This window comes from Aythya fuligula, chromosome 1 (assembly GCF_009819795.1).
Source record: "Aythya fuligula isolate bAytFul2 chromosome 1, bAytFul2.pri, whole genome shotgun sequence".
Taxonomy (NCBI): Eukaryota; Metazoa; Chordata; class Aves; order Anseriformes; family Anatidae; genus Aythya; species Aythya fuligula.
The window spans coordinates 203,681,422-203,962,498 of record NC_045559.1 but is presented as its reverse complement, the minus strand read 5'-3'; the positions used below and the strand labels follow the sequence as shown (position 1 = coordinate 203,962,498).

At 47.3% G+C, this 281,077-nt stretch overlaps 6 protein-coding genes and 1 long non-coding RNA gene across 11 annotated transcripts in view; 5 read left to right on the top strand and 2 right to left on the bottom strand.

The window, feature by feature from the left end:
* TSKU (tsukushi, small leucine rich proteoglycan) overlaps window positions 1–14,912 on the top strand; it is a 15,394-nt gene extending 482 nt beyond the window's left edge. The window contains exons 2-3 of the mRNA XM_032208040.1: window positions 1,959–2,043; window positions 11,429–14,912. Of these exons, the coding sequence (XP_032063931.1) occupies window positions 11,436–12,494 (1,059 nt within the window). The 5' untranslated portion in view covers window positions 1,959–2,043; window positions 11,429–11,435 and the 3' untranslated portion in view covers window positions 12,495–14,912. The remainder of the gene's footprint in view (window positions 1–1,958; window positions 2,044–11,428) is intronic.
* Window positions 14,913–52,854: 37,942 nt separating this feature from the next.
* Window positions 52,855–54,300, bottom strand: LOC116501854. The gene is made up of 3 exons (XR_004254528.1): window positions 54,257–54,300; window positions 53,833–53,903; window positions 52,855–53,467 (listed from the first exon to the last, which is right to left on the bottom strand). It is a non-coding gene; the product is annotated as an uncharacterized LOC116501854 (long non-coding RNA).
* A 297-nt stretch (window positions 54,301–54,597) lies between these two features.
* On the top strand, window positions 54,598–107,276 carry ACER3 (alkaline ceramidase 3). The gene is made up of 11 exons (XM_032207739.1): window positions 54,598–54,766; window positions 72,126–72,236; window positions 78,832–78,884; window positions 82,213–82,265; window positions 85,036–85,117; window positions 86,212–86,247; window positions 93,530–93,588; window positions 96,780–96,881; window positions 99,164–99,268; window positions 100,659–100,704; window positions 100,919–107,276. Exons 1-11 carry the CDS (start codon window positions 54,664–54,666, stop codon window positions 100,970–100,972), a joined length of 804 nt encoding a protein of 267 aa, XP_032063630.1. The 5' UTR covers window positions 54,598–54,663; the 3' UTR covers window positions 100,973–107,276.
* An 11,515-nt stretch (window positions 107,277–118,791) lies between these two features.
* Window positions 118,792–160,312, top strand: CAPN5 (calpain 5). 2 transcript variants are annotated; one of them, XM_032194141.1, is made up of 13 exons: window positions 118,792–118,841; window positions 128,567–128,743; window positions 140,280–140,411; window positions 148,914–149,122; window positions 149,877–150,069; window positions 150,578–150,771; window positions 151,644–151,721; window positions 152,470–152,665; window positions 153,480–153,602; window positions 154,126–154,322; window positions 154,660–154,781; window positions 157,178–157,314; window positions 157,402–160,312. In XM_032194141.1, exons 2-13 carry the CDS (start codon window positions 128,582–128,584, stop codon window positions 157,582–157,584), a joined length of 1,926 nt encoding a protein of 641 aa, XP_032050032.1. In that variant the 5' UTR covers window positions 118,792–118,841; window positions 128,567–128,581; the 3' UTR covers window positions 157,585–160,312. The 2 variants fall into 2 exon arrangements, with proteins under 2 accessions (XP_032050032.1, XP_032050039.1); XM_032194148.1 differs by lacking the exon at window positions 118,792–118,841 and adding an exon at window positions 124,126–124,142.
* OMP (olfactory marker protein) lies at window positions 143,614–144,093 on the top strand. The gene has a single exon (XM_032194157.1). The coding sequence runs from the start codon at window positions 143,614–143,616 to the stop codon at window positions 144,091–144,093; it is 480 nt and encodes a 159-aa protein (XP_032050048.1).
* Window positions 160,313–161,778: 1,466 nt separating the features above from the next.
* On the top strand, window positions 161,779–247,956 carry MYO7A (myosin VIIA). Of its 4 annotated transcripts, none has more exons than XM_032203813.1 (51): window positions 161,779–161,827; window positions 176,227–176,284; window positions 192,320–192,433; window positions 193,749–193,901; window positions 196,493–196,510; window positions 199,371–199,555; window positions 200,080–200,201; window positions 201,911–202,053; window positions 202,143–202,256; window positions 203,346–203,499; window positions 204,010–204,086; window positions 204,990–205,109; window positions 205,831–205,973; window positions 206,224–206,434; window positions 206,937–207,072; window positions 207,558–207,664; window positions 209,747–209,803; window positions 214,031–214,168; window positions 217,493–217,651; window positions 217,963–218,055; window positions 219,774–219,868; window positions 221,342–221,426; window positions 222,316–222,534; window positions 222,693–222,800; window positions 223,367–223,576; window positions 224,200–224,403; window positions 225,205–225,381; window positions 225,921–226,010; window positions 227,278–227,405; window positions 228,647–228,773; window positions 232,704–232,823; window positions 233,568–233,741; window positions 234,146–234,373; window positions 235,692–235,862; window positions 236,930–237,047; window positions 237,338–237,464; window positions 237,579–237,748; window positions 237,859–238,049; window positions 238,635–238,759; window positions 239,574–239,731; window positions 240,842–240,995; window positions 241,171–241,326; window positions 241,527–241,632; window positions 242,447–242,560; window positions 243,319–243,406; window positions 243,494–243,600; window positions 244,506–244,691; window positions 245,413–245,529; window positions 246,255–246,338; window positions 246,630–246,749; window positions 247,134–247,956. In XM_032203813.1, the coding sequence occupies exons 2-51, from the start codon at window positions 176,267–176,269 to the stop codon at window positions 247,221–247,223; spliced, it is 6,609 nt and encodes a 2,202-aa protein (XP_032059704.1). In that variant the 5' UTR covers window positions 161,779–161,827; window positions 176,227–176,266; the 3' UTR covers window positions 247,224–247,956. The 4 variants fall into 4 exon arrangements, with proteins under 4 accessions (XP_032059704.1, XP_032059686.1, XP_032059712.1 ...); XM_032203795.1 differs by having other exon boundaries at window positions 225,921–226,178; XM_032203821.1 differs by lacking the exon at window positions 209,747–209,803.
* Window positions 247,957–249,641: 1,685 nt separating this feature from the next.
* Window positions 249,642–277,577, bottom strand: GDPD4 (glycerophosphodiester phosphodiesterase domain containing 4). The gene is made up of 16 exons (XM_032200619.1): window positions 277,506–277,577; window positions 267,426–267,634; window positions 266,920–267,023; window positions 266,180–266,273; window positions 262,453–262,512; window positions 260,926–261,024; window positions 259,493–259,586; window positions 257,816–257,961; window positions 257,391–257,473; window positions 256,449–256,599; window positions 255,700–255,924; window positions 254,728–254,885; window positions 253,004–253,151; window positions 251,928–252,010; window positions 251,014–251,096; window positions 249,642–250,536 (listed from the first exon to the last, which is right to left on the bottom strand). The coding sequence occupies exons 2-16, from the start codon at window positions 267,606–267,608 to the stop codon at window positions 250,505–250,507; spliced, it is 1,743 nt and encodes a 580-aa protein (XP_032056510.1). The 5' UTR covers window positions 267,609–267,634; window positions 277,506–277,577; the 3' UTR covers window positions 249,642–250,504.
* Between the last annotated feature and the right edge of the window lie 3,500 nt (window positions 277,578–281,077).

The window sequence follows — 281,077 nt, the reverse complement described above, 5'->3', positions numbered from 1 at the left end:
TTCCCTCCCCGCAAGCTGCAGCCGGGGCAGGACGCGCGGCTCCGGCCGGGTTTGGTTTTTTTTTTTTTTTTTTTTTAATTTTGTATTAGTTTTTCCCCCTTCTCCTTCCCCGTGCAATGGTGGCTGCGGAGCAATCGGGCTTGCCACGGCTGCAAAGTAATCCGAGCAGCAGCTGGAGGCTCCGCACCGCCTCCCGTGCCCAGCTTCAGGGCTTTGATTTCACACAGGGCTCCCTGTCTGCCTTCCTCCCTCCCCTCTCCAGCGGGGAGCCTTTGGGGTTTTTCTTTTTTTTTTGGTGTTTTTTCTTTTTTTTTCTTTTTTTTATTTTTTTTTTTTTTTCCCCTTCGGGTTCTCGTGCTGTAGCAGCTCGTAGGGGCTCGCTGCTCACCCTAAAAGGTAAGGGGAGAAAAATCGGGGGGGGGGAAGCTTAGGCAAAGCTTAAAAAATGGGGGGGGATTTGGGATGGGTTGAGGAGGCGCAGGGGGGCTCAGATAAGGGCAAGGCAAAGCTCCCCGCCCGGGAATTTCCCCTGCCTCTAAGTGGATTAAGCTGGAGGGGAAGGTGTGTTTGGGAAAGAGGGGGGGAAGGGAGAGGAAGCAACCCAGGATTTATTTGTTTGTCGGGTTCTCTTCTTGGGAAAAAAGGGAAAAAAAAAAAAAAAAAAAGCTGCCGGTTGTGACTTTTGAAGCAGGAGGTCAGAAAGCACGGGGTTCCCCGGCTAACGCGCGCACACACACACACCCTGTAAACTTTTAAGCAGCTCCATGGAAACTTCTTATTAATGCCGGAGGCATTAAAAGCCCCGGAGCCCGGCAGATTTATTAGGGCAGTCACCCACAACACGTGTCGGCCCTCTCCAGACAAAAGGAAACTTCGCTCCTCCGCCGGGGATGAGCCCGAGCAGGGAGCAGCGAGGATGGAGAGAGGGGTGGAGGATGGAGAAAAGAGTCAAGGCGTTGGGAAGTGGCCTTCCAGCCATTCCTCATCGTGGTTAATTTGTGGGGCAAAGCCCCAAAATGATTTAATTGAAGTGAGCCCCAGAGCAGTGAGAGCCCTGCGAGAGCCGAGCCGAGCAGCGTTGGTGGCGGCGGCTTGGAGCTGAAAGATTTCCCCGGGTGCCTGCCGTGCTAAATCAGCTGCCGTGAGCCTGAATAAGCGCATTCACTGGAGTTACAGTGGGAAACTTGTCTCCCGCGGACACTGTGCCATTGCTCTGCGGAAAGCAGCCGGTGCCCGTGGCTGAAATCTTGCATTGAGCCCAGCTCCGGAGCCCGGCTGGAGGCGCGTGGGGCGTTATTGCGGCGGTAGAGTGGTGGAAAGGCAGATTTAGAGCAACGCCTCGGTGGTTTTCCTGGGAATAAGGAGAGGCTGAGAGGACTGGAGGGAGCCTGGTATGTTCCCAGGAGGATTTGCAGAGTTAAACTCGTGTGGCTGCTCCAGGAAGCGAAAATGAAGGCAAAGTGTGTCGTGGCCACCACTACGCCGCCTGCACACCGGCCTCTGGTGTCTTTATATCCCCTGGGAGCCAGCCCCAGCCCTGGAGAGGCCACGGGACACAGGAGGTGCTTGCTCACACGTGGTTTATAAACGGGGCTCCGAGCTCAGCCACCACCAGTCTCCGGTCCCGGAGACAGCCGGTGCACGGGGTGAGCAGCTCGGGGCAGGTTGGGTGCTGTGGGAGACACCCCGCTGGGAAGGAATCAGGAGTTTTGCTCCAAGAGGCAGCAGGGAGCAATGGAAAAATGCCTGGGGGGGATGAGGATGTGACTGACACCCCCGGGGGACCTTCATTTTCTGGAGAGGGAAAGGCTGTGGGGGGTCTGCAGCACCCCTCTTTTTCCAGCTTGGCTCCAAGGAAAGAAGGAAAAAAAAAAAAAAAGCATGGGAGGAAGGGAAGAGAAGAGCTGTAAAACAAAGCAAAAATGTAAAAGCTTTTGTCTTTATTTTTTTCCTAATAGAGGAAGGAGCATCCCGTGCTCTCTCAGCCCTGCAGCCAGCAGCAGCGGGTGCCACCCCGGTGCAAGACGGAGCTGGGAAAAGGAGGTGAGGCCCCGGCTTCGGAGGTTTACACTTTTCCCTCCATCCCTAAGTGCTTTTTTTTCTTCTTTCCCTCTCTTCTCCCTCCTCCCTGCCCGGCTGGTGGGGACAAGCAGAGGCTGGAGGGGGGGATTTAAGACAAGGCATCCTTGTCCGCAGCCCTCCTGACCCCTGGCGCCCCCGGGGAGCGGGCGCACAGCAGCCACAGCGGTGCTGGCAGCCTGGCAGGGTATCAAAAGAAACTTCCGAAACGAACAAACGTGGAGATGTTGGGGGCCGGGAAGAGATAAAGGCTGGCTTGAGCAAGCCCTTTCTTGTATCAAAACTTGGCACCTGGACCCGTGGCGGCGAACGGATGAGCAGGCACGGCTCAGCGCCATTCATTACAGGGGAAGCCTTGAGATTTCTCATTCCTGCTGCAATTTATTACTAATTTTTTATTTTTTTTAATTTCCTGGAAGCTGTGCAGCAAGGAGGGGTGGGGGGGGGAGGAAAATGCCTGCTCTGGGAATCACCCTGGCCTCCCCCTGCTCGGGAAAGGCTGCAAGAGATTAACTCAACCTGGCTGCTGAACGCAGGACATTCCTGCCTAGCATTAACCAGGCTCCCAACAGCCTGTTGGAGCAGTGGCAAACTGGAAAAAAAAAAAAAAAAAAAAAAGCAAGAAAAAAATAAAAGCACTTTATCTCCTCTGCAGCCAAGCAGAGGGCCATGTGCTCTGTGTAAGAGCTGAGCTCTGGCATCTGTGGGGTTTCTTTTCCTTCCCCTTTTCCCCTCGCCAGCTTCTTTTTAGCTATCTGTGATGCTGACTTGTCGCCTTCCCGTTTGATTCCTGGGTTGTGATGGGTGGGAGAGGGGAGCAGAGCTGGTTTTTAGGGGTGAGGGAAAGTCCTCCTGGAGGAAGAGGGGTCCCCACTCATGGGAGAAAAGCGGGGGAACCTCCTATAGACAGGAGCCAGCAGGTGACTTGGGGATGAAGGGCTCTGATTCCTCTCCATCAGGAATAGCTGTAGATCCTTTAAGTTTTTTTTTTTTTTTTCCTTTTTTTTTTCTTTTTTTTTTTTTTTTCCTTTTTTTTTTCTTTTTTTTTTTTTTTTCTCAAAGGTGACCTGCAGGGGAAAGAAATAAGACTTTCTAATTTGACTTTGAACACGAGATCATCGAGAAAAAAATCAGACTTAAAAGCAGAGCCCTGCTGTGGCACACGGGTCAGGCAGCTGTGATTGCACACCCCCACCACATCCAAAGCTCTCCAGCTGGGGCAGGATGCAACCCCAGCCCCCAAATCCCCTCTTTCTTCCCAAAACCTCCCCTAAACAGGGACACAGGGAGGTTTCCCACACTGGGACAGAGGAGGCAATTCCTCCAAAGCCCTTTAGTACGGGTGCAAAGGCTCAGTGACCACCAAGGTGTGGCGCCTCTACCCTGGAGCAGGTTCTTTGTAGGACATCTCCAGCTCATGGGATCGCAGGATCACGGGGTGGCTTTGAACGTGGTTGGGTTCGTGCTCTGGGTAGAAGCATTGCTCAGCAAAATCGGGTCAAATCAGGTTAGGATTTGGCTTAAAGCAGGGTTAAATGGTAAATTCTGGGTGGTTTTGTGTGTCCTGGGTGACGTGGGTCATCGTGGCGTGGCACAGGGGTCACTGAGGAATGGGACAGGGATGGGGACAGTGGAGACAGGGCATGGGGCAGAGCCTCCTGGAGGGGCAGGCTGTAGAGAGGAGGAAAAGAGCTAAGGAGACACCACAACACCATGTTACAGGGGCAGTCGAGCAGCATCTGGTGTAGGAACCACGGTGGGGATGATGCCCTGCTGGTGAAGCCTTTGTCAGCCTTACCCAGACCCCCTTCCCCTCCCCAAAACCCTTTCCAAATCTTGCAGGAGACCTGCTGGGCGTAGCAAATATCTCACATCCTTCGCTGGGGTGGGGGCAGCTCCCAAATCCCTCAGAGATGCTCTGCAGGGCGGCCACCATGCCGAGCGGCCCATTGTGCACAGCGGTCACGTTGTAAGAATTATTTGGGGGCAGGGGAGGATGCCAGGAGAGGAAGGAGACAGGAGCCTCCCTCCAGCTGTGCTGTTTGCAACAATAACGGCCAGGATTGTATTTATTATCTCTTCCGTGGAGGGTCTGCAGCTGCATGCTGACAGCCACGGGCGGCGAAGGGGCCTGGAGCTCATTGCACGGGGAAAAATAAAAAGTAATAATAATAATAATAAAAAAAAAAAAAAGCCCATAAAGAAATCCCAGGCTGGCCAAGGCAGCACCAAAGGGCATCCAGCCTAACGTTGGCTCCCTGATTTGCTCTCCCTTATTGAAGCCAGCAGCCCTGGGAGGGTGGTGAGGAGATGGGAGGTTGGGAGCTGCTGCCTTTTGGGGAGATAAATCTGCACGGGGTCCTCTTAAATCCCTCCCCTTGAGGCTGGAGGCTCTGCCCTCAGGGGATTTCTTTTCTCTGGGCTTTTCCCTTGATTTTGGCCAGCGACCTGTTGGAGGAAAGCTCTTGCAGCTTGAAGGAGAAAGCCCTTGGAGATGCAGGAGGATAAGGGTGAGCTACCTGCTCCAGGTGCGCAACGTGGCCAAGCAGCTCCGGAAACAGTTAAAACCAAGGAGTGTAGGAGGCTTTCTCTCCCCATGCTGTACCTCTTAACATTTCTCCCTGGTCTGGTGCATGGGGAGCATCCCAGAGCACATTCCTCTCGGATTATATCATGTCTCCAGGAGCTGGAGTGTTATGAAGGAGCATGGACACAGCAGGAGCTGGTAGCGGGACCGGCTGAGGCTGGGAGTCAGGTGTGGGAGAGCATCGTAAAGGGCTGAGGCTGGAGGAGCAACTTCCTAGGATCCTTTTAGCTTTCAATAATTGGCTAGCCTAAAAAATAAGAGCATTAATTAAAGCATGAATTGCCAAAAAAAAAAAAAAGGTATTTTGCACTTGAAAAATTCACATCAGATAGTTGGTTTATTTGCTCTGACATCCTGACACCAGGAATAGCAGGACAGGAGGGGAAAGGATGTTCCCTGAAAACCCTGAAATCCTGCATTTTTTTGGGTACCCCATTTGAGCCCACGCACTCTGAGCTGCTGGGAAACAGCCTGCTGGTGGTGCTGCTCCCAGTTTCCACGGACCAGTCTGTGCCAAAGTAGAGATGCTCCAAAAGCTGAGCAGTCCTGGGGCTGGTGTGGTCAGGAGGCAAAGGAGAGCCCACGATGCTCTCGTGTGTGTAGCTTCAGAAACGCCTCCTCCGGGCACAAGCAAAGCTCACCTGAGCAAAATTAATTTCAAAAAGCCACGGGAGACTTTTTTTCCCCACCAAGAGGAGCGATTATAACCCGAGAGAGATTATGGCTGAGAGGGAAGGTGGATTTGGGGGCAGTTTTGGGAATTCATTGCAAATGTGCTGGAGTTTGCATCGACCTCTTAGAGCCTGGCGTGAAATCCCCGGGAGCTCCCGTGATGCATATTTTGGAGGCATGTTGCTCCCGGCCCTATTTCAGCAGGGGATGGATGTAAAATCAGCTGGAAGGCGCCCCGTGGGCTGGCGAACCTGCCCGTGCAGGTTTCCCCTTGTCGGAGCCAAAAATACCCCGCACCGCACCTCGGTTTCCTCCTGGGGTTGCCGAAGTGGAATAAACTGTGAGTGGTTCAAGCCCTGGGATGATAAATCACCCCTGGCCTCTTGCAGAGCAGCTGGGATTCATGACATAAACAGTCAGAGAAAAGATTATTTTAACAGGGCTCTCAATTTCTTTTGTGAAGAAAGGGGATGCGTCTGACTTTAAAAAAAAGAGAGGGTGTTTGAGCTGAGCAAGAGGTGTTGCTGAAACCAGAGACACCAAACCCATGGTGCGATGCTGCTGTGGGGTTTGGAGGTGCTTGGCTCCCTCCTGACCGTCCCCATGTGTCTTCTTCTGGTGGGCTGAGGGGCTGCTTGATTTATCTTTGGGCTTGCAAAGCGCTTCTGATGCTTAAAAGATTTGTCTGGCTTTGTTGTTGCTCATCTTACCCATCCCATCGTCTGTAATGCCCATAAAAATCACCCTAAAGGATGGAGAACAGTTCTGGGATGTGGGTAAATTGTTCTTTGGCTCAGTTGCTGCTCCATGCTTGGAGGTGACAAAAACAGATGGAAATTAGGAAGCTCTGGGGGAAAACAAAGAGTGGGGTCTTGGTTTTCCCTTCCTTGGCCCTTCTGGCTCTTCTCACCCCAAATTCCCTGCTTTTTGGCGAGATCCAAGTCTTGCAACGATAGACTTGACAATGCGGTTATTTCCATCCCCAAAATATAGGCCTGTTGCCTAAAATTGTCTCATAGCCTGGATTCCCAACCCCACTGGGTTAATTACTTGCTAACGACTCCCCCTTGGCAGTGGGGCTGTTGACTGGATACAAACGAGGCGGCCTTACATCCAATATCAGCCATCATTAAAGTGGAAAGGAATTTGTATTTTTTTCCCCCTTCTCCTGCCCTGTATTTAATCCCTATTTTTCCAAGTGAGCAAAAAACGTCCATGGGATGATTTCAGCTCCTCTTCATGCCCTCGGTGCCTCTTTACCCAGGGCCACAAGGGCTAATTCTGCTGTCCCAGGGGCTGAGTAGCACTTCACGCTGGTAAAACCATCTCTGATAACGTATCGCCCAAAAGCAGTTCAAGCAAAGGCTCCTGATAGAGGGGACTGATAAATCAGGCTGAATTTAGAAGTGCCAAGAGACAAGCCCCCATCCTGCTGTCACCAGCACTTACGGTAACTCCATGAACTCCCCAAACCCATCAAAATAAATGCAGGATCAAACCTCACAAACAGATATGTTGGATCTCACTAACTCTCTTCCTAAGCGTAAGAAGACACAAGTGTAAAACCAGGACCCCAAAACAGCTAAAACCAGAAATTTTACATCTACAGGTCCCATCTACACCAAAACTCCCCCATAAAGAAGCACGGATTGGTTTAATGACCTTTGCAGAGGGGGCACACGCAGCTCTTTGCACATGGGGACTGCTTCAGGGAAGAGCAAAAACCTGGATGACCTTTACTTTTGATGGGTTCATGGAAAAAAAAAAAAAGAGAGAAAAGTTGTCAGCAGCAGTTTCTTTATCACGGGAGGAGTGTGTGATGTGAGACAGGGGATTAATGCTCTCGTAGGCTGGTTGGAGCCAGTTTTGTTGTGTGCTCACACTGCTGTTTGGGATCCAGAGACCTGGCTGTGATTGCGGCTGCGGCGTCACTCGGGCTTGGCCCGCTGGAGCCCAAACCGGAGAAGTGCAGCTGGCACTGGTGCTGCGCCCCACCTGATCTTGTTTGACACAATAATTAAGGAAAACATTAAAAAAAAAACAAACTCTCCGAAGGAGTTCTGTTGTTTAAGAAGCGGCTCAAGAGCATCCTGCCACTGTGGAGCTGCTGTCCCAGCTGTGTCTTGGAGCCTCCCAAGTATTTATAGAGAAAGAGCCAACTTTTTCTCTCTTTTTTTATTTTTTTTCCCTCCTTTTCTTCAGCAGCCTGGAGGATTTATGGCTTCTATCATATCCCATGCAGCTCACTACATTTTCCAATAGCGTTCCCTTTGCCCTGCCCCCCCTGCTAGAGGCAGCCAAGTGGGCCTCGTGGGCCTTCCTATGAAGATTTTGCCTTTTGTTCTCTTGGCTGACGCAGGAGGCCAAAGAGAATCCCCAAAACTTTTGCCTTGATGAAATATTGATGCTTGCGCAACTCCTCCACCCTCTGCTAAAGCAGTCGCTTTATTTGCAGGAGCGGGACTCCTGCCCTTCCCCTTTGCCTCTTGCCCTTAAAGGCTGCTATATTTGCTCTTAAGCCAGAATGCTCCAGTTTAAGCTGCAAATTCACCAAAAAAAATGGAAACTCTACCCACATCTGTGCCTTAGACACAGATCTGCTCTGCTTGGGGACCACCTCTTCTCCCCATTCCTGTAATCCTGCAGCTGGGCAGGAAAATTTGCTGGAAAACTAACACCCAATGGGGAAAAAAAAAACGTTAGTTTTTGTTGGATGGGTGAGCATGGGTCTCGTCTTTGGTGGGTTTCACCCCATTCTGGAGCAATTTCTTTCTCTTCACCCTATCATACAGACAACCTGGGGTGTCTACTCAAAGATCACCTGCATCTCCTCACCCCCAATGAGAGGATGAGTTCCTGAGGTGTAGGCTTCTATTCAGGGTGGGATGTGACTGCAGATCCCTCCCGGGTGGGAAGCAGGTTTCTTTGGGAGGTTTAAATTGGATATCAGGAAGAATTTCTCTATGGAAAAGGTTGTTAGGGATTGGAATGGGCAGCCCAGGGCCGTGGTGGGGTCACCATCCCTGGAGGTATCTAAGAGACGTGGATGGGGTGCTTAGGGACATGGACTTGGTAGTGTTGGGTGATAGGTGGACTTGATGATCTTAAGGGTCTATTCCATCCTAAATGATTCTCTGGTTCCACAAGGTGGCAAAGTCTCAGCTGTGGATCACTGGAGCAGTGAAAAAAAAGGTTTAGGGGATAGCAGAGGGGGAAAAATGAGTGCAGTGGGAAGTGGGACTTTGCAACACTATCACGGCAGGGCTTTCCCCTCCTGCACCCCAGACCCGGGTTTCCTCTGTGATCTGTTTTTAAAATCAGAAGTGAAAAGCTCCCCAAGAAAAGCAGGGAAAACCAGCCCAAGGGGTGGTCGTCTTCTGGTGGCTTCTTCTTTTTCTCGGTCACCGTCCCAGGCGTTGGGGCTGGAGATTTCTGGGCCATGGTGTTGCCTCCGGGTGAACGTCCCCAGTGCTGCAGGAGGACAACTCGTTTCTCTTTCGCGAGGGGATACCTTGGCTCCCTGCCTCTATCAACAGAGCAGCTCGTAGGCAGCCGTCCAAAGGCAATTTGATGCGGTTTCAAATACACACTGTACGCAGATGAACTGTAAATGCCTGTGGCATGTTTCCTGCCCCGTTTCAAAGAGCTGTATCGATTGCTCCATGCAGCAATAAAGCATGCCCATACCTGACTAAGCTCTTCCTTGATTATCTGGCAATACAAGAGTCTCTTCGTTGTACTGGAAGGTGACCAGCACCTTAATTTCTCCTATCTTTTAGGAGAACTGGCCAAGTGGCTTGTTAGCCGAGGAGTGTTTCATGCTGCTCCATAAGGGACTTTTTATCTGGTAGTAACAGATCGTATCTCATCTGCAAAGCGATCCCAAAGCCCAAAAGGGAGATTTTAGGGTGCTGCTGCCAGGAGGGAAAAGGAAATAGCTGCCACATAAGCACCTGATGGGGTCTGATCCAGCTCCCACCAAAGCCAATGGGATGCCAGGAGGAACTGAGCTGGAGTTTCAAAGGAGGATTTAGGAGGCACTTTTCCTGTTGAGACCTTGAGTTGGAATAGACATTGGGAGGGAAGTGGAAGAAGAGCCACCAGGAGACTGAGGTGACACTGATGCAGGTGCTTCCCTGTAGGTGAAATGTTTAACATTTTTTTTATTTTTTTTTTATTATTTTCCAATGGGCTCCCCACTGCTCTCATTTCCCCTGGTAATGGAACATTTCAGTGTGTTTAAAAAAAAATAAATTTAAAAACAGCTTTTAGTTTAGGAGTGGCTACAAAATGGAGCAAGCTGTGGTCTGTATGCAGAGAAACAGGGTGGATCAACCTTGATGTCATTAAGAAAGGGATATCTGGATACATGTCTGCAGAAAGCAGCCCTATCCCCTCCTATCCCCTGCATCCTGTCTGCAGACACGTGTGTTTTCTCAAGAAACCATTGAGATGAGATGAGACTAGGGCTCATCTTACAGCTTTTTTGTTGTTTCTGCAGAATTATGTACCCCAGAGGATCGCGTGTTGGCCTTTAGCAATGCTCTGGTTGCAGGCTTTTTGGTCCGAGTCCCAAATTCTGTTTTCAGGAGGGCTGGGAGTTGCTCCCAGACAAGTCATACCAGTGATCAGGGTGATATTTTTGTAAATACATTTTTCCTTTCGCACTTCTTTTGCCTGTTGGCAAGTCAGCCCTGGGTCTCCTGAGTGGGTCTCTGGTGGGTCTCCTGAGAAGAAGCATGGGGCCAGGATGACCATGCTGGAAGGGGAGAGAAATTTCTGCCAAGGGGAGGTAAAAGGAGGTATGAGCTGCTAGGAAATGGTCCTGGGGAGGTGCAAGGGCTGCGGGGAAGGGCAAGTGGGAGAGGTGATACTGCAGGGATATTAATAAATTGTTTTTAAACAGAGGTGGGAAAGGTGAGGATAGAGACCGGGGGCTGAGATGGGGATGGGAACAAGAGTTTAAAGGGGATTTTTTTTTTGACAAATAGTGCTTGGCATGTGAGTCTGGTCTGCTTTGGTGGGAGGTGTTTTTTTTTTTTTATAGTTAGTGTCCCAGAGACCTGATTTGCAAGGCATGAGGAGCCACCACCTGTGGCTGTAATGGGGATCAGCAAGGACAGCCCTGCTGTCTCGGCTCACGTGCATGCTCCGATTTACTCCCAAGGGGCAAAGCTGAAGGGTTTTTGTCTGGCTATGGAAACCATGTGGTCACATTTACCTGTGGCTGAGCTGTTAGGATGTTATCTGAAAAGGGGAGCAAAGCAGGGGACCTGCAGATCAGCCCTTTTCAGCAACAGAGGGGCAGAAATGTCTCAGAGGGAGGAAGGTCAAAACCAGAGGGGTGGAGAGAGCTGCTCGCTTGCTGGCAGCATTAATCAGGGAGAATACTTAATGTAATTAGCGAACACTCCCCAGGGAGTCTACACGAAACAAATTGGCTCTCCCCACTCGATGCCTTTGAGGGAGCGCTGGGCTTTGTCCTGCCTGCCACCATCTAGAGGCGTTCCTCTTGGAGGATGCTCTGATGATGCCATTCCCTCCATCACCTATAGGAAATTTGAACAGTTTTGGTTTTCCCTGCTTTGATGGGCATTTTGGATGCCTAAAGTTCTCATTGAATGCCCAGCCTAAATGATTTCTGCTACCTGGTTTCTCTCAACCTGGTTGCTCTTGAAGCCAGGTGCTCCCAAAACGCCCATGGATGCCCTGACCTCTGGGTGGGACATGGTGAGATCTGGGTGCTGAAGTCCTCTGGGCTGTGAAAAGGCTCAGAGCTGCCATTTAGCCTCATGTTGAAGGGTCCAGCTGACAGGGTGCACGTTGTGTAGATTTTGCTTGAAGGCAGCCTATTGCTCTTACAGCGAATTTCCAATTGTATGTTAACTTGGTTATTTCTGCAAAGGCTGTTGACCCGTTTTCTTCCTCCATTAAGTTTCCACTGGGGTTCACGACATGAGAAACAAGGTGTTTGGGGCATCCATGCTATTTAAGGGTGTACTTAGTCTTTCTCTTTGTGGAGACAGAACTCAAACCATTATGTGCCTTCAGTAAAGTAAAGGCAATTAAATCTACTTTCTTGTTCTCCAGGTCAACAATGCAGTTCACAGCCTGGTTCAACCTGCTGCTTCTCCTTCCCTGTTTTGGTACCACCAAAACCTGCTTCCCCGGCTGCCAGTGTGAAGTGGAAAGCTTTGGTCTCTTCGACAGCTTTAGCCTGACCAAAGTGGATTGCAGCGGCATAGGCTCGCACATCGTTCCCGTCCCAATCCCTCTGGATACTTCCTACTTGGATCTGTCTTCAAACAAACTGGAAACAATCAATGAATCGATGCTTACTGGCCCCGGATACACCACCCTGGTGAGCCTTGACCTCAGCTACAATAAAATCACCAAGATTTCCTCTACAACCTTCTCCAGGCTTCGCTACCTGGAGTCTTTGGACCTGAGTCACAACTCTCTGGAAGTCCTTCCAGAGGACTGTTTCTCCAGTTCTCCTCTGGGTGACATAGATTTGAGCAATAACAAGCTTTTGGATATAGCTATGGACGTTTTTGCCTCCAAAGGTCAAGGAAAACCCCTGAATGTGGATCTATCCAATAACATGCTCAGCACAATTACCAGGCACCGTGAGAAGAGCATCCCCAACATCCAGAACTTAAATCTTTCTGGAAACAGGCTAACATCTGTGCCCAGCCTCCAGGGCATTCCCCTCCGATACTTAAATCTCGATGGGAACCCTCTAGTCAAGATTGAGAAAGGAGACTTCGTGGGGCTGACAGATTTGATTCATTTATCCCTCAGTGGCCTGCGTGGCTTCAGAGAGTTATCTCCGTATGGTTTCAAGGAATTGCCAGCCCTCCAAGTTCTGGATTTATCCAGCAATCCCGATTTGAGGTCACTGACTGCCGACGTTGTCTTTGGCTTGAACTCCCTACAGGAGCTCAACCTCTCTGGGACAGGCACGGCATCCTTGCCAAAGACTGTGCTGAAATACCTGCCCTCCATCAAAAGCATCACCCTGGGGAAGAACGTACAGTGTCTTAAGACCATCAAAGAAGGACAGTACCACCGACAAATTGGGGCGACCAAAAAAGAGGTCCTCAGCTGCCACGACAGCCACGGGGCCGTAGCAGCAGCACCTTACGTTTTGTGATGAAAGAGGAGAAAAAAGGGATGGGGGAGCTGGGGTGGGAGGGTGGGGGGCCGCGGGGTTTGTACAGGTGTCGGACTGAGATGGCTTGCAGTGTGCCTTTTGTAAAACTGTTGATAATTTATATATTTGTACATGCCAAGACTTGATTGTTCGTGGATTTTATACATTCGCCAAACCCGGCCCGCCTCCCCTGCAGGCTCCAGATTGCACCCCGGGGTGCTGAGGGCCAGCACGCAGCCCTGTGGGAGAATGGGACCGAGCTGCTCTGCGTGTCCCAGGGCAGAAGAGCTGCTCTGGAGCAAATCTTCCTGCCCCAGACACGCCTGCAGGAGCACACCAAAACATCCCAGCTCCGTAGCTGTTGGCTTACGACCCCGCGCTTCACCCTCCCCCTTTTTTTAATTATTATCCCCCAAGAAGTGCCTTCTGGATGTTGCCTTCATTAGCAGCACCCTGTTCCCTGCCGTGCACTTTCAGTCTGAAGAAGCATTTCCAGACAAACCTGAAGGCAGGGTGCTCCTAATGTGCTGGTTTTTACATGTTGTTTGCATAGATGTGCAATGAACCTGGAGGAAGTAGAGAACTTTTCCCACTCTTTTCTCCCTATTTTGCCATCTCGATCCTTTCCATGTCAAATTGCTTTAGGTCCAGCCTTGGCAGCCTCCTGTCTCTTCAACCTTTTGTTGCCTGGAGATGATGTGCAGCAAAGCAAGAGGAGTGGGGAGAGAGGGGTCTGCCAACACCCGGGCACCAGCCTCCCACGAAGCAAATTAACCGAGCTGCAAAGCGATCGTGGAGCCTCACTTTGGAAGAAAACCAGCTCCCTCCTTCCTTTCCGAATGAGCCCAGGAGGAAATTTTGACAAGGATTCTCATCTCAATGACCTTATCGAGCCAAGACGCAGACCCCAAGGACCTCAGAGGAAGCTGTTTCTAGGCTGACGTTCCCCATCTGAACTCAACATCTGCGACTCAGCTGGGCTCGTGTCAGGCAATTTCCAGAACGTGCCGAGGGAAGAATTAACACTGATGCCTGCAACCCTGGAGCAATTTGACTGTTAGGGGAAGGATCTTGGGGTTGATTTTATTCCAGCATTGTGGCTTTTTTTTTTCTCTCCCACAGCTTCCTGGCTGCCAACTGAAACCTGATGAAAAACCTGGTCCTCAAAGCTTTATTTTTCCTTCACTCTGAGATGCTGGCAAAGCACAGGGGAGCCCCTGGCATCCCACATCTCATCCAAGTCCATGTCTCATCTACATCCACATCTCATCCATGTCCACATCTCACCCAGATCTACATCTCACCCATGTCCACATCTCATCCACAACCACTTCTCCTCCAAGTCTACATCTCTTCCACATCTCCGGGCCAGAAGAGAGCAGGGGAAGGCAGCACTCAGTGCTGGGTGTGAAGCTTTCAACCTACTTGATGGAGCATCTCCTGTGGAGGTGTCTGCTTAGTCCAGCCCAAATCCCACACTCTCTAACCCGGGGATGGGAAGGGAAACTCTGTAGGGGGTCCTGCTCAGGCTGATCTACACCCAGCCTTGCATCAGGGTGAATTTTAAGTGTTCAAGACAGGTTTAGGGAGGTCTGTGCAAAGATGATGGGGGCATAAACCCAGCCCACAACCCTCCTTGGGAGTGCTGGGAGGAGCTCGAGCTTCATCCTCACACCCCCAAAGGCTTTGGCAGAAGGAAAACACATTGCCCAGAGCTCTTGGGGTGGTGGAAAACAGCTGAGCCCATAAAAGCCAGCCATTGCCAAGGGGACTGAACCTGGATACAACGCCTTACTTTGGATACTGAAATCCCTCTCCCACATTTTCATCCATCTCGTGTTCTGATTGGGGACATAAGGGTGGGATTTTAACCCTTTCTTTCAGTGCTGGGGGCTTTGACCCTTCAGTGAGCCTTTGAAAGGCTCGACCAGCCTTCATGTTCACAAGAAACACGGAGATTTTCTTAAAAAGGCAACGGGATGGAGACCCACATGGGAATAGCAACTGGGACAGTGCAAGATGGGGGCAGTCTGGGAGGAAGGGGGTGGTTTTTAGTGGCTCTTGCCTTTTTAAGAGAATTATTTTCTGCTGGCAGAAAAATGTAATTAAAAAAGAAAAAAAGTGGTTTAATTTTATAAATCCGTACGTAGATGCAATGTTACGGGGATCATACACTGTTAAAATCACCGTCTTTGCACCACTGTGGTAAATTTAAAACCCAATGTGACAATCCAATTGAAGACTGCAAGATTTCCTGGTGTAATCTCACGCTAGCTGCTAGATAAACAAGTCTTAGCAAAAGCTGGCAAATACCGTCGCTGTATTAGTTTTGTTGTTTGTGTTTTGTTTTTTTTTTAAAAAGAATCTCGGCAGCATTGTAAGGCTTTGTGATTAGTCACAATATAATAAAGTGATTTGGAGGAGAATAAACCCAGATCCCTCGGATTTATTGCCTTAGTGCTTGGAGGGCAGTTGAGTCCAAAGTACAGAGCTGCACGTTGCTTCCAGTCCTCAGTGGCATCTCCCTTTGCTCAGCCCTACCAGAATCGTGGGTGTTGCTCCTCCAAAATGATGGTTTTTGGCTCATTAGGCTCTGTTTGCACTAGGGTAAAGGCTTGAGGGCTTCGCTATGTCCAGGCAAGCTGATTCAAAGGAATTTATGGACATGGGTCCATCCAGAGCAAATTTCCCACTCCAGGATCTGCTCCAAAGCTTGGTGGAAAGGTCTTCATGGATTTAACAAATTTGGGAAATGGGCTGCTCTGGGGGAAGCAGGGTTGAAAGGGTGGTTTTGTGGTGTGGGGAGTATCCGTGAGCTGTTTTACAAGTCCCCAGGGGTGGAAAGATAAGTGTTGGCTCGGCATGCAGAGCTGCTTGGTACCAGACTGCAGAGATTTTGGAGGTGAGACACACAGGAACACGTTCAGCACTGCTCCCCGAGGGGTGGGGACCATTGTGTGGGGGGCTAAGAGCATTCAGAGCTGTTGCAACTGAAGAATAAATAGCAGCAGCATCCCACCAGGGCTTTGCCTGCTCATGAAGAGCAAGTTTAGGACCTGTAGGAGAAAAGCCTTGGCTAACGGATGTTCCTTTGGTGTCCTTCAGGTGATGGGAACCTGGGTTCTCCAAATTCCTTGGGGATGCCCCATTCACATGATGCTCCCAGCACTGTGTCACCTTGTCCCTACCAGTACTCCTCAGCTCCCAAATTTTAGCTCCCTCCCATTTTCCTGGTGATTTTTATTACTCAAATAGCCTTTCTGAAGCCCTCTGCATGGGAGGAGGCAGGCGAGATCCCACCCACAGCGTGAGCCCCCATGATCTCCAGGTCATCTCCAGGACAGCTGAAACACAGCACGAGTGTCCCTGTGGAGGAGAAGGCGGCACGGGGTGACTTTGGGTTTGGAAAATCCTAAAAGGGCTTCGTGCCAGCTTCCTGAAGCTGCTGTCAGCCAGATTCGAGGCATGATGGACTAAAACCCGGTGTCAGATAGCACCAGGGCCAGGACAACCCAGCCGGGCTGGTCACCTGCGAGCTCAGGTAGTCCCCAGCTCTGCGACCAGATATTTTTGCCCTGGCAAGCAAGACGGATGCTTTAATTAGAGGCTGCATATTTTTAGAAGCCGGAAAACCTCAGCGGAGGCTGGGCAGCAAGGATAGGCTGGGGTAGGGAGGGGAAGAAGCAGCTGAGCTGGTGTTTGCTCCCAGTTCTGCCTCCTGCAGGGGTATCAGCATCTCCTGCTCCTTTCCAGCCTGCTGTGAAAGATATTGAGGGTTGCTTCCCTCAACCTCCTTCATGTCCAGGGTTTAGGGACAGCACAGGACAACCCGCTCGTCTTTTATTTCATTTTATTTTATTGCAGAAGACACAGCTCCTGATACCCCAAAGGTCCTTATCGCTGGTCTGTAGGAGCTCTTTCTCCTGGCTGTCAGCCCACAGAAGTCCCTTGCTGCCTGATTATGTGGCTGGCTGCACAGCGGCAGTAGGTGCCGTCCCTTTTTTAAAAATAGCTGCCCCGCTGTATTATTTTCCATTTTGCAGGAGGTTTTCTTTCCAGCAGGTCTGTTCCACACGCCCTGGCTCGGCCAGACTGGAAATTGTTGATGTGACTCTTGCCATACCAGAAAATAATGTTGTGGGGCTGGGGACAGTCCTTGGGGATGCCTTGGGACAGCTTTGGGGCAATGAAACTCTCTGCCTAACACATTTTTTAGAGGCAGCAACACATTGGGCATGGGGGTGTATTCCTGTTGCACCACCTCTGCACATCTCCATCCTTCCCGTTTTGGTGGAATTGGGAGCCTGAATAAAAGGTGAAAAATTTGAGCTGAAACTGGCCCAGGAGATAAATCCTCTGCTGTAATAAGCTGGGAGTGGGAGCACCGACCCTTAATATTTTTTTCTTTCTCCCAGTGTTTGCATGCCTGCGTGCACACACCTTAAACATCTGAATAAACTGCCCCTCCTGCCCCATTCCCACCCCTGCACTGCCTCTTACAAACAACATTAAAATAAAATTGGTCTGGATGCTTCCATGAAAGTGCTGTCCTGCAAAAATCCCCAACCAGCTGCAAGGGGAAGGCAATGGGTTTGGGCAGGGGGACGTGCTCCATCCCCTCTTCTTGGGGTGCATCCCAGGAAAAATGATTCAGCTTCCAAAAACCAAGCAAGTCTCCCCTGGATCCTTTCCCACCAGCGTGGTGATGTCCTTTTAGCACTGCTGATACCTGCCCAGCTCTCAGCACCGCATGCCCCCCTCTGCTTCCTCGTTAGCAGTGGATGTGTGTCACGGGCGCTTGCTAGTAATTGACTCGGGGCCGTGCTGGGAATTTGAACCTACATTTCAAAGAGATCGTTAACCTCCTTTTCCTTCTCTTTGAACTGCCTCACTTTATTGTAGGTTAAAGGAAACAGACGGCTCCTTCCTCCCAGAGCTCCTTTTGATGGGAGCTCGGCAGGTCGGAGCGGGGAGCGCAGGGTGATTGCACCCCTGCCAGGTTTTGGAGAGGTCAAGCTGCCCCCTGATTTCAGAGGGGGTTGGAGATAAAGGAATGGCCCAGAGATGCCCAAAGGATTGGCAGAAGCATGTAATTTAGGTCACACAGGGCCAAGGAAGGGCCACAGGTTATGGGTTGCTCACCCAAAAGTGAGGCTCAAGCTCCTCTTCCACGCTGGATGTCCTGGGTGGGCTTGGCCACATGAACAACCACTCTTCTGGCATGTATTTCCAAATATTCTTTAAGTCACATAGTGACTGAGGTTGTCCTGACCTTCCTCCTGATTACATAAAAAAAAAAAAAAAAACACACACACAAAAAGTCTTCAGATTTGTCCCAGCAAGCCGTACCAACCCATCATTTGGCCACACACCCACTAGCAGAAACATGGCAAGAAGAGCCCAGTGCCCTCCTGGTCCCTCTTCATGGTAACATCTGGACTCTGTGAGAGTCGTCTTCATCCATCCTAGGTTCAAAACAGGTATAAAAACTATAACTCAGCCCTGGCTGGTTGTTAAGGGAGTAAAGGTATGTAGGACTATGAGGTGTTGGACTATTAGATGATACAATCTTCAGGAAGCTCTGCTGATGCAGAGCTGAGATCTGCATTGATATGTCTCCACTGACAACCGGGGTCATCTTTGGGACTATGGTCCTAAAATCCTTGCAGTGTTAATGATGCTTAGCATGTCTCACCATGGTTCCCATGTGGGGTGAATGCAGCTCCTCCCTTGTACCTGTACAGAGAAGGAAGGTCCATGGAAGGACAGTGGTGGATCTGCTAAGGGGAGAGCAGAGAAGACATTTCCCACTTACCAAACATCCCATAATAGTCCCATCGAGCCCATTTCTCTCACATTCCTTTATGTCTCAGCCATTGCTTCTGCAGATGTCCAAGCACATGGGGCCAGCTTACTCCAGAAGAGCAAGATCTGATTCCCCATCCTGTGAGCCCATGCTACAGTAGGGGATTTGTGCCTTTTGGTGGGGCAGCTCCATCAGTTTCCTTTTGGGAATGGGACCCATCCAGTCACTGCATTTACTTCTCCATCCCACGCTGGCTGCAGTTCATGCCCACCTGATACAAAAGATCCCCTCTGGACTTCAGAAGGTGCTCATTTGTTCTGTCAGCTTGCTTTAACCATCCTCTTGACCCCTTGGTAGATGCTCTACCAAGCATCTCATAGTGGCTGGATTATGTTTGATATACATCTTGTTCAGAAAGTCTTTGAGAGGATCTGTCTCAGCACTTTTTTCTCCACCACCTGGGACAGGACCAGGTATGATGGGAAGGAAGAGAGCCACGGATGGAACAGAGCTCTGGTATGTCCCCCCAGCTTTACTGCTGCCCCTAATCCAACAACACCAAGCTAAGTTCCTTTCCACCAATAACTGTCCCTAATTTTTTGCAGGACTGGTCCATAAAACGATTACCACAGCTGAGCAAATCCCAGATTTTAACTGAGCCCTGGCCACCGACCATATTGAAGCTCTTAGCTTCAGCAGCTGTGGGGGAAAGCACGCCAACCCCAGTAAAGCATTTATGCTAATACATCCCACTTTGTGCTCGCAGAGAACTAAGTGCACATGGTTACCACAGGTCAGCTAGCACTCATAAAACCTCATTGAGTTGATCAAATATCTGAGAACTCATATTAAAAGCATCAATCAATCTGTCCTGCTGCATAACCTGTGGGATGTTTCTGAGGAACGATGTTCCTACAGTCGTTTTTGTTTTACCTGTACTCGCTGCAGCTCTTTCATCTCCTCACTGATTACAAAACCTCAAATAATGTAGAGATTTATTTATTTTAGAGCCATCTAGGACCTGCATCCCGGAGACAGTAGAGGTCAAAATCCCCTTGAATAACAGGAAAGGAGAACACAGAACATATCCCTGTAATATTCAATGGGAAGTGCCTGGATAATCCTTGGGTGCAGATGTCCTATAATGCTATTTTCAACACCATTTCTTAAGTGTCTTATGGCTGCACCTTGAGCCTCCCAGGACAAATGCTCTTGCATTTCTAGGCTGGGAAGGGTCCAGTGGGCTTCTCACTTCGGAGGCTATGTCACAGCTGCACTTGAATTTACCAGTGAGACACCTTTTCAGCCCCAAATATTCCCCATAAAAATATCCTTGTTAGCTTCTGCTTATCAGCTACTTCTGCATTCACACACAAGCAGGCCAGTCTCTGCTCCACAGGAGTGGAAAAGAGCACTACCCAGTGATTTTGGGGTGGGGGAGAAGTTTTTCTCCATGGTGGTTCTGCAAATGTTGTTTGTGGGTTTCAGCAGTCCCAGAAAAGCAATGGTAAGTCATCTTTGCCTGGACAGTATCCCCTAATCGCAGCTTGTAGTCCATGGGCAACCAGTTTGGGATAATTCTGTCTGGAATTGCTTCAGCTCCCTCCTTTCTGAAGCCAAAATCAGAGCCAGCAAAATAAAAACAGAGAAGCACCACAACTGTCTGGAACCCCATCCTAGTGACAAAGGTGATAGCAAAATTACAATAACTTCCCAGCAAGCGGATGGGAAGGTTGTAAAAATTCCTTTATTTTCTCTCTGCAAGCCACAGGAGAGGACAAAGAACCTCATGCCAGGTCAGGTCCCGTGTTTCAGAGCCACGGATCCCCATCCTTGCTGCAGGAGAGGACCTGGCCGCCCTGTCCCAAGCAGCAGCTCCCCATGGCACAGCAGGGCTGTGCAGTTTCCAGCAGAGCTCTGCAGCCAGCCAAGCCCCATTAGCCCAGTTTTTTCGTTCAAGCAAGGAAGTCCTGGCTCCTGGCAGGCTTATTAGCTTTGGCACCGACCTCAGTTGAGACCTGGCCAAGGCATTTTGGCTGCAGCTGGACCTGCCTGGCGTGCGTCCCACCAGCTTGGGTCTCCCCCCATCACACTTCCCTGTACCCTCCTGGTTTAGCACGGACAGAAGAAGCTTGTGTGCCTGCCCAGCTGAGCGATGGGGATAGCTACAGATTTGGCAGTTAGGGGGCTGTTCAGACTCCAAATGTCCTCTTCAGATATCCAAAGACCCCTGAGATTCAAGCACTTCCTTGCAAAGTACGTGGTGCCTGCCCCAGTGGCCACTTGCACACAAGACTCCTCGAGCTGCTGGTCACCTGGGCACAGGTAGGGATGAATAATTTGTTAGTTGCTTTTTTTGCTCATCCTCCTTCCTTCAAACTCCAGACATGTTTGAAAGTCTGGATGAAAGCCATTCCCAAAGACTTAAATAGTCTCAGAGGCAGGTGGAGAGGACAAAACCCCAGGGTCAATGGGCTCCGGAAATCTAGAGCAGGGTAGATCTACGTCAAATTTATTTCTTTAATCTCCCTGATTTCTAGAGGAAAAAGACTACATCTCAAGGACACAGCAGTCTCATTGCATGTCTCTCTGTCTTCTCTTCTGGCCTCTTCCACCAGAGCTCTCTGGAGCAGAAGCACCCTCAGGATGGTGGCTCTGGGAGCCCAAAGCAAGGTATCACGTTGATGTCCTGGGCAGAAACTCCTCCCAGGGCTGGTTCAACCCCATACAGCAGAGAACATCCCCTGCCTTTCAGCTCACACCCATAGGTTAACTGGTCCATGCCCCATGCCAGCTTGGCATCAGCTAGATTTACCCTTTCTGATGGGAAGGCATCTCCATTGCTCTTGCAGACCTCTCTAAAGAAGCAAATTTCAGTCTTTTATTTAGTTTTTTTCTCACCAGACACCTCCCAGGATCTAACCCGAACCTTCCCTCGCTGCATCCCCAGCTGGTGACTCCTTGTCCTTAACCCCACGGAGGCAGTGAGGAGGGGTCTGGCTTCTGGATCAATCTCCTTCACAGCCACGGCAGCAAATTGTAATGCCAATGGGGCATGTCAGGGTGACATGAGACACCTCCACCTGTTCAGAAGCTACGTGCACCCATGGGAGAAATGTGATTGGAGACAACTTCTTTCTCTAAATATCGATATCTCTTCTGGCCCTGAGATAACACTGTCAGGAAGACGTGCCACTGCACCTCCTCATGGTGGTGGGTCCCAAGTGTGCTGCCTGGAGGAGTGTCCACTGCTAGCATCATCAGGGATGCAAGCCACTGCAAAATACAAAGCACAGCAAGACTCTGGGAGCTCCTGAAGAGAAAGCCTGAAAATCTGCTGCTGAAGGAGGCCAGTTTGGTAGTGGATGAAGGCACCAAGGGGCAGAAAGCTAGGCATTTGCAGCAAGGCAGAATTACCTGATGTAATGACATCTTTCAAATCAATATCCTGGATAACTCAGCAGCAGGAGCCACAGAGGGCTGAGCTGATGAGCCATTAACATAAAATTTAACAAGTCTTAGGGAACCTCAGGAGGTGGCATGGGCTGGCACAGGATCCTGGCCATGATAACACAGGCAGAGGGAAAGGGGATGACCAGGTGGGTGAGAGCCATCGGTCCTTAGCAAAACAACAGGGCAGTTAATTTGGGATTTCATCAACATGCTTGTAATCTGGAAAAGTGCACATACCCCTATAAACACAGCCATAGGGCAAAGCAGAAAATGCTTCATCAGCATTCATTACGTTTCAGCCTCTGCTGATAACAGCAGCTGTGGTGGTTTAATACATCACAGTTGCTCCAAGAGTTTTTTGTTTTGTTTTGTTTTGTTTTTGTATAAATTATGTTTCACGTGATTAACAAAACTTGCATCAAATTGCATCAAAACTGCCCCCCTGACAGATCTTGAAACGTGGCTGTAAAGGGAAGGGGCTACATCCCTCTTCTTGCAGGAGAGCTTATCCCAGACAGCAATGGAAAAGCAGATGGAAGAAGTTTCAGGCACAGAGGAGGCTGGGCTGGGGAGGAGGTTCTGGAAGGACGTACAAGAGGACTTTAAGGGGAGTGAGAAATGGCCAGGGTTTTTGAGAGCAGTCCAGAGGGCTGTGGGATGGGAAACGTACTGTCTGGAGAGCCAGGCTAACACATAGATGCACCCACAGAAGGAAGGAAAGAGCCAAAGGGGTATTATCCTGGGGGCAAATACCTCATCAGAGGCGACCTAAAGGCTCAGAGACTGCCTTGAGATGGGGAAGTGTGAGAGACAGTGGAGCTGATGTGCCAAAAAGAGATCCACAAGGACCTTGGGCATTCAAAATGAAGCAGATGAAGGCAGACCCTCGTGCTTTGATAGGTCTAAGGATGTTGGGAGGTGTGGGATCAGTTCTGCTGGCCCCACACCAGGGGCTGGGGCAATAGCAGAGGGCCAAGGATTTAGACACACAGCGTGTCAACATATAGATTTAGGAACACAACCTTATTCATCAAAGAGAGGGCTGAGAGGGGTAATTACCTCTGGATATTTACATAGGGGAAAGCTGTCTGATAGCAGGGCAGAGAAGGGGAGGTTCTTCAGTCCAGCTGATAAGGAAAAAAGGAAAACACGATGGGTAGAAGGTAGCACTAGATTAATTCAGCCTTTGAAGTGGACACCAACTCGATGCTATTTAGGTAATTAAATATTGGAACAGCTTATCAGGGAGGCTGCTGAGTCTCCAGTGTTTCTTATGTTGAAATAAAGATTAGGTATCTGTGAAAGGAGATTCTCTAGTCCAATTTCTGGGAAAAATCTATTTTCTTTGTACTGAAGATCAGATAAGATAACCTCCCTGGTGCCTTTTGACTATGCAATCTGTGAATTTAGGAAGCATAAACTCCCCTGTGTAAGGATTCATCTTCATCTGGTGCGTGATGTGTCAAGCAAATAAAGGGGAAATGCATAATACAGACAGAGATCCTTGCTCAAGAGCATGCAGCCAGTGCTGGGAAGAGAGCTCAGAAATTCCTGGCTCTTATCCCATTAGCCTACTGGAAGATAGATAAGCCTCCACATTTCTTCAAACCTCATATGAATCACAGAACTACTTAGAGGTTTCTGGGTTTGCCTGGTATTTTTATTGCAGCAGCAATAAAGAGATGCAGTCTAGCTGTGATAAAATGATAGGGAGTGGAAAGGAAGCCTCTGTCCCAAAAGGGTTTAAAATCTTGCTGGGGACACAAGGCAAGCAAGAAAGCATTCAGTGGGCTTCCCAGCAGCGCTCCAGCAACTCCATGAGGTCATGCAAGCCACCCTCTGCACCACAGACAAGAGGAAGAAAAGCAGGCAAAGCCTGGAAGAACAAATAAATAGGGTGATAATGATGGAGCAAGTGGTGCAAGGCCCAACAGGATGTGGCCAAAGCCAGGATCGAGCCAAAAGAGGCAAATAACTCGATGGGAAGTGTCATTTGCAGAGAAGCGTGGCCAAGAACCACCAAAAACAAGGGCTGGGAGTCATCTGGCCACTCAGAGAAGGGCCAAAATATGCCAGATGGAGCAAGTCTTGAAAGTAGCTCTTTATTCACGCTGATTTTAAAGGGAGCCAAGGGCAACAGGCCTAGCTGGAGACATTAACACCTGATATATCACCAGCCAAGTGAGAAGAACACCAAAAACCTAAAGGAGGCCTAAACTGAAGCGATCACAACAGCAAGATATTTCTCTAAGGTAAAGGGCTCTCTCCAACTCAGATTCTCAGTTGTACAAAGAACTTTCAACATAATCTGTCTGGAATGATCTCAAATGAATCTAGTGAGAAAATGGACCAAAAATGCCCATGAAGGCAGGTTGTTGTGTGGTCTCTGATGTTGGCTGGCTGGGGGGGTGGTCAGAAATCTGTCAGAAATGCAGTGTGGTAGCCAAAACTCCAGACTGCTGTTTTCCATTTTAATCTTTCATTAATGGTGTGCCTTTAAGAGGAAGGAAAAAAGAAAAATTAAAGCTAAAACATACTAAAAAATCCAGAATTAAAATGAAGTATTTCATCATGGACGGAAATGGAACACTAAGTGTCAAGCCACAATGAAGTCACGATAGAGTTTTTCTAGATTTGTTGGTCTTTTCCTTTTGCTGGTTGCTGGTTTTGTTTGTTTGTTTGTTTTGTTTTTAAACTATTTAGTTGAAACCCCCTTGGAAGACACTGTTGGAGAGGGAAGGGAAGGGAAGGGAAGGGAAGGGAAGGGAAGGGAAGGGAAGGGAAGGGAAAAACAGAAGAAAAAGGAAAAAAAAAAGAAAAAAGAAAAGAAAAATAAAGGGAGAAAATAAAGAGAAGAAAAGGGTGAAAAAATAGAGAGAGAGGAAAAAAATAACAAAAACAAACAAAAAACCAAACAAACAAAACAACAACAACAAAACAAAACAGCTAAGAGCACTGGCCCTGTACCTGCCTCTCCATTCAGGGCTTTCAGCCACAGCTGAGATGGAATTACAGCACTGGAGGAAACTCAATGAAATAATGATTACCCTTTGGATTTAATTACCACGGAGCTGAGGCGGTGTCGAACAAGCACGTCTGTGCATCAAAATATTCCTCGTGGTGCCAGGGAGCTCTGGTCCAAACCACAGGGCTGGGGAGGGCAGGCACAGCACATGCACCCCAGCAAGGACATGGGATGGGGACGGCTCTTCTGACCCTCATCTGGCACCACGGCTGATCCTCCAGGGGGATTTGGTCATGCCATGCACTGCACAGATGTGTCTAGGGAGGCATTCCCTGTCCCAACATACCAGGTAGTGACAAAAGGAAGATCAAACCTTCACGGGGTTTCATGTCCTCTGCCTTACCCGGCACATCCGTCTTCACCCAAGAAGAGCTAAATTTCTCCCCAGAAAAAGCCAAAAGTTATTGCTCCTTCACAGTGAGCTGGGATGAGGGAAGGAGGTGTTTCCATGCTGCAGACATGGGAGAAGCAGCCCTTGCTCTCCAAAACTGGTGTCATTAGGTTCCTTGTACTGATGGGGAAACTGAGGCAGACAGCAAAGGTCTGGGGTTGTGTTGTACCCATGACACCTCCCACAACACTGGGCAGCAGCAGGAATTAGTTCCTGCCTCTTCACCCACAGTGGACACCCCTGTAAGACCGATCTCGTAATTATAAGGGCCAGTGAGGGAAAGTGTGGTACAGTGAGTAAATTAAGGCAGAATTCATTTACAGGAAGAAAAAAGACACTCAGAGGAAATGGCAGGTCTTGGGTTTCTAAGTCAGGTTGCTGCGACCAAGCAGAGAGACGCAGCTCCTTTAATTTTAATTAACTCTTTCAATTTTAAAAGAATTCATGCCAGTAGCTACACTTACACCAAGAGCTTCTGTGTGGTAACAGTCAGGGAGCTTTCAGAAATTGCTCCTTTCATACCCACGGAACAGAAGCTTGAAACTGGTGTGAGACCAGAATTGAACCACTTTGATCCCAATTTTCCATCCAGCTGCTCTACATCATGCACCTCTTCCTTTTTATTAGTCACATTTATCGTGCTTGTGATGACTTGGGGACAGCAGCAGGGCACTGTCCCCTAGATCATAAAATCCCCTGTTCATTCTTCCATCACCTGCACTCACTGCTCACTGTTTTGCAGGGAAATTGCTTTGTAAATTAAGCTGCTCAGCTGCATGTGCAGCTTTTGATTTTGTTGCACCACAATTACAATGCCAGACAAGACCCGTGGCACCCAGCAGATGCTTCTTCATCCCTCTCCTTGGAAGGATTTTCCTGGGATTGCCCAGAAAAGGATCCAGCGGGTCATACCTGTGGTTAACAGAGGGCTGACATGCAGTAACAAGGTGTACACTGCATTAGGTTTAAATTAATAACATGGCTACAGGGACTGCTGAGCGCTGGCAGCTGATCTGGGATGGCAGAGAGTCATGGCCTTGGGAAAGAGCCTTACAACTGGTTGAAAAAAATTACAGCTAATTGCCCTGTCACAACATTAGCACTGCAGTTTCCAAACACTTGCAACAAAAGACTATTGTCATTTCTGGCAGCTCCCGACATCGTTGTGCAGGGCTGAGATTTTCAAATTCAAATTCAAATGCAATGCTTTTTTTCCATAGCCTGGCCAAGCATGACTGTTTTGCCGGTTCGAAATAGTCAGAGCCCAAGTGTGATTGCTGTTTTTTGTCCTGCTAGAAAGATATGCAGGCTTAACAACAGAGAAAACAGCCTCTCAGCTCCAGGCAGTTTAAATGGGCCAGAATTATTGCCTTTTTGATAGGTGGGAAGCTAAGAGATTAAGGAACTTACTCTAGTCGTCTCCTCACCCGTGTGGCTAAGAGTTGAGTCAGTATCTATTAAAACCTTCCCTATGCAGCTGGTTTTGCTCTTTCCCATGCTCTGCAGGCAGAGAACTAGTAGCTGGAGCTGTTCCTCTAGTGTCAGCCATTAAATCAATTTTATTCCTTCGAAACAAATAGCTGCCTGCTTTGTTAGCCAGCTTGCCATGCTCTCCCTGGTTGCAATAAATAGGATTCCACCCTGGAGAACGAGGGACCTCAATGTGCCGCTCCTAATTAGAAAGGTGTTCGGGAGAAAAGAGGAGGGAATAAATAACCTCCTCATAAATCATTCGCAATGAAAGGGGCGGGGAGGCTAACGATTTTAAATGGATACTTTGGCAATTCCTTTAATGAGAAGGAGCAGGTAATTACATTGACCTTGGAGATCGCATTATTCTCCTTGGGCCAGAGGAGAGAAACGATGAAGGATTGCCTAGTGCTACCTAAGCAAAGGGTGATGCTACAGAAGACTGGCACAGTTAATAGCTATCCAGGGGACAGGGCATTTGTTATGCTGTCTCACACCTTACCTGCTTCTTAAGTGTTTGTCGTATCTGCCTGGTTTTCCTCGTCTTTTATTTTTTTGGATAAGTCAGGGTGCTGGGGTTTGATTACTCACCCCTTCTTGTGAAGGAAAACACAATGGAGTGGTGGTTGGGTTCTGAGATATTTTTTACATCCATAATTGAAGCCAGAAGCCAACGGGCTTCAGTGGTACCCACACAACTGTGAAATTCTGACTTGTTTGAGAAGATGTCTCTCTGGGACTACCAGGGGTCCCTATACAGTGAAAGAGCTGAGCACATTGGGTCAAAACCAGAGGTGGAACTGCTCAGGACAAATACAGGGGCAGGAGGTGGTGATTTTTTACCCAGTGTAGACGTCTCCATTCAAGCTAGCAGCCCAGACACAACAGAGGGGAACAGGAACTGTTGTGTGTGATTCAACTCACCCAGAAGCGAAGATCTGAAGGATCCGGATGAATCACCTTGTAGAAGTGCTTATTTCCCTCTGCTGGCTATTAAGAAAGCCCATGGGGACCAGCTCACCTCTGGGCACCCAGAGGGGTGAAGCAAGTCCCATGGTGGGGCTGTTGAGAGAAGCAATTTTTTTCCAGCTGTATCCCCAGCACTCAAAGTTTCTGAGCAAGTGCAAGAAGAAATTACTCCCATTTACCTTCCGATTCCACTTAGTTTCCAGACCTTTCGCAGCTCTACCTGGTTTTCCCCCATGGGACAAAACTGCAGGCAAAGATGGGAATGGAAATAAAGATACCTACCAAGCTGGTCTCTCTTCCCCCTCGATTCTCATTTTGCTGGTAGCCAGCAAAGGTGTGAGGCCAAAAAAAAAAAAAAAAAGAAGAAGAATTTAGGAACTAAAGTGAAGCTGTGCAGTGTGCCACTGTATGATTGTCTCCTTCAGAAAGAGATGCTTTGGGCAGATGCTGTCAGCCAGGTTTTAATGGTTAGGACTGAAATTCTGCTGCAGAAGAGCCATTTGACAGCTTGACACACCGAAGTTTTGCTCCTTCACATATCACCTGGCAAAGGAGACAGATTTCAGCATCATCTGTCACCTCTTCATTAAAGTATTACCCAGACAAGTGAGTTGTAATAGTCAGGCAGCAGTGAGATGGGATAGCAAAGGGCTGAGGCTCTGATGGAAGCAATATGTGCTACAGGAAATATATAGGGCAGGGTCACATACGAACTTGAATGCCAGATACACTTGAGAGATGAGAAAGTCTGCAGTTAAAGGACTGAGAGCACACAGATCCTTGATCTTCTGCCATTTATTTCCCCCCAGTTGCCCTGTTTGTGCCACAGAGACTTTCTAAAGAAAAGATCCAGTCCAGTCCATCAGAGCCAGATGCTACAAGCGGCCAGGCCAACATTTGAGCTTTGTCTACATTTCTGACAGCCACACTGACCCCTAATATCTCCACCCAAACAAAGTAATTCCTTGCCTGGCAACATCCCAGTGGGAACCACTGCTGGCTCTAAATAAAGCCTGGAGGAAGTCTGTTAAGGACTGGAAAGGAAAGGTTAAACAAAACTAAGCCATCTGAAGCTTGTGAAGGAGACTGGGGGCTTGGCGGGATAAGGAGCTGCTGTTCTGAAGCATGGATGAAGGAAAGGACTTGGCCTAGTAGGAACACGAGCGTGCCAGCTTTCCCCTTCCCTGTCGTTCACACCAACCAAAGCTCAGAGGTCTTGCCCGGGGACAAGTCCTGCTGCCAGATGCCAACATGCTAAACTGATCAGTGAAGGCCCAGGAAGACCGTGACCAAAGCTTTGTCCAAAATATGATCTCTGCCAAGACTGCAGAAGAAAGGGAAGGCAATAAATGCGTGATTAGCTGAAGTGTAGGAGCTATTCTTCCATGACGTATCCGCCAGCCCCCCATGAATGTCTCAGATCCCCTAAAGCTGATGGACAATTCAGCTTGGCTGTAAATGCCTGCTTTAGGTTGATCTGAATCATTCTCTGGGCATTAAAGCCCATTTTAAGGTGTCCATATCTCAGGCTGAACCCCACCCTACATCACTTCATTCCAGTGTCCTCCCCCATCCCATCTCTACCTCATCTCTCACTCTGAACACCCTCAAACTCATCTCCATCTCTGCTCCTGTGTACTCCCATCTCAAACGCCTCCCTCTGTGGTTTCTTCATGGCACCTCATTATACCCAGGACAACATTTGGGGCTTTTTCTGTGCAAAACTCTGCCTCAACCCAGAACTTCCCACTGAACTGCAAGCCTACGACCGGCTCATTCACATTGTCTAGCTTCCTTCCTGCTTTGGGTTGGACATACTCTAAAGAATGGCCTTGCTGGACCTGGGCCGTAGTCCAAAGCTATTTCATTGACTGCCAACATAATTGCAACTGAGAGCAGAGCATGTTTTCTGCTTTTGCCTGAAGGTCCTGGGCCTCTCTCTACACCATCTTCTCTGCCTACCTAAGGAAAGCAACACCCAAAACCCATCCCAATTTGTTTCAGACAAATTTCTTCCCCCTCTTGTTAGCAGGGAGCACTTGGGAGCTGCCCTCCAGCAGGCGGTGACAACGCAACCACTTCTGTCACATGCCTCGAGCAAGCCACCAAACAACTCTCCCTGGACAGGCAATCATTGTGGATCTAATTAAGGCCTGTCACATCGCTCTGCTTGGCTGACCAGCCTCAGTGCGAGTGAGGTGACCTCCGTTAATTTTAGCTGACAACGATTGTTGCACCAGGGCCAGATCCCTATGTGGGACTCGGCCCCTGCTGAGAGAAGGGCACAATGCTCAGTGCTTTGAAGGTGCAGGAGACAAGGAGGACATGGAAATCCTGGCCACGTACGTGGATAGTCACTGTACTAAGCACCGTCTGGTGGCCCCAGCCACCTTGGAGCTCCAGAAGAAATAGCAGAAGCTGGGTTAAGCGAAGCTGCCCAGCTCAAGCATCACAGAGATATACAAGACTGTGACATTTTGATACTACCCTGTGTCTCTGTCTGTACTTCCTCATGGTCAGGGATGGGTGAATGAACATTACTGGCCTACTGGGAATTGTTCCTACCCCAACTTATCCCCTGAAACCTGATCAGATATTCAGCGGACATGTGCGCCAGCACACATCGCCAACCCATCTGGCAACGTATCAAGAGATGACTGAATGGATGCTCCAGGCCCCAGAGCATGCCCTGGCACTAATGAATTGATTAATCTTGCAAAATGGGAGCAGCTTTTTGATCAAATTGTCCTTCATAGGATCCTTGAAGGAACGAAGCTTGCAGAAATGAGAGAGGAATCTCGTTAAGCAATGTCACTTTGTGGCAGCATTTAAATGATCTCTCTGAAAGCAAATAGACCCCTTAGGAGCAACAGTGGACCAGGAAACTGCTACACACTTGGTGGCAAACACAGGCCTTGGTGATCTCTGGGTGGAATTTGATAGATCTGTAGTGCATCTGAGGCTGGATCAATGTGGCAGACTTAAAACTGTCACTGTACTCCCGGGTAAATAACAAAAATAAAACCATTGCTTTACGTGGCTGCAACAGAACGGAAAACCTCAGAGAGCACCTGGCAATGTGAGCTCCCAGTTTGTTATTCTGGTGTTAGATTGCAATTCATTTTTTAATATCCCACAATCACGGAGTGCCTGGTGGTGTCGGGCAGCTGCAGGTCCCTGTGGTGCCAGCCCTGCTCCAGCAGGGCCACCCCGAGCAGGGGGCCCAGCCCCACGTCCAGGCGGCTGCTGGAGATCCCCAAGGAGGAGCCCCCAGCCCCTCTCTGGGCAGCCTGTGCCAGGGCTCCGGCACCCGCCCAGCCCAGCAGTGCTTCCTGAGGGGCAGAGGGCACCTCCTGGGCTCCAGGCTGGGCCTGGGGCCTCTGGGCCTGGCCCTGGGCACCCCAAAGGATCACCTCCCTCAGCCTGCTGGCCCTGCTCTGCCCCAGGAAGCCCAGCAGACACGAGACCTCTGAGCGCCAAGGGCATGTGGCTGCCTCCTGTTCCACCTGGTGCCCACCAGGATCCCCGGCTCTTTTTTAGTATAAAAACTTTTAAAATAATTTCCTTCACAACGCAAGCCCCTGCGCATCACTCAGAACGCAGTTGTCCCGCACACCAGCATCCGCCATTCTCTCCAATCAAAAATCTCAGTGCATTGACAGAATCCACCGTGCTCATGATCAGTTAATTAGCACTCATCTCACTGGGATTAATTTAACAGGTGTCAGTCGCATGGCAAATGCTTCACCTGCTCTGCTTCCTTTCTGCTGGTAATTAAAGGCCCAATTTGGGAAAAGGCTCAGCAGCTCGACAGACTGACCACGAGTTGCTGTTCTGGCTCACATGCTGTGTGCTCACTGGATCCATATCTTCAGGCCATCCTGCCTTAGAGGTGCTCGGGATAATTCATCTGGTGCTCATGAACTGGGTTTTTATAGGATGGCCTTGAGTTTGAGAAACTGCAGCCACAACTCAATTAAATGTGGTAGTTTCTGTGCCCATCTCTGTTCTCATTGCTGATGGGAACAGTTTGATGTTACTGCTTATAGGGTCACTGCTGATTACTGGTGTGCAAGACAACGTCCCTGGAGGTTATTCTGGGGGCTTCTTCTTTGGTTTGAAGCAGGCACTCAGAGCAATCTCATCTGGGAATCTTGGTTGCATCTGGTGAAGCAACAGCTGACCTCAGGACACAACCAACACACCCTGGCATCTACTCCACCTAGGGCACAAGTGGGTGATTTCTTGAGCTCACTTATGCTGTTGGAGGAAAATGAGAGCTTCAGGAGTTTCTCAATGACACCTCTTAAAAGCATGAAGACTGCGAGGTGTGGAGCAATGCAGAAGGCTTAGCTCAGTCAATGTCTCTTGACTACACCATCAACTTTCAAACTCCTCATTTCTTCTTGGAGAGTAAAATAATGAAATATTTTAACTGAGCAAATCCAAGATGGTCCTGCTCAGTGGACCTCTCTGGATCCGGGTTATTTGTGAGGCAGGGCACAGCAATTAGTGGGTACTTTGATGCTTCTGAAAGGAATTTTAAGACATGTAAAACCTGTTACTGAAGGTTTCCTTAGAAGACAGCTCTCAAGAAAGTTGATTTGAAGCTCGTTCCTTGGTGATGGTGATAGCCAAGATGAAAGGCAGCCAAGCTGAGCCTTTGATATGAAAACTAATAAACAAACAATCAAAGGAAAGAATTTGGGAGGGAGGCAGGGGGGTTGCTTTGTTCCTCCCAGGCTGCTCACTAGGAATTGGTCTCGTACGGGGTCACTATATTTTCTGTGTAAGAACTCTCTAATCAACACCACCTTTTCTAGCAAACACACTGACTTTCCATTTTTCTTCCTGAATCTCTGCACCTACAAACTCTGCTTCTTTTTCCAGGGTTTGTTTTTAATCTCCAGCACCTTTGCACTGTTTGTCATGCTAATTGTCTCACTCTCCATGTCTCTAGTGCTGGGCAACTTGATGCTAATACCAGAAACAATGGGTTAGATTCTTTGTTTAATCAGAGCAATAGAGTCCCAATTAGATCAATAGCTTCAGCTTTTTCTTTACTGGTAAACCAACCAGCTTAGCTCTGCCGAAGATCCACCTATATGATGCTACTCAGGCACCAAGACATGATACCACAATGGAAAATCAAGGCCACTTAATGCTGTTAGGTTTTATTACAGCAAAAATGCTCCTTTGAGTTGGAATTACAACAAAGACATTCGTGTTCTGATCTGATTCCTCCGGCTCATCTATTATCTCTGGAAGATAAAAAGATATTAATTCTATGTGTAAAGAACGGCTGGTAAACTGCCAGGTTTTCTTTTTTTTTCTTCTTCTTCTTTTAATTACTGAAGATAGGAAACTGGTTCCCTACCTGGTCTCTGGAGCTAAAAGCATTTCACGAAGAGAAATAACTTGAGCAAACATCTTTCCCCTTATCTCTCACAGTTCCTCTAGGCTCATTTTGATATTTTTTTTTTCTTTAAGAGCAAATCCTGTGTAGTTAATAAGCAGGGCGATAAAAAGAAATCAATGCTCCGTATCCAAACTGATGTATTCGCTGCTCCAGGCAGCGTTTTTCCGGAGTGCCTTTTAAGGTTTCAGTCGTCGCACTCTCTGCTTTGTTTTTGGGGGTAGCTGCACTACAAATAAAAAGGGGAAAGGGGAAAATCAGGCTGAACGGTGACATATAAGATGCTGAGATGTAGAGAAGGGAAGATGTAGAGGGTACGGTTCCTGCAGATGGGCTGAGGGTGAGGCAGCAGTGTCTGAATTTAAGGCTCCATCCCAGCCCAGTGTTTAATGTCTCAGCCTGCCACAATGCTGGTTTTGGGGTGAACGGGTGTTTTATAGCATTATCAGTGCCTTTGATTGAGCTCTGCACAGTTCAGCTCTGAGTTCCTCTGTCTTAATGCTTACATAAAGTGTATTTCCCCTAGGAAAAGGCAGGTACACTGGGGCAGGAAGGGTTGACTCCTACGGGATGCTGAGAGGTGACCCCCAGCTTGCTGCTGGCTTTGGGCTTTGGTTTTCCTTGAAGGTTCCCCTTCAAGTGGTTTTGGGGCTCAAAGCATACAGTCTAGGAGCATCTACCCTTAGACTCCTACTTTGCTTTTGCTTTCAACCCCCAAATAAAGGAGAAGCCACAGATTTCCCATTCCTCATGCCTGAAGACACGTGCACAAGGTCGCATTTTTTTTATTTTTCCTTGAGAAAGTGTTCACCAGCTTTAGGCTCATCCTCCTGGCTCACGAGCTAAGCTCAGGCCAGAACACTGCTTTTGGCCAGCTACGAGTTTACACTCGAGAAGTTGCTGTGGCTCTGCTGATTTGTTGTAATCTGTTCATGCAACGAGCACCAACAATTTCCAAAGCAGCTGTAACAGCTTGCTCCAAGGACAGCAGTCGGAGTTTGACAGTGACACCATTTAGCTTTAAAGCATAGGCTCCTCCAGGCTCTTCTGAGAGCACTGCTGGTGCTTTAATGCTGGTAGTAATAGGCTCTTGACCTCCATTTGGTTCAACAGTTATCACTGAGAAGAAATAAGGCTCTAGTGTGGCACGACGGCTGGGAGACGCTGCATTCAGATGATCCCTTTGGAGCGGGGCTGTTTAGAGAGCAGCGGGCAATACGCCGAAATGTTGCCCCTCATTTAATTCAGACTGTAAAAGAAAGCAGTTTTCTGCCTGCATTTTCCTGAGCAGGCATTCCTGACTTGAGTGAATGAATGAGTTTTGTCTTCTTCTCCTGCACATTTGATATCACATTGTCCTAGGGCATTAGAAGGAATTAGGTTTTTTTGTTTTTTTTTTTATCCTCAAGAAAGAGACGTGTTGCCTCCATCTTTATCTTTGATTTCACCAAAGGTTTCCATTTGTTCAGCCCATTAAAATCCACCAAAGGGAGGCATCTGAAAACTCTGTTGTGCCTTGCAGAGCTCAGCCGCAACGGATTTCACAGGCCATGCTGCCCCGATAAAAGAGGAAGAGGGTTTAGTCTTGCGAGACCTCGCTGAAATCCATCAGTTTAATTAGGGACTATTTTGCAAGGGCGGAAAATAATTATTGTGCATACAAAGTGGAAATGACCAAAATTGCCTCATTACCGTTGATTCATTGTAGCCGGCACATAATGAGTAGAGAATGGAGCCCCTTGATGAATGGCACTCTCTCCACGCCAGCACGCTCCGCATCTGGATGGGCTGAATGCGGCTCATTTTGTGGGAGCAACGGCGTGGAGAGGAGGCAGGGCCAGGGCCAGACAACCCACACGTGGACCAGCACCGTGGTGCCACCTGGCTCCTGCCTAAGAGCCCAGAGGTTAGAGCCTGGGGCTGGGTTTTCAACAGGAGGACCTCAGATACAAATTTCCCCTGGGTCTCTGATCACATTCAGTCCATGGCTCGGGGATGAGACATCGCCCAAAGCACCTTTCAGCATCACTCAGAGGCTTGGGACGTACAGGTGAGGGCACACCACCACCCTACTCATGCTTCTCCAGGATGGACAGGTCAATGTGCCTTGGGTACGTAGCTGCAACGATGGCAAGAACTCACCCCTCCGAGTCTGCATCATGGTGGAGGACAGGGCTTGCAGAATCACAGAATCATGAAGGTTGGAAAAGCCCTCCAAGATCATCTGGTCCAACCATCCCCCTGCCACCAATGTCCCTGCACCAATGCTTGGTGCATCTTGGGTTAACAATTGTGTCAAATTGGTCTTTCATCTGCTTTCTTAAATGCTTGGGGGAAAGTCATTTGGCTGATTAGGCACATGAGGCTGAGTGAAATTTTAGCAGGGCTGTAGCTCAATTTCTCACAAATGGCACAGGAACCCAAGTCAGCGAGGAGCTGGTTCGTTTTCCTTTAGAGGCTCAATAAGTCATCTGGCTTCTCTTAAGGCAGGCACCTAAAATGGGCCAGGGAATGGCTTTAACAGTGGCCATTTCTCTTTTGTGACTTATAAAAGGAGCTGAGGGTGCTTCAGTCAAATGGAGACATCTGCATTTAGATGTGTGAAGGAAAATGGATTCAATCCTACCCTGAGATAGATGCGGCTTGCATATAGCAACACGAGGACGTGTAGGGTCAAGAAAGGGAAACCAAACTGCACAAAACACAGTCAATGTTCAAACCCCATCTGTCCAAGGGCCCAAAAATGCTCCCCAAATGAGTACAAAATAGCACTCCTGCCCACCTGGGTCCTGCCTGTTAGATCACAGCCCACCGTGATCATCAAGGCTTGGAAAAGTGATCAAATCTCAATGCTTGGGTCTACTGGCACTTGCTGGCTGGATGACGCCCCGCTGATTAACCCCCGGTGTGTTAATGACTTCTGCAAGGAAGAATAATGAAGATTCTTGGATTGAGTGTATGCAGCATGGAAGAAGATGGAGACTGTGTGAAGAAAGCAGAAGGTGAAGCAAGGGAAGAGGGAGGCAGCCCGCAGACTGCGCTCCACGGTGCTCCAATCAGCCAGCTGATTGCATTTGGAGCCCTTTGCCATTCAAATCATTGCAGCTACAATTTGGTCTTAATAAAAACCAGCGCGTCTTTATGACCTTTAATGGGTGTTTGCCACTTTATGCTCTGAAATATGTCACCTTCTGCTGTGGCGCAGCGAGAGAAATGTCTCTACTGCAAGCGGGTTGCTGGGCACCAGTTTTCTCCCTTCTTTCTCCCAAAACTAATTCAGTAAAAGTCATCCTCAATAAGGACCAGGGCAAGCAGCAAGAATGGCTGAAATTAGAGTGAACTGGACTCTTCTCTCAGAACCACAGCTCACCCGTAATCAGAAAAAAAGCAGAAGTGGCCAAACATTTTTTTCTCAGGGACTGAATTTAGTCTGAGAGCCCGGATCCCTCCGACTTATAAAGGTCAGCAAATGCAAATCCAGCCTGACAAATGCTTCAGCAGAAAAAAAGAATTCTTCCACGTCAATCCCTGTTCAAAATGTTTCCTTGCCCAAGGAGCAGGCCACTGATTTTCAGGTAAGTGCTATTTTTTTTTTTTTTTTAATTTTATTTTATTATTATTTTGGGTTGTGAACAATTGCAAGGAAGAGTAAAAATAAGGAGAGCTTGTTGGCTGTGCTTCTAAGGGAAGGGTTTCTGACAAGCTGTGTCTGAGCACCTTGTTGGGTGGAGATGCTTGTTTGGAAGAAGCTACTCTTATTTTTATCCCAAAGAATGAATGAAAATGGGAACTCTGCTTTAAATCGAGTTCTTTCTAGCATTCTCCCTCTAGAGAGAAACAAAACCAATTTCACTGCATAGATGGGGATTTATACACACTTAGGCATCCAGAGCAAAAAAAAATATAAAATAAAATAATAATAATAATAACTCAAACATCTGCAGTTTTCAGGCTCTAGATATCACATTCACGTATACACAAAAAAAGACCAATTGTACACCAGGGTGCTTAGAAAAGAGCACTTCTGTCCTGTTGGGAACAGGATGGTGTTGGCAGGCCAGCAAAGCCCTTTTCATCTCAAATATCTACGTTTCCGTCTCTTTGCACATGTAATTTTGCACCTCATTGCTCCTAATTGAGTGGTTTTGAAAAGCCATCCTGTAAAGCTATCCATTACTCTGCCATGGCCAGTGTCAAAGAAAATAAGTTCTCAGACACTTCTGTCTATAAATAATTCTGCTGCCGTGGAGTTATCCGCGGGGAGTGTTGACAGCTATCTCATTACGGGTGTGTTTCTCACTTTTCTATCAAATTGCTTGTTCCTACCTCCAGCCTCACCCCAAAAGCAAGGTGCAGGAGGACTGCAAGGCTTCCTAAGCTGCATTTCCAGCATCTCTCTCCTCCCATGATGGATGCCACAACCGCGGCAGGAGCTGCCATCTCCAGGACAGGACTCAGGAAGGAGGCTTTGGATGCTCGTGTTCACTTGAGATCGTTCACAGCAATTTTCTGGAGCGAGAGGATGCTAGCAGCAGGCACGTGGCCAAGCTCCAGCTCTGGTAATTACATCCTGCCAGCCCAAATTCCCCCATGCAGTTTCAGCAGGACACGGGAATCTTCTGGCTAGGCAGTCGCCCATCATTAAACCCCCGCTGTGGTTATAGGTAGCTGCATTTTGGTGAGGAAAAGCGATTTCTGTGTATTTGGCCACAAAAAGCAGTTTGTGAGCTTTGGAGCAAACACCGTAGTGTTGGCTTTTTCGGGGTAAATAAGAACAGCTTGGTTTCCAGCAAGAAAAAGTCATTACTGAAGTGGGAGTCAGGGGGCAGGGTTCCCCACAAAATAATAAATTTACCCCCAAAATAATAAATTTACCCCACAGAATAAAAAAAAATATTAATGGCATCAATCCAACAGAAGGAATCCCAAGCTGCAAGGGCAAAAAAAACCCTTACTGTCTGACCTCGCAGCCCAAATCCCCAAGCAAACCTTCACCTCTTGCTACCTCTCGTCCACAAATCACTGTGGTAGCACGAACAGAAGTGCAGCATGATTTTTGTAAGCCTCTACACCGCTTTTCTGCCAGGACATCAACAAGTGCTTGCACCCGCTGGTTCCTCCCACAGTAACATTTCATCCAGAATTAAACAAATATTGAAGATAAATAGCTGACAGCTTAAAAGCACTTTTTTTTTTTTACACTCTTCTTACTTCGTAAACACAGACCTAACATCTCCCATGAACTATATGCAGCTATAACTCATTCTTTCCAGCACTGCCCGCCTCTGGCTTTTTTCACCCAAGTCCAGGCTACACTGTCATCCAATGGGTTCCTTTTCTGCCCTGAAATTTGTCTTTTTTTTTTAACCAGAAAATGTCTTTATCCCCCCCGAGATGGCTGGACCTGCTCTGAGCAGCACGCTCTGTACAAGGATACGCCGGTAAGACGTGGGCGAGTTGATGAGCGAGGTAAAGAAAATAACTCATTGAACTTGTCTGGAACAGATCGATTCTGATGAAAGAAGTTAACGTTAATTTTGTCTTTGCTTGAAAATCCCCCCCTGCCAGGGAAAAAAAAAAAAAAAAATGTTCCCAGTGTGAAAGGCCCTGGGGAATGGAGCTGGAACATGCACAAGACACAGACCTCAGCTTTTGGCCCTCCAGGAGCTGCAAAATGCAGTGTCCAGGGTGGGAAAGGCCGGAGCAGGAAAGGTGCATGTGGCAGGGTGCCCCTGCCCTGGGATGTGGGGCAGAGGAGCTGAATTTGGGGTCTTAGAGCACCATCTGCTGGCACCTTCCTTCCTCCAGAAGGAGCCGCTGTGGGCTTGGAGCCAGGGAGGTGGCCTGGGACCAGCTTTTGGCATGGGCAGGACTGCAGAGGGGGCTTTGCTGAGAGCAGGGAAGGGCTGCAGGCAGCTGCAGGAACCCTAAATTCTCCTGTGAGCCTCCACGGGGGGAATGGAGCAAAGGAAAAGAGGCAAAAACCACTTATTTCACTGCAATCAGAGCAAGAAGCAGGGTAGGGGTCATCCACCCGGCAGAGGGCAGGGGATGGAGAAGGGGATGACTGCTCCTGCCATATGGCAAGGAGGGTCAGAGAGGGCTTGTTTAGGTGAACACACCATCCCAGCAGGGATTTGGGATCATTGCCACGAAGCGTCTTCGCTGCTGTCTCGCTGAGCATCGCTGGGAGGAGGTGAGACCGATTTCATCCCAGCCTGGGGGCCAGCAGGCTGGTGGCAGGCAGATCCCCAGCTCTGGGTAGAAATCCTTGCTGGAAAGGGAAGGAGTTGAACCTCTGGCTTTCCAAGGTGGTGTAGATATAGGGTGGAAAGAAAGCGGCCTCATCCCCACACCAGGAGAGGACCCAGGCTCTACATGACATGTGAGGGAAGACCCTGGCACCTGAGCCCCCTTGTGCGTCCATCAGCATCTGTGGTGGCTTTCCTCTTCCAACATTTCCCTGTTCCAAGAGTTAAATAAACACATTTAAATTATGTGTTTACAGGCCCTAGTTTGGCACCTTCTCCATACAACGTTCTCAGTCGTCTCTCCATCTTTTCTCTCTTTCGCTCCTTTTTAATGCATCTCTCCTCTCTACTCCATTTTTAAGACCCCAGGCCCAAAAGTCTTTCAAATTTTGTGCACAACAACTTGGTTCTTCACCTCTGAAATAGTCTACAGTGGTGTAGATCGCATAGGACGGATCTACAGAAGATATTTTTGGCTGCTGGATCTTGTTCCACCACACCTCCAAGACAGAAGTCTGTGAACACCTTCCATTGGAGGCGTGCAGTCAGAATTTGGCTCTGAATATAAAGCTCAGGGCCACGGACGTAGAAAAAATAGCCTTGCTCATGGGGCCCAGTCCTCTGTTTTCAGAAGGCACTCATCCTGTTATATCCTTCATAAATCCTTTTCTCGCACCTATAATTTACAGGGGGCCATAATGCCGGAGCATTTCTCTCACTCATGCAGAAAATAGACAGCGTTCTGCTTGGAGGAGGTAACGTGTCTGCGTGTAATAGCAGAGCAGAAGTGTCTGGGATGACAGTCAGAGAGGATATGTAAGTGGCATATTGATTTTTATGTGCTGCAAATAGCAAAAGGCAGTTGTCTCTCGATACGCTTGGATTAACAGAGCACAAAACTTGGCTCGGGAAGGGCTGCTGCCACAAAGCAGAAGAAGGGACCGTAGTGCCTCTGCCTTAGATGCAAAGCAGGCTGAAGTTAACGTGCTGCAATCCCGTGGAAAGCTGGTCGTGAGCCATTCAGCAAACGTGAGTCACCAAATCACCGTCTATTGAGCCTTTCACCGTGTTCCTCTTCCTCTGTGCATCCTGTACAGTGGGAAGGTGAGGAGGCAGGGCTGGAAGGGGGTGACTGTGTGATTCAGGGCATTCTCAGTCTGAATTTTTAAATACGTTTCGACAGCTTACATGGCATGAAGCAAAATCCCTGCTCACCCAGCTCTTCTTCAGTGTGGGTCATCGGTGCCAGCTCCTTACAGATAAAGGTGGTGTCCCAGGACCTGGGGTGCATACGGTGGCCCCAACAGATCGTCCTGAAAGCACACAAAATCTGTGTCATCATTTGGATGAGACAGCATCACAGCCAAAAGCACCGGTCTCTTGGTCCCTGGGCTTGCCCTATAGCACAGGGGTGGATAACCCCATCCTCGTGGTGTCCTGTCCCCCTCTGCCTTTTCTGCCAAACCACCTCTTTTTGGCAGGAGGGACTGCCTGTGCTTTGGCCAGCTCAGTAAGACGTTGAGCTGAGCCACAGATGCTGTTTTTCAGTGCGAATAAAAAATGGTTCTAAGAAATGTTACACATTTTTACATGAATAAGTGTTTGTTCAGGAATCCGCACCAGCCTTTGGGATTCGCAGGCTGATGTCCAATAATCTGTAAACACCAGCAATATCACATCATTACTATCACCTTTACAAGTGGTCCTGACTCAACACAGGGTTTTTATTGCCGAATTGCTCCTATTTGCAACTCTTTTGTATTTACGGCTAACCTATTTCTGATCTAACGCTAGCAAAAATGCATTCCCAGGCATCACAAAGGAACTTTTCTTTGAAGCAAGATGAACTAAGTGAACACCCCCCGGTTCAGAAGGGTAGAGATCAATTTATCCGTAAACCACAAACAAACCTGATTCAGCATGCTTTATCTGTGCACACAGAACATTTCTATAGCTGCAGTGTTTCGGGGTTCTTGCAGCATCTCCTTTCATCACTGCAGCACCTGAAGACCTACAGATGGTGTAGGCAAAGGATACATGAAGAGGAACAGATTCAAGTCTTCGAATGTGTCCAAAATCAAACAGGAGGCTTTGTGGCTGAGACAGTGGCAGACTCAAGTGCTCCTGCCTGCCAGTGTTCACTGCATTGCCCCGCGATCATCTGCAATCCAAATTTCCCTGTGTGGCTGTCCCTGCCATAATTCACTCCAGTTGTCTGTTTAATTAAAGGCGACACGTGGGACAATTGATTAACACAGGCTGCATTGTGAGATGGCTGCAAATTTCAATTTCAAATTGAAAAGCAAAGGAAAAGTCAGAGGTTTTCCTGTTTCAGCGAACAGTTGCCTTTTCATGCAAATAAATTTTCTTGGAGAAAAGGACTTTTGGTTCTCCCTGCCTGGTTGCACTGGCAGAGGAGGTGCAGCGGGGCTGTTTTCCATCGCTAGCATCTCCAACACAGAGGAACCTGCTGTCTGCCCATAGAGTAATGCACATGGAAGATCTCTTGGGATGTGGATGGTGGCAGGACACAAAGCCTGATCTCAGGGCTGAATAATGTTTACTTCATCTGTGTTTGCTGCAGGGGTCTTTATTCCACTTGCTTTCTTCTGACGAGGCACATGGAGTCGCTGCATGAAAAGTAAGCCCCTTCTGGCCCACCAGAGGTCCTAGAGAAGTGCTGCAAAGTCTGAATCAGAGCCAGAGCAGGAGATCTTACCAACAAGGGGAACCCTTTGGTAAAGTAAATGAACCAAATAAATTAATACTGATACACCAAATAAATTAATACTGATACATTCAGTGAAAGATGTTTCAACCTGCTAGGAAATGATTGTCAAAGCCTAGCCATACCTATCACGTCCTTCCCTGGAACTGTATACACTGATGTTCTGGTGAAAAAAAACTTAGGGAGATCCTAGCTGCCCAAATGGGACTTGAACCCACTTGTCAGCTGCCTGGTCAGCTCCTTCTGCATGTCCCTTGTGCCCTAGCAGCAGCACAGTGTGAGCGTTGGATCCTTCTCAGAAGGGTTTCCAGGATCTCAAGGGTGTCTTGTGTCTGCACACAAAATCATGTGGTCAGAACAGCGAGGACATCTGGGGTGGATTCATATAATTTCGAGGCGTCTGAAGCCTTTCACCAATTCTGTCTAAGCCAGTCAGCCTGGGTTCTCTGTAAAATTAACAGGAAAAAAAAAATGTGGGTAGTCCTACGGAGTGATTCATCTGACCCTTTTTTAGACTTCTACTTTAAGATGAAATTATAGCCTCTGCTGACAGTAATGGGCATCTGTGGTGTCTAACTTGGGTGGAAACATCCACTCCGTAAAAATTTGTATTTCATCCAAAAAATTCAGCCTTCAAAGTGTTATGATAAAAATGTTGTGCATGGGCAGAGGAAATGCACTATATATGTAACTATACCCTAGAAGTTATTGTTAGTATAACTGAAATATTAATTGTTCAAGAACCGCTATTTGATCTAATTATTATAGAAAAATAAATAATTAAAGTTCCATATATAATACAGAAAATATTTCAAAAAATAGTAATAACACAATTAAAAATACAACTTATGTTACTGGTTTATCCTTCCTCACTCTGAGATCCACTTTGGGTCATTTTCATGTGCTTGCTGATATTCTTTTACACTTTTTTCTTTCTTCAGGAGTCTACAGATCCATTCGCATCCAAATTTACTAGGTATGATGCCCTGTACGTACATCAGACTGTGTTTCTTTGCTCTCTTTACTACCTCTAGTTTTGTCCAGCTCCAGGTCTGCATTTCTTTAACTGACCATGGGCAAGTCTCTGGCACCAGCCTGTGCCTCGTCTCTTCTCATCCCACGCCAGCAGTCTTCTGCGCCGCCTCCTGTATCTGCTCAAGGCTCCTGTGTCTGCACTTCTCAAGGTCTCTGCTATCACGCCAGGCCTGTATTTCTCTACACAACATCACTGTGTTAGAGTTATATTTCATTCTTCACAGAACAGCTGCTTGTTGCTGCTGTTCTAATGGTCATAACACACAAAAATAAATGTCTGAATTTAAGAAGAGATTGGACTGTGAACTTAGGCACATGGTCTGAACTTTTGGGTAGACCTGTGCGGTGTCGAGAGTTGGACTTGATGATCCTTAAGGGTCCCTTCCAACTCAGGATATTCTATGATTCTATGATTCTATGAAAGAGAAGCAAATTAGCCATAGACACCTGGACAATTGGAGTAATTGCTCTCATGGCTAAACCAAGTAACATAAAGCTCAGACAGGGCAAGAAAAGTTCAGACAAAGCAAATTGGCAAGTCTCAGTCCTGGTAAATCCTAAACACAGGGCAAAGATTATGACCTGTTACAACCAAAAGCAGTATAGGATCACAGAGCACACTTACAGAAGACAAGAAACCCCAGTGGCACTGTGACGCCCACAGTTCAGAAGAGCACTGAGCTTCATTCTGCTTCATCCTAAAACATCTCAAACATCAGAGTACAGAAAACTAAGGTGGATTGAGGCCCCCTGAAGAGCCAGATCATCTTCCTGGACCACCAGTAAGTGCTCCAGAGAGTATTTCACAAATGCACAGTTAAAACACCCTCGGGTTAACTCCCAGGGTTTTGGAAGACAGCTTCTGTGGAAGTCTTTGTATAAAATGAAGATAAATCTCTTGTGATGGTCCCTAACTAGCAGCAGCATAGTGCAGCAGTGGAAGGAAGCTGCAGGGTGTTTTTCCTGCTTTGAGACACCCACGCAACGCAGAACAAAAGCTTGTCCTAACTGCTCTCCTGAGAGCAATGATGGGGGGCTCCAGGGAGCCACTTGTTTCAGCTTGCCCACCTGGCTGAACGGGTAGCTGCAGTCATTTCCTTGCCTCCAAAAGAAGCTGTCCTCCTGGAGCTCCTCCAAGCACTTCTGGAAAGCATATTCTTGCTTTTGAAAGAGCTCAGGCTACAGTACCTTACAGGTTTTCTCATGAACCCCAGGAAAAGTCTTCTTGCTGGGCATGGAAGTGCTGCCAGGGCTGAACTAGACTCAGGGGGGACACAAAGGTGGCGTATCATCCTCCTGCACCAGCACAAAGCTGGAGGAGCTCATGTCCCTACTAAGCAGGAGATAGGACTAAGAGAATCACAGAATCACAGAATCACAGAATTTTCTAGGTTGGAAGAGACCTCAAGGTCATCGAGTCCAACCTCTGACCTAACGCTAACAGCCCTCCACTAAACCATATCCCTAAGCTCTACATCTAAACGTCTTTTGAAGACTTCCAGGGATGGTGACTCCACCACTTCCCTGGGCAGCCTGTTCCAGTGCCTCACAACCCTTTCAGTGAAGAAGTTCTTCCTAACATCTAACCTAAAACTCCCCTGGCTCAACTTAAGCCCATTCCCCCTCGTCCTGTCACCAGGCACGTGGGAGAACAGGCCAACCCCCACCTCGCTACAGCCTCCCTTGAGGTACCTATAAAGAGCGATAAGGTCGCCCCTGAGCCTCCTCTTCTCCAGGCTGAACAAGCCCAGCTCCCTCAGCCGCTCCTCGTAGGACTTGTTCTCCAGGCCCCTCACCAGCTTCGTCGCCCTTCTCTGCACCCGCTCAAGCACCTCCATGTCCTTCTTGTAGCGAGGGGCCCAAAACTGAACACAGTACTCGAGGTGCGGCCTCACCAGAGCTGAGAAATCACAGCTGGGCTCAGAACAGCTCATTCAATGCAGGAGCCTCATGCCCTTTTCCCTTATGGTGGTTCTACACCCAAGTTATTCTGCTAACACCTAAAATAGCTATTTCTGACCTATCTTTGTGAGGAAAATAGTTTCATACATCAGCAAGATTTAGGAATACTGAAGATCTTGTCTTGACATGTGTTGCTCTTGTCCTGTGTATAAATAGCCCCAGACTCTGGTTGGGTTGCTGGGGTTTAAGGTTATTTTCAGGACCAGGTTGATGCCCGTGTTCCTCACAGTGTGCACAGACTGGGGCACAGCTCTGAGACCCGCGTGGAAAGAAAGGCCTGAGCTCATTTTGGGTGTTATCATGTAGGGTCCAGCTCTTCTTCACGTTATCCAGAGGAGCACGTGGGAGCTGACAAGGGCGCAGTTTTCTCAGCTCGGTGGAGGTTTTGAATTTCTGCTACAGGCACGCTCAGAGGGCAGAATTTCTTCCCAAGGCCTCCCCGAAGCCTCCCCCCTGCCAGGCTCCAGCCGCTGCCCCTCGTCCTGGCCCCCCAGCCCTGACCAAGAGTCCCTCCCCAGCTTTCCTCTAGGCCCCATTTAGGTACTGGAATGCCTCTGTAAGGTCTCCCCGGGGCCTTCTCTTCCCCAGGCCCACCACCCCCAGCTCTCTCAGCCTGGCCCCACAGCAGGGTCCAGCTTCTCACCCCAAACCACCCCCAGCTCCCTCTCCTCAGGGCTGCTCTCAAGGAGTTCTCCTCCCAGTCTGGTTGAGGTGTAGCACCATGCACTTGGCCTTCTCAAACCCCATTAGGTTACGGGCCCACCTTCCCAAGCTTGTCTAGGTCCCTTTGGCTGGCATCCTTTTCCTTCTGTTATATCAACCTCACCACACAGCTTTGGTTTTAGGATTGCTCGTTCAGTGACACGCATTCTTTCTGAGAAGGGGAATTCCAAACAACAGAATAATCTGTCTTGCTATCCTACCCAAACCCCTAGAGAATGAGACATTAATCTTTCACCTGAGATTGCTGAAGTGGGAGATCTCCCGTGTGCTGACAACAACCCCCTCCCTCCCACGACCAGTTTCTCTAGGAGAATAAATAAGTCACATTAAGAAAATCTCCAGACTCCACTTCCTTGGCGCCTGCTCCGACACGTAGCTGAGCTATAAGCCACAGCTATCTTCTGCTCAGCTGAGGGCAAACAAGATTTTCCGTGAGAAAATTAATTAATTAATTAAAGAAAGCAGCTTTTACACCGCGGCTCCCCCTTCCCCCTGCCTCCCTGCGTCTGAGGTCTTTGAATTAGGAGGTATGTCAGGCTTGTGGAACCAAGCCCAAACTTCCCTGAGAAAACAGAGGAGTCGAAAGCATGTTTTGAAAATAAATATCAAAGCTGGCAAGCGAGGCCCACGAAAAGACGGAGCTGGCATTGTTGGAAGCTGGTAGGAGCGAAATAAGAGGGGTTCTGCAAGGCAGTTTCACACAGGCCTCAGCACCGACAGAGCCTCCTGCCAACAATATCTGGGGAATATTGCTCAGAGACCAAAAGAAAGAGCATTGAGCCTCGAGCAGGGAAGAAATTAGAAGTGTCTGTCTCCGCCAGTCCGATAACAGGAGGAGTAATAATAGAGTGGGAGAAATAACGGCGGAGGGAGGGGGGGGGAAGAATGAGGAGAAACTGGGCAACAGAGAAGCATGTCAGAGTTATAAAAAGAGACAGAGAAGGGAATTTTATTCATGAGCCTTCCGAATGCGTTTGCCATTATCGCAGGCATGAGAATATTATTCTGCTGCTGTCAGGGGGCATGTGACTGGGGCTCTAGTCGTCAGAAAATCACTGCCAGCTGTCAGAGGGCCAAGCCGGTAAGGGCGATGGGCCAGCACCGATCACACTGTCAAGAAATACCCTTGCTTGTCGAGAGATTAGCAGCCTGGCCTCCAAAGCTTTGAGAGAGCGTTGGCTTCCAAAAAGGAGGTGGCCATGTGAATAGGGCAGCGTCCCTGGAGATGGATGCAGGGTGTGGAAATGTTCCTTTTAAGAGGGAATACAAGAAGGAAGGTGTTGGGTTGTTTCTGGCTGGATCCGGTGTGTCAGGAAGGCAGCAGAGCACTGGATAGTACACCGTATATTTACTCTGATGGCATTAAAAATAAATAAACGATTAATTCATCCAGAAACAGTGCTTGGACTTTGATCAATGGGCTGATGTAGAGCACTGATCTCTAAGTGCATCACAGTTTTCTCTGGGCATGAGACTGAAGCTAATCTGAGCTGGAGACTTGCTGAATTTTATTCCCCATCCCTTTAAGCATCAGCAGTCCCCTAACCTGCATCAGTCATATCTAGGGCATATGGCCTCGTGTAGCAGAGCTGCTGCAGACAATTCAGACCTCCAGTAGGACAGTCTATCAGCCTGGGATGGCAAAGCTCATAAAGAAAGCCCACTCTGGACCAGCAGGGCTTCTTCCCCAGGTCCTTTTCTTATTTGGTAGGTGGCAAACCTAGGCTTGGATTTTGAAGATCAGCTTGCAAGGGGCAGTCGCTGCATCCCTCACCTGAGACGGTCACATCCAGTTCCTACAAAACGATTAATCCAGGTCACAGAAATCACCCAGTGTTCGCAGCAGGTGCTCTAGGGCTTGTGCTAAGCATATCGGGCTGTATTTAAGTCATATATTAACATCACCTAACTTTTAGATCACAACTGCTGTGGCATTTGAACCCAGGAACCCACTGAGTGATTCAGCCTGGCCTGAACGCAAGTTGCCTGACACCGTAATTCAGCATTATATCAGAGTTACTATTGTAGCCATAATGACGTCAAAACGAGTGCAGAATGTGATTCATATGCATCATGTAGCTTTGTGTCTTGTAATTAAGCCACTCACATTGTAATCAAATAATTATGTCAAACCTCTGGACCACGCTTTCCCCTAAAGTGTGTCGTGATGGGCCAGCTCTCTACAGCTTTGTTAGGACACATGTATTAGGTTCGGGGTGTCAAACCCCTGGGCACTGCCATCCCTGGAAGCCAGCTCTTGTCCACATCAATATGGGAAGGGTGAGGGCTTCACCAAGGTGGCTGAAGCTTTGGCTTTCAACAGCACAAGATTCTCAAGAGCTGATGCCACCAGCAAAGTGGTACAAAAGCTCCAGGAAACTTTTTTCCTTCCCTGCCTAGTAGCGAGCAACCCTATTGAGGTTGATCATCAAACGGCTCCTGTGGGAATGACCACGGGACAGACGTTACCCCAGAAGAAAGTTGCAAGTGGAAATGCGTTATTGGATTTCCTCACGTTTCCTTTTCTCCCCCTTTGAGTTCACAGCTCTGAATTATTCAAGCTATGCTAATAAAGTCAATGTGAACTGTCTGAGCAGTCTCCTTTATTAAGGACTTGTTAAAAGAAAGAATTTGGCTGAGGTGTAAGTTGATTAGCTCACTGGTAATTAGCTGATATCCAGAAAGGTAACAAAGGATTTTTTTGCCAAGTAAATAATTACTCGATCTCTTTCCTCTCCTCCTCCTTCCTGCAGCAAATGAAGGAAATATAACAATGGCTGCTTTAGATGAGCAGAACGTGCTTCATTTCCAGACAAGATAGAAAAATTTGCATAAGCTCGGGGTAAATATGCATGTCATTTTTCATGAGATCAAGGAAGAAAATAGCAGCTGCCTTTCCTACTGTAGGTGCAGTGTAACTGAAGATATCTCTAGTGTTCTTTCTTTCTTTTTTTTTTTTTAATTCTTCTAACATTTGACGTTTTAATGTAGCTGTATCTGCTTAGCACTGAGGCTTGCTGCTTGCTCCTCATGGTTTTCCCCTTTTCCAGAGGTTTTCAAGAGTAGCAATGCAGGGAAATCACCTTCCCTAAAAATGAAACTGAATGTGGAGCAGTGCACAATTGGGTGGACAAGGCTTCTGCAGAGGATGGGGTGGGATATATCGCCTTCCATCTTCAGGCACTAATTGATTCATTATACAAGGTACAGTGAACAAATGGTCTGTGGGTGCTTTTTTGCCCACAAATTGAAAATTATAGAAAAAAAGGGTGAGATGCTGGTAATAACTAGTTCTTCTAACTCTATCCCCACGATGATTTGGGGTAGAAAAGCTTCAGCCCTTATCCCTCACAGGCTTTAGATTAGCCTCTCCCTGCCTCACAGGCGGTTTGCTCAACAGTATTTTGCCTTCAAAATTCACCTGAAGTCACCCTTATATGTTTGGGACTTCGATTCTTGCATTAAAGTGGTCACGGATCAGCCTCTGCTCAGTCTCCATCTGACCATAGACCAAAACTGGAAAGAGGGGGAAGGATGGATATGCCAGGACTTCAAGCCTGTTGTGCCAGGGCTTCTCCAAGTTTTTCAGTCCCAGATGGACTCGGTTCTGCCTGTTCGTGCCCTGGAGAGAGCCAACATTTTGTGGCTCTCATCCTCTGGTCTCTCTCTCCTTCTAGGTTTGATATAGGAAGTTTCGAAGTTGTCCTAAGGATAGCATGCTCCACTGAGTGGTGCAATATGTAAAAGTGAGGCTGCTTGCCATGAATGCCTGAACCGCAGCCAACTGAGGCCAAAGCAATTCCAAGAGTCCATTAGAGATCCCAGAAAACATAGTAGGAGGCTTACAGACCTCAAAGCAGAGCGGAGGGCTTTGCAGCACAGTATAAATGGGATTCGAGCCCTCAACTTCTGCTCTCCAAAAATGCCAGACACTTATGGTCAATTCAGTCCCCAAAACACAAACGTTTTGTGCTCGTGGATGCAGAGCAGCTGAGAGCCATATGTGCTACGACACTGGATCTAGGAAATATCCAGTGACCCCAGGGCATCCTGCCTGGCCTTCAGCTGCTGTTCCAAAAGGATCTCAAGTGGCAACAGATGCCAGCACTTAAGGAAGTGAACGTGGACTTTAAGGCAGGATCCGAGTTAAGGTTAACAGGCTTAAATGCTTACAGAGTTCACGTGTGTCTCAGACTGAGCTCGGTGTACGTAAATGGGTGCACAGAAGAAGATAGCTTGCCTTATTTTTTCTAAGGAGAAGGCTGTTTACAAGTGTAACCAATGAATCATTATGGCATTTGCTTTTGCTTTTTTAAAGCATGAGAAGACTTCCAAAGAACAAAGGCAGACTGATTCCTGGATTCCTTTGAAAGTCAATGAGACCGAGGCACCTGCCATTTGTGCTTTCAGAAAGTCTCCCTCCCTTGATAGATCATCACTTCGTATTTCAGCTGAAATTGGTGTACATTTAGCAGAGATGTTTTGCAGCCGATAAGGGTTCTGATTCACATCTAGGGGTGAATTAAGCTCAGATGAGTGGAAAAGTTACCAAGCTGAGCTCTCCTTTTGCACTTTTCCCAGCACCAGCTGCTTCTCCCAGAGGAGTGGCTGAACAGCAGGTTTACCTTCTCCCGTACCAATTTCAGACCTGCAAATTAGTGCAAATCGACATAATTTTTATCTCTTGCTTAATGCACGGAAAAGCTGCAGGTGCTTGGAGATACCTACACATGCTGTCTACCTTCTGGGTAGTAACCTGGGTGCAGATAAGCTTTAGTTTAATCCCTTGCTAGGAGTAAGCAAAACATCCTGATTTTAGCAAAACGGGACCTGCTTTGGACGTGACCATCTGCCTCAGCTTTTGATTCGAAAGCCTTTGGGATGTGTCTGTGCTAGACCCCGTCAGATAAGTTTGTCCGAGGAAAAGGATGGAGAGGAAAAATGCTTTGAGGATTGGAGACAGAACCGAAAAACCATCTGCGAGAGGGATGTTGGGGTCATAGGCGACCCGAGAACTGAAGGCTGGCAGGAAGTGGGGGAATCCAAAGCTGAACTTCACCTCTGACACCATCACATATTTCTATTGAATTCACTGCCCTCAGAGGAGTTACTGTGGATGTAACTGAGAACGTGGCTCCTTGGTAGGCTGCACCCCCTTTCCTAAGTAGCTGTGCTCAGCAGTTCCTGTTTTCACCAAGGCTATTCAAGTGGTTGCATTTATATCTGATCCTGTCAGAGCTTGGTGCTCACAGGATCCAGAGCGAAAATCTGTGACGCTGTCACCCACTACCACAGCCACTTGCCAAAATGCACACAATACCCCACAAAATATGACTAAGAGCAGTCATATTGCACTGGCAAATTCATGAATATTTATACGGCTGTAGGACTTCGATGAAGCTTCACAAATGCATCGCTCCATTTAACTTCAGGAGACTTACCTGCTTTACCTAGCTATGAATAGGGAATCAGTTCTGCTAAAGTCTGCTGAAGTTTCTTGGACCAGATCCTTCGTCGTGTTAGGAAACATCTTTTCTTTTTCATTCATCCACGTGCTGATAGTTTCTGTGATATTGCTTCAGGCATAATTATCATCAGCCTAACAACAGTGCTTATAAAGTGCCCTTAAACTTCAAAGCACTTTACAAAGAGTCTGATTCAGTCTTCTTCAATCCTGCTTTTAGCATCTTACTCATGCTATTTGCATTTAAATCAATGGGATAAATTACATGTCACACAGGATCAGGCTCGGGGGATGTAAAGGTGTTAACGACCTTCTGTACAGAGCAGACAATTGCCAGAAAGCTGCCAAAAACAGCATTTTGAGCTGAAGTATTTGGAAGCTGACGTGTTCATGGGACGTGAACTTTTTGAGCTGAGAAGCCTGTCTCGGGATTCCATGCCTAAGATGTTGTATATGCTATGACCCATTAAAATACAATACTAGAAGATGCACAGGCTCATAATTAACAAATAAAATAAAATACAATAAAATAAAAATAAAATAAAATAAAATAAAAATAAAATGACCAGGCAATTTGCAGCACAAAATTCAGTTTTATTTCTGAACCAGCGACTGATACCTTTATTTTAACATTGTTAGAACCAAGTAGTGAAAACATCTTCAAGATTTTGCATCAATTTTATCTCCTCCTTTGCATGCGATTACTGATGAGAAGGAATATGTACAGTCTCCTCCAGCATATGCAGCTCTAATGAGTTCTAATCAATCTGTTTGTTAGGACTCATTTTATACAGAAATTAAACAACCAGCAGAACAAGCCATGATAAAGTGTCTGCATAGTGAAGGGATTGAGAAAAAAAGTTCTTTAACATTCAGGTGTCATTTTCTGAATTTCACGGACCACGTAGAGAAACAGCTGAACCTGTGCAATTTTGGAACTGCAGCCCTTTCCCAGACCCAAGAACACTACTGGATCCACATGCTAAATTTACAGGGCATATCCCTCTAGTGGTGTAAACTGACATGACTCGATTAACTGATCCGCTAGTTTTCACTTAGGCCATGAGGTTTAGGGTGACACAAAACAGTGTGGAAAGAGGATCCCTTGCCATGTGCAACCAGGAGGAACCACAGGAAATTACTCCACTGGCATGTGAGGTAAATTTTTAGTGATACTGAAAATAAGGACTTTGTGAGCTCCGTGTTAGCTTCTCTACTTGTTACTTCAAAAATGAGATATTCCCTCGGTGTGTCTTACAGATTAGACAAAGAAAATATAACACCTGGACACAAGTAGGTTTGACTATCTAGTTAGAGAAAACGCATTTAGATGCAAATAACTTCAGGCTGTCACATTATATCCAGTGTGGCAATCTACACTACAAAGCATAGCTAAGCATTACAGAGGAAACGTACTGCTTTTAATATGTATTAACGTAGCAGCTGAGACAGTGAAAGTCGTGTTTGTAAAAAATGGATTTACCTTTAAAAAACAGTTTTAGAAAGAAAAGCATGTATTATAATGGTTTGTGGCTCTCTTAAATGCTATCCTTCTTTGAGTGCAATAACTGAAAGGTTTGCCAGAGTTCAAAAGCAGAGATCCAAACCACAAAATAAGTCAGAAATAAATGTTTATTAAAATGAAGAATACTACCGAAACACATCAAACAAATAAAAATTTCCCAATGATTCAAATTAAGGGCTAGCTATACATTTGAGCTTATCTTTCTCTCTCTTACCTAGAAAAAAAATAGAAAGAATAACAATCCATGTAGTTATTACCCACCCCATAAAATCTTTCATTAATTTATCCTCCTAGTTATACAGCTAGTTTTTTCTTTTTCCTATTGCAGTTACAAACCTTGTCATGTCCGGCATGCATATTAGATGAGAACAGAAACAAACATCAATATTTTAAATTATTTAAAACCAATTGTAACTGAATATGGTACATATTGTTTGTTCCCATTTTGTGCTCCTGCTGTGTCAGGGGGATATTTCTTTCTTCAGTTTCTGAACTGTAATTTCAAACTTTGAGTTATTTTCCTGTTAAGAGTTTTTAATCTTAATATGGTTAACCATGATAAGAAAAGATAGATCAGAGCCCTAGCAACTTCCTTACTATAAGAAACGAACATACAAAAGTCCAAAAAGCTACCATGCATCAACCAGACTAGATTCCTCCTCAAAAGTCACAACCAGTTTTATGCTTTTGAATCGGCTTGGTGCTCTTCCAGACCTCAGTCTCAAAAGTCTGAATATGGGGAAGATAATCTGGTTCTGAAAAAAGAAAAGGACAGGTCTGCATAAAAAAAAAATGCACAGCGATTTTGATGATGTTTTGACAGCCTAAATATTTTATCGTTGCAAACAGTAAAATTAATTTTGCTTTGAAGGCATTATATCATTACAGAAAATGTTAAACATGTTTCTGCATGATGTCGAAAGCACTTAGATACATGTTGAACCAAAGAAGGGAGGTTACTCTTCAGGACAGATGCATGTATTGTGGAGCACTTGCATTTACACTAGGAAAGGTCAGTATTTAGACCGGAGGGTTTTTTTAGCTTACGGAAGGGGAGGCGAGAAGAAATAAAACGTGGCAAAAGAAGTTTGTATGTTTTCATAGAATAAATTGTACTGACCAGTAGGTGTAACAACTGGGTAGAGCACTCAAGGTCTGCCTGAAGCTTCTCGTTACATCTTGGACCTTTCCCTGAAACACAAAAAGCACGCAGCGTTATCAGGCCTTCAGTTTTGCGTTTTTTTTCCCCCCCATTTCAAGACTTTCTTTTTTTAGCTTGCATTTGCCTTTGGAAATGAACTCTGCATATTCACTTTGCATATTCCTGGTGTAAGTATAGTACACGTAGTAAGAGCGAGAAACTAAATAAAGGCATCAGCTGAGAGAAAACCCCCGTGTAGTAGGCAGCGCTATAAAAAACCTCCCTGCCTCCTTCCTCCCGGCCCACGACTACGAGAAGCACTCTCCTCTTCGTTTAAAAACAAGACACCAGCACATGAAGAGCCTTTATTTTTTATAATAAAGAACAGAAAGGGGAAAAACACCTTTATGCCACCACAGCGACCTTGAGGGGGATGTTTGGGACTCAGAAGGGGGTGAGAAGAGAGCAGCGCAGTGAGGCCATATCGCTGCCCGCGCCCAGCCGCCCTTTCCCTTCAGCATTTCCCCAAATTTCCCTTTTCCACCCCAAAATTTGCCTCGCCGCCACGGTTCGCCCCTCAGAGGGCCGCTCGGCAGGCCGGTCGCCATGACAACTCCCCATTTTTCTCCCCCTTTTTATTTTTTTTCTCGCTCCCCCCCCCCCCCTTCCAGCTCCGCCTTCGGCCGGGCGGGCCCAGCGGCGGCTCCCGCCCTCCAGCCGCCTTGCTCCGGGCCCTGGCCACCTTCCTTCCCCTCTTTTCCTTCCCTTCTCCTTCCCCCGGCTCCTCCGTGGCCTGGAGCGGTCACCGCCATGGCCCCGGCCGCTGACCGGGAGGGTTATTGGGGCCCCCCGACCTCCACCCTGGAGTGGTGCGAGGAGAACTACGCCGTCTCCTACTACATCGCCGAGTTCTGTGAGTGGCCGCCGACCCCAGCCCCGGCTTTTTCACCCCCTTATTCCCCCTCTCCTCTATCCCCACGGGTGTTTTGAGGGGTCCTCGCCCCACTCACGAAGCCCCGCTGAAGGGATTTCCCCCCTCCCCCCCATCTTCCTCCATAGCCCCTTTAGATGGCGGGGTAGCGGTGGCCGGAGGCCCCTCAGCCAGCCGTGCTGTGTGGAAGCAGGGATTTTTCCTTTTTTCCTGACCTTTTTGCCTCAAAATATCCGTCTGAATGGTTCCTCCCACAGCTCATTGTGGTGTTTGGGCACCCGCTGTCCCAAAACTCTCCCCTCAGGCTGCGCCCCGAGCGGCGGTGGGGCAGGAGGAGGGGGAGACATCTTAGGGGTGAGGTGGGTCTTGGGGGGCTTGGTGCTGGAATAAAGTTGGTTTTACAGCACAGACCCATTTCTAGAGGGTCCCCTCTTTGGGAAATTACTCAGGGCACGGTGCCATGAGGCCACACAGCTCTGCAGGATGACACCGAAATAGTTTGGGGAGGGAGAAGGTGTCCTTGTAGCCGACAGGCGCCTTGCTCTCCACCAGTTCCTCAGGGCTGCTTTTGCTGCAGATGGTGGGCCTTACCTGTTACAATAACCATGAGGAACCTCAGGAGTCCTTCAGTTTGTTGTTTTGACCTCAAACTTATGTTATTCAGGGCAGTCAGGGATTTATGTGTACGTATATAAGCGTGCTTTAGAGAAAGAAGGAGGTTCTTCAACTCCAGGGTCATCCAGCAGGGCTGCATGGTGCTTGAGACGTGGTATGTTGCAGTAGTGGGTAAGGGGTCAAGCCCTCTGTCACTGATATTTTGCCAAAAAATGCAGTGTTTTTGTGTCTTGTGACTTTAAAGGGTGTAGTAATTGTAGCACTACCACCAGGAGTTGTAGTGTTGCCACCAGGCAGACTCCCTGCCCTGCAAAACAAACCCTTCACACCTATAAGGTAAGAGGCTGCTTTTGAAGCATTAAGATCCTAGGAAAAAAAATATTAAACAGGCTCTCCTCTCCTGAAGTGCTTGGAGCAGGCAGTCCGAGAATGCCTCTCACATAGCTGGGATGCTTCTGCAGCGCTTTGGAAGAGCTTGGCAGGCAGGGGAGGGAAGGCTCTGGGACTCCTGGTGACAAACACAGGGGTGAGGAACCACCAGAAATAGTTGTGAAAGAGGTTGCAGAGTGTGGGAATGGGAAAAGAGTGAAAAACGCTAGCACAAACGGCATAGAAACTCAGGGGGGAAAAGGGAAGTTGGCGCGTAGTTTTATGGCTGCTCAAGAGGGAACTTCATATGCTAAAATGGGACAAAGTGGGAAGTTCTTAAATAGACTGATGCTTTTGCAGAGTATGTATTTTTGTGTTTTCCTTGTGGTGAAAAGTAGCCTGTGAGATAATCTGCATAGGGAAGAGGAAGTGCTGCTCCTTCACCCATGTGAGGATAAATTTGACTAGCATGTAAATTTGGAAATAATCTCCTGGCTGTCGGATGCGTGAACTGGTATTTTTCATCCGCTTCTGGATTTTGCAGGAGAAAGAAGATGGGATTAATAGTGGGAAGTGAAAAGGTGTGTGTTTGGAAGAAAAAGGGACCAATTATAGAAGGTCTGGTCCCTGCTGATGGTTTTGGTGTTTGGGACCACAATTTTTTTCAGCACAATTGTGCTGAAACAACTGCATATAAGAGCTGTGCTGTAATTTAGAGCATTTAAATGGACCAAATTTAAAAAGCAGAACAGTAAATAAACCCGCTGTATTTTAGGGCTGGCTTAACAGCGGATGATGTCAGTGGAGAAGTCACAATGGTTTAGATCTTATTCAGCAATAATTCTGTAGCTGCACTGTGAGGGTCAGAGGAAATACGTGTTTGTTTTTTGAGGATGTGGATTCACTGTAATTAAATTAAGCCTTGGCCAGCAAAAGTGGGTTGGCAACGTGTCTTTTGTAAAGCAGCTGAAGGGTCTTTCCCAACTGATTCTGAAATAAGTAATTTGAAGCTAATTATTTTGGAAGATCAGAGAGATGCTGTCCTGAAGTCTTGATGCTTCAACAGAAGAGCTGAGAGTATATTTGGGGTCTCAATGACCCAACTGCCTGTTGTCAGTTGCTGTGCCTTTATGGCCTCATTGCTCTTAACAAAAACTCAAATTCAGAGAGCAAACAAACCAGAAAGTACAAAAATATTTTTCTTATCTCACTCAAAGCTCTCGTTGTGGTAATTCTTGATCTTGCTGTTAAAGATACTGCTTTAAAAACGTGCAGCTTGTGTTACTTACCTTACAGAATAGTGAAAATCAGTTTCTGACCTCTTGCTGTCTTGATATGACCCAGTTGAGTTGGTGGCATACTTAAAATTTTTGCTTTGAATGCTTGTTGTAAATAATTTATAACAATAATCTATAAGAAATTATTGGAGGCCCAAAGCTTGAAGGGTACTGGTAGTTCCAGAACAAATACTGTGTTTTCTTTAGATCTTCTTTAGATCTCTAAAGCGTGCTGAAGAGTCAAACTGAAAGCTTGGTTTGCAAATTAAGTCTATGTGGTATTTAACATTTTGTACCAAAATTACTACGCTGTGTTCCAGAAGCCTACGTGCTGTTCTTTGCCATTCACTCCTTCAAGAATTACTAAATGGTGGCAGCTAATCAGTTGTGCGTAACCAGAGAAGTGAAGGTGAGGTAACGTGGGGCAGCGTTGTTTCTATAGCACTTAATATTTGCATTCTCTCCAAACACAATGACTTGTATTTACAGTCTTTTTTTTTTTTTTTTTTTTTTTTTTTTAATAACAAAAAAAATGCGTTTTCTTGCCTTGGGTCTGCAGTTTGCCAATTTTCCTGCCTCGTGGAGGAGGATGACTAACTGCTCCGTGTCCTTCCTTAGGATATTAAACGGATTGAAATGGAAAAAAAACACAGATGTAAAGAATTACCGTGCCAACCTGTGTTAAGCACCAAAATGACTCTCATATCCCTCGCTGATGAAATTTATTGCGTGGTGGAGTAATTCACTCATCAGGGTTCCTCAGGAGCTTTGGATCGACTCCCATGTGCTGGAGGGCACGCAGTACAGGTGCATTTGTTTTGAGCTAATCCTTTCCACCTCCCAGTGCCTGGCTGCTGAGTTACCCCAGCTTCTGTGCTCCAAATAATAAGCAAGGAAAACACCCTCCCACCCCAACAACAGGATGTGAGTCCTGCTGTTTAAGGGCAAAATCATTACTTATTTTAGCGGGGGTGATGTTTCAGGTCAGTTTAGCCCACGTGGTGTTAAGTTTTTGGGTCTGTTTTGATTTGAATGTCTCTGTGATAAGTGCTTCATCTTGTTTTGTGTTCATCCTTCTGAGAAGCATTCATCCTGTGCATGGCAACAAGTGGACGGACTCGATGTTCGTGGACTTGCATTGCTGTAAACGTGGAGAGCAGAGTGATTTAAATGGATGCTTTAAGCTGAAGAGAGCCCTCTGTAGTACCTAGGGGTTTGTAATCCTCAGTTAAACCTGTTGCTTTTTTTTTATTGTATTTCCATAACTTTCCTTGCCTTATGGAACCCATATTTCAGGGGAACAAAAAAAGCAGATCATAAGAATCTGCCCACGTTTCTCGCTGCTTCTGTTAGAGTTTCGTAAATCTTTCCTATTTCTGATCTAGACAAGGGGTAAGATGGCTGTTATTTGTGTGGTTAGGTGGGAGAGAGACACAGCGCCGTGAGAGAACTCCCAACGTTGTAAACAGTGACACAAAAATACCACTGTCTTTTCTGAGCAAAGTTACAAAAACAGTAGCTGAGCTGTCAACAAAGATACTTGGATCTGTGTTTCTGCATGAGGATCGTTACTTGGGAGCTTGCCAACTAGCTAAACTTACTTAAAGTTAGAAAATGTCATCAGGATTGGATGCTGACTGCCACATCCGCTGTCAGCTGGGCCTCGTGGACATCCTGCTTCCTTCTCCACAGGCTTCGGAGGACTGTTGAGCTAGGTACAATCCATGTGAGGCCAAATAAAAACCTGAAATAAAGCCAGCTGTGTCTGCCTTCAAGGGCTTACAAGAGCTCCGCCTGTCCTTTCAATAATAAAGTGTCAGGTGAAGGAAGAAGGGAGGATTAATTGGGTGTGATCAGCCCTGCTGCCTGGCTGCAGCTGAATTATTTAAAGACATGGTGACACTGATGATTTCTAAAGTGTGATTTAAAAGGAGACAATGCCACAGCCTCGCGGTCTGTAAGACTGAAATGGATCTGAGCATGTAACTTCCCTGACCCAGGTGCAGGAAGCGTTTTGCCACAATTAATGTTTGAATTCTTTCGTGTCTCTTTGCCAGCTTCTAATCCATGAAGCAGCTCTACCTGTCACCCCGTGACAGCTCGACTTCCTGTTTTCACGAGAGCTTTCGGAGCCAAAATCTTCTGGAAAGCCCAAATTTGCCCAGTTACCCAGCTCTCCTTTCTCCACCACCTTATGGAAACGCTTAAAGCTCGATGGATGCAGCGGTAACACGCCGCACGTGTGTTTATCTGCTAATGGTGGCGCACTCATTAAGTGACAATAAAATTCCCGTGTATGGATTAACACCGCGTTTGATTACTCTGTAATTAGTGCTCCATACTCAGTGCTTGTACAGCTGGCAGTTGGACATCTGCCACTCCAAAGGGGAACAGAGCAGTGGCATTTCTACAATTTAATTTGGCGATGTGCAAACGAAGGCAGAGAGGCTTACCAACCGCACGATGCGAATTTACAGAGCATCTATTTGGAGCTCGGAATCGGGAGATTAACGCGAAATAAATCATGGTAAAGGAGCGCTGCTGACTTCTGGATGCCTTTAAAGGAGCCTGTAGTGACAGTTGTTACAGCTGAAAGACAAAAATGTCCTTAGGCTGTTTGGGATTTGTCCTTTTTTATTTATTTATTTTTTTGAAACTGCTATTTATGTAATGTATTTTCCATATTTACTTGAGTCTCTTGCAGAACAGTGGGGAAGATGCTTTCTAAACAAAAGCGAGATTTAATAATCGTGGCAAAACTGCGCAGAGGAACCCTGGGAGCTGTCTTCAGTCCCCACAGCTCAGCAGTATATGGTCATTTCGTCGTGCAGCGCGTGCAAGCACTGTTCATGTGGCTGTTTCCCTCTCTCACAAGCCTAAAAAGGCTCACAGAAAGCTTCACAGATCGCAAAAGGTTAAGAAAATACAAAGAGCTTTACTTTTTTATATGTATTTTGAAGTAAGATTTATAATGCTAGCAGAGATCCCTCTTTGAAAGGATTTTCAGGGCAAAGCTGCCCACCTGTGATGGCTTTGAGTTTGGGTGTGTGGGCCTCGTTACTCCTGCCTCGTTAATTACAGATGGTTTTCAGCCTCAGTGAAGAAGCAAAGCTGCTGCATGAATTAAAGGTGCTCGGCTGTGCTGTGGAAGCAGTACAAAGCCAGAAGGTGTTGAGAAGCAAGAAGTTTCTGGAGAATGTTACAGCCCCGAAAAACAGAGAAATGTTGTTCTAGCATCCGTTTTCTTACGATGAGCTGATGGGAGCATCTGAAGATCCCCGTACAGGCAAGAATCCCATGGGCAGCATTTAGGTTTGGGCACAGACCCCTTTTGCAACTGAAAATGCACACAGAAAATACTCAGGTTCCGGGTGCTAGCTCGAAAATCCAGAGTTGCTGACCAGGCTAACTTATTTTTTTTTTTTATTAACTTAGTTCCTCTGAGGAAGCATTCTGCATACCCGCAAACCCCTGGTGGAGCAGGAGCTCAGCGTGCCTGCAGCTCAAGAGGCAGGAGCAACCCCTCTGCCTCTCATTCTCGCTGGGAGAAGCACCCTGGGTGCCCCCCAACCTCACCAGGATCCTCTCCAGCTCTTTGCCTTTCCAGCAACTGGTGACTCAACCTTTACAGAGCTTCCTGGGGGAAATTCCAATCTTGATTTCGGAATAGAGATTAACATCCAGCGGGGAATCTGTTTCCCAGCTGTGCCCTGGGGTGTTAAGTTTCTTCTATTCTTTTCTCCTGTTGGTGCTGGTTTTGCTGGGGAGGCGTTGTTCCTCGGTTCCTTTGGGCTTATTTCCAGAACCCAGCGTCCTTGGGGTGACCCAGCAATGCGTGGTGTGTGTCTCCTGAAGGATCTCCAGTGGTCTCTGTGACAGAGGAGGGTATTTTCCTCTTAAACCTAGTCCAAGAAACATTGTCCTGATTCTCCTCACAACCCAGAGAAGCCGGGGAGGAAGACAGGAGTGGGAGCTGGCTCAGCTGGGCAAGGTCCAGGCCATTAGTTTGAGACCTGACTCAACCTAATGACTCACGAGTTAGATTTTTGACTTTTGGCTTTGAGGAGGAGGCACGGCTCGCTCTGCTTTAGGCAGGAGAGCAGAATTAGAGAAAAATCAAGGTGCTGGGGGTGAGCTGGAGATCCAGGACTCAGAAGTCAATCAAAGGAGGTGTCTGTAGGGCTGCTGCAGCACGGTTAGCATAGCATGGAGCTCTGATGATCTCGGGACAGAGTATTTCTGCCTGCTCTATTAGACCTGTCACTTGTTTTAGGGTTTTTCCATCCTCCCAAGTCCGTGCCATCTGTGTGGTTAGGTAGAGGGCAGCTTCCCAGCTGCAAAGCACGGCACTCTGGTCCCTTCCAACTGGTGTTTTGACCTCGCTGGGGAGAAACCCAGGGATACCTGAAGAATTCCTTGCCTTTGAGAAATAGGGTCTGCAAGTCTGGCTTCCTCGGAGCCCTGCTGGTGGCTGCCAGCTCTGGTGCTGGCCCCAAGCTCCAGCACTGAGGCTACTCGCAGGCTCTTCAAGTGTTAAATCTTAGAGGTATATGTACAGAGTTGCTCTAGACGATATTTTGCTTGTGAGTAAAAGCTGATGCCTTTATCTTTTCTCTTTTTTTCCCCCCCCCAAGTCCTCTTTGCAGCTGTGGAAATGACCCATGCGAGCAGAGAGAACAAAAACCCCACAGTGCTCTGAGCAGTGCGTGCATAAACAGCCTGGAGAAGCAAACGCTTCCCTTTAAACTTTGGATTTGCTCTCAGAAGCTCAAAAAGAGAACAGAAGCAAAGCGCTGCTGTTCGCAGCCCCCGGCACCTGCAGGTCTGCCCCCTGCAGCTGGGTGCAGCTGATGCCATCTCCATAAAGCTGCAGCAAGCTGCCATCAGCTGAAAATTCCTGCTTTTCCTGGGAAGCAGCAGAGTGAAAACCAGCCGAGCTTCACCAGTTTGTATCCCTCGTCCCTCTTTCCAACTGGTGAGTGGAGTTGCTGAGAAGAATCAGCTCCGTTGACTCGTGGAGATGCCTCGGGAGGTAGCAGAGAAGTGCGCCGGGGTGGTGAAATCATACAGCAGCTGTTGTTTGCCTTCACTTCAACAAGCTGCCACGGCTTGGTGATCTGCGGTAGCGCTGTTGTTTTCCTCCCAGGCATTTGGGACTTGGTGGCTGTTAAATCTTTGAAGGCCCACGTTTTAGCGTTGTCTGCAGCACAATGTCCAACATCAGCACGGTATTTGAATGCTAAAACTGCGTCCATCCTGATTTAACTTTTCCTTGTTTTCCTTCTTTCTCTGTTTTAGGCTGTAGAGGAATGTTTCCTAGTTCCTTTTCTTAAACATATCCCATTCCAAGGGATACTTTTTCTTGCCTTTAAACTCTTCTGTGCTGATCTCCATATGACTTCTGTGTTAATTTCTCTTCTGCTGTCTGAAAGCTTCCTCTGGCAGTCTTCAGGCTGCCATTTGTGCTGGAAATGTCATTCATTTTGTTTGGTTTTCAACTGTTTCACATCCTTACGCACCAAACCTTTTGTGGGCCTGAGTGCTCACCACCCCAGGCATGAACTAGAGCTGGTGTAATTAAAAAGAGGGTTGCCTAAAGCGCTTGAACCTTCAATATGTTGTGTACCTCTTCCTGTATTTGCTTTAGATCGTGAGATACTTCAAGATCTGAGCTTGGATCTTGCTGTCCTTGTGGAGGAGCTTCATTTGCACGTAGATAAATAGCTTTTGCTGATGTTTGAGGGCTAATAGGCAGCTGCTGTTCTTTTATTCTTTTCATTTTTCAAGCGAGAACCTGGATGTTGTCTCAAAATGACAGCTGGGCAGTGAAAAATAGAGTTGGAATTAGAAATAGTTCAAGTCCTGGGTTAGTGAGTTAAGTACAGCTGAAAGTCCTTACTAGGTCGTTGTGTTAATTGGAAAAGGTGATGCAGGCTTCACAGGTGGCACAAAGAAGAGGAGTGCATGTGTAAAAGAGACAAAGTTGGGTATTTAGGCCTGAAGAAGGAGAGTTAAAGCCATTTCTGAGGTCAGATCCCTTTTTGTTTTGAATCATACTTTGTGGTAAGTGCTGGGATTTTTAATTTGAGGCAGCCCTGTGAAAAATTAATGTAGAGATGAGAATTCTCCTGGTTTACTGGTGAGAGAGGGAGTGCCACCAACCAGGGCTGTGAAGGCTGCTGTGCACTGGTTTCATCATCTCGATGTGCTCCGTTTTTACCTTTGTCACCTACCATTTTCTTCTTAATTTTCTACCATCCATCCGGGGCAAAATGCAGCAGAATTGCGTGAAAAACCAGCAGGAGAGACTTCGGTCATGCTGAGCACCCAGGGGAAATCCACAGCGGTAGGAAGAAAAGAAGGAAAGGAAGAGGATTTGGATTTTGAAGCAAGGCTGCTTAAATTAAAGCTACAACTCGCTGGCAAAGAGCACTAATCCGAGTTGTTCTCTGCCACTCACCGTTCAGGGAGCAGCTACGGTGCCTCCAGGCGCTGTCTGGGTGAGGACAGACAGATGCCAGCTGCCAAGAGCTGTGTTTTCTGCTCCGGGCAGAGCCCCAGGATTGGAGGAACCGGTGCAGACCCTGGACATGGAGCTGGGAGGTTGAAACCAGCACGGTAGGAGAAAAGTGAAGTGATGGAAATGCCACAGATGATACCTGTAACATATTGGTCTCTGGTTTTAGGACTGGCACAGGAGCAAGCCTGCTCTTCTTCCTTGTTTCCTTCCAGCTTGACATCAGCAGCCTGGCTTAAAATAACATTTAAGAGACGTTTTGTTTCCCACTCAAGGCTGTAATAGCAGCAAATCTGCCCTTCAGCAACGAGCTTATTGCATGTAATGCTCTGACTTGACATCATCTCAGCCTAATCGCTCCTGACTTTGATTGCGTTTTCCAGCTGTAAGCACTTGCTTTTGGTGCACTTTGTAGATTGATTTTTTTTTCTTAGATGATGTGTCTGTGTCGACTGTTTTAACTTCAGATTTACTGGCAAAATCCTTCCAGGTGTACCTCAGCCTAATTGGTCTGCTCGCTGTCATCTCAGGTGCACATTTCCCAGGGAAATTCTGTTCTCTTTGCCACGAGGCTTCCCATGTTCCAGAAAAGCAACATTCAGAGGTGACAGGATGGCACAGTGGCTAATTGGGATGCGAATTTATTTCTCATAGACTGCTTATCTGTGGGTATCTTGGATTGGAAAGGAAAATATACTGTAAAGGAGGTTTGCATCGCCCTGTACGTCCAGGTTTCTTCTTGCAAACTCCAAAAATGACCAAGGGTAGATTCTGGTGATCTGGTTTTCTCAAATACTGTTACATTTAGTGAAGTGGTCCCTTCAAAACCCTCAAAACATTTATTAGGGCTTCAGAATACCCTGTGCTTGTTGCAGGCCTAGGTGCCATTGACATCATTACAGCTGTAGTAAGACAATTAGCAGAGCTGGGCTTTGAGAAGTGTGGCTGTTCTGATTTACCTCTAGCAGCTGTCTTTATTCCACATCTCAGACCATTCTCCTTGCAGTTGCATTCCTAATTTTCTGGTAGACTTCACAGTTGGTCCCCCACATTTTGTCCTCTGCCCTCCAAAGCTGTTCTTGACCCCCTTCAGAGGAACAGAAGGAACATCTCATGCAGATCTCGGACTGGTGTCATGAAGGGCTTCAAGCAAACCCCTCGAAAAAAGAAAAATCAGTCATCCTTCCTCAGAAGAATCGCCATTCCAGGTTCTTGGTTGTCAGACACTTTTCCTTCATTTTGCAATAAAATTCCAGGAGAAGGAGGACTCTTACGCTACGTGTTGTAAGAACTACTCATAACAATGTTGTTTCTGGAAAGTGTACAGTCCTTACTCTTTCAGACCCTTCACTCTAAAACTTAACCACGTCACCTCTTGTAAATTAACTCATTTTTATTGTGGTAGGTGAGGATGGGCTAGTGGCCAGAGAAACATTTTGGTGCTTGAAAGTCCTGGCTTTGGTTTTGGGGCTCAAGCACCCTCTTTTAACCTGTCTTCCTCTTGCAGGGGTGTTGAGGATAAGCACACAGGAGCCTGGAGTGGCTCAGGCATTGCAGTAACAGAAACCAAACAGGTTTGAGGATACCAGAAACCAAACAGGTGATGGATCTGTTTTAGATTTGAGAGGGAAAACCAAGAACTTCTTAGCCCAGCAATGAATGTTTCAATGTTTGAGTTGAAATCTGCATTCTGAACTCAAATGTTGTACTTATGGGATTGCACAGATGCTGGATTCTGGTGAAGAAATGCATAGAGTTGTAAGATTTCCTTTCGTGTAGCATTAACTGGCATGCATTTGTTTTATTTTTAGTATAACATCCGTGAGAAGCAAGGTGGGTGCCGGGCCAATTAGAGCCTAATTTTCTGCACTACACGGCAGCGAAGCACTTGGCAGAGAGGTGAGGGGAAAGCAAAGGATGGCTTGATTGTAACCCAGGGCGATCCCGAAGCAGTTTAATAACAAGTGCTTTTGTAAGCCCTGCATACCAAAGAGAGGCTTGTGCCTTTAGAAAATCCACCCACGCTTCACAGGTTCGAACCGAGCGTTCTCCTGCGTGCGGTGTTAGTCAGGGGCGTTGAGAGCTTTTTCTCCTAATTACCTCCCGCGCTCTGATTGCTGTGAAGAGCACAAATGTAACACGAAATGCCGTGATCGGGGTAAAGAAGTCTGTGAAAATATTGGCTGAATGAGTTGTGGGGCAGGAAGCGTGGAAGGCCGTAAATCAGGACGTGTTGCTTGACCCAGCATGTTGGAACCGCTCGGAAATGAGCACGAGGAATAAAAATCAAATTGCCTTGTTAATAATTAATCACTTTTTTCCCCCTAAAATTACCTTGTTGCCTCTCCCCGAGCCACTAAATCACTGAAATGCTTCACCTGGGCACGTTTTGTCTGGAAGGCTGCCAGCCTACATCCACGTATCCTGAAGAAAGGGAGACCCAGCAAGGGGGAAGCAGCCTAGGAGACCTCAAAGCACAGGTTCTGGGTGCTGCATTCATGGAATCAGAGAATATCCTGAACTGGAAGGGACCTACAAGGATCATCCAACTCCTGGACTTCAACTGCATCTGCTTCATCTTCATCTGCAGCCTTGTGGCGTGTTGTCCAGGCTCGTTTGAAACTGCTCCAGGACCCGTGGCTTCTTTTGGGGAGAAAACCTGGTTTCCAAATAAACTGAGCTTCTGGGTGTTCCACCTGAATTTCCCTTTTCCTTGTCAATGCTGATCAAAAGGCTCTTTTTTAGTAATACAAATGTGTTTGTTTGTTTTTCAATCCTTGCGCCCTGTAAATCTGCTCACTTCTGTGTCCCTTGCTTGTAGCTGCTGCCTGGCCAGCATTTAGGTAGCTGGTTTTTTTCTCTCCAAATCTTTCTTTTCCCTTGTAGGGCTCTGCGTTGGTCTTATCTGAAGCCCTCTGGCTTCTCCCCTCTGTATTTTCTCCCAGTGGTATGCCAAGAGGGCTTTCACATTGCCAAGGTCTATACAGAGCTGGGTTAATACAGTGTTCTTCTGTAATGTGCTTACGCTATCACATTTTCCTATTGTGTTTTGTCTTCCTACAGAGCTCACTGTTACAATTCTGGTGATTTATACAAAAATTGATCTTTAGATTTCTATTTTTTAAATACTTAGGGACATACGGTCTCTCTGATAACCCCTTAGTTTGAGTTGTTATTTATCTGTCCCTGTTTTTATGGTTCTTGAGGAAGTTTTCATACGTAGCTATATGGTTCAGTAATTGCCTCGCTGTTTCCTCGGGTGGTGTTTTCTCATTTTGTTGTTCGAGATGTGGTGGCTAACACAAGCTGCAACTTCAGTTAAGGGCCAGGTAAACGAAATCAAGGCTTGCTTAGGGTTTGGTAAGGAGACCGGAGGAATTACAAGAGGCAGGAATCAGATCTCATCACTTAAAAGCATTCCCCGCTTCCCTTTTTTCCTTTAAGGATAGATCTGCGAAGCTGACATCGATCTCACGCGCATCATGCAGCAGGGAGCTCGGTAATCACCTCCTGGCAAAGCTCCCGTCGGGATGACTCGTCTCTCCCCTCGAGGTCCTTTAGAAATATCAAATGGAGACGGGAGATTCATTTCCTGACCCTCCAAAGCACGGTTATTGTGGACTTGGAAGAGGCAGATATTAAAAAAGGCTGGTGGACGTGAAGATTTGAATCTCATTTCCCCAAAACCTTTCTGTCTTGTTGCTTCCTGGTGCTCAGGGCCCCAGGACTGCTCTTTTTGTGCTGTTCTTTTGCTGATATTCTCTGAGTGTGCTCATCTTTGGTTTCGTATCCCTGGAGATCCTTCCACGAGAAGCCTTCTTTTAGGGAAGGTGTTCCCATGGTAGGTGGTCGCCTACACGTCCACACCACCGCGTTGCTTCCCAAGCTCTTTACGTCTGGTAAACCCTGCAATTTGCACCAGAGCTGCCAGAGATGATGCCAGAAACATGAGCAGTGAGAGAGAACTCGCATCTGAAAGCCTCTAGAAGGATGATTCAAGTTCTGCGTGTGTCATGAAACCATCTGACAGGCTTTGTTTGTTAACATCAGTTCTGTTTTTTCATACAGGAATGGAAAAAGGGAAAGCTCCAGGAGCCAGGTAGTGCCCTAAAACTGACTGTGCCGTGCATTGTGACTCACGTGCAATGGAACAGACTTTATCAGCCTCAAAATCTCGTTTAATTTGTAATTACAAGGGGACACTTTGGCTTTATAGGAGCTTAGGTGTGTATCTTTTAGGAATTAGCAGCCCCTGCCCTCTCTTGTGTTTCACCGTGAGCTGCAGTTGTCTGTAAGGGTAGGCTGAAAGCCTGTGATAAATATCATCAATATAAGTTCTGATCTTAAATGAGCTTTTAATATATAGCCAGCTTTTTAAACTGGAAAAAAAATAATAATTCTTTGCTGTCTGGAGGTAACAGTTATTTCTGTTGGGGTTTGGGTCTTGTAGAAACCATACAGGAATCCAAAGTGTGCGAGTGAGCAAGAGACTGAAAACACTTTTATGTTTGAAAAGGTCAGTGCCAGTTCATAAAACTGAACAGGAGGAAGGATCTCTGTCAGGGTTTTGGCTGGGATCAAGGTAATTTTCTCCGTAAGGGCTCACACGGTGCAGTGTTTGGGATTTGGGATGAGAATAACGCTGATAACACACCGACTTTTGGCTGTCACAGAGCAGGAGGTGATAATTTTTGCTGCTGCTTTTAGATACCACTTTTCCTCCTTTGCTGAAAACATCTCCTGCATCCTAGCTCCATGTGCAGTGCTCCTGATGCTTCTACATCCTGCGAGGTATTTTCTTTATGACCACCTTTTGTTATCACTTGGCGTATCTACAACGTCGCTTGTTTTATCCTTTTGACTTCTCATCCAAATTTATTGCAGAAATGACTTACTAATGTAGAAGTAACTACATTTTTGGGGGAAATAGAAAGGTTATGAAAGTAGGATCCTTCAAATTTGTGTACTCCAGCTCTGTCAAGCTTTTCATGTGAGAGTAAGTAATATATTGTGCCCATGTTAGCTTGTAAATACTGTTTCCTCTCCAAGTTTTTGCTTGTAATTTTGGACTGTGATGTGATTTCAGTCCTTGTACAGATCTTTGTGCATTTATGGTACTGTATATATATATATATATATTTTTTTTTAAGACCTGAGGATGATTGAATGAACATGCATAGTAAAACAAAACAAAAAGCGTGGTGGTTTTTACTCTTGCGTTGGTATCACGGCGTGCAGGTGTGTGAAACACAGATACAGCTCTACTCTACATTTATTAAAGGTTAGTTTATTTCTTCCTTTGGCAGTATTCCTGTAGTTCAAACAGCTCCCTTGGATCCTTGGCATTTATCCATGGTGTGTTTGCAGAGCACAGTTTCATTCCCTCCAGCCTTTATTGTTGGGCTAGGGGAGCTAAACCATTTTTGTCCCTTCCCATACTGTAGGTTCCCACCTTACCCTCGCAGCTGAGAGATGCTCCTTGTGTAATTTTCCATTTATTGGTAAAAACAGAACATCATTTTCCACTGCTGGCTTTCGTGAAGACTTCGCTATTTCCCTGCCTATCCTGGAAATAAATTTGGGGGTGCCTTTTAGGCGCCTTAAATTTTAGGTGCCTTCCAGTGATGGCTTATGGTTGTCACCGTACAGTCTTTGTTCTCTTTTCTGCCTCTTCAAATAAATCAATCCTATGTTTGGGATAAGGATCCACCTTCATATGGCAAGGCATGTTCTCGGTCACAATATTTCAAGTACTGGTCCAGCACCCGAGGAATCCAGTACTGAAATGTAAGAGTTCAGTACAGAGTTAAACCCAAAGCCAGCTCTTTTGTCAGCTCTCTTTTTCCCCATTTTCAACTTCCATATCCATTTCCTTCAAAGCTTCTTTCATGTCCTTGTTCGCTAATTAACTTGGGAGTAATAGGGCTGCGGTTACTTGTGTGTCCTTTTCCTTCTTTCCTGGTGTTGTTTGCTAATCTCTGGGCATGTCTCGCTGCCGTTCTTGATGGAATTAGTTAAGAAATTTTTAAAAATCCCCTTTAATTTGAGCTATTCTGTGAGGATAATCCTGCAAAGACTATCAGGACTTCTAGGAAATCTCCACTCCGGGGGACCTTAGGTTTAACAGCGGCCTTGTAATTTTTCTGCTTGAAAGAAGTAATTTTCCTAGCAGCATGCCCGAGTACTTCATTCATTGTTCTCCCACCCCCAATTCCTTTATTTAAAATTTAAAATAAGCCCAGTTTTCAATAAATGTTTTGCAAATAGGCATGCCTAATCTGTGCTGCAGACGGACTGAACAATACGGGCCAGAAAGCGCCGAGAAGGAGCGGCAGGGATTTACAGCTACATTAGGCCCCCGGTATTTCCTCTCCCAGCAAGATGCTCCTAGATTAAATGCTCATAAATTTCCCGTAATTTAACCTAATTACAGCTTTGCAGGAAGTGTCGAGACCTTTGCTTTCCTACGGAGGCATCTCTTTGCTGCGTTCCTGTGTCCATTTAGGCTCGTTAGCCTGCTGCAGATCTCCGTGGCTGTCACGTGCCTTCCCTCCCACCCAGGGACAAGCAGCACGGGATTTCTTTTGTTCAGCACTTGCAGGTTTGGGTTTTTGCCAGCTTTTTGCCCGTTGCATAATAAAAACGACCTAAAACAATGATGTTTATGTGATGTCTAATAAGATCTCCGTGAAATGGGTGCGTATGAGAGCTCTTCCTGAAAGCGACAGACTTGCTGCCTGGTCTGGGTGTAGCCTTTACTTTGTTTTTTAAGATTTTTAAGATTAAAACATCGTTTTAATGATGTTTTTGTGTGGTTTATGGGAGGTGGCGGCGATGGACCCTGGTTTGCAGCAGCTTTCTGCCAAGCCTGGTCTCTGGAGAGAACGAATCCCTGCCCATTGCATCCCTGCAGGAACACTGTGAGAGGTTAATGCTTCCCCTAAGAAACAAGGCATGAAAAACCTCTGGGTTGGTACAAACCTGAACATATTTACAGAGCTGGTTTGATTTCAGCTGGGTTTCTGTTCCATGGGGGAACCTCTCTGCAGAGCTGCCCCGAGGAATGACATCTCTGGCGTGGTTGTCATAAGTTGGTGAGGCTGGTGGTTGTTCAGGAGGTGATGTTAAATCAGTAAAGAAGGGTTCGTGTTGGATGGGATGCTTATCTGGTCAAGAAGAGCGTCTCAAACTGAGATTTGGATTTAATTTGTTGGCTCTACAAAGCTAACTTATTAAGGCTGACTGGGTGCGCTTCTTACCATGGGTCCTGAAATAACCACTTCTGCCAGGGGTTAAATTTTCTGTAAACCTTTAAAATAGGATTTCTGTTCCCAGAGGTGCTGTAATACCTTGGGGTTTTGTGATCGTAGTCTGGCAGTTACCACTTCTCTCTGGTATGGATCTTGGAGGGTAGATCTGAAAAGCAGGTGCTTGGATGTGCTCAGACGTGGTCTGCTCACTCTCATTCTGTGTTTTACATAGTGACATGCTTCCAGGAGTTTCTGCCAAACACAAAAGGCAGAAATAATTGTTCTTGGCCTCCCCGTATCCTCATGCATCGTGCTTGTCATGGAGCTATTTGGAAATCAGAGTTAAAATTTTAACTGTATATATTTAACTGATGGCATGTGAAAATTTGCAGCTTAATTGATGTAAATGGCGTTCTGCCTTTTTCTATACCAGCTCTTGCCCAAGTTCGTCTCATTCCTGTTACAAAGTCTTAATTCTTGAAATTAAATTTGTGATTGGGCTCAGAAGCTGAATCTGCACCCCTTCTGCTGAGAAATTTACATTTCCTTTTGCCTCACTTACATTTCTTACCATTTCATTGCGCTTTTGTGATGGCCACAACAGTTTGAAAACCTGTCAGAGTGGGAGAGTGGTCTTGAAATGAGAAAACAAGAGGAAAGAAAGGTTTCTTCGTCTTTCCCAGTGCTGGAAGCATCATCCTACCCTCTGGTATTGGAGCTCTTGATGAGCTTTGGCACTTGCCTGCCATGCTGAGCATTAGGGGCTGCTTTTTGCTGGTCCTTATTGTGCCCTCTTGCAGTCCTTGATCTTGCATTGTGATCTGCGATGCAGCTCCACCTCAGGTTTGTTCTGTGTGCTCTGGGAAGACCGAACAGCTTTTGTTGAGGAATGGGTCACTTTGTGACCTTAAAGCATCTTGAAGGTGGTGTGGAGGAGAGAGTTAAGGGAAGGAAAACCACTGAAAACTGTATTTGGGGCTTTTATATCCTTAAGGAGTTGTGTTTTAATTCATGTGCCGTTCAATCAGGTAACCCTACCACCATCTAAGCCAACCTTTCCAGTTAATTTAGTTTTTTATTGCCCTCCAAACGTGTAAAAGGACAAAAGAGAACCATTTAGCCTTCAAATAGTTAACCACGTTGTAGCAAAATTTAACCACATGTTACATTTGAAAGCAGAAGACAGTTTCAAAAAGGGGCAGCGTTCTGGATGGGAACTGTAGAAGCAGCCTTTAATGAATGAACGTAGCTGTGCTTATTTAAAATGCCCAGTACCCAGTTCTAAACCTCTGCTTTTTGTTTCTGTCCTACAGGGAACACAGTGAGTAACCTGATTTTCATTCTACCTCCAATCTATGGTGCGATTCAGACCTATAAAGATGGCCTTGAAAAACGGTATTTAGCTGCCTATTTGTGTCTTACAGGTATGTGTAACACTTACTTTGCTCTTTCATTCTAAAGGGAGCCCAGATGTGCAATGAACAGTATCTGAATGTGAATAAATCGAGTACTAGAATCCAAATACTACGTGTGAAAACTTTAACGGTTTAATAAAATTGAGGTTTGTGTTAACAGGGAAGTGGCATTTGTTGGAGAGGCATGAAGTTAGAGTTCACTAAATAACTTCATGAGGTTTTAAAGTGATCCGTTTCTGGCATCTGTGCTCTCTGATGGTTTACAGAGGGTATGTGGTCCTGCTTTCAAGCAGTTTAATGCTGTATTAGTGTGGGTTTTAACACTTCTATGGGAAAGTAATACAACAAATGGGAAAGATCTTAAAGGAATTGGAGAGGCATTCTTTCATGAGTTGGAATTTGTGTTCAGTTCTTTGGCACATACCACCCAACAACCCGACTGCCATCGTATTTAGGAAGCTTAGCAGGGATGGAAGAACAACCTGACGTTGTGAACTGCTTCCTATAATGGCAAAATACAGAAAAGAAACATCTCCCTTTAGAACCTCACTCATATAACTTAAAAAAACATGTTCCTTATGCAGAAAGGAGGTGTTTTAAGATGATTCAGACTTGGCAGTTGGTCTTGAGAAGTGGATTTCACAGAATTTGTGTTTCATGGGATTTCTGTGTTTGCTGTAGCTCCCATCTTTGGGGAAGCAATCTCCCTCAGTCTTCTCAGTGGTGAGAGACTGGTTTACTGTAAATGTTACTTCTACGACTGGCATAACCACGTATTTTGATAAAACACTGCTGAAAAGCAGATACCCATATGCTAAACATACTCTTGGTGCCAATGAAGCTGTAACATACGCTAGGTACAACTTCAGGGTTTTTTTCAATTTCTTGGAGACCCAGCTCAGCTTTGATAATAAAAAAAAATAATAATAAAGAAAAGCAGCAGCAATGTACAGCCGTGGAAGTTTCTGACCGCTTTCCAAGTAGCCATTTGTAGGCGTTTTATGGTTATTCATATTTGTCCCAGTATAAAATAGTTTGGTAGAAGGAATTTCTGAGGGTCAAAGTTTCCTTCTTAAAAGACAGAATGAAACTAAGCACTTGCTGAAGTTGACTTTTCCCTTATTCTTGAACCAAAGTATCCTATACTACCATTTTTTTAAAAACTGAAAAATGGAAAAAAAAAAAACACAACTGCATTTCAGTCTCAGTATTTACCATAAATAGTGGCTGCCTCCTCCAGTAATGCTTTGTGATGGGTAAAATATGCCAGTATTTGAACAGAACATCAGGATGTCACACCAAGACTGCCAGAAGGATTTCCAGCCCTCAGTGGGCTTCTGGTGTACCATTTAACGTGACTGTTTAAAAGAAGTCTGTCTTTGTTTATGATACATTATTTTTTAAACATTTTTTTGTACTGTTCTTGGTTTTTGGGAAGGGGAGCTCAGCATCCAGGCTTGGTAGCAGTGCTGCGAGGCAGTCCTGAGCTCCAGCTGAGCTCTGCTCCTCTTTAGCTGGGCAGAAGCCTTTGGCTTCTGTCTGTAATGATAATGGCTTGACTTTCATTTCTTGTATTTGGACCTAGCGTTGCAGGTCAGTCTTCAAAAAGTTTCTCTCCTGTTTTGTCTCTGCTTCAGTGGAGTGTTTCACAGCAGTTAAAAAAATGTAAAGGAATGTAGGCAGCTTTATCATTTTTCAGTGGAAAAACAGGAACAGGATAAGGATGCTTTGGAATCACAAACCTCTTAACATGTGTTTTACTATCGAATAAAGCAGCAAATCAGTAGCTAAATAGAATTTTAAATATAGCTGAAACGTGCCAAGACCGTTAGCATTCTCTGCATGTGAATGAGTGAGAAGAGAGGGCAAGCGTACAGAAATATATTTTTGTGAGAAACTGCAAGAGAATACCTTTTCCTTACAACAATTTCATTTAGCAGATTTCACTCTGTGTAAGTAATTTCTTACAAAGAAATAGACTGAATCCATAAAGGAACAGTGAATTTAGCACAAAACTGCTGATTTCACTTCAGGCTTCGTTAAAAGACCACAGGGTAGAACTGCTAACTAGCTAATAACGCCTGTGGGTTGTTCTGTTAAAGCAGAAAGTCTTCCACGATTCTGCTACGAAGATGGAGGTGGACATTTTAGTTAGGTTTTAACAACTTTGATTACTGAGAATTTTACAAGAAGTTGAGGCAGCTGTCAAAGCGGCCGCTGCAGTTCCATCTGTTGGCGTTTGAGAACATAAGACGTGTTGTTTCTAGACATTGTTGTGATCCAAATCAGCTGTTTCATTTGGATGCATCCAGACATTTAGCTGATTGTCAGCTCCTTTGTGTCTTAGCACGCTGTGCTCAGTGCTTCACTACATACCCTACAATTTTCCTCTTTGAACCGAGTGCCTATTGAATTAGGAGGGCACTGTTTGTTTCACGTACGTGCTAAGATCCCAAGCTGGCAGGACAAGAAGGGGGATTTCTAAGTAACTATTTAAATGAATTCCTTGTTCACTCTGGTGCCAAGGCTGAGTTGTGCTTTTCAGCAAGTTCTTTGAGATCCAGCACGCTGTTCCCAGCCCTCGTTTCTGCTGCACTTCAGCTCAAAGGGCATATTGTCAGTGAACTCAGCACAAGCTGGATCAGATTTTTAAGCTTTGGAGAACTATAGAAAATAACCAAGCTAAAATTACTAAGAATAATCTTAAGCAATTACTTTAGCATTTTGCATCTCACAAAGCAGGTAGGACAAATCAGACTGTTGCTGCCTCAAAGCATGTGCAGATGTTTGGGATTTTGGTGCTGTGGCATTTTAGCAGGTTCCACCTTTGTGGTTCCCAAATGGTTTATATTCTACGAGGGTCTTAATTTAAATATATTTGTATTTATTTCTGAACTTTATTTCCATTGAAATTCTCTATCTGCAAGATGAGTTGTTAGAAGTCCTTCACCCGAAATTAATTCCCTTATTGTTACCTAAGAGCCAAAGAGGAGGTGCACGGGCCATGTCAGTGTTTGTAAATCAGACGTGCTCGGGGACATTCCTGAGTGCTGAAGCCAAGCAGCGTGGAACAGCCCCGTGTCTGTTCATTTTAGCCTCCCAGACGAGGTGACCGTGTACAAATTCACTGTCAGAGCTCCTCTGGCTGCTGGATGGTGCCTGGGAGCTGCTCAGGGTCACTCCTGTCTCTTAGGCAGTGGAGGGGAAATCATTTTTAAGTGTTGAAAACAAAGTAATTCAATTAAAATAATTCATTTAACTCTGCTTTTTCTTCTTGTTTCATTCCTTGGCTGTTCACGGTGCAGCATGTTGCTCCTCTTCAGTTCAGCTCCATTATTTTAAGAAAGTGTATTTGGGTTTCAGCTCCAGATTCAGTCAGCTCTGTGTAGTTTTGATACCTACTACACGTGTAGATACCAAAATAAATGTGTTTATATCTGGAGCCTGCCCTTAACATCCACCCTGCCCTTAATAATGTTTAGTGTAGGACCTGTACAGCTTAAATTCACATCTATGAAATCCTAACAAACTGATTTTTCTATAAAAGCGTAGGCTTGTGATTGAATAATTCTGAACGCTGATGGACAGTCTTATATCAAAAATGAATGGCAGTTAATTAAGACACCTCTAATTCTTCCTCAAATGATTGAAAACTTCAGATTTATTAAGGTCACTCTGATTCAAATCCTGAGAGTTTACTTGGTGTGTATCTGGAGTTGGATCTCAGGCATAATTATTTCTAGTATGGACATTGCCTTGAAATCTCGGTGTTTTGAGCACAGTAAAATAAATATGCATTTATTTATGTATATCCCTCATAACTGGAGTAGTTCATCAGTGACCTCTTTGTCATAAACGGAGTTGCTTCAAATGGTGTTAAACTTCCCAATTGCTAGGAAGTTTTTAGTGGGTTGAGCTCCTTTCCAAAAGGAAATAAAAGGAGAGAAAAATGGTAACTTCTGCTTACAAGATAAGGATAAAATCTGTTGCTCAGCTTGTCAGTGGCTATATGGGGAAGCTGCTTCTATTAAAAAACCACTGGAATTGCTGTGATCGTGATCACTTGTATTGTGAAAACTACAAAGCTGGTAGAACATCTCAAGGCAGCAGTGGTTTTGTGAAGCCAACGCTCCCTGGAAATGCCTTGATCCTGAAGTTATTATGTGATAAAAAGTCTGTCCGCAGATAGCGGCATTCCGGTAGATCTGCACGTAGAAGCTGCACACAAAGACACCCAGGCTTAAGCAATAAACCACTATTTATTGGAGAGAAATACAGGTCAAGCCCCTTGTAAGCTTGCTTTAAGCCTGGAAGATAGAGGTGATGTGTTCTGAGCGTATCAGAGGAAGTGCAGATTTCCTTGCAACACTTGGCATGTTATAGGTATTTCCTCTTTTCCCTTTTTGAAAAGTTTCAGCACTGAACTCGGATACACTGAGCCACGAAACAGCAACTCAGCACAGTGTGTGTGGTTTAAGACATTATTTGCCTTCTGCTGAAGCTTGGAAGTTGCATGGTAGTGTCAGTGAGGCAGAGCATCACCTACTTCAATGCTACAGTGTGGTTCATCATCTCTTAATGCATTTGCCTTTTTATTTTTTTAAATTTTGACCAGATTCATGAAGCTCTTCACAGTTCTGTGTTAAGCCAGCAGATAAGCCAAAGGTAGAAAATCAGAAATTTGGCTCTTAGCTCATTCAACTTTAGCCTTTTTACGTTATTCTGCAGTAAGCAGGTATAAATGGGTAAGTGAAGAACCACATTTCGTTCTTTAGGCATCATTTAAACCATCTCTTCGTAAAGATGCTGCTGTGCCCAGTTCCAGCAGGGTTGGAGGAGATGTTCTTAATGCTCCATCAAGACTGCTGCGAGCAGAATTACAGCCATTTCCAGTAAAGGTTTTTATTTTAAGGATGGCCTTGTGATGGTTCCCTTTAAACTTTTCTTTGTTTTAGATAACTATTTTATGCGTAGCTCTCCAGTGCATAGCAAACTTTCAGAAAGAAGAAGGAACTTGGTGTGATCAGGACACAGACACAGCAGTTTCTTGATCAACAATTTCTAGAGATTATTTGTAGTCCCGGGATTAATGACCTGAAACACTTAATATCTGCAGCGTTCTCGATTTTTTACAAAGACTGGAGAGGAAAAACAAGCCAGAAATAACTGCTGCTAATCATGTAGCAGGAAGGGGAGGAGTGTGCTCAGCAACAGCTTGTTGAGATTTATATCCCCAATAGCATTAAAAAGGGACAACAGAAACAAAAGAAACCTAACGAGATGTTTTGTTAATTTAAAACGAATCGCAGCTTCTGTGAGTTGCAATGATTTTGTCCATATTTGAGCATTATAGTTGTTAAAAATTGCAAGGGTTTATATCATGAAGATATTGAAATCACAGTGACAGCCAGGGTAATGTAATGGGTGGTGCTGTTTTAATGATGATCTTAATGTGGTTTTTCTTCAGAGTGAATAATGGTCGTCATCTGTTGTGTTTACCTAGGAATAGAGCTAGGAGAATTTCTCATTAAAACCTTAATGAAGGTGAAAACAGACATTGCTTATTGTTTGGAAATATTTTATATGTTACGTGCTTTTTTAAATAAGTTGGTTGAGTGTGTATAATCACAGTCATCGTCTAAAATCATCTAAAGAAACATCTCAGAGCACAGCAGCACTGCCCAGCCATCAAGGACTGAGTGGGAAATGCTCGGCTTTTGCTGAAATTAGTCTGAGGTAAAGCCTAATTTCTTGAAGGAAGACAAGACATCAAGTTAATGTACTTACTCCTGCAAAAATAGAAACGAGCTAGAGCCTAATGAGAGTGTTTAATTGTTCACATTTCAAAGTAATGAAGGATACATTAAATACTCAACCAGCTTTGCTCTAAATAATGAAATCTAACTTCCAAGACATATTGTCTTTGTCTAACTGAAAAAAAAACAACTCTCTGTAGGTGAAGTATACATCTCATAAATTAATTTCAGGATAAATTCAGAGTTGAACGTACTTCAGATAAAATGCAGCATATAGAAGGTTGAGTTTCTGAGAAGAAAGCTTGGAAATGGTGATCTCATTTCACAAAATGAAACCATACTGCATGGGTTTTGTGTATGCAGAATTTCTGATTCTCTGAGCTCTAGTAACAATTCGGTTCTGCCTCTATCACTGACCAAAAGCTGCTTGTAAAATGTACATTTTAAAGCTGTACAAAAAGCAGAAATATCACAGACTTTCAGGACTACTGTGTATGAACGATGCTTTCCATTAGAGAAGGTTTGAGGCAAATAAATCTTAATGTACTAAAAAAAGGAGGTAGAATAAAAATACTCCATTCATTCTTAGTTCCCTCCACTCCTACTCTCAACTGAGATCATTCTAGTTTGTAGGAGACAGGGAAACCTTCCCCATCCCCCCAAAATCCAACTATATCACTGGTGACAAGTATAAAGCAGGCAGCCAAGGAAAATTGGATTTGTTTCCCTGAAGTGGGATGCTGATGGTTATTTATTTTTTTTTTTGGTAAATTTTGTTTTTAGTTTAATTCACCTGAAATTTTTCTACATAGACTTGTGTTATAACCACGGTCTTGGTTTGTTTTCAGCCGTGGGATTGGGATCTTGGTGCTTCCACATGACCCTGAAGTATGAAATGCAGGTGAGTACTGCTAAATCGCTGTAAATCGTGGTGTATCTCACTTTATAGTCATATTGCCATTTCTGGTCTAGATGAAACCTGTGTAACAGGAGTTAATTACCTCAAATATCATCTGTACAACTCCTGCTCTTAGCAGAAAACTCGCATGGTTTCATTTCATTAGATATTTTTCACCAATAGATGTAGAGAAATATGCACTTGTATGGATTCCTAAAATAAAGCTCTAATCTATTGCGTACTTCAGCAGACAACACTTTATCCTTTGGGAAATCACAGTTATCTTCTTAGTCACGCTGTTACTTCAAAATTCCTGCAGCTGTGGTTTGACAGCAAGCAGCACAGACTATTGTTAGGCTTTTTTTCATCTCATTTTTTTCTCTTACATTTTGTGTTGATCTAGATCTACCTGGAGCACAGATACTGAGGTCAGTATCTTCTGATTAGGAGTAGTTGAGTCTCCTTCTCTCTCCTGCTCTCAAGCAGAAGATATTCAGCAATAAATCACAGGAACTTGTCCTGGAATCACGTAGGAATTTGTTTCTGGTATTATCGGGTTTCCTAAAGGACACAAAGTATCTTGTCATGTTTTCGGGCTCAGAAGATGAAGGAAATTGAGCTTTGTATCAACAAAAGGAAGAAGTGGCATTCAGTTCAAAATGAAGAAGCCTTCATAGACGAGCACGTGCCAGGAATCTGTGTTCCTACCATAGTCAGTGGAGTTTAGGGAACCTGGCAGCTGGGCTGAGGCATTCTCCAGGCAGTCTTTGCTTGAATAATATCAGTTTTCCTAAATTTTCCTAAAGAGAGGTGTGTTCAGTGCCATTTGAGACCACAGGAGTATTCTACCTGGCCTCCAGCTGCCATCCCACAAAGCTGCAGGTCCCTTAGGCCCCACATCACATCCACCAGTCTTGAACGGTTGTACTGGAGACCCCAGGGCATCTCAGAGAGCATTGGGCACGTCCTCTCTCTTGCACTGATGCACGTGAACAAAGCCACACTGAACCCTGGATAATTAAAATAATCCAGGTTTAAAACACCTTTTTTTTCTCCCCTATGTTTTGGGCTTTTTTAATCCAGATGACTGGTGCTGCTCACCACACAGTTGCAGTGTTGCTTCAGAACAACCACAGCTGCTGAGATCTGTGGTATTTTAAGGGCAAACAGAAGCAGAGGAGAGGGGAGCAGCAAGCTTTTGCATCATTTTTTTTTCCCACTGGAGTAAAAGGCTTCGTGTGAGATAGAGAAAGCGCACACATTATTTTGGCAGCCAAGCTAGATCTGTGGTCCGTAACACTGATTGCTGACTGATGAATCACCTCGGAGGAAATATTTCAACCAGTAAATAATCCTTTTTTCACTCACGTTGTCTCGTTATGATTCAAAGTCAGCATTGATAGCTGTTTGAAGAGAGTTTCTTGACATTTGCTTCAGTCTTAATACTGTAAGTGTTCAGCGTGCAGATAGCTTAATTAGGAGAAATGCGAAAGCTTCTGTTCTTGAAAGCGGTTGCTGGGAACATTTTTTCTGAATTTATCACCTTTTTTAATCTAGTTTTATTTTGATGGGAGTGTTACTTGATTGTGGCTCGAGGGATCCAAAATGCTTATTTAACCAGCTAAATCAGCACACCAAATTTCCTCCTATACATGTCTCAGACATCCTGTTGACAGGGTTTCTGGAGGGATGAATTCCTTTTGCTACAGAAGCCATTGTATTCCGCAAGCAAATTTTAGCTAGGATTTGTTAAGACTCTTTTTGCTGTTAATGTAAAGTCCCCAAGAAGCTGTCAGTATATGCAGTGTGTGCACAGCTGTCTAAATTTGAAAATATTTACTATATTTCGTATTTTTTGCCTTCTCTTTCTGATTTGAGACTATAAATCACTCCCGCTCTTCAAGAGACGCATGAATTAATCCTGCAGCTAATTCCTGTCGGGCTCAGGAAGAACATTGCTCAATTTCTAAATAATAATTATTAGTATAAAGCTGAATTCATCCCCTGCTTGTTTTTCCTCTCTAAGGCAGCACAGCACAGATGAACTAATCTGATGGCAAAGTGCCACCGAACACGCCTGACAGCCTCATCTGCCGTTTGTCTTCCTGATACTTTTTCGTGCTACCTATTGCAGCCCCTGACAATATAACACAAAAAAATCATAGATTTAAACCTCTTCTTTTTTTTTTTTTTTCTCTAAGGTTAGATGTGTGCTGGGTCACCTGTTGGAAATAGCTCGCTGTGGGTCAGACAAGCGGGACCGCTAGCTCAGGAGAAGCAGCCAGGGTGTGGGTGAAGAATTAAGCCTTGTCCTGCAGTGGCAGCTGGTCATTAGATCTGTTTAGCTGCATTGTGAAATATTTCCTGAAGTTTGGGACCAAATTCGAGAAAAGCTAATAGTTCAAGCTTGGAATAATTCATCTCCCTGCTTCTGTAGCTCACTTTTTTTTTCCTCAATGTGAATGCTCAAAACTAAACAGAGGTTTTTGCCTGTGCAGACCAGTGCTGCCAACTGGGACAGAATCAGGCTGGCTCTGTAAGAGGGTTTTCGTAAGCTGGTATTGCTCTTAATTTGTCTCATTAGTCAGAAAAACATGACTGTGAACTCGTTAAGCACCCTTTACCAGTGCTGGGAAGGGAGTTGCTGTACAAACATGGCCATCAACAACTTCCAGCAGGATGGAGGAACGAGATCAAAATCTCTTTGCATCCGGTTCTTGATTGTCTTGGAAAAGAGGCGATCATGGGGGGGAGTAACAATTCAAAGTGTCTCAGCATCAGCATTTGCTGGATGTATTAGAAATCACAAGCAGCAGGTCTTCACTCATCCGTGTAAGAAATGTCCAAAATCAGGAAGTAAACATTCAAGCACATTACAAGGTGCTTCCTAAAAGGGTTAAAGTTCTCTTTTACATTATGGAAAAAAGATATTGTAAAGAGTTTCTTTGTGTGAAGGTTGTATAGAAGCAAGAAAATGTGACTGGTTGCATTGAGCAGGCTGTAAATGGTGTAATATTCAAATTGACTTTTAAAAACTAATTATTATAAATGCTTAAAGAGGTATGAACAGTGAAAATGGCATGATTCTTTAAAGGCATAGCTTTTATCAAATGTAATATTAAAAAAATTCATTGTAATAAGCTTATTAAAGCAGCAAAATTTCAGTAGCTGAATGGGATTTGACGCTGCCACATCCTGAAAGTACAATCAAGAAGGTGGATATCCAAGTGACTTAAACTCCTGTTTTCTTAAGACTTCTCTCCTTAATTAACTTTCACAAGCGTGTCAGTTAAAAGTGGTTTTCATGTTTTGATGTCTCTGCTTTTTGTAGCTGTTGGATGAGCTGCCAATGATATACAGTTGTTGTGTGTTTGTCTACTGCCTGTAAGTACTTGTTAAATGTTTTTTTTCTGAATATTTTTGAAATACTAACTTTGGTTTTATAGAATATGTGTAGCCCAATGTAGTGTGTAGTGAGGCTGACACTGAAGCTTCTGTTCATTTCAATGAGATCTCAGTTTTGCCAGCAGCACAGCTTTGTGACTTGGCCATTAGAGCACCAGGCTGGCTTTAGTCCTAGTTTTTGCTAATTTAGAGATGTTTTACCACTGTTTGTTTAGCAGTAAAACAAATAAACAAAAACAACAGAAAACTCTCTCATTAAAGAGCTGTGTTGTATACAACCAGAGCTTAGTGTTGCTTGGTGGATAAACAGCTGACATAATAAAATCACTTCAGTAATGCCTACAAAATTATCAATGTGGTAATTGATTGGTATTTTAGCAATGGTTCTGTGGTGTAGTCTGACGCCAAATGCAAATTTCAGATTGCTGGTTAAACCTGCTCTCCACTCATCTGAAAAATTAAAAGATTTTCTGAAGAGTTGAGTGCATGTGGAGAGTGTCTCAGAACATGCATCACTACTTAATGCTATGCCAAGATGTGTTCTACCATTTAATTTCAGGAACAATGTAGTGTTTGGTGACTGTAAAGGTACAGTAAGTTATCTTTTTTTTACCTGTTGCTGCAAGGCCTGGCTTTAACACAATTTGTTCTGTCACTTGGAAAGTCCAAATGATTAAAAAAAAAACCAACCCATTCAAGACAGAAAATAATTGTCATTTTGCTTTTGAACATATGATCAAATATTCAGCTGTTACAAATTGGAGCATCTTTGGTGAAGATTACTGGTAGCTTGCAGTGGAGATGGGATGCTACAGGACTGAACCTCCATCTGTGGAAATTACCATCCGTTTGTGATTCATCTGTTAGGATGATTTGTGCAAGCTCAGGACCGGAATAATAATGCCTCTGTTAGTGGAAATATTTCCATCGTAGCTCCCCATCTCCTTGAAATTGCCTTTGCATTTTTTGTCTGATTTGAATGTGATCGGGGAAAGGATGAGAAGAGGCTTTAAAAAACGATTTGAAAAAATAATCATGCTCATTTTGTGCAGCAGTTACTCTATCATCGTCAAAAGCACTGCAGCCTGTTACTGTATTTCTAGCCCTAATAAGATTCTACGTGTGTTTGTTTGGGAGTAATTAAAATGCTCTGAAGAATGAGCTCATGTTTAGCTTGGGAGGCCTTTAATAATCATTATGGTTTTCTTGAAGGTAGGTGGTGGGGTGGTTCTGCCCAGGACATGCCCTCATACATCATGCAGTCCTAGTGGTTCTTGAGCTCTGCAATTACTTAGGCCATCTATTTTGCAATGTGCTGTCCTAATGATTTTCTCCAGATATTCCTGCACATCTTTTTTTCCTTTTATTCATCCCTGATGATGTCTGTTTCTTAGGAGCTAATAGTAAAGTAGTCAGATGTCACTCTAGCTATACAGACATCTTCCTCCAGCCCTAATGATGTGGTGACTTTGGGAAGCACAGAGTGATACTGTTGCTTGTTTTCTTCACTTTTTTTCTTTTCTGATGAAGTTATGGTCTAAAGAGCAGCTCTGTGGAGGAGGACCTGGAGTCGTGGTGGACAGCAAATTAACCACAAGGCATTAATGTGCTCTTGTGGCCAAGAAGCCATCAGTAATAGTGTTGGTAGCAGGCCGAGGGAGGTGATCCTCCTCTTCTACTCAACACTGTGAGAAAAACTTTGTTTTTGTGGAGTGCTGGGTCCAGCACTGGGCTCCCCAGTACAAGACAGAGCTGGGCATACTGGGGAGAGCCCAGCACAGAGCTACAAAGATAATTAGGGGACTGGAGCATCCCTCATGTGAGGAGAGGCTGTGAGAGCTGGGCCTGTTCAGCCTGGAGAAGGCTGAGAGGAGATCTCAGCGTGGTATATAAATATCTGAAGGGAGGGCGTCAAGAGGATGTGGCCAGACTCTTTTGGCCAAGAGGCAACGAGAACGAGCTAAAACACCAGAAGTTCCAGCTGAAAGCGAGAAAAGACTTCACTGTGAGGGTGACAGAGCTCTGGGAGAGGTCTCCCACCTCACGAGTCCCTTCTGGACATAGTCACAACCCACCTGGGGTTGGCCCTGGTCACCTCCAGAGGCCCCTTCCAACCTCCACCGCCCTGTGATTTTGGGATGTGTCTGGTAATTCCAGCACAGTTAGACCTGAAGTGCAGCACAGAGATAATGAAGCTAATTTTAATTAATACTAGCAGCGATTAGCTGTTTTTACTTCCCACTTCCTCCAGTACCTGACCTAGTAAGTTCACTGCGCTGTGGCTGTGGTAAAGCTATAAACAGCCTGAATTGTACCAGATCTCCAGAGTTTGCTGTTTTGTAAGGCAGTCCCTTTCCCACACTGACTTTCTTCACAGATGTCATGTTTTTTGGCAGCTGTATTGCATTTTGAACTTGTTTCTAATTTGTCATCCATTAGCACCCCTTAAGCACCTTTGAAAAATGCTTCTGCTTACCAGTTTCTTTCCACTGACTGGCTTAGGTTTTTTTTATATGCATAAGCTTATTGGTTTTTATTTTTGCAATAGACTTCTTGAAAAACGTTTATTAGAACTGTGGGGTTTTCATATTAAAATGACATCTTTATTGGAGCAGCTACAATTCCTTGAAGGGCCTGAGACTCATTTAGATCAATTTTCTCACAAATTCTGTGATAATACACCTTGAAAAACACAGCCTTTACGTGCTAAGTGATGAATGTTATCACTCTCCTTTATGTTCTGTTCCAGGTATGAATGTTTCAAGTACAAGAACACAGTCAATTATCCACTGCTTTTCTTGTTAATAACATACAGCTTCGTAGTCAGCATAGTAAGTAACTTTTCTAATTTGGCATTTTCACCGTTATGTTGACAGTTTCTTGCCAGTGATGGAACATTGCACAGGCAGTCCTGAGTCTACACAGTTCCAGTCAAGGAGAAATTGTTTTTTTGGGGTGGGAAAACGATGTGCTGGCTTGAGAAACCTGAAATTTTTCAATCTAAAGCACTATATAGGATAAATGAAGAAGAAAGAAACACAGTAATGCAGTTGCTATGAATGTGAAGAAAAGAGTGTCCTCCGGCTGTGACATGTTATGAGACCCTGGACAAGCTGTCTTTTCCCTCTGGGCCTCACCTTAACTTGTCGACAGAAATGAAAATAATCCTGCTCAACAGGATGCAAAAAGGGAGCTGTGATGTGGTCCTGTATATTGACTGTTCTTTCAAACACCAGGCAGAATAAGAAAGGAACCTATCAGTTTAAAAACTTAGAGTTTAAACTGTGTCATGGCTAACTTGGTTCCCTTTCTCAAGGCAGCATGCTGCCTGTGTGAACAAAATTAGTTTTGTACTGGCCATCAGCCACAGTTGGAACATCTTTCATTATTTTTAGCAATAAACGTTTCCTATTAAGTAGCATTAGAGGTCTTCTGCCTTTAGGAGGCACAGGAAAGATGAGACTTAAAGTTTGTATTTTATACCTATGGCATGTTATGCCTAACATGCACGTTATGCATCTTAACTACTAGCTGTTGGTAAAATGAATTGAAATGTTATCATCAAAAACATTAATAATAGCAAATCTAAGCAGGGTACACTTTCTTGCAATGCTTATCAAGAATGTGTCTGGTAATTTCTGCATTGTAATTGTTCATGTTGTGTTGCAACTCTGTTAAATGAGAAGCTCTTAGCTGTTGATATTGCTATTTGTGCTTCTGAATTTTAAATAATTTCACAGTTAAAATCTGTTGAAGAGCCCTCAGGTTTTGCCAAAGGAAACTGCAACTGTTTAATCAAGTTTAACATTATATGGATAGGCACTTGTGTCTTTATTCTAACAGAACAAGCCTTGGCAATATTTAAATTAATGATGTTATGATTGTTCTCCATTGCAAATTACTTCTCTCTTTCTAATCTTTGCAGGTTTATTTAAATTTGAAAGAGCCTGTATTCCACCAGGTGAGTGTTGCTCTGGAGAAGTTTTGTTTAAACTGTGCTGGTTTAGCAGAGTGCTTTATAGGATGCTGTAGCTGGAAGGAAGAAGAGAAGGCAAACCCCATTTGTCTTTCGCTTTTTCTTTAAGCAGTACTGCTCTCTGTCACATCGCCATCCTGTTACTTGGTGACCTGAAAAACTGGAATGGTTTCTGTGGTGTTTTAGTATTTGACCTAATAGTCTAGGTTTTTTTCATCAGTGACAAGTGTAACGAGAGGGAGGCCTTAATGAGCCCTTGTGTGTTTTATTACATTATTGGCTGCTGTGAAACTATGACCTGACATCATAACATGGCTTGGGCAACTTAACCCCATGTTCTTCTCTCCCTTTTTATACATAAAACATTTTTTTTTTAACTACTTAATTTTACTTTTTATAAATCCAAGCTGAATTTAAATGGAGAATGACTTACAGGGTTATGTGGCAGGCTTGTTGTTATGGCCATAGAGGATTAATGGCATGTTTAGTACAGTTTTTTTTTTAGTAGCAACGCTGTCCAACAGTATTAATGTGCATTCGCTGCCAGTGGGAATAGGATTTGTACCACTTGCCTGCTCACAGGAGGTTAGAAGTCATGCTTGCTTATCTATGCCATGAGTAGCTTTCCTTCTTTTACGACTTTTTGATTAGGGATAACAGCTGAAAAATTGCCAAGCAAAAGCTCAGCTCTTCGCAGGACAGAGCTTTAAAGCCTCATTTTCTGCAATTGGTAGTGCCATCGCCTGTCAAAACGTGCCTGCTGCATCAGCGGTCATAAAAATGATGCATGTTTCCTGCTGTTGGATTAGTAAACCGATGATGAATAAACTAAATTCACAACTGCTCCAAACAATCTCTCCTAGAAACAGGAATTGAGACTCTACCTCTAGATAAAAAGAGAAACTTGCAGGGTTTTTGATCATATTTATTAAATTCCACCCACCCGCCCCCTGCTTACATTTTTGGCAGGAAGATGTTAGCCAAGGTGAAAAAGGCATTTTCTGATGCTTTTCTTGAGCTAGTTGTAACTGGTTTTGATTGAAGTGATTTAAAATATTTTGGGTAATAATGGCAGAATTTTCTACCTACGTTGGACTGTATTTCTTTAATTCATCTACTCAACCTGTTGTTATTGCAAAAGTAGATCTCAGCTTCCCTGTTTGAGGCATTCATATAGGTATTGTTTGATGTGCCAGATATTAAGAAGCTAAATATTATGACTTCTCTGGAAAGAGAGAAATAGGGAAACTTTAACCCATTGCCACAGACCATTAATATTTTGCATCTGGTTTCTCTTAGGTTCCGGATATGAATTCCCTGTTGTGATTTATACATAAGAAGTCAATGTAGGACAGATTGAGGCCCATAAAAGTGCTGGACTTATTACAACAACTCTTTCTAAATTGATTTTTATGGAGAACATACAATTATGGCCAAATACCAAATGTCCAAGTACTGTGCTTACTTTTTCCTACCCTTTGCCAAATGTGTTGTAAATCCGGAGGAAACATTTCTCTGCACAGCTAAGCAAGGTTATTTCTCTTAATATTTGTCCTCTTTATAATTTCAGTGTTTTCCAACCAAATGGATTGCACAGACTTGAAGTAAGGTTAAATACGTTCATGAAATCACAGTTTTAACTCGTAGTCTCAGTCCCTGGCTGTATTGGAAAGCAGCATTAGGACATAAAACAGCACTTGATTCCTCTAGGTATTTGTGATTGTCCTCATTGTCAGCCTTGCAAAAAGGGGAATAATTACCTGGACAGTTATATTCTCCATTGTTACAGCGTGTTTTTTCCCCAAAAGGTGAGCAACAAGAATGGAAAAAGATCCTATTACATTTCGTAGCCAGGATCTAAGCCTTACTTCTCAGTGGATTGCTTTCCACTTTCCTTCCCATCTTGGGCTCAGCAATTGCATATTGCCAGCAAGGCATGAAGGGGATTTCAGTTTATTATTCATGGCACAGTGGCAACAGAGACCAGCTTCTCTTTCTCCATTCAGACATTCCAGGTCTGTAAGGTGAAGCACCGAGACCCTTAGGAGGAAGGAGATGCACATTTTGGTCAGTTGGTCACTGCACATTGTTAGAAGAAAACACTTGTTTGCCAGACAACTGACTTTTTCTTTTCAGTTTCATCAATTAATCAAACAAAAGATTGCACTGGTCTTTACAAGCTTGTATTGGCTTGCTTATGTCAAAATTTCTGGGGATAAAGCACTGTTCTTACCTAATTTCCATAGTGCTAAACAGACAGAGGACCCAGTCATTCTCAAGCCAGCATGATTGTCAAGGAAAACAGCTGTGGCCTCTCCCTTTTTTTTTCCTTCTAGCACACAAATCTACTCTCTGATGAGAATTTTACTGGGGAACTGAACGGGTTAAAGCTTTCCAGAATTAGTCTTAAATCAGATTAGTTTCTCATCCCTGTTTACCACGTGTATATTTGCGCTTATAGGAGGAAAGGGGTGGGGGAGGATTGGCTGCTGTCCTGCAAGTAGAAGAAACAACCTGGAGAGTTAAATTTTTAGAGTCATGTCTTACAGGTGGCCTTCCTTCTAATATGACATGGCCTAGAAAGCTGTCATCTGCAAAGTGTGGTTTTCCATCTGGATTTATTTACCTGCTACATACCATATGCTGCCTATATGGTCAAAAACCTTATTTAGCTGATGGGTCAACTTACAGGAATAATGAAATCCATCTAAAAACCTTCTTCATTTGCGTAGTCGTCTGCTGCAAGAGTTTGAAGGAAGATTTAAACAGGGATAATTAGAAGGTAATTAGAAAAATAGACAAAATGTTCAGGTTAACCTGATAGCTTTTTCTGGTGGCTGCTTTCTCTATGTTAAGAAATGCAGTTTAAAAAAAAAACAACATCTTTTGTATAGACGTGACAGAAGTGTTGATGTGTTCTCCCATGAGAAACTAAGCAAGCTGGAGAAGTAGAGTGGGATGAAATTGCAAATCAGGTAAGGGAGTGACTAAGGGAACATGACTGAGGGAGATGATGAAAGGCAGTCCCAGTCTGGACTTCCTCGGGATTAGTAGTGGAAGTGTTTTTATTTAATGACACGTAGCAGGAAAAAGACTCGCCTCCTGATGAAAGTTGTGAAGATACAAAGTCCAGAGGAGGATGAAGAGAGAAGTGAGAGACCTAGAGGACTAACAGGACAAACGGGAGGAATGGCAAACAGGAGGAATGCATTTGCTGATCACAGCATAATAACATGGCCAGTGAATTCTCTGCAACAATTCAGATCAGATTTACCAGTTTAAGGTGACTTTAGCTAAGAGGGAGAGAGCGAGTGTTGGAGGAAAAGGTATTTCATTTGCCTAAATGAGTGAAATTGTCCTTAGTGGTGTTTTAAACATACAAATTAAAAGAAGGCAGCGGGAGGACTTGGGGTAGAACAAAACCTGTATTTTGAAGTGCACTTGGGAGCCTGAAGCTGCATGAAAAATACGTTGTGGCAGAGCACAGCTTGTTCAAACGTACAGGACTCCCTGAAACTTACAGGACTCCCTGTTCTGGGGAATATCTGTGGGCAACACTCAGTGTCCTGCAGCTTTCCAGAGTCCCTCCTGTTTTGGCTTAACCCATTGTGCCTCTTAGTGGAACTTGGTGCTTTCTTTCTGCATTCCCAGGGTGTCAAAGAGTCTGTTAAAAACTGTGTTTTTTCAGGACATGGCTTCACCCCAGAGCTTTTTATACTTAGACACTGCCCTGCTGAAGACCAGGTGTAAGATTTGAGTGAAATTTTGGTTACACAGCCTTGCTTCCAGAAAGCCAGTACTGCTTTCACTCTGGCTTTTACCTCTACCTGCACAATAGCTTAGGGAATGTGGAAAGATGTTCAGGCTCTGCAAAGGACCGGTGCTACAAGTCATTGAAGGGGAACCAAAAAAAAAATTTCCAGCTGCAGACCGTGTCCTAGAAGCTCTGGAAAGCTGCTGAGCACCGTGCAGCTGCAGGGACTTGGATGTCACTTGGCCATCATGTGCGTGCATCCAAACAAGACCAAGGCAGGTGAATCTGGATGAGCTCAGGCGTGAGCTGTCGGGGCAGCGCATAGTGCTGAACAGCCGTAACACTGTGCAGAGTCGTGTTATTCTGAAGCTATCCCTGCCTTTTTTACCTCTGCTCAGACTTCTTTCCTAGGAAAGGACGTGTAGAAGTCTGTTTTCTTGGTTGTAAAATTCAAATACAGTTTTCATCTTCAAGTAAAAAGATAGCTATTTCTTGATAGATGGTTTGTATATTGGTAGAGAAGTAGTGGCCATCAGGAAGCTAAAATCTTTGTGGGTCCCAAAGTGTGCACTCATATTTGAGGCTAATGAATTGGCTTTACTAACAAAGAGTGGGCAGAATCAGAAGAAATGGAAGGGGAAGTAGCAGGCACTTGATGCTTGGGTTTTCATGTGTCACTGAAGTAATTTATTAGTTAAAGAACAACAACAAAGGGGACTAAAGGAATTGAGGAACTTGAGCAGACCTCAATAAGGGAGACGTTTTGTGTTTTATTTGCTACTTTACCTTTCTTTGGGTGGACAGATGATGCCTGATGCATTTTTGGCGTGACTAAACTAGTGAACCCGATGGGTGGTAAAGGAATACAAATAAAACGCTGCTCCCCAAAGCATAAATGAGGTTACGTAGCTCCTTTACAGGCGTCTGGTGAGGAGCAGCTTAGGGAGACTGTCACAGCATCACCTCCTCGCTGTCTGCCTCCAGTGCACGGGGGATTGGAGCACACAGAGCAGAACGGTTTGTTGTTCCAGCCTTTCACAGGCTTTTAAACACGGATGTGTTTTCCTGCTAACAACCTATTTGCGTGGGGGAGCGGAAACTGCAAGAAATGGAAGTGTCAACTCTGGGCAAGTTTTTCTTCAGTCACTGCAAGGTTCCCTTTTTTTTTTTTTTTCTTTTCTTTCTTTCCCCTCCACTCCTTCCATTAACACTTCAGCCTGACCTCTTTTACAAGCCATTAAGCAACTCCGCTAGGAGATACCGAGCCAGTGGCTCTGAAAAAAAAAAAAAAAAAAAAAAAAGCTTTTCCTAGCTTTTGCTTTTCTCTGCTTTTAGTAGCTGCAAAAAAATCACATTTTTAGCCAGTGTTTTACCTGGGCTTTGGGCTGCGTTTCTCTAGACGTAATCTAGCGCTGTTTAGCTCCTCGTACAAAGAAGCTGAGAGCAAATGAGTGAAATGATAAAAGCTTGAGCGTGGTCATGCTCTAAACCAGTATGATAGCAGTCTCTCACTTCGTGAGTAGGTTTTTTCTGTGTCTGTGCTGCAGAGGAACGTTACAGCAATGGAAAATGCAGGTGAGAAGAGAACAGGGAGGAAATGAGGTTGAACTGAGGAGCCTTTCTGTGAGATTCTTCCTTCTTTCCTTCCCTCTCTTAGAATAAATTACCGGATTTGATTAGGAAAGCACACCAGGCTCTTTTAAATGAGACTGATAGAGTAAAATGGCATTTAACTCATAATTTTAAATCTGTATTTGACATATGGAGGTGTCTTTTTAGGGAGAACTCCCCCAATGCTGAGGAATTGGTGAAACACTGAGCCCATGAGCAGCCCCAGCACCACGTCCCCTTTCCAGCTTCACCTGGGACTGCTCAGCACTCGATACTCTCTCCATGTTGAGCAGGATTTTTTTTCTCATTTCTGTGCCGTACCCCAGGCAAGGGAACTGGAATGAGTTGACAGTTTTTGTGTAAAGTACAAGCCAGGACTAATTAGCCTTTCAAATAATTTTTGCTTTGTTTCGCTCTCGAACAGAACACAGAGCAGCAGCAGTTCGGTTACTGAAGTTATTTGCTCTCTCGCTGAATGCAAATAAAGAGCTGCTGTGCTGAGCGACTTTACATAGTCAATACTGGAGCTGACTTTTACCTGTTGCCAAACAGAAAGGCTCCCTTATCTGTCAGGTTCCTTATATACGCGCTGATAACGTGGTGTGCGCTGCTAACCTCGTCCTTTAGGGCTAAAACAAATTCAGAAATTTGCCTTTACGGACTTGCTGGAAGGTAGGTTTTCTTTCACAGGAACCTGTTTTGTGTCAAATGACTTGCATGCATGTGCTTGCAGGGCAATAACGCCCTGGTTACAGCAGAGCAGGAGGTGTTCCTTGCCTTGAAGACAATATCATCTAAAAGAAAGAGATTAGGAAGTTGATACAACGTGGTAAGGACCCTGGTTTGCAAACCAGTACTCTGCGAGCTTCAGCGTCGTTTGAAAATACACAGCAAAGGTTCCTCATTCTTCTGGGTCATGTAAAAACAAGGCAGAGTTAGGTGGAAGCTCACTAAAAGCAAAACTGAGATCAGGAAGGTCAGGGAACGAGCAAAGCGAAAAACAGCGAGGCCCTCGTGGGTCACTGGAGAGGGGCAAAGAGCAGGGCAGGGCTGCTCGGAACAAGCTGCTTTTTGGCAGGAAGAAGGCTTAGAGAATAAAAAGGATGGGCAGTGAAGCGATGGTGTTGGTGTCAGATAATCCTCATCCCTTCATCAGTCAGGCACGATGCTCATCTTTACTCTGTGTGTCTTGGAGATGGTGTTGGGTGCATCCAAAGCTTGCCAGAAAACAAATGGAGAGTGATTTAAAGATCATGAGGCAGAAAATAAATAATTACCTCGACCTTTTCTATAAGCCAGGCTGTTGCATTCAGCTTCATGGAGCCTACAGTGAGCCAGCTTCTGCTCGTGGAGCTTTTCGGAGCATGCAGCCTCCTCGCTGTGTGCTTAGATTGAATCCCAGCAATGCGGAGTAGTCGATTTAAATGCTTCCTGCAAAGGCTCTTCCATGCTGGTGCTCGGTGTGGGCAGAATGCAGTGTTTGCTTTCAGGAAAAAAAAAATACACTTCCTTCACTTAATATTTGATTAATAACTTTTAAAAGTGTTTTCAGCTGGTGTTTATGCGTCCCAGGGTTGAAATGTACAGATAGAGAAGAAATAATAGGATTTACTTAGCAGTTTGATTGCAGGATGTTTACCGAGTGCCATCTAGCGTTTGCTTTCTGATTCAAAGAAACGTAGCTGTGGTTTTACACTGACCTTTCTCGTGATCGCATAAACAGCGTGGTTATAATTGTATTTTTATTTGAAACTTCTGTGAAAGCTCTGGAGAATGTAGCAGGGGTGTTACTTCTTTGAGGCTAAGAAATAAAAACCAGTCTGCAACAAATGTTATTCCTGTAGCATTTGATAAAGTCTCTTGACTACCACTGCTGAATTTTGTCTCTGTTTTTATTTGCAGATCATGTATGGGACACTAGTTTCCATTATAGTTCTACGGTCTGTTTATATAGTATTATGGTAAGTATCATTCTGTATTATTATTAACCCATTATAAGATATAACTTCATGGTCTGAACTTTTGGGTAGACCTGTGCGATGTCAAGAGTTGGACTTGATGATCCTTAAGGGTCCCTTCCAACTCAGGATATTCTATGATTCTATGATTTGTGTCTTTTTTGTGGGTTTAACAAGAGAAATGAGCAGTGGCGAAATTCCTTTAACTGGGTACATGATGCTAGCTCATGTGCACGGCTTTGTTAAAAGGAATTGCCTCACCTCCCAGCATTTTCTTGAAGCCAGGGGGTTATCATTAAGCAAAGTTGCTATCTCTGCACTTGTGGTCAGCCTGGGACTTCAAGGGGGACAGAGGTTTTGTCCTCACAGAGCTGGATAAAATGTGAGACCTCTTGCAAGTGTCCAAACTCGACTTTTGATTCTTGGAGGCAGGTAAGAGCTGGGCTCTGCAGAGCTGAGCCATTAGTTTGTGTTTTCCTTTCCTCGTTCCATCTCAAGCATCTAAAATGCAAACGTAAAAGATAAAAAACAAACAAACAAACAAAAAAAAAATGATAGTTTTCACTACAGTTTTGAATAAGTAAAATTAGGTATATGTAATGGAAATTTTAGTCACAGATACACCGTACAAAAGGAATTGAGTGTTGGGACACATTGAGAGGCTTCAGAGCACAGAGTTGGTGTATAAAACTGAAGAAAAAGGAGTTGAATCAGTACTGGGATAAATATATTCCTTTAGTTCTCAGGGGCTCAGTCAGTTCCTGTCTCTCCCCTGTGAACAGTTGGCTTTTTTATGGGTTTGGGGCTTGCCTTTGGAAGTCGCTGATTTCTTTCTACTGTGTCTTCAGGCTAAATCTGCCTTTTGTTAACCTTTGAGTTATACACGGGACTGTTCAGGAACACAAGGAGGAATGCAACAAAAGGTGTGAACTTAAAGTGGATTCATTGAATCACCTTTCAATCGCAATTTCAGTTAATTTAGTTTGACTTTCCCCCAAGAAATCGCCACAAGCCAAGCATAAATGTTCACAAACTGCTATTGAGCAAGAAAAACTTAGAGCTGATTGCATTTGCTTGCAGCTGTAGAAACCATAACCCGTTTAAAGAAACTTTTCAAACCCATAAACATGGAAATTTTAATCCTAACCTAGAGATCTAAAGGGGTATTGCCTTAAATTACTTCCAAGGGGAGCGAAGTTGAATCAAGTTTAAGGAGTTCTAATTCTGTTCTTGCAGCTTTGGCCATTTAGATTGAATTTCTTTATTTTAGTGTAGACAAGCCCTTGGGCCTGCTCTCTCTCCAGCTCTGCAAATTCCACTTTTTTGCATTATTTCTGCAAAAATTTGTTGTTTCCTGTCACTATCAATAACACCACCATCCTTCCAAGGTATCATCACTTGTTTTCTTCCAGTAAAGTCTATGAAGTTCTACCTGTTTTTTTCCCCTTCAATTTTAGAGGTTTAAGGATATACTTTATTAATTAGTTAGATCACTTCATTGAAACATCACTCTCCATAAGCTGTACTGCTGCAAATTGTGGTTAGAAGGTTGGGATGGGGAAAGATGTCCCAGTAGGGAAGCTGTGCTGACCTGCTGGTGCCCTTTCTCTTCAAGCCAGCCCTGAGTATACTTTTATATTTACTTCTGCATTGCTGAAATGCATTTCTCTCTTCCTGTTCGTAGCTCTAGCACTTGTCCAAGCCTGCTTTAACTCATACATAACTTCTGCTTTTCTGTTTTATTTCCTTAATATGCGTTAACTTTCTACCGCTTGTCTTTTTTAGTACAGGCTTGGAAGTCACCCTGAGCTCAGCATTAATACCTCGAAGGGCAGAATGTAATTCCTATCAGGCTCTTCCCTCCTCTCATCCTCGCCACTTGTTGTCGTTCCTGCCTGTTTCCCCCAGCTTTTTGTCTCTTTCTTGGATCCTCTTCCTTCCCAAGATTATGACTTGGCAAATGTTGCTCTTTGTTCACAAAGCGAGTTCCCTGTTAATGAATGATGCCAGCCTCTCTCATATTCCCTCACAGAACCCCCTCATTAATTCCCTGAACAATTCTAGCTATAATTACCTAATTACCAGCGTGTATAACATACCATTTAGTGCTCTTTCATGTCCTGGGCTTCCTTGTGTCTCTAGAGCACTGAGTTGGGAGTATCACAGTGCTCTCTGCCATGCACCATGCAGAGCTCCGTGCATTTATTAGACTAAATAAATTATGATTTTGCTGCTTATTATATTGGCTTGTTGTTAACGTGTGTAACTTGTATCTGGCTAGTTCCATTTGGACATGGCAGTCGCCAGTGCTCACAGCTCTGAAATAAATCCTTGCACAGCACAGTGGAGGAGAAGCAGCTCAGGAATGCATTTTAACCAAAATATCTACGCTGTGCGTTTATAAGGGTTAAAAAACGCTTGAAGGGTGTTTCATGGCAGCTTCTTGGGGTTGGAATTGGGCTTTCTTTTGGATTTGCTAGTGGGAAAGGAGCAAATGCCAGCAACTTTGTGTAGGAAGTTGACAGTTCCATGGTCCAGCCTGAATGCAGGTAGTGAGGGTGAACTTATTAATGATGCTCTTTCTTGTAGCTGAGTCTTCAGGATGGTTTTTAGATCCTAAATAGAACTAATTTTTCTTAAAATGCAGTTATCATTTTTCCATTGCCAAGGACAGCTAATGATAAAATTCAATATGAAATTATTGTTTTCTAAAAGCATTTATTTGGTTAGTTGTTGATCGTGGTGGTCTTCACTCACAAAGGACTACAGCCATTCTGAAAGACCTTATTTGAATGAGTCCCCTCCTTTAGATATATCCTGCATCGGAAACAAGCCTCTTCTCTTGGGAGAGTCCTAATTTGTAACGTGGTTAATTTTTAACTGGAAGATTGTACATAGGACTGACAGATACCTTTTAGACAACTTCAGCTTTCCCACTTAGCAGAACAACTAGTAATGGAGAAGTAAAGCCTCTGAAAGACCAATCCTAGAGAATGCTAATTCATGAGAAGCAGAGGAGGTAAAATACAATAGTTAAATAGATAAAATTAGAATTTAATATATTTTTTTCTTTTGGGAAAGGTATCTTCCTAAATTAATCACTTTACTTGTATGTAATAATATTTATGTACGTTACAAGCTGCCTTTAAAGCATCTTGAACTTAATACTACATTTTTTTCCTCTCTCTCTCTAGGGTATACCCATGGCTTAGAGGTCTAGGCTATACATCTTTAACTGTATTTTTAATGGGATTTTTTCTCTGGAATGTGGACAACATTTTCTGTGATAAATTGAGGTGAGCACTTTCGCTTTGTCTTAATAATATTTTAGCATAAAGATTTGTTTTTTTCTGTGGTGCATGTTCAAGTCTCCATCTGATGGTACATATGATAACAATGCCTACAAAACATTCAAACATTCACAAGTGTTTTTATGCAGTTTGCTCGTGACTGAATTCAACACTGAACAGTTCTTTTAAAGGTTTTCTTTTCCATGAATAGATTCCTTTTATTTTTTTTATAATTGATATTTCTCTTTACTTTCCCTCAATTTAAATTGAAGTTAATGTCACTGAAGTAATTTTGAGGATCTGTGGCATTCAAAAGTCTGCTCTTCACACTTGATTTCATCTGAATGAGATTTCAATCCTGCTTTTTTTTTTTTGGTTTCTGTTTCCCGGGAAAATATCAAGAGCAGCAGTTCTGCAAGCTACAGAAATACCTGCTGCAATCTATCTGTCACCAGTCAACAGCAGCTGTTGGAGTGTCTGAGAAAGAGCAGTAACTCTGTGAGCCAGTGCATTGTGCTTGGCTGTCATCATTAAGCCTGAAGTCTTAGCACTTAGAGGAGGCTGGGAAAGACTTCATTTCTGTTTAGTCTATTGCCAAATGTTGCCTTTTTTTATTTAAAAAAAGTATTCCAGATAAACCCACCGTGTTGTAAGGCTACATACTCTGTCCGTGCAGGAAAGAACACCAGCCCAACATGTTGTTCTCTGTACATGTTCCCTGGAGCTGAGCAGCTTCACAGCAGCCCCTCTCCTTTTCTTAGTGCTTGTGCTCCACCATGTACTGGTGGAGATGGAGAGCTTGATGCCAGCGTCTAGAAAATCCCATCCTGACTCTCTGACACGCTGTTAGAGGCTTGAATCTGTGGTGCACAAAGCTCCTAGTAGGTTGCTTTGTCAGGCTCAGCTTGTAACGTGCTGTAAAGAAATCCAGTGTCTTCCTTCTGTCCTGTTTGGCTCTGTAGACCTGTTTTAAATCAATTTAAATCAGCTGCATCACATCGCTGGTGAGATCACAACCCCCCAGCTCTCTGAGCCTGCTGAGCTGCTGCTGGAGCTCCGTGGGGCTTTGGAACTTCCTCCTAGGCTCAAAGGTTGCAGCAGCTGCTTAAGCACTTTTTTCCGTCCTCGTTTTGCAAAGGGAAAAAAAAACGTTAGCATGTTTGCTGCTACACTTGTTCGGTTATGGTGCTGGAAAAAAAAAAAAAAGCTTATTGAATAGCTTTAATCAGATGTCTGCAGAGCCTTTGAGTTGTGCAGGTGGTATTATAACTCTAACCTTTGGAAAAAAAAAAATACATTTTAGTTCCTTGTAATTTTTCATTCAATAAAGATTTAACATGTGAATCATCCACCCACCTGCTCTTTTGGGCTTTAATGTTGAAAATTGTGGTTTGATTCAGTTTTTGTTTTTTCCTTATTTCATTAGTCTGGAGCTGACTTAAAAAAAAATAAACCAGGAGTTTTTGAATTTGAGCTTTGTGACTTCTTGCCATCTCTGTCTCTCAGGCTGTGCCAGGGTGATGGTTTGGGTGTTCCTCACTGAACTGAAGCTGTGTTCACGTTCGTGGCTGAGTGGCTCTGGAAACCTAAGCAGTAGCTCAGGGATTAGCATTTAGTCCGGGGCACTAGACACCGTAACGTCATGCAGTAAATAAGTATTACAGAAGCTGCAGGTTTTTTCTTCCTTCACACCTGCACTCGTTACTATTTTCCCTTTTTGTTTTGACTGAATGTGAAATAGAAGTCAAAAAAGAAGCCAGGCAGGGGTAAATGTTGCTTCACCAGCAACCAAACAGGCGTTACCTGCAGAAGTCTACTGAGCAGGAGAAAGAAAGAGCAACTTAGTTCTTTCCCTTTCTTTCTCTGTCTCCATTTAGCCTCTTCCCAAGTAGCTCATGCCTCAGAACTGTTCAAAACACAGAGCATGTTGGCAGAGTGTTTCAGATCCTCCACTTTCATTGCTTCCTCACTAAACACCCGTTCTGTCCCTGTTTTATAATAAACCACAGATGGCCAAGCTAAGCTCCTGTGGAGCTGGAGAATAGAGGGAGTGGTTGCCAAAGGCGAAGCAGGGATGTCAGATTCTTCTCTCTGACCTTATCCTCAGCGTTTCTTCGTTATGGACAGTAATTGGCAGGGTTGTGGGGTGGAAAGGTGATAGAACTCATTTGAGGCTGTGGGATGCCATAAATAAGTTCTCCAACACTTCAGTCCGGAGGTAACTGATCACTCAGACATGAGATTGCTTAGTTTGGAAAAACCAATTGTGTGGCATTTCTTTCTTCCAGGGCACTACGAGAGAAGATGCCTCCTGTCGTGGGAGCCGTGACACAGTTTCATGCATGGTGGCATATTCTCACAGGCCTGGGCTCTTACCTTCACATCCTGCTAAGGTAGGAAATGTTTTCTGAGTTGGTTGATCATATTTTAGGAGGTTTACAAGGTTCATATTTATTTCAACATGTATCGCTCAGAAGAGCAGGCAAATGATTCCTTACTTAACCGGTGTGAGTTTTCCTTTCCTTTTTGTAACTGATCTGTAAACTCTGCAGAAGTAATGTATGTTCTTCAAAATATAATCATCAGTCTTTAAATAGCCGTGATTCTTCAGGAAAATGCAATTGACAAATGGGAGCTCTAGCAGTTAAACTGCAAAAGGATTTGACAGTATATTTCAGAAATAAAAGCTATTAATATCTTTCTGTTCTTCTGCAGCAATCCTCAAGTGTTTAAATAAGGTTTAATTTTAGAAATGTAACTCGTCTTTCTGATAAGCACTGTCACTCCCGAAAACAAGCAGGCATCATGCTGTAGTGCAGAAGGGGTGACAGCTGGAGTGGTTGGAGCAGAGCTCTTCCCAGAAGTGCAGGATGTTAGCTGCAGAAGAAATCTTCAAATGTTTAAGAGCTTAAATTAGCAAGTCTGCAGCCAGCAGATTTTTGTCTGTTTTTTTTTTTTTTTTTTTAATTTTTTGCTCTATACCACCATCTACTGGAAGCAAGAATGAGAGCAGAATGTAAGCTGGAATCTGAAGGATGTGTGTAGTATGTTCAATATCTAAATAATTTTTTACCACTTAACTGTAAGAGAATCTCTAGCAGGTACATTCTACATAGTTGAGAAAACGTGATCACATAGTTTGAACACCATAGCCAAAGTTTTCCCAGCGTGCTGCACAGAGAAAACAATTTGTTTTCTCTTTCCTTGGGGAATGCACAGATGCCTGATGTCTGTGCCAACCCAAGGAACCGTGTGCTTTCTCTGCAATCGTTTCCCTGGTGTTTTCTCAGGCACACTGTGGCATCGCTTATGTACCTGGGGAAACGTCCACGTAAAAAGTGAGGTCAGGCTCAGGTCTGCTGAGAAAAAGAGGATAGGTCAGAACAAAAATGAGATACAGAACCCAGCCGTGCTTTATTATTATTATTATTGATATCTGCTATATTTTGTGATGCGCTGATGAAATTACACCCTTCCAAACTGACAAGCTCTAACCCCTATTCAGTCTTTTCTTTAGCAGAGAGAATTGACTTCTCTGGTTTCTCTCTGCCTACACACACAGGTGGTAGTGTAGATCAGTTTCTTATACAAATCTAGCACAGTGAGATTCACTGTAGGCTAATACCCCCTATTTTGCATAAACTTAGGCAGAATGGGTAGTTCTGCAGTCCCAGAAGCAATTATTTTCTAGCTGGAAAATAAAACCGGGATCGGGACGTAATTATTACTTTGTATGCTGTTTTATGCATCAAATTTCAAGCACGCTCTCCTTCTTTCCCTCAGTTTATACACAAGGACACTTTTCCTGAAACACAGGCCAAAGGTGAAGGTAAGCAACCGGTGTTTTGTGTCTGTTCATGAGCTGCAGCATTCAGGTGTCTCGGGCCTGAACATGCACTGAAGTTTGCTTTTTGTGCCTCCTTAGGGTATTGTCTTCAATTTCTAGTTGCATTCCGAGAAAAGCAGCTAAAATATTGTTAATAGTTCTGGGAGAGGTGGTATTCCAAGAAATCTTTCCACTCTTTGTGTTTTTCTTTTAACAGTTTGTGTTCGGGATATGGCCTGTTCTTCTCGTGGAGCCACCCAAGAAGCTCTGACCGAGGCCCAGGCAGCCCCGCGCGACCACCTGAATAAAGCGATTCAACAATTGCCATGGCTGGATTGTCAAAATCATGGATCTGTTCGAGTATCGTTGCTATCAAAGGACTTCTTGGTGTTACTAGGCCTGCCAGCCAGAGCAGAGCGAGGAGCTGGCACGCTAGGGAGATAACGTTTAGTACAGCTTTATTCTAAGTTGTTAAAACAAAGTTTAAGACACAATATTTTTCTGTATATATTGTATAGCTGATGATACTGAGCTAATATTTCGTGCTGGTCACAGAAAACTAACCATTTTTGGAGTGGGTTGAGTAAGTTTTTCATTCAGTTGTTGTTCTTTCTGTGGTTTAAACTAATATTAGTAACTGAATGATAAAAAAAAAAAGAAACAAACAGGTCATTGATGGCCAAGCTAAGTATCTGTGTGGCCTATAGTGAGCTGAATGCTTAACCTGAACTACTTTAATCTTGCACTTTTATACAATTAATGAAGTCTGTAATGGTTGATTTCTGGCTTTATTCTAGCCTTGCTTCTCCACAGCCTCCTTTGCTGTTTAAGTTTTAAGCAGAAAAGGTTGGGATACATGTGCCATTTAGGTGATTTTGTACCAAGTTTCCATTTTCTCTTTAGTCCAGCTGGGGTGCATCCTGGAGGATGTTCCAGGGTGTGACCAGGAGAAGACACTTACAGTGGTGAAGCGTTATAAGGGTTCTTGTTTGTGTATGGGAACAGAAATCCTGTTTTGGTTGACCAGTGATCCATCAGGAGACTGCAGGATGACTGTATAACCACAAGAAACACTTTTTAAAACGTTTCATTATTTACATGCCTTCCTTTTCTCTCCCTGCTTTTCATTCCCTGTGTTCCGTTCTTCGTACAGGTTGACCAGCACCACACGCGTGCTAGATCAGCTTCGAATTCATGCCTTTCCTATTTAACGAGTCTTAAATATTAGTCTGACTTTCGGAATCATCTTTGTATTCAGAAATAATGAAGAAAGAGTTAAAGAACAAGATTTACATTGAGGAACCCCCAAAATATAATTGGCAGTATTTTGATTGCTTGCTCTTAATCTTTCCAGCACACTTTTTTTTTTTTTTTTTGGAAGTTGAATACTTTTTTTAAACCAACCTTTGGCTCTTAATCGGGTACAAACCCTCTGATTTCTGCAGCTCTTATCTACTCAGCTGATCAAAGTTCGTCAGTAAGCATAAAGAAAACATTGAACTAACAGTTTCTCGAAATATACCTCATACTGGAGGCTCTTGTTTTGTCTCCCCAGATCTTGGGGCGACGACTGGAGTTTGTCTCCAGGCCTCCTGGCTGCCATGCTATGCAATTTCTGATGCTCTGAGAGATTTGTCCTTCTTGCCGTGAAGGAAAAAGGGAAATGCTCGGACTGATTGGACCTCCTGTTAGGTATTGATGTAAAACCTGCAGGCAGCAGCAAGGCATGGTTCTGTAGCTATAAAGCTGTTTCCAGGATCACAAAATTCTGGTTAATGTAAGCTTCCTTGCTCTGACTAGTGGAAGAAGTGAGACCGAAATCCGTGTTGTACAATCAGTGATAACTAAAATAGTCTTTTCCCTTTCAATATTTTTTTTTCCTGCTTGTGACTTAGCTGCATCCTCAGTGTCCATCAGTAGCACCTCTGCTGGTGCACGTCTCCAAACAAAACCATTGCTTTTAGTTCTGGTGACTGGCCCTGAACTCCAGGGATCATGCAGACCCAAACTCAGGGCTGGAACAAGACCTTGAATGGCTTCAGCAAGGTTTAAGCACATGCTGAAAGCAGTATATTTGCAACCTATAATCAACAAACCACTATAAAGATTCCTGAACAAAATTTTCAAACAAATCTGTTGTCAGTAGGCTCCAGTTCCATAGAGGAGGCTCACATCAGTGCTAGGAAATTTGAGGGGTCTTCAAACAACTAGCACAGAGGGAGGAAAATGCTGGTTTGGACCAGGTGTCTGTAATTACCCAGCAGGCTTTTTTTTGTTGTAAAGAGATTTGAGAGCCATTTCTAAAACGTAGCTTAAAAATAAGTGCCTGCCTTTCCACCTCCAGGCTCTTTCAAGCATGTTTCTGCACCCTGTATCTTATTTTCTTGTTTAGTATGTTTACGTGCTCCCATAAATTAGGGAAAACATCCTGTAAAAGGAGCGGTGCAACAACTAGATGCATCAGCAATCACAAATGACATCTGCTCGACGTGGTATTATTTTTAAGACAACGAACAAAACCTGTATTTTATTGCCCTTAGTTTTGTTTTTGGAGGATCTGAGGGGCTCTGCTTTTAACTTTTTCATAACGGCAGAAGTCACAGTCTTCTAAAAAGTACTTTCTTACTGGTAAGGCATCTCTCTAATGGCATATTTTAAAGAAATTTGTGGATTCTCCCACACGCTCGGAACAAGGAAGTATACAGTGGTGGTTTTTTTTTTCAGGTCCTGTTGAATTGTTAGGATTAAAAAAACAAAAAAGAATAAATGGAAAAGCTCTTAATTTTATGCTGCTGTTAGCTTTTCATTCAGATATCCTTTGTCACTGATGGTTTTTATCTTAAAAGCTTGTGCAAATTGTGTTCTTCTTTCATTCCAAATGACCGAGGGCCACCCCCTCCCAGTAGCCTTTCTTTCAGGTTCTGTTAGACCCTGAAGAATGTAATTTATATGCATATCCTTCTGAGCATAAGTAATCTAAAATTATGGGTGCTTTGGGTTGACTGCCTTATTGTGATATTGAAAACGGCAAGCCAGTTCTAGCTTCGTGTCACTGCAACTCAGAATAACTTTTCTAGTGCCTGGAAAGACAGAAGTCTTCACGACTGTCACTTGTTAGATGTCTGTTAGGCTGCTTTTTATTTCCATCACTTGTATTACATGCTGAGTTTTTTTTCCCTACAGTCTTAAGAGCAGCATATCCCAAACTTTTCTTGCACTACAACTTAGAAGGTGGGTCAGCTCTGATCCTGGCCTTTTGAGGAGGATTCAGACAGCAGCTACTTTAAAGGGGATTGCAGAAATAGCAGGTGGCTTTTAAAATGAATCCTGCAGGCTGTGTTGGACAGACTTAATGACAGTGATAAACTCCTCAGTTCTTCAACATCTATGAAGAACCAGGAAATTATCGCCTTGAGACCATCAGCTTGGCACAGATCAGCAGCTGAGAACTTCTTCCTTGCAAGTAGTAGAAAAATGTCAAAATAACTCTCCCCACAAAGATTAACTCCATACTTGACGCCGGGAATCAAGGTTCTCTGGATTCAGCTCCAGACCTACATTTTCAGCTATAAAGAGGAGACATGAGAAGGAGAAATCTGCCACCAGGAGGCATCTTGTCTGCGTTTTGGAGGTGGTTTTTGAAGCTGGCTCGCAGTATTAGTCATCTCCGGACCTCATCCTGTTGCTTTTCCTTTTAGCACAAGGACGTTGTGCTACCAGCAAGTGTTTCGAAGACTACCCCGTAGTCAGAATTGGATTATGCAGTCTGTCACTTGCCAATCTACCTCTGTGGTGTATTGTTCAATGCCTGTGCCCTTAATTATGCCTGCCTGACAGAGCAGGTGCTCAAGCAGCCTGGGGTCCCTGAGGCTTGCAGCAGTGTTGTGTGGATCTGTGGCTGCCTGCTCACACTGCAGAGATGTCCTGACTCATTTGGTGGCTGTCAGGCTCCGAGGTTTTGCTCTGTCTGCTCTGCCTCTGCTCCCAGGAGTCTGGTTTAGAAGGGGATGTGAGTAGGAGGACTTCAGTGCAGACAGGTGAAGTGAAACCTTTTTGGCACCGTATTGTTCCACTTCAAGCTAAAATAACGTGTACAACTTCTTCGGCGTGACTTTGGAAGAGATGTGATAGGAAATACTGTTCTGTAATTAGTTTTAATTCTCTTCTAATCTGATATTGGGCTGTGTTCATCCCCAGCCTGCCTTCTTTGGCTGAAGGGAAACTGTGTGACTTGAAATGTTTGATTCTTTGGCCGTAGTTTGCTCCCTGCACCTGGTTTCTAGCAGCTGAAGGAGTTTTTCAGCAAACTCATCCATCTGAAACTCATAACAAGAGTGTCCTTCCAGTATCAACTTGTGTTTCTCACTGCCACCACCATGTTTTTTAGCTTGTTTTCCAAAATTCCAGTAACACAACTTTTTAAACCTATTTCTCCCAGTGGATTTTTTTTGGTATTTAATATCAGGTGGTAACAATTGAGTGTAATACCTGGGAGTGGAAGACTAGCTGCAGTGAAGCAGCACTGCTGTTTCCTCCAGGAAACCTCAGAAGCCAGGAGCACGCTAGCACTTCGGTGGGCTGTGTGCCCCATAATTTTAATTGACATATCCAGGTAAAAAAAAAAGTTACTTTCCCTTAAAGAAACCTGATCTTCCCATCTGCACGTTTCAAGTAGGCAATGGGAGGCTTTAACTGCAAAGCACTGATTAACTGTGAGGCTTTCTTAGGAAAAGGGATAAATGATGGAGACTTTATTACCCAGGAGAAGCGAAAGCCAGAAGGAGATTAAGAAATTGTGCGTGGAAAGAGAATAACAAAAGATTAAGCACAGAATCCCATAGTATTACGTCAACCACCCTCTTGGTATCTGCACTTTAGACACTTGTGTAACAAGCTCGAATGTTTTGCTGTTTTTACATGTAGCTCTTCGTGCTGCCTGCAGTCTTTGCTGCAGAGGTGATGGAATGATGTTACATTCAGTTCCTTAGAGCTTTTTCAGCTGTTTTATGAGGCTGGAACGTGGCACGAGTTGTTTCAAACACGAACGAAAATGCTTTTTGTTTTGGGATCCTGTAAGGTAACGGCAGAGATCATACTGGGTAACCATTAAGATGGAGTTGGGGTTTGTTGGTTTTTCTCGCCCAGCCTGCTGCCTGCTGCTGCCAAGTGCCTGACCTCTCTTTTGCAAGTCTTGTCCGAGAGCTGAGGCCGTGTTTTTCCCCAGGGTCTGCAGACAAGGTCCTTGGTAGGTTTGTATTTCATGAAATACTCTTCTAATGCAGGAGTCGGAGTGCTCCTATTTCTAATTGCTTTGCAGAAACGTAGCTCTGCCCTTCCTGGCTGCTACCACGTGCCTCCCGTCCCCATGTCCCTGATGCTGGTGGCTCATTCCCTACTCTGAAAGCTGCCTGCTGGATTTAGCCCCACAGCTGCCCCTTCATTTTACAACACTGACAGGCAACGTGAAGGCACGGCAGTCAAATGAGCGCTTTATGCAGCGCCCCATTTGCTTACTGGAGCTCCCTGCCTGACAATTTTGAGGGCAGGATCGGTGCCTGAATCTCATGCTTTCCTTCAGACCTCTCCATTTACAGGTGCTGAAGGCATCTAGCTTGGAGTAAGCACCTAAGGGCAGATTTAAGACAAATCAAGGTGAGAACCCAGCTGCTGCACGACCCTAAACCAGTGCCTGTACAACACTGAGCGCACACCTCGCACAGGTTGAGTCCATGTGCTCAGAGCAGGTGGTTGAGATTTCTTGAATAAATCTTGACCAAAAGCTCTTCCCATTGCTCATCCTTCCTCACCAGGACATGGGAAGAGCTGTAAGCACAATCCAAGTTCACCCTTCTTTCCCCAAAGCCCTGGAACAACGTAGATCTATTTCTTAAAACCAACATTGTATAGAGATGGGCTTTCCAATGTGCTCATAGAAATCACTTCAGTAGCATGATTTGCTAAATTAACGCCTTGGTCAGTCCCTGCAGAAGACTAAATATTACTCCCTGGGCTCTGGAAGAGAATTTCCAGCAGTGTAAGCAGTAGTTACTCCTCAGATTGATCAGGAACTGTTTTTTTTTTTTTCTCCTCTTGATCTTCCAAACTGACATTGACTCTCTGATGTTGACCATTGAGCTCAGCTTCGTGCACTGATGCCTTGTGTACTGTCGTAGCACATAACATCTGCCCGCCTGCAAGGGAATGAGAAATTCCCGGCGCGTTATGTGACCAAACTTTTTAACGTCGACACTATCAGCTGTGATATTTTTGTCCTGAAATTCAGCATAGCGTTGCCGAGATGGAGAAATACACTGTGAGAAGTGAAGAGCAGTTGGCTGGTAAAACACAGCTGCATCCAGCAACGTTTATTGACAATTTTGATAACCCTGAACTGCTTCTTTGTACCAGAGCAACTGGGTAACTAACGTTAGGCTTCTCTGTATCAGCCCGTCTTGTTTTGCGAACACGGTAGCTTTGGATATTTAATGTGTTTCATTTGTTACTCATGCTGCAGTCGAGCACTAATTTGTGTCTTTATAGTTCAAAATTATTAAAGAAATTTGTTTTAAATACAACTTGTCCTGGGTGGTTTTTTGGCTTTTGGGTTACGCGGGGCTGGTTGGTTGGATGCTGGTGGGTGGCCGGGTGCCTCGGGTTAGATTGGAAGCCCCCACCAAGCATCCTCTTTTGTATGTCCAATGAAAAAAAAAATTACATTTTTCACAAAGCCCCAGTTAACGTTAGCTCATCTCTGTGGTTATGCCAGCTCGTTTTTGGCAATTCTGCTCCCGTGGTGCAGAAATAAAACGCACAAATAAAAGCACAGCACCTTGCTCGGAGGCGTGGTGCTGCCTGCGGGTAGTACAGAACCTTCTCTCCCTCAAAACCCAACCCATTAAAAGGGGAAATCGGGTGCCTGACATGGGTGGGAGAGCAGGAGATGGGAGGCAGGCGAATGTGTTGGCAGCTTTGACCTCACATTTTGGCTGATACAGGACACTCCTCAACCTCGTCCTTTTCCTCTTTCAGTGGCAGAGGAGGAGAATCACGGCACAGCAGGACCTCTCCAAGCAGAAGTCGTGGACCAGTAGCACTTACCAGCAAGACAGCACAGCCCAGCAGCCAGAATCAGGTACAGATTTGGGATATTTCCCCCTATTTCTGGCCCATCCTACTCAGAGGACCCGTTTCTTCCTGCTCACATCTCTGCAGCTGCGTCTCTTTTAGGAACAGCCTTGAATTAGATACTTGGGGGTCAAACCACAGAGCAGGAAACCTCATAGCAGTGGGGTAAATGCCATGGGGAACCTCACTTCCCATGACACTGCTCCCTGCAGTTCAGAGCATAGAGAGCCTGGAGGATTGGAGGTGCATGCCCCAAATCTCCAGGTGTGAATTCTGCCTTTAAGTTTTTTGTCCCAGCCTTTGAAGCTCCAATATTTCTCCTGCAACCCATCCGATTAGCAGATCTGACACAGACCAGGAACCGTGTTGGATGGGTCACCTTGGCTTTGCTTCCTTGGTGCGCATCCAAAATAAAGCCCAACTTTGCCTGAGTGCCAGCCTGGGTGAAGCACAGTTTTGCACTAGCCCAGAACTGGGTAATACTTTGAAATTTCCCTGGGGAAAAAAAGAACATTGTGGTTCTATCAAAGACCTCCTTCCAGCCAGAAAATTCAATTTCAAGCTTGACAATTCGCTTACAAACCTGCAAATTTACTTGCAGCTTTCTTAATGTTCAACCCTCCCTTTTTTTTTTCCCCTTGTTTCTCTTTACTCAGCCTGTTAAAATGCTAAAACTGAAGCTATTTATTTGCAATACTTCAACCCCTGTGCTCCTAACCAGGGGCTCACGATGGAGATGGTCACTGCCAGCTTGGCAGGGGACTTTTGGTGCTCTGTGGATGGTGATGTTGAGCCTGATAGGAGTTAAGTTGCCTGAAGTGGTGGGAGGCTCTTTGCACCCACAGCAGGAGCAGTGCTGGGAAGTCATCGTCGTTCACCTTGTGCCCATGATGGGACCCCACGTCCACCAACAGGGAACTGATACCACATGTGATGGAGAAAACATCCCGACCTACAAGCAGAAACCTCCCCAATTTATCGTGGACCCATTTTGCAAGCAGCCCAGTTCAGCCAGCACCCTGGTTCCTAAATCTTTTTGCCAGGATTTTGGGTTCTGCACACTGGGTTTCTCACCTGGCTCCCACACAACACCCTCTGTAATCCAAGTAAACCACTGAAAAACACCCACCCTGATTAACCTGCTTCACTCTGAGACGGGCTCCCTAATTTGCATGCGGGAGGCACACTCTGGCTTAATGGAATTAGCAGTAATTAACGCCACCAGAGCTCGGTGCGTGCAGCTCTGGGGGACCGTGCACCCACAGCACAGCACCCGGTGACACTTGAGCCACAGAGGGCTCTGATTCAGTGGCTCCTCATCACCGAGCTCAGGTGGGTGAATGTTAACAAGCAACAGCTCGCACAAACCTGCAGAAATGGAATTAATTGAGTTACCCTGCTGATGTAAACTGATGTCAGACCCCTAATATTTATAGGCCGGCTGCAGAGCATCGTTGCTGCGGTGATTTATGGGGATGCCTAACTTTAGCAGTGCTTTTTTCCTCCTAGCTGCCGTGTTGACTCACTGCCGGGCAGCGGAACGGAGGAAATTGGTTAAAATATCACAGCGTTGTGTAAACCTGGGGACAAGTCCAATTTCTCCGGTAAGAGAAGCAGCAAACACCGCAGCCAAATCCACTCTGCACCTGGGCAGACCTGTCCTGGCACCCGTGAGTCACTGCTTAACAGCATTTTGTTAGTCTGAAGTCTTCAAGTTTTTTTTTGTTGTTGCTGTTTCCTTTTATATTTTTTTTCTATTTGTTCAAGGCTTTTCTCTAATCTTCTTGTTTTTAACGTCCCGCCTAGGCTGGAATGAAAACAAGATTAAGAGCTAGTTAGAAGATTAAAACCAGCAATGAACCTGCAAGCCCCGACAGCAAAGCAGAGCTGTCGCAGGAGGGATATTTTTATACAGCTTATTTGAAAAGCAAACAAACTCCAGCTGGGTTTTCATGCTGCTGGCATTAATTGAAGTGGGAGGGCTGATTAACGGCTTGCTGCTGAGGATCTCTCTGCCACATTTGCCTGAATTTTTGACTGTTTGCTCTCAATTTGCTTTGCAGCTGCTGTACAGCTCAGTGGGTTTGTCCATACGCTCACATCCCGTGGTGTTTGTGGTCAGGATGGAGTAGAAGCCCCTTTCGTGGACCACGGACCAAGAGGACTCATCCTCATCAGCTACCAGCACGTGGCAGGTCAGCAGCTCCACATCAGGTCTGTACGCCCATCACAGCCACCCCAGCCCAACCCCGCACTGAAATCCTGGTACAGACCAGGTCTTCGGCAAAATCAGTGTTTAAACACCACTCAGGATGTCTCTTTAACAAGAGGACCCCAAATCAGTGTAGAAAAGCATTTAGAAACAGCACCTTGTAGACAAGGGCTGGAAAAACTGTGCAGTGATTGGGGTGCCACCTTCAGCCTGGAGAAGAGAAGGTTCTGGAGTGACCTTATTGCAGCTTTTCAATACTTGAAGGGGGATCACAGAAAAGATGGAGAGCAACTTTTTGCTCAGGCAGACGATGATAGGACAAGGGGGAATGGTTTTAAACTGAACGAGGGGAGATTTAGATTACAGGTTAGGAGGAATTTCTTCACTCAGAGGGCAGTGAGGCACTGGATTGGGTTGCCCAGAAAGGTTGTGGGTGCCCCATCCCTGGAGGTGTTCAGGATCAGGTTAGATGAAGCTCTGGGCAACCTGAAATAGTGGGTGGCATCCCTGCCTATGGCAGGATGTTGGAACTGGATGGGCTTTAAAGTCCTTTCCAACACAAACTGTTCGGTGACTCTATGATAATTTTATGCCTGGGGTCTCCTGAGGGATCTGGGGTTGAGAACAAGGAGCTGTGAGGCTGCAGAGAGGTGTTTCCAGAGCAAACTGATGCTTACGAGCACGACCTTGCTCTGCCAGCTCAAGGTCTGGCTGATTTAATCATCTGGGTGAACAGACCTGGCCGTTCTTGCCTTGAGCAGATTTACCAGTTGTGGACAGAGTGGTGGAAGCAAGAACTTTGTGCAGGGGTGGTGCTGAGTATCTGGAGCAGAAACATCCTCAGGTGGGAAGGCTGGAGGTGGAGGAGAGCATCCCTAAATGGTGTTCTGCCTGAATCCATGCCCAGCCTGGCTGTTTGAGCTTAGAGATCTGGGCTCAGGGAGAGAGCAACATAGGAAAACACTCACTGACAGCCAAGCTGTATCTTAAATACATGTGCAGAAAGAGCCTGATGAGATCAGAGATGGCTCCTGTCACGAGCAGCTCAAAATCAGGAGTCAGCAAATTAGGGAGAGCAGAAGGAACCTCGAGTGTTACCCACCAGAGGTGTGACAGTGGTTGGAAGCCTCACACGTTGCTCTCAGAAAGAAATGTGCATCTATACGAGCTGTGAAGCTCTGGTCCCTGTCGATGGGAAGCGTGTAACCCTGCTGCATTCGCATTAAAGGCCTCGCTTCTTGTTTTCTAGGCTGCTGAGAAGCACTGGAGATGCAATTTCTGCAGTCGCCTGCCCTGCCCCAGATATTAGGCTGCGGGATTCCCCCCAGCAGAGCCTGGTTTGACACCAAATCCTCATCTACAACTGGAGCAACACCTCATCGATTCGAGCCCTGCGTCCCAGACCGAGCTGTTTCACAATTAACTCACCCTCCAGGTAAAAACCGGGCTCTGGCTGCCACCAGGCTGTGTTAGCTGCAGTGCTGCGTTTTGGAAGGATGCTGCCACCTCCTGCGTATCAGCACAACTGCAGCAGGCAAGCGGGAGCCTTTGGGATTCGTTTCACAAAGGTTGCCTGTGACTTTGGCTGAAAGGTCGAGCCCGGGCTGCTTTGCTTTTGGGGCAGGGGTGGGAATGGGGACAGCGAGCAAGGGAATCCCTCTTCTTCCATGAGCTGCACCACCCTGGGATGCTTTCACAGCTGATAATGCTTTGGAAGATCTCAGGCATACAGCAGGAGTACCAAAAATGGGTGATAACAGGGCCCTGCTTGTTCCCCTGCTAACAAGAGGGACACAGGCTAGGTGTCCCCTCAGCCATATATAGGGTTGAGCCTCTTCAGGCCAGCACGATGCCCCATTCCCCGAGCTGCCATGCCCTAGCACAACACAGCCTTCCCAGGATGAGGCCTGAAACCTCCAGGTTGCCACAGTCTCCTCCAGCTGCTTGCTCCAAAGCTAGATTTGGGAAGTTGTCCCCAATATCTGAGTTAGTTACAAGCCCTGAGGCTTCTCTCCTTGTAAGAAGCTGAGCTTTAAGAGATTTTCTCTTTATTTTTCCCTAAACTATCAGTGTCACTGAACTGGATTTGTTTTGTTTTTTTCCTGTCTTCAAAGTGAAACCAGCTCTGCACTTCTGAAACCCTTCTTACCCTCTCTTTTTGGCATCCATGCCCTCTTGCTGGCACAGACGGATAGTGATGAAAAGACATTTCATGGGCCGAATCCATTACTAGCCCTAATAAAACGCCATGTGCAGGGAGGAAACAATTTGGATGCATTGGGATGGATTACATCCTTGGGGTGGATTTATATCCTTGGGCAGGATGATTTCTCAGCATCAGACACAGCAACGGGACTTTCTGTGCTGTGGGAGCACTGCTGGGTCTGTTTTTTTCTCTCTTTTTTCTCTTTTTTTTCCGAGAATTTAAGGCAAAGCTAATCATTTTGTCTCAGCTTTCCCTTACCGAGTGCTCTGCACTATGCACTTGTTTGCTAATTAATCCAGCCCTTTCTTTTCGGCTGGCAAATGAGCGAGATCACTTGAATTATTAAAAGTGGGGAGGATTTGGGATTATAAGGAGGACCATATAATTAGCTAGCTGGCTGCTGTCCCCTACTGCTAGCCTGGGATATTAATTATTTTCATGCTGATTCAGAGGGAAGGTAGCCAAGCTCTGAATCAGCCCTGCCACTTCTTGCAACACCTGCCTTTTCCCTAGATCTCCTCTCCAAATCCCAGCCAGCTCTGGCAGCGTCTCGTTAATGAGATCAGGCTTAATTGCAGCACGAGCCAGGGAGGGTTGCAGAGTCGGGAGAGAGTTCGAGTAACTGCTCTTCCTTCCACATTGCAAAGCAGGAAATGCTGCCTGCAACCAGGTGATATTTTCCTCTTTATGCCAATTAACAATTTTTATTTTTATGTTTTTTACAGGATCAGAGGGTTCCTTGCCTGTTGCTCTGCCAGCGAGCTGTGAACCAGCCTCCCTTAATGAAACTGAAACCCCAAAAAGGCCAAATTCTCACCTCGTGTCCACTGCTTGGCAGCCAGGACATGCGTCCTTGTGTGAGTGAAAGTGGATATGACACAGATTTAATGAGGCAACAGCTTCCTGGCAGCGCCACAGGCTGCTCAGAAGCTGTATCATTATTCATTTACTTGACTAATGCAGTCGTGTTGTGAAAAAGAGAGGGGAAAGCTGTCTGAAGTGCTGAGTACATGAGAAGGCTTCTGAAAAAACAGAGCTAATTCAGCAGGGTCTGCTGGAGCTCAGGCATGGAGCACGTCTTATTCTGGAGGTTGGTGGAGAAACCTTCCCAGGGACTCTCTGAAGGTTTAGGGGCCTCATCTCCAGGCTTTCGGTGTCTTTTGAGCTCTTAAAATGATGTTCGTGTCTGTTTCCCAAACAGGTAGCAATGAGAAACTGCCACGTCAAAGATCTCTGCAAAAGTACATTCGGGAACATCTCCTACATGCTCATGTTGGCTTCAGTGCAGTATTTTCCCCTAAAAGGTAAGACTCGTGGAGGAGCACGGGGCAGAAGCCAATCTGTAGGCACAGCAAGAGAGGAGCAGGATTTCTGAGCATGCATTTGGGGGCTTTACCCAAGGGAAGGCTCCCAGATCCTTACAATTCCAGCTCTCAGGGGTCAGATGAGGGTGCTGAGCTGAGGAAACGTGAGGAATCACATCTCTGTAGCTTTCCCCACACCCTGGGCTCCACCTTCGCAGCCAGCCTGGCTGCAGCACATCAATCTCGATTGCGCTAACGTTTTTATGCTCGCCTCCTGTTTGCAGCTAAGCTGATGAGGCTGAGATGTAGAGGTGACCTCTCTAATTAACACCCAGGCAACCTGCCCTGAGCTCTGTAATCCTAGACAGGCCCCGGGAAGAGAGGTTGGAGCTGGCTTCCTTGCCGAGTGCAGGAGTCAGCACAAGTGCTGGAGCTGGACGTGCTGATGTTGGGCTGACAGGGTACGAGGAGATGCCCTAGGAGCCTCCAGGAGATGTCCTAGAAGTGTTTCTTGAAAAAATATCTCATTCTGTAAAACCATCCCCCTCAGAAATGGGGAGGAAAATCCCAAATGACGAGTTCTTGTGGGGTGAGCGTGATGGAAATGCAACAGATGCAAGTGGCCAACACCCTGGTGGGTGTTAGAGGTAGCTAGGTCAGAAATACATTGAAGAAAATGAGTAAACCCCTGGGGAAATGTGTCCTTTCGGAGCCACTGGCTACTCAGCTCACTGTCTTGTGTTGCAGGGGATCCTCTGAGTTATCTTCATCCCCGTCTTCTTCCAGGAGCTTTGCTCTACGTGCACGACAGCAAGGATTCGGGGACGGAGGACAACCCACAAGTGCTACCCGAGGGTCACCACGTGGAAGGACAAAGTCCAGGTAGCACTCGATATATCTCCAAATGACTTGAAGCAGAAGGATGCTGCTACCAAGGAAGAGTTTGGACTCAGTTATGCCAGCGTACATCCAAAGTTGGCATCCCCTGATGCCAAGAGCTCTGCCTTTGTCAGCTCTCCGCATTCTTTTGGGAGCTGCTGGAAATGGCATCCTCAGACATCTGCCTGCTCGGAGCTGAAGGCAGAGATGGCAAAGGGAAAAAAAAAAAAAATCACAACTGTATGTTTTTTGGCTCTGGGGTGAAGAGACTCAGCAGGAAAATTGCCTCAAAAGCTCTTGGCAGGACCGTTTGGAGTCAGCATTTGTTGGGGCTGCTTCTGGCCTGCCATAAAAAGCGCAGCGGTGCCGTTTGCTCCTTTCCTTCCTCTGCTCCAAGGAACATGGGCTTGCTGGCAAGCCGCTCGTTTTCCAGACTGTCTTGTTTCTCGGCATGGAAAACCCCATGGAAAAAAAATAAAATAAAAAATCAAGGTCATTGCCTGGAGCCCTTCTTATAACGCTGTCTGCTCCCCTGCAGAGGTCCGGCCCTGCCAAAGTCCTGGAGGGTTTGTGGCCAGGAGATGGCATTGGCTTCGCAGTGCTTGTGCCCTGAGAAACCCCAGCAAGGTGGTTTCTCAGCCTTTATCTGCTAATATTGCAGCACGTCCCTAGACCTGGCTTTGCAATGCCACCTTTTTTTATTATTATTTTTTTCAGCACTCGGGTTTTTTTCTCCTGAGGTGGCTTATTCGTAAGCAGGCGAGTGCTTGATCAGATCGATGCTGGGTAGGAAAGCTGTTAGAGCAAGCCCAGCTCTCCTCTAATTACACCCTGCTGAGCAAAAAGCTGCTCAGACAGCCAGGGCACAGGGCTGAGGACCTGAGCCTGGTTCCCCACGCCTGTGGGATATGGTTTCACCCACCAGGATTTGGGATTTAGGGTGAGAGTAAATGCTCCAGCAGCCCCATGCTGGGTTTGTGCTACCTGAGTCACCTTCTGTAGATAAACCCACATGCTCCTTTCCCTTGGGGTTGCACCGATATGGACAAGTAAGAGCTGAACACAGTGGTGTGGATTTCCCGGCAGAGATCCCAATTAGCACCAGCTCGTTTCCAGCCAGCACCACCAGAAGTCACGGCTGATGCCTTTGATGGGGCAGCGAGGCAAGGGGGTGGGTTTCAGCAGAGTTTTCCACATGTTATGCTTTCTACCTTTCACTTTTTGCAGAAAGAACAGGGAAAAAAACATCTTTTTGACACGGATCCTTGGATGGAAAGGTTTTTTCTGGCCTGGCACTGAAGATCTGGTCGTCGTGGTTCTGCTTTCCCATGGAGGGCCCTGCAGTAAGTACGAGGTTTGTTGGCTCCCACTCCCTCCAGGTTTTACATGTCCAGTTCACTGCTCTTCCTCCCCCTGCTGAGCACCTCCCCAGCCACCCCAGGAGCATCTTCATGGAAGAAGCATCACCAAATTCACTCCCAAACCAGACTTGAATTAGGCTGCACGTTTCCATCCCGGGCAAGGACAGCAATCTGGCTTCAAACCCCAGGGGTTGCCCGTGCCAAAAAGCAAGAGGAGCTGCTGGAGTTTCCCCTTTTTTTGCCACCAACCCTTTGGTCCCGCTGACCCCCATAAATAAAGCAGCTAATTAACACCCTTCTCCTCCCAGCAGCGATGGAGTGTGACCTTGAACGACCTTGCTTAATTCAACTTTTCTCAACCAGCTCTTTTTCGACGAGCGAATAATTGAACGTCCTCGTGACCCCGGCCTTGTCTCTCTCCTGCCAACTGGCTCTGCAGTGTCAACGAACAGCAATAAATAAATACATATCTGCAGAGGGACCTAAATGACTCCCATTACTGGAGCATCTGAAGGCCTGCTTAAATAAATCAAGTGAGGAGGAGATGATGCTGCAATCATGTGGAGGGGAGAAGGAGAGAATACATTACTGGCATTCCAGAGGCGGTGAGCGGCGTTGGCAAATTCGGAAGGATGCTGCTTCATCCAAGTGCTCCTGGACCACTGGAGGAGCCGTGTTGGTGCCTTCAGAGAGGAGAAGATGCTCGGCTCGCCCTCACCAGCAGCTCCTGCACAGGGGCTGGGGCTTACAGAAGCCTCTCCCTGCTTTTTTATAGGGTAAAAATGAGGATAAGGGCTCCAGCTGCCTGCCCCTGCCACTGTTTTCTCCCTTTTCTCCCTAAGATGTGCCCCTGGGGCAGGGGGAAGCACAAGCCCTGACCCACCTTCCACCCCAGGGTGTGCAGACCCTCGCCGTAACCCACCCCAGGACCACGGGGTGTGCGACAACCCCTTACCAGAAGGGCAGAAAACCTCATTAATCAGCCTGCTTTGGGATCCCACAGGGACCGGGCGATGCCTCTGCACACTGAAGGAACCACCGGCTGCGCTTTGCCTTTTCCTTATCCCTCTTTTAATTACAGGCCCCAATTTTAAAGCCTGGGCATTTCTTCCTTCCCCCTCGCACATCCCTCACCCCACAGCCTCGTGCGTTGCCATTAATTGTTCTTTACATCATTTTCCTTCCCCTGCTGAGGCTGAAATTGAAAGCACAGCTGAACCCTCGGCGAGCTCAGGGTGGCAATGAGAGCAGGCTCGGGCTCCTCGTCCCTGGGGGGAGAAGGGAGTGCTTGGGGACCCTAATTCGGTGCAGGAGCTTTTCCCTAAAGCTTTCCAGCCTGTTAACAGAATAAAAACCCAGCTCCTGTTGCTGACTTGTCCCAGGAGAGTCCCTGTTCTCTCATTTATTTTTTTGCCCTCGCTCTTCTGTTGCTGATTCTTTATTCCTTCCCTTTGTACAACGTCCCCTTGCTCCCCTATCCCCCTGTACCCACTGATCCCTGATCCTATAACCCCTTAATCGAAACCCTAGAACCACTATTTGGGGTTAAAGAGGTGAAAAATGCCTCTTTGCCTCCACTGCCATTACAACAAGGTGATGGGGCAGGAGCTGGGCACACCACTGGGATCATAATGCAGTTAATTAATGTTGGAATGTCCCCCACCAATTAACACTGATGGGTGCCAATTAAAGCACATCGCAAGTCAGGATGGGCTTCATTATCTCCCTGCCCTGGTTTTAGGGCCATTACTGAAGATTTGGGGTTGGAGATGTACATAGGGTCTATTCCATGTAAGGGTCTCAAGCCTTCAGAAATAGCTTTTACTTTTTTTTAAATTATTTTTATTTATTTTTATTTATTTGTATTTATTATTTATTTTATTTTTTTTTTTATTTTAATCCTTTTGGTGCTGAGTTCTCTGCCACATTGCGGGGGATGGTTCAGTGCTCAGGCTCTGGACCTAATATGGGATCCTAAATAGTTTTTTTTTTTTTTCCCCTCTACGTTTTCCCTCTGCAATTTTTGTTGGGGTGAGGGAAGGAAATGGCACGGAATGGGGTCATTCCACTGACCTGGTTCTGAGCACAGCCAGACGCTGGCAGCCCCCAGGCCTGCAGGGCAGAAAGGGAAAGGAGGAGGAGGAGAACATGAAGAAATGGGGAGGGAACATGAAGAAATGGCTTTTGCTGAAGGAGAAACCACCACGTGTGGAACCAGAGGCTCTGGCAAACAAATGAGGGAGCTGTAACACAAATACTGCCCAGTTTGAATTCATAATGAAATTAATGTGACATTAACAGGGAAATAAAAAAATCCCAGATATGGAAAGACCAGGATTCCCTGTTTACAAGTGTTGTCTTGAAGGGGTCTCCCCTTTTTGTCCCAAGTTACAGCTCACCCCACAAGCGTGTCCGTGCCAGCTTGGAGCCCCCAGGACAAATCCATAAAGCCCCCAGCTCCTTTCCCCTCATGGGGACGTGATTTGGGATGGGATGTACTCCTTTTGCCCATTTTTGGGTTAGTCTTATTGTTTTCCACTGTGGGGTCACAACGGGGGGGGCTGCCCGGTCCCCATGGCACAGGGGGATCACCAAACTCCAAGCCCCCTCCTCGCTGCCTCAGTTTCCCTCCTGCAAAACCGAGCAGGGGCTCCAGGGCTGGTAAACGCGGCTCCTTCGGGATGATCCCTCACTTTTAGGGGACAGCTACCCCAATCCCACACCGCCCCGTGCCTGGCTGACCCTACAGCGGGTCACCCAACCCCTCGGGACCCGCACCCTGCGCGCCCCCAGCGCCCATCCCCGCTCCCCCTTCCCATCCCCGGCTTCACGCTCACCCCCTTCCCCAAACCCCCAGCTACCAGCCGGCAAGCCCAGCTCGGGACCAGTCCATCCCAGTAAAAAAAAGGCTCTTTTCCCAGTTCCCCGCTGCCCGATCCCGGGGCCCCAGCGCAGGCGCGGCCGCTGCCCGCCCCGTCGGGGCGGCGCTTGGGGACGCGGAGCGCAGCGGGCGGCGGAGCGCGATCGTGCACCGGGCACCGGGCACCGAGCAGGTAAAAATAAACCCCGGGACAACCTGGGGGGGCTTCTCCTTGTCCCCCCCGAGCTGTCACCCCCACCTCAGGGCCGCAGCTCGGAGCCCAGCCCCGAGGAGCTGCCGCCCCCTCGGGGGATGCTCCGGGCACCTGTGGCTTTGGGAAGGGCGCTGGGAGGGTGGCGCGGTGCTGGGGGGTGAGGGAAGGATTGTTTTTGGGGTAATTAAGCCACGCAGCCCCTCTTTGGGAGGAGCATCCCGCTGTCCGTGTGGGTAGCGAGCGGTGTCGGCAAAGCGCTGGGGGAGGCTGAGATTTTTGGGGGGTTTGCGGCAAGTTTTGGGGTGCCCGAAAGTTGGGGAGGAGGAGGGCGAAACCCCGCAGCTGCTCCCCTCGCTGCCTGCTGCCGGCACAAAGTTTGAGCAGCGAGGCCTCGCCGCTGGCTGGAGAGCAGGATTTTTGTGCTGGGAGAAAAAAAAAAAAATAAAATAATTGGAGGTTTCGGTATTGTGCTTTGTTCCGTTTTTTTGGGACAAACCCAAAGGCTTTTAGGAAGTCGCGTGGAAAGTTAGGGCGAGAGAGCTCGGGCAGCCCAGGCTGCTGGGAAGAAGGGAGCTGATGTTCCCCGCCTTCCCGAGCAGGGATTTGAGCTTGGATTTCCCGTATCCCACTAGCAGGAGGCACGATCCTTTTCTCCCTCAAGGACCAGGCTGCAGTTTTTCCCCTCCATCCCCTCCCACCTCTTGCCCCGGGTGCTGGTTCCTCCTCCTGGGCTCAGCCTGGTGGCAGCATCGCTGCGGATCGAGGCTTTCCCCTTTCCTCAGCCATTGCTGGTCCCTCCCCAGCAGGGACTGGAGGATTTTAGGGAGAGGAGACGCTACAGGTCTCCTCCATCTGGCCCCACGTAGTGTTTGGGGAGCCTGGAGCAGGGCTGCGAGGCTGGCTGAGATGTTTTATGGAGGCTGTAAAAGCCCAGCAAAGGCAGAGAAGGGATGGGATTGCTGCTAAGGACATCCGAGGGGTGAACATGGGGAGATATCTGGTCCGGAGGACGGGGTTGGAACTGAGAAAAATGGGGGTGAATTCATCCCAGGGCAGCTGAGACTGGGAGACTTCTCCAGAGGTTTGGTGGTGGCTTTCCATCGGGGATGGAGTGGAGAGCGAAATCAGGGAACCAGAACTGGTCAGGGGAACCTCCTCGATTATGCCTCAAAACAATAAAAAGAAAAAAAAGGGAAAAAAGGAAAAAATAAATCCTGCTCTCCCTTGCCTGCTTGCTGCACAGATTAATAACAAAGCATCGATGCTTTAAGAAGGCTTTGGACCTGATCCCAAGAGCAGATTTAGACAGTGTTTGTGCTCGAGGACGGTGATGCTAAGAATGGGAGCATCCTCTAAAGCTGCTCATGCTTGTGAACTCATCACCAGGCACTTCTGGCTGGTCCAGAGGTGCCAAAATCCCTTTCCTGGATTAGTTCAAGCAGGCTCGTATGAGAAGGATGCACCTGAGGGCTGGGGCCATGGGGCTGGGCCCCCTGCTCAGGGTGGCCCTGCTGGAGCAGGGCTGGCACCACAGGGACCCGCAGCTGCCCGACACCACCAGATACTTGGAGATTTGGGATCCTGGGGTTCTGGGATCAGGCCCTTTCCCTCCTCCTCCTCGCAAGTCCCTGGAGATGGCAGCTCCTTGGCCTCTGGGGAGGTGCCTGCTCCTCCTTTACCCGTGGTGGGACACCCTTGGACACAGTTTATTTGCTGATATCTTCAGGGCTGAGCCTTCACCCGCTCTTCTGAGCCTCCTTTGGAGCACAAAAGCTCAAGAACAGGTTTTCATTGACCTGCTTCATGTGTGGGGCCAGGTGATGCCCCTCCACCTCCCGTCCCTGCTCCATCCCCGGGGGCAGCAGCACGGATGGGGCCGGGCGCGTTGCTCCGGCTCTGCTCGCTTCCAGCTGATTACCCAGGGAGAAAGGGCCGAGCTCGGCCATAAAATGGACACAAACCCATCGCCTTCATTGGGGCTGCTCTGCTGTGCACCAGCGGGGTGGCTGCCTGGCCCCAATGTTAACCCTTCCCCTGCTCTCGGGTCTCCCCCCAGCACCCTGGAGCCTTTCCATCCACGGGTTGCTTGTGCTAAATGGGTTTGTGGGGTGGGAGAGACCCCGCTTTGGTGCCTCAGCGTAGAGGTAGCTCCTTAGGAGCCTGTGGAAATGGTGCCATTGAGCTTTTTGCCTTTTCTAGGTAAAATAAAACCTTTATTTTCCGCGCTCAGCAGCGCGATTGCAGAGCTTTGTGCTCCGGGGCTGTGCCGGCGACGTGGCAGATGCAGATCCTTGCTGGGAGCCTCAGGTTTTGGGGCTTGTAGGGTAGGCATCTGGCTCTTCTGAGCCTCATCCAGCCCTTCTGAGGGGGCTGGACCTGTTTGTGCATCCCGTGGGCAGCTTTCATGTGCTCGACGGGGTATGGCCCAGATCAGCGGTGCTTTGACACATTTCACCTTAAAATACTCTCCGGCACGGAAAAAAAAGCTCCTTGCCCCTCGGTTTGCCCTTGGTGTCAGTCCTTCTGGGCTGTCCGAGCTGCTCCCTTTTCCCCTGCCCACACAGAGAAGAAGGAAGCGTGCCTGTTTGGTTGTTTTGTTTAAAAAAAAAATATTTATTATTTATTTTTGGAAGCCACACCTTGGTAAAGCGAGAGCTTCCCACCGAGTCTTGGCAGGCTGGCAGCTCCCGAAGCCCTGCAGAGCCGGTCCTGCCACCCGAGCTTGCTTAAACACTGCAAGGATCGCTCCGGGGTGGTTCCTGGGGTGAAAACCAAGGGAAATCTTGCACGGATAAAAGGTGAAGCCGCCAACCCTCCTTGTGCAAGCCGCCAGGTGCCAGCTCTTGCGTCGGAGCTCCTTGCGCGGGAGGAGTTATTGAGCCTGCAGCCGACAGCGGGTTTCTTGCTGGGAAGCGAAGCTCTTCCAAGGATTTCAAGGACTTCCAGCAGCATAAAGGGACTTTGGGAGGGTTTTTGGGTTGGGAGAGCAAGGTTTTAATCCGCCCAGATGGATATCGGTGCTCTGCTGGTGGCTCGCGGTCAGGGGAGCCAAGCGCAGTGTCCCCGCAGCCTCCTTTCCTAGCCCCTGTGCCTGATGTCCCACATTTGGTGCCGCAGTGCCCCTAAAAGTGGCATTTCCCCTGGATTTACCAATGGGATCAGCCCTTCAGTGTTCCCATGGTGTTTCCCTGCTGGCTCTGGGGGAGGAGGCAGGGGCTTGGTCCCCATCCCAGCATCTGCAGAGCTGGGGGGGCTTCAGGAGAGGAGAAATCCTCCTGGAGAAGGAGCCTTTTGAGCTGGATGGGTGGCTCCTTTCTAGCCAGTCTGTGTAGGGTCTCTCCTGGTGATGCTGCTGAATGTCCATGGGGGGTATTCATGGGGGTGGATGCTCTTAGAGGGGCGAGGATTTGGGATTTCACCCCCACGCAGGAGGTGGGACTCGCAGCTTGAGGAGCAGGGGCTCGGGCTCCCCCTTTGTGGTCATGGCTTCTGCTGGGAAGCCAAAGCGGCTGAGGATGAGTGCTGCATTTGGGCAGGAGACCCTACAAAAGGTTACGTCCTCTTGGTGGATGGAGATGTCCTGCATTTTGGGGAGGTCAAGGGGAATGCCCTTCTGCAGTCAGGCAGCACCCAGCTGGGCTCTGGGGTTTGCGGATTTGTAGGATGGGGCTCAGGAAGGGGCTCCCGAGGGGATTAAGACCCTACGGAAGGGGAAAAACAAAAAGAGGGGCACCAAGGGGGAGGAAGGCAGAGTGCCATGGTGCTTCTGTGCCGGGGCTGATCCCGTAGCACCCGCCTGCCTCCCTCCAGCTCTGTTGGAGCAGCTGCAGTCCCGTTATCTCTCCTGCTTCTCGGGCACGCGTCTCTGCATCGCTCGGAGTTCAATTGCTTTAATTATCCCAGCGGCTGCAGAAGCAATTGAAGGCTGAGCATTTGCGTGGAGACGTGCCGCATTTTATCTGTGCTTAATGACGGGTTTTCTGAATGAATTTCCCCAAAACCTCTTCAAGAAGCCTTGCTGCGGCCCCGAACGCCCGAGCACGAGGCTGGCTGCGCTGCCTCAGGCAATGCCCCGTGACTCCTCTGCCTTTCCCTCTGCAGGGATGTGACGGGGGCACAGGTCTGCCCTTGGGCCATGGTTTTGTCCAGCTGGCAAGAAAATCGGCCTGAGCGTATTGTAGCGGTGCACGGCGTCCTGGGGAGCCGGTGTGAGCAGATTTCCAAGAGCCTGGTCCAGACGTTCAATTAGAAGCCCTGAATAAATAATAGAAATATGCATTCAGCCTGGCCCTGCACAGAAAACATCCCTGGATTGACTTATTTTTGAATGAATGGTGATCAAAAGGGATGCGGAAAAGGGATGCTCCTGTAAGCTGATGGGGTGGGCAGCGTGTGGCCAGCACCGTGGGGTGATGCCCATCGTGTCTTCCTGGGCTGAGGATGCTCCACGTGGCCCCGGAGGAGCTCCCTGGCAGGGATTTGTTGGGAAGTGCCAGGCGAGCTCAGACGTGGCCTTTCCCTTCCTTGCGCTGCTCCCTGTAATCATTAACCAGGGTCACAGCTCGGTGGCGAGGTGATCGCTATCTCCACAGGCTGGGCACTGGCAAAACTCACGAATTCATCTTTCAGTGCTGGCCTTAGCCACTCTCTGAGGGTTTTTAACCCTGCTGTGGCACGGGACACAACCCTGATATAAAGCCAGCAGTGGTAGGGCTCCTGGGGACATGTGGCCCTGGTGGGGTACCCAAAATTGAGCTCCTCCATCCTCCCCAGCCCACGAGTGGGTCGGGATGAGCTGTACCCCAAACAGTGAATTTCTCCTGCTCCTTTCTCCATCCCTCAGACAAAACTGGCAGCCTGGGCACATCCTGATCCCATCTCTCTTAAAGTCTGCAATGACAACGGCCACAAAAGCATCTCTGGCCAGGCAGAGCTCGACCGTGGCAGCTCAGCAAGCTGGGGCTGAGAGAGGAGCTCCAGCAACAGGTTAACGGGTCGGGGCATCCCCAGATGGTTATTTGTAGGAACCAGGCAGGGTGTGACAGCCAGGAGCTGGGATCACTCACAGCAGGACCGCCTTTCCTCATTCCTTTCCAGGTGAGTCACCACTTGCAAAGTGCTGCAGGAAGAGAGGGCAACCCTGCACTGCTGTGCACCCTAATGACCTGCTGGCACCAGGGTGGAAAAACACGTGTTTGTGGGTGGCTGTCCTGACCCGTTAACCCCGGGTTTTCCCATTAAAACCAGACCTGGAAGCTGCAGCTCCGTGCAAAGCCATCGGTGGGTTCTCAGGGTCCCTGCCCCGCTCCCACCACGAGGTTTCATCAGGGAGCACTTGCCGTAGTTAGGTGCTTGTAAAAAGCTGGGCTTATTCACTCCAAAAGGACAGTCTGAATCCCATCAGGAATTTTTGGAAAGACTAAATCCACTCTGTCTACACCCAGTTTTTTTTGGTTTGTCCCTGTGTGGGCACACACAACTAAACCTAACTAATACCACCAAAAGGTGCTGCGCTCAGGGGTGCGGATCCAGACCCCAGCTGTGCTGCTGACAAAAGCCAGATCTGGATAAAATATCATTAAGAGTATAAAAGGTTGCTTTAGCTTTAGCCTGGGGGGGCTTTTAGCTGTTAGATGAGAACGGAGAAACTTTTTTACCTAGATAAAGGCCAGAAAAGGGACGTCCAACCTTCCGTTCTTCATCAGCTTTGTTTCAACGAGTTAACAGCTGTAAATTCCCAGTAATGTGCATTTTAGCTAAAGCACCTACTTAAAAAAAAAAAAAAAAAAAATGCCCAGCTGCTGAGGAACATCTGGAGCTGAAGAACCTTCGGCTTCCCATGGGAATTAGCCTCCCCGGTTTACCGCCGTCAATTTGCGGGGAGATGATGCCTTTGATGTTTTCTGATTTTCGCCGGTGTGGCTTCGCCTCCCGGTCCCTGCGGGCATGGCGGGTGCGGGCAGGATGCTCTGCGGTCCTGCTGGCTCTAGGCCACACCATTTGGAGTCCAGCAGAGCGATGGCAGGCGGCCCCGTGGGAATGGGAAAAGGGTTTGGGATCGCGGCTCGGACCTGCTGCCAGCTCCACTGCCAGTCCCTATGACCCTTAAGTGTGACTGAGACTTTGTAGCCTGAGGCTCGAGGCTTTTTTGGTTGTAGAAACCTTGGCTAGGAGGTGTGGAGTGCTTATCTCACCTTTAGTATAGAAAGGGATCCGTGGTTTGATTGCTTCTTTTGTGGGTTGTAGGAAATGTGTGCATGAAGCTGTCCTTGCGTCGACAGCATTTCCTCTGCAGGGATGGATTTTTGTGTTGGCAGGAGGGTGAGCAACCCCAGCACTGTCCCATCCCAATGTTTCACATCAATAGAAACACCCCAGGAGGCAAAATAATGATTTAAATAAACATTTTAGCCAGAGCCTGGCTGCCCATAACTTCACCTGGTTGGGATTCGGGCAACCAAAGACGAGGTCCCCGCCTCATCTTCCCCTTGACCGATCCCACACCTTTGCAACGTGATATCAGAAATATCTCCTGCTCAGCGAGGACGCAGATCCCGTCCTCTGAGAGTAAACTGTTTAGTCTGACTCGGAGGCAGACAAATAAAAGCTGTGGGATCTGCAAGCAAGGAGCCCTTTGCTCCTGCCTGGGGCGCAGCCTTGTGATAACGTGGATGCGGCGAGCCCGTGCCAGCTGCTTGTGGCACGGAGGCTCTGGGCTGGAAGGGAAGGAGAGAAATTGGTTTCAGAGAGAGAAAGGAAAAGACTTTCAGGCAGTATTTGGTCCTGGCCAGCTCTGGCACTGTCATTACTTATCCGCCTTGCAGTGATCGCTACCAGCTGGCCGGGAGCTCTACGCCTGGGCGATGCTGGGGGTGGAAGGGGGAGCCCACAGCAGCCCTGAGTCATGCCTTTGGCTCCTTCCTCGAATCACAGTTTCCTGCTTAACTGCTTCGTGACTGATCCGAGGTCGGGCTCAGACCAGTTTTCAAAATTTCAGCTCTGCAAAGAGAGTCAGGAGCACGGATTTCGCTCCCTACCCAAACACACAAATGCCTGTGCTTGTAGTTTTGCTAATTCATGCATGAAAATGCCCGGTTCCCCTGCTCCTGGAGCATCCCCGCTTCGTGCAAGAAGGCAAGAAGTAATTAGGCAGCCCTTGAGCATGTTAATGTCGCAGATCTGAGGTTCGGTCTGGTAAGCATGAAATGCTGCAAATTAAAGACAGTAATGAATTTTAACACTGCCCCGAGAACATCCTTCTCCCTGCCTCCCTCCCCCCTTGCTTTTGATTATTTTGCAGGGTTTTTAAATGACCCTGAGCAGTATCCTTTTACATTTAGCTTGGCTTTTCCTTAGCAACTCAAATCTGTTTCCGCCCTGTCGGCCAAGGGTTGAGTCACCCCGAGGTGGGACAGCAGGGCAAGGAGTCAGTCCCCTTCTCCTGAGTGAATTTGGATGGCAGGAAAGCTGGGGATCCTTGGCCAAGAGGGCTAGGACATGGGGATGGACATCTCCCAGGGCTTCTCACGGAAGTCAGCACTGCAAGGGGCCTTGAAAAACACGGCTCCAAGCTGCGGTTGCAGAGCAATTTTACGGAGGAGCAGCCAAGTGCCAGCCCTTGGCCACAGGACAGGCTGTGGAGCGGTGTCCAGCATCACCTGCATCAAACCCACAACTCCTGCCTTAACACTATCCTGGCTCTCCAAAAGCCACCAGACTTCCCTCCAGGCTCCCTTTCTAAATCTCACAAGCTCTTTCTGCACAGCATCTCATGGAAATGTCCCTTCCATGGGCAGCATCCTTCTCTCCCAGCCCGAAGTTTTCGTGCAGGAGGTGGCTGCCAACCGTCCCCTCCTGGGGCTGCTGCTTGGCCTGTGGCTTTCTGCAGCGCTGAGTGCTGTCACTGCCAAAGTCCTGCCTGGTTGTCACTCGAAAGGAGCTCATTCATTGTTGGGATGTCCCCAGGGAGGTCATGTTTTCTCCCATCTCATCCCCTTCTTCTGCTGGAGATCTGGAGGCTAGCTCGTGTCCTGGCCCTCTTGGCAGCCTGGGTGTAGGTTTTGTCTTCTGAGCACATTCCCTGCTCATTGAGGCTGTTTGCTCTCCTGAAAGGGTAAATCTGGTGTACTATTGAGCTCTTGATACCAGGCCATTTATTTTAAGGCTTTTCTAAGGGCAGGTGATGCATCTGGGGCTCTTTGTAGCACCTGGGAGCCTGTCCTGAAAGCAAGGAGAAACTCCCTGAAACATCAGCGTCACTAGGAGCCCTTTAACCACAGCACCCCACTGCTTTGCCAGGCTGCCTTCAAAGGCTTTTGTATGAATTAATGCTTTTTTTAACCAACCCCATGCAGCTGAGTCCTAGCCTTGGTCTCCAAATACAGCAGGTCACGCGCTGCACCAAAGGCAGAGCTGGGACTCCTCTCCCTGTCTTTGGCACATAAAATAAGATGTTATAAACTACAAAATCCCAAATCCATAGTCCTGTAGGATCGTCACTAAATGCTCACTATGTCTGCATTGGGGTAGGTGGGTCGCTGGCTGGGTGGGAAATATGGGAGGGAAAGCACCACAAGATGCTTTAGCAACCACTCCTCAGTAGCAGCGAACCACAACTATGGGGGATAATTTGGGTTCACTTAGGCCCTGGGTGATGAGCACTTGTGCTGCTAATCAGGCTGATAAATAATTAAAACCTATGTTTTGCTCTTCGGTTTTGCAGAGGTGAAGTGGTTTTGTCTGGCCCAGGAGAGAGGAAGCTGGCTGGGTGAGGGATGCTCTCATAGGATTGCTCTGATCAGAAAGTGCATTGCTTTAGGCTCACTAATTGTCATGGATTCAACAGGGCATCCCATTTTGAGGAGAAAGACGGCTCATTCATGGATAAATATGGGGTACCGATAGGGAAGTAGCTTTGAAAGGTCTGTGATTTAGCAGAGGGGAGCAACAGAGAGGTCCTCCTACCCTTGGACCTGCTGTGGGGCCAAGGTGATTCAACCTGTGGGGTGGAGGGATGAAAACAGGAGCAAAGGGGTTGGTACCCAATGACCAAGCCACAGAGATGTTGGGGTGATGATGGAGAGGAGCTGCTCTCCCTCAGAGGCGTTTGGGCAATGGTTTCCTGCTGTCTCCTGGATTGCTAAATTCATCTCTCTGCCCTAGAAGCTAGACGCTTGTCAAGACAGAATAATTAATCCAAAAACACATGGTGCGCTGCCAAGAGGCTGTTTTTAATTAAAAACAGACCCGATCAAGTCTACTGAGAAGCTGGCGTCTCTGATGGAGCCATGAACTGTGTGTGTGTGTGTGTAATTTGGGGCTGCATGGCGGGGGCAGAAGGTGATTCTTGAAGCACTGGCTCTGCACTCATTGCTGCTTTCCGAGCAGATACATGACCATCGCTTCATGGCAACAGAGGGATGTTTCCTGCAGTCTTTGAAGGGAACAATCAAGATTGTCCCCTTCAAAGGACCAAATAAGTTCTTAATTCACTAAAAGGCAGGTTGTCATCTCCTTTGGTGGTAGTGGTGGTGTTTTGGTGGTTTTTGGCCAACTCTGGGGGAAGTGGGAGTCCCATATCCAGGAAGGAGCACTTGGGCTTAGCCATCACTTTTGGGTCTCCGGCCATAACTTTTTGGTCCAGGAGAAGTGGGTGTCCCTGGCCAGACCCTATAGATCTCACTCCTGCTCTGCTGTCCTCCCAGGGCCGGTGGGGAAGGATGTTTTCCTCGGTGAAGCCGTACGAGAACCAGCGCTACGCCTCCCTGAAGAAGGAGTGCCTGCGGAGGAAGCAGCTCTTCGAGGACCCGCTCTTCCCTGCCAACGATGACTCTCTCTTCTACAAGTCGAGGATCCAGGGCATCCAGTGGAAGCGGCCAAAAGTAAGTGTGCCTGTCCCCTTGCCCCATAACACCAGGCTGCTCTGCCCTCAATGAGCCCCAGGAGCAAAGGAGCCCCTTGGCTTCTCCGTGACTCAGTTTCCCCATGGATAAAAAATGGTTTGCAGCCTGACCGCTGGATGATGCTGTGAAGGCTGGTGGCTCTGGCAGAGCAAAGACATGTCTTTGAATGTTCTTCCTCATCCAAGAAATGGGAAAGAAAATATTGATGGGTAAAAGAGGTGTTTTAGGGGTCTTTGGGATGTGGGGTTTGGGGGCTGAGTGTAGTGATGCTGGTTCCTCACTGCAGCCATGACTTGCTCAGCAGCTGCCAGCACCCACAGAGCTTTCGATGGTGTTGGGCACTGCTGTCCTCCTTCCCCTTAACTCTTCATCTGGCAGTGCCGAAATGCTGGAGGGGAAAGGGATGCGCAGGCCTGGACCCACAGCGACAGCTGTAGGGGCAAAGTCAAATCCATCCCTTCTCTCCTGAGCAAAACCATGCCACTGCTGCTCACGCAGAGCCCACGTCCATCTGTGTGCCCTCTGCGAAAGGTCCTCCATGTGTCCTCGCTGCTGGGGGGAGACCAGCAAAGGGCTACAAGGATGATGAAGGACTTGAGCAAGGCCTAAGGCCTTGAGACAAGAAGGCTCAAAGGGGGGATGTTATCAGTGTGTATAAATATCTGAAAGGCCAGGCTCTGCTCAGGGGTGCCCAGGGCCAGGCCCAGAGGCCCCGGGCCCAGCCTGGAGCCCAGGAGGTGCCCTCTGCCCCTCAGGAAGCACTGCTGGGCTGGGTGGGTGCCGGAGCCCTGGCACGGGCTGCCCGAGGAGCCGATGACCTCCTCGCCCACACAGCAGCCCGAAATATCAGCTGGCCTTCCATGAGACAGTGCTGTGTCTGTCTGAGTGAGGGCAGTCACACGGAGGGGGGACAAAAAGGCTTTGTGTGACGGGAGGAGCTGGCTCCTTCTGTGTGGCAGGCAGGGCTGAGCCCCCAAGGAAGGCTCCTCATAGAAGATCTCAGTTCCCTCTGCTCTACCCTTCTGCTGCCTTCTGAAGATAGGTCACCATGATTTAGTCTCATGGCTGGAGACAATATAAAATCACAGAAGCATTCAGGTCGGAAAAGATCTCTAAAATCATCTCATCTAGCCTTTAACCTAGTCCTAAAGCCCACCACTGAGCCAATCTACTAAGTTCTACATCTACACGTGTCTTGACTCCAGGGATGGTGACTCGAAATGAATCACAAAATCGTCTTGCACGTAACAAAAGATAGCAGATGGGTGATGCCCGAGTCTTTCTAAACAACTTTCTTTGGGACTAAAGGGTAGGGAAACGTCTGACGCTCACCGCACATCTGATGGCAGAGAGCTGGGTGCTGGTGTAGGTGGCCAAAGCACATTTGCTCATCTTCTGCCGAGCATCTGTGTCTCAGAGCTTGCTGCTGGAGCCACGGATGTCTGTGGATATTTGGGCTTTATCATTCACAGACTTGCCAGTGCTTCTTTTCAGGGAGAATGGAGACCTTTTCTGAATGGGTGGCCCAAATCTTCTCCCCCTGGTTTTCTGGGTTTTGGCTCGCTTGCGGCTCTTGGTGGCCAGGCTCATAGCACCCTTGCTGAGGGAGATGTGAGCTCAGCCAGCAAGGTAGGAGGCAGCAGTGCCTCCTTCACTGCCTGTGCACCAGATGAAGGGAATTTAACCAAAAAAAAAGTTTGAAGCCCACGTTGAGAAACCTCAATGTCTCCTTGATGTTGTTGTCTGGCAGGATCCGAACAGACTAGCTGCCCTGACCACAAAGTTGGCATTAAAAAATGAAGAATTTGGGCTCACATCTGCTCTGGCTACTGCTGAAGTTTCCAGAAGCCTCTTTCTCTAAAGCACTTCTCCAGTTTTTTCCTTGCAGTTGTCCATGTTGGGAAAAGTGACTGAATTTTGTGGGGAGAAGAACTGCTTTGTGCCAAGCAATGCAAAGTGATGCTCCTCACTACTGGCCCCAATTCTGCCTGAATTCATACTGCTTTGGAAAGGAGACAGCCCAGCAAAACAGGGTCAGCATCTTCTGTACGAAGGCAAACTCAATGAGTCTGGGTGTCAGGGATCTTGATACTGATATTGTCGCTTTGCAGGGCAGCTGGGAGAAGGTGTAAGAAACTCCACAAATGGCACAGCAAAAAATCCCGCTTTGCTCTGAAACAACCTGACACCCACTGCAACGGGTCTTGCTGCCTGCCCAGCATGAAGAAAAGGTTGGGAGAGACGGGGTAGAGCCTTCACAGGGAAACCCATGGGTTTCTCCAATTCAATTCAGCATTTAGTAGGGTCCAAAATGTCCATGAAGGTCAAATCAACTGCCCTGCTTGTGCAGTGATTGCCCTGAATGGTTATTAGGCACCAAAAAGTTCTTCCAGTATCCTCTTTCTATCGCAACCAGCAAATCCTTCCTTGTGCAATCTTTTTTTAATTCTTATTTAGAAAACAAGCAGAGTGCTTTAGGAACTTCCTGACCCAGAAATGACGTCCACCAGTCTCTGGGACGCTGCCTGCAGGCAAGGGATGCTGTGTGTGCACCTCTGTTATCTCCCAGGACCGTGGCCGTGGTTTGTTTTGGAGAGTTTCAGCTACAGCTGTACGACAAAGCGCCAGAGTTCACCATGCCCCGGGCTTTGCTGCGAAAGCAGAGTGGGTGGAGAGTGGGAACAAAAAGCGTCAGCTGTTAAAAACAACTGTTTGCTTTCGCAGAAAGGGTGGCACTTACAATCTGTGCAGAGAAGCGACATGCAGGAGCCACGGTTTTCACCCCTGCGTGAAAAGGAACTACTGAACTCGCTGGGAATTAGCTGTGGCAGAGGCAGGATCTCATCCCTGTGTGTTTACACGGCACTCGGAGTGATCTAAACAGCCCATCGTGTGTGCACGTCCTTCCTTCCCAGCACCCAGATCCTTTCTGCTCCTCCGTCTCCTCCCAAAGCCTGGGGCTGCTTTGGCCAAAAAAAAAAGCAAAAAAAGGTTTTGCTGGAGCAGCTGGTGAATAGCCCGTCCCAATCAGGCTGAGATTTGCTTCAATTTCCTCCCACATCTGGCCTTGCAGAGTTTCCTGGAAGGGGCTCAGCCTTCTTTTCCCCAGCGGAGCATCCTCCCTCCCTCCCTCCTTGCTCCCCCTGGCTTCCAGCCCTGCTCGGGATGCCAGCTCTGTGCACAGCTGGGTGAGCCTCGAATCAGGCTTTGGCTTCAGACATCTTCCAGCACAGAAATTAGCCAGAAAGCTAATTGCTCAGATGTGGCGGGGAAAGGGAAGGTGTACTGGGAAGGGGATCCCAAAGAGCTCTGATTTTGTGCAGCCATGTGAAAATGGGACCGGCTGCTCGTCACTGAGCCAAAGCTGATGTTGGAGCTGGCTGGGACAGCATCAGGGGTTCCTTTTGTTCCCTTTTTTTTTTTTTTTTAATTTTTGGCAGAAACCTCGGCTGTTGCGATAGAAATCTAACTTTTTTTTTAGGGGTTTGGGCTGAGCACAGAGCCCAGTGCTTACAGCTCCTCCTCCCCCTGCTCTGAAGGCGAGGGAGATGTCTGTAATTCGGGCACGTGGTGCCTGATCCTCAGGCTCTGAGTTCTTCACTCCCCATTTGAGACACGGATGCTGCAGTGCAGCACAGGAGCAGCGGTTTGTCTGTGAACCGAGTGAGATAACCCAGGTTTTTGGGAGCCAGGGAAAGCACCAGCCTCTGCTCCCTGGGCACAGACATCAGGATATGTGGGAATGTCACAGAGCTGCGCCAGGGGAGGCTCAGCCTGGACATCAGAAGTTTCTTTACCATGAGGGTGCTCAGGCACTGGCACAGGCTCTTGCTAAACGGCAATATTGTCTGAGTGCAGGCAATATTTGGAGGAGAAAAGCTGAGAGTCAGGTTAGTTTGGGGGGGTTCAGGTGTTTTGGGCAGGGTTACATGCAGCTGGAGCTCGGGCAGCAGCAGGGCCGTGGCATTTTCACTCCTGCTTTGGCACCGGGGAGAGATGCTCTCATTCACAGTCCTTTCTATTCTTATGTTTTGCTTCCAGCCAGACAAGAGAAATCTTGTTTTATAAAGTAGGAAATAACCATTTTTTTTTTCAGTAGCTACTGCTGTGTCAGCCTGGTGTATATCTTGCTTGATTTTGGGTATAGTTTTAGCCCTTATCTCCTGAATTCAGTGCTCCTGCGTTTGGATGAGGAGGAGATGCTGCAGGGGGGAAGAGCATCGCTCAGATCCCCTTCTTCCCTGCGTTATGAAGTACTTAGCTCCTTTCTGCTGCTGGATGAGGGTTACACAACCCGTCCCCGTGGGCTTTTCCTGAAATGGGAAAGGAGACAATGAACAGATTCACTAAAAGCAGGAGCAGCCGCAAGTTTCTGCATTAAAAGGTCTTTCCCCCGGTGCACAGCACAGGCTGGGAAGCTGGCAAAAGCACAAGGGTGCTGATAAGAAGGAAGCCAGGGGTTAAATCCTTGCAGTGCTTCTCTCCAAGAGCTCACCTGAAGCAGTGGCATGGGGTGCATGGAGGCCACTAAATGCTCAGAGCACGAACCTTTTGGCCTCCTGTATCCCTCTCGGTCCCTCTCCATCCAGAAATACTATCCCCAGGTACTGGTGCTCAAAGGACGTCTCTGCTCAGCTTTCTGCAGCTTTATGGTCTACCTCATTTGGTTTTGCTCCTGCCCGAAGGAGGCTGGGGATGCTCACTGCCACCAGACGGGTGAAGGCACCGTCTCCTCTCACTGGGAGTCTGTCTGTCTGCAGCCCATCACGGGAGCCGGAGTCCTTCCAGATCTTTGCCTTTCCCAGCTTAGGGATTTATGAGCTGCTCCCCTGTTCATTTATCTGATGCGGGTTGTAAAGCCAGGAGCTGCTTGCCAGTCTGGTTGCTCCACGCCAGCAAAAGGTTTGGTCACCTTTTAATGCGCTCTCTGCACTTCCCTCATTTATTTTTTATTTTTTTTTGTAAGCTTTAAGTCAGCGCCGTTCGCTGACTCCGCCGAGGCAGGCTGAGATCATTTCTGCTGTTATTTATGATGAAGAGCTCTCAGTTCTCTCCGAACTCGATGCTGACCCTGGAGCCGTTCCAGCAGATCTCACCACATCCTCCCGTGGTGCCGGGCTCTGCACAAACGCTCTCCCCCTCTTCGCCCCCCTGCTAAGCTGCCCGGCTCGATAAGAAAGCAGCCAGCGAGTCTGCTCCTTCCTCGGCCTCAGAAGGACGCAGTCATAAACGCAAAACCGATGGTAAAATCAGTAGATTAGATTCATCGCCTGCATTTTAATGCAATTGCATGTCTGCAGAAGCTAGACGTTATTACAGCTGTGATGGAGAAGAGGATGGTAGCAGAGGGTGGCACGGAAAGGAGCCCTGGGCATCTGCTGCCCTCTCTGCGAGGAAATGGTGCAAATTCTCGCAGATTTGGCTCTGGGGAGCACAAAAGGCACACTCGGTCTGTGGAGCAGGTACGGAGCTGGCTGTGCCCTGGGTAATCCCAAACTTTTTATCTCGGTGCAAGCTCAGAGGTGCTGGTGAGCCGTGGGAGAAGGGGACCTTGTTTGCTGAGCTCTCGAGGCCTCACCCAGCCTGGTTTCTGGTGGTTTGGGGCAGCAAAGGGCAGGTGGCTCTCCTTGCAAGAGGACAGGGAGCTTTTCTGGGGAGATTTTGTAGCTAAACACCATCCTGGAGCACCAGGGTGTGGAGGAGCATGACAGTTCCCACCCAGCCTGCCTCCGCCAGCATCACGAGCCCTTCCAGGCGGTAGCTTCGGTGCTGATGCCAATTCATCTCCCCTCCGTCCTCCTCCCAGCTTCCATCCATGCATGAAACTCCTCAAATTACCAGCCCTCGATGCCTTGCAGGCGGCTGATAAGGCAGCTTCAGAGCTGGATGCCAGAGTTCATCTCGATCGTGCGTTTCCAAAGCCGGGCAGATGCTAAGGGGGGAGCAAAGCCACTTGGCACCGATGCTGTGCTCTGACGGCAACCCTTGCCCCATTGCTGTCCTCCTCGAGGGTAATTCCTTGCTCACAGCCTCTCCACGAGCTGCTGCTGCTCCTCTGAGCATCCTCGGAGGGGATGGGGCTTCAGGGGGCTCCATCTCCAGGTCCTGCTGACCCTTTCACTGAAGCCCTTGCAAAGCGGCTTGGTGCTGAATAGCGCAGAAGGAAAATCAAACCCTGGGTGCGGCAAAACTGACATCAGCTGCTGCTGCAAGCGATTAAAGAGAGAAACAAATAAAAGGAAGCATGGGTGGGAGGATGAAACCCCACAGCTGGAGCAGAGAAGGAGCCAGGGGGACCTGCAGGCGATGTGCTGGCCGAATTTCTGCCCGGCGAGAGGTCACGGGACTTCCTCGAATTAACTTCCCACTGAGCTAAAGCAGAGCCGCTTCCTCTGGGCACCAGCCAGATTTATTTAAAGCACTTCCAGGAGAAGAAAATACACCACAGCTCAGGGTCGCTGGCTGTAAAGACCAGCCCCAACCTCTGGGTTTGAACCTGTGAGTGTGAGAGGTGGGTTGGCTTCAGCAGCCACCCCCTGGGTCTTGTGTGTGCTGAGAAAATCGTGCTTCTGCATTTCTGTCCTGTTTTAATTCCTGGAAACCCTGTAAAGCATCTGTGGTCGGTGCAGATGGATACATAAACCCGTAAAGAAGCAGGTACAAACCCTCTCTCCATCATCTCTCCTTCTTGCCTTGCTCAGTGTACCTTGGACTCTTGGATCCAGGAGCATCGAGGGGTTGACCAGGAATGAATCAAAGCATCTGTCTCTGTCAACACCCCAGGGCAAGGGCTTGTCCTTCCCTTGCTGCCAAAGGACTGATGCCGTCTGAATGATTTGTGCAGAAGATTGAGGTCTCCAAGTCGTCCCTTTTTAAAATAAAGCCCTGGCACAATTTGGCAGTAAGTGGCACGGCACCGTTTCTCCTCTGGTACACATTATTTATCGCAGAGACTCTGCAAACGCTGCCCCAGAGCCCTGCAGGGATTAAAACAGTGAAATGTCCAGTGCAGGGAAGCTTGGTTGGGTGGATGTTTTGTCCCAGGGAAAGGTACCAAGCACAAGGAAATCCTTTAGACCTGTGTGAAACACTGTCAAAGGGGGGATGGACTGCTTGGGATGGAGCTGCCCTCCCATGCCTGTGCCCATCCTTCCCCACCTGGCGTGCTGCCACGTGCAGTTTTGGGGCTTGGTGCCTTATTTCTGCCAAACAAGGCATCTCACATCTCCCATATTTCTGTTTTTTTTTTGGCAAGGAGCCCCCATTTGGTGGTGTGTTCCTCTCCGTTCCCCTTCCAGAAGGAAAAGCACACACAAATCTTAATGGAGAGTGATCACGGATGCTCAGAGCTCTGCTGTGCCTTGGTGCAAACACCACCGACGGAGTTACACCAGAATTACTGGTGGAAAATGTAAACAACCAGAATTACTGGTGGAAAATGTCAACAGAGTGCTTCATGATGGGAGAAACCAGCTTAAAGTCAAACCACAGGCGTGTTCAGCTCGTTTACAGCCCGTGTAAACCTCGGCGTGAGGCTGGGTGGAGGCTCACCCATCACCAGGAGGGCTTGGCCAAGGTCTTGGAGCTGCTGGTGGCTTCAAAGTCTCACCTGGAAATGCTTTGGGTTGTCTGCGCTGGGAATACCGAGCAGCTCGCGAGGAAAACACTGGTGTCACTGAGTGGAGATGAGGTTTGCTGGGTTTTGGCAGCCCTGCGAACTCTGCTGGTTTCATGACCTGGCTGTGGCCTCGCAGGAAAGTCTCTGCTGAGTCACTCGGGTCGTTAAACACAGTCTGTGCTTCTGGAGGATGGCTTTCACACGGGGCAGGTTTCTGTGTTTGCAAAGCTACACCCAGAGGATGAATAACCAGAATAGGTGTGGGCTAGAAATCACTTCTTTAAATAGCTTCAACTCGCGATAACCTCCTTCGTCGTCATCGCCCCGGTTAGTGATTCATTTGGACTGTGGTGGGATCAAGCCCTGCTCTTGGATCAAGGTCTCATAAAAATGACGCAGCCACAAACCACGGGGCAGTTCCTAGCCCCGGGACAGTGTGGGAGGTGTCCCTGCTGAAATAAAACTAAGAGGTTTTGATCTGAGATATCCACTGCGGAGGTAATTTTCCTTTGCAGCTTTGGGTTCGCTCTTTTTCCATCTCTTGGCTCTTAAGATAATTAAAACAAAAAACTACGTGATTTAGATCTCTAAATAGTGTTTTAGAGGATGGGCTTTCAGTGAGTCCCTACAACTGGGATTCAGGCAGGATAGGGTTGGGCAGACAACATGTGCCCAACAAGAATTATGTCCCTTGGAGGCAGAAACGGTGCCGCTGAGCTCATGGCCACACTAGCTCATCCCAGGATTTCACAACAGTGTTGGAACGAGTGGGCCTTTTTGGATCATTTTTCCCCAAACCTTGTGTTTTCTCACAGTAAAGTTCTCTTGAATTGCTTCCTCCCTCCCACCAGCATGTCCCACCAGTGTGTTCTCCATGGACAAAAATTTTCTGGGACTTGAAACCAAGAGGGACCCAGAAGGACCAAGAGGGACCCAGAGGGACCAAGAGGGATCTTGGCAGGGATAGGATCAGAGGATGCTGCACTTGTTTCAGTCTCCTTCCCATCACCGAGCTCCTTCTCCATCTCTATCTGCTCCCGGGAGGGGCGGCACGCTCACAGCGCATCGCATCGCTCTGCATCTCCCTGCTTCAACAGAGATCTCCTTGCTGCCTTTGTACTTTGGATCCTGAGAAAAAAAAACAAACACTGGGGAGCCCCACCAGGCTGTTAAGCCTGCAAACTGACCTTTAGCTCCCGTTTGAAACCCTTTTTGTTGCCAGAACAGAAGGCTCGGAGCAGAGGTGCACGGGCAGAGTCGTGGGGCTGGCAGGGAGCGTGGTGTTCTGGTGCCTCCCTTGGCAAGCACGTCCCTGTTTGCTGCAGGTGCTCCCTTCGTGTGGGGTGGGAGCTGATAACAAATATGTACAGGTTCGGACACTCCCAGGGGATTAGGGATGTCTGACTGAAGCAGTAAAAACCACCCCAGAACAGTTTTATGGGGTGTAAATATTGCCAGCCAAGCCTACCCTGCGGTGTGCGTGAAGCTGAACCATTGAGAAAATGATAATCCCTGCGAAAACACAGACTCGTGGGGCTCTAAACTCACCCCATTCCCTTTCCTGGTGCCAGTCTTGTTGAATCTCTGTCACTGCCCTCTTGAAAAATCACATCCCAGGACGGGTACCTGAAGGGAACCAAAAGGACCTCAGTGTCAGCTGCCTGCTGTGCCGGGATGGCTGTGGGGGCGACACTCGTGGCACAAGGTCCCTTTGGTTCCCCATCACCCGGGAGGGGAAAGCACAGCCACACTAATAGATTATCCTGCTGATTTTGCAGGTCTGAGTGAAAGCATTGTTCCTGACACAGCCAGCCTCTCTCGCCCCGGCCCTGCAATGCAATTAGGCTGCTCCTTGCAAAATCTCGTTAGCAGAAACCCATCCTGGCGCGCAGCAGATGTTGCATCTCACTTGGTTGTCATCCCCTCCTCCCAGTTTTTTTTTTTTTTTTCCCTCCCTGCAGCTGGCTTGACATGCTCCAGACCCCCAGTGAGCCCAAAGCTCAGAAATCTGCAACAGGAAGCATTTATGATAAGGCAGTCACCAATTATAAAACCAATTAGAGGGCAATTTGCTCATTGCTGCCCTTTTTGTGGGGTTGGGCTAGCTGGAGACAGGAATTACATTTTCTGGTTTAATTGCAGCCAGAAAGAAAACGCCTGTTTTGGGGGAAATAGTACTAAAAGGGAGAGCAGAGGAAAAAACCGCATGCTTTTTGGTGGGAGGCAACATTACACCACCAAATGCAAGATAAGTGCAATGATCTGGATTTTTTTCTCCCCCTTAATGGATTTCAGTCCCCAGGGTGCGCGTGGGGGTGTGCTGCCTTGTTTTTTTCAGGGTTCCGTGTTTGCTTTTGGGAGAAGCCCCTGCCTGTGTAAATGTTATTCTTCACCTGGTTTCCGCCTCCTGCGAGGAAGGGAGGGGATGAAAGCAAGGTGGTGACCTTCTGTGGCCACAGCATCCCTGCCCCTCTCCTCCCTCTGCACACACAAACGCCAGGCCCTGTATTTCCACCTATCTGCAGGACAAGCCCTTTATCTCTTTCCGCTCCATCAGCAGGAACAGGGAAGCAAAGTGCAATGCCTGCCCTGGTTTTTGTTGTTTGTTTTTTTTTTTTGACCCAGTTCCTGCTGGTCCCCATGAGTCACGGGCTACATGGGCACGACCAGGGCCGTGTGTTGTGAGTGGGACCTCAGCAGCTTCTCTGGGGACCGAAAAACCCAGGTGAATTAATGCTGGGAAGCTCCGGTTTGAGGGATTTGGGAAACCTCAGGAGGTTTTTCAGGGAGGCTGACCCGTGGATGAGTCTTTTCATTTGCCATCTCTTGCCTGGCGATGGGGAAATCACCGCTAGCGGGCAGCTCTGCTCCTGGGGGAGAGCATCCAACACCCCTTACCCTCTGCTCACGTCTGCCAAGCAGCCTCTGTTCCCCCAATTTCATGTTCTCCCCACCCACACAACACCAAACGACCCCCTTTTTGTACACCACGGATTCACCCAAGGGTGGGGAAAGCAGCCGTGGTCCTCACCGTGGTTCCTCTGCCCCCTGAGGACCATTGAGAGCTGATCCCAGACACCCCCACCACCATCAGGCAGGGCAGAGGCATCCCCTGCTGCTTTCTCGGTGGTATAATGAAGGATAACTCCTGTTAATAATATAACTCCTGTTAATAACTCCTCTCCCACCTCTCTCTGCATTCAGGGATGCTGAAAAATAAAGCACAAGTGCCTCTTGGCTATTGCCTCCCTCTAGTGCTTATCCCAACCTCCTGCAACTCTGCAGCCTGGAGGGAACCAGCCCTTGGGCGTGATCCTGCCCAGTTTGTGTCCAGAGTTATTTTTCAGAGATTTTATCTTAAAATATAGAGTTATTTTTTAAGGTGTGCAGCGCTGGCTGGGGCCCATGGCTGAGCCCACCCTCTGTGTTGATTTTTTTTTTGGGTGAGCTGCTTGGGTCGGGCATTGTAATTCTTCCTCTAAATTCTCGGCTCTTCCCTAGTTCTGCTGGGGTTCATTTTTGGGTGGATTCCCAAGCCCCAGTGTTTGAGACCGTGGCTGTGGGTGATGCTCTCAGCTCCCGGTGCCTTCCACCAGAAAGTCCCCGGAGCAAAGTGAGAGGGGAAGAAGCTCGGACATCAGCTGCTGAAGGGTTTGCAGGAACAACAAGCGGCCCTACAGGAGATGGGTCACTAGGGCTGTAATGATGTGAAAATGTACTATTTTCTGGATAATTATAGCAGAAATGTGCTGATGCTGGAGCAGAACAACCACCCCGGGGAGGGGCGTCTGGTGCTGTGCCCATGTACTGCAGAGAGCACGAGGTTCTCTGCCAGGCAGCCTTGCTCCAAATTACCCCATTTCTTCATTTCCCCCGTGTTTTTCTCCTTTCCTGCAGGAAATCTGCGACGATCCCCGTCTCTTTGTGGATGGGATCAGCTCCCACGACTTACACCAGGGCCAGGTGGGGAACTGCTGGTTCGTGGCCGCCTGCTCCTCCCTGGCGTCCCGCGAGTCTCTGTGGCAGAAGGTAAGCGGTGCCCCACGCCAGGGGAAAGCTGGCCTGAAACACCCTCGTGTTGTGTTTGCCCGGCTCAAAAACTGCATTTTCGGGAACTCCTCAGGCCCCGAAAAGCCGTTCAGGTGAAAAAATTCTCCGAAAAGAGTATTTTTCAAGGGGAATTCAGTGGTCATGACCGCAGCCACATCACACTTGAGCCAAACGCGTGGCCGGTTTATCCATCACCAAGAGAGAATTGAGCCCCGTCCTGCCCTTCCAGCTCCTAAATCTGACCCTCTCCGCTCCAGAATAACCTAAAAATAAATAAATACATAAATCAGGAGGTGCTCAGTGCCACGTCTTGGCCAGCCTGTGCTCATTTCTACCACGTCTTCTGTGGCAGAAGAAGTAAATCCCATGAAAGGGAAAGCAAACGTAGCCCTCAGCCCCTGGTACAGGTGAGTCTCATCCTAGCACAAGAGACCAGCAAGTTGCAAGCCCCTTTTCCTAGCTTTTACTGCAAAAAAAAAAGGCAGCCACCAAAGCCCTGTAGGGTTGGCAGGGTCACCTACAGCCTCCTACTGCAACAGACCCAAAGGTTTTGCCTCCACCTCGTGCATCGGCTCTGCTGCTGCAGGTGGTTTTTGTGAGCTCCGCCTTGGGAATTTGTCACAGAATCCCTGTTTTCTGTTAAAACCAAGTCTTTCCTATACATAGGAAGAGGATGGCTGTTGTCAGCTCCTGGATAAGCACTGGCCTTGTTTGGGTTGTTCCTCCCCAGGGCAGGTTGTCCTCCCTGCTCACCATTCACCTCCAGCCTTGGAGGTGCCAACCAAACAGTAGCCAGGTCCCTTCGGACACCTCATTATTTCAGTTTGCCGGCAGCACTGCTCTTCCTCCCTTGGTGATTTTGCTGTGGGTGTTTGTGACTTCTCATTTTCCATGCCCTTAACCCTCAGAGGCTCTTCTTTACCCGCCGCCTTGCATCCCGTTCTCTTTCAGAAAGGTTTGTTTTCCAGCAAAAGCAAAAGCTGCCATCCTCTCCCCGAGCCCAGGGATGTTCACTTTGCTGTGACATTCACTACAGGGCTCTGATTTTGATTACTTCTGAATTGGTTAGGGCCATTTTTCACCCTTTGCAAGGTGCTTTCAGAGCTCATGATGAGCATTGCCCTGCAAGGAGCGAGTGTGGCTATAAACTGCAGCAGCAGCAACTTTTAGAGCACAGTGGGAGAAGTCAAGTGCACAGATTAACCCCTTTAGCCAAACGCTAAATTCTCCAGCTGTCATTAGACACCAAAATATTTCTGGTTCAGAGTTCAAGGGGAGCTGAAAGACGCTGATGCAGGTGTTAATATCACTGAAATATCAGTCCAGGTCTCCCACTGCTGCTAGAAAATGTAATCCTGATTTACACCAGGATGTAACTTGCTCCGTGTGTCCCTTGCTCCACTGCAAGCAGTGAAACTCTTCCTCCCAACATGAGCAAGTGCAGGGAGGGAGGATTTCTTCCAGGGAACAGGACAAGCCAACACATCCCGATGTTTACCAAGAGATGATATTATTCACCCATTTCACTCCAATTCTCCCTCAGTGTCCCTCCTCCCCATCAAGCCCGTGCTGTTTGAGTCACTGGGTGGGACTTAGGGGCTGGAAGTGAATTGCGAGCAGTTTTCTAATTTCCTGAGCCTTGGCTGCCTCAACATGGTTTTGGACGTCATCTGTGGTCTTTCAGAGACATCTAGCTCTTCCGAAAATAAATCAAAGCAGAGGGATAGGAACCAGACCAAGTGATTTGGACACCCTACATCTCCACCAGCTTGCCTGCTCTCCTGCTCCTTTCCCATATATTTCTAGGGCAGTTGTGTATCTGGGGGTAAAAGATCCAACAAACCAAGGACCACGAGGCACTGCCACACACACCTCAGCTCAGAAAGGCCTCCAGCGTTACCTGAAGGCATTTTTAACTTGTAAAACCCAAGGGTTGGTTCAAAAGCTGGTGCTGAAGGTGTTTTACAGCTCGTAAACAAGTGAGGCAAAATTTCAGAGGACAGTAAGAAGGGGCTGGTTTCCTCAGACCTTTCTTTTGCCCCTTCAAATAGTAACCCTTAGCTTCCTTGCCTCTGTTCTCAGGGTCTTAAGGAGTGATAGGGGACTGGTGAGTACAGGACAAATCCCAGGAAAATGTTCCACTTCGGGCTCTTGGTGCCTGGGGTTTCTCTGGCCAAGGGCAGCTTCTGATGGTCTTTTTGGGGAACTTCTTCTGGAAGTTGAATTATGTGACATAGCCCAAGTGGTGGCAGTGCCTTTCGTAAAAATAGTTTAGGAAAGCTCTTTCCTGGAGTTCATTTAACACAGCTTGAGCTCCCAAAGGGCCCTGCAAACACATCCTGTGGCAGAAGCCAATGCGACTCACAAATAGGATGGGGAGAACCAAAGTTTGTGGCACCATAAATTGTTCCCTCTGAAGCTTTGTGCTGAAACCCCGGACTCTCTGAGACTCTAAACCAGTGATTTTACCCCAAAGATACCACCTCACACTTGCAGTCTCTTTGGGATCCACAGCTTCTTGGAGACACCCTGCAATGAGGAACATGTTCCCCAGAACTCTTCTCCATGCCATCCTCTGCCTGGAGGACCCACCAGTAGAGCCAGATCAGAGAGCAATCACAGGGCACACCTCAACAGCATGAGCTGTAGCATGGGAAATAGAAATATTTATTATTTTCCCTTTATGAGAAATAAAGGGGAAAAAGAAATATCTCCAGCATCTCACGGTCTGACACTGATTTAACCGCCAAGTCTTGCTTTGAGCAGAGGGTTGGACCAGACCCCTCCAGAGGCTCTACACCCCGGATTATCCCATAAATCAGTCTTCTGAGAAAGCCACGGCCACCAAGCCCTGCAGGATGGTTGCCCTGGCTGTGCACCTTCGTTTAGGGCTAACGAGCCCTGCTCCAGCTTGCCGGAGCGGTTGTCAGGGAGGTTGCCAGGGAGGCTGACATCAGACATCCCTTCCCTATAGATTATCGCGCACAGCGGCACCATCGGTTCCTGCTGGAAGATGGGAGGGCACCCAGAGGAAGCCCTCGAGGGCATTTTGCGTCACCAGCCCGGGTTGCCTAGCACCGCTGGGACCGTGGAGAAGGGCCACCAGATTTTTTTTCCCCCCTGCGTGTCCTATCTGGGAGCCAAACGGTGCCGGGGACGGAGCAGAGGAGCCACGGAGGAGATGGCAGAAGAAGCCGGAGAGCTCAAGGTGCCCTTCGTCCGCGATGACCAGCTCACCCGCTGCATGCGACTGAGGGTCCAGAGCCTGCAGCAGAAAAAAGGCAGGCCCCAGGACGGCGAGAAGCTGCTGCAGCCCAACGAGCACATCTACCGGGTGGATTTCCTCCGGCAGCACAACCTGCGCTTCCTCCGCTGGGACATCCAGCTGGAGAAATGTGGGAAGGTGACGGTGACCGGCACCTCCCAGCACTGGACTCCCGATCTCACCCACCTCATGAACCGGCAGCTGCTGGAGCCCGTGGGCATCTTCTGGAAGAAGCCAGGGGCCGAGGAAGTGGAGTGCAACGAGGCCGATGCCCAGGAGTTTGGGGAGCGGCTGGTGGAGTTGGCCAGGATCCGCAAGGTGATGTATTTCCTCCTCGCTTTCACCGACGGCCTTGAACCTGCTCAGCTGAAGGGCTCCATCGTTTTTAAAGCCTGACCCCCTTTTGCCCGGCCCTCCTCGCTCCAGCTGTGCTTCTGTCTTTGTTTATTTTCTCTCTTCTGTTCAGTTCTTCGTTGCTTTTACGGGGTTCTTCATTGATGGATGGCTTCACAAAAAAAAACGGTGAACAGCGTGGTGCTTGGGGAGCCCCTCACCCCTGAGAAACATTCCCAAAATGTGCTCCTGCCTGTCTGAGCGATGGGGAAGAGGGAGGATGAGCCATGCTGTATTTGCCTAAGTGAATTCAGCTGGGATTCACCAAGCCTGACTGGCAGGGCTTGTAAATATTTGGCTCCTTAACCTCTCCAACCGCGGCACCTGGATACAAAAAGCCTGATGGAAAAATAAGAACCCGCCACGCTACAAACCTGGAGAGAGCCCTGGCTTTCAGTTTCCACCCCAACCATCCAAAATAGGGGGCTTGTTGGAGATGGAGCACTTCTTGCAAGGATGCTGAATGCTGGCAGTGGCTGTGGCTGCTCAATGTCTCCAAAGACCGGTCCTGTGGAAGCTCACCGTGCCGTCAAGCCCAAGAGGGGAGGTGGGATTCAGCTTGTTGCCCACCTCGTGCTGCCTGGGGATTTTTGGAAACGGGAAGGGTAGGAGCAGGAATGTGTGTGCAGAGCCGGGCAAGCGAGCCAGCAGCTCAGAGCAGGCTGTAGGTCTGAGCCAGCAGGGAGTCGCCTGCAGCAAAGCCTATTTGTGCATCATTGTGGCCTCAAAACACCCAGGAATATATTTATCCTCGAGCATCTATGGAGAGCAGCGAGGCTGCAGAGCACTTCACAGACCACAAATTAGGAACCTGCTGCTGCTGTCCTCCAAAGGCAGATATCTCCTCCTCCTCTCTCCGAATGCCAAGGCAGGGACTGGTGCCTGGGTGGTGGTGGGAGCAGAGCAGGTAGAGAGTACCTCTGGAAATTTAGGAGCAGGAGATGTGCCTGGCTTGTCCCGTGACTGTGAATGAACTGCTAAGTTTGGACATCCTTTTTTCCTTCCACCAGAAAGCGGAGGATACTTTGGTGGAGCTTCTAGAGATGAAAATGTGCTTTGAAAAAGTGTTATTATGATTGTTCCAGCAGTTTTTGCTAGGATTGCACCCAAATGTGAGCGAGCACTCCTTAAGGTCTGGACGGAAATTTTCCTGGTGTATATAAGGAGAGGGCAGTGATGGGAAAGCCAGGATGAGGAGGCTTCATACCCATGCCCTACTGATTTGTGGGGGCCATCCCAAAAAGAGTCCGAGCTCTTCTTCTGAGCCCCCCAGCCCACTGATAGCATATTAAATGGTAGGCACCAGCTGTGTCAGACAGAGAGGGGAAGGCAAACAGGAAGATTTCAGCAAGCTACTTGCTGGAGAAATGGTGGGAGCTTTGAGTCTCTCCTGCAGACAAAGTTCAGCAACCACTGGATCCCACAACCACGCCATGGGCTCTGCTGGAGGAGCTGATATTGCTTTTTAAACCCCAAAATGCTGGACCCAAAGACGAGAGGTAAAAGGGGATCCATCTCTGCTTGGCGATAGCATGGACAAACTGCAAGCCAAACCCAGTTTTTGGGGTCCCAGAAGACCTTCTTACAGGAGACCCCTCCCTGTACATCCCAGAGCAGAGCTCCTGTCTGCAAACCACATCAGACCCAATAACAGGACTCACTGCCAACCTCCAAAAGGGTTTTTGCATGCCAGGTCTCAAAACATGCCATTGCTACGTTGCTGGTTGCTTGGGTAGAGTTCCTGCAGCAGGTCCCTTGCTTGGTATTGATGTACCAGAGTAAATAAAAGCCTAGTCAACAGGGTTCCCCACAAGGACTGAGGCTGTGTGTGTTTTCTTCATGCCCTTCTTGGTAGCTGCCCCAGTCCTGCATGCAGCAAAGCAGAACTCACCAAAGTCCAGGTTACTGTTGGTATTTCCGAGCACCTTTTTGTCTTGTGAAAAGAGCTTTTACCTTTTTCTTTCTTTGAGCTTTATTGGAGCATTTTGTGGTCGGTCTCTGGAAGGGTTTGAAGCTGGGCAGAGGAGGAGAAATGCTCCTCGGGTGGATCTCACCTTTCTGCCCGAGCTGAGGGTGGGAGGTGAGTGGGGCACTCTGATTTCTCTCTCCCATAGGGCAGATGATCCACGTTATAACACTCACTGAAACTCACCCCACACCGTTTCAGCAGCCCATAAAGACTTTCAGGTACTCCACTCCGTCCCATCTCCTAGGGTAATTTCATCTCGGTTTGTTCAGCACAGCAGGGTCCCTCCCTCCCCTTCCTCAGCTGGCAAATTCCCTGCTTGGAGGAGTCAGCATCTACAAATTCCTCTTCTAGTCACAGATGTCTCTCCAGGGTCACAGGTGCCTTTTCTTTTAATTAGCCACTCCTAATAAAAATAAGAAAAACCCTAAACCAGCGTAGGGAAATGTTACAAATTGGAATCTGGTATTTCTGTGTCCCCAATTTACCTGTCTCTGCGCCCTTTCCCTGTAAATTTATCCTACAAAAGTGTCACAGCTGCAGATTTTGGGAGCCCCTAAGCAAAAAGCAGCACAGTTGTGAATGAGATGCCACCTTCAGTGCCTCAACACAGCTCAGGTTGAGACCACAACTCAGCAGGACCCCTGGGTGGGCGGTCCAGGCCATGCTCTCCAGAGTCCTCTGAGAAAGGATGGAGATATCTGGGGAGATATCTGCCCTACCGTGCCGGTCTATGGCCACAGACACCCATGTTAGTGGGTGGAGGAGGTGGAGGGAACCTCATCATCCCTCTGGTCAATGTAAAAACTGCAACCACAGTGCAACCACAGCTCCTGATGTCGCCAGCAGCAGAGGATGCTCTCAGCACTGTCCCCAGATGAAGGTGGAGGAGGACAGTGGGGGACCAGCATCTCCTGCCACTGCTGATGGCAGTGCCAGCCCTCAGAACCATCCAGCTGGAAGTGGCAGCTACCAGCTTTGGCTCAGTAGCTGCCTTTAATCAATGCTGTAATCACTTCTAAGCCCACATTAATAGCGAGTTGATTAGCACAATGGTCCTCTATGACAATTAATTAGCATGAGCACCAGTCAGGAGGGAGTCGATGGGGACTGATGGTCTGACCTTCCCTGGCAGCATCCCAGGGGGAGTCTGGGGCATCTTTTATTAGCACTCCTGGAAAACACCAAACCCTCCAAAAGCGGCTCTTTTTCATGGCTCTGTCTGCTCCGCTTCTATTGATCCAGACCACTCAGGAGTGCCAGTGAGCTCAGGGAGCTGATGGCGTCGTTAATATTTCAATTGTCTTTAATTCCGAGAAGCAATAAAAGGCCTGGGCTGGATCATTTCTGATATTTAAGGAGCTGGGGAGGTTGTCCAGAGAGAGGGCTCTCTGCAGTGCTACAGATTTGTGGCAGCAACCACCAAAAAGCACAAGGCTCCAGCAGCTGGACTAGGGCCAAGGCCTGGTGCTGGGGTCTCACCATGGCCTGGGACTTCCTAAAGAGCCTCTTCCCATAGCTGTGTCCCATCCTGTCCCACCCCAACACTTACAGCTTGTCCCCACAGGACAGGCAGTGATTATTTAGGTATGCTGGAGCATGCCCTGGTCATTATTGTCCCCCTGGGCACAATGGGGCTTTTCCTCTCTTAGGTCACGACACTTGGGAAGCAGTTAAGTTGGGGGTTGGACCCAATGATCTCTTGAGGGCCCTTCCAACCCCTACAATCCTGTGATTCTGTGATTCTGTGAAGCCAAGAAGTGAAGGAGTGTACAGTCAGTCAGTTACACCTGCATCAGTCTTTACTTGTTATTGTCTACCCCATTAATTGCACAGGGCCTCACAGCACACCCTGGCCATGACATAGGACCACGTTATCTTCACCCTCACCGGAAACTCTTTGTCGTGTGCCTCTGTCCTGTTTCTAAACAAAATGCATTACCCATCACTTTTGCCTTGTCCCACTGACAGTGCCAATAGCTGTGACACAAAACCTGTACTACCTCAACCCCTCAACTGCTTCAGTGTTTCTGTCACCTCAGTTCATCTTTTCCTCCTTTCATCAAGCCATCTCCCCGTGCTTGCTTGGATAACCATGGCAGCTCTTGCCAGGGATGAATGGGGACCCTACAGCGATGCGGATCTCGTTTTCTCCCACTTTTCTTTAGTAGAGCAGACGTACAAAGAGTGATGCTCCCTGTTCATTACCACCCCGTAGATGAGTACAATACTTGCTTTGGGGACAGTCCAATCACACCAGAATCAAGAAAGAGGACCAAAGAAGGATTTAAACAGTACCCTTCTGACACTAAAATTCACAAAAAATGAGTCGTAAGAATAGCCATCAATGAGATCATGCCAGTCCATGTTCTAGAGGCATCTGGATAATGTCCTCAATAGTATGCTTTAAATTTTGGGTAGCCCTAAAGTGGCCAGGCAGTTGGACTTGATGATCTTTGTAGGTCCCTTCCAACTGATCTGTTCAATTCTATTGTAAAAACTTTCCCAAGAACAGACATCCCAAGTCAGATCAAGGACAAAAAAAGGTTGCTGTTCCAAAAGTCTGTCTGCAGCAGTAGATGGCAGCAGATTTCCAGAGTAAAATGATAAGAACAAGGTCAAGGAGAGGTATAACAGAAACAGCTGTGAGAGATCCTTAGATGCAAATCCAGTCTGCCTTGGAAGAGCCAGGCCCAGAATCTTGCCCAGATGGGCTGTAAGCAAGCCCACCTCCCTCATATTCTTCCTTATCTTTGATATAGTCTTCATTAGGCGTGGGATGGGAACTAAACCTAGCAAAAAAGGGATTAACCTGGGTGCACATCTCCTCTCTGTCTCCTCCCCGTGCTGAACGCAGGTCATCCCGGACTGGAAGGAGCAGGAGTGGAACCCCGAGAAACCGGAGAGCTACGCAGGGATCTTCCACTTCCAATTCTGGCGCTTTGGGCAGTGGCTGGACGTGGTGATAGATGACCGCCTGCCCACACTCCACAACCAGCTCATCTACTGCCACTCCAACTCCAGGAACGAGTTCTGGTGCGCCTTGGTGGAGAAAGCTTATGCCAAGTAGGTACCTGGGCAGTTGCAGGGCAAACTGGGACCTGCACACCATGGTTTTCCTCTCAGTTCGTTCATCACTTGGCTTATACCAGTGGAAAATGGTTCTAGTGACAAAATGTTGTGGGCTCCACAGGTGTCAGATGCCAACTACGAGTTGTAGGTGGTTATTTCTGAGTTTGGTTCATTAGTTAACAAGTTGTCAGATGTGGCAATGTGATTTTTCCTGCTTCTCTATGAAGGTTAATCTTTTCTTCAAGGGGATGCATCCGTTTTTAGATCAGAAGCAGACCAAAGGCTGTTAGGGCATATTTGTGATCATAGTCTCCACATCCAGCCTCATCCCCTCCCCTTCTGTGTATAAGGTCTAGTCAAAATCTAGAACTTAACAATTTGAGGTTGCTTTAGCCTCAAATGGAACAGATGTCTTTTCAATACAGCAGCTTTCCTGGGGAGGAGTGGGACATCTCTCAGGTAGACAGAAATTGGAAGAAAAACCCTTCACTAGCCTTGATTGAGCCTCAGAGCAAAATATCCTCCAACTCCACTTTGATTAAATAACACCTATCCCCACGATTTCAAAAGCACTGCAAACAGCACAGATCCTATTTTTTTTTCATCCATTTCTTCTTTTTTTTTTTTTTGCTGTCTCCACCTACTGAAAGATTTCCTACAAATTTCTGTTCTTCACACTGCCTCAAGAATTGTCCTAGGTCTCTCAAAATGCCAGTGCTGTTGTTCCATTCCTGTCACCCTCTTTCAGGCTGTCAGGCTGTTATGAGGCCCTGGATGGAGGCAACACAGCAGATGCCCTGGTAGACTTTACTGGTGGGGTCTCTGAACCGATTGACCTGACTGAAGGGGACTACATCACCGATGAAGCCAAGCGAAACCTCCTGTTTGAGCGTGTGTTGAAGGTGCACAACCGGGGAGGCCTCATCAGCTGCTCCATCAAAGTAAGCAACATTGCCTGTGTGGTCCTGGTCTTATGGGAATAGGCATTTTAGGGTGCTGTTTGTCTTACCCTGTTGGAGACATCTAAATTAGATCAGAAAAATTTTGACCAAGGGATCCTACTTTTTCCTGTAGATGACAAAGAGACTCAAAACTGGATCCAGCTGTATGTAGTCCTCATTGCTATGTCCAAGAGCCCAGGTTTATCCCATTACCATTTAAATACTTATCACTGAAATACTTTAAATTTAAGATTCACTTCCAGAAAAAAAAAAAAAAAAAAAATTTGTTGTCTGTGTGCAGACTTCTCCACAAACACTGTGTGCCAGTTGTCCCGGTATAACCGGTAAGATGAGCTTTATCAGTTGACATCAAGGGAACTCAAAAACCTCACACAATAGGTGAAGACAAGAAAGGATCTAGTACCTAACACAACATCTGATACTTCTGCAGAGGCAATTATCTCTCTCCCTGAGCACTGATGTCTTCTCCTTGTGTCCCCCTGCCCAGGCCACATCAGCGGCTGACATGGAGGCCCGCCTGGCCTGCGGGCTGGTGAAGGGCCACGCGTATGCGGTGACAGACGTGAGGAAGGTCCGCTTGGGTCATGGTCTGCTCTCCTTCTTCAAGTCGGAGAAGCTGGACATGATCCGCATGCGGAACCCGTGGGGTGAACGGGAGTGGAACGGCCCTTGGAGTGACACGTGAGTGGGACAGGCAGCAGTAGCACCTTTTTTGTTGGTAGAAGCTGGGCTAGAGTAGGCCTTGAGGCATGAGACAATTTGGCTATATCTACACCCATAATACTGTACAAGGAGTTGTGGGATGCTGCTTTAAACAATGTCCTAAGCCTACTATTTCAATGGGGTGTTGGTATTTTTTGCCCTGGGGTCCCTGAAGAGCACAAGAGGAGGGTGGATGAGCTTGGCAGACCTCATTGCGGCTCCGATGGGTGTTGTGGTGAAATCATTGGCATTTTCACTCTTGTTAAGGATGGTTTTACCTCACCTTTCCACTCCCAGTCTTGTTCCAGACAAACTAACACCCAGCAGAGTCAGTCTACTGACTGCTGTGTTGTCTGGGGATGGGATGGGATGGGATGGGATGGGATGGGATGGGATGGGATGGGATGGGATGGGATGGGATGGGATGGATAACTAAGGGTTGGTGTAACCCTAGACTGTGGTTGGTGTTATCCATTTTGTTATCCTTTTTTTTTTTTTTTTTTTGTTATCCAAAGTCTCACCCAGCTGGATTCAGCTCCACTGGTCAGGAAGGAAGTAAAAGTTTAGGGCCATGGTTCAGTGGGTGACATTGGTAGTAGGGTGATGTTTGGACCGGATGATCTTGGGGGTCTGTTCCAACCCTAATGATTCTGTGGTCCTCTGCTTCTCCGAGCCATCCTGCACTCCCCCCACATCTGGGAGACAAGCTAACCAGAGCAGTGTGGGGACTGGTTGAATGGCTGGAGCTTTATATATGCTTCGTGCCCCTCAGATCCTTCTGACGCCAAGTAGCCCTTTGAATTCCTGTGTCCCCTTGCCCTCGCAGTAATGATTCTGCTCTCGTCCCACAGCTCTGAGGAGTGGCAGAAAGTGAGCAAAAGTGAAAGAGAGAAGATGGGGATGACAGTGGAAGATGATGGAGAGTTCTGGTGAGTCCCTCCTGGGGTTACTGCCATGGGCTATGCTCGCAGAGTCCTCCCACTCTGTGAAGCATCTGAGTCACAGAATCTTAAAATCATAGAAGAGGCTGACTCCCAGCTCCCCACCCCTTCCTTTCAGGCAGTTGCAGAGAGCAATAAGCTCTGCCCTGAGCCTCCTCTTCTCCAGCCCAAACCTCCCCAGGTCCCTCAGCCACTCCTCACAGGACTTGTGTCCCAGGCCCTTCCCCAGCTTCGGAGCCCTTCTCTGGACATGCTCCAGGGCCTCGATGTCCTTCTTGTAGCGAGGGGCCCAAAGCTGAACACAATTTCCATTTTCATGCAACCAGTCATCCAGAGCAAAAGGCCTTCCAAGCCACAGGACCTTTAGTGGGACCTCCTGATGAGCCCATGGGTATTAGCTTTGAGCGGCTGTGACCATGCTGGTTCCAAACAATTTCAGTAGGGTACTCTAAACGTGTTGAACATAACAGTCTCACCAGATACACATTTCAATGCCACGTGTATCCATCCATGGAGGAAGAACTGCTCTGCTTCCACCGCTCCAAAACATGTAATTCCTCTGTGTGAACCAAAGAACTGTTTGCTGTGTGCATGGGGAAAGGTATCTCCACTCTGTTGGTGTCAGCCATCCGAGGCTACCCACACACACTCTCTAACAGGTGTTCAGGAAACTCCCTGCAGCATACTGCTGAGGGGAACAAAGCAGCACAACCCAGCTTTGTCCTTTCTGACTTAGGATGACCTTCGAAGACTTCTGCAAATACTTCACGGACATCATCAAGTGCCGTCTCATCAACACATCCTACCTCAGCATCCATAAGACCTGGGAGGAGGCAGTGCTCCATGGGGCGTGGACCAGAAGTGAAGACCCCTTGAAGAACCGCAGCGGAGGCTGTATCAACCACAAGAACACCTTTTTGCAGAACCCCCAAGTGAGTCATGTTCCCTAGGACCTTCTGGAGCCTTCACACATGCTTCCAAGGGTTGAAAGGTCCTACAGGGACCTAGAGGGCCAAAACAGCTGCCAGACCTTTATGATTTAATGTGCTCATGACCTTTCTGGGGCTGAGACCCCTGGGCACAGTATGATCAGCATCCAGGCCAACTCTTTTAACCTTATCCCTCTTAATAGGGAAGCTACATCCAAGGGCTTGGCACAAACAACCAGCAAACTGTGCCACAGGGTAGTGGTGGTAGCTGATGCCAGTTAAACAAGGCCAGGAACCTTTTCCAACTATTTGGATGCCTGAATGATCAAATCCCATTTTCTTTCCTCAAACCTTGGCACTGTTAAATATTCTCAGACAGATGCAGTCTATATGGCCACTTTCTTCTAACTGGGCTTTCAGAAAAGTCTCTGCTGTGTGGTTAATCTCCTGGAATAAGCTTTTCTGTCCTGCTCTGACCTGGTATTCTTAGTAACATGAGACTTTTTAAGTCCTTCATCTAACACAAAGATAAAGGATGCTCTTGTCCATTGCAGGAGCTGTCATCAAGGATGTGAGAGAGTTGTTTTCAGCCCCTAGCTCTTTATTAGCCTTTCTTTTAGGTCTCTGTGAACATAATTCCTGCTTCCATGCCTCGTATGAGGACTTGTGGCAGACTGCAAGGGATGAAATGCTCTGGTATAAGACTTCATCGTGACACCTTGGATTCTGCTGAACAATTCAAAGATGGGCTTACTCCCACCCATGCCCAGTGCTTCTGTCTTAGTGTCCTTCCTCACCTTCCTCTCTTTGCTTCCAGTACGTGTTTGATGTGAAGAAGGCAGAAGATGAAGTGCTGATCTCCATCCAGCAGAAGCCAAAAAGGACCAGTCGCAAAGAAGGCAAAGGAGAGAACTTGGCCATAGGCTTTGATATTCATAAGGTACACCATGAATCCTACATGTTAACCCAAATCCTCTCAGTAAATTTGTTAGTAGCTGAATGTTACCCCAGTGTTTCATGAGCACTGGTGTAATTTTTAATTATTACTCCGTGTGCCTCCATGAGTGTCCTCAGCACAGCCTGCCCCCCTCCAGTGATGGTGAGAGATTTTAGAAGAGATTTTAGAAGTGAGTAGTGACAGCACAGAAAGGTTCTCCGTGCTAAAGGCAATGGTTAGTCTGTCACCTCTGAATGCTGAAATTTGCCAGACTGATCCTCTTGGAAGGATCTTGGCTTGCTGGGCCTCCAGTGTCAAGCTGGAATGAACAAGAATGAGTTCATGTGCCATGAGAACTGTGAAAGCCATATCAAAGCCTACTTTCCATCCAGTTATTTGGCACCATTTTGCCGTTTCTCTTAATTCCAGCCATTCCAGCCCTGTGGGATCAGTCCTTGCAATCTACCCCTCGATTGGACACCGGGATGTTTTCCCTGCTGACTGTCCCACTGTGATCTCTGCCCAGGTGGAGCTGAACAGGAACTACCGCATGCACACCCTGCAGCAGAAGGTGGCCAGCTCCATCTACATCAACTCCCGCAGCGTCTTCCTGAGGACGGACCTGAAGGAAGGCCGCTACGTTATCATCCCCACCACGTTTGACCCTGGGCATGAGGGCGAGTTCCTCCTCAGGGTTTTCACAGATGTGCCTTCAGATTGCCGGTAAGGAGCAGCAATGGGGAGGAACTGGCAATTTGGAGAGAGCCTTGTGCTTTTTACGGCAGGACTTGGCCAAAGCCTTGCCCAGAGCTGCTGCTTGGCTTCCTTCCAATGGTGGCCAACAGACAGGGCATCTTTACCGCTCTCTTTACAGAGAAGTTCCCACTCTGCTTCTAAGCATGACTTGGGAGAGCTTCTCAACCCTGGGATGAGAGGGAGGTCAGAGTAGAGAGCAGAGTGGTTGGTTCATACTCCTTCCATCCTGCTAGAGACAACTCCTTGGCTTTGCCATCAGGTGAGGCTGGACACGTCTCAAAGGCTATGCATTTCTCCCCAACAGAGAGCTGACACTGGATGAGCCACCGCACACCTGCTGGAGTGGGATGTGCGGCTACCCGCAGGTGGTGTCCCAGATCCACGTCCTTGCTGCAGCTGGGCTCAAGAACCAGGACTCCCAAGGAGGTAATGGCCTTTCTCTGCCTGTCGTGTAGTCCCAGAGCAGCTGCGAGGTGGTGGTTTCAGGGAGAGAAGACACAGGTGGCTTCACCAGGTGGGAGGTAGCTGGGATTTATGATATGGCTAAATATCCATATGGGATATATGGTCCTCACATCATTTTTCAGTTAAATTGTCTGGTTTGGACGCCAGAGGAAGAGAAAGTCCGTGGAGAATCTCCATGGAGAATCAATCTCACTTCTTACTGTCAACATGATCTGGGAGCTGTTTTATTTAAGCTGTTGGCTAGGATTCTTGGGAGAGCTTCCCAAAAACAAGCCCTTGGCGGTGGTTCTGTAATCTTCCAGGCTTTCCTCCTGAGTACAAGCAGTTGTAAAAGTCAGGAATCATGTTTAAAAGCCTGTTAGTAGGAAGGACAGACAGGCAATGGTACAGGCTGATGTTCTGGGGGAGGCTTCACCTCATTTATCACATGACACAGAGGAAGTATTCCTATAAAAGTGTTCAGGGAGGGAATTTTACCCAAAGTAGGTTGGTTTTTTTCTCAGTTTACTCGCAGTGTGCCTGTGGCAATGCAGGGAAATCTGCAGCCAAAAGTTCCTGAGCTGTTCACAGAAACAAGAGTCCTTCAGACATGGGTATAAGCAGATTATGGAGCCATAAAACATTTTTTTCAGCAAGATGCCCCTGGGAATGGCTTTTCCCAGCTGTCTTCCAGCTGCTCAGCTCCCACCGCCAGCAGCCGGCTGGTTTGGTGATTTCCAGTGCAATGATACCTCTCCCAACTCCCAGCCCAGTCCTTTTTACACTGCTTTGGAAACAGTGATTTACAGACTGGAATTTGGCTCCAGCTATGATGGAATACAAAGATTTTATGAGATGTCCCAAAAGCAAGGTCAGTTTGGGAAAACAGCTGTGAAATCAAGCAGCTGTGTCCTACCAGGGGAGCCGGGACCTTGCAAACAGAAAAAAGGTGAAGAGGTGGTCTGGCAATCAAAGAGGTGACTCTTAAATCCCTGGCCCTCAGGAGGGGCTGGTTAGTTTCTCCTCATTTCCTTGGGCAAGAAAACACGTTCACCTGGTCTGTGTTTCCATCATAACCACTAAAGCCCATGGTGAGAAAATGCATCTGGCAGCTAAATTTCCACAGCAGTAACTCAATCTCTACTGAAATTCCCAGAACCTGCACTGGCTTCAGAAGGGAAAAGTGTTGTCTAATGAGGGACTCTTCCTCTCTCCTAGAAGCTCAGGCTGTGAGCTGGTAGTCTCTGAACTTGGTAACTCCTCTCCCCATCTTTGTAGCCTACTTGTTCCCCACGAGTGCCTTGTTCCAGCTGGGATATTGCCATAACCTTCCTTTCCCACTGACCTGCTACACATCCTTCATGAATCTCTCTCCTGGCTTCCCACCCACCAGTTTAATCTCCTCTGGATCCCACTCATTTCCCCTGTTTTCCCCTCAGTGCCCAATTTTTCTCTTCCTCATGTTTCTTGCTACCACCAACTTTCCTTTTTTTGTCCTTTTAATCTTTTCCCGGAATTCTTGCTCACAACCAATACTCTGAGAGCTGTCTTCACCATTTTAAAAACTTTTTAAATATATTTCCATCCTCAGGCTCCACATTCTGTCACTGGTTCCCCATCAGTGCCCAGATCCTTCTTGGATCTCATAGCTTAGCACATCTTGGCACGTAATTTTGGCCCAGCTTTGTGCTGTCTCTCATCACCTTGATCACCCAGCGTTTTTCTTACCCCAGCATTAGTTCTTATCCTGAAAGGCATTTGAGTCTCATTTGATCTGGGAGGAATTTAAGATGTGCCAATGATTTGTGCACAGAGGTGAAAAACATATGCCCTGCTGAGCTAGCTTGTCCTCCCCTTAAATTAACACCAAGCCTGGTTCCAGAGATAATGAGCTGCAGTGGGAGCAAATGGGTTTTTGCAGGCACTTTTGGTTCTTCTTGGTGTCTCCTTGCATGAAAAAAGATCCATGAGCCCAGCTCACTTCCCCATGGCTTTATTTCCACCTACCTTCAGCAAATCCTTTAAGGGAGACATGTGCATGACAGTGTCTTCCATCAAAGGTTAACCTCAAAAGCAAGGAGCATTCAGAGTGAGGAAGGAGGGCTTCAGTAGAATATGGGATCACGGAAGAGGTGGCCACATCACAGCAGTCTGTCACCATCCCATCGGGTGACCATCCTAACAGGGGAAACCCCAAGCCCAGCAGCAGAGCTTCATGGACATCATATTTGGAGATATCCAAAGGATATCCATCTCCTCTAGTGGGGTGTGGAGGAAAATTGCTGCATGCAGTCCCTGGAAAAGGTCTTTGAGAAAAGGCAGGAGATACAAAAAAATAATAAAAAATAAAAAGGATAAATTCCCTTTTCTCTCGCCAGGAGCTGACCCTTACGTGATCATAAAGTGCGAAGGGCAAAAGGTTCGCTCCCCGGTGAAGAAGGACACGGTGTCTCCAGAGTTTGATGTGAAAGGCCTCTTCTACCGCAAGAAGCCAGGACAACCCATCATAGTTCAGGTACCAGCAAACCCCTTCTCCTCCCCGACGTGGGAAGGTTGGTTGTGTCCCTCACGGATCCTCCCTTACCTGTTCTGTTTTCTCCAGATCTGGAACCACAACTTGATAAGTGACGAGTTCTTGGGCCAGGTGGCACTCACGGGAGACCCCAGCGACCTGCAGGCCGTGCACACGCTGCACCTCCAGGACAAAGGGAACAGGAGATCAAACGATCTGCCTGGAACCATCGCCGTGAGGCTGCTCAGCAGCAACGTGCTCACCAACGTCTGAGCCCTCAGGGACTCTTCTCTGGTGCCACATATGTATATATATATATATATACAGACGTGCACACACACACATATATATACACCCAGCCTCTCTACCACCTGCAAGTGTGTAGGAACGATGCATGCATTCCACTCAAAGGAGCCAAATTTGTGTTCTCAGTGTTCAAAACGGTGCCTTTTGGGGGAACCGCAACGATCCTTCTGCCGGCGTCCTCTGCAGCCCCATCACCGCCGCGCACCCCGGGGCATCTCCGCGTGTCCCGACAGCCAGAGCACGATGCCCGGGTGCTCTTTGTTTACACGGGGCTGGCACGCACGTGCCACCGTGCACACATGTGGCTGCCGTGGTGCCACCAGCCGCTTCAACGCCTCTTCAGTGTCTCTGCTTGGGTGTAGAGTAGGGCGCCGGGAGTCCTCTCCCCGCGAATTGCCATTTAATCGCTTATCCGAAGAGGAGGCCACGTCAGCAAAGCAGAAGTGGAAAAATAGATTGGGGCTTTTGGGATGTTTTCCGGGTTTCTGAAGGATGCAAAGATGCCAAGGAGCGTGGTGGGACAGTTGTTCTCCAGAGCCAGGGTTTTTGAGCCGGTCTGGTCTCACCTCCTGTGTGTGCCTCTCAAACTGCCGTGGTGCCTGCTGTCTCCATTGCTTCGTGCAGTCCTTGTCTCTAGAGCTTGAATTTGGCTTTTGGCTGAGTGGGGTTGGGTTGTCTGATGGATATCAACATTTAGGTAAGAGGAGAGCAGCTCCCCCCAAGACCAGAGCATCAGGTCTGATGGATGAGGAGCTTTGCTCAATGGGCATCAGCTTTACTGCTGCATACAGATCTCCATCGCATCATTTCTCAGTGCTTCACTTTCCCAAATTCTTTTTCAAAGCCGTGGGATTTTATCTTGTGCTAAAGGAGAGGAGCACTGCTCCAAGCACAGCCTGAAAATGCTAGAAATATTTCATGCAAACCAACGCCCATCTCCCTCCTTTAATTTCCATCTGCTGGCCGGGAGGATGAGTTGCACAGGGCTAAAGTCAGTCCCACAAGCACAACCCAAACACATTTTCAGGGGGTCTGAGCATGGTCCTGCAGTGTGCAGGATCGTGCTCTGCTCCTGTTTGCCGTGAACCCTGCGTTTATCTTCCCTGTTCCACTGGGTGGCAGAATCCGGCTTCATTTAAACCATCCCAGCTGAAGGAAAACAAGCCCTCATCTGCCCCATCTGATCACAGCACATTGCAAAGCATTTTTTCTTCTGTTGTTTAGGTGTAGGGTTTTTTACGTGCCTTTCAAAATGGTGAGAGTTAAGGGTGTTTCTGTGAACTTCACATGATTTTTTTAACACGCAGATCTTTTGCAGTCACCTCCGCGCAAGGGGAAGGGAACACACATGATGCAAGGGGAAGGGAACACACACGATGCAATGCTTCCTGCAAATGGGATTTTTTTTAATAGGTACAAGGCAATCATGATAAATTCTGGCCTGAGCAGAATCCTCTGGCTGCAAGGACAAGTGAACAAGCAAACCCTCTATTGCTACAGCAAGTAGGATTTCTTTCTATCCTGCAAAATGCCCGTGTTTGTGCTGTAAAGCTGTAATTTTTTAAAGTCCCTAAAGATCTGCTAAGTCTGTAACATGCTAAATTGTTTCCCAAAGACAAGTTAGGTGCCAGCTTCTAAGGCTGTTCTCCTTTCCTCATCATTAGCTGCCAAGCTCCTAAGGGCACGAACTGGATTTTGGGCAGCATCATTGAGGGTTATTCCGATTTGATCCTGTGCATGGGATTCATCACTGAAAATAAGTGGAAGCAGCACTGCAGGGGCAGAAAGTCTGCTTTAGGTCTTAGGAGAGGATTTGGGATGCCTGGAAATACCCAGGAGAGGAGGGAGAAGAGCCACTGAGCTGGAGGAGAACATCAAGGGAACATCACGGGAGCTTTGCACCATCAGCAGACAGTGGGGACAGCCGGCGTGCCCGCTTGAGCCTCGTTTTCTCAGGAAATCAGGCTGCCCATCGCTTCAGCCTTTTGGCCGGGGTGCCCAAAAAAAAGCTTGCTGGGGGGCAGCGCTGCCCCGACATTCACGGCCAGTCTCCTTCCTTCTACAGAGAATCAAGCCATAAAGAAAGGCAGCTTTTTAATACCTTCTTCAGAAAAAAAATCATCATCATCATGCCATATCAGGACCAAAACTTTTTAATATTAGTAATAGTTCTGTTCTTTTTTTCTTTTTTTCTTTTTTTTTTTTTTTTTCTTTTTGAAAATATTAAGTTAGAAGCCTTCTTTCCCCCTTCATTTCCAAGGGAGTGACAAAAATTACCTTTTTTTTTTTTTTTCTTATGTTTGCAGAGTGGACTGGGGAGGGCACTTATTGAAATGCCATTGTGATTGCCGATGCCTTTTCTCTTTGAATGAAGCAAATGGAAATATTTAAGGTTTCTCAATAAGCCTGCTAAGCACTTTCCAGTCCCCCCGGGATGGCGTAGGACATATCTCTGATTTATCTTCCTTTTTTTTTATGAATCATTTCATTGATTGCAAGTAGCCTGCCGTTGCACTCCGTGAAAACCGTTTTATTTTTCGTGTTGTGAGCGTCTTAAACCAGGCTATGACTTGTCTTCACCTCCACAGGCACTGACGTGTCACGCTGCACAAGAGCAGAGAGTGGGCCAAACAGAAAGCCAACGTTGTACAGCTGTAAACCTCCTATAAATAAATTGGGTATATTTTATTCAGAATCCCTGCGTCTGAGTCCTTTGGATGGGTGCAGGGTTTTATTCATGAACTTTTTTCACTGGACCCAGCCCAGGCTCCCCAAGGGTCCTGCAGCATCTCCTCACCCCTCCTGCACTGCAACCTGCTAGGAATTTCTGTTTGTTAACATTAAACTACCAAAATTCGCATTATAGGGCCTCCTTTTCACCTGCAAAAGCATCTCCTTGGTGGAACAACCCAGCATGGCCACGAGATGGGGCTGGAGCCCTTCTCCCCTCTATTCCTGCAGCTCCCCACCCCAATACCCACAGGCAGACCCCACAAACACCCAGAGCAGGGCTTGAGTGATGCTGGGCACGGCCCCAGGTGTGTGGCCATAAATAAATCATCGGTGCTGGGCTTCAAACCAGCCATATGGTCAGAGCTGGCTCCTGCCAGGAGGCAGCAGGGTGTTCCTAAGGGCTGGGGAAGGGATGGGGTGGCCGTGATGTGGCTTTTCCCCCCTTCTCAGCAGAGTTCCCGGTGCACCTTTAGGGATGGAGGCTCCCTCACACCACCCCTTACTTCTGCAGCATCACCAAAAATTTGGCTCTCCCTATCCCCAGGAGGTGATGCTGTTTCAGGTGCTATCTCTCACACTTTGGGCTGCAAAAAGAGATTTCTGGGGATGGGAATTTCTTCATCACTCCCCCTCCCTGTTTAATTTCCAGGCTCACGTAGCCCTTCCTGTGCCGAAGCCCACACAAACCTCTGGAAAAGCAAAGCCAAAGCACGCTCCAGGTGGGCAAAGCTTAGAAACACCTCATGTTAACACCCCGAGGTGTGGTTTTGCAACATCCCCTAGCCAAAACGCAGAGCAAGGGACACTGGTGATGCTTTATGGCACAAATAAAAGCCAGTCCCATCTTTCTGAGCAGGAGGAGGGAAGGATACTACCCCAGATTTGGGCAGGGGCAGAGTTCAGCTTGCAGGCAGAGCCTCAGCACCGTTTCCCAATCTTTATTATTTTCTCTCTCCTGATTTCTGCATTTACAATTTAGGCTTTTTCATTCAAACCACAGCACCTGCCAGGTCCTGGCTCCATCCTGGGGGACCAGGACGCTGTCCTCTTGCTTTGCACACCCCTGAGCCCCCAGAATGGGGCTGGGAGCTGTTCCCAGCCACACCTTTGCCCTAAAATCCAGCAGGGCTCCGCACATCGAGGTCTCCAAGACGCAAGGCTCGTAGCCCCCCCAGGATGGGCGCAGCCCCCAGGGGCTCATCGGGGTGCGGGTTTGGGATGCGGGGATGCTTGGGAACGTGATCAGGGATTTCTCCCCGAGCTGGAGGGATCTTACACACGTCCACACACACACGTAGGCACTCACACACACACCAGGGGCTGGCTGTAAGCCGGCTCCTCCCCTGCTAAGAAGCTCAGCGGGCAGGGCGGCCGCTGCCCTGGCTCCCTCCCGCAGGCAGAGCAGCTCGGTGTAGGGCACCCGAGCCCCTTCCCCAGCCCCAAAGGCGACCCCCGGCCCCGGCCATGCCCCGTTAAGGTAAGGAGAAGGGCACCCATAGGTGCGCAACCGGGAGAAACCCGGCTGAAGGTTGGGGATGCCGCGGCTGGGATTGCGATGGGGTGGGTGGGGTGCGCTGGGGGGGGGGCTGCAGAGGGGTCCGCTTGGCGGCCAGCCCACCCCATAACCCAAATCAAACCCGGGGAAGAGGCTGGGAGTAGCTGGGGAACCCCCAGACCTGCCCGGAATGGCCGGCAGCTCGGCTCCTGCAGCACGGATTAGCGCCTCGGTAATTTCCAGCTTAATTGGGTTTGGGTCACCTAGCAGTGAGCGAGGGCATGGGATGGGGGCTATTTCCCCACTGTGCTGGGGAACGAAGGACCCTCCCCTTCCATCCTCAGCCCCTTCAATTGCTCGGGAAGCTGCCCGACACAGATCCAGGTTGCGTTTTGTCCCCTGGGTCACACTGCTGCTGCTAAGCACCTTCGCAGGGTGTTTAAATTATTTAGGGCCATCCCTGGGCAAGGACTGAGAGCCAGCACGGGACAGGGATTCCCACAAAGCAGCTTGCATTTCGCTGCCTGGTTTGGGACACTCAGGGGCTGGGCTGCACCGGCTGAGTTCGGTACCAAAAAACACGCAGGGGGAGTTTAAGGGGCGACAGGTCCGTGGGTTTAAGGTTGCCTGGTGGTCTCTGTAATAGTAAAAGGGTCCTGCAGGAGCTGAGGGTGGTATTTCCACAGCCCCAAGGCTGTGTGCGCCTCTCCTCATAGTCCAGGGGAAAGGATGTGCAAGGACCAGCCTTATGGGGTTAATCTGTGCCTTGCTTCAAGATATCAGGAGCTCTGTAGGATGCTGTGGGTCTTATCTCCGTCCCCATAAGAAGAGGGACCGCAGGGTCCCAGAGGTGGTGGGGTGAAGGTATGGGAAGGAGCTTTTGGCAAATCTTCAGCCCCAATCTGCTTCCCCGTGAGACCCTCTGCACCTAAACCCTGTCCTGCACCTCAGCTCTGTCCCACAGGGACAAACCAGGGCAGAACCAGGACAGCTCTTCCGTCCCCTTGACTGATGCTCAAGTGGATTTAACCTGTTGCTTCGCACTTTCTGAGCCTGCTGGTTGCCAAAAATACGTGTCCAAACGGTGCTTAACACGCCTGACTCTTACTGAGGGCTTTGTGCTTCTACATGATGGACATTTAGGGCCAGAGGCTGCTCTGGGGCTTTGTGGGGTGCAGCTGGAGTATCCCCATCAAGCTACAGCATCCCCTCACTGACACCAAAATTTACGAGATCTGAAAGAGGCCGAGGGATGAACCCCTTTACGATGGCACCGTTATTTCTGTCCCATTTCTCCCCCACCCCGTGCAGCCAATCCTTCTTGCCCCCCTATTAAGTTTCCGTGGAGCAGGGGCTGTTGCACAGTGTTTCTCTCTTGTGCTGGCTAACTTGTGACTTCGCAATCCTCGGGTTGCCATGGAAAGGATTACGCTGTGATTAATGAAGGCATTGTCAGCTCCCGTAGGTTGTTTTCAAAGCCTTTCCTGGAGCTGCAGAGAGGCAGAAAGGGGCAGAGGGAGAGGAAGCTGCAGCTCCAGGCACGTTTTTGTTTTTCTCCACCAAAAATCGCGCCGCCAGGTAGCAGCTGCTGCCTCGGCTCCCTGACAGATCATCCCTGCTGGTCCTTTCTGAGGGTGGAAGGAGAAACAGTGACTTTCGCTCTTCACCTTAAAAAAAAAATAAAAGAAATTAAAACCTGCCATGGGTTTCTTGCTCCCAAAGCTCAGTGGGACGAGTGTCACCGTACCAAGGGGCTGGCAGGATGTGCGGGCGGCAGGGAGGAGAGCTTTGTGCTGGGAAATGCTCTGCTCAGCAAGGGAGAGGACAGCCTGCTATGGGACAGGAGGGTGTCTTTGGGACTGTCAGGTCCCTACGCCAGGAAACTTCTCGTTCCCAGCTGCCATCCATCCCCTACCCCACGTTTAACCTGCTGTACCAACCCAGTGCTTGGCCAGGGCGCAGAAGACCTGAAAACAGTTTCCATGTGCATGGAGTAAAAAATTATGCTTTAAGTTGATTGCAGACTTTATAGGTTGCCTTGGGTGGAGGTTCCCACTGCTGTTGCTGCTGCCCAAGCAGCCTGGCCTCCAAATTTTAGCTGTGTGGAGGAAGAAAGGCTTGCAGGAGGATGTGCCTGAGTTGTTCTGAGTGTCAGCAGCACTGAGACCCATGAGTCCTGGTCTTGCCATAAGCACAAACCTTCTCCTCTCCCCACCTGATGGGACATCAGGTTGTGTGATGGGAGCTGTGCCCCAGGAGGCAAATCCATTCCTGGCTGTGAAAAGGGCAGGATGAAGCTAGGATGCTTGGAGAGAGGATGGGCACAAGGCAAAGAGTGGGAAAAGGGAATAAACAGAAAGCAGTGGGTATCTACAGCACCTGGATTAAGGTAACCATCAGTGACAAGAAGAAAATACGAAGACTTTTAGAAATATTATGCTTTAGTCTTGTCAGGCTTGCAGGTTACAGCTGTGAAATAACTTCCATCTCAGAGGGCTTTGCAAATGCTGAGTGGGACTCACCTGTCCAAGGTACTGGGGCATGGGGGAAATCTGCTCTGAGCCCTGCCTGGGCTGGGCTAGATTTGGGACCAAGCCCCACCTTGTGGGACCAAGCTGTTGTATGTTATCCAGAGAGCACATTTCACTCCTCTGTTGACGTATCTCACTTCTAGTAGAAATAATAATAAATTAAAAAAAAAAAAAAAAAGCAGATCAGATGGTAGAGGAGAGGAATGGAAAGTGAGCTGGCGTTGTGCACCTGTGAGCCCACTGCACTATGGAGTGCTGTTCTCGTCCCTCCGTTCCCAAAATGATGTAGGTTGGTTAGAGAGGGTTTAGAGAAAGGAAGGATTTCCCCTAGTTTTCTTAACCATCCTATGTAATACAAAAAGAAGGAAGTATCAGAAAAAAAAATAACAGGGACCAGGCTGAAAGCAAAAAAAAAAAAAAAAAAAGAGTTTACCCAACCCGGCATCTGTGGCAGTCCTTAACACAAGATGTTGTGGATACTAAAAGCATTCGTGGGTTAAAAAGCAGCTGGACAAATTCATCACTGAAAAGGCCTTCAAAAGCTATGAAATATATATTAAAAACAAAAGGTACCCGTCTCTGGCTCCAGAAGCTCTTGAGCTGTATTATTAGGGTTTGGTGGGGTATTAGGGAGAAGTACCAGTGAATCAACGCCTTGTTTTTATTATTTTATTTTATTTTATTTTATTTTATTTTATTTTATTTTATTTTATTTTATTTTATTTTATTTTATTTTATTTTATTTTATTTTATTTTATTTTATTTTATTTTATTCTATTCTATTCTATTCTATTCTATTCTATTATTTCATTTATTTTTTGCCCTGGGCATCCTCTGTTGGCCACACTCAGAGAAACACAACAGATTCAGCCCACAGACTGGATCCAGTAGGGGCATTTTACATAGGCGAGCGCTTCCTGAGCTCATGTCTCGCTCAGAAAGGTTTGTTCATGCCCTTAGATCCTTGAAACCATTCTTTTGAGATATTTGCCTCCACGTGCCTAGCTGTCTCAGAGGAGATCAGTTGTCAGTCTCATCCCTTTGGTACCAGTATCATGGAATGATACTGCTTGGAAGCAGCCCTGCAAGCCCAGCTAAAATGCATCAAACCTTTGCCCCCTCATCTGAGTCTGAGGGTGTTTTCCAGCACCACTGCTTTGTGCTGTCCCTGCTATTTTTGTCCTGCTTCCTCTCATCCCTTGGCTTGGCTGGATCAGAGCCATCGAGGCCAGCAGATTTACCCTGCGCTGAAACAGGCCCCAGCACCCGCGTGCACCAGGTTTGTCTCTCCTACAGCCTGCAGAAGGTTTTGGTCTGGATAAACAAATGGGGCAAGAAATAAATGGGGTGGCTATTTTAGTTATAACCCCCATGCAAGAGCCTTTCTCAACCCCTTTGAGGAGCTGCATACAAAGGGAGTGAAGAAGACCATCCTCATCTGCCCTGGAGCTCATATCACTGGAATTACTAGTGTTATCACGACAGCTCCCAGCATCACCTTGAGCCCCCAGAAAATAATAAATGGGCAAATTCCTTTGGTTTCTGCAGGCTTTCAGGGCTCGCAACTACTTCAGAGCACTTGGGATGTTTTGGCACAGCCTTCCCAGGGGTCAAGAGCCCTGGCAGGAGCTATTAGACCTTTTATGTAATTCAGTAAAGCAATACACGGCGTCCTATAAACAATTAATGAGCAGATCAGCCCAATCTGCTGTCTGAGGAGAGTTTCTAAGAGTGGAGCTGTGTTAATCCAGCAAGGCACAGGGATGTTGCTGTCCCCATGGCTAAATGCCATGCCTGCACCCAAAGGGGATGTGCAAGCACCCAGTTGTCTTGGCCAAATCTCCGTGAGAGCCACGTGAGCTTGGGATACCACAACAGGGCAAATCATGAGTCCTGTTAATAGTTTGGGGTGGTGGGTAGCAGAGGGAGAAAGCCTGTTGAGCAGCCTTGTTGCTCTTAGAAATAATCCTCTGGATGTCCCCCAGTGTCCTGTTATATCTGTTTGGTAGCAGACTACTGCAAACCAGACCCTGACTTCCCATCACAGAGCTCCAGGAAGATATTAGGTAAAAATGTTGAACTCAGAGCAGGGACAGTGGCTTGTCTCCAACAACACCCACTTCTTACGTGGAGCTGAGAGCAAATAGTAAATAGTAACAGCCACCTCTTTCCTCGAAGGGATACCTCAGCGTACTGCAAACAAGGGTGGGAATGGAGCAGCTCGTTAAAAGGGGAATAAATGAAGTCCCTGATTAGTGCTGACTAGCTCATCTAGTCTGATTTCCATAGGAAATGAGGCTTCTGTGGTCACGCTGCCTGGCTCTTGCCATGTGTCACGTAATCACAGGGGAGTTTCTTGGCCAAGTTCACTCCAAATTTGACAGCTCTGCTGCAAGGAAAGAGAGTTCCTAGGCACTTTGTGAAAATCTGCAGGCAGGCGTGGGTGAAAATTGGTGCCCTGCAGAGGGATGCCAGCTCTTGTCAGACCCAGAGAGCCCCAGTGGGGTGTGAAAACTGGATGTCCCACCTGCATGACCATCAAGAAATAAAATAGATTGGAGTTTTATGGTTGTAAATGAGGCTTTGTCAGATCTGCTTCAGGAAGAGGGACTTCTGGAAGTGTTTCTGGCTCTGTTCTTCACCATGTGGGAACTTCATATAGGACAAAGTCACTTCATGTCTTGTAGCCTCCAGTTCTTTTGCTCAGCCAGGCTGCTCAGGGATGCACTGAATTTTGCTACGTACCTTCATGACACCTAGCACTTGTGCCTTGTCGTCTAAACCTTGTTACGACCAAGATATCCAAGCACAGCATCAGCTCAGCCAGGTGATGCCCACGTGCCCAAGCACAGCCAGCGACTGCACGCCCCAACAAATGAGAAGAGCAAAAGACAGAGCAAAAACCAGTGACTCAGATTCCCCAGCTGCAAAATGAACACGACATCTTGCGTGTGCAGCCGATGAGTCAGGAACCTCCTGTCCCCATCTCGGCGGGGCTATTACAGGGCTGATGTTTCCAGCGCTGCCTCACGGTGCCCCGAGGGATGCGATGGCGATTGCTGTTAGTGAAGTTGGTTGTACCAAGGGTGCTCTGAAAGAGCAGAACAGAGTTTCCACTTGGTTTGGACACTTTGTTCAAGCAAAACTCAGTAGGTCAGGTTGATGGTTGGACTTGGAGACCTCGGAGGTCTTAGGGAGCAGCAAGGGTAAAGAGTGAGGTGGCAGCTTATTAGGACAATTTAAGGACAGAGAAGAGCAGGGAAGCTGCCTTTATTAAAGGCGTTTTGATCTGGAGTTGGAGGCACAGACTTGGCGTCTACAAGAAGCACGATGTGCCTTCCTGGTCTGCCCTTGGCCTCCTGTGTGACCTTGGGGACAATCACGTCATCCCTCTATGCCTCAGTTTCCCTCCGTGTGAAACGAGGACAGCAGCATCTCCTCCTCTGTAAACAGCCTGGGATTTGTGAGTGAATAACAGCTTGCTGGAGTGATTACTGCAACAGTGGCTGCAGTAAAAACTCTTTTTAATGAACCTTTCTATAGGAAAAAAAAAAAAAAAAAAAAAAAAAGAGAGAGAGAGAGAGAGAGCAGTGGGTCAGTAATTAAATTATTGAACTGCAATTTGTCTGGCGTTCAGCTCCTAACTCTGACATATGGTAGATCACATAGAGACTGCTCTAAAAAGGAATACCTCATGGGACTTAGAAGGATCCCAAGTACTTAAACCCCTCCAAAACTACACCAGCTCCTGGTGTGCCACAGGACAACTCATCTAAGACCCCACAAATGTTATGCTGGGGCCCTGGTGCCAGTCTGCCACGCTCTGCTCCTTCTCCTGCCCTCTGTTGTGGAGCAAGGCCTCTGCTCTTACACATTCCGAAAATGTAAAGCTGGGAAGGCTAAGGAGATAATGCAGTCTCTCCTCCTTCATATCATGGCCTAGTCATACCTGAGCAATGTCACCAAAAGATTAAACCTTTATTTGAGCTGAGGGCTAACGGCTGTGGTTCAGCTGTTGGCAGAGCCCAGGCACCTCTGAAGGTTTCTGCCTCCTCAGCCTGGTGCAAACCAGGATGTGCCATGCATGAGTCTCCTCCCAGATCCATGTGTTCATTGCAGTGTCAATAAACAATAACCTGAAGTCAACCTCCACCATGTCTGCAGATGTCCCTGTGTGCTCTGGACCAGCAAGGGGCCTGGGACACAAGTCCTGTGAGGAGCGGCTGAGGGACCTGGAGGGGTTTGGGCCGGAGAAGAGGAGGCTCAGGGCAGAGCTTATTGCTCTCTGCAACTGCCTGAAAGGAAGGGGTGGGGAGCTGGGGGGCGGCCTCTGCTCACAGGGAACCAGGGCCAGGAGCAGAGGGAACGGCCTCGAGTTGTGCCAGGGGAGGCTCAGGTTGGCAATGAGGAGACATTTCTGCTCAGCAAGAGCGGTCAGGCCTTGGGACGGGTTGCCCAGGGAGGTGGGGGAGTCCCCGTCCCTGGGGGTGTTCAAGGAGAGGTTGGACGTGGTGCTTGGGGACAGGGCTTGGTGGTGACATTGGTGGTAGGGGGGTGGCTGGACTGGATGATCTTGAAGGCCTTTTCCAACCTTCATGATTGTGTGAGTCTGTGACTTCCCATATGGGCCAGCACCGTGCAGGACTCGTGTGTTCGTGGGCTGAATCACCCTCAGGCTCACATACTGGCTTCATTCTTCATATCTTCTTGGCCAGTGCTATGCCCCACTTAGAGATCCTAGCAAGACTGGGAGTTCGTAAAGAAGGGATGAAAACAAATTGCAAACACCCTGAGGCCAAGCTGCAAGTGCAGCATTTTGCCTAGACTCACCCAGTCTGCTAGGAATGGCTTATGCTGAAATTACACCTGGTTGCCTTGCCAAAGGATACTTTATTTGATTCATTACTGTTGAAAAATACTCAGTCGCAGGTAGAGGCTGGTGCACAAAGGGAAATTGCTCTCCTCGGGAGGCTGGGGCGAGCTGGGATCGGATGCCACAGCAAGGCATTGTTCTGCTCCAGCTTCTTGAAAGCATAGGGTGGAGAAAAGGTCAGGCCTTTTGTTCAGCTCCTCTACCTGCCGGGCTTGTCGGAGGGATTGAATGCATGGCAAATCTATTCAGCTTCCTGCTGGAGGCTTAAAAAATTGATGCCCGTTTCCCGACTGCTCTCAGAAGAACAGAGACTGAGTACTGATTCTCTGACTCTTCAGAGGAGGGAGTTTTCTGGTTTCTTGCTCTAAAGCAGCCTTTTTTTTGGCTGGGGCTCATTCAGATGAGGTGTCTTGCTGTGGGGTACTGCTACCGAGACCCTTCAAGTGGTGGTCTGAAGGCCACATTAATCCCATAGGGTCAGCTAAGTGTGATAGGGCTCAATATGTCTTCTGACATATTCCCAGATGCTCAGGGAGCACAGGGACGGGACAGAAGAGGGGACATCCAAACAAAACCAGCTGCCTCAGGCTTCCTCTGGAGGTTATGGAGAGAAATGATGTTGACTTCTCCAGCAGATTGAGTGAATCAGACCTTGGAAGCACCCATTTGTCTCCATAGCCATGGAGGTGATCTCTGCAGATGGGATGAAATGCAGTGAAGCATTCAAACACCTCGATCCCTTTGGCTGTCAGATGGGACTTGGAGCATACACACACACAAAAAAAAAGATTGAGAACCACAAAATCAACTAAATGTCAACATTATGACAGCAGAGGGGAGGATGTGTGCTGATTTGGTGCAGAAAGCCATGGCATGGCTGTGTACTAATGAACTCCCATTCTTGGTTTTGCATGATTTTATTGTACTCGATGGACCCCAAACTAATCTGGATAAACACTGGTGACACCAGAATTCTTTCCCAGCACTCTTGTGATCTGTGCACATGGCCTGGGGCAGGCAAAGAAATGCTCAGGCACTGGTTTGCACCATTCCTAGGTAGAAAGTTCATTATAGGATGGGCACTTGGCTTAGGGGAAGCATTTGCTTTTGTCTTGAGCTCTGTTTAAAATCACATCCTAATGCCTGCAGTGTCTTCGGATTAGTTTTATTTCCTTTAATACTGTTAGAAACGTGTCTTTGGATTAGTTTTATTTCCTTTAATACTGTGAGAAATGTTTTATGAGGATGTGGTGTTAACTTCGTGTTGCACTCATGCCCCCTCAGCACAGCTGAACATATGTATAATCTAAGGCTTTCTGGGGAATGTTTTTGCTTGCACTAATCCAAAATATGAAAGAGTTTGGGTAACTCCCTGAGGAGATCAGTACTGGCTTGCAGAGCACCAAGGAGGCTTGGAGGTCCTGCAGCTGGATTTGAGCACCCACAGACATTTTGCTCGCTGATTCAATGCTTTGCAGAAGTGAACAGGATGGCACAGCCTGGAGCCGTCGTCACGGGCGGGGATGAATTCCTGCAGCTTCTGGTGGAGGAAGGCACGGAGGATCACATTCCTTTCACCTGCTGTCTTCTAAATCACTTCACAGCCAGATATCACCACCTCAGTGTCTCGTGGTGCCCTGATTGTCAGCTTGTGGAAATAACACAGTTGCTCTGAAGTTGATTGTGTCTCTGACAGTTTGCACTGCTGGGGCTCTGCCCAGTGAGTTTTTTAGATGGGTCAGCACAAACAACCCTGTTTACATTTTTAGCTGACCCTTAGCCTGACCAGGTTTATCCTTCAGGCAACCAGCAAAAGATGTCCCTGGTAGGGCATGGGGAACAAACTAGGTATCTTTTAAGGTCCCTTCAAACCCAAACCATTGTCTGATTCTACAACCAGTGTGAAGAGCTCAGGACGTGGTTTAACTGCTCAATTTTAGAGAAAAGCAAAATATTTTAGAAGTTTTCAGTTCTGCCTGAAGTCTCTTGAAAATCAGGTCCTGGTTTTGGTTGTTAAAGTCTTTGGCTGGAAATTCTACCTACTGCCCAACCCCTGACACCCCTCTGTCACTCGTGTTGAGTAGATTACACCCTATTTATTGGTGGTTTCAGTTACGAGAATCATTTCCTTGGGTTTCAGTTGTACTTGCAGAATGACAGACTGCAGTGTGCATTGGCTTTGCACTTTCTTTCTTGAGCTACTTGCAGAAAGAGAAAAAATAAAAATAAAAATAAAAATAAATTACAGCAATGGAAACTATCTATGTAAATAATACATCACTTCTGCTCGCACCCTTGGACTACTTTACTGCAATAGTCCACCTTGGTGTCTGCAGTCTTTTCTCCTTTAAGTTATTTGGCTAGTTGATTAGCAGACTGTTCTCTTCTCTGGAGAGAGGGTATTTTTACTTCTAGTAGCTGGAAGTTTCTGCGCTTGGAGATCCCAGATTTGATCTTTGTGGGATGACCAAAGCATCTCTTTTTGTAACAACAACAACAACAAAAAAGCTTACCAGGTCTTCCCTAGGAACATCATCCACCCACACCAGAAAGAGAAGCACGGAAGCCCAACGGGAGCACCCTGAAATCTAATTAGGAGCTAATCCTGTGGCTCTTAGTGCTATAATGCTGAGCACCACAGAAGCAGCTATAGAAAAAGCTGTGTTCCCTAAAACAGCCCTTGCAGCCCATGCTGCCTGTTGTTTAGTTGCATCATGTTGCACTGATGACTAGAGAAACATGGGGAGCCCTTTGGGGGACCCAAGGCTTCACGGGGGGTTTTTACCCTTCATTGTCACATAGACCTTCATGTGTCACCTTGCAGCTCTGTCTGAACCTCAGTTTTTCCCCATTTTCCATGCAGCAGGACCCACAACTGAAGGGGAATTTATTCTTTCCACCCAAATGCACCTCTTGTTCAAAGCAGCAGTTCCTCTGCCTCCCAGTATCAGCATTACTGCGTTAACTGGAAATCTGGTGGCCACTTCAGGTCTGATCTGTAGGAAAGACATTTTTTTTTCCTTTCAGTGAACTCGGATCAGGGTTTTTCCAGTAAGAAACGCTGTGCTAATCATCTCCCAGGGCATGCGAGTGCCTGCAGACAGTTTGCATCAGGGATGCACTGCTCACGTGAGATGGTGAGGTGGGTAATTCCCGTGTTTTCTGCACCTTGTGGGTGCTGTGACCTCCCTTGCTGAGGTGACGGTTTCCTCGCGTTCCTCTTGTCACCTGTCAGCCTGACCTCGGGCTGATCCCTTCGTGCGGAGGCGGCAATTAAGATGCAAAGAAGGGAACTTTCTCAGCACGGCGGCAGGTGGTTTGCTGACCAGGTGGCGTTCACCGTGTCTCCGTCACAAGAGAGGTTTTATCTCATCGTGTTTGCTCGCTCAGGGAGTGCTTGCGAGTCTCCCGGAGGATGAAGATATTTGCATCATGGGAGAGGGAGGTATAAGTGGATGGCCATTACCATCAACATATCAGTCCAAAGCCAGGATGCTCAGGGGCTGGAGCAGCTCTGCTGTGGGGCCAGGCTGAGAGAGCTGGGGGTGGTGGGCCTGGGTAAGAGAAGGCCCCGGGGGCAGGAAAGCTGGGGAGGGACTCTTGGTCAGGGCTGGGGGGCCAGGACAAGGGGCAGCAGCTGGAGCCTGGCAGGGGGGAGGCTTCGGGGAGGCCTTGGGAAGAAATTCTGCCCTCTGAGGGCGCTGAGGGCCTGGCCCAGGCTGCCCAGAGGAGCTGGGGATGCCTCAGCCCTGGCAGTGCCCAGGCAGGGCACCTGGTATGGGATTGGAATGAGATGATCCTTAAGGTCCCTTCCAACCCAAACCATTCTGTGTTGCTAAGTTTCTATCCAAGGTGGGCTCAGAATCCACAGAGTTTTTGTTATGAGAGTCTGATGTTCAGTTCATTGAAAAGCAGAGTGAGAAGGGCTGGGAGAAGGAGGTAAGTGCCTTCACAAGGGACACAGACCAGGTGCTGGCGCTCTGAACAACCAACAGACACAGCTCATACAATGGAGAGGACATGGCATGACGTCAAAGCAAAGGCACATACCTCTTGGGAAGAGTTTTCCAGACACAAATGAGAAGATACTTCATTTTAAACAAAAAGGACGGTTTGATCTTTGGAGCTAATTACTTAGAGAAGTTGTTGAACTGTGTCTGTTGATGTGTTTGGATCAAGCTAGCAGGGAAGACACTTGTTAGCCAAGAAGAAGGTGGATGGCTGCTGTGTTCAATTTCATTGTCTAGCATCTTCTGACCTCAAAGCTCTGGTTCTGAGGAAGAGCTCAATGCTTAGAGACCCCCCAAACCGGTGGATTTATTACTTCAACTTCATTCGAGAGCCATTATTTCTCTTTCCAATCTGAATCCTGCTTTTGGTAAGGACAAGGTCACTTGACTCCAAGGGCGTAGGTCTGACCTTCTTTTTATTCACCATTTCTCAGATGAACAGTAAAAAGCATTGCAAAATCTTTAATCCCTCTCAGATCCCTTGCTGGAGGGCAGGAGGTGAAAGGAGCAGTGTGCAGAGAGCATTGGCCTGTTAAATCTCTTTGCTCAGCTGGGGTGGTACATTACACTTCTGCCAGTCAAGTGAAGTAGAAGTAAGGCAGTGAATCAACAGCCAATTCTCTTGGCTTTTCACACTATTAGGTGCCCAGGGTGTTCCCCAAATCAAGCTTTACACCAAGCTGGGTGAGCAGAGGACAGGCTGTCACTGAATGTCAGTGAACCCTTTAAATTCATTATTCATTTTCTTCATTGCATTTGCAGATGGGAAAATGATGTGAGATGTGGGACTTCAGGAGAAAGGAACAGAACTTCCACTTAGAAGGAAAGACCTGAATTTTTCCTAGCCAGTGCTTAATGGGCATTTGCTCTGGGGGATTAGCATCATGTAGCGATGCCCCAAGCAGTGTGGCTGGTCATGTGGCTGGATTCTGGTCCTAAAGTGCCAAAAAGGAGAGCAGAAATGCCAGTTAAACAGATTGGAAAAGTGATCTCCTTCTTTGCAGTTGCAGGGGAGCAGCTTTGTCCAGACTCCTCCAGAGTTGAGCTCTGTTGGGTTTCCCTTGATCTTGCAATCAGGATGTCTTCCGAATCATCAAGAAAGTCATGGAGGAGGTCACCAGAGTGGAGAAATCTACACAGAGATAAGGGTGGGAATGATGTTCCCAACCCTCACCTGCCAGGGAGGGCCGGAGGGTCCAGATGGCTGCTTCATTGCACCATGAATTAGAGGGCTGCTGATCTCCCTGGTGCTCAGACAAGCCCAATCCTTCTTACTGACCCCCGTGCGAAGAACAGGGAGGGCAGTCTGCTGCGTGCCCTGCCCTTCCCTTTTGGGGTTTTCCCTGCTGGGGAAAGCTGGTTGCCCCTTACATATCTATTTGGCTAATTAACATGCACATCAGTAATGAATGGAATACTTATGAGCTACCTTGTGGGGTGAGATCTCTTTTTTTTTTGGACAGGGAAATCCCACAACCCAGGAACTCGGCTGCTGGAAAGAGGAATAATTTAAAGTGCTACAGAGAAGATTCAAACGGAGATTTAGGAAAGCTGCCTCACAACCTTTCAGATATTAAGTGGGCACGTGATTTTCTACTAGTCATCTGTCTTCTAGAGAAAGCAAAATTAATTCATTAAATATGGCCTGCGGCCAAAATTTGGCTAAACTGCCTAGTGTGTATTTCCTGACGAACAGTGATGCCTTGGCTGCACCAGGACACCAGTTCCTTCTCCAAAAAAAGAAGGAAAGAAGAGGCAGGCAGTGCAGAGGGATCATGTAGCTGGTCTGGATATTTTCCAAACAACCCCTTGTTTTGTGGGATTGAGTCTGTCCCATATTGTGTCTCTTTGGGATGTTTCCCCTGGAGATGGTTGAGAGGGGTGGAAAGACACAGAATCACACAGAATTGTAGGGGTTGGAAGGAACCTCAAGAGATCATCAGGACCAACCCCTAAAGACATTTATTTTTTCTTCAGTCCTCCCATAAATGTTCTCCTTTTAGCTGGGAAAGCACAAAAGATAAATATATGGCTGAAACTCAATACAAAATACTTGGTTTTGTATGACTTGTCTGGACCATTCTGTCGCCGTAAGGGAAATGTCTTGTGTCCTGCAAGATCATCTTTCATCAGCTTTCACATCCCCCATGTCTCGTGGGACTCGCAGCTCTCAGAAAGTGTGCCTTTTTGCCGACTTTCTAAGAGTGTTTCATGAGAGTTTTTACTATTATGGAAAACGTTGCGCATCATAAATTTAACAATTGCTGATTGCCATGCAGTGCGGGTAACTTGGAGATTAAAAGCTGCAGAAATTTAATTCCTTGAAAGCATTTTTCGCTTGTGGAGACCAGACCCATTTCACGCTGGGAGCATCGTAAGGTGACACCACACCCCAGGAAGCACAAACATAGGATTTTCCTATGTAAAGCACATGCAAATCCCACAAAGGTACAGCACGTACAACAGGCAAGGACAGAGCGTGGAGATGCTCTGCCTAATGCAGATATTATCTGTGGGCTACGGTGGAGGGCTTGGTCTTTCCTTTCCCCTCCTGAAAGCAGTTTTGCTTAGAAGTTGATCAGTCTGTCCAGCCTTGTGAGCAGTAAGGACAGGGCAGCTCTTCACATGCATTAACTCGTAGCCTGGGATTTGGGAGGTACGTGCAAGAAATCAGCATCAGCCTGTTTGCCAGTTAATCTTTGGATAACTTTCTAGGACTCCGTTTACAAAACACCACTTGCATAAGCAACCTCCAGTCCCTGTCTCATTCACCACGGTGCAGGCATTAATCCTGGTGTCTTAGAGGATTGTCTCACACTGTCTGGAATTAATATTATGAAAGCGTTGGGAGTTAAAGTGCTCCTAGCCTTCCTCCACGCCGAGGGGCTGGGTCTGACCCATCGGTGTCAAGAGGGGGTCTATGAGTCGGGCTGTCAGTCCATTAATTACCAATTTCTTTTGCTTTAGGTTCATTCCTGGTGATTGCTGATGTGTTTATACAGGAACCATGGTCATTCTACGACAGGTAGGTGAAGCATTCCTCTCTTCAGCATTTCTAATTTTACCCCGACGCTCCAAGGACTAATACAAGTCTTCTCTGGGGGGAAGGGGTCGCATCAAGCTATTTCCATCCCATTCTATTTCTCTAAAGGGACTGTTACAAGATGCAGGGATACTCATTAGCCTTAATCCTTGATTGGCTTAGAGGAAATCATTGCTTTGTGTGTGTAGTCCAGATTAACCTCACGCAATGCTCTGCTTCTATTTTCTCATCTGGGGTGGCCCAGGAGCTGCACGTGAGTCCTGGATATGCAGGAGAATAAAACAGGTTGTTTTTTTTTTCACATTTAAAAAGAATTGATGCATTAAGTTGCATGGAGAGTCTGGTGTAGACTAAGATATCATTTAGGGCTTCGGATTGTAGTTTTCCTTGCATCTGGGCATGACTGCCTCAGTTATCAGAGATAAGGAGCTCAGTCCCCTCCCAAAAGATGCAGAGGCATTGGCCTCACGTCGCAAACTCAGACAGATGGAGTTTGTGATGCCAAAGAAAACAGGTGTGGAAATTAAAGTAAGTTGAAATGCTGATCTGAAAGCTCGGAAGAGCAGCTGTGGCTCTAAGAAATACCCTACAATAGTTCTGTTCAGGATGGTGTCACTCCAGGCTGCCTGTAATGTCTTTCTGCTGCAGATCACCCTGCTGTGGTTCAGTTACTAGCTCCTAGTCTTCTGTATGTGTCTAAATTTGCTCTTTGAAGAGTTTTAATCAAATAGATCATCTTCCTTCTTCTCTAAAAACAAGGTATCTTGTCTAGGGGGGTGTTTCTGAAGTCTTTTCCCTCCTGCCTCTCCTAGGGTAGGAAAAATCTCCATTTACCCTACATTTATCCTATGACATTTAGGTGGACTCAGCTGTGAATGGAGAGCTGAGGTGCAGGAACCTCCTTATTTTCTTCTGTCCCCTCTGCTATCATGAAAGTTACAGCAAAGAGTGGCAGTAACAGCTCCAATAACATCATCAAGGCACCTGATGCCTTATAGCCCCCACTCCAGGCATCAATTAGCCTGGGGATCTATTCAGGGACTTGGCTCCTCATTAAAACCTCACTAAGCAGTGGATCTGGTGTGAAACCAGTGCTGATTTCTTGGGCTTTTATCTCTCCTACCTGCAGTGGTACAGCAATAAAGCTGGAACAGAGCAGGAGCAATGCTGCCCCTATGTCAGGAGGTGACAGAGCGTTTATAGGATGTTATAATGAAAGGAAAAACATGCTGATATTTTTGTCATGAAATCTGGATGATGGAAAATAAAACCTGGAGCCATTTGCAACTGATGTGTTGGTATCACCTGAATGTTCAAAGCCCATCACCTTCAGGTAGGAATTACAAGAATCTGTTATAGTGAAGCCTGGCTGACTATTCAGTGTGATTGTTCAGTCTTCTGTAGGGTTTTTTAGAGCAGATAGTCAGTTGTTTTCCCTGCAAACATCTTAGTTCACAAGGACTGTGTGTTGAAGGTGTATAAGGAACACCCAGTTGGACTCCTAAAAGTTATCAGCACTTTTTGATGCACTACTTCAGGATTGCGACTTCTCATTAAGAAATGAGAAAAACCCCAGACCTTCAAAACAACCTGCAATTTTCAAAAAGGTCTTCCATTTCCTGCTATTCTCAATATTTTTTGAGACTAAGCTCTCCCTGATTTCGGTTCAGATGCTGAGCAGCTTTTTGCTGACAAATATCAGGCAATAGATATGCATTGAAGTGGGTATTTTTTGCCCAGCTATAACTCAGGATTTTTGATTTTTGAATGTCTCCCTTAGAGGGTTGGCTCTGGACAGCTGAGTGTGGAGGACAGTGCACAGCTCTCAGCAAGGAAAAGGCAGCAGACAAGGCTCCTACCCTGTTCTCTGTGCCTTCCACTCAGTAATTCAGAAGAAAAGCCAATATTGTTCCCCAGCAGGGGCCTGCAGGGAGCCAAACTTATCAGCTTTAGTCGCTAGCAAATTACTGATGGCAAGTTCATTTCCATGCACAAAGAAAGGGAAGAAATAAAAGAAGGGCTTCCCAAATTCCTGTCCTGGCAGCCTGACAAGTTCGTTTGGCTCCACAGCACAGCAGCAGCTCATTCCTGCATGGTTTGTCTTTTATTTAAAGAAGAGATGGAGCTGAGACCAGGAGGGTGAGGTGGCCTGGAGCACGGATGGCCTGGTGAGCAGCACATCTCTGCTCCTCAACGAGGGGTTTGCCAAGGCCACCACAGTCCCGATGGCAAAGGGCAAGCACCTGCTGCTTGCCTCACGTCTACTCTTGGGGTTTCAGACAGAGAAGTAGAATTAGGAGTGAAAAGAAACAGCAGAGACCTAACAAAACCAGGTAAATGAAAGAAATGAAGGTCCTGATGGGCCAAGCACCATGGAAAGTCCTCCTGTTATAAAGCTCTAGCTTAGTTTGACACCAGGGGGACAGACATGTAGGGAAGGTGTCTCCAACTAGTCTGAAGCTTTCCAGGAGCAAAAGCTTGGTCAGAAACCTCAGCTCTGTATGTCTGGTTCAGCAGTGCTGCCTGTGGGCAGTTCCTGGGGGCAATGCCAAAACTTCCCAGTTTCTCTGCAACCATCCATTGTGCCAAGTCGGTGCCACCTCTGGCAGTTCTTTGAGCGTAAAACCCAGAACTGGGCCTTAAATGCACAAAACAGAGAAATCTCAACACCACAAAGGCCTCTGAGGGGATCCCTTTGTATTAATATTTAAGTGTTTAAATATATTCAGTCCAAAGTCCCATTTTGACTGTGGGATTTGATTTAGATAGGATTGAAAGCCAACTTGAAAGAAATGAAGCCAAATATCTAATGTTTCCTTTGGGATCTGGCTCCTGAGTCTTCCCCTTTTCCAGTCTGGCCAGGGTTACCTTTGGAGGGCAGATAATGTTCCCTTGATAATTTCTGACAGCGTATAGGTCCCTTGAGGGAGGCCAAGCGCCGTGCCTGACACATGAAGATGGAGCTGGAGACCACTTTTGAGCTCTGGAGAGTAATGCAGTAGATCTAGGGCAGCTTGGGGAAGCAGCAGAGAAGGAAAGTGGTAGCCCAGAAAGCTGGCAATCCAGACCTTGTACCCACACCCAGCTTTAAACCCCACAAAACAAGCCCTACATGAATAACGCTGTCCTTGACATAGAAAACTGTATTTTCTGAAGGTATATGTGGCTTCCTGGCAGATACCTGTTGTTGTGCCAGCATCGTTTTTTGTCTAAAATTGCCCTTTCCCCCTCCTTGCCACTTCTCCAGTGGTGATAGAGAGCAGTCACTTTCCCTGCCAGCCTTGGGATTGACTGAAATCCTCAAAAATCTGCTTTTTAAAACTCATAAAACAAACTCCCAACCCTCCTGTGACAGCAGCAGCTCTTTCTGCACCCACCCCAGTTCAGTTAATACTTCCCAACACCAGAACTGCACACAGCACTGCGGATGAAAGGGATCCATGCAGTTCATTAATGAGCAAGAACAGATTTTCTGATGGAGAGCATTCACAGAGACTGCCTGCAACGCTCCAGGAGATGGTTTTCCTTCCTGGAAGGAAGAATAGCAGAGGGATTTTGAAACCTTTCGATCCATTCACAAACATCTCTCAGCTGGGCTCTGCGAGCGCTGTTTGCTCGGGGAGCTGACACACATTTTTCTGGCCCTGGGTGATATCAGATAACACACATTCAGCCTCGCATCTCTAAGTGATTCATTGTGCCGTATTTTTTGATAGCAAGAAGGGGGCGGGGGGGAAAACAAACATTATTGTAGGTCTTCTCAGGGCTGATCTGTAATCATGTAATTATAAAAAGCAAAGTGTAAGCTCGCTGCTTGGATTCCTTTTCTCATAAACACTGAATAATTTAAGTCTTCGCCCATTTATGCCTTGTATCTGTCTGATCTATGAGTCTGAGGCTTCCCTGGATAGCCATAATGCAGCAATGAAAAGTCCGGCACAAGCCAACCAAAGGGCACATTTGCATATAGATTGAAACATGAATCATTGGGAGTCATTCATTAGTTGCTGTGCTCAAGACATTTGGCATTTTAACAGCTCCCTGCATCAAATCCTTTCCGTCAGATTTATGGGACAATTAAAGCGCCCGGGTGGATGTGTGCAGAAAATGAAGCTGCAGGCTAGGGAGATGCTCTCACAGCGCTATGGCTGCGGAATATAAATCGCAGGATGTCAAATAAAGGTACAGCAAACAGTCTCAGTCCTGGTGTGGAGATAGCCAGCCTCCAAGAGCCTGCATGAACATACTCCTTCCTGCTTGTTGATACCTCAGACAAGCTCCCAGCATCCGTCTTTCCCTAACCATAAGCACTGGAAACCTGATTCTGTTTGATCTCAAGGCAAGGAAAGCGTGGAGGGAGAGCTGTTATGTCTGTGAGTGAGTTTACTTTTGCTTTTTCAAGAGGGGATAGCAAAATACCCAGCTGATGGGACCTCCGTTTGAGGGCATAGGAAATTGTGAAGCACCCCATAAGAGAATTTATCCTGAGTTAATGTTGGGAGCTTAGGTTTCCTCGGGGAAAAGCTACATCCCCAGGGACAGCTCTTGAAATATATCTTGTCATGCCTGATGGCAACTTCTCCGTGTCTGTCAGAGCCCCTAAAGATGTCACTTAACTTGTTGAGACATAGAGTCTGGAGCAAGAAGAGATAAATTCACCTCCTTTAAGCCACCTCTTTCTTTTAAGCCTTCCAGTTCATCACAGCCTGACTCTGAAGAAGTCTCACTGTTTGTATAAGCTTTTCATAAAAAGAAAACACCCTGTAATGAATCTTGAACCTTGTGTGGCTGTGGGGCATCAGCTGGCACGGTGGGACAGGAGGCCAGAAATCCTTCATTTCCCCTTACCCCATGGGTAGGGATCAATGTGAGGGTTGATTTCCCTCAGTCCTTGCTCCAACCATCGAGGCTCTGATTCCTGTTCATGATGGGAAAAAGCATCTTCATCCCAGAGGTGCCAACAGAGCAGAGTGAGAGGCTCCTGTCCCCATCCCATCCCCATCCCATCCCCATCCCATCCCCATCCCATCCCCATCCCTACACACTCCTATTATTTTTAACTAAGATGAGTTCTCAGGTGGGATATAGGGATTGGAAATCAGAGGGATCTGGGGGAAGGGAGGATATTTAAGCCTACAAGGCTGCTGTAGGAAATGTTTGTGATATGGCAAGCCCCGATGGGGCATGGGACTGTCCTTTCCATGTGTTTCTGGTACAAATGGCTGCCTGCTCAGCCTTCCTCTTCATCAAATACCTCTTGAACAATTCAAAAGCGTTCAGCAGCAAGACATTAGAAAACAAACCTTCAATATTTCATGGGTTTGGGGTCAGAGACACATCAGTGATGCTGATATACTCTAGTGAAAGATTTGGCTGTCCCAGTGCAAAATTCATTTATTTTTTCAAGCTGCAGCAGCGTTTGTTAGCACAGTGTCGATTTCCAGCAGTTTTCATTAAAAAAGAAGACAGCTTCAGCCTGGCTTTCCTGCAATCAGATTCAAGAAGCTGTGCAAAGCTCCTGGGGCCCAGGGGAAGGAAAGCAATAACAGACCTTTTCACTAGCACAAGCTGAAAAACCGAATTTCTTTCTCAGAAATAAGGTGAGGTGGGAGCACAGGGAATGTCTACTGAGCTGTCACAGTACGGGCAACAAATACAATCATTTTACTGGATTTAAAAGTTGACTTTGAAGACAGAAGTCCAATGAGTTTATCAAAATCATACATTCCACATCAAGTCACATTATGGATGGAGGGGAGTTGCCTTTTCCTTGTTGACCATGTCTACGTATGAGTTTTGTGGACATGACAAGGTGATATCGTGGATCAATCCCCTTCTCCTTCCTATCCCAAACCACCCTTGCTGCTGTCAGCAGCAGGGAGGTGGCAGTGGCAGAGGAATGCTGCTGCTTTCCTGCCCTGGGGAAAGGTCAATCTTAACAGCTTACGAGGATTTCACCCTCCATTAGGCAATTTCATGAAAGGAGAAAACTTCACCAGCTGCGGATTTCGAGGACTTCTGTTTCTGAACAGAAATTTCCCGAGTTACAGTGCGCAAAAATTGGGAACATAGATAAAATGCCCGTACATATTCAGTACAATATGGGGTATTCTGTCTCCATAATCCAACTGCTGGTGAACAAGAGACAAGTCAGAGTATGGAGTAATTTCCTCCCAGCATTTTCCTGTCCTTCAGCTGATTTCCTGGCCTCCAACTACAACATTACAGCTTGGGGATTTTCCCTGGTGTGATTTACCTGGTCAGTAGTCCCCAGCACAACACTTTTCCAATTACTTGCCCAGTTTTCCCTGGACCCTATAAAAACTCCTTACTTCTGCAGGTGTCCTATCCACCTCCATCACTTTGTGCTGAACCTAATTCCTACTCATTTCTTACTCCTAATTCCTAATTAAGTTAGTAGCACCTTATTCTTGTACTGGAAAAGTGTTTTAAAGCAGTATCTCTACAGGCTTGACCACACCTTACACTCTGCAACAGGTTTCCACATGGGCTACTGGTGAAGACAGGATGGATCCTCGATGGACACTGAGATATCTTAGCCTTACACAGACATTTTCTTGTCCAATCTTGTCCAATCTAAAGCAATTGCTGAAAACACAGCTCCCTCCCTGCTGTTTAACCAAGAAGCAGGTGCCCTCCATCCTTTCACTAGAGTCACTTTATAGAGTCCAGCAGAAGAAGATGTTGGCTTATTTTCTGCTGGAGAAGACAGAGCCATGTGCTGCTTGGCTTTAAGACTGGGAAAAGTGCCTGTGTGGGGCAGAGCCCTGCCAGGGATTTGCACACCACCGCTCCGAAGCCTTTTGTGCAGTCAATGTGAATGCAACATGAACAATTTATGTCCATCTCCCAGCACCCAGCCAGCCATTTTATTGCCAAAAACACCGCTGGCCAGTGGCTCTTAAGGTCACACGCTGCATTTTCACGATCTGCAAATCACTTTGTGAAGGCGTTTTACTGCCCCTTAACCCCATAAAATCGCTGCATGCAGTGCGAGGCAGCCCTTTCCCATTAAGTGGATGCTTGCAGTTAAACAACATTTGCATCCAGAAAAAGGCAACAGAGGCAGTAACCATATTTCCACGATGATTTTCTGTCAGCCTGTTCCTTACAGAAACACAGGTGTAATGAATCTATGCAATAATACTCTTGTGGATTCAAAATTAAGGCTATGCAGCAGTTCCAGAGTATCTCAAAACAAGTATAAAATCAATGAGCATTTTTTACACGAATTAATTTCCCTTTACATGATGTAGGGTTTTACATGAGCACCAATTAGCTGCCCATTGCTGGTCCAGGACATCTAGGTACCATGCAAACCCCCAAAAGAACTGTAAGTTTGGTTCCCAGGGTAACATCTAACATAATTCATTTATAATGCAACCTTTTTGTCGTAAACTGGATGAAGTGTGAGACAAAATCCCTTTGGAGTCAACATCGCCTCATGCAGGCTCTGCAGCATATGCAGAATGGACTGTCCTTGTAATAAAATACTCACGAGGAAAATAAGAAGCTCCAAGAATACAGGAATTAGTTTTGGTCCCAAAAGCATGCAGGGCTTATTTCTTTTATGGCTTTATTCTTCCAGCTACCAGAGTTAGGACAACATCAATAATGTGTAGTCCCCTTGGCTATCTTATCAATTGCTATGTCTCGATAATTTCATGTATTGAAATAGGTCTATTTTTTTTTTCAGGCTGTGGCTATTACTTTGTTTTTATTCACTGGTGATTGTTTGGTGGGACTTGGATTTTGAGGCAGGTTTCTAGGTCTGCAAGTGCACGAAAAGGGCTGATGTTGCTTCTCATCGCTCTCTGAAACCCAGATCTCTTTGCTATGTGCCCAGTGAGCTATAAGTCATTAGCTGCAAACCCATCCCACACTCGCAGCTCGAAGTCACCCACATCTGTACATGTCCTGGTCCAACAAAGCGAGGATTTTGGTTAAATCTGCCAACTGCATCTATGACTGTGATTGTTTCTACCTCCATCACCTTGAGCCAGCCTACAACTCCACTCATTTTCTGCTTGCAGCCTCTAGGTTAGGGTTTGTCTAGCTGGACTTGCTGACTCCTTCCTTAATAAAGTGATTCCTTCAGAGCTGTGGGAATCATCAGAAACAAACTTCCTGATGCACTGGGCAGTTCCAGAGAGTTACAGCAGATGGGGCTGGCATTGTGCTATCGGGAACCCATGGAGCAGATGCGAGGTCCCTCAGCCCTCCAGGGACCCATCGGTGGGGTGGAGGGTCTCGAAGAGTGCAGGCAAGTGGATTCAGCTACAAATCTTCCCTGCTTGCCCATTTTAAGGGTGGCCTGTAGAAGGATTCTGCAGTCCTTGCAAGGAACCAAACCTGGAGCCTCCAAACCCATGAAGCCAGCGATGAAATGCAGGTGATTTCACTGGGTTTTAACAGATACTGGCGGGGCTTATTCTGTTATCACTTTCACAATAACAAAAATGTCCAGGTGCTTCATGACCTCAAGATTTTCTTGAAGTCTGGAAGTATCTTTTCTCCTTTTGGAGTGAAGGGGGCCACCATCCTCGAGGCTGGTACCTATGGGACAAAAACCAGTATCAAGACAGCCTGGACCACAATTATTGCCAACGTGATTTTTTTTTATTTTTTTCCATAACCCATTCACCTGCCACTCATTCCTTCCAGGAACTGGGCTTTCAAACACCCCCCTGGAGCAGTCCACATCTCTCTTAAGCAGTCACATCACAGACTTCCTCAGCATGCTATCGACTGAACTGCAAAAAGCCTTGCTCTGGACCCCACACTCTGCTCAGTAACCAAGACAACCCTCAGTGCATAAGCAAAGGGAGTGTGCAAAAAAGGCAGTGCTGCTCAGATCCAGCATGGAAAAGAGGGAAAAGCAGCGTTACTCCCCTTTCATTCAATATTTCCGAAGATGAGAGAAGCTGTTTTAAATGGTAGGACTTGCCTAGACGTATCAGTGCCACTTTGGCTAATGCAGACCCTTAGCACAGACTTGTTTCTGATGAAGAATCTACATTTACACTAGGATAGATTATTCCCATCTGCAAAATAAATAAATAAATAAAATAAATAAATAAATAAATGCATAAAATTAAAAAGCATTTTACTAGGATTAAACATTTCTTGACGCTATGTCTATATTTCTGTTTATGTAGGAATAGCTGTGCAGATTACTACAGTCCCATGTCTGTTCGGTACACAAGAACTAATTGCAGGCTGTGAGGTTGTGGAGAGGCAAGGAGAAGGGAAGGGGGAACCAGGAGTAAAGAAACGAAGGTGAAAGGAGCTCCCAGAGCACGAGAGATGAAGCTAATCAGCTGCCTCCATGCGCTGAAGGTTTGAAAGGGGATTTTGACAGGTTACATATGAAAAGTAAAAGAGATTTTAAATCATAGATGTTGGAATAGTCCTGTCTTTCTTTCTTTCCTTCTTTCTTTCTTTCTTTCTTTCTTTCTTTCTTTCTTTCTTTCTTTCTTTCTTTCTTTCTTTCTTTCTTCTTCCTTTCTTCCTTTCTTCCTTTCTTCCTTTCTTCCTTTCTTCCTTTCTTCCTTTCTTCCTTTCTTTCTTTCTTTCTTTTCCCCCAGGAATGTAATCAGATAAAACAATTGAATTTGTGTCATAGCTTTTTGGCTTCTGTGAACAGCCTTTCTGAGCCAGAATGACAAACGTCACTTCAAATTCACATTTCTGTGTCTGATCTTTTGTGGGTTTGGTGTTCCCCTTCCCAAATCATGTTCAGACAAGGCGATGACATTCCCTCAGTCCCGTCGTCCTTGCTTGCCACAGGGAATGGCATGCATTCGACGGAGAACATCCCAAATCCTTGCTTCTGTGTGGCTGAGCACAAGGGGAGCATCGTGCCTCCTCTTCCAGCCCAAGGTGCTCCCAGATGTACCCTCGGTTATCTGGGAGGACTGGGCTGACTCTTTTTGGAGGATCCAGATGGATCTGAGAGCTCCCAGTGCGGCACAAGTGCAAATTCTCCAGTCCCAGGACCTGAAGGAACAGCTCGTTGATTAATAGTGCCAAATTACAAGTTCCCATCCTGCAGAGCACCCCCTCAGACCAGCGAGGAGCACTTCACGCCGATTCCTCCTGATTTTATTCTTCTCCTCTCCAGCCTTGCAGATTTGCATGCCTTATGATCGCTAGGCTGTCTTCCTTTGGCCCCATTCCACATGCATTTGGGACGGGGCCTGTCTGGGGGGCTCAAAAGCTCAGTCTTCATTTCCTGTTCCACTTCTTATCAGATTTTGCAGCCACGTCCCCAGGCGGTGGCCGTCAGCTTTTTGTGCGAGCCTTCAGCACCCGGGGCCAACCTAATCTGCTTGCGACATCAAGGGATTGGGGATTCACCTCATCGTCCATGCCGCTAAGACATCTCCATCAGCTACGAGTCACGGATTAAATGCTCCATCCCCGTGTTTGTCTGCACGCCTAAAACCCACTACTGAGCTCAGAGATCCTGAGCAGTCAACAAACTCCTTGCCAAAAGCCAGGGATGAGCGTAGGAATCACCGATTACCCAGCCTCATTGCGTCCCTTGCACACCTAAATCCATCCTTTTTGCCCCTCAGCAGCAAACAGGAAAAGGTTGAGACTGCTGCCACGTTTGTGGGTTGTTTTTTCCCCCCCCTGCTGTCAGTATTGAAGTTACAGGCTGAGCGAGCGGTGCATTGATTAGTGAATTATTTAACGACTCCCCCTGCATCTCTGCCTCAGCTTCAGAGAGCTTGTGTGTGCAGCACGTTGCCTGGGCTGACAGCCAGTGCCTGATGTGCTGCAAGGAACTGGCAAGAAAATGTTATTTATTTATGAAAAAGCAGCAGCAAAGTTATTAGGGTGACCAACTACTGTCAGTTCCCCTGAAGAGCAGCCCCAGGGACCTTTCAGCGTCCGTGGTAGGGATAGGAGTCATCATACCTAGCTTTGGGCACATGTAGGGTAGGCTTCTGGCTCCAAACTTTGCTCTTCACCCACCCCTTTAGGTCAGCATCATCTGACCTTGTTCAAATACCTGCTTTATAGAGAGGTACCCGTAGAAATGCTGCTTTTTTCCCTTGAATATAGCAGACACCCTGCTCTCAGCTGAACCTGAAGCTGCAGAGATCCAGCAAATCCCCAGATCAGGGCCCAGGATGGCTCTTGGGGCTCGTACTTCCATCCCTGCAGCGAGGAGCTAACGTTACCCCGGGGAGCTGTAACCTAACCCTGACGGCACTGCTGCCAGGCTGCCAGCCAGCTACAGCTTCGTTTTCCTCCACTGCATCCCTCCCTTATCACTCTAAGCGTGTTTATTTGTTTCCCACATCAGGCATAGCACGTTCTCTTATAAAATGCTTGCCGACAGGAGGCTTTGTGCTGTTTCCCTGCTCCCTCATGCACACAGAAGAGAGGCTGGTTTCCAGTCCAGGTTTAGCAGGATGGGATTTCCCATCTCCAGGAGGCCATGCAGACAACGCCATGTGAACACCACGCTCCTCTGTGGCTCTAACAAGTCCCTGGTAAACTCCTGCTACAAGAGAACGATGCAGAAAATGCACAGTGGAAATGTGTGGGATTTCAGCCCAAGGGAAAAGATGAGCACGCTCATGTAACCGGGCTGCTCAGACTGGATCCAGCCTCCCGGGCTCGATTCCTGCTTTGCTCCAAGGGTAACCTTGGGCGAATCATCTCACATCGCTGCTCCTTAGTTTACTCTTTGGCAGCAGACACTGATGTGGAGCCTCAGAAATATGGTACAGGCAGCAGCTGAGCAGTAATTGCCATGTCTTGGTTGCTCTTTCTCTGTTTTCTCACACACTGCGGCAGTTTCAGCAGCATGGCAGGGACCGAGAGCTCATCCTATGGGTTCCTTTATCTACATTTATTCGGTCTTTCCTCCCATACAGACCCCATCATTGATTATTGGCTTTGATCAGGCATCTGTCTTGGTCTTGCTAGGTGAAAATGGAATCATTTACAGCACGGTGTGCTCAGGTCATGCTGGATGTTGACATCTCCCATGGGAGTGTTATGTTTGATTTGTCTCCTCCCTGCATCACTTTTACATCTCATGCAGACTTTTCCTTGCTCGTGTGGCAGGCTGTAGAGACCCTTAATGTCTTCTTATCTCTAAGACTTGACCTACTCATCACATCAATTCACAGCTACAAAGATTAAACCCCTTATTTCTTAGGGCTCCGTAGCATGGTGTAAACCTACAGAAATGTTAAACTACAGAGATGTTAATCCATCATCTGCCCCCCAGGCTGGGACTGCATCCCTGGTGTCACTGCTGTCCACTGATGAGCAGAAGCAGCTTGGTGTGAGTTTGACACGTGTCATCTACAGCTGTTCTTGGTGGCTGTGTCTCATCAGGGCACCTACAAAGACTTCCTTCCTCTAGAAAGCTTTCCACCAAAAATATGTCCTCTGCATCACGGACAAGTGGCTCCGAAACCCTGGGGACTCAAGGCATGGGTAGAATTTCACAATAAAACAGGGATAAATGAGAATGGCGTGGAAAGCTTAGCAGCTACACCACTGTCTTGGTCTGTGCAAGTGATGCTGAGTTAGATTCAGCATTTCTCTAGACGATGCTGGGCCCCAGATTGCAGAAGCGGGTCTGTAGAGCCGGTGTTATCCCCGTGGTCCTCGCCTTCAGCACATTTTAGTCGCCAGCCCAGGTGCTCTTCTCACACATAGGCACAGAGGCCGTGCTGCTCCGAACACCTTCCACTCAATTATTTAAAATTCAGCTGCTATGGATCTACTCAAGGTGATCAGTTTAAAGAAAATGCAGATGGCCTCTGGTTTTGAGTTCCCGCTGCGCTTTGGTTAATTTGGTATGTGAAGGTATTAGGTTAATTAAGTGCCATGTGTTGCATGGGGACCGACTGCATTTGTGGATTAATAAGCACCCGAGCGTGCTCGGTGCTGGATGCCCTCAAGCTGGCAGCGGGTTTTTCACGAAGAAAGGAAGGTACCGGAGAGAAATTCTGGGGGAATTAAGAGGTTTTCTGCTAATCCTGCAGTCCTTCTTCCAGCCCTGGTGCTTGCGGAGTCCTTCAGGTCCCTGACCAACTATCACCCCTTCCTGGAAGGACTGGGAGAATTGAAGAGAAGAGGAGCAAAGCTGTTGGCTTCACCTTGAGGCTCCAAGCCATCTACTGGCATTCAGTGGAGGACCATGGCTGGTGCGTGGAAATTTTTCTGCTAGTGGATCTGTCCCAAGAGCCGTGCTGTGAATGAGGTCAGTGGGTGTCTCGCACCCAGCAGGCGTGCTGGAGGTCTAAAGCAAACTGTCTGCGGCTCTCTGGCATCCATGGTGGGATACACATAAAAAGAGAGGGCCAAATACTGCTACAAGACTTTGGAAATGCTGAAAAGGAAGAAAGTTGTCTTCGTGCAGCCGTGCCCTGAGGTGGTGGAAGACCCGGACAGAGACCAGGGCAAATGGACACTGCTCCGCAACGTCAACCAGGCCCTGAAGCCCACGACGATTTTAGCGGTAAGATAAAATCCCAGGCTATAAATGTGTCTGGGAGCTTTCAAACCAGTTTGAAATCCACCTCACTCTCTGGTGGGACCCTCATGCTGCTTGTGCCAGCTCCTCTCGCCTTCCTCCTGAGCCTTTGCGACCCCTCGTCCTGAGCGTTATCGCTCCCCCATGGTGCAACGTCGTTGTCTTTGCCCTTCGAAGCTCCTCCTAAAGATCTTCATCCAAAATCGAGACGACCTCTTTGTGCACCCCTCCTGGTGCCCCCTCTTCTTGCACCTCTGGTTGGCTGTCCTTGCCTTTAGGGTGCAAGGTCCTGAGCGCAGGATCTGCCCCAGAGCACTTGGAAGGTCTCTAGCACCTAGAAGATGCTTTGAGGAGGAAGAGTTGGGCCATGTCGATATTGTAAAGAGGTTGGTGGGAGTCTCACTGCTCTGTTGTGTGTTTTGGAAAACAAACATCAGGCCAGGCATGAGGAAGGTTATGCAACTTATGAGCCCGTCCACTGGAGCTGAATCACCCTGATTTGCCCTAAAATCCCCAGAACATTTGCTGTTGTTTGGGCTGATCCAAAAGCGATTGCATCAACAGAAGGAGTGTAACTGATTTCCATGGGTTTTATATCAAATTCATTAAAGTGGGGGAATGAAATTAAGTCAGAAGCCTTAATGAGTGATGTTATTTTTCAACATCAGGCCTTTCTGAGCTTACCAGCTTAGCCCATCCCATAAGACTTGCTTTTTTTGCTTAAAACTACTTGCTTAAGTATTAAGAACTACATTTTAATGTGTTTAGAAAGAGCATTCTGAGGGAACTAGCACGTTGTGCATTAGGCAGGCAAAGCACAGGAGTTATCCTGGGCGTGGTACAGAAGCAATTTACTTTGGGGATAGCAAACATTAAAAAAAGCAGCATTACAATTTTTGTTTTCTTGATGTAGAGCCTTTTTCACACAGCTGCTGAGGTGTCAGAAGGGCTCTCTGCTGAGCGGGGACTGAGCTCCCCACCTCTTCTCTTGCTGACACCTTGATCAAGTTACCCACACTGTGCATGAATTTGCCCAGCTCTGCAGGTAGGATAAAAGCATTGAGTGCTCTGCAATGCTTTCAGAGTCTTAGATCAAAGGAGCTGAGAAATAAATATTAATATAAGTTGATTTATAATGGATCTGCACATGACACTGCATTCATGTGTGTTTTTTTTTAATCCTTTTCCATCGAGTTATAGGATGTGAGATAAGACAGCTAACAAGAAAAAGATCTGAATATTATATTTTTAATGAGTTGTGCGAAGATATTTATTACATCTCTGTAGCATGGCCTTCTGAGGAAAAGGGAACACAGACAAAGGCTCCTCAGCTACATGTAAGCAGCATGACTTTGTTAAACAGCTTCCAAGCATGGAGCCTACTACAAAATGGCTGGGGACTCCTCGTGTGTAGCATTTCTCCGTGTGTTGGTCCCTGGGTATAGCCTTACACCCCAGTGGCATTCCCCAGTTAACATCTATCTGAAGTCCTGGGGAGTGGTGACTTGAAAGAAGTGTGCTTGACCATTTTTGTATCTCTCTACGTCTCCAATTCCCACTGCCCAGAGTGGGGCTGAAGGTTGTTCATCAGCCTACGGTGTCAAAACAAATCCATAAATATTCTGTCCACGGAAAAAGGTTGGTAGTGGCTGCTCACAGAGCTTATAGGAGTGTACATTCAGAGGGATCCTTCCTGCTGTTTGCTCTTCTTGTTGTTTGCAAAGATGCCTGATGATAATTTAACCAGGTAGCTCCCAGCTGGAGTTCCTCATCACGTTGGAATTAGAGGTGGAAAATAATTCTGCCTTGTTTCAGAGAATCCTGCTCAGGACTTTGGTTTTGGGTTATTTCAGGTTTTGCTCTTGGACTGAGGAAAAAAGTAAATAATTCTTTAAACCCTTTTTGCATTCGAGTAATTTAATACCCGCAGAGCTGATGAGCGGGACTGGCAGAGGTCTGTAGGATCACCAGTGACACGGAGTGGGTGGATAGGGGTTAACTGCTTGCTCCGTCTCCCAAAACAAAAACAAAGAGGTCTCAAATGAAAGAGGTGGCACGTTTGAAACTCAAAAGGACACCGCTTTTCATTCTACTTGTCACTAAACTTTTCCTTTGATGTTTTGGATGCTAAAAGTTTGCAGGGCTTCAGGAAGGGACCAGCACACTCCCAGCAGATACAGCCCACCAAGCAGCATCACGTGCAAGGAGCCCACCTGCAAATTGCTGCCTCTGGGAGACCTCCAGAGGAAGGATCCCTGCCTCTCCCATATTTTCTCATCCCCTTTTAGCTGGGTAAAAACCGACGCTGCTCCCACCCTGCTGCTCTACCTCCCAGTGCCTGTTTGGGGAGAAGGGGTGGTGTGATTTGCAAAGGAAGTCACTTGTCTTGTAGCAATGTTTTACTTGGAAAACTTCAGCATCTTCTATCCCAAGGGATGTTGAGCCTTCTGCAGCACCAGGTGTCACTGTCCTCTCTTTGGTTGCAGGGGGATTATGTGTGGATGGACCTCAAAACCGGCCGGGAATTCGATGTCCCCATTGGAGCGGTGGTTAAGCTGTGTGACTCCGGACAGATCCAAGTTGTGGACGATGAAGGCAACGTACGTATAAAGGGTTGTGGTTGGGCTTTTCAGCTCTATGTCTGGTGCATGCACGAGCCCCAGGTAGGATTAAAAGCATGATCTCAGGTGCTATTTGAAAGCAAAACTCAATTCGTATCTCATTAAAGATGATGGGATTCACTCCATTAGTACCAGTGGATGTTGGAACAGGGCCACAGCTTTGGAGACAGTCCCAGCTCTAAACCAAACTCCTGCCAAGGAAAACACAGGCTAAAAATAAAATAAAATGAAATGGGGGAAGAGTTTTCAAAGGCTGGGGAGGAACAACCCATAACACCAAAAGGAGACAACATTCTGATTCAAACACGGTTAACAGATCTAATTTTGCTCATTTCCAATATTTCCAGAAATAAGAGGAAGGATGCTCATGATGAAAGTGTCATGATGGTTTTAGAAATATCCTTAGAAATCAACTGTAAAGACGAGATAACGTTGTGTTCCTCTTTCTGTGGCCGTACTGGGAGTGAAATCGTGAGAAGCTTCTTGAGTATAATGATGACAGAGAGCCTCCAAAACACACATGGGTAGGGCTTTGAGAGAAACCACCTCCAGCTGTTGTTCCTCTGTTGTATCCATTCCTTCCTGATCCCCTGCCAATACGGGACATGCCCAAAGACAATTTCTCCCTCAGTTTCCCACCTCTACCTCTGAAAGTGGTTGATATGATAAAGGAACATCTCTATCACAAGCAGAGGGTGAACTGAGGAGGTTTCCTGTCCCTTATCATTCTTTATCCCATCTGAGGTAACTGTGAATGCTCTCCTTCCCTTCAAGAATGGCAGAGAGAAGCTTTGGTTCAGACGGATCCTTGTGTCCAATTTGCAGTGGCTTTTGGAGCCCTTTAGAAGTGACCCATCTAAATGGCTTTCAGTCAATAAAAGTGCAATTTACCACTCCTGTACACCTCTCTCTAGTTTTCTAAAACATCTTTTCACTGCTTAGCAGTATTTTGTGGCAGAGGGCTAACCAGTGATGTGGAAATGTAGTAGTGTGAAGGGATGAACAGACTGGTGTTTGTTAAAAACTCCCCTGATGCGCTGGATGCCCACGCTGCCCTGGATTGTGTTCCTGCCAGGATGGCTAATGTCATGTGTCTCTTGCTGCTCCAGTAAACCAAAAAATGTTTTCCTTCTTCTGCTCTGCATCTTTCAAATGAGCCTCTGTCATGCTCTGGGGATAGGAGCTGTGGTCTGCGTGCTCTTCCATGCATGTTCTCCCACCTGGTCCCTCTGCCTGGGGTGGACCTTTCCTTTCTTCCTGTGACTTATCTTTCTCTGCCCTCATTCTCTTCCAGGAGCACTGGATTTCCCCGCAGAATGCCAGCCACATCAAGCCCATGCACCCCACCTCCATCCACGGGGTGGAGGACATGATCCGCCTGGGGGACCTGAACGAGGCGGGCATCCTCAGGAACCTGCTGATCCGCTACCGGGAGCATCTCATCTATGTAAGTGTCCTCCCCGCATCCACCTCTTCCTCTGCACCTCATCCCCAGCTCTTCTTAGCTCTGGGGAGGGATCCCTGATTCAGATAAGTTGGGTTTCTAGGACCAAAATGATGGAGGGCTTCTGCCTCAATGTGATGTCCTTCTGTAGAGGAGACATTGCAAGGTTTGTGGATGCCCCACTGCAAACTGAAGACCCCATGCCTTAAGAAATGGGCAAAGTCCATCCTACCTCTCTACATAGCCCCTGTAGAAGTTTTTGGGACACACAAGTTTATGCACGCACAATAAGCAGTTTAACCCAGGCCACGTGCAGGCTGTAGTAATCCTAAAGCCTTTGGTGACCACGAACTTGATGAGGTCTTGCTGTGTTCTCCCACTGAACCATTAACTCATTCAGCCCAGGTGGGTGAAGGCAGCAACTGCTGGAGGTGCAAGGGATGGAGGATGGAGGCATCCAGAAATCAAGGGGGCAGAACTGAAGAGTATGTGTGCTTGCCAGTAGCAAAGGTGCTCAAACAGCCTATACAAATATGGAAAATTTGGTATTTTTTGAGCTCCTGCTATGCCTTCAAAGGCTTTTGGGGATCTAACTTTTAAAAGGCTCTAGAGATTACAAGATTTTCAGGCCAGAAGGAATTGTAATACAGTCTGACCTACTAGACAGCATAAACTAACAGACCATATACATTATTCTATGTATCGTCTGCTTGTTCTGCTTGTTGTCCAGTGCTTTTTGAAAGGATGGTTTTGCTTTTGAGCTGGGCAGTGGTGGAGAACCCATCACTTGGTTATAAAGGCTGTTCAAATGGCTGACCACCTCCCCCTGGCTCTGGCTCTACAAAATGCATTTTTTTTTTCTTTCATGTGTGAATTTCAGCTCTAGAGGAAGGGGACACAGCTACTGAAAAGGCAACTTAGATATCACAGAAAAGGTTAGGTTGGAAGGGAAGCTGGGGTTTGGAGGACTACAGTCCTCCAAAGGCATGCAAGCATGTCCAGCTTCAAAGTTTGATGTAACCCTCATGTGGATAACTAAATTCAGGCATCCTGAACGCTACCCAGAATGTACAGATAGACATTAATTTGCAGGTGATTGGCTTATTAAGTGAACATGTATTTATCCATTGAGCTTCACCCCTTTTCCTCTTGTTTATGGGCACCCTGCAGTGACACGAAGTGGAATTCCACAGCTCTCACTTGCCCTGGGGAGAAACTGGATATTTTTTGGATATTTTTTCAGTGGTGTCCCCGTGTCTCTCCTGGGGGTCCCTGTGTCATCAGGCAAGTGTCTGTTGCCTCGCTAAGTGACGAGAGGTCCCCAGATAAGATTTCACGTGTGTAGTGTCAGATTGCCTGCAGATAAAACTTCCTCCTTCACAAAGGCTCTGAGCTCTAAGCTATTCATGGGCCCCCGGGGGGATTATGAACACAAATGAGCACTGGGCAGAGTGTTGTTTGGCAGAATTATCCTCTATACAAATACCTGAAAGGAGGCTGTGGGGAGCTGGGGGTCGGCCTCTGCTCACAGGGAACCAGGGCCAGGAGCAGAGGGAACGGCCTCGAGTTGTGCCAGGGGAGGCTCAGGTTGGCAATGAGGAGACATTTCTGCTCAGCAAGAGCGGTCAGGCCTTGGGACGGGTTGCCCAGGGAGGTGGGGGAGTCCCCGTCCCTGGGGGTGTTCAAGGAGGGGTTGGACATGGTGCTTGGGGACAGGGTTTGGTGATGACATTGGTGGTAGGGGGATGGTTGGAGCAGGTGATCTTGGAGGTCTTTTCCAACCTTAATGATTTTCTGATTCTATGAAATGCATCCTTGGAGAGAAGCACCTCCAAACAGCTCATTTTCACACCCAAGTCTTTTAGCAGCCATTCCTTTACAAGATTCCTCTGTTACAACCATTCCTAAGGCCAACCAGCTCTGTGGCCTTAGCCACTTGCAATTCCATCACAGAGGTCCCAGGTTTCTGTGCTTTGATTGCTCTGCACCACTGATGGCTTTGGAGGGGCAGCCCATGATCCTGGGGCCCACAGAGCAGTTAATTCAATCTCAAAATCAGAATAACACTCTCAAAATGACATAGAGCACATATAGCTTGAAAGAGAGGCACAAAACCTCATCCCTGTCTGCGTGTGGGTTGTTGGAGGATCAGGAACCCAACCTTAGGTCTCATCTTTTGAAAGTTGTGGAGTAAATTGGTGCCAGGCATGATAAATATTGATGGCAGTTTTGCAGAACCAAGATACCATATGGATGCCATGTGTGTAGGGATACACAGTCCTCTGAGAAGGTGTTTTGTTTTGTTTTTGTTTGTTTGTTTGTTTTGGTTTTTGTTTTTCCCTGAGTTATAATTTGTTCTGTCTTAAAGACGTTGATGTTCAATGTGACTTTGCCTTCACTGCCTGATAGGATTGCTAAGCCTTTTGAGTGAAGGATGACTTTCGCAGCAGGTCTTCTGTCCACCTTGTTTCCTCATCCCTTTATCTTTATGGAGAGTGTGATTCTGCTCTAATAACACGTTTTTATATTTTATATAAAATAATTTTATATAATATAACTTTCCTTTTTCTCCTCCCTCACGTTTTACTCGTAAGACAAACTGCGGCGGGAGGGTAAGTACTGACTCGTGGAGCTGTCACCGGTAACCACTGCCATGCCATCCACTGGATCACTTCTTTCTGTTCCCCATCGTGGCATGCTCCTTTAATTTGCACTACCATTGCTGCTGCTTCACGAATGCACTGACAGCATCATGCCATTTGCTGCAGAGCTTGGCCCTTGTGGTGAGGTTGTGACACCTTCCCAGAGCTGGAAAGTGTGGTGTTGGGTGGTTAACGCCTTAAGTGCTTCTCAGTGATGACCTCAATGTGGAAGAAATTAACTTCTGCATCAAAATGTGAAAAACTTCAATGAGGGTTTGTTGTCCATGCCTTGGTTTTCATGCACTGGGAGAAACCATGCTGAATATTGAGGGTATTTGGTGGGAGTTTGGACTCTGAGCAAGGTTAAATCTCTTTATCTGGAGGTGAAAGCAATGCCTGCTGCTGCTTTCTTGTTGCCAAAATGCAGTAATGTTTGGTAGAGCTTTAACCCCATAAAAATCCAGAGGAAGTCAGCCACAGCGCTCTGAGTAGTGAGGGAAGCAGGCTCAGAAAGGATTTTGTTTAGGGCTACTTGCAATGTAGGTCATGCAGGCAGCAATGCATTTGCACTGAGATGTGGTTTCTGATGTAAGTGGTCAGCAGAGCCTCTGCCTTTCGGTAGAGTTTGATTTTCCCCAGGCAGAGAGGCTTTGCTCTCACCCAACAATAGAAACCAAAGAGGTAATATATCCTTAGAGGTGCCCTTTGGCCCCTCGTCAGCAAAGCAGACAGAGTTTTGCATGCTGTCAGCTACGAGAAGTGGGCAAACTGTGAGTATTCATCAACCAGGAATGACCTGGGACAGCAAGCAATAGCATGAGAGCTTGTGCTGACAAAGTCTTTTGGAGATCACAAGGGAAGGGTCAGCGAGAGCATCCAGAAAACATTCCTGCAACTAATGGTTAACTCCCCTAATAGGCTCACCGGCTGCATTTGGGGCAGGGCAGGCCAATGTGGCTGAAACACGGGATTTCAGAGACTTCTGCGGAGTCCATTTTTTTGGAGAAGATGCTCCGGGAAAATTAGAAATACTCCTTAAATTAATTTGGTCATAAAATATGAAGAGGAAAAGAGTCTCACAAGTCTCTCACCCAGGACTAGAAGGGAACGCAGGGGTCACTGGGATTCTTGGTGTCAAAAAAAAACACTCAGGAACTGAGCACAGCCCTTCTCTGAGCTTTACATTTGCCTGCAGAAAGCTGCTCAGGGACTTCATGAGCTTCTCCTAATATCCAGTCTATATTATTTCACAGCCAATTTCCACCTTTTGTATTTGTGACAACTGTGTCCTTGAGCTTAAAGAGTTTTTTTTTTTTCTTTCCTGCCATGTAACCCGCTATTACAGACAGGGCTATTATTTCCTCTGTGAATTTAAACCTCACCTAGGCTGAACAGAAAATTGTTAATTTTCTCTGGCGTTGGCTGCGAAGTGACAGCCTGGGAGGGCTTTCAGCATCCCTCCCATAGGACACAATTGCCACCTACTGGCTGTCTTTTAGGAAGCCACAGCTGATGGAGATGTAGATGAGTGTAGATGATGCAAAAGAAGTTATCATCTAACCCCACTCAGGCCATTTCCATCATGACTGAGAGGAAAATAACAGGCTATACAGGGAGCAACTCAACCTGGGGCTGCCAGGTTCTCCCCTCCCACCAGCACTGGTAGTTATTTCGCTGTCTTCTGAAGCTCAGATTTGCTTTATCCATCAGCAAGTTTGAGATATGCACAAAAAGAGGAGCAGCCAGCAGAGCATGGAGAGACAGTCTTCAGGGTTCACGAGCATCATTGCCTGAGACACTTTGGTTCTTTCTGCCAAAGGCTTATTTTTGGGTTCAGATCATGCAGCTGAAAAGTTGTGAGATGTTTTTTATGTTGGGATGATGTTTATTTTTCCTGGATGAGCCTTCATTCTACTGTCCTTGGTTAGCCCAAGGTGGAGACCTGTTGTCTTGCTTGCTCTAGGCAACAACTTTTAGATGGATGAAGTTGGGGAAGGACATCCCAACTCTCATCCTTCAGCTTGGGATGTGGCCAAACCTCCCAAAATCAGGGCTGCATCTGAGTGAGATGGCAAAGACCATGAGTCCTTTGGTGAGAGGCTTGAGAGAAATGTCTCTGGGAAGGGCAGAAATGAATGAGGTTCAAAGAGTTTTGGTGCCTGAGGCCCAGGACAGCTTTGTTCATTTGAGTGCCACGGAGAACACAGGATGGACAAAAGTCCATTTCAAAAATAACTCAGAAGTAGCCAAGAAGGGATGTGTCAGGACTTTGTGGGCCATCCCCGTGTCTCAGGACAAGGTTTAAATTGCAGCATGGAGAGGTTCAGTCAGACAGAGATGGTAGTGGAGAATGGAAGTTTAACAAAAGGGTTTAGCTGTGAATATTTAAAAACAGGTTAAGCAGACCTCTGTCAGGAACAGTTTAGATCCAGCAGGTCCTGGTTTGAGGGCAGTGGTCTCCAGGCCCTTTTCATCCCTGGTTTCTCATGCAGTGCACGAGGTATGTGTGGATGTGTGCTGGCTCTGGGGATATTTTTGCAGCTACGGTTGACTTGGAACCCTGAAGCTTAACTGAGGAACATCTGAAGTATGAATTGTCTTGAATCCATTTTGTGCATGAGCAGGAATGAATATGAGCTGATTTATGTAGCTTGGGACTTCTCTTCCAGTTTTGCTCCACGCTCCACCCTGCAAGCATTTTTGACTTAAACATCACCTTTCATCCAGCTTTTTTTTTTCTTTTTACTGGCTTTCACACTCCATCCAAGCTGCCAAAACCTCTCAGCCATGCCTCACCGTCCCCATAAACCTCCATGTGCTTCTCCTCCAGACATACACCGGCTCCATACTGGTGGCAGTAAACCCCTACCAGCTCCTACCCATCTACTCACCGGAGCAGATACGCCTGTACACCAACAAGAAGATCGGGGAGATGCCACCACACATCTTTGCAATTGCTGACAACTGCTACTTCAACATGCAGCGCAACAACAAGGACCAGTGCTGCATCATAAGGTGAGCTGGTGGCTTTCCAAATGAGCCATATCCTGGGAAAAGCTGCTGGTTGGTGGGGAACGGCGCATGAAACATAATCAGAAGTTAGAAGGAGGCATTAGGTCTTCCATCCACATGTTCACAGTGTTTCACAGTGCATTTTGGCAGCTCAAAACTTGTGGTGAAGCTGCCCCATGGGACCAGCCACCCATGGACCACAAGCTCAAAGTATGGTGAATGCACCTGGAAGTGCTTCCTGTCCTTCTTGGTGCTGATCTCATGATGGTATTTGCTGGAGAAACCCAAACCCAAACAAAAATTTGGCCGTGTGAATTGGAAAGTAAGTCTGTATCGTGGCTGGAAGCTGTCCTGTAGTGTGTCCTACCATTTGGATACAACCAGCCTTTGGGATGCTGGAAGCTCATCCTTAGTGGCTTGTCCTGCTCACGCTAACAAGAGGTTCAGAGACATCAGAGACAGAGAGAGGGACATCAGCAGGGATGCAGCAGGGCTTTCACTGACCTCAGTTTCTGTTGTCTTTGAAGCGGTGAGTCTGGAGCTGGGAAAACAGAAAGCACAAAACTGATTCTGCAGTTCCTGGCGGCAATCAGTGGCCAGCACTCCTGGATTGAGCAGCAGGTCCTGGAGGCAAACCCCATCTTGGAAGGTGAGGCTTCAGATGATGGAGGTATTTTTCTGAGTCTAAAAAAAATTAAAATTTTTTTAAAAAAGAACAGATTCGAGAAACACAGAATATGGACAAATATAAGTCAATGTTTGTTGCATTTTGAGTTTGAAAAAGCAACAAATTCAAAAAAATCAAAAGCAACAATGCAAGCATTTATTAAATTTCATGCCTTTCCATCTGAATTTATTTTTGACAATAAAATTATCTTCTGATACAGACTTACAATTTTTGCATGAATATTTTAACAACCATTGTTGAAAATGGAACATTTCATCTGACCTAAGATTTTTAATTTTTGATTAATTTAAAAAACAAAAAATATGTTCTTTTCCATATAAACTGGGATATTTTTTTCCCAAATTTCAAAACAGAAACATGAATTTTGCCAAACTATCTGTGTAGTCAGGGATTTCAAAAACGCTGATCAGCAAATACACAAAGCTCTTTTGAAAAAATCAGACCACCTCCTCCCGTGCTGGAATTACAACTGCATGCAGAGCACATGAATGCTTTGTTTAAATAATTAATTTGGGGTTTATTTGATCATGATCGCAAAAATCTTATTCCTGTTCTTTGCTCTGGTTCAGCAGAACATGCGATTAAACTGACCAGAGCATCACTGCCTACAGACCTTGTACTGGCAGTACACAATAGCACACCCCACCATTTCCTTCCAGGGCCAGAGAACGGCAGCAGAATGCAGAAAAAAAATAAAAAAAAAAATAAAAAAAAAAAATTAAGACAGCTCAAGAAAGAACCTGGTAACAAGAATCAGCTTGTTGCCCTTAATGGGCACATCAGCAAGCTGTTCCTGTAAAGACCAGCCCCACTATTTTAATTGGATGCCTGCACATTAAATAGGTGATCTGAGCCTCCCAGCATAATGCAGAATGGGTCCTTTACATTTATTCAGAAAGAGCATCATTTTCTTCCTCTCTTTCTTAAAGAACAACGGCATTTTTACTCCCCCTGCTACTCAAAGCGAGCAGTGTTTGCTTGGTAAGTAGCCCCCCATAGGAATCAATGGAAATATGAAGATCCTAACAGTTTCCATGAATAATGCTGGAAGCAAGTCAGCAGCTGAGCTCTCCCTCTCCACACTCCTCTGCCGGAGCATCCTTCAGTCCAGGCACAAAACAGGCTGGCATTGCAAAGCCCTGTGCTGTGTGGCAGGCACGGGGGGGCTGAACATGCACTTTATCATGCTGCGACCCAGGGGAAGAGAGCTCTTGTATTTCCGATGCATCTCCAGCGCCGATAATGTACATAAATGCCAGGGTTATAATAATAAAATATAAATGCAAGGGCATGATGCTCCTGCAAGCAGCCCGCACCCACTCGAAGGATGGAGCTTGCAGGGTGAGGTCTCCCTCTGGAGGCTGGCTTAGTCCTGTTCCACCTGCCTGTATTTCATCCCAAATACTGCTACCCAAATCATGGCCCTTTTTCCTCAATAAACTCACCCAGTTCCCTTGCCTCATTCTTGATGCTCCTCTCCCTATTTCTGAGGACAGTTATCTGTGGTATATCCCATCTCTGCACGCTGAAACTGAGTCACATAAATGACAGAGTAAGGTGTTGGGGCTATTTTTTTGCCTCTGTTGTTCAGTTGTTTTCTCCCCAGGACACCAGAGCCACGACCATCCTGTGTCAGGCCGTCTCTGACCCGTTGCAATTCCTCCCCGCAGCTTTCGGGAACGCCAAGACGATCCGCAACGACAACTCCAGCCGGTTTGGGAAGTACATCGACATCCACTTCAACAAGCGGGGAGCCATCGAGGGGGCAAAGATAGAGCAGTACCTGCTGGAGAAGTCCCGTGTCTGCCGGCAGGTGAGGTGACAAATCTGCCCAGCACGGCCCTCGCCCTTCGTGGTGACATTAGGGTCACCGAGCTAACGATGGTGGCTCTTCTCCCCCAGGCCCAGGACGAGAGGAACTACCACGTGTTTTACTGCATGCTGAGAGGAATGACAGTGGAGCAGAAGAAGAAGCTGGGTCTTGGGAAAGCCACGGATTACAACTACCTGGCGATGGTGAGAGCGCAGCGGAGCAGCAGTTTGGGAGCTTATTAGCAAGGGTGGGAGAAATGCGAGGTCTTCCTCATGGAAGTTAGGACCTCTTCCTGATTAGGACCTTCCTGAGCCTTAGTCACAGGTAGGGGGATTTCTTTGTCCTACCACTTCAAACCTCAAAGGCAGACAGCAAACCCTTAGCCTGCGTAAAACAAGTTCTTTCCACTGCTCCTGTGAAATGGGATGCAGGCATGGATGGTTTGGGTGGGTTTTGCCCAAGCCACTTGCTTAGAAATAGCCTGGGTGTTAGATACAGCTCAGTGCTCTTACAGAAAAGACAAAAGGGGCTGAGCGTGTGTTTGGATGATGTGTTCTCATCACCATCATCCAGCCCCACTCCCTCCATACCCATGTCACCAGCCAGCAGGACTGGTAGCATCAGCTGTCATTAAGTCTGGCCCATCGTCAGCAAGAAATCACTGAAAACCTCCAACACGTTTCCTTTTGGCTTTTTATCCTCACATCAACGAGTTTTTTCTCTGATTGATTCTCTCCAGTTCTTAAAGGGGATCTATAAGAAAGAGGGAGAGAGGGTCTTTATCAGGGAGTGGAGTCATAGGACAAGGAGTAATGGTTTTAAACTATGAGAGGGCAGGTTTAGATTGGAGATAAGGAAGAAATTCTGCCCTCTGAGGGTGCTTAGGACCTGGCCCAGGCTGCCCAGAGGAGCTGGGGGTGCCCCAGCCCTGGCAGTGCCCAAGGCCAGGCTGGATGGGGCTGGGAGCAGGCTGAGCTGGGGACAGGGGGCCCTCACCATGGCAGGGCTTGGAGCTGGATAACCCTTAATTCCAACTCAAACCATGCTGTGGTTGTAGGCAGACACAAATTGGCTCAGGACAGCAGGACAGTGCAGGTCACAAGGCTGAACACCAAAGGGCAGAGCCAGACCTACAAGTTCATCATCATCTTTTGCTAATTTATTCCTTACCCAAAACACCTGCGGAATTAGGAGGGGAATTCAGCAAAGCCCTAAGAGCTTAGGGTCACCCCGCCAGTGCCAGACACACTTGGCTTCACCCCGCACACCCTGTGGCCTCCTTGCCTCCCCAGGGTAACTGCACGACCTGCGACGGCAGGGATGACAGCAAGGAGTACGCCAACATCCGCTCTGCCATGAAGGTCCTCATGTTCACCGACACGGAGAACTGGGAGATCTCCAAGCTGCTGGCTGCCATCCTGCACATGGGGAACCTGCAGTACGAAGGTGAGAGGACAAAATTCAAAGATAAGTTCAAAGATATTGCGTTTTCTCCTTATTTTCCAAGGGGAGAAAGGGCCAAGCTTAGGGGCTGTATCCATCCCACCTGCCGTGATGCTGGGCTAAGGGAGGTTGAATAGGGTCAGGGGATGTTCAGTAGAGCCAGGAGAGACTAATGGGGCATTTGAGAAGGGTCTGGGTGATCAGATAGCCCTTTGTAAAGGTACCAGATCTCTCTGTCATCAGAAGTGACGTGGTGATATAAAGGCCTCTCTGGAAAACAGAAGCCTACAGCACTTACATGCTAGAAATATTTCACCCCATAAGTCATTTAGGGTGGCCCGCAGAGCAGAATGCAGCCACACAAACTTCTCCTTTCTGATGGCCAGATTTTGTCTGGCCACCAGGAGGAAGCAACGAAGGCAGGAGGCTGAGGAACCCTTTCTCTCAGCCCACCAACCTCCCACAGAGCTGCCTCCCTTGCTGACTGCTTTCCCCATCCCTCTCTCCCCCCAGCCCGGACCTACGACAACCTGGATGCCTGCGAGGTCGTCCAGTCGGCATCACTGATCACCGCGGCATCGTTGCTGGAGGTCAGTGGCTCTGTGGTGTTGGTGTCCCCTTTTTGGCTTATCCCCACACTCCCAGGGTTGGGGCAAGGCTTGGAAAGCCTCACCTGATGCAGGCACTCTGCCCTGCCAGCTGCAGGAGTCTTAAAAGCCCTGGCTAAGCCATACTTGGCCCTGCTCTGGTAGCATGAAGGTGGTCATCTCCCTCTGAGCTTCCCTTCACACCAGTGGAGAGGAACTGTTGCTTTGATGGCACATCGTCCTAAAAAGGATGTCCAAAATAGTTTAGTTCCTAAAACAGCCTCTGTCTCTTGCTGATGTAAAGGAAGCTCATTACAGCAGCTGAGACAGAGGCGTCCAGCTCTCTGTGTGCAGCAGGTGAGGTGAGATGTCCCTCACCCAAACCACCATGGAGTGGCTGGCGCACTTTTCAGTGTCCTCCCCAGCATGGGACAGGGCTCCCCAGGGACACCAGCTTGCCACCATGGGCTCTGTTGATCCCAGAGTCTTACCCTGGCCATCTGCAGGCTGTTTTCTCTTCTGCAGACTTTATGAGCTGGGTGTTTCCGTGGCCTGACCTTAAAAGCACAAAAAGGGGTCACCAGGATGCAAAGCTACATGGTGCTGGTGGGCTTTGCAGGCTTTGCTTTTTCATCTCCACTCCCCATGCCTCATTAACTTCTCTCACTAAGCCAGAAGAACACTTCCCATAGTAAAACACTGCACAAACATATATTAATTAGTCTCTCTGAAAGTGCCTGTGACATCACTTATTTTCCCTGTACAGCTAAGTAAAGCCACTTAACCTCCAGCCCTAGGGGTCTGTGCAGTTTTTTCCAGCCACTCATGCCAAGACTACTAGCCCAGGCTGTTGTGAGGGTCTCATGTTATAATATCAGCAGGTTTTTTTGGTGGTGCCTTTGCCAGGTTGACCCTCAGGATGTGATGAACTGCCTCACCAGCCGGACAATAATCACCAGGGGCGAGACCGTGTCTACCCCTCTAAGCATGGAACAAGCCCTGGATGTGAGGGACGCTTTTGTAAAGGTAAACCTTAGGGCATTGCCTTCTGTCCCTGTTGATGTGATGAAGAGATCTGCCAGTTTTGAGACCAGAGCATCCACTGCATGGGAAAACTGTCTTGCATGGGGTCTGTGTGAGCTAAAATCACCAGGTGGCTTTAAATTTGTGTTGGCTCTGGGATGTGCAAAGAGCTGAGATAGAAGGAAATCTATATAGCCTGGTCCTCAGAGGATTTTCTGTCAGGACTTGAGCCTGTCCATACTCAAAGGTGACCTGTCAAAGGAGCCAGCATCATAAAACGACCTTGCCCCAGCTTCTGGAAGATGTTGCAGCTTGAGCTCCATGATTAGGTCCTCATCAATCAGAGTAGGTCTTCCAACACTGCAACACCCACACCTGAATTTCAGGATTTGGGTGTTTTTACAGAAGTGGAATTATACCAATAAATAAAGCGTGGTAATAAGGTTTAGAGGAAGCACATAGGGAAGAATCTCATTTTGGGATTTTGCTTTGGGTTGTCTTTAATCTAGGCTTTCAGGTCCATTGTCCTTCATCTACACAGTGCCTCAAGCAGCTTCAAACCAAAACAAGAGTCTGGCATAGCCTTCCTGTTGGTCAGTGTGTGTCCCTGGGGGCAGTCCAGTGCTTTAGGGGGGTCTGTGCCACTATGGGTGAAGCGGTGCTGCTCACTAGCAGGACAAAGTGCTAACCTGTCTCAATGAGCTCCATCTCTGGGACATTGCAGGGAATTTATGGGCGGCTTTTCGTGTGGATCGTGGAGAAGATCAACGCTGCGATTTACAGACCTCCTTCCCAGGAACTCAAAAGTGTCAGGAGATCCATCGGCCTCCTTGATATATTTGGCTTTGAGAACTTCACTGTGAACAGGTATGGAGTCTGTGAAGCAGAACTATGTCTTAACCCTCCTTTACTACCCCAAGCTCACCCCTCTACATGTATAATTTCCGTGACATCATTTTGGGGGAGAAAAACAGACTAGCTGGACCACTATGGTAATTTTTAGCCTATAGTCACCTTACTGAACAGTTGACAAAGTCTGAGGACATTGCTTCAAGTGTTGGAGAAAGATAGATTTTGTTGGATCTAAACCGACCTTTCCTTGTCCTTCCTTCCACAGTTTTGAGCAGCTTTGCATCAACTTTGCGAATGAGAACCTGCAGCAGTTTTTTGTGCGTCACGTCTTCAAACTAGAGCAGGAAGAGTACAACCTGGAGAACATCAACTGGCAGCACATCGAGTTCACTGATAACCAGGATGCCTTGGACATGATTGCCATCAAGCCCATGAACATCATCTCCCTCATTGATGAGGAGAGCAAGTTCCCCAAGGTGTGTTTTGGGAGCTGCCCTCTTTCCAGTGACTCCCCTATTTTTACCCTCTTTACATTTGCAGGTTGCACCCCTATGAGAGGTCTGGTCAGCCCCAAATCAGCAGCCAAGGAAGATGTAACACACATTTGATATAACACACATTCATCTGTTGGTTACCTATTCGTAGCTCCTATTACCCCATCAGTACCACAGTCAAGCTTAAAAGAAATCAGAATTTCTGATGGAATAATACACCTGTAAGGGGCTCTAGAACAGACTCTGACTGAAAATTTAAGAAAAAATAAAAGTTAAATATACTCCCTCTGGACTATTTTGAATACAGCACAACACACCACAGAAATCTGTTTTTCTGTACTTGAGTTATCCCCTCCGACATATCTCTTGTCAAAATACATACACATTGCCCCCTGAGGAAAAAAGAGAAATGCACTATTGATTGGAAAATGAGTGTCATGGGACAAACCCTGATTAAACGTCAGATGTTTTCCTGTGTGCACAGGGGACAGACGGCACGATGTTACACAAGCTGAACTCCCAGCACAAGCTGAACACCAACTATATACCTCCAAAGAACAACTACGAAACCCAGTTTGGTATTAACCACTTTGCTGGAATTGTTTACTACGAGACAAAAGGTACGGGATGGCTCCTGGGCACTGCAGGTCTCAGGGGATGCTCAGGGGAAGGTGAGCTGCTGCTGTGATGGAGCAGAGCAGAGTGGCAGCCTGTAGTAGTGTCAGTGTGCTCCATTTCTGGCTGTAATCCCTTGGCCTTTCAGCAGTGCCCATGAGCTGCAGAAAATTATGCTCTGTTGCTTGTGTGTCCCCTGGACAGAATTGCTGTGCTTTGCACCACGTGCATTTTTTTACCCAGTCTCTGTCTTCCTTCTCTTGGTCTGTCTTTCTCTTCCCACTCCACCGTTTCTGTTCAGCTTTTCCTGATGAAATTTACCCAGGTCCTGGATAAATTTCCTGGGTCCCTGCAATCCTGATGGCATGGGACCCTCATTATCTCCCCAAGGGGAGCCAGTAGCCCTGTGACCCAGAGGCTGCGTGCTGGTCACATGCTGGCCGTGTCGCCCTGTGTCATGGACCTATGTGTTGTCCCATTATTCCTCCAGGTTTCTTGGAGAAAAACAGGGACACACTGCATGGAGACATCATTCAGCTGGTGCATTCCTCAAAAAACAAGTTCATCAAGCAGATCTTCCAAGCAGACGTGGCGATGGTAATGCAAGCAGAGGGCGGGAGAAGGTCTTTGTTCACAGGGAGGAGTTTCCTTGGAAGGGGGGAGAAATTGCAGAGTCAGATTGCTCTGATGCTCTTTGGGGTGTTTCAAACCTGTTACCATGAGCCAATAACCCAAAACTGTGAATGTGGTGGGTGTCACAGGTACGACCACCCTTCACACCGTGCAGTTTGTGAAATGTTGTTTCTTGCTGTGCTTGCTCTTCTACCAGTTGTATAGGAACAAGAACAAAAAGCTTTGTGATTGTAGAGATCTGAGAGAGAAAGAGCCAGCCCTTCCTGATGAATACTCCAGATCTGCATGTAGTAGAGGGAGAAATGAAAACCAAACAGATGTTCTGAATGAGCTGTAGGTACAACACCAAAAGGATGCTGGGATAAGATTTTCCAAAGCAACCAAGTTTTTTAGTGGTTGGAGCCCTGTTTCCAAGCCAATGCCACTGATGGTCCAAGGGACTTGGGGACTTTCAAGAGTGCCAAACAGACTTATGTGCTGAGCTCCTTTGACTATTAAGGCAAAGAAATATTTAAATTCACAAGAAATTTCTTAAAATAGGCTACAGGCAGTTTTGCAAGCCTTATTCAAAACCCGTAGGCACTCAGCCTTGCTCCCTTTGAAACGAATTATCAATATCCTTCTGACTACATTAGGGATGAGATGAGGTCTATCAGCTCCCATCAAGCAACCAATTCCTATAACAATCCCAGTGGGTTCGGAGCTGTCCCCAGATGTGGTGATCCCGTTGAACCAGACACTAACTCCTTTAGCATCAGTGATGCCATTCCCTTTGCTTTTTATTGCTTATTCCTCGCCGCTTTTTATTTTCAACGCAAGCTTTGCAGTTCACCTTGGAAATAATTTCTTGCTTGTTTGGGCAGAGCAGAGATGCGCTCTGGGGAGCTGAGGACAGGAAGCTCTCAGGATTGCCTAATTTTACAGAACTCATTGTGGGGACTCTTATCAAGCTGTCCTTTGGCAGTATGTCACAGTAAAATTGAGATGTCCACCTGTATAGGACCTCAGAACTGAGACCTTTTAAAACATCAGAGCACTTTTGGGGGATAACCCTTTTCTCTTATACTTTCAGTCACCGTGCTGTCATTAAGCACCTTCAGAATCTGTCCTGAATGGTGCTCCCTGTGCCTTGATGCTTTAATGATCTCTGCTTTTCTTACTTGAAGGAGGGATTTGTAACGTGTCTGATATGGAGCCAGAAGAGAAGTAAAGGTTCTGTCCCAGCTCCCCTAATCATGCACCGTGTTAGCTGAACATGTTAAGAGAGAGCATAAATCCTTTTTCCCTAAACACCATGAAAACAAAACCATTTAGACAACTAGGAGCTGACATAGGGCAAAGGTGATTTTACCACTGTTTTCCACCAACATTGCTTTGAACAATGTTGAGTAAAACAATAGATTCAGTGGGAATTATCCATGGTTCCCCTGAGGAACCTGCCAGCAGGGTCTGACAGCACTGATTGCTCCAGAAACAGGTAGAAGGAGCAGGGGAGATGGAAATTGAAGATGAGAGATTGGTCAAGGGAAAATCAGAGATCAAGTTGGGTGCTTTCCCCTCAGTGAAAGTTTCATTTCTGCAGAAGCTGTCTGACTAAAATTAGGGGAGAAAGCGGGCAATTTCTTTAGGATTTTTGTGATAATTTGTTTGTTTTTTCTGGTATACTCCAATCTGGTCAAAGGAGAGCAAGAATGTGCAAGTGAGAGGAGTGGGGTTGGCTGACCCTGGATGGATAGCTAGTGAGGTTAAAAGACAGAAAGGAGATGTTTCCAAGAAGTAAGAGCTGGATAGTGGAGGTTCCCTCAGCTTCAGGGATATGAATCTGGAGAGAGATGGGAAAAGCCAGGAGGGGGATAGCCAAAAATCTAAGAATTAGCACATTTTATTCATGGGATGTTTTAACAGCTGCACCTCCAAGACTAACAATGTCAGGCTCCCATTTCGGTTATTCCTTCTTTTCACTATTTGCTCTTCTCTGTCTCTGTTCGTTTTGTTGTTTTTGTTTTTGTTTTGTATGTTTTTTTGTTTTACCTGTGCTTCACGTAGTTTCTCTGTGGCTATGCATCCAGCACTTTTGGCCAGTCGCCCACACCCACACCAAAGGTAAACTGAATACATGAGTTTCTCTGTTGTATATTCACCTCTCCTTGGTGAGGACTGTGCTTTTCTCATGTTGGTTTATTGCTCGCCCTGTGTTATTTGTAGAGGATCCATTTCAAGTGATTGGCGTGATGGAGAGCATTTTTAGGGCTTGTTGAGTAGCTACGGAAGTATGTGCCATGTATTTGTGAGATTCAACTCAAGAGTTTTGTAATGATGGGAGTTTGGTTTGGATAAAATCAGAACCAGCCCGAGACAAACTTTTGTTTTTGTTATTCTGATATTTGAGTCATTTTAATTAACTTCAGATTGATCATCTACAGGAAATGGGTGTAATTTATCGTGCTGCCACCATTGGCTGCAGTGGGACATTAATCCTCAAAGCAGCTGCAAATCCAGCCCTGTTTTGCACTTTTGGGGACAGAAATCTGATGGCTCTGGTGCAAAGAGTGACTCTTGAATTGCATTTCTGTGTTGCTTGGAAATGCTGTCGGTCTCCAGGGTATTTCATGACTTGTAAGAACTCAGATCCAAGCCTTCAAAGGCACAATTAATATCAAACTTTGGCATGCTCATCCCAGCAGGCTCTTGGCACATCTTTTCGGTCTTCTCTGTTGCACCTCATCTCATGACTGGTTCTGATGGCTTTCCAAACCTTTCTTGCTAGATGTTTGGCCATAAGGCTAGAGAATTGTGTGCTAAAGGGTTTGTGACGTTAGCTTTGTGACTCTGCCCACATGGCCACGACAATCCCCTGGTAGCCAAGGGATTCTGCTGGAGATGGACTTGACTTCCTAAATTCAGATCTTTGCATGGGCTAAATTTCAACCCTTCTTACCTCTGCATTGTCTCAGGGTGCTTGGATTTGGAATTCCAATGAGGGCGACCTGACCCAAAACAACCCCAAGCCATTCGTTCCAGAGCTGAACTCCTTCCCCTCCATATCACAGCCTCAGGGTGTTTGGATAGCAGCATCTCACTGGGCCTTGCTCTAGGATTGTAGCAATGCCCCACACCAAAAAAGAAAATCCTTCCTTAATTAAGACACGGTGAAATGAAGCACAGGAGAGAATTGTGCAAAATCTGTCAGAAATTCTCATGCCAGTCTTTTTCTCTGATGACAACAGGAGGCAGAGGGAAATTGGACAAGTAACACTGATTATTTCTAAAAGTTCTTGTCATGACTGTTCTTAATATAGCCTCAAGTTTTGTAAGTTTTCTAGTGAATAATAATTGGTCATATTTGTTAGGCACTGAGGCAAGGGTAGAACTGCTAGGCCAAAGGAGACGTTCCATCAGTGAGTTGTATAAAATAGGGATTTAGCCCCAAATAGTGACGCTTGGCACTGTTATCCATCCAGTGTCAGATTTGTATCTCAGGACACTTTCCAGGCTGCACATCCTTGGGGACAGAGACCGTCTCTTCACCAAATGCCACCACAGAAACTGCTGTGAGGGGGCCTCAACTTTCAGTGCTCACCTGGAGGCCACCCCAGTGACATTTCCCTCAGCAAACAGTGAGCATTGGAGTCCTCAGACTTCAGAAAAAAAAGGTTGACAAGTATAGTGTCCTATTGGCATGGCTCAGGACTGCAATCCACCATTCAACAATCCTAAAGAGGTGAGGAGAAGTTCCATTGCCCAGAGCCCACCTTCATCCACTGACTATACAGGGTGCAGCTGGGCTGAACTGGTTTTTGCTTTCCCAGCCCTAAATCAGTACCTAAGTATGTCTAAGACATCCAAGGGAGGAGTCAGAATAGGTCCCTGGACATTTTACAGCCTCACAGAGATGCTGGGAAGCGTCCTGGTGGGATCCCCCTGGGGATCTCAAGCACCCTGTTCCAGGGGAATGTCCCCTTGTGTCCTGCTGCTGATGTCCTGCCTTGACTTTTTGTATTTTTGTGCTTTGTATTTTTGTATTTATGCTACTGCAAGCAGCCACATGTCTCTGCACCTCTAAAGCCAGGCTGAGGTGCCAAAAAGAAGCGGCACTGAAGCATGTCTGAATTTCATGCTGGGCTGCACGTCTTTCTGAACTTCTCTTCTGAGACGATGCTTCCCTGTGAATCTTATAATTCTATTTTTTTTTTGTCTTATTTTTCTCTTTTTTTATTTTTATTTTTGTCCTTTGATGCTGAGTGATAACTCAGTGCCCCAATCCAGGTTACGGCACCTGTGGATGCTGCTCCTCCTTCCCCGTGACACACAGGTCTCATCCTCCTTGGGCTCTGTATGGACACTGATGAAGAGAGTGTCTCTGTCCCCAAAATATTGCAGTCTCTGTAAACTTCTATTTCCAGTGCCTCGTTAGGCCATGTTGGTGGGCTGTTCTGCTCCTTTTTCTGGCTGTTTTGTTGAAATAAGAGGTGTGATTCTCAGGTGAGGCGGGAGGAACGCTGGCTTCAGCGCTGGCATCCTGTCCAAGCAGGAGGAGGCTGGTGTGAGACTCCTGAGGTTTCATGGCACAGCTGAGAGCCTGGTTGGTGCCCATGGGGAATGATCTGTGTGCAAGTGTCAGGCCCAGGGATGGAAGGGAAGAGCCCTCCATTCACCTCCCAGGTCTATGCGAATGGATGGGGTGGTGCAGGAGCTGAGACCTCTCTGCTGATTTGGATAGGAGACAAATTGTGGCCAGATTCTGGCCAGGAAGACACTTCTGGCCGGTGTCCCTTCCCTCCTGCCCTTCCCATCTAAAGGTTCTCAGGGTAAGGATGGAGATGACACCATTTTACCAGAGCTGGGTGTATGCAAGGCCCCAGGAAGGCAGGACCTGCTGTCTGGGAGCAAACAGCTCTCACTTTCCCATGTAGGAGCCCCTGGTACAAAGTTTTGCATCCTTTCTACCACGACAGCTGAAAAATGACCTCTCCCAGCCAAGCACAAACCTGCAAACCTGACAAACAGGCAGCTGCTTCCACCTTCCAGCCCCGCTCCTGTGTCTGTCACTGCTTCTTGTGACTGTCCTTCCTCATGCCTTAGGGGTGACCCCCTGCACAGAATTAGCTAAGTGGTAAGAAAACATTAATCGACGCTATCCAAACTAAGATTCTTGCTGAAACAGCCCGTTCCCCATCAAATCCGTGACAAAACGTGAACACCAGGCTCTACAGCACATTGCAGGCAGCAGCTGCATCCATTAATTACCTTAGATTCGTTAACAGTTTGTCCTTTAGGGGAGGATTTTGCTGGGGGAGATCACCGATAGCCCCGCGAGCTCTCTTGGCCAAGAGGGCCGGGTTTTTCTGGTGTGCATGAGCTGGATTTTCTCTGCTCACGTTGCCTTGTTGGAATTCCATGACAACTTTGTGTTTGTGCTGACTGGGTTTGTCCTTTCACCGCGTCCAACCGGGGCTATGGAAATGCCTCCTTTATGGGGTGTGGGGACGATGTCCGACTGCTGTAGGATGAAGCACACAGAAAGTTTTTAGCCAAAGAGGTCAAAATAAAAACTTGCCGCCTTGCGAAACAGAGCAGCGAGGTCAGTGCAAATGGGGACTTCGTGGCTCCACACGTGGCTCGACCACCTGCAAAGAAGAGGATGTTCGGAGGAAATGTGCATGAAAATCCTGCTGGGATCCTCCCTTTGGGAAATCTCTGGCCACCAGGTCATGTCACAGTGTGTCCTATTTTCGAGTTGGAGAGTGTTGCAACTCTCTCCCCAAATCATCCCAAAGTTTCACCTGAAATCCTTTGGTCTAGTTAATTTGCTTTTCCAGACAAAACTCAGATCTTCCCTGTAGCACAGGCTGGGGAAAATAAACCTCACCAGCAGTTTCTGGAGCTGTTGCAGAGTCTCCTGTAGCAAGCATGCCCTTGGCTTGTTTTTCTGCCTCCAGGAGCCTCTGGAGGCTGGTCCAGGGTGCAGAAGATGGGTCAGACATGAAGAACACGGACAGCGGGGTCAGCATCACTGCAGTGTGATGCACAGGGAGGGGGAAGCCCAAGCATCTCCTGTGGAGCACCCCTGGGCAAATGCCTTGCCCCAGGCTGCAATATAGAAATTCCTGAAGTCCTACAAGGGGCTCTTTGCTCTCACAAGCTGATCTGACAAAGCCAGGTGGCCCCAAACCTTCTCCTCTCCCCATCTCTGCCACCTCAGGCATCCTCCACCACAGCCCTGAAGCCTGGGCTCCCCGCCTCCAGCCGGAGGCTGCCAGGGACAGGGCCGGAGGGGAAAGGCTCTGTTATCCTTCCATTTCCTGAGCCCGCTCTGCTGCCGTTTTGCAGGGAGCAGAGACGAGGAAGCGCTCGCCGACGCTCAGCAGCCAGTTCAAGCGGTCCCTGGAGCTGTTGATGAGGACTCTCAGCGTCTGCCAGCCCTTTTTCGTCCGCTGCATCAAGCCCAATGAGTACAAGAAGCCCATGGTGAGTCCTGATTTTCTCTCCTGGTTGCTTTTTTTTAGGGTTTTGTACGGGATTATCCACAGGAGCTAACGGGAAAAGTCCTCCAAGCATCAGTGGAGCCAGGATTGACCCTGGGTGCTTAGAAAACAAACCCACAGCCCTTGCTGCAAGCAGAGGGGTCAACAAAGCTTGTGGAGGAAAAGCTGGCAAAGTTGGGCACTTTCTTTGCAACCCAAAACTTTTTTAGAGGGGAGATGCTTCCCCTGCCTTTCTTCCCAAGAACGACCTCGAGGAATTCACCCCGCAGCCCTTTCCTCTATAGGAAATGCATCTGATTTCTATAGGGTGTGGGAGCCTCCCTACCAGCTGTAGGGCCCTATTGCAGGGTTTGACAGTCCCTTAAAAACGATCCCATTTCCTGAAACCAATTCCTGAAACCTTTGTTTCTGAGGGACCTTGCTTGGTTTTACCCATTAGATTTGTTTCAACTGTTTATTTTGATGTTTCGTAGTTTGATTTTTTTGTGTTGTTTTTGTAACAATTGTGAATAAATAGTTAAAAATCGTTAAAAAAAAAAAAAAAAAAAAAAAAGGAAAAGGGAAATAACACAGAGGAAATGTAAGAGGAATTACTTAACTGTGATTCCCAGGGGAGGGAGGTTAGACTATGCCAGAGAGGATTATTACAACATTTTATCCAGATGAACAACCAACAGGCAATTCCCCACAATGTTCAGAGTACTCTTAAATGCAGCTACAGCAAGCCTGAAGGGAAAAAAAAATATATGTACATATTGCTCAGAAACTTAAAAATAAGTGGCAGCCAGTTAAAAACGCCACTTTTATTGTGTTTGCTGCAAAAGCAATGAAAGCTTTCGGGACAAACTTTTATGAGCAAATGAAAGGAAGGAGGTGGCTGCAGAACCTCTGCCCTCTCGTGCAGTGACTTGGTGGAAGGGAGATGATGCTGAAAACTCCAGCTTCAGGATCGTACCCCAGCAGGATTGGACCCTGGAGCTATCAGCAATCTCGTGCTAGCCTCTCACTGCTCTTGATAGTGATAATTTTGGGGAGGAACGGCTTGATTTAATAATCTTTTCAGCTGCTTGTTTCTGTGAGTCATTTTGGCCATGCCTTTGTACTTCAGGAGTAATCTAGCCAGAGGTGGAGTTTTATCTACAGTTAGATAGCAAAGCTCAAACGAGTGGAAAAATAGAAGCACAAAATATCAAATTTCAGAGCTGTTGCATACAAGCAGTGTTCACTTGAAACTTATTTTTGCCAATCAGTGAACCTAATACAGCATGGGGTAAAAAGTTTGGTGTCTCTCCGGGCAGTTTACTGTCTTCTTATCCTGGTTTTGGTGAAAATTAAAAGGTTGTTAATAGCAAATTAAAGGAAGACTTTGGATTAATATGAAACAATATGTCTGAGCTGAGATTATCATCTGAGCTGAGATCAAACCAAAGCTATGCTTTAGCACATGGGTGATGTTGAAAAATAGCTGCACGTCCTGAGCCGACATTAACAAATTATTCCTGATGCCCCAGCTCCGAGCTGCTTTTACACCTGGATGTCTGGGATTCAGTCAGGCATTTTTCATCCTTCATAGTAAATCTGGAATTTACCAGCTCTTACAAGCTCTAAACTAGAATATTCTGTTCACCCCATTTATTTACAAGACATTTAGTGGGATAAAAAACAGCTAGAAGCTTGAAAGAATCAGACAAAGAGAAATTAATCTCCCCGTTAAAGCAATGAGGGAATGAGTGAACACTGCATAAGGGGCTGTAGTGCTACAAGATACAAAATGTGGTTTTTTGCTAAATTTCTTTTGGCTTGGTTTCGTAAAACAAAGGAAAAATGGGACACAGAGCTCTGCAGGGCGATTGCAAAAGAGAACTTTTTCTGGGAGTTCATTTTCTGTCCCAGGCTATGAAGGAAAGCGTACTGATAGTGATAGGAAATGGTATAGTGGGAAGTGAAAGGTCAGTGGAAAGTCCTGACTGTTTGTTACTCTCTGTTATTCTAAAACTTTTGCTTCCTTCTAAAAAGTACTTTGGGAAAAAAAAATAAAATTGTTTGTATTGGGAGCTTGTTTGCAAGCCCACAAACATGGTACAGGGAGAGAGGAACGCACAGCACCTTCCTCTGCACCTCTCCAGCCCCCAGTATCCACATTAGACAAGGACAGCTTGAGTCCAAATCCAGATGATGATACCTTCTGCCTTTTTCTCCCTCATCTGTTGCCTTCTGGGATCAGGATCTGTCTCACTTCACTCCAGCCCTCTCAAAGAGGCTGCTATGACCTCCTCCAAAAACTACCTTCAGGACCGGGAACTTAGATGATGTGTTTTAGATGCTCATATCTGCACGTGCTCATACTTTAGACAGCTGAAGAGAGGGTGTTTATTTTGCCTTTATTTTACACTTGGGTTGAACTCTGTTCTGATGCTTCCAGCAGACAACATCAGGCTGCAAGAGGGTGTCTCAGGGGCTCCAGGATCCTCCCCAATGCACTGATGCACCAAGTCAACAGCCGGGATTTTTCTGAGCCTCCCTTTGCATCAGCAGCATCCCTAATTCTCCTCCCTGACGTGCCCCAAGCAAAGGAGAGTAGCCAGGTTCATTCAAAGCAATGAACAAAAAGCAAATTCAAATTCATAGCAAACATCTGCAAGGACTGCATTGCTTTGCAACTGCCCACTGCTTTTCAGGAGCGGCCATGGGCACTGCTCTGAGATTTGTCCCTTTCCTAAAGACCTCTGCTGGTCCCTGGTCTGATCTATTCATTTTTACCTTCTTGGATGTCTTCCTAGGTAAGGAGTGGTTTAAAGATACCAGGCTGAGCTCAGGGTTCAGGCATCCACAAGGCTGCACTCTTCATCTGTCTGACTTTGGGGAGCCACGTATCCCAGTTCAAAGGGTGTAGACACCTTAAATCCTTTCAGTGTCTGAGCCTTGACTGATCTGGTCCTTGGCTTCCTCAGCCTTCAAAACGACACTGCCCTGCCTGCTGTGATCACACCGGTAAAGCTCGGAGCTGCCAGCAGAAGTCAGTGACCACGAGTGGTCACGACGAGGGTGACTATGGTGTGGTCTCACTTCCCCAAGGTGATGTTCTCCCTGTCCCTTTTGTAGCGCGTAGGACACATCAAGTTCTGCAAAAGAGAATTAAAGAAAAGGGGAAAAAATTCTAGGATCAGGTCCATAACAGCCAAGGCTCCTCTAGTCCTGGGTTTGGGTGGGTGCGTGACTTCAATGCACTACACAGCTCCTATGGCCAACCCAGGCCAAGACGTGCAATCACAGAAAGCACCACTAATAAGTCCTGTAACTTCCCCAGCTGTTTGACCGAGAACTGTGTGTCCGGCAGCTGAGGTACTCAGGGATGATGGAGACCATCCGGATCCGCCGGGCTGGCTACCCCATCCGCTACACGTTTGTGGAGTTCGTGGACCGGTACCGGGTGCTCATGCCCGGCGTGAAGCCAGCATACAAGCAGGTGAGTACCTTTTTCCATTGCAAATACTCTCTTCTGGTATATCTGGATATATTTATGAGGAATTCATCTTTTCCAAAAGTAAGATCAGATCTCCAGATGCTGTGGTGGTGCTCTGGGCTTTCCAAGTGGAGGAAAAATGGTAAGGACAGGGAGCTGAGTAGTAAGGGATATTCAGCCCATCCCTCTCACTTACTTTAAATGTGGTGAGAAGCTTATTAGCAGAAAACTGCTGGAAATGAGACCAGAAAGGGCCACCACTGAGCAGCAGGGGTGAGGCTGGTCCTGATGAACACCATCCTGCTTCCCACCAGGGCGACCTGCGCGGGACGTGCCAGCGCATTGCTGAAGCGGTGCTCGGGAAGGACGATGACTGGCAGATCGGCAAGACAAAGATATTCCTGAAGGTATGGGCTCTTCGTGTCCCCCCTGCCATCTGGGATTCTTACCCATGAAGGGGTCTCCTACCATCCCCTTTCTATCACAAGATGTGTCCCTTACCCGTGGTCTCTGTCCTGGCCTGGCAGTCAGCAGAAACTGAGCCAAGGCAGGATATTTGGGGCCAGTTTAGGAAGCAGTGGGCAGGAGGAAGTCCTGACACTCTGCCAGCGCTGATGCATGCGTGGAGGCAGAAATAGTCACGTTCAACACATAGCCTTTTCCCTCCTGGGCTGTGACGCACTGTCTCATCTCCTGCCTTCACCCAAAAGGCACAGCAGAGGGAGAAATGCCCACACAGAGCCCTGGAGAGAGAGGGACTGGGAGCACAACAGACTCACTTCAGTTTTGCAATGTCCTTGCACGATACAAGAAGTGCCTACAGCTTCCCTCTCTGCATCAGTTTGGCTATCATGGAGCAGCCCAGCATTTCAGGTCTCCGTGAGATGAGAGCAGCCACTTCCCATTCACACTCCTTGCTCCTTACAAACCCTTTCCTGCGATGCTCCTGGGAGAGAAGGCTGAGCTGGCCAGGAACCAGGATGGAAACAAAACTTTCAATCAAAAATCTCAGCAGAAAACCGTGGTGGCTTATATCTAAATAACCCCCCCAACCCATCTCCAGCACGAACACCCTCATCCCTTCCCTGGAAGCTGTTCCTACTAGTCGCTCTTTCCAGTGCTTGTTATCAAGATCTCACAGCTGTTAGGGCAGGAAATGGAGAAATTGGGAGGCCCTGAAGGGCAGCGTGAGGTCGAGCAAAGCAGGAAACGTGCAGAGTTGCCTCCACTGCACCCAGCATGGCAGGGCTCAGCATGCCGCAGCCAGGAACGAAAGTGGAGTTTGGTGTGGGAGGAATCAAAAGAAAGCCAAGGCTGGTGCATCTGAAAGTTTCAGGGCAAGGAAATTCCATGTAATAAAGCCTTTTTGTCCTTGGGTGTGGAGGCATCGCAGCTTTTGCTGGAGGGAGCAAAAGGGTTTGTTTCCAAACCTCTCCTGTGCTCCTGGGAGTTGGTCCATGGCTGAAAAGGCATTAGCAGGAAGCTTTGCATGGAAGACCAATGTAATTGGGATGTTTTGAAACTATAAAGCATTATATATGTCTTCTTCCTGTTCTGGTTCACTTGGGAATGAAGACAGTGGATCTCTAGGATCTATATTAGGATTTCCCCAGAAAGTAGGTGGGGTATGTTTGGGAAGGAAAATGTCCCAAGAGTTTAGTTTGGACACCTTCTCTGGGGAAGGGCCTCATAGCACCCTGCCAGCCACATCTAAATCAGACATTCATAGAATCACTGAGTGGTTTGGGTTGGAAGGAACCCTGGCCAGGGCCTCAGCGCCTTCAGAGGGCAGAATTTTCTTCCCAAGGCCTCCCTGAAGCCTCCCCCCTGCCAGGCTCCAGCCACTGCCCCTTGCCCTGTCCCCCCAGCCCTGGCCAAGAGTCCCTCCCCAGCTTTCCTCTAGGCCCCATTTAGGTACTGGAATGCCTCTGTAAGGTCTCCCCGGGGCCTTCTCTTCCCCAGGCCCACCACCCCCAGCTCCCTCTCCTCGGGGCTGCTCTCCAGCCATCCTCTGTCCAGCCTGGGTTTGAGCTTGGGATTGCCCCAGCCATGCTGCAAGACCTTGCACTTGCACCACCTCAAGCAGATGGAGATCTTCTGATGTGGTTGTTGGTTCCTCCCTCAGGACCACCACGACATGCTGCTGGAGATCGAGAGGGACAAAGCCATCACAGACAAAGTCATCCTCATCCAGAAGGTTGTGCGTGGGTTCAAAGACAGGTAGGTGTGAGCCCTGCTGGCACCTGGAGGTGGGCTAACAAGCAGCTCTTGAGGGAAATGTTGCTCCCTCCATGCCTGTCCAATCAGCCCTGCCTTCAGCTGGCAAGAGGGGACTTGGCACTCAGCTGCAGCAAGTATTGGAGGAAGTTAGTAAAAGAAACAAGAAGAAAACATTATTAGTTGCCTCAAATACAGACAGAATAGGACCTTCTCTCCCTATCCAGCATTGACTTCAAGGGAACTGATGCTTGCTACATCAACGTAGTAGTGGGGCTCTGCTGAAGGCAATGCTAAGCCTCCAGTCTTATGGGACCCCACAAAGCTGTAATGGGGTTATCAGGTCCTCCGTAGTGACTAACAGCTTTCTCCACAAAGCCAAAGGAGCCTTTTACAAGCTCCCTTTGTACACTGGTTGTCACAGACCTGGGAGGAGAGCAAGTAGATGGACCATTGGAAACTTGTAGCACAGCTGTGGAGGGCAAGGGGGAGCCACAGCCACGTCCAAGCTTCATGCACAGACAAGAGACAGGAACACCTCTTGGGGCTTTGTGCTCTTTGTCTGAGCCAAGGCTGTAATTCAGGCTGGGCCTTAGGCTTTGAGGAAAAGTCACGTGCCAAATAACTCTGAGAAGCTTTGTCACCTTATAGAATCATAGATTCACTGAATGGTTTGGGTTGGAAGGGACCTTAAAGCCCACCTAATTCCACCCCCTGCCATGGTCAGGGCCCCCAGCCCCATCCAGCCTGGGCACTGCCAGGGACTGGGGCACTCCCAGCTCCTCTGGGCAGCCTGGGCCAGGGCCTCAGCACCCTCAGAGGGCAAAATTTCTTCCTTATCTCCAATCAAAACCTGCCCTCTTTCTGTTTAAAACCACTCCCTCACTATACTCCCTGATAAAGAGTCTCTCCCCGTCTTTCTTTTAGGCCCCCTTTAGGTACCAGAAGGCTGCTGTAAGACCTTCCCATGGTAATCCTACAGAGACCTCCAAGACCTCCTGATGCTTTTGTCCCCAGGGTGTCTAAGCACAGGACCAGACCAGTCCAAGCAGCACGCATGGAGCAGATGAGGGTAGCAGGGTGGTGTTGCTGGAGTTTGCTCTTGATAGTTTAGATCATTTAGATCATTTATATTCATTTGCAGGTGGCTGGGATTGAAGCAAGGAGAGCAGGCAGTGAGGAAATTTCAGAGGAAAGAGGAGGTTGCAAGGGAGGGAAGACAGGGACTGTTTCCAACATCTCCTGCTCTGCCCGTTCCCATGTATGAGCCTGTGGAGATCTATCAGAGAGAGCCTCCACAGACCTTCCTGTAAAGGCAAAGAATGTTGGGGAGGAGATAATTTCAGGCCAAAAAATGCAGAGTTTACTCCACCTAGTTGCTCAATTTCAATTCAAAAGAATGAGGCCCTGGAGATGATAACTTGGAGATGGTAACTGTCCAAACCACAGACACAAGTGATGAAAATGCCTTTTCAGGTCCAATTTCCTGAAAGTGAGAAATTCAGCCCTGATGATTCAGAGATACTGGCGTGGACATAACTGCAGGAAGAACTATGGTGCTGTAAGTATACGGGTGCTTCCTCACACATGTATCTTCTTTCAGGTGGGACCTAAATTAGAGTTTTCTGGCTCAATCTGCCCCACTGGGTTGAGGGGATGTTTAGGTTGGCAAAATGAAAGGAATTGTGAGTTTGATGCTTTGCCTTCTTATTGAAGAGAGCACCTAACCACCTTCTCACTGTCATTTGTCCCCATAAGTTAGATGTCCATTGTACCAAATGGGCACTTGGGGTTTTAAAATCTTCCCCCAGTTTCCAAGTGACTGAAAACTCAAAAGCAGTTTCCTCTAAAAATCAGACTCCATCTCTAGGTGTGACCACATCTGCAGTCAGGGCTTTCTCCTGGCTTCTCCTCAACCCAATCCATTGTCCTCTTCTCTTGCTGTCCTAGCGTGCTGGGGTCCAAAGTGTTCAATATCATCCTCAGAGACACCAACATGAAAGGAATAACCATTTCCAGACTGCTCAGGGTGCTGCCTCCTTCCACAGAAGAGATCCTTGGCAGGAGGTCTACAGGAGCAATGACTACCAGGGGAGCCCACAGGAGGTGCTGGAGCTCCATGAGAACAGCCTCCTGGCTTGTAGCTACCTTAGTATGAGGAACCAGACCTCCCAAAGCCTCTTAAAGGGAGAAACATCAGTGGGGAAGAAAGGGAAAAACTCAGTGGGGAAGAAACTCCCTTCATCCTCCCTCAGCTTTGAATCCGTGCAGCAGCTAAAGGGCTTCATTTCTCCACGTTATTGGAGAACCTCCCTCCCAAAGGCTTGTCCCAGAGGGAGCTGATTTCTGATTTACATCCACACAAGAAGGAGATTAGTGAGGGAAACCTGCTCAGGGTGGACAAGCCTGTGGGCTGTGGTGGTGTGGTTTCATCCTGCTCCTTCTTGCAGATGCGGATCGGCTTCCTGAGACTGCAGGCCCTCTACCGATCCCGCAAGCTCCACAAGCAGTACCACATGGCCCGCCGGCGCATCATCGAGTTTCAGGCCCGCTGCAGGGGCTACCTGGTCCGCAGGGCTTTCCGACACCGCCTCTGGGCTGTCCTCACCGTCCAGGCTTATGCCCGTGGCATGATCGCCCGAAGGCTCTACAAGCGCCTCCGAGGAGAGGTGAGTATTGAGGAGGAGAGGATGGCCATGAAATGGAAGTGGGGACAGGGGAGACAGCTCCTGCATCACGTTCTTGTGAGGCTGGTGTTTAAAAAGCACCAAAAAAAAATTCCAAAAATCAGGAAATATTTAGAAGGGTTCCTGTGTTTATTCACCAGTATCATCGGCGCCTGGAAGCAGAGAAACTTCGGCTGGCGGAAGAGGAACGACTCCGAAAGGAGATGAGTGCCAAGAAAGCCAAGGAGGAAGCAGAAAAGAAACACCAAGTACGCCAGGCCTGCTCTCTCTCTGAGGCTCTGTGTCACCATTTTCCAGGGCTTGGGTTTGTTCTGTCAAGGAGGAATGCCAAAAATATCTGAGACATTTCTGGCCTGCTTGACCTATTTGTGTTTAATTCTCTAAAGACCTTTGTGTTCTAACTAGACTGAAGCTGCTCCAGAATTTCTGATCTGCTGCACAGGAATGTCAGAGATTATGGTTATTATTTGCTTCCTTTTGGTCTTGTATGAAGGCTGAAGGGGGAGCTGGCACACTGTGTAGATAATGTGTGTGTGTGTACGCATAGGTAGATGTATAAAAGGAAAAATAAAGGTGAGTGCAGTCTCTGTGCATGGACCAGAGACTCTAAACAGGCACTAAGGAAGGAGAAAACCCTACTGCTTTGTCCCGCAGTTAGGAAGCTGAGGCATAGACATGCTACTGGCTTGCTCCAAGCCACATTCCTAGCATAGTGCCCCAAGCACCGGGCACTCTGCCTTGCAAATCCAGGCCCTGCAGAATTCAGAGCCGGCTCTTTGGAGGCAGTTCAGTCATTGCATGTGTCCCCCTCCAGGTACGCCTGGCCCAGCTGGCCCGTGAAGATGCGGAGAGAGAAGTAAAGGAAAAGGAGGAAGCACGTCGGAAGAAAGAGCTGTTAGAAAAAATGGAGAAAGCTCGCAACGAGCCAGTGAATGACTCGGATATGGTGGACAAAATGTTTGGATTCCTAGGGACGACTTCCTCCCTGCCTGGCCAGGAGGGGCAGGCACCCAACGGCTTCGAGGTACTGCAGACATACACAAGCCTGGCTATAAAATGAAAGGCTTTAGGAATACATGAATTGTATTCAGGAGTTGGACTTGATGATCTTTATGGGTCCCTTCCAACTCGGGGTATTCTATTCTATGATTCTATGAATTTATCAGGGTAGAATGAGGCAATCCAAAAGGGGATTTCTGAAGGCTTCCTTCAAGAATTCCTTCCTTTTTCATGTCTCTAGAAGTTTGCCATGCTGTGGTTGGGGCAGACATGCAGTCTGCAGGCTTTCTCCAGGGCTGCTGTGTGGAAGGGAGCATTATTGCTGTAAGATCATTGAGGAGCTGTGGCCTCTGAGATGTTCTGCCTTGTGGTTCATCACATTTAGCTCTTGGACACCCTTTACTCATGGTGGGAGTTGAGGCCACACTTAATGCTTCTCCTACTGATCTGGACACATTGGAGGGCAAAGGCATGTCCTACAGGATTCGGGCTTTCTTTGGGCTCCTTAGTAACATTTCTTGGTTTCCCTCACAGCTGGCTTTTCCTTTTGGGGTGGAAATCAGATAGGCAGACAAGTCAGGAGGAAGGGGAAAGAGTAGCTCAGCATCCAAAGCCATGCTGAGCACCTGACATGTCCTTTCCCACCAGGATCTTGAGCGAGTCCAGAAGGAACTGGAGGAAGAAGACCTCGATGCAGCATTGCCTCTCCCCGAGGAAGAGGAGGAAGATCTTTCAGAGTACAAATTTGCCAAGTTTGCCGCCACATATTTCCAGGGCACGACGACACACACCTACATTCGCCGGCCTCTCAAGCAGCCTCTCCTGTACCACGAGGATGAAGGAGACCAGTTGGTGAGGCAGGGGATGAAAATCCTTGAGCAGGGTGGGTTGGAGGAAGCCTGGGGGGCTCTTCACCCAAAGGGCACCAGTTTGCCTTTGGGATATGTTGATGTGGTTCAGTGGAGAACACAGCCCCCATCATGTGTCATTAAACACTGTCCCACCAGCATGCTTTGAAACAACACAGCAAGCATTAGAGGGATGTAGTGGTGAGTCCTTCTCTGTACCTTGATATTTGAGTTAAAACAATGAATAAAGTGCTCTGGGCTTAGGGCATGGATGATGCAAATTGTTACGCTAGTGCAGCTGTTATTTGGCAGCTGCAAAAGTTGTTTCTTACCTCACCAGGTGCACCAGTGCAGAGCTAGCAGAGAATAAAGGATTGTCCTATAACCAGAAGTACAAGGGCAGAAGTGCACTGAGCCCACACGGCTGTAATGAACATTACACTGGCCGTGAATTTGCCTTCTCTATGGTTCTCCTTTTCTTCAGTGGGTTAGGAGTTTTCAGTCACTGCTTCTCTGTAAGGGTGACATCTCCTAGCCAAGAAACAAGCCCTTTGTAGGTTCCACAAACGCACTCATGATGGCATGAACACATAAGCCTGAACTTGTGATCCTGGCCACCAGCCTTCCCAGCTTTTGCTCACTCAGATGAGGAATGTGTTGCAGGCAGAATTGTGTGGGGTACAGGAAAGTGTTTTGTCTCTGTACAGGGAAACCACAGTGGTGATCCTGATGGATTCAGCATGGCTTGACCACCCCTCCACTGCTCTGCTGTGAGCTGGTGGGGTTACAATTTATTTTCCAACAGGCAGCACTTGCTGTGTGGATCACTATCCTCCGTTTCATGGGAGACCTCCCTGAGCCGAAATATCATACAGCCATGAGTGATGGTGGTGAGAAGATACCAGTGATGACAAAAATCTATGAGACTCTTGGGAAGAAGACCTATAAGAAAGAACTGCAGGCTCTGCAGGGAGAAGGAGAGGTAAATGATATGTCTGTTAGAGATTATATTTGTATATTGGAAAGAGTTGGAAAGAAATGACTTGCAGCTGTGCTACAGCCAATCTGTTTTTTAATTTCCTCTGCAATTATGCTACAAAGGGAGAATTGTCTGTGTGTCAGGTGTTGATCCTACACCTTCTTCACACAGATAACTGAATGTCCCCCAACAATACAGCTGGGGAGGTGCCTTGCTGTCTTTCATGGGGCTTTGATCTCCCTTCTCCTCCCCAATGGGCAGAGAAGTACATGGGGGGAGTGCAGTGTCCTGTATCAGTCCCTCTTTTGGGGTTTTTGTGTTGATCTGCTCTGGGAGAAAAAATTAAAAATGTGCCCTTAATCTTGGAGAAGGAAGCCAAGAGTTGCCAGGGGATTAAGCTGTGGAAATCCCAAAATAAAAATAAAAATCCCTGTTGCATCCTCAGTGCATTCTGGGGTGTCTTTGGTGGACTTCATCTTAGGACTTTACTCAGTAGGGCTCTGCATCTCACCGCATTGTACTCCATGCCTCTTGCTTTGCAGAGTACTCACATTGATGGGCACAAGAAGAACAGTGTGCGGCACAAACTGGTCTCCCTAACCCTCAAGAAGAAATCCAAACTGACGGAGGAGGTGAGAGGAGACGCTTGGCCGCCTGGCAGCACAAGTGCCGTTGGATTGTCTGCAGCCCTCTCTGACTCTCTTCTGCTTTTCCCTAGACAACATAGAACCAGCCCTCCTCTGGGTTTGGCGCTACCTGTCTCTCTGCCTGAAAGATTTAAGGAGTGTTTAAGGGGAAAGGTTGGCTTCCCATGTCTCCTTGAGTCTGCACCTCGCGCCGGCCTCCCCTCGGCTCCCGTTCTCCATCCATCCAGCACCTCCCCTCCCCTCTCTCACAGCCCTCCATCCAGCTGCCGATACCTCTCACCACTTGTGATGGTCTGAATGTCACCCCTGCTTTTAGTTTCCTGCCCTCCTCTGGGGTGTAGGTAGCAAAGGTGGGGTATCCAAAAGCGCTCACCCGCACTCTGCCTCTGCCTTCTTCAGTGCAAATTTCCCTATGGGAGCAGTTAGTCCAAGCTGAGAGCTTTAGAAAATACCACCCCAAAAGACTGAGGAGCAAAAAATCCTTTGGACAGGGGTAAGAGCAAGGCAAAGACGTGAATTCAGCCTTCTTTTAGACACTGCCATGTGTCCACTTCCAGAGCAGGCACCATCTCACCTGGCTGTAGCTGCTTGACAGCATGAAGATCTCTCTGAGGTAGTCACCCTCCTTCCCTTTAGAGTCAGAGGAGAGAAACAGAAGCCAATCTATCTTATCCTAATGTGGCTCTGAATGCACTCCAGAATTTCTCATCTCTCCCCAGTGGCTCTAAATGAAGAATGGGTTGACTAGCTGAGACAGAGAGCTGGTAGGTGGATGAATGCCAACCCTGTCTGCACAAAAAGCACCATGCTTATGTGCTCTTGGCTGCATCATTAGCACGGGGAGGGGGTCCATTTTGTTAGTGTTTTAAGATTTTTTTTAATAAGATGGAGTTGAAAGGACAGGCCATCCTTGGCAATAAGCTCGGGTTGTTCCAATGACCCTTGGTGGCCCTCTCCCAACTGTGGGTCCAGGCCAGTGCTGAATTACAAGGGTACCACTGTAGAAAACCTGGGCAGAGATCAAGCAGGGGGGAGTGTGACTAGGCAGAACCATTTGCAGCTTCACCAGAATGCAATTAAAGCCAACAAAGCCACAACCTCCCATCACTGATAATGTGCTACACTGAAGAACTTCTGAGACCCTTCCTGGCAGGTGGAGGAGTCCTCCTGGGGGAGCACACCACACCTGGGGTGGGGTGGGGGGCCGTAGCAGCTGGCTGTACTAAACGAGAGCAATGTGTCTGGTTGGCAGGTGACAAAGAGGCTTCATGACGGGGAGTCCACACTCCAAGGTAATAGCATGCTCGAAGACCGGCCCACCTCCAACCTGGAGAAGCTCCATTTCATTATTGGTAATGGCATCCTCAGGCCAGCATTAAGGTTAGAAATCAGGACAAAGGCATAAACATGCTGTTTGTTTCATTCCTTCTTCATTGAGCTATTCTCGTCCAATTGATGTTAATGGTGTGTGCAGCTCTGCAAAGCTCTCATTTTCCTGGTTGTGTTGTATGACGTGGGCTGGGCTGGGTCACGTTCCTTAGTGTTCATCTCAGGCCTGATTAAAAGACCACACAGAGGGATTCAAAGGCTTCTGAAAGTGCTAGTAGCTGCTGGATTGGTTTATTAAGGCTCACTCTTGCTGTTCACCACCCTTTGTTTTCAGTTTCACCATTTAGACCTCTTTTGTTCCTATGAATATTTTAATGGCACAGAAGTGAAAAACTCAAATTTATTCCAGTTGTTAAATTGAGCATTTGAAAATTAACAAGTACCAAATTAAGGATGACTGCATATCTTTGTTTTAGTCCATTTACGTGTGTGTGTTGTAATGGAATCCATTTCATTTTATCTTCCCACTTCACCAGGAAATCATACGTTTCTGCATAAAGTCTGCTCTGCAGGCAGTCCTAGTAGCTTAACTGAGGGCTTTTCCATGGGGTTTGTCAACATAACAGGCTGGCTGACTAGTTTTTGCTGCCTCATATATAGATGAGGAAGTACTGTTATCTCTCATTTTGCATGTGGATAATAAAGTTTAAAGTCAAAAGTGGATGATTCCCAAATTGAGATACCCATCAATGTATCAGAGAACGTCTGTTTATACATAAGAGCTGGACAAACCTTGACCTCTGCTGGAGTTTTTAGTTCCCAACACTTCCACAAAGCAAGTTCAGGTGTCTTAAGAGTAACAGCCAGCAAATGAGGACTCCAGGCTGGTGGCCCTCTATGAAAGTCAGTTTAGGAGACTCACTTGATATCACTGGGAAACCTTCCATCTTTGTAAGATAGACTCCATTTTCCAGAGGTGACATTCAGAGACTTGAACCTTGCCCCTGCCTTTTATTCCTCCTTTCTCTAAGAAGTGTTAGTCAGCTGTGGAAAATCTTATCTGAAGCACAGGGAAAATTCAGTTGACATTACAGAACTGGTGAAGGATGGCATTTTAGAGACAGTGCAATGACCAGAGTGACCATTAGAATGACCAGATAGTTAAATTGATATCCTTGCAATTCCAAAAGGAACCTGTAAGTATCACATGCAGGCAGGGTCTGGCTCTTTCTGCTCACACTGAAAAACACCACCTTGTCAACTCTAATGTTTTATCTTTATTCTTATTGCAGGGATGAAATCTACTGTCAAATCTGCAAACAGCTGACCCAGAACCCATCCAAAAGTAGCCATGCCAGGGGTTGGATCCTGATGTCTCTCTGTGTGGGATGTTTTGCTCCTTCTGAGAAGTTTGTAAAGGTAAAATGTAGATGATATTTATCTCAGGTACTACCTGCTGATACATTTTCTTTTCCATCCTTGCAACCAGCTTTTCTCTTGGGTTTGACAGTGAAAAGCATCCTGGTCTTCAGCTCTGTCAGGAATGACGATGATATAAAGTCCCTAATCAGGAAGAAAAATGTGTATGATCCCAAGATCAATGTCTAAAGTTAGTCAGATGAATTACTCCTAAGAAATGACTCTTTCTTTCCAGTGACTCTACAGGGAGAGTAGACAACAAATTCAGATGATGCCTCCTGCATTCTAGATGAACAAAATTGATTAGGTGACTTCTCCTCAGAAACTGGATTATCAGAGGTCACAAGTGGAATTTGTACACCTAGAACACCTACATTTCTCCCATTTCTCACATCCAAAGGTCTGTGCATTCAGTCAAGCTTCTTTTGACTGTGCCAGTATAACCTTAGGCATGTCCTTTAATTTGTCAAGGAACAGTACTATGTGGCAAATTAGAAATACAACTTAACATAAAAAATTGCACATAGAAAAGGGGTGGTTTAACTTACCTCAAGGTATGTTTGCATAGCTTTCTGCATACTACAACTTGCCCCACAATGTGTCATACTGAAATCATCTAATTCTTTAAACAGACACACAGGAGATGAAATAGATGCTAAGGGGAGACCTCATTGCTCTATACAGCTACCTGAAAGAAGGTTGTAGTGAGGTAGGCATCGGTCTCTGTTCTCCGGTGACAGGAGATCAGACACAAGGAAACAGCTTCAAGTTGCACCAGAGCAGGTTTAGGACAGATATCAGGAAGAATTTCTTAATGGAAAGAATAGTTAGGCATTGGAACTGGCTGCCCAGGGCAGTGGTGGAGTCACCATCCCTGGAGGTATTTAAGAGACATGTGGATGTGGTGCTTAGGGACATGGTTTAGAGGTGGACTTGGTAGTGTTGGGTGATAGTTGGAACTCATGATCTTCAGGGTCTTTTCCTCCTGACTGATTCTATGATTCTCTCATTCTATGCAATGTATCTTGAGAAGCAGTGTGGATCATCTGGACTGAAGTCAGTGGGAGATAAGTGGCTTAACACCATTGGAAATATTTTTTTCTTAAGGATTTTCTTTTTTTTCTTGGGCAAAGTCCATGTTTTGTTCCTAGATTTGAACAGCCTGCCTTCCAAATGATTTATACACCTCAAGTCTGATGAACACCCACAGGGCCGCTCAAGTTAATCCCATGACTAAGAGTTTGGCTGGTTCAGGGCAAAGGGCTCAGCTCTTTGTCTTCGCTTTGCCATGACATGACAAGACTTCCTTTGTCCCCCCCAGATCTTTGAATGTTGGAGCCTGGACCAGCTCCCAGGCCTGCTGGAGATAAAGGTGTTCCATTAGTTTCCATAGATATCAGATCAGCTTCTCAGGACTGAAAAAGCCAAAGCCAAGAATAGAAATCCCTTCTTCATCCCCAGGCCCTGCCAGTATGAAATCTAATAACAGAGATAAATCACTGGCAAAGTGGCAGAAAATGAAATTATGTCTGGAAATGAGATCTGAGAAAGTATGTCACAGGAGATTGTGTGAATTTAAATCTTTAATAATGGAAAATTATTTTAGGTGAGTGAAGCACTTCTCTGAAATAATTTATGAGCAGCTTTGAAGCCTCAGGCATGTACCTCTGCCCAAAGTCCTGGTCCGTGCTGAAATACATGGCAATATTCCCAAAAGCTTTGGGGAAGGTTTTGCTAATTGTACTCTTATTCATCTTGGGTAGAAGATCAGCCCTTTTTTGCACTTTGGGCTGCTGGGGACAAAAGGGAGTATTCATACCATCTAATTTCAGACACTTGCCTCCTTTATATACTATGTGGAGAGAGAGGGCTTCTCTACGGGACAATTCTGGGACCACAAGCCAAGGTCTCTCTCTGAATCTCCTACCAAGAGAGTTTCTGTTCCCATGGGCAGCCTGTGGTGACCGAGACTCCTGGGGTATGCATGTGAACACCCCGTGCAGCCATACACGCTGTGGTTTGCCTTTTTAAGCTCCAGTTTTGCAAACAGTAATACATAGGCAGTGACCTGGGCCATGTCTTGGAGCTCCTCTGAAGCCTCTGTATTAATCCAGAAGGACACCAGTGATACCTTCCACATTACAATGGTATGATATGTTTCAAAAAAAAAACTTTCTCCCAATGAAATGTTGGTTCTGCCTCCCAACACCATACTTTCCCATTCAGACCCACTTTTTCGTTTTGTAAAAAGCAGAGGAATAGTCAAAAATTTCAGATGTTCAGTAAATGCTTCACTTCATTAGCCCAGGCCACCTAGTTCAGCTTGATATGGACTGGGAGACAAACACCATGTCAGCATCAGACCTTACTATCATGCTTTTAATCTGTCAGTACCCTTTTAAAGGAGTTAGTAGTTGGCCAAATTCTGATTTACCACAAGTTTACTGACTGCTGCTTTAACCTTGCTAAGCTACAGCTGAATGATGACAGCCAGGCATTATCAGCCAGTTAAGAAAACATGTTTTGTTAACCTCACCTATTTTCTAATTAATGCCTGAATCTTTTAGCAGCAGTTGTCCACTGTTTTAATAGAAGAAAAAGCATATAAAGGTAAACATCTGTTAGCATTTCTTTCTATAGTCTGCCATGCAATGGAAATGTACTGTGGATGTTGTACCAGATTCCTGGTTACATTTTTCCCAATCCTTTTATTTTGGGTTTAACTTTAATAACAGCTGTAGTTTAATGAGGCAGGTTTACATATGCTTTTCTGTTCCTAAATATGAAGGTCATGCTTTGGATCCTATTAGAAACCTTTATCATCTGCTAAGCATGGGTCAATACACATTCTCTCTCATATACTCTTGTTCTTTGTACCTTTTTTTTTAATTAATAATGGACTTTGGTGGGAAGGTTCCACCCCCAAAAATATATATACAAAAATATATAAAAATACAAGCATTATTAGCAGAATAATTAAAACTACACTTTTACACAGCATTGACTGCTTGCAATCATTTGCAACAGCTTCTACCCATATAGCCTGCTTCTTTTACCTAGCTATTTAAGAGTATCTCTGTAAGTTATGATTGATGGAGATGTCTGTTTCTCTACCAATATTATTTATAGAGTGTCAGTGTTATAAAGGAGAGTCTGTGCTACCCAAGGAACAGCTGTGTTATCATTCAGAGAGCTATAAAGTTTCTCTAAAAGATATGATTTACAGAACTCTTAGTCTTAGCTACATGTTTGGCCAATGTATTTATGTAATATTTTTGAGTGTCTCTCTCGTATTGTAGAAGTCACTGGATTTATCTTTCTGTACAACAATGTGATTGTATTTTTAACATATGGTGAAGTGCTTTGAATTCTTGTTTAGAGTCTTTTAAAATACAGTTAAAAATCTGACTAAGGAAACATCTGTTTAATATAATTGTGAAGTATCTTTTCAATTGGCAGATTAGTGTTCTGACTGACATTGGCTTACAGTTTTCCTGATCATTATTTATAGCATGTTTGTTTTTTGTTTTGTTTTGTTTTGTTTTTCCATTCACTCGTATCATTCTGGCCTATATTCAATAGCATTTTGTGATACATCTTCAAAATACTTTCTAGAGATTGAAATCAATGGCAGCAATAGGAGAACATAAAATCTGCTGCACTGGCTTTGATCAAAGAGTTGTCTAGGCCAGTATTTTATGTCCATCGAGGCCAGAAATGCATAGTGTAAGTACAAGGCAAGGGTGCAGAGTGTCTTACCTTCTCTCAGCTTCCAGCAATGTGGTTTAGGAAAGCCCTGAGCTTGAGTGGTATCCCTGCATTTAGCAGTCCCAGAGGACTTTTCTCCAATAAATATTTGCTTTATAACCTTTGCAAATGTTTGGCTCCTCGAGCTGATGGCCTAACCAAAGTGTTCCCTGCTGCAAACAGTATTTAAGGAACTTCATCAACGGAGGCCCCCCTGGTTATGCTCCCTATTGCGAAGAGAGGCTGCGGAGGACGTTTGCCAACGGGACAAGGACACAGCCACCCAGCTGGCTGGAACTGCAGGTATGAGCCCCTCCATCCCCTCCCCAGGCAGCTGGGGCTGAGGGTTGGAGCCTTTTGCTATCACAAGAACCACATCTCTGGCAGGACAGAAAGCAGCATGATAAAAAAAAAAAAAAGCCTATTTCTCTCCAGAATTGTCAGGTGTTTCCAAAATACTGCATTCCCCTCACATGCCCCAGTGCATATTGAAGATCATGCCCTTTGCCAACATCAATACTTGTAAACTAAACGTATGTAAGAATGTTCTCGGGCACTGAGGCCAGCTGGCATTGAGCAAGCCCCCGTGTATGCTAGGAATTCTTCCAGATGAAGGATGTAGGCAAAACATCTTCTAAGAATGGGCCCTGGGCATCACAGCTGCCCAAGCATGCTCAGGGACAGTTATAGTTGGAACAAGCCCAGTTTATGCAATGTATACTCATTTTCTGTGCTGCTTTACTAGCATAGACAATTGTGCTTCAGTGCCCAGAAGCATTCCTGAGCATGCTTGGATTTACTAAATTAGACACTTCAATGACTGAATATATCATATACAAAAAAAGGAGATTTCCACGTGCTTCCAGTGGCTGACCATACATTATCCTGTTGAGAAGTACATTATAGAAGCATTGAAATGTAGTCAGTCACTGGGACCAGGAATTAGAAAATAGTTACCACTTGCTCGGGGGAAGACTACATAGGTAAATAGTCTAGATGGGGTTGAAATTTGCATACTTTCATAAAGTCTGGCTTTAACCTCATTAGGCAACCAAGTCCAAGAAACCGATCATGCTGCCTGTCACGTTTATGGATGGGACAACAAAAACACTGCTGACAGACTCTGCAACGACTGCTAAAGAGCTCTGTAATTCTTTGGCCGACAAAATCAGCCTGAAGGACCGATTTGGCTTTTCGCTTTACATCGCACTTTTTGACAAGGTATGTTTTATTTTTTTGATCCTGACTAGCTCTATATAAGAAAAGGGAGGTTCCCCTTGCTGTTACACACCTTCCAGAGGGCAGAAAGAAGGACACTGCACTCTGAGCAGATGGCCAGCCAAAAGGTCAGGAAGAAACACATCTACTGTGCAGAGGCCAGCAGGATTTTCACAGTAACAGTCATACACTACAGCAGTGTTGCAGAGAGACTGTGAAATCTCCCTCCTCGGAGATATTCAGAAATTATTAACAGGAGAAGGCATGGAGCAACCTGAATCAAAGACGAGCCTGCTCTGAGCAGGAGGTTGGGCCAGAGGCTTCCAGAAGTGCCTTGGACATAGATATCTCTACGTAGAGATATCAGCCTTTAGATGAATTCCACCTTTTTCCTGTGCCCTGACTAGGTCTCTTCTCTGGGGAGCGGCAATGACCATGTGATGGATGCTGTGTCTCAGTGTGAGCAGTATGCCAAAGAGCAAGGAGCACAGGAGCGCAACGCGCCGTGGCGGCTCTTCTTCAGGAAGGAGATCTTCACCCCCTGGCACAATCCAAGTGAGGACAACGTGGCCACCAATCTCATTTACCAACAGATCGTCCGAGGGGTGAAGTTCGGGGAATATCGGTGTGACAAGGTGAGTGTCCTCAATAGCTTCCAGTCTTGTCCAACTTACATCCTTGGCATGGCAAAGTATGCTCCACCAAAGGGGATGAGAAATCGTCCTCCATGATCACCTGCTAAGACTAGGTATTATGGTGTACACTTAGGAAACAGGAGCTGCAGGAATCAGATCCTCTTGGCTGGGAATATACCAGACTCTCCCATGTGCTACATGAGCACCCTCTCCTGTTGACTTTTGGTGGGAGAATGAATAGCCACCTCATCCATCAGCCTCAGTTTGGAGGGTTACAGAAACCCTTTAACCCAATCAGGAATACATGGCAGGATCTTGTTTGGTGAATCCTGCTAAGCTTTAGACCAAAGACAGACTTTTCAGGATACTCAGACCTGTGCTATGCAATATAAACACAGCAATACTCCCAATATCCAATATCGAGGGACATTGGCAGCAGAAACCTATGTCAAAAAAGTCTCTGTGAGCTTATAGAATTATTCCAGTGTCACTGAAATAAGCATCTCAAGAAACATCAAAATCTCTGACAGTGTCCATAACATATATTTTTTTGCTTGTGTTCAAAATCATCCAGGTGTCAAACTGAAGATACCCCTCTTCCTCATAACCCACGTGTTCTCCTGTGGACCAGTAGAGTCCAGGAACCCTGAGAACTAAAGCATCTTTTCCCATCTATATTGCAGGAACTTGTTCTCTTGCTCCTCATCTCCCTGTGCTATTATTATCTCAGTAGCTCTATTATTTCGTCCCAAAGTGCTTGGAATGCAGCTGAACCAAAGAAACATTTTACAGTTTTGCATTATGCACAGGTCCTTCGTTTGCTGGGCTTCTCAAGTTTCAAGTTCATGGATACACACAGTTTGCAACCACTAAACTCTGATTACCATAGCAAAATCACACACTGCTGCAGGCAACTGATCACAGAATCACAGAATCACAGAATCACAGAATTTTCTAGGTTGGAAGAGACCTCAAGGTCATCGAGTCCAACCTCCAACCTAACGCTAACAGCCCTCCACTAAACCATATCCCTAAGCTCTACAGAGCTGTTGCAGACATCAGAAGCAGACTGAATTTCAAGGAAAGACGGGGTAAATCATGTTCACGCACTACAGTACCTTGCGTTGTGCTGATCACTGAATGTGTTATAGCTCACTCATAGTGAGCATACTGATCAATTTCCTGAATTTTGGATGTGCAACACACTGGTGAAATTCTACTGAAAGGAAATTCTTCCCCTACAGAGACCTCCTTGAGGATGGATGTTGTGGTGAGTAGCCTGGTAGCAGCATTGAGTTGACTTGTTTGACTCCCACAGGAAGAAGATCTGGCAGAACTGGCTTCTCAGCAGTACTATGTGGACTACGGGTCAGAAATGGTACTGGAAAGACTGCTAAACCTAATTCCATCCTACATCCCAGACAGAGAGATCACAGCTTCGAAAACGGTGGAGAAATGGGCTCAGCTCATTATAGCTGCACATAAAAAGGTGGGACAATACATCACCTGGCAAGGGCCAAGTAGCTTCAGTAGCATCATGTGCCTTTAATCACATATCAGATGCTGTAGCTCAGCTCTTGGACTTGCCTGAAGCTAAAGCAAAGGGAAAAGGGAAGACTTTGCACTAGTCATATTCAGCATTATGTCTACTTTCAATGCAAGGTCTGACAGGAGAAGACAACCTGCAGAGATTCACTGTGAGAAGGAAAATGACACCTCTGGGGTTTCATTCCTGATAGACAGGATTGTGGTGTTACTCTTTGCAGTACAGTGGTGTCTCGTGTCCCAGTACTGATACTTTATTGTGCCAGATGTTGTGTAAAACATCTCTGATGTCTACCTGTGACACCCTCCAGCAGATTAATCAAACACCCACTTCCCATAACTCATTACCTCCATGAGGGTTGGTCATGCAGGCATGAGGACTGGCACTCACTGAAAGGCAGGGGCCAGCTTCAGATTAAGACCCCTAAATGCAAGCATCTCCATATTTGCTTGGGTCTCACCTCCTGGTTTTGCCAGTGGAAACCCAGGGTCACAATTCAATTGACTAAACATAGGTGCTTGGGCTGTTCCTTGTCCAGAAAGGCCTGGATCTTGCAGGTCATCCACCAGCCACCTGTCAGCCAGTTAGAGAAGTCTCAGGTTTCTGAAAACATCCTAAATTAAGCTAGCTGCCTGTGCTTAAGGGCTGTTGAGTATCTATTTCCAGCTAAAGGACTGCCGGGCTGAAAGTCAGGCACCCATATTAGGGAAACCCAAAGTTAGTTGAGATTATTCCCCCCCCAGACTTGTCACTCTAGATTCTTGCCCAGATTTGTCAAAGGCAAATTATTTCCTCAAGTGGGAACCAAATTTTTTTCTAGGACTTCGTCCAACCTATCACTTGTTCCTGTAGGATTTTGCTTGGCCCTTAACATCATCAAGATATAAATTAATATTGATTCCAAGATCTTCAGATGGCATGGATTGGATGAGTTTCAATGTAGTTTTGCTCTCTTCCTAGATACAACTGGGTTTGTGCTTCATGTTGGTTGTGGTTTGCTTTGTTGGTAGGGAATTTATACTCAGAAGAGGACAGACCCCAAAAAAGTCAAAGAAGAGGTGGTGGATTTTGCACGTTTCAAGTGGCCTTTGCTGTTTTCTCGGTTTTATGAAGCCTTCAAATTCTCAGGTGAGTCAGTAGAGCACATCCCTGGTGCAAGGGATAGTCAAAGGCAAAAGAAGGAGTTAGGAACTTCACAGACAATAAGACCTAATGGGCCATCTATGTGGTCTGTTTTATATACATTATTTTTTGGTGCATCCTGATTAGCAATGGCTCAGTCTATGATTCTGCTACTATCTTTCATACTAAAAATAAATGATTTTTTTTTCAACATTGCATTTTCCTTTGAAATACACACAATATTTTATATCGTAAGACCCCTCCTGAATTGATCGTTTGTCTTGACTTCAATCCAGGGCCAAGCCTACCTAAAAATGATGTGATTGTAGCTGTCAACTGGACAGGGGTGTACTTTGTGGATGAACAGGAGCAGGTTCTCTTAGAACTCTCTTTCCCAGAGATCACAGCTGTGTCAAGCAGCAGGTAAGGAAGAATAACTTTAGCTGGTGATCTTACCCTAAAGCAGTCTTTTCCCAGGCTTTGCCTCTTGAGCCCATTGTATTTCCTGTTTATATCTTCTCTAAAAACATATCCCAGAGGGGGAAAGCTGCAAGGACAGAGTTTCACCTTGGCCACCATTAAAGGAGATGAATACACTTTCACCTCCAACAATGCAGAGGATATCCGGGACCTCGTGGTGACCTTCCTTGAAGGACTAAGGAAAAGATCCAAGTATGTGGTCACTCTCCAAGACAACCCAAACCCTGGTAAGTCAGTAGTCCGATCCAGTGGCAAACATGTAGGCATATTAGTTATTCCAAAGGGATTTGGGAAAAAAATAAAAAAATAAAAATACTAATGGTTGTTTTTATTGCAGTGGGAGAAGAATCTGGGTTCCTCAGCTTCCTGAAAGGAGACCTCATAGTTCTTGACCAGGACACAGGAGAACACGTGATGAACTCGGGGTGGGCTAACGGGTTCAATGAACGGACCAAGCAGAGAGGGGATTTCCCAACAGATTCTGTCTATGTCTTGCCAACAGTCACCATGCCTCCCCTGGAGATCGTGGTGAGTTGTCTTACACACAGCAGAGCTTGATACAAAGCCCGAGGAGGTCAAAGCCTTCCTGAAGAGCTTAGATCTAGCCAGAGGCTTCCTGACAATAATGTGGAAACCAGTGTGGCTGAGAGAGGTGGCAAGTTGTCCAAGTCAGAAGTGATCTGTTCTAGTAGTGTCTAAGCCTTTCCTCTGATCTTTTCACTTTGAAGACTTATGGCTTGAAATATCCATGAACCCTGCTACACCCTCCAGCTGGCCTGATTAATTTCCACTGTATTTGGGGTTAGAGGAAGCCGCTACATTCACATATGGAGCTGTAGGATCCAAAACACACTCTCCTCATTAGGAAATGATCCACATGATGGAAATGTTATTCTTTGTATTAGTGACTGAGAATGGCACAAAGAAATGACATCTGCACAGTACTTACTGCCTATTAACTGGAATTAGTGGGTTACTCTTACTCACTCACAGATGGTCTTTTCATTTTTTATCTGCTTCCCTTCTCTGGATGCTTCAAATATATATCAATTCAAATATATATTAATATATATATGACACATATTAGGTGACAGAGAACTTTTCATCCCACAGGCACTCGTCACGATGACCCCTGACCAACGACAAGACGTTATCAGAACCTCTCAGATGGCAATTTCAGACAGTGAAGAGAGGGTGAAGCCATACACCTTGGAGGAATTTTCCTATGATTATTTTAGGTGATTTTTTTCATCTATTTCAAAAAAAAATACAGGAGTAGGAATCATCTCCAAGTAGCTTGGGAATCAGGATTTTTTCGGCTGCTGGAAGACTCTAAATATCCCTTTGTGTGATTCTATACAACTGCAGTCTCCAGTTTGGAACATGGTATATGGGTTATAAACAGGGTTTTATGAGGGATTTCTTAATTGTCTCAGCAGAGGTTTAAAGGTGTGAAATTTGATGTTATGTGGGAGGCTGTGCTTAGAGGTCTAGTTTTCCTTCCCAGTGATCCCATACCCAGCCTGATACCATGTAGGCAGCAGGTGAATTAGACAGGGACATTTTCCTCTCAGCTCCAAAGCATGCACCACTGCTGAATGCAGCTTACCAGACTGATCAAAAAACTCTCGCTCCTGTTCAGAGGAGTTGGCAGTCCATGGAGACAGACCAAGTCCTGTGAGATGTCTTCACCCTGGTGGGTTCATTCTATTGGGCAATGTTCTTTCATTGTTGCTGCCCATCTCTCTCACCACCCACTGCCATCACTGCTCCTACTGTGGTTAGAAGCTTTTTTTTTGATAGAGAAGTTTTCTTGGGTGTCAGTGATTGGGTAGGGTCTAAAAGGGACTTTTCTGAGCCCTAGGAAAGGAAAAAAATGGCTATCTTTGGGTAGAACTAGAGATGGATACTCTATAAAACTGTGAGTAGCCACTTGGTGTAAGAGTTCTTTATTCTGGTGTTGTGAGCAACCAGGTGAGGCACTTGTTACACACAGTCCATTTTATCCCTGTAACCTCTCCGCCTTTCCTTATGCTTTGCCTTTGCCATCAGGCCACCACCCAAGCACACCCTGAGCAGGGTCATGATCACCAAGAGCCGTGGGAAGGACAAGCTGTGGTGTTACACCCGTGAGCCCATCAAACAGCCATTGCTGAAGAAGATCCTGGGGAGCGAGGAGCTGTCCCAAGAAGCCTGCATGGCCTTCATTGATATCCTTCCACTGCCTGGGGCAGCCCTTGGGCAACAGGGGCAACAAGCAAAGGGCTGAGCAGGCTCTTCCCAAGTAAAGCCCATAGAAAGGTTTCTGGTCCCTCATAAGGGCTTTGGGACCATGTCATGGACTTGGAGGTGGGTATGATCCCAAAATCTGTATTTGAACATCCTTGAGATCTGAGGGGTGTCTGTACTTCTCAATAAGCAAGGTCTTGGGAGCAAGTTACTCAGTCTTGCAGGTGCACATTGCTTAGTGGTTAACTCAACAGTTCTGCTTTGGCTTGTTTCAGTTCCCCAGGATGCATCTGCTGTAGAAGGGCACAGACCTTTATGACCATTATGGTTGCAAACTCGTCCTCATGGCCTCAGGGACAGGGTTTGATGGCTGAGTATCACTTTCCTGGCAGAATAAAGACAGCATGGGAGAAAGAAGCTGAGTACAAAAATAAACCCAACCTGTGAGAGTCGCCTTTGTATTTTGGTGGGGTTTTGCTCTAGGATCCAGACTTTAGTTTGAACAGTTCTGTTGGTACAAACCTGGTACTGATGCTACCACTGTTACTGCTGCTACAGTTTTCCTCCTAGCAGCAAATAACAGCAGTAGTAGGAACTAAAAGGACTGGTAAAAATTAAGAACACCTGTAATTTTATCATTCTCCTTTCCATGTCAAACACATTTATTCAGAATACTGTGACCGGTTGTCCTGCAGAACAGGTACTATATGGTGAAGTGGTGAAGGTCATCGTTTGGTTTATGTTACCACAGCTCCAGTGCTGTCTGCAGAGCTCTGCCTCATGACACCAGCTGAAAATTTGGTCTTTTACAGTGGCACCACTGTATGTGATCAGGGAACACAGTAGTCACAGAGCTTTCCTAGGCCTACATCCCAATGCCAAAGTGGTTCTTTCCGACCTGAGATGATGCATGAAAAAGGGAGAGAGCTCACTGGACATCTCCTAAAGAAATTTAAAGCCTTACCACAGTGCCCCCTCCACCAAATTACAGACACGTCTGTAGTCAAATGTGGGATGTCTTTTATCACATCATCAACAGAAAGGCTTTTCCAAACCTCCCACTTAGCTGATCCTTGACTCCTGCCTCCCACCAGTGCTGAAGTACATGGGTGACTACCCATCCAAAAGGACCCGCTCAGTCAATGAGCTGACAGACCAAATATTTGAAGGTGCCTTGAAAGCTGAGCCTCTGAAGGATGAAATCTACTGCCAGACCCTGAAGCAGCTTACAGACAACCACATCAAGTAAGAGTCATTGGTTTTGCTTGGCCCTAAGGCACTAGCTTCTGTTGGGCAAAGGAGGTCTGGAGTCTAAGCGTGTCTCCTCCCTTCTAGCTGAGAATCACCCACCCATGCCAGAGAACAGAGCCATGTCCATGCTGTAAGTAACTTTTTCTCTCCTGGATGTCTCCTTGTTTAGGTACAGTGAAGAGAAAGGCTGGGAGCTGCTGTGGTTGTGTACAGGCCTTTTCCCTCCGAGTAACATCCTCCTGCCCCATGTCCAGAGGTTTCTGCAGTCCCGAAAACATCACCCATTGGCAGCAGACTGCATCCAGAGACTCCAGAAAGCCCTAAGGTACAGCACCAAAAGACCTCATCATCCTGACCATGTCACAGCATCCAAATATGCATTAGAAATTACAAGTAGGAGATATTTTGGTAGTAGTTTCTGGGACAGTGAAAGCTCACAGCCTTTCTCTGCATTCAGCCAAGATGAACTAAAAGGACTTTGGGTGGAGGATGAAGCTGTGGCACTTGCCTCTCCCTGTTTTGCAGGAATGGATCCAGAAAGTACCCTCCCCATCTCGTAGAAGTGGAAGCCATTCAACACAAAACCACCCAGATTTTCCACAAGGTTTACTTTCCTGATGACACTGATGAGGTAAATGCAATAGAAGGAAACTTCATTTTTGTCAGGATGGCTGTTGATTTCCTTATTGAAATCCCAGAAAAGACTACTGTTGTTTCTGATTCAGAAAAATTCAGCCTTCCCAGAAGAGTCTGAAACAGCAGTGTCAGAAAGATCCATCCTTATCTACCCTGATGAGGCAGGATAGAAGACTGGAGCTCAGGGGTCTGATTTCCTGCAATTCACCTTCTCCAGATATGGGTGCTGAGTCAGCCTTCACTGCAAATTTTGACCCCAGGAAGAGGGAAACAGGATGTTCTCAGCTCCATCCATGCCCTCAGTGGTTCACAGGCCTTGGCCATCAGTTATTTGCAGCCTCGACTGACAGATATATGCCACCAAACCATACCCAGGGACTGGGCAGGGAGCTGGCAAGCAGGAAACTAAAATTATTCCCCGTTTTGACCTGAGATGACGCAGAAATCATAATATCTGTGCTCAGGAACCTTTCATTAATCATCTTAGACATTAATAAGGCAGGTAGATAAATTGAGGCTGGGGCAGATAGGCATGTCCTTGCAGGTACTGTTCTCTCATGCTACTGATTAGTCTTCCAGTGAGGCTTGCCTGCTCCTCTTTTCTGTCATGCCCTTGGGCACAACTAAATTCTTGTATTTCTAAGGGAGTTTATATGAAAAGCAGTGCACACCCACGAAGGGAAGAGGGTATTCTTCTCCAGTAGCTGTGTGTGTGCCCATGTTTTTCTGTAACGGGGTTTTACAGATCTCCTGGGACTTCTTATCACTCTGAATATTTTTTCTATGTGACCAGTAATCCTTCTTTGTAGGCATTTGAGGTGGAGTCCAGCACAAAAGCCAAGGATTTCTGCCAGAACATCTCCAACAGGCTGCTCCTAAAGTCCTCCGAAGGCTTCAGCCTCTTCGTCAAAATCTCTGACAAGGTGAGTAGTCCACACAGATGGTGCCAAAGCACTCAGTTCTTCACAGCAATCATCCCAAAAGGCTTAAAACACAAACAGGCAAAGGTCTCCTGTGTTGAGAGCAGGTGGCTTTAGTGCCTGATGATAGCACTGTGGCAGCCTGTTGTGTCCTGCTGACTTAGGGATCCAGGCAGAGCCATCCTATGTGCAGGATCTCACACTAATTGCAGCCCAGTGCATTCCTGGGTGATCCAGAGTGGTGCAAGAATAACTCTTTTTTTGCCTTTGTTGTCATTTTTGTCATTTTTTGCCCAAAGAGGTCACTGCATTGTAAATTAGATGGAGCCAGCCTGGTCCCCTCCAGGTTGCTGTTCCTGTGATGCTGCATTGATTTGGGGCAAAGGAGATAGGATCCATCAGGAGAAAGAGGTAGAAAACTCAATGTTGCTGTGATTGTGTCCTGGTTTTGGCTAGTTTATAAGGATTAAGAAAAATGTGCAAGCTTAGAGCTGCCTGGGGCAACTGGAAGAAATCTATAGAGATAGTCATCAGGAAGGGAAATGAATTGCTCCAGGGAAACAGGAAGGTGCAATAAGGATTAATGGGTGGAATTAGAGCGAGGTGTTGGCAACGGCTTTCTGGCATCAGCAGTTTGTAGCACAGAAGTCTAATTGAGACAAAGCAGTGAGCAACAACCATAGGAGATGGGGCAAGAGCCAGCCCTGCTTGTGGCCTCTCGCTGCTTCCTCAGCTTTTGTAACCACGTGCTGTGCCCCCAGGTCATCAGTGTGCCCGAGGGCGATTTCTTCTTTGACTTTGTGAGACACCTGACGGACTGGATAAAGAAAGCAAGACCAGCAAAAGATGGTAACAGTGACTTTTCTCCCTTTTGGGTCATGCACAGCCCTCCTTGAGCCCTTAGCTCTTAGCTCTGCTCCCTGCTTCCTTCCACAGGTATAGTGCCTTCCCTCACCTACCAAGTGTTCTTCATGAAAAAGCTGTGGACCAACACAACGCCTGGAAAGGACTCGATGGCAGATTCGATCTTCCACTATTACCAGGTGCTCTGGGAACCTGAGGCAGAGACTTTGGGAAGAATTAGGGTGGAAAGACTGTGTATGTGCAGATGCATGAAGTTTTACCTTAAAGAGAACAAAGTCCTGCCTTGAACAGAGAGCTACGAAGAGCAGTTGGGTTGTATGGCAAGGACCAGGCTTCATGCATTGTAGGGCAACCAGCTCAGCTGGGATTTCGGACAGATGTTCTTAAGCAAGTAGCAAGAAGTGGGACTCAGTAGCACTCAGCGTTAGCAGTGGGGACAAATTCACAAGGTTTTCAGCTCCTCTGTTCCTGGACATGAGCCGTGATGGTCCCAGCAGCAAGTCAAGAAGCTGCAGCTCTTCTGCACTTGTTTCTTCTGACAAAAGACACCTGCATGTCCCAAAGCTTTCTCATACACCCATGCAAATACACAGATATTCCCCATTTTCTTGCCTGGGTAAAAAGCAATTGTCCCAATATGACCATATCCACTGATGCTTTGATAGTTACGTGACACATTTTCAAGCATCTTTTCATAATGGGGGAATAGACTGAAAAAAATGAAAAGGAAAAATAAAGGGAGAAAAAAACCACAAACATATTAAATTCCAATTGTCCATTACTAGGGTTGATTTTCAGCAACAAGGGAGGGAGAATGAGACTGTAGGTTGACACATCTGATACCTAGCACAGGGGCCACCATGTAACACAAGAATGTTTCAGGACAGAAAGGATCTTTAGACATCAAGTGTGGTCTCAGCTGAGCAGCTGCCTGTTCACCACACTTGGTACAACTACTATGAGTGTTCCTAAGGCAGAGCCTCATATTCAGGAGCTGGAGATGTCCAAAACTGTGATTTAGCAGCAGAGGGTGAAGGTCTGAGGCCACCCCCTCTATTTCTGAATGTTTTTTTTCCACATACAGGAGTTACCAAAGTACCTGCGTGGCTACCACAAGTGTACACGGGAAGAGGTCCTGCAGCTGGCAGCTCTCATCTACCGGGTGAAGTTTGAGGATGACAAATCCTATTTCCCCAGCATCCCCAAGCTTCTGAAGGAGCTGGTGCCTCAGGACCTCGTCCGGCAGCTCTCTCCAGATGACTGGAAACGGGTAAAATGGCAGCTTTAGTCATAGGTCAGGCTTGGTGGGGGGAATCCCAGCATCTTGTGTGATTTGTCTGATGTTCAACACTGAAGTCAGGTTGCCAGAAGGAGTGACCCATGGTCCCTCTTGAGCTTTAGCAGAGCCACAACTTCTCCAACAGAACCAAGAGAAGGCACTGTACATGTGTTTAGACACACGCACACATTGCTGTGGGCTGTGTGCTGCACATTGCTGTGACTGTAGTGGTGGCTGCAGTGCTGTATGGACACCTGATAGGGGATGGTCTCATGTAAAGCTTTGTTGCTGAAGGCAGACTGCTGAGCAGAGAGGCAATCCTCCCTGCTTTACACAAGGAGACCTGTGGCACAGGTACAGACAAGACTAGGCCATAATGGAATGTAGATGTCTCACTGCCAAGAAACAATCTAAGTCCTTTCCATTTGCTGAGACTTAGACTTGTATCTTAAACTTGGGACTTTCTTGGCCCAACTAATACTTACTTGTTCCAAAAAAATCCTTGCCCTCTGAGAAGAGCTAATAGGCAGGAAGAACTGATCACAGGTTCACCATATGCTGTAGTTTGTTAATGAATCTCAGTGAAAGCCCATGAAGCAATTATGGTTTCTGGTATGATAGTCCATCTTTGTAGCATGATGCTCCTTTCCTGCAAAAACCCTTGGTTCAAAGCAATGCAAACCCTCCAGCCCAGCTGTCCTCTCTGTTGCAGTCCATCGTGGCATACTACAACAAGCACGCAGGCAAAACGAGAGAAGAAGCCAAGCTTGCCTTCCTAAAGATTATCTTCAAGTGGCCTACATTTGGATCAGCATTCTTTGAAGTGAAGGTAAGTGAAGGCAGAAGGCAAACCTGCCCTGCCTGGGGGTTCCCTCGCAGCTTTGAGCCAATATCAGAAGTCCCATATCACGGAGGGGTTTCAGGTATGAGGGGTTGTCGCAGTGCCTCGATTGGAACAACGCTGATAAGACAGGGAAAGGATGTAATCTCTCCATCGGTAAGGGGCTGAGATATTCATTTATGGCTGCACTATCTTTTTACAATACTGGGGCGCATTGCAGAGCATCCACGTATCTCAGTCCTCTTTGAGTCTAACCTCACAGCTTTACTGTTGAGGAGGCGAGAGCCATTCCCTGTTTTATGAAGGCAAAGGGGAACGTAATTTTCACACACCTGCACACACCGTGAACCCAATCCAGACCATCCACCATGGCACTAAGTTCCTATCACAGGCAGGAGAGGCCAGTAGTGATGAAGTCCAAGAACTCTGGACACCTTACTGCAACCCCCCATACTCAGGGATCATACAGTAAGCATGGCCTGGAAGCATGACGCTGAAATTGTTCTTGATATCCTTGAACTTAGGCACCTTAATTTCTGTCACGTTCATTAGATGGCACAGAGGATCTGTGATATCCTGTGATTTTTCCTCCAAAAGTGACTTGGCTGCCAAATGTAAATGCAAATTCTGGCAGAAGATACTGGGTGAGGAAATAGGAAAGGGCCTGGTTTAGCACGACGCTTCCCCTAACCAATTCATCTCGTTTCCAACAGCAAACTACAGAGCCAAATTATCCAGAAATCCTTCTAATTGCCATCAATAAGCATGGAGTGAGCCTCATCGATCCCAAAACCAAGGTAAGCGAGACTGAGGTCTTCACCAGGTGCTCCTGAGCCAACTCCCAACCCCTTACAGAGGTCATCCCAAAGGCTGTGTTGTTCCACCAGCCACATGGACCTTCCAGTAGAGCACTCCTCCACAAGAATGGAGGCCCCACAGTCTTGCACCTCACTGCTGTTCCTATGAGGCTGTGGCATATTCTCATTTCAGCAGACATCCTTTGGTCTGCTTGAAGTGAAAGGTCCCCACAGCCCCTTATAAAAGCTGAGGCTCTCATGTGTTGAGTTTGAGTCTTGTGTTCCCACCAGGATATTCTCATCACTCACCCCTTCACCAAGATCTCCAACTGGAGCAGTGGCAACACCTACTTCCATATAACTATCGGCAACCTGGTGAGGGGAAGCAAGCTGCTCTGCGAGACGTCCCTGGTAAGGAGTGTTAAAGATTTAAAAGGCACAGTTAGAACAAATCCTGGCTTTGGCAGGCCAAAATTAAAAGTCCTCCTGTGTTGTTATTAATTTGGGGCGTTCGCATTATTTTTGGCCATTTCAAAATCCACTCCCCTTCCAAAGCTCCGCACATCCTTATCCTCAGCAGCCTCCTGGGAGAGACTTGCCCTGTAAATTGTGTTTGATCCTTTGTGTCAGGGCCATATCACCCAAGGAGAATTGTGGAAAAGGGAAAAAAAAATAAAAATAGACCTGGAAACATATGTGTAAGTTAACGACTTGTAGCAAGTGTGTTCAAGAGGCATGAGCCAGAGACTAAGCTGTGCTGTAAAGGCAGGTTAACATCTTCTCTCTCCTCACCAGGGCTACAAGATGGATGATCTTCTGACCTCGTACATCAGCCAGATGCTAACAGCCATGAGCAAACAGAGGAGCGCAAAGGGTAGCAAGTGAACTGCAAGAAGCCACTGGCAGGTGGCCATGGGGCTAATTCGCCAGCTGAGGTCTGTGGGGTACCCGTGCAGCTGGGGGAGATCCTTTGCCTCCCAGATGTGGAAGATGAGCCGAACGCCGTCAGGGAGTTCGCTGGACTCTGACCTCGAAGGCTCCAAAACCACCTCCCCTTCGAGCGAGGATGACTATCTCTGACCTCCCGTCCTCCTTCCCTACCCTGCGCCCCGAATCCACCTCAAACCTCAAAGATTTCCAGGGGACACCACCGCTCTCAGGCAGTGACTGAGCAAAGAAACTCCAGCGGGACGTTCGCCTGAACCCAGTGGCTGGCATGGCAAAGGCTCCAGGAAGAGGATTTGTGTGTGTGTGCGTGTGTGTGTGGCTTGTTTTGGTTTGGTTTGTGTTTTTATTTTAAGTAAAGAGAGAGCTACCGAGATGCTAACGGCTTTTGCTGAGCTTATGGGCATTTCAGGTTTGAAGAGGAGTAGCAGAGCCCCAGTCCGTGCTGGAAAGGTGTCCGATGAACACTGCAGGGCTTGTTTTTTTTGACATTACAAAAGAATACACCATGTTCTTAAGGACAGGAAGAAAAAGCAGGCTGGGAGGAGCACATTTTAACCAGGAATCAGTATAAACAAACCACTAATCGAACAGGCTAGAGTACTGAAGTGCTGTCCGTGCAATGCTGGAAATATTTAAAGAACAAATTTTAAAGTTCTGTTTCTTCTTCTTCTATTTATTTTTAAAAATATTAAAAAGAAAAAAAAAAAATAATCCTGCAAATTGTGCTGGTATATGGACAATGACTCAGGGCTGAGGGCGACCTGCAGGACAATTCCTCGCCCAAGGATCCCCCCGGCACTGTGACAGCCAGAGACTGGGGCACATCTTCCCCAACCTAAGGGCTCAGCTGGGAGCGAAGCTCAGAAGATTTCATCTCCTTTTGCCCCCCTGTGTCCAGACAATTTAACCCTGGGAGGATCTTCACTGCAAGCTTCAACGTGGACGTAGGGATTTTGAAGTTCCTGCTCTCGGAAGATTGTGGCCAAGCCCACGTGCAGAAAGGGCTCTGGTCTAAACGGGGACTTGGCCATCACCACTGGAAAAAAAATAATGATTTTGTTGTGCTTTTGTGTGTGTTGCTGTACAAAAGGGCTCTCTCCCCATCCTGGTTGGAGCCTGAAGCACTCTCAGAGAGGGCAGGCTCGTGATTTCGGTGGGGTTTTCTCCATCTTTGTTTGGCCCTGCTGATCTGCCAGAGCATTGGGTGCCTTTCCAAAATCCAGGCTTCAGAGGAGCACGTGCCTGGGCAGGTGGCATCAGGAGGGGTGAGAATTGTCCACCGAGATCTGATGTTGGTGTCACTAACCAGTTAAGCTCCAGTAACCCTTGCTGGGCTTATTGGGCTCAGTCCCCCAGCAGCGCTGCCTGCCAGGCTGCCAGGAGCACAGCACCTGACGGGGATGCAGCAGTGGCTTTGGACCTCAGTTTTTCCACCAAAGCAAACAAAATGCTGCTTGGAGACGTCTGCCAGCCAGCCAGGGCTGCTAGGAGATCCCCCTTACCACCACCACGAGCCTCCAGCCCCCCCTGCCTCCCAGAACACGCTCAGTAGACGATGCAGCCTGGAAATGTTCTCCAGTGCTGGTCTGGGCCAGCTTTCCCCCACCGCCACCCTCATCCCTTCTTTCACAGCCCTGTTGGCCTCCCGTGCACCCCACCACGTAGGGGGTGCTGGGACTCTGTGTGTGTGTGTGCCTGTGTGTCATATGTATTAGCATCTGCTGGCCTCTTTGTATTCACACCGAGCAATGTAACACAAAAAAAAACGTATGTCCAAGTGAAATATTCTCATTAAAAGGCATAAAATGGCTCGCGGGAGGCTGTCCTGCACTGTGTGGTCGTGGTGGTGGCTCCACGGGTGGGATCAGGGCCCCCAGGTCCTCAGCAGGGAGAGGACTTCTGGTGGAATGGGGCTCCTGGTGAGAATATGCAGCAATGGGGAGCTTGACACAAAAATTAAGAAAATTAAGGAGGTGGGTAGGGTGCTAACACCATCATAAGAAGCTTTCTGCACGCTTCATAGACCTAGAGCTGCTCTGCACCGATCCTTTTGCCCTTTTCCAAAGGAAGCTATTGCTTTTTTGCACATCTAGCCTCCAAAATACTCCAAAATTGCAAGCTTGGAAAGGTTTGAGGGCTCATCAACACAGCTTTGAAACCTTGTACTTCCCTTTCACCTTTCATTTATGATGTGTTCATTCAGCAGAAACACCCCTCTGAATGATGATGATCTGAATGCCACATTCTTCCCCTTTCCCAATCCCCTGGAATAAGAACAAAAGAGGATTGGAGAGCCAAACTGTATTTAAAACATCACTTACAATTTACAAAAGAAAAAAAAAAAAAAGTGTTTTATTATCTGTTCAAGTAGAAATGTATGGCTTAAACCCGGAGATGCTCACACCTCCCTTGCATGGGCGTGGAATTCCTCCCCCATATGTGCCAGCAGCCACCAGGAGAAACGAAAATCAGAATAAATGCCAGGATGCAGACCAGGTAACAAAGACCTTCCCAAGGGAAAAGCAAACTGGACACCTCGTGGAGCCAGCTCACGCCTAGCTCCATGAAGAAACGTGTTGTGCTCCTGGTTATTGTCCCAGTGGTTACATGGCCAAGGCACCAAGAAATCCTTTAACACCTGTGGAAAACACTCCCTCCCCTACAGCCAGGGTGAAGCCTGTCCCGTTTGGGTTTATGGCAGGACTTGAGGAAGGGAAAGGAAAATCTGAGCTGTCCCTGCCTGTGTTATGGAGAGGCACAGACCCTGGTGGGCCACCCAGCAGCACTTGACCATCGTGGTGGGGCTGGCGAGCTCCTGGGGCTGGAGAAGACCTGAGAGGAGGAAGGGAGATGGTGGACAGGAGGCTGGAGAAATGTGGGCAGCCAAGGGCAAGGAGGACCAGAGGGTGTTTGCAGCGAGGATAAAACAAAGCTGCACAAACAGAGGGCTTACATGCTGCAGGAGGGCCTACAGGATGAGACAGCAGCGGGCTCAGGGGGAAATGGTGGTTCCTACATGAATGTTGCTGGGGAATTTTAATCCTTTCACCATAGTGCACAGCTTCGTCATGGACACAGCCCCATCCGTGCTCCCCTACACCCCAGGAACCCCTGCCAGGCATGGGAAATGGCTCCTCCTTGCCAGGCAGACCCTCTGGGCAGGCTTCGCTCTCCGATCCTCTGCGAGACAGCAGGTCTGCGCCTCCTCCTTGCCCCTGTCAGGCCACGACAGCAGGCATGTTGCTGAGCTCTGCAACAGAAGACGAGCAGTGAGCTACTGACACACCTGCAGCTGTTCTGCCAGCTGTCACGAGCAAACAGCTTGGCCAAAAATAAAAAATAAAAAAAATCCTGCAGTTGGGTCATTTTGTCTGCTCCTTTAGTCCAGAAACCTGGAGCATCGGGGTATCCCCAAGAGATCTGAGAGTGCTCAGTGCCTTTGTGTTCCCTTTTCACAGCATCCCACAGCAATGCAGGTCAGAGGGGACCTCTGGAGCTCTCTGGTCCGACCTCTGCTTGAAGCAGAGCTCAGGTTGCTCAGGGCTTTGATGAAAAGCAATGTTCATCACCGGGGAGGAACCACAGCACTGCCCCCGTGCTGAGATAACCCATCAGTATTTCCGCATGACATGGGCACCCGTCACCAACCCACCCGGCAGGCCCCCGGTGCCCCCACAGAGGTGACCCCGAGCAGGATCCATCTCCTGCCCCTCCTCGCCCCGCTCACCTGTCCTGAACTTGTTGTAGGTGCCGCTCTCCAGCATCGAGCCACCATCGTGGGCACAGCAGGAGAAACTCCTCTCTCGCCACCTGCCAGGGGCAAAGTGCTTGGATCAGGCCACTGCTTGCTGCAGTTCCCCCCGCAGCTCTCTGGAGCCCCGATCACCCTTTTTCTGCTTTGTCAGGGCAGGACCTGGCCTGGTATTTGGGGTTTGCTCAGCTCTTTAGTGAGAAGGGATCCTGGTGCCCAGCTGGGATGTCTAAGTGTCCACGTTTCACGTGTAAAACAGCATTTTGAAGGCACTAAGCCCTCCCCATCCTTCCCAAGCAAAAGCAGAGCTGTCATCCATGTGGAGCTGTTAACCACAGCAGAGCTGAGCATCCAGCAGCCTGACCCCGGTTTCTCCCTAATTAAACCTAGATAATGTCTTGGACAGCACTGGAGGAAAGAAAATACAGTGTCTGTGACACTTGGATATGTTCATCTGTGAGGATGGATTCCTCAGTGGCCCTGATATATGCAAAGAGACATGAGGTGCACAAATATTAAGGAGCGCTCTCCTCCTAGATTACATCAAATGTCCAAATAATGTAAATAGGAAAAATAGAAAAATCGGTTTGTTTTCCAGCTTTGACAACTGGATTCTGCTGGTACTCTCAACCCACCAAGTCTGCACTGAATCCTTTGGGTAGGCAATGTCTGAGTTCCCAAAAGGAAAGGGAAATATATAGCAAGCAGGAGCAGTGCAGAGGTTTTTGGAAACTTCAAGGCCTTTTTTTTTTTTAATTATTCCTAATCCTTGAAGAGGAAGATGTCCTCTGGAGCAGTTTTAAACCTTCAGGTCACTGAAAGCATCCCTTCATTCCTCCGAGGGGGACAAGAGATCAGGCTAGCATGGCCGCTAGCAGCTCAGTACTTACCAGTGCAGAGCGAAGATGAGTGAGATGAGGAGCACAGAGGCCAGGTCCGTCAGGATCCACATGATGTTGTACTGCTGCGGCGTCTGGAAGAGAACAACAGAGGACGTGTCCAGCACCAAGGACCCTAAAACAAACAAGAAGGCTGCTCTAGCCCCTCCTTGCTTCTTGATCATGGCAATTCAGCTCCCTGGTGTGCATGTGAATGCTTTGAGAAATTTGGTGGCATTTGAAAGAGGTCACCTGCCAGCGGGTGTTGGTGCTAAATCATCAGTCAGTAAAAACAAGACTGCTGCGTGGCCACGGAGACTGGACCACATCGCAGTGAATACAATAGGGACTTGTTTGGGCAGGCAGGCCCTGTAGTTTTCTTTGCTTGCCTATGACATTAATATTAACAGATGGCCTCTGGTTGCTCCTGGCAAAACTGTCCTTTAGTGAAAACCACAGAGGGGCTGGGTTGGTTCCTGCTTCAAGTCCAAGAGAATCTGAAGGTTTGTCCTCACATCAGACCTCCTCTGCCCTCAGAATGGACTGAAATGATGCAGTTTGCTGGATGGGAGATGGGAGAACTGTGAAATCTACTTCAAGAGTGTGAAACCAGTCAGTCAGAGAGGTAAGCTGAACGCAGGGACTCTGGTGAGACCAGTGCCCCAGGTGCTCCGCACACCAAGTTTCTGAAGGAATGCAGGAGTTCCTGGGATTTAGGAACTTCTGACAGCAATAAGGTTCTTTAGAAGCTTAGAAATTGAAATCCTCGTGTAGTATCTGCATGTGCCCTCAAAGGCTCCTTCCTTTAACCCTAGACAAGTCTCAGTATGACTTATTTTTCCCTCATGTCAGGCCTGAGTCTCCAAGTCCAGCCAACTAGGGTGCTTCTCCATGGGCCAAGAAGAACCAGGAAATGGGGGTGATGATACCCAGCATGGCTCACATGAATGAGGTGAACCAGGCTCATGTTAAGTCTGACTGCATGCAGAGGGACTTTATCCATGTATGAATCAAACCATGGTCTCTCAAGGTACTCATGAATATCTGACTATTTTGTACCCTGGGAACAAGGGAGGATCACTGCTTACCATGAGGAAGAGGGGCTGGCTGAGATTCTTCAGCGTGTGGACGGCATTAGTGGTCACAGAGTGTGCCCCCGAGCACCACGCCAGGGAGAAGAGCCACGGCTCATTTATCACGTAGAGGTTGGTGGTGATGTTTGCCTCCGCGTATTTCCTTTAAAAGACCAAGAGGCAATTGCCTTCATTAAGAAAAGCAAGGAGGTTAGTACTTCCTTGGGGCTGAATCAAGGAGAGCTGGCAATTCTGTATGGCAATTCTGTCCTAACTTGCTATGGGACGTAGATCAGGAACAGAAAGGAAGCCCAACCAGCCAGTAATTGGTTGATAATATCTAATTCCAACCCCTGCCATGGGCAGGGGCACCTCCCACTAGGTCAGGTTGCCCAGAGCCTCTTCCAGCTGGCCTTGGGCACTGCCAGGGCTGGGGCACCCCCAGCTCCTCTGGGCAGCTTGGGCCAGGCCCTCAGCGCCCTCAGAGGGCAGAATTTCTTCCCAAGGCCTCCCTGAAGCCTCCCCCCTGCCAGGCTCCAGCCGCTGCCCCTCATCCTGGCCCCACAGCAGAGCTGCTCCAGCCCCTGAGCATCCTCGCGGCCTCCTCCAGGCCCGCTCCAGCTGGCCTTGTGCTGGGCCCAGAGCTGAACGCAGCGCTGCAGGGGGGGCCTCCCGAGAGCAGGGCCTAGGGGGACAATCCCAATCCAGCTGGGGGCTGCCAACTCATATTCAGTATTTCACCTAAAAACGCATTTGTCATTTCCCAATAGTGTGTTTAAAATAATCTTAAAGGTCGTTATTCACATTTCATATGTGTGCAGCAACAGCTGGCTATTTGTGAAGTCCTTATGAGTTACTGAAATTTAATATGAAGTGATACCATTTCTCTGTATAACACTAAGGGAACGTATCATCAGTATGAGCACATGTAAATTTATCTACAGTCTGCCCAGGATTTACCCAGATGGATCTACCTAGCATTGTAAATGTTGGGAAAATTATCATTAAGAAAACATGAACATGATTATTATCCAAAGGGCTAACCATTTTCTTATAATTGTTTTTAATTACTTTTCAATGCTTTTGAGCATGGGAAAAGAAAAAGAAATCCTATATACAGAAGGAGAGCTGGATAGGTAAGACATTTCATGTGGGTTTTTAAAAATATCACTGTTTATGTAAGAAAGACAATCATTTTGGAGAATCCTTCAATAAATGTGGAGCCTTCCACTGGAGAGAGTACTTTGTTAGTGTGTCCCAAGCAACAGAGACAATAATGAAGTCTCCACAACACTCTTGCAGATGGTATTTTGTTCTCTCACCACACCATTATGCACTCACACTGACGTTTGTGGAGGCCACAGGAGGTTAAATAGCTGTGGGTTTTTTTTTGTTCTCCATGGTTCGTTATTAGCAATATTGAGGATGGCATGTGTAGAAACCAGGAGACACCTGAATTCCTCTAGTTAGAAAATCCTCAGATCCCAGTCAAGTAAATATGGACTTGGACAAGGCGGGGTGCAATTACATATGCTACCTCTTGGCCATACACAGAGTAAAGAGTTGGAGTGAAATAAAGTCCTTCAACTCCAAAATGCAACAGGGTCGGCCACTTAACCTAAAAGAGCTCTTGCCAGAAATGCTGTAGATCCTGGAGCTGGTCACTGGAGGGAGGCATTGCCACACACATGAAGCAAATGTCCTCGACAACAGTGCTTAGGGCTGAAACTGCAACCTACCGGATATCTTCACTGGACATTTCAGTGTAGGCCAGATTGAGTTTGACAATATTGTCCATCAATAGGTCTTCAACTGGGGCTTTAGTGCCCATTGTCTGCTGAAACCCGGGAGCAACAGAGTGAACAAAGGACCTCATATCATTCTCCAGCCATAGGACCTGCAGGCAACAAGAGGACTCGGTGAATTCACAGTGAGCTCACTAATATGCTATGCCCTTCAAACAAATCCAGTAAAGATAAGATCTTGAGGGACTTAACCCAGCCTGTCAAATGATATAGTTCTTGCAGTGATCAAAGCACATGTAGATTCAGGGTTTAAATTTGCAAGTCACTTTCATCAAGAAATCAGTATTCACTGTTCCTTCTTATCAACTTGAAATCAGTAAGAACATTTCACACAGCCCAACAAAAGATGTGGTGTTTGAAATGAATGAAAAGGCTACTTTGGTGAAGTAAAAAAAAAAATGGGAAAGGCAACAGAAAATACTCTGTTCTCCCATCCTCCTAGCATGGGAGCAGATATGGATCAGCCTAACTTTGGAAATCAATGGATGTATAACCTGCTCCACATGGATTTAGCATCCATCCTAAGCAAGGAGTTCACAGTGAGGGAGGAAGGCAATAAAGCCTCCCAGCTACTTTAATTTAAACCAGGAAGTTTCTATGCAATATATAAAATAAGCAGGGGTGGCTTATTAGGGTGTAGGCTGACAGTTATCACAGTGGTGAAAAGACACAGTTAGGGGTCTAAGGCATCACTGGTCTATCTACACTTTCTGATTTGCTGTGTTGCTGTAGCATTATGCCACTTTGTACCTGCTGAGGTACTGATAGTAGGACTATATTCCAAATGATGCCTCTGAAAACAGTTGGGATGCAAGGGGAAAGACTGAATGCTGGTGAAGTCCTGCCAAGCATGACCCCAATTCAGAGAACAAGAAAAAGGGATACAAAGAAGAGTGGCCAGCCTACCAGATGGGGTCTAATCCCCGACTCGTTGAGGATGACTTCCAGGGTTCTGTTGATCCACGAGTACCTGTAAGGATGTTTCTCTGGAGGGCGGTAGAGATCAAAGATGACAAGTTTATTCTGACTGTCTGCGAGGCGCAAGAAATTACTTAGCTTGTAAATTGACTGATTCATTGCCTGGTTTTGATCTGCCCTTGACAGTGAGCCCATGCATGAAAAGGGTTTGTCCTAGAAAGAAATAGATACAAAAATGAAATCAGTCAGTCAGTCACATCTAGTAGAAAGCTGCATGCAAACGTTTCATATCTCTGTGAAGGAAAATGTTTGACATCCACCCTCCATAGGTGAGGATATTCTGTTCTGCTTAGCTCTTCTACCTGAGAAACAGGGATAATTAACCCAGATGACACTGCTTCTGGGACATAAATTGTGTAGCTAGCTCTGCTGTGATTCTCTGTCCCACCACTTTAGCTGTATTACACACAGCACCTTGCACAAGCAGCTGTTTTCTTCTTTCTTCAGCCCATCTGTTCTGCTGCTGCCACGATAAGGAGATACAAGAACACCCACCAGCCAAATAAAATAGGTCTCCTGGGCCTAAAGGCCAAAGGGACAAAGCAAGGAGACCCCAGCTGATGGAGTTCTACTGACTTTAAGTCTGGGCTCAACAAAAAGTTTCTCTTCTTTCATACTAATAAGCTGTAGCCAGCTGGTGTCTCTTCTACAACATCACAGTCATTTATGGTGCTTACCTTAAGGAACCATGCTCCAGCATTCAACTCCTTCAGGGCATCCCAGGAGAACAAGGCTGCATTTTGAGCAGTGTCATTGGGATAGACCTCCTTGACGTTGGTTGTCCTCCTCAAGCTGCTGTCATGCATGAGGAAAGGAACGCCATCGTAGCTGTTGGAGAGCAAGAATTCAGGTCACCTGGAGTGGAGATCATTCATGGCACAAGCAGAGTCAAACCAGGTGAGAACAACGTCTGGGCCACCAAGACACCAAGCTATTCCAAGCTTAAATATTGCTGGGTGACCTTGGTGAAGCTGCACCTCACTGTGACTCGTTTTCTTCAGGGGCAAAGTGGAGATGGTGGCATTGATGCCTGTCAGCCCCTAAAAGTAAATGGGTAGTAACTTGTGGCCAAAGGCTCTTTTTGCTGACACCAGAGCGCCTCTACAGGTTTCAGAGGACTGAAGTTTAAATGGATAGGAAGGCAAAATTCTCTTTTATAGAAAGGTCTTTATTAATAGAACACCTAAGTATTAGTATTTTAGTTACTAAGTGCCTAGAAACTGCTCATCCTGCCCAGTAGGTCAGAAGGTCATGGCAAAGAGTCCCATACACTAAGGTAATTAAAGGTCTAATAATTACGACAATGACAGCACAGGTCTAACCACAATTTTCTGGTGGTTTCTAGGCCTGATAAAACCTTCACTGAGGCCTGGAAGTCAGACCACAGTAGGGGCTTGTCTTTATGTGTTGCAGAAGTGTTTAAAATACCCTGTAGAAATAATGATTGTTAGATAAGAGCTTATTGAGAAGAGCCATGTCCCGCAGCCCTTAGCATCATGCATCAGCTGAGGGACCCTCTTCCAGCTGTTGACAGAACCAAATTGCCCAAAGTTACATAGCTCCAAAGGCAACTCTTAGAAGAAGTATCTGCTTTGGGAGGTGTGATGTTTTCCCCTTACCTAATGGTGACATCTGTTTCAAGACCATCCCCACCATGTTCAATTGTCTTCTGAAATGACATCTCAGTGTTTTCTGGTGCCAACTGTGGAAAAAAATGGCCTATGAGCAGACTGGCTTTAAACATACTCTGGACGACTCTGTAAATACTTTCTGTCTCCTTGTAACACCTGTTTTATATTAAAGGACCACCATTATCTTGTTAAGTCTCCTGTTTGCTTTCTTCCACCTTAGCCACCAAACCCACCATGTTCCCTGTTAGCAAACCCACACAGTGATCGCTTGGCTGACAGCTCCAAACTGAAATGTCTCCCCTTCCACCCTCCACTGATTTCTTAGGAAAAATAAAAAATAAAAATGATGATGATGATGAAGGCAACAACATATGGGATGAAGAAATGATGTAAAATAGCTTCTGCAAACCTACCATCGGTGCTCCGCGGTGTCCAATGAGGGCTGGCTTTGGTCCAAGTGTCCCCACCTCTCTGATGCAAGGCGAGTACATCCCCAGAGGTATCAAGAAAAGAAAGAGAAGGATAGCCAGGTATGGACCAACAATTACCACCTGAACAACTGCAAAAATTTGAAGGAGGAATGCTAGAGTTAATCCATTTGGTAGCACAGTGTTTGCCTTGCGGTGTGACTTTTAACACAGCCCTCCAGCTAAATAACTGTTGGGCTTTGTCCCATCCCATTTTCCATCCCTTCTTCCCCTAATTTTCACCATCTGTCCAAACAATACAGTCCAGGACAAAGAAGGATTTGGGCTGTTTAGGCTAGGATTGCAAGTTTTGTGCTGCAATTGCATCTCCCTATGCCTTCCTGCAAGACACAGCCTTCACTTCTTTTTCTTTAGTGATGGTGCAACGCAATTTCCCCCACCTGTAGAGGGATGATCCTCAAAAGAAGGATGCTTTTTATTTTTTTCTTACTCAGATAAGAGCAGGCAACATTTTAAAGTTTCATTCCCCATTAAAAAAAATTAAAAAAAAATAAGAGGAGGAACCTTTCTCCTCCAGTTGTGCTCCATCCCCTCCAGGAGAATGCTTCCCTGGTTCCTTCAGACTGCTGTTAGTGGCTTTCTGTACGTGACATCCTACTGACTGCATGGGTACTGCATCTCAGAAACCTGCCAACTCATTACCTATGGTCTTTGGAGTCTGTTGACATGTTACTCAAGAGTCCCAGTGGACAACCTTCACCTCAGAGAATGAAACAGTTCCTCTGAGAAGCACCTATGCTCCAAAATTGATTTTTTAGGTGGGTACCACCACCCCTCTGCACACTGTATCACTGGCTCTGAAAGAACTTGGGGTTACACCAAGCCAACGTATGAAGTTGAGTGACCAATAGGCACAGTGGGATGTAAAGTCTTGGGTCCCAAAATGTTCCTCCCTACCCCCAGCTGCAATTAAATGTAGAGAAATTCCTAGGTGGAAAAAGAAATGCTCCCACCAGCCTATTCTGTCTGAGGCCAATGGTTTCTGGTACAAAGCCACATCCACAGATGGGTGTCATGTAGACAACATTGAAAATATGGAGAAATTAGGTCAGAGAAAAAGAGCTGGTGCCAGAGCCAGGCTCTTAAGCAGTTGTTCTTGACTCCTTTCCTTACCCTTCTTGGAGCTCTCAACACCAAGAAAGGAAAACAAAATCCTTTAACAACCAATTTGAAAGCTCTTCTCCCCAACTCATCTGGCTTTTCCTAGGATTCTCTATTCTGGACTGACTTTCTGAGACAGTGAAGCTGAGCATAGCAATTTCAGCCACTGTCTGCTCACTTCTTCAGAGGGCTGACAAAATTTCCATCCATGATCTAGAACTTGGGGACTTTAGCTAATCTCCTTATCTTTAGGGCTCGTCACTACCTTGGTATACGCCAAAACTCTGCAAGGTATCATGCAAATCACTATCAGATATAGGCAGACCCAAGACAATGCATGGCGTAAGCCCCAGTCCTGCTAATTTATCTGGAATAATCAAAAATTAAAGTTCACCTCCAGCTGGAGTGTGGATATGGGAGGAAAGGGCTCCTGCACACCTGATTTTCCACACTGACAAGTGTCTTTTGTCATACAGGGAGCAGGAAGCAGAGCTACTGTACCTTTCTTATCTGCTCTGATGGCATACAGAGCCATGGGCCAGGAGAGGAGGACCATGATGGTTATTGCCCCTATGTGGAGATAGGGGGCTGTGATCTGGCAGGAAGAAAAAAGGATTTTATTCAAAGGATGAAGTGTGGATACAGACAGAAACAAACCCCAACACAGTTGCAGCCTCCCACATAGATGGGCTCCTGCTGTGGACACCAGCAGTTTATCTTCTCTCCCACACCCAGGTTGGATCCACAAAACTCCTCTGGAGTCAGGGCAGAGAGATGTTCCAGGCTGGTTCCCCACACTGAGGAGTGCTCCTCACTTCAGTATAAAGCTCTCCTTTCCTCTTGTCCCTCAGAAAGGGACAAGTCTGTCCTTGTCCAGGATGGTTTGGCAAACAATCACCTTTACTACTACATCAAAGCCTGTGAACATCTTTCAGGGAGCAGCATTTTTAATCCAGTCTAATCCAATCCAATCTCATCCAGGCAACAGTCATCTCCACTGCAACTAAATCATCAATCTAATGTCAACAAACTGGAGTTTCCTCAGCCTTTCCTATCACTTGGTCCATGCCCAGTTTTCTAAAATTTAAGGTTTGGAGAAAGCAGAAGTCATTGAAAGGTGTCATCGTGTGTGATACTGTCTGCCCTGGACACCTGATGCCAACTTCTTTTGACCAGAAGCAGGATGCAGTTGCATCAACAAAGGTGCCACCTGAGATGGCCAGGATATCTGAGATAATTATGCAGGGCTAGTGGACAGGACACAGGATCTGCAAAAGACTCGTGTCCTTTGGGAACAGCAGCAGGAGGCCAGGTGAAGCATCTCAAAGGGCATGAACACACAAAATAAACCACACCTGTGGGAAACCCAAAAGATTTTGTGTCTCCTCTCCATCCTCCTCCCCTAGAGACTGAAAAGGGGAGGAGAAGCAGAAACTTCCTCTTTACCTTTGCCAGAGCATTAGCCCTGATTCCTATCCTCAAGGGATGAAGCTCTTCTGGGTCACAGGAGACTGAAATCGCGCTAATGCTAAAAGCTGCTGAACTGGCATGAGCTGAGTAGGGAGTGAGTTCTTGCTCCAGTAACCCCACCAGCCAAAGGGTCTGATTTACCTGCCCTCAGTACCTGCTAATTAACAGTGCACTTACAACAGGTTTGCCAAAAAAGTTAAAAAACAGGACGTGACTTCCAAAAATGAGATATAATACATCAAACAGATAGCTTGATACCAAACTTCAGGTCTTGGCTCCTTCCTTCCTATGGGAAATGTTAAGTCTTAATAAAAGTTTATGCAAAACTGCACAGATTGCCAAGAAAACCCATGTGAAAAACATTTACCATATGGAATAATTTCCACTGATTGCCACACAATACTTCAAGAAAGCAGTGTTTTAGTGTTTTTTTCAAATAACCTCCTTTCAAACAAACCTCTTACCTGGAACGAGAGGCGGACTGTTTTCCACTGATCACCCCAGAGTACAGATAATATGAAGAGGGCTGTGATAGAGAAGCCCAGGACAAGAAAAGTCCCAATCTGTGGAGATGAAAAGGACATAAATAAACTTTGGCATTTCTGCATAGAGTGTGCAAACTGTTTGCCTAACAGGCTTCTTTAAGCAGCTTGGACTCAATAAATTTGGGATGCACAAGCTTGGCTGTGCCAGTTCGTAGACAAAGAGATCTAATGGGACTAAAACCAGACCCACGGTGCTATAAATTGGATTTTCTGTATGGCAAAACTGATTTTACAAGTTAAGTACCTAGCCTGAGTCAGCCCTCAAGGCTCCCTCTATAGTCATGGGAAAAAGAGAGGAATTTACAGACGTGATCCATTTCCACTTGCTGTATGATAAGAGATGCCTCTCTCTGTCTGTTGATATAGATGGAGCCTAGATGAACAACTATCATTAAATCCTGTAGTTGGTTGAATTCAGAAGCACCAAATTAAACCCAAAAGAGACATCAGCACAGCTCCCTTATGCTGAGTTGCTTTGGAACTGGATTCAGCAACTGCAAACACTTCTGTAGTTCAGAAATAAGAATTTAATCTTTAACTAAAAAAAAAGGGAAGGGCCAGCTCTGTGCTGGGGCTTCTTGCCCAGGTTGGTACCAAGAAGTTATGATGACAGCTCTTCCTGGAACATCGTCTGTCTGCTGAGAACTAAACACAAGAAGAAATTGGACCAAGGCCCTAACCAGTCTTCAGGGACATCCTACAGATCAGCATCCTAATAATCAGTCCCTAATCTCTTCCATATAGGCATGCAGCCTCAGTATTTCCCACAGATTGCTCTACAGCTTTCTGGTTCTTCTGGAGGCCCATTTTTGATAGTGAAAATGACTGTTTCCACTGTGTAAATGAAGAAAAAGAGGATCAAGTATTTTGACATTCAGCTATTCCCCTTCACTGCAGGATTTTCAATCTTATTATGCTTTCCCCTAAACTGCTAGAGGCTTATTTTTGACAAACCTCACCTGGCTTTCAAGAATTTCTGAAGAAAGGTGATTCTTATGCATCTTTTTGCAGCACTGTTTTTAAAGCTGCTGGATCCTGCTACAGGGACTTACACTGTGCTTCTCATGGAAACTTTGCCTTTGTCTACATGTAACCACATGTAGGCTTGTCAAATACAGACATCCTCACCTCAGTGAGTCACCATGGGCTCCTTTTAGAGACAGTGGGGAGAAAAGGTACTTTAGGTGTGATTCATCTCATCTCAGTTTAGGTGTCTGTGACCAGCTGGATGATTTGCATCCTTGGAGGGTTCATTTCCCTCATCTGACTGCACAGGGAGCTTGGGGTGATTAGCTCACTTGGAGATTTCATTAGTGTGTATATTAAAACCTCCTAAGATTAATCTCTTCCCTCTCTCCTATGACCTAAGCTGTTTTGCATGCAGGGAAACAGCACAGGCTGATTGTTCAAAGCATGGTTAGGGTTACCAGAAAACCCTCTCCCCACCTTGTGACTCCAGTGCAGGTACAGCTGCTGACCTTCTGCAAGCAAACACATCGCTAGGACCTGGGAAACCAAGAAGAGATAGTTTGTATCTTGGTACAAAATGAGGCATTTCTGGAATTATTTTTATATAGGGAAGTCACTTTAGGCCTTTCTGCAAAACAGCAAGGCAGGGCAGGTGAATGGAGAGAAGTGGTTACTGCTACAGTAAATACGCTCCTGAAATGGCCAAGCACACACCAAAACTGCCTTGTAGGATCAAAACCTTCTCATGAGTGACAGATATTTGAGCATTTTGGGGTACACACTTTGTGAATACAAACTCTGATAGAATATGGCCTGGGCCAGCATCCATGACATGAAAAATATAGCAGCAACCTTAATTGTTTTCTATATATTTGTTGTCATTAGAGGCATATCATCCAAGGGAGACAGCTCAGGCAGTAAAAGTCTCAAAAAAAATAAATAAAATACAGAGCAGAGAGCAAAGGAAACCGCACGTTGACAGTAATTGCAAGAAATGCAAGAAATGCACATCTCAGAACATGGAAAACTGCCTTGGAGATTCAAAATGTCTGGTTTGTATTAGGTTAATTTTTAATCCCCAGCTGTGGCCCTACGGCTGGTGTGTTCCTTTTCCTGCTGGCAAGTTGGAGCCCTTGGGAATCAGGGTGCCATGAGGCACAGCACAGACCCCAGACAGGGCAGGAGACAACCTGAGAGGCCCTGAACACCAAGGATGAGGGAAACGAATCCATGGCTCTGCTGGAGACTATCTTCAGGTTGTCACAGCAAACTGAAGAACCTGGTGATGAGTTTCACCAGCCCAGATACCTTTTGATAAGTTTCACCAGCTCAGATGCCTTGCTGCTGTGAAAACACGTGGGTCTATGCTCAGGTGCATGGAGAAAGCTTCCCAACAACTGTAAGGGATGGTTGGGAACCAGTATCACCAGGTATGAGGGTTTAGAGAACAAAACATCTCTTAGCAGACATCAGTACTCCACTGAAACAATAATTTATGATCCAAGTCCCTGCAGAAAAAGACACTTCCAAATTTTCCCCTTGTCTGCAAGCAATCTTACAAAGATTTGGTCCTTCCAAGGTGCGTCCAAATGCCTATTTCAGAGGCTGTGCTCAACTTGACTCTCCCCTGCTACTATGGTGTAACTTTCCTACAAAAGATGCAGCACATCTGGGGATGCCATTGGAGGAAAAGCTCTTTCTTAGGGATAGAAGCAACAGCTCATTACCAGCTTACAAGAAGAACAATCACCAAGTTTCATCCTCGGCTGGTGAAGGAGGAGCTCTTACAGTTACTCCACTGGTCACTGGAGGAGAATATGTCTTGATGGACCAGTGAGATGATGTGATGTGGACAAGATCTGTCCTCTCTGTGCTCCGGCTCCTCAAAAGCTGCCTCAGGAGCTGTCCGATCTGCTCTTCCACAGAGAGCAGCCGTGTTTAGTGGTGTCTCACACGGTTCCACCTACAGCAAGACTTCTTCAGGCCAAAGGACAACCACCACCAGCAGGTCTGGCTCCTCCAAACTGCTCCCACACATACCCTGGGATCCACTGCAATGGGGACGTGACAGCACAAGCCAGGTTTCTACATTCACTTTCTGCCCAAAAAAATAAATGGAGGCTTTCAGGGCTTCCATGATACCCCGATCTCTCAGGGATGAAGGCTTGAGGTCACTCTTTGGACTTCAGTGCTAACATACAATTTTGAGTCCTCTTAGTGTATGAATGCAGAGGCCCCAGCACATCTGAACCCCTTTACATTATAAAGTCACGAGTTACCTCCCCAAAAATCACTTGGAATGAATGTGTTTGAGTGAAGAGAGGCAAATATCATCTGCTGTGTTTGACAGACTGAACAAGGAAATATTTTTCTTCTCCGCTGAGCCCGAACTGTCCTGCAACAAGACCCCGCAGCTTAACCTTTTAGCTCTAATGGGGATGAGAAGATTGCCTTGGGAGTGATAACAATTAAATTAATTGAAACTGATTGTCTGAAGAAAATTACACTGATGCATGCAGGCGGAGGGAGCCTTTGCACAGACAGCAAGTGCTTTGTTGGGCAGCACTTTGCCCAGCCACTGGTGGCTGCTGGGCAGAAGAGTGTTTGCTTCAGTGGTTCACAATAAGGATGTGGAAGGAGGCCTCGAGGCTCCAGTTGGGTGGAGGAAGAGATTATGGTACTCACAAACAAAACCACACCAAGCACGCCTTGCTGTAAAATCTCTTCTCCAGCAAGGGCATCACTGTGCTCAGCCTTCTGACGTGCTGGGCTGCTGATGCGAAATATCCCAAGGAAGCATTGCCTGGGTGAAGATCTCCAGTCCTCCCTGCAACACGTGGAATCCTCCCTCCTCCACAACACCATTCGATGTCCCCGCAGGTAAGGATGTCTGTCCCAGGTGATTGAAATTGGCTGATTCAGCCAAAAAACTGTTGAGAAGTAATAGGCAGGCAGCACAGCCAGCCTCTTAGGAATCATAGGATCATAGGAGTCTTGCCAAATTAGACATGATGGACATAGCAATGCAAGCAAGCAGGCCAAGTGCCCTTGGAAATACCCAGTGACTTTGGGTGGATTAATTAGCAGCTTCATGAAGATGAAGAGCAATGATGAGGCATCTTTAGCAAAGCTCAGAGTTGCCCAAAGTAGCACTGCAACCACCAAAGCACCCACACTGATCCACTGACACCAGGAAAGCTAGGTAGACTTAACTAAATAACAGACATTAAGCTCTACAGCCACCAGCAGGCCTCAAAATCCTTGTAATTAAACATTGTTATTTGTCCTACTTAGAGATAAGTTAGTCCACAGCTTTTATAACATTACTGATTGCTTGTAGCAAGCAGCTGTCCTATTTCTCACTTCGTTATTTTATTGCTAGCACTGAAATAAAATCACTATTTATTTGTACTTCAGCAGGGACAAAGGGGCCTCAGAAACCTGTTGTGTTGGGCACTGCGTGAGCAAGGCTAAAAGAGGTTCCCTGCCATGGGCAATTTACGGGCTGGCTGTATGATGAGACGTCAATGAAGGGGTAAGAGCAGCAGGAACTGATGATAAAAGCCAGTTGCCTTGGTCACAGAGGTGAGTCAAAGCCACAAGCTCAGCCCCAGCACCTGGCATCTCAGAACGCAAGCTGGAGCGGGAATGAGACTGAAAGTGGGGAAAATTTAATGGGATTTGGAAAAGTGAAGGCCTCTCTTTGGGCATAAAGTTCAGGAATGTTTGGTGACCACATCTGCAGTCTCCACCTGGAGGCAAACCCTATATATAACCCTATAATGTTTCCCTTCTTCTCATGAGCTTTACATTCAGGATTTGAGGAATAACTGCTTTGACAACACATGACCACTACAAGACTCAGATCTTCATACTTCCCTGCTGCCAAATAACAAAATTCAGCTTCCACATAACCAAAACTGGCACAGCTTTGCTTGTTTTGAAGGAGAAATGGGACAAATTCACCAAAGGGAAATCACTGAGAGAAATCACAGAACCTACATCTAGCTCAGAGACCCCTGTGCTGAAAATGCTCATCTACAGGTGGAAGGAATTATCACAAATCCTCGTTATGTTCCCAATCCTCCCCAGGTAGCTACTGTCAAGTGTCAGGCGTAGGCTGAACTTTGGTTTGACACATTAAAACACCCCTATATTTATTTTCTAGGCCCATAACTCACTCCTTAACAGGAGCCTTACTTACCAACAACAGCGCGATGTACATGAACAGGATCGCAGCCACTACCAGGAGAACAAGAGACCAGAGGAACCAGAAGCCCAGGTTCCCATAGTTATACCTAAAAAGCAATAAAACCTTATAATAGCATTTGTGGTACATCTTATAATAGATTTTTTGGTGCTTCAGCACAGGGCTGGAGGGAAAATATATTTGAAGGAGAAAATGCCAGGAAGCTGGAGGAGCTACAGAGGTGTAACCCAAGGAGAGAGAGGGAAGCTTTCCTTTTTACCTAAAGGCTCAATAATATTATTACACCTCCCGTCCCCATGGTATTTGAGCTATCTGGATGGCATCTAATTTTAAGGACCAGAAGGAAAGGATTTACCTAAACCCACACTGCTTATTTCTCTGTCTCCAGACTGGGAGCATGCAATTCCCTTTGCTCTGAGATAGCTCTGCTGCCAGCCACTACGCTTCTTCAGAGGGAACAGGAAAAAGAAAAGAAGATGAAGGGAAGGAAAGAGCCATTTAGTCCCTTTCATTCACTATTTTTGCAACAATGGTTGTTATCTTTCTCACAAATCCACACTTAACACTTGTACAAGCAAAGGGCAGAGCCTCAGCACCTCTGGAGACCCTGGGAGTTCATTTTGGGTGCTGGAACCAAGACGTGAAGGGACCAAAGGCTCGTGACTGAAGTGCCCTGCCTGCCTGGGGTGTCTCGTTAAAACCTGAGTGGGAAAGGAGGAAAACGAGGCACTTACCAGTCAAAGTTGTTGTAGTCATTTTTCGCTTCACCCCACATGTACAGGAAGACCAGAGAAAAGCAGAAAGCTCCAACGAGCAATGGGAAAAACACGCATTCCCGCTAGAGAGGGGAAAGAAGGACAATCGGTCAGAGCCTCATTTACTCCAAAACAAGCAGGGCAGGCTCCTCCTTGGGGATCTCCAGCAGCCGCCTGGACGTGGGGCTGGGCCCCCTGCTCGGGGTGGCCCTGCTGGAGCAGGGCTGGCACCACAGGGACCCGCAGCTGCCCAACACCACCAGCCACTCGGGGACACTCTCTGCATGGTGGCACAGACAAATTGAGCCCACCAGAGAAGCACAGCAACCCCTCCAGCCCCTGGAGCTGCCATCTAGGACACCAAGAGACCATGGTGGGCTCTAAGGGAGGTCAGGCCTTTGACCCACAGCATCAACAGCTTCTCAGTTTGGACTGATTTTCCCAGTGCAGAAATGAATATTTTTGCTGATTCTGAGCTGATTTACCGTCTTGCAGCAGCATTTCCCAGGCTCAGTCCTTCTGCGTTGGTACCGCTTCCAGCGGCAGCTGTAGAAACCCGCCAGGCAGGAGATGAAGGGCTGGTGCTCGTACCTCTGCAGCAAGTGCCGGCGTACCACCTTCAGCTTCCCAAACTTGATCCTCTTGAGGCTGGTGGAAGTGGCCTCCATCTGAGGAGCTTTATCTCATCTTCCTCCTGCAATGAGATCACAAGAGTGATGTGAGTCTCCTTGCCTTCAGGTTAAACTTGTCAGAAAGAGAGGAATTGTTCCCAAGAGGACACTGAGACCAGCAGGAAAGGTGTCTAAGGACACCCCACCAAACTTTATACCCCCAAGAGAGATGTCTAGAAGAAAATTACGGTCATTGTGAGTCCCCTCGGTGGTCTGTGGTTATAACTTTGGGGCTCTGCATCACCTCTGAGGGAACCTCTGCCTCCCTTTCACTATACAGGGAAAGGAAATCATTAACTTCAGCCCTCCTTGCAGATTCCCAAATAATGTCAGATGAACCTGCGATGAACTTAGCCATGGGAATTAGCTCAATATCGCTGTGACCTGTCTGCAACCCCTTACCACTTTAAGCAGTTCAGGTAGGAAAGGGACCAAAACTCTCCCAGGGCTCTCCCTCTTATCCCAGAAAAACTGCAGCACTGCAGAGACCGATCCCTGATGGAAAAAAACATTTCCTGACTCGAAGAGCTCTACTGGCAGCGTGTTGCAAGGCCAGAAAGAATAGCTGTAAGGATGCACGCATGGGAGATCTGTTCAAAATCAGGATTTTAAACAAACACTCCGGTAGTAAATTGCAGCCGATGTTAGCAGTGAAGCAAACAGCACAAGGGTTGTGCCAGCAAAGAGTAATTAGCCCAGCAAGGCTCTATGGAGACCACGAGGAAACATGAAGGAAAAACAGTCCTGTGTTGGCAAACAAGCACCACGATCCATCGCTTCTTTGGAGCACAGAGATATCCTGAGATGCTCTCCGAGTGCCATAGTGCCCCTCAGTCCATACGAGTCATGTTCAGGTGCAGGCATTTCTGCTGCAAAGTCCCAGCTCAGGAGTCCAATCCCCTTAATTTATCGGATGTAATAACAGTGATTTAAGAGCAAAAACGAACAGATTGCTGCAGTACCCACGTGGATAAAATGTACATGCAAGTAGTTTGCAAACAACTCCAAGTCCTGCGTGTCTTTGCAGAAGTGAATGGATAACAGCTTGCAAATTGACACTACATAAAAACAACCCAAAAAAAAAAATAATCCAGACTTATGATCATTTTGCAGAAGGCACAAATGAAACAAGATGCAAGTTAAAACTGAAATGATGCTCTCCTGCTATATTTCCTGCTTTTTATTTGCAGCCTAGCAGCAGCTGGGCTGCAAAGGAGAGGGGATGGAAACGAAACACAAGAGTTGTCAGTTTGGGCTGCTCCTGACCAAGAAGTGCCAATGTGTGCCATGCCCTGAAAGCCTTCCTAAGACAGAGATATTTGCCCATCCAGGACATTCGGTTCACCAGCATCAGATCCGGAGGCAGCAGGAGGTCACCCCCCGGTAAAAAATTGATGCTTCTCTCATGTGGCGATGTGGTGAGCCTGCTCTTGAGTAACACCAGGCACAGGGTGGGTTGTGGGCTCTGTGCCACCAGTGAGTGGAGCAGATGACATCCGATCCTGCTGTCCTAGTCAGCTGGCCTAAAATATGCCTGGCATAAGCCCAGCGATTGCCAAATTGCCCCAGCTGTGTCTTCTGAATGCATTTGAACCTTCAGAGCTGTTACCAGAAGGTTTACACGTGCCATGCGGGTGCAGTATTTGTTACCTTCTAGTAGGATTCCTAGACCACGATTTTCCCCATCAGTGAAGCACAGCATCATTTTTTCCCCAGCCCTTGATTTAACGCTTCATCCTTTCCCTCCAGCAATAGGAATGAAGACACGGGATCAAAACCAGCAGCTCTGCTGTCAGAGGACCATGAAATTTGCTATTGCATTCCTAGTGGGGACACGAGGCTCACACATCGATATTTATCTATCAGCATATAGGATTTGACAGGAAAACAGATGGCAGAGACCTCAGCACATCGTCCTCTCCATCTGGCTGGCGGGATGTTAAATCTGGATGTTAGTCTAGATGCAGGACCAGCTCTCTCATAAAAAGGGCAGGTGATGGAGATACCACCAGCCCCCAAGACAGGCTAATCCTCTCTGAACCAGCTTTACCATTAAAAGGTTTTTCTCCATGCCTAGCCTCCTGTGTAACAGTTTAAGCCCACCACATCACGACCTGATGGTGATGGATCTAGAGAGCAGAGCAAATGTTTCCTCCGTGATGTATTTCACAACTGTTTGGCTGACTGCCGTCTCGCTGGAGCTTTTGGAAGGGGTAAGCACAACATCTCACATAATGGGAAACATTCACGTAGTGGCCTTTAAGAGAGCTTCGGCCTTAACCACAGCCAAACAAACCAAGGGATCCTCTTGAGCATCCGCTTCCTGGCAGCGTGAGGTGGGTTTGGGATGGCCACGTGCAGACCTCAGAGCCCTCGGTGCTCAGAGGGTTCCTCTTGTCTCACGGCTGAGCCCTGGGACCCCGGATGATGTCCTCAGGGGGCAGTGGCACCCACCGCTTGTCATCCTTTTGGGAAACGACACGTAGGAAGCTGAAGTTTTGGAATCTCAGTTTGCAAAGCCCCCCATGGCTGCTCCTGGTCCCACTGGGCATACGGGGCTCACGCTGGAAAAGCAAATGGGAGATTCAGAGCCCCCACGGCTGTAGGGCACTGCTGGGTCCACTGGGGAACAAAGCACGGGAGATGCTTGAGATATTGAGTGAAGACAGCATTTGTGTGTAAATTCAAAGGAAAGGGTCGATAGGGGGCAAAGAACGTCGCAGTATAGGGTGGGTGCAGAGTCCAAAAGACAGGAGGGCCACACCAGGATCTGGAGCAGTTCAGCCATTGCCAGGACACAGCAAGAGACCTCACAGCATCTAGATTTGAAGCAGAGTGCTGCTAAAACTTGGAGGCTGCCTGCAACCCCTCCCCAGCTCCACCAGACAAAGGTAAATGGCTGGAAAAAGCAGACAGCAAACCCCAAATCCGCTCACTGAGAAAGCCACGGGAGCAAAGAGCAAGCAGGAAAACATGCATCAGCAGGAGAGCAAAGTTTAGGGATTCAGCAAGCGAGCCATGACAGCAGGAACACATGTTTTCCAGCTCCGTAAGCCCAAGAGACCTCAGGTCTTTCCCTTGCAAACAGAGACTGTTTGCTCACAGATAAGAGTCCCCGTAATTGCAGGCAGTTTTGCGGGACTGCTCATTTCTCGCTGCTCGACGGAGAGTGAGGAAAAGCATGAGAACTAGCCCGGGGGGTGGTGGAGAAAGGAGCTGGAGAAAAAAAATTGGGAAATATATTCAGCTGCAAAGCCTGGATGCAGAAGGTAGTGCAAGCAGAGCTGGCTGGAGAGGCAAATGCACGAGCAAGGAGAGGGTCCTTGCCTAATTATTGCTATTATTATTATTATTTGATGCTTATGGCTGGGGAATTCATCTTCTGAGTGGTAAACAGGTACAGAAGCCAAACCAGCCTTGGTTCTGCTTGGATCGCAGCCTTGGTTCCCTCTTGTCCCACTGCCTTTGCTTTCTTTTCCGAGAACAGAAGAAGTTTCACACAGGGAAGGAAGAAGGCTGGTATGAAACACGACCAGTCAACACCTCCCCGTGATACGGGATATGCATCCTTTCCTTTCCTTTCCCTGGCAGGTGATAATTATGATTTATCAGCAAGACATTCAACAGCTCCTTTATTAGCCCTAATTATGCCTTGCTTCTGCGTGGGATCCCAGGGAGGATGTGCAGCTCGACTCCAGTATGTGCAAAGTAGCCCCGAGGACTGATTAGCTGTGGGTTTGAGGCAGATGACAGCCCTCAGCGTACAGAAATGCTGGGGCTTACCCCAAAATAATGAATGAACGTGGAAAGTGAAGGGGTTAACGAGGAATAAGTGCTCCTGAGGCTGCAGGAACAATACTCGATTCATTTTGTGTGCTGCTGCACACCTCCAGCACGCAGTGGCTGTGGTTTTCAAAGCTCTGGGGAGGTTTCCAGCAAGGTTAATGTCCCGTGTTTTGCAATATGCCTCCGTAGTTTGAACGGTCATAAATAATCACGCCTGCTTCAGACAAATGAACCTGCAAATGCAGATGAAGCCCTGCATCTCCTCGGGTTGCAGGGGGACTTAGAGAGGAGTCTTGGTGCTGGGTCCCACAGGTCGTGAGCTGTGCTGGGGAGGGGTGCTGTACCCTGCCCAACACCCAATCTTCTGCTCAGATCCTCCCATGGAGAAGCAAACATCGCTCCAAGGATGAGGAAATCATCACCTCAAAGCAAAGCCATGCATTGTCCATGAGCGTTTGGAGCAGAAAAGGTACCTTAATCCCTGCCTTTATTCCCGAGGGCTCATCATAGGAACGAACACCTCAAAGTTGAACCACATTTTTGCCCAACTTATTTTTTTTAACTCCTCCTTTCCCCAAAAATCATTTGGTCTCCCTTCACTTCAAGATACCTCTCCCAGTACTCTCTCATGTTTTGACCAAGTTTGTCCCCAGCCCCCGGGGTTGACTCATGATCCTCAACCACTTGCAGAGCCCTCCTTTAACCCTAATCATCGTCATCACAAATCCCAGCTGGTTTTCTTCATCTTCAAAGCACTTTGCAGGCTGCCTTAATGAATGCATGCCTAGGAAATCGTTGGCCAAGCCTCAGAGCATGTGCGATGGATTTTGTGCAAATGCTTTCAGTTTTGTGTCGAAACAGGCAAGGGGAAATCGTCGTGTTTGTCAAAGGGTCTCACGGAGCTACAATAGATTTTTTTCCCTCTTGCCTGCTAGGAGCAAAATGAGTGTTTTGAATAAAGGCAATGAATTGTAGCTTAGTGGCATGACATGAAAATAAAAATAAAAGGAAAGAAGAAAAAGGAGGGGTGGAGAAAGACTTCCCAAGTGCCACAGCACTGGCTGGATTTTGGCTGGACCCATCCTTCATTGCACGGAGACTTCCCAAATGGGCTGGGTGGTTTTGGGTCTGCTGCCCCAGTCCCTCCATCTACGAGGGGCAGAGGTGTGGGGCTGGCACGTATGGGGATGCTTTCATCTACAGGAATTCTCCTTTGATGGGGAACGGGAGGTAAATCCCAGCACGACTGTCCTGTAGGGTCAGGGTTTGAATTATTTTTGCCTGCCAGCTGCTTGTAGAGATGTCCCACCCCACCTACCTTTCAGAAAGGCCCACCCAGCTCACCCCGCTGTCCTTCTGGGAAGTCCTGCCCACCCCAACCCTCCTCGTAGAAGGTTCCATCAGCCCTAACTGTCCTTCCAGAAATTTCCACCGTACCACTTGAGTCAAGGCAGCCACCTACAGCCTTCAGCCCACACCACCCTTGGGTCCCCAGGACTGAGGATAACAAAGTCCTAAACTCTGACATGAAGTGCTGGCCCAAACGTAGCAGGTTTTTATGCTGTAGCATCTTTTTTTTCCGTAATTTCTCATGAGCTAAAGCATGGAGAGGGTCCACTTCAGCCACGGAAGGGCCTGAAAAACATCAGAAATCTCAAAATAAAATAAAATAAAATAAAGGGTCGATATTCACTTATAGGACATGGCTCTTTCTTCCTCCTAGAAGATGAATCAAAAGGTCTGGAAACAAGGTGGGGATACCCAGGGGCAGAACTGGGGGCAGTGCCCCAGGAGAGCCAAGGTCTGCACACCAGGGTTGCCAGGTATTGGGGTGTTAAAGGGCTCTGCTTGCGCCGAGCCCCAGCATTGCATCGCTTCCCAAACTTCCCTTTCGGGCTCGTTTCATTCACGCCCACGAGAGAGCTGAAGGGTTGAGAAATCCCCCGCTGAGCAGCCAGCGTCTTGCATGCGATGCTGGAGCAGCAGCAGCAGAGCCGGGACGTCCTGGCTGGGACAGGAGGTATTTGTTTGCTTAAAGTGAAGAGGGAAAAGGAAAAAAAAAAAAAAATTAAAAAAAAAAAGCAGAAGCAAGGCTTCTTTTTGTCCTGTAGTGCCACTTCGGTGCCTCTTCAGACCACTAGCCACCATGGTAGCCACCAAAACAGCCACGTGTGGGGTGGCTGTGGCCCCATTGCTGGGCCCTCAGCAGTTCCTTTCTTCTTATTTTTTTACCCCGAGAGCCTTCATGTAGCTGAGGGATTGATCCTACACAAAGCTGATCCTTCGTAGAGCTGATTTTTAACCCACGAGCTTGGGTTACAGCCCCACATTGCTCAGCATTTGGATGCCCGTTATATGGATGGCCATATATTTGGAGATATATTTCCTCCTCTGGGCAACTACAGGTGGGCAAAGGCAGAAATTAGCCCCAAAAAGTCATTTTGGTCACCCCAAGAGCGAATGGGGAGCACTGGGGGGATCCTACCTACAGGTCAAGCTGAAATGGAGTCTCAAAGCGGACTGCTTTGAGAGGAAGCTGCTCCCCACACTTCGGTGTGGTCAACAGGAGGGTTTTGTCCTCACCTTGCTCGTGGCAACTTTGCAGGTGGTGCAGGGCATGGGGCTGTGCCCCTGGGTGGCCCTCAGCTCTCCAAAAAGTCTCTCTGCCACCCTTGAAAAGCAGCAAAAAGGGCTGGGGAAGGAGGAGGAATAAATCCCTTGGAAGCCAAAAAAAAAAAATAAATAAATTAAATAAGGAGCTCAGAAAAGAAGGGAAAACATTTCTTTGAAGATAAATCCCACTTTGTGCAGTTCAGCACGTCCTGGCTCAGCTCCCTCTCCACTCCTGGGAATTCCCAAGCGTCTCTTTGTGCCCTGCTTTTCGGGGGAGATGATGGGATGGGGACGCAGCGTGGGGGAACCCCATGGGCCCCCCCAGCCCTGCTGAGGGCAGAGCAACGCCGCCAGCTCCATCTCCACGGGAAGACTTTGTCCGTCGGCCAAAAGGGGGAGAAGAAAAGAGGTCTGCAGATCACATACCTCCGCCGGCGGCTCTGCAGAGCCCTATTCAGACAGGACAAAGGACTGGGGCCCTGGATGGTCACCGCCCCGAAGCCCCCAGCGCCGGCCCTCCCGCGGGCTGCCCGTGTTAAAGTTCAGGGTTTGGAGCAAAACAGCCCTGCAAGGAGGGGAGGCAGGGACGCTTTCCATGCCGTCGGCCGGAGGTTTCTCTATTCAGCTACCCGCAGCATCCATATGCATCAGGGCTGGCCCTTTTTACCCCGTAACAATGCCGCCCCGCTGTTCCCAGCCTCCCAGTGCGGTGGAGCCATCGCTCAGAGCCTCCTTTTCCCCCCTCATGAGCATCTCCATCAGTGCTCATTCCCTGTAATTTATTTAGCCTTAGAGTTTGTGGTGGGTGTTTTAATTATTCTGGTTTAATTCCTCTGGGACCCATCTCCTCCGCGTTTGAGTGGTTACAAGGAGTGAAGAGGAATGGGCACAACTCAACCCATCCAAGAGTAGACGTCTTGGACAGGTTGGATGAACACAGCCAGAGTGCCAGGGCATGGATCTGGCCCCAGACATAAGGACATTCATCAATCCAACCCCCAAAAAACCCAAGGACCATTTCTTGGGCTTCCCAAGTTGCTTTGATACAAGTATGGCCCTTGGGCACCAAAACCCATTGCTGCCTGGAAACCCTGCCCTTGTTTGGGGTCTGTCCCTGCTGCAGTAGGAAGAAATGTAGGATTTCTCCATGCGTGGCTAAAGGAAGCAGACACGGGGACCCCAGAAGGTCAACAGGCTGATTGAAGGTGGCAGTTCCCAATGCTGTAGTGCCTCGCTCTTGTGGAATGGCCCCAAAAACGTCCCCAGACCAACAGCCACCATCACCCAGGCACAGCCTGGCAGCAGGCGAGGGAAGGAAGAGGTAAAGCACGGGCTGCATAATTTGGGGGAAGGAGAAGGAAAATGGATCGGAGCCGAGCACCTGCGTTTCACGCCCAAATTGGGGTTTGCCCAAGCAAGAACCTTTAAGAAGTTTTCAGGGAAACGGGGCACTTTGGAGAGAGCTGACCCCGCAGAACCTCTCAGACCGCTTTAAGGCATGAATCAATTAAAGCAATCACGGAGCAAAGGTTAATCAGTAGCGAGTACATCTTAAGAAGTAAGTAGCCTTTTAAAAAGCAATTGCTCCTGCCAATTCCTTCCTCCCCCCCCCTCTCCCCTGCTTTTCTAAAGGGGCTTTTAGTTCTCCGGCTCTGGAGACCTTCCAAAATAAGTCCTGTGATTAAGGGCGGCTGCAAAATCACGTGGCGGCAGGGGATGGACCCGAGGTGGCCACAGCAGCTCGGTACCACGGGGGGCTGAACACCTTCCAGGGGCCTCCAGCCTAATTAGAGCAGATGGAGGCGGGAGGGACGAGGGATTGCTTTTTGAAGTTGTGTTTGAGAAGGGAGGGTAAGGAAGGGACTGGCTCCAAAACACGTCTCCCGTGGGATCCTGAGCCCGAGGGATCTTCCCAACTTCTTATCCCATCCACTCTTTGTGAAATAGGAGAGGGACAAGCCACCACGAGGTCTCTTGGGCAGGATTTGCTCCATGTGGGGAGGAGGCAGGATGCCATGTGCCGGGTTAGGGCACCTCAGCTGAGGGGTGATGCCTTCAGAAGCCACTTGCACGCAATTACAAATATGTTTCTGAAGCTTCTGGACTCTTGCACAGCAAGAAAATTGCCCCCAAAAATCTACAAATGTAGAGAAATAAAGCTTCTTGTACGTCCTGGCTGGTATTTTATCACACTAAACACCACCTTACATCAACTTTTTGCACGGAGGAACTTCCTGAGACACATGCAGTCCCGCAGCAAGTGATCACCAAGATTACAGAGCTGCTTTTTTGTCACCCCCAAAGACACCTCAAGCCCAAAAGACACCTCCTCGACCCAACGCCATGCCATATTCTGTGATCCTGTGATTAGAAAGCCACAGGACCAGCTGTGACACCCAGTTTTCTATTTCTCTGCAAAGTTTGGAAACCCTGGAAACCCTGCCCACCTTTTAAACATTTCAATAGCAGAGCTGCAGAGAGACAGCTTTGGCTCCCTCCGCACGCGGAGCATTTTTCCAATTACAATCCAGCTGGTCCCACGGCACGTCCCGCGTTTTCTTTTGTTAAAGGCAGCTAAACTCTTCGAGCAGCTGTAGGAAATTATTTCCCTTCTCCTTTCCCCTTCCACCTGGTGTCGTGTGCCGGAGGATAAGTCCGGAGAGAGACTCCCCTGGGAGACCAGGAGTCCCAAAGTAAGAGTAGGAGGGAAGAGAGGGTGATGCACACCCTCTGGACCTCCAGCCAGCTGAAATCTGCATTATCCAACCCAAATTGGTCCTCAGATTGACACCAGCTAACCGAGCTGCTCCTGATTTACACCAGCACCCAGCCCCACAGCGGGGCACCCAGCCTGGGGAAGGGAAGGGGTCGCCCATGGAGCTGGCTGGCAGCGGGTGACAAACCCGAGAGCCTTTGCCCCTTTCCAGCCACCCCGATGATTCGCAGCTGTTCCCAGCAAAAAAAAAAAAAAAAAAAACAAAAAGAGGCTCCTTTCTGCCGTTTCCTATGGAAACAGCCCTTTATCTGAGGCATTACCAATGCTCAGCCCCCAGCTCCAGCAGCCCCACCGCCCACCCACCGCTCACGTCTGGCCCCAGCTCCCTTTCCTCCCCTCAACAGGTGGCAGCAAACTTATCTGGCAGGGGTGCCAGCGCCAAGCCGGACTCCTAAACTCCTTTTTCTCTCAAAAAGATAAAAATAAATCACCGGGAACCCCCCCGATCTGCAAATAATCCCCTTTTGTTCCCACTTCTCCCCATCCTCCTGCTTTTCGGGCTTTGTTTCTCGCCGCCACCCAGGCAGCAGCCGCGACAATCGCCCCGCTGTCGGACGCCAACCAATGCCCTCAAAACTCCAAAGAATAAAAGAAAAGTCCTAAAAAATCCATCCCCCTCCTCGCAGGGCTAACTTTCAGGGCAGGCAGGAATGAGCCAGGAGGGATGCATTTTGCACAGAGGGAGCATCTTTAGCGCGAGGACGTTGGAGGTAACTCACCTCGCCGGGACGCACATGGAGGGGTTGTTTGGGGCTTTCTGCTGCTCTCGGCTTGCCGTGTCCTCTGCTCGTGACACTCAGGACCCGAATGGTGGCACCGCTGTGTGACACCCAGCATTAGAGAGGCTGCCGGAGCCGTCCCTCCCACCGTAGGAGGGGCCACGTGAGGCTTCATAAATTCAGCCCCCGAGGCTGGGAAGATTAAAATCCCATCGTGGGATGGGGGCATGGCTCCTGGAGGAGCTGGGGAGTGGGGGAAGCCAGCTTGGATCAGTCCCACGCCCTGCCCGCCCGGAATGTGAGAGGCTGATGTTCAAACACTGCCCTGGCAGAGTTATGTGCCCACAGGATGGGGTTCGGGGAGATATCCCAAAGGAGATTTGGGCAAGACTTCGCTGATCTTCAGAATTAAACTAACGAGCATCCTCACGGAAAGCATCTCCTGCACCCCTGAGACCCAGGCAGGAATCTGCTGCACACCATTTCTGAGCAGCCCCAGTGCTTATTTTATTTTTATTTATTTATTTATTTATTTTTGCAAAGTTTTTTGGCTTTAAGATCTTAATCCTATTAGAGACATAACTCCCTTTGGAGGGGGTGAGGGGCAGATCCGTGCGACAAAAGCAGTTTGTGCGGTTGAATTTTGTGACTTCCAATGCAGGGTGGCCTTTTGGAGGGATATCCACGAAGTTTCTCAGGCTATAGGGCTTACCTTACGCAGCTCCAACTTGTATTTAGCTCTCAGCTGCACAAGAGGCCAAAAAAAAGAAAAAATAAAAATCCCCACTAGCCCCAGGGGGATGCCTGAAATGCCACCACTGCAGGATTATCACCCCCATCGCTTTTTACACTGGGATTTTTCCTGTTGGAGGAAAAGAAGGTCCCCAAAAAGAAAATACAGGACAGTGTTCTCTAAATGGAGAGGGGAAGAAGAAGGCAGAAACCAGTGTTTTTTAGGCAATTGACATTACAAATATAAACTTTTGATTAGAAGATGAGCCACAAAGGTGAGAGCCTGATTCACCCTGAAACCTAATGACGAGCAAAGGGCATGTAACAGTTCCATTCTAAAAGCAGTACTGGGAATCCTTGGATAGCACAAGATCCTCCAGAACCATCATTTTCCTTTGGAGTTAGAATATTAAATCAGGAGGGAACCGCAAAAGGTTGCTGAAGGCAGAAGCAGCTCTTTCTATTGCTGTTTGTTTCTGTTCCTGATCACCTTCAAGCTAACACTCAGCTGGCTGGGGCAGAGGCACGGCGTGGGGCTGTGTGCAAGCCTGTAGATAAATGACTTGGTTTATGGCCTGATTTCTGGAAAGCTGATAGCGAGGGCAGGGAAGGGTGAGACTGAGAAGCCTGATGGCACTGATACGATGTGGGGAGCAGCAAGAGCAGCTTCCCCAGGTAGCTGGCAGGTGGGTGTCCAGCAGTTTTGGTCTCTGGGGTTGATGTGATGGATTATTCTCCTGAGTGGTGTGCTTGTGGCTGTGCTGAGCCCAGTTTCACTGTGGTCCTTGCCCCGGCTGCCTTTCCTCCAGCTGCTGCATCCTCACAGTGTGGACGGGCTCTGTTGGGTACGTGGGGAAAAGGGGACAGGGCTGAGCAACATCAGCAGCACAAAACTCCTCCCTGCAGCAAAGGACAGACCCTGAAAAAGGAAAGGACGATCCAAAGACCTACCCCAAACTACCAAATATCTCCCTGTTTCCCCCTCCCCAAAATACCAGCGTGCTTTTGCATCCTGCCCTTTCCTCTGGGTGCAGAGATGCAAAGCCCTCGGTTTGCTCTATGATCACCTGGCGGATGACACAGGGGCTGGGCAGGGGCTGCTCTGCCTGAGGTATCTTTGGCTCAGAGTTCAGCAGCTTATCTCAGCCAGAAAATCCTTGCCCGGTGTCTCAGCCCTGCCAGCAGCTGACATTGAAGGAGAGTGAGCAAGCGGGGTTGTTATCACGCTCCACGTGATGGACCTCATCCAGCCCAGCTCCGCACCAGGACCTGCTGGAGCCCTGCCCTGGGGTTTATGAGCCCATAACGAGGGCATCTGCAGGGGCCGGAGCTGTAACAGCCCAGCTCGGAGATATCAGCCTTGAACTCTGCTGGGTTTTGCTTCTATTTGTGTCAGAAGATAAAACTGCGGGGGGATGGCACAAACAGGGAGCGCCAGGAGCAGGGACATCTCGGTGCCCAGGTGCCTGCCGAGATACAGAGTCCAGGGCTGTATTTTGGTGAGAAATAACCACATTTGAGTCCTGCCACTGTCCTTCAGTGGCTTTGGGACATTTGTATCAAAGGGGTTGGCCCACCATGGTCTGAGCTTGTGTTGCTGCTCTGTAGGGTTGCACAAGGAGCTGCTGCGGAGCCTGGAGAGGAGGTGACTCACGCAGGGAGCGAGGTCCCTGTAAGATTAACCACAGAAACTGCAGCGTTTATGGGCAGGAATGATATGGGAGGAGGGCAAGGGGAGAACTTCAGCCTGGGGCAGAGCAGGGCCAGGAGGTGGAGGGAGGTGATTCTTCCCCTCTGCTCTGCGCTGCTGAGGCCACCCCTGGGGTGCTGGGCCCAGCACTGGGCCCCCAAGGTGCCGAAGGGCCTGGAGCACCTCTGCCATGAGGAGAAGCTACGAGAGCTGGGCCTGGAGCAGAGGAGGCTCCGGGGGCTGCCAGCCATGGCCACCAGCACTGCTGGGAGGTGCCGAGAGGCCGGAGCCAGGCTCTGCTCAGGGGTGCCCAGGGCCAGGCCCAGAGGCCCCAAAGCAGAGGCACCTCCAGACCCTCAACACGGGGCATGGCCGAGTGTAAAGAGCCTGAGGGCAGCTTCATGCTGAGCAAAGGACGAGCAAAGCCCGTGTAGACGTGCCCTGCTACAGGGAGCACAAACGCAGGCTGTGGTACGGCCAGGGGAGCCAAATATTTCTCCAAATATTTCTGCACTGAGCAGAGTGAGCTGGAGAATGGTGAGGGAACCCTGCTGGATGTCAGGAAGAGAGCACAGCGAGGTTTTACTTCACTTTCTGCCTGCTCTGCTGCTCTGTGCTGCCTCCTCCTGCCTCACGCTCCTCCAGATTCAGTGGGTGAATCTGGACCAAGGCGTTTGTCCCTCCCCTGGTGGCCCCCGGGTTATAGGGACACCCTGCTACACCCAGCAGGTCTCTCTTCTTCTCTTCTCTTCTCTTCTCTTCTCTTCTCTTCTCTTCTCTTCTCTTCTCTTCTCTTCTCTTCTCTTCTCTTCTCTTCTCTTCTCTTCTCTTCTCTTCTCTTCTCTTCTCTTCTCTTCTCTTCTCTTCTCTTCTCTTCTCTTCTCTTCTCTTCTCTTCTCTTCTCTTCTCTTCTCTTTCTCTTCTCTTTCTCTTCTCTTCTCTTTCTCTTCTCTTTTTTCTCTTCCCTTTCTCTCTACATGAGTAGAGTAGAGTAGAGTAGAGTAGAGTAGAGTAGAGTAGAGTAGAGTAGAGTAGAGTAGAGTAGAGTAGAGTAGAGTAGTTCAGTTGGAAGGGACCTAAGAGATCACCAAGTTCTGACCACTTCAGGGCTAACCAGCCATTAAAGCACATCACTGAGGGCATTTTCCAA

What these genes read in the sequence shown, in the direction of transcription:
- ACER3 (XM_032207739.1), top strand. Translation starts at nt 54,664, where the DNA reads ATGGCCCCGGCCGCTGACCGGGAGGGTTATTGGGGCCCCCCGACCTCC. An exon ending in TACCTTCACATCCTGCTAAG is followed by an intron (nt 99,269 to 100,658) that starts GTAGGAAATGTT and finishes TCTTTCCCTCAG; the next exon opens with TTTATACACAAGGACACTTT. An exon ending in AACACAGGCCAAAGGTGAAG is followed by an intron (nt 100,705 to 100,918) that starts GTAAGCAACCGG and finishes TTCTTTTAACAG; the next exon opens with TTTGTGTTCGGGATATGGCC.
- CAPN5 (XM_032194141.1), top strand. Translation starts at nt 128,582, where the DNA reads ATGTTTTCCTCGGTGAAGCCGTACGAGAACCAGCGCTACGCCTCCCTG. An exon ending in TCATCAGCTGCTCCATCAAA is followed by an intron (nt 150,070 to 150,577) that starts GTAAGCAACATT and finishes CCCCCTGCCCAG; the next exon opens with GCCACATCAGCGGCTGACAT. An exon ending in GAAGATGATGGAGAGTTCTG is followed by an intron (nt 151,722 to 152,469) that starts GTGAGTCCCTCC and finishes TTTCTGACTTAG; the next exon opens with GATGACCTTCGAAGACTTCT.
- OMP (XM_032194157.1), top strand. Translation starts at nt 143,614, where the DNA reads ATGGCAGAAGAAGCCGGAGAGCTCAAGGTGCCCTTCGTCCGCGATGAC.
- MYO7A (XM_032203795.1), top strand. An exon ending in TGCCTCCCCTGGAGATCGTG is followed by an intron (nt 238,050 to 238,634) that starts GTGAGTTGTCTT and finishes TTCATCCCACAG; the next exon opens with GCACTCGTCACGATGACCCC. An exon ending in TCGTCAAAATCTCTGACAAG is followed by an intron (nt 242,561 to 243,318) that starts GTGAGTAGTCCA and finishes CTGTGCCCCCAG; the next exon opens with GTCATCAGTGTGCCCGAGGG.
- GDPD4 (XM_032200619.1), bottom strand. Translation starts at nt 267,608, where the DNA reads ATGGAGGCCACTTCCACCAGCCTCAAGAGGATCAAGTTTGGGAAGCTG. An exon ending in ATGTCCAGTGAAGATATCCG is followed by an intron (nt 253,152 to 254,727) that starts GTAGGTTGCAGT and finishes GGTCTTTTAAAG; the next exon opens with GAAATACGCGGAGGCAAACA. An exon ending in CTACAACAAGTTCAGGACAG is followed by an intron (nt 250,537 to 251,013) that starts GTGAGCGGGGCG and finishes CTTCTGTTGCAG; the next exon opens with AGCTCAGCAACATGCCTGCT.